Raw genomic sequence first — 274097 nt, forward strand, 5'->3', positions numbered from 1 at the left:
TGTCATCTCATCCACTTAGGGACCCTCAGCATGCAGCTCAGTGATGCTTCACGGGCTCTCTGTTAAAGTTGATGAGGGAGTGGGAAGGACTTGAGAACTGAGGGGTGGAAACAGAAAGTGTGGAGGAAAGATGCAAGTCCTAGGGCCCTGGAGCCTGAGGGTTAGCAAAAGTTTACAGGGCATGTGTGGCCCAATCTCAGTTAAAGGCCAAACGGAGGGGATGACATAAGGAAGCAGTTTGTCACACCCCAGAATGTGGTCTTGAGGGAAGCTGCAGACTGTTCTTTCCTCAGTCCTTGGGTGGCCTGGGGAGGGGACCTGGTAATCGACTCCCTGGCTTCTCACACTCTTCTCCAGCCCACGAGCCAAGAAGCCTAGGAAGTCTTTGAAGTTCCTAGTTGTGAAAATTGGCTGCCTTCCTTGTTGTCCTTTTAAAAGCACAGAGACGTAAAAGACATGGAGGAGACTTACTTGCATATTTCTAAGTGAAAGAAGCCAGTCTGCTAAGGCTACATAGTGTATGATTCCAACTATGCGACATTCTGGAAAACGAAAAACTATGTAGACAGTAAAAAAGATCAGTGGGTGCCAGGGGCTCAAGGGGAGGGAAAGATGAATAGGTGGAGCTCAGGGCAGTGAAACTACTGTATATGATACTGTCATGGCGGATACATGACATTGTACATTTGTCCAAATCCAGAGAATGGATGACACCAAGAGTGAACCCTGGTGTAAACTATAGAGTTTAGTTAACATTAACGTATCAATATTGGCTCATCAATTGTAGCAGGTGGGGACTTCCCTGGCAGTCCAGTGGTTAAGACTGCGCTTCCACGGCAGGAGGCATGGGTTCGATCCCTGGTCGGGGAACTAAGATCCTGCAAGCCTCGTGGCACGGCCCCCAAAAAAAATAGTAACAGGCGTATCAAATTGTGCTGAGAGAGGGGGGATCTGATGAGAACTCTGTACTTTCTGCTCAACTTTTCTATAAACTACGACAGCTCTAAAAAACAAAGTCTATTAAAAAAAAAAAAAAAAAAAAAAGCACAAGTCTCTGTGTCCGCAGCTGCAGCGTAACCAGGAAATACAGCCGATCTGTTAACGTGAAGTCACAGTAACGTGAGAACTATGGGCAAGGACAGCCTGCTCGCCCCCCCCGAGATGAATGCACTGATAAAAACAGGCACAGCCAACGGGAACCTGGAGCATGTCTGCTTCCTTCCCATCCCCCAGCCCCCAAAGTACACAATAGGTGAGCGGGCTTCATAGCGTGGACAATGCTACACAATAGTAAAGAATTTGTGGGCAAAATCAATCTAATAGATTTGTTTGGGCTTTTAGTTGCTTCCGGTCATCAGGGTGAAATGGACTCCGGGAGGGGCACTGTTAACGTCTGCTTCTGGCCAAGGGTCCAGGTGATGCCCCAGGTGGCCAGAATTGCCCGTGTCTCTTGTCTCCCCCACCCCCATCCCGACTGAGATGGCTGCAGGTTTTCTAGATGGTAGATCCCTCCACCAAGGGGATGTTGGGTGGGGGCTGCTCCTGGGCCCCAGCTGCTCAGTGGGAGGAGAGTGTGGGGACACTGTAGGTGGGGGGAAGGGTGGGAGTGGGCGCTGCGAAGAGAGATCTTGGGGATGGGGATGGGGGATGTTTGACTCTGGATTTTTTGTTTGTTTGTTTGTTTTGTTTTTTGCGGTACGCGGGCCTCTCACTGTTGTGGCCTCTCCCGTTGTGGAGCACAGGCTCCGGACGCGCAGGCTCAGTGGCCATGGCTCACGGGCCCAGCCTCTCCGCGGCATGTGGGATCTTCCCGGACCGGGGCACGAACCCACGTCCCCTGCATCGGCAGGCTGACTCTCAACCACTGCTCCACCAGGGAAGCCCGACTCTGGATTTTTTTTAAAAAGCCAGGAAAGAGAATTTCACCGTCAGAGCTGGAAGAGCTCCGAGACCATCTGTTCTACCCTCTCACTGTACCGCTGAGGAACCAGAGGCCTGGAGGGTCCCCCACCCCCCAAGACCCGGTGGCGCCCTCAGCTGGGTTCAGATGTCCCGGACTCCTAGGCGTGCTGCACAGAATGGAGCAGGCCTGCAGAACGCTCTCAGACCTGCTCATCTACCGCCATCTCACCCCAGCACTTCCCTGCTTCACACCTTCTGTGACTTCCCATTCCCCGAAGGGAACCACCTGCCTCCTTAACATGGCACCAGGCTTCCAGGGTCTGGTCCTGAGTTACGTCTCCAGTCCCTCCCCACACCCCGCCTCCAGGCCCCGAAGCACAGAACTACTCTCCCATTTCCCACCCCCCAGCCCTCCTCTACCTCCCCGCAAGCCTGTGCTCCTCTCCCCGCTTCCCCGAGCACCCCATTCAGCCTGCTCCCAGCTGGGCCGCTGTGCCCGCGGGCAGCCCCTGAGAGCCCAGGTCGGGTCCGGTGTCCTTAGCTTCGGAGCTCTGGGTCTGTATCTGCCAGTTTCCCAGTCCTTATTTCCACTGGACTGGAGAGCGCTAGACCCCGCCTAGCCCATAGCAGGTGCTTAATAAATATTTATTGACTGAACAGGGTCTATAAATATTCTTACGGGCTCCAAGAAGACAATATCAATCTCCTTCCCTCAGGCTCCATTCCATCCCCCTTTGCCCCAAGCTCTTAAAGCAACTGCTCGTGTTCGGGTTTCTTTATCCCACCCTCTTGGAGGACCAGGGACCAGAGTTCCTGCAGGCTCTGAACACGTGGATGAGGCACTAAACAGGGCAGGTTGGGCTCCTACGCAGGTAGCTGGGCCCTTCTCTGGCCACTTAACACTGTGCACTGCAGGTACCCAGGGACTGATTTTCCAGCCCAGTGTGGAGACGGTACACTGCCTGCCACAGCAGTTCAACAGGGCCCCAGTGACGCTGCACACGCTGTGTTAAGCTTTACGGTTTCCGTGCAATCGTGCTCAGCATCCGCCCTCCCTGACAGGTAACTGCTGCTCCCCGGAGCCCTGTTCTGTCTGCTAGAGCAGGCATCTTTCCCTTGGACTTCTCTCTTTATCACCTTGGAAATGCATGGGCATTAACTTTTATGCTTGAAATCCAAAATAGACAATAAAATTAGGGGAGCAGGTTAGTGTTAATTTACAGGGCTGCCTGTGGAGGTGATCTGAGTCCTTCAGAGTCCTTGGAGGAATTTCTGAGGTTGTCCCGCCCTCCCTGAGCAGAACTTTCTTCAGCACTCAAGAGAGGGCTAGGGCTTTGCTGATGGCACAGTGGTTGAGAGTCCACCTGCCGATGCAGGGGACACGGGTTCGAGCCCCGGTCCGGAAAGATCCCACATGCTGCGGAGCGGCTGGGCCCATGAGCCATGGCTGCTGAGCCTGCGCGTCTGGAGCCTGTGCTCTGCAACGGGAGAGGCCACAACAGTGAGAGGCCCGCGTACCACAAAAAAAAAGAAAAAAAAGAGAAGGCTATGCTGGGAGGGAAGGCAAATGCCCAAAGGATTGACAACTTCCCTCTGCATGGAAAACTTGGCTTGTAGAAGTCAGGGAGGTGCTCCTGGCAAGAGGGTCTGGGGGAATATGATGGCACATCTCAGCCCGCCTGCTTGGGGCAGCCCAAACAAGCTTTGTCTACAAACACTTTGGAAGGTGGTGGGGACCAAGGCAGGTCAACGGTGCCTAGAACTGCACTGAGTAAATCACCCACGTGACACCCTCTTTCACCGTGGGGAACAAGTGGAGAGCAGCGGCCATTGGTCAGATGCTGACTGTGCGCTGTGACTTAAGTTAGCTGTCATCCTCACTACAGCCCAGCGGGGAAGGCAGAGGTAAACCATCTCTAGTTTCTGCATGAAGAAACTGAGGTCTGGGGTGGGGGGCAAGAACTCGTCCAAATGCACAGCCAGTTAGTGGCAGAGGCAGATTTTGAAGCAGGTGATGGCCCGTTCCAAAGCCAGTGCTCTCCCGGGATGCCGCACCACGCTGCAGGGGTTGCCTTGGGACCCAGACGTCCTGGGAGGAGGGTTGCCTAGCATAGCCAGGTGTGGAGGGAGGGAGCAAAGGAGCAGGCTGTGGCCTGTGAGCCTCTGCATGCCACTCCCAACTGTCCAGGTCTGCTGTGTGCCCGGGGGCAAAACACTTCTGCAGGAATAGGAGGCAGTCCTGTCCATGTGGCAGCTGCTGGGATGGGTGTAATTAAGTGGAAAAGGCTCTAAAGAGCCCACACCAGACAATCACAACCTTGCAATTAAAACAAGCTACATGGAAGTGAAGTGTGAAGACATCCCGTGACTTCTGCCTGGCGTGCGTATGACGGGGAGCCGGTCAGCTGGAAAACTGCTGCCCTGCAGTTCTTGCTAACAGGCACTTGTGTAAACACCTCAGGCTGACGCCTTGGAACACCCCAGTTCTCAGCACGCTCCTGACGGTTGCCCTGCAGATGCCTCCCTCTCCCAAAGCAGAAAGCACTTTAGGCGGGGATGGCTCTCTGCATCCAATTCACAATACAGCCCGGTGTGTTCTCATACCTACTAATTCCTGGGGCAGGGTGAGAATGATTCTGTTTATACCCAGAGGGCCTCCAGGACTGTTACATGAAAAGAGCCAGAAGCATGACATGCTTGGGATAGCATGAGGATGTTTTCCTGCCACAGCAGCTCACTATAATGAAAAAAAAAATCATGGCAAACAGTATTTGTGACTGAGACTCTGATGTGGCCACACACTAAAGGGACTGAGGGGAGGATCCAGGCAATTCGGTTGGACATCGTCTGACTCTGTCACTGAGCAGGCATTTCCTTCCTACCAGCCTCTGTGCTTAGAACAACGTTGACACTAACACCTGGATGTATGTTGCACCTGTGCTACCTGTCTCCCAGGTGCGGGGGGCTGAAGAGGCATCCCTGTGCTCGGCTCACACGCTGCATGCTGCCGCTCTCTACTTTGGGAGAGCATTTTCTGGAAGGAGGCGAGGCCAGCCCCCAGAGAGAGCCTTGCAGGCTTCTTTGGTGGGAAATGAGGCACTTACCTGGTGGTCTCTGAGACACACTCTCCATTTAGAGGGAATGAGGGGAGGACAGGTGTGGCACGGAGAAGAGCTGAGACCTGCCCGACAGGGACCCCAGGAAGGCTGCTGGCGGCAGGGGGCAGGAGGGTGTGGGCTGCCCACAGTGAACTCTGGACCCCGGTCCCACCCAGCCACCTAGGCCGTCTGTCTTTCAGCTGGCCAGATGGAGTTTAAGCATCCATGAAAACCAGTTTCCGGCACTAAACGATGTTACAACTACCAAACACCTTTACCCACTTGCTCAGCTGTTGCTGCTGGTGGCCCTGCTGCCCAGGGCATCGGGCCGGGCATGCCCTTTCCTGTTCCCTCCTTCCTTCAGCCTCTGGTTCTGGTCCTCCGCTGTCTCCATCCCCTGGGATCACTGCCACTGCCCCTCCCTGCCCACCCAAACCCGCTGCACTAGTGAAGCCACGCTTCAAACTGTCATTTTCTTTTTAATTTTTAATCAGTCTGTGTCGAGAAAAAACAGGATTTGATCAAGCTTCCAGCTCTCACCGCCCTATCCGCAAAGCAATTTTATGGATCAGAGTTTTGATTGTATTTGTCTAAAACCCAGAGGAGAAACGGAATCAGCTCCACAGATCAACATGTACATGTATTCGAAGAGACACTTCAAGACTCGGGAAATGTTTTTTATCAATCATTTTCTTAGGAACGACACCCAGTGGGCCCTGGGAGGGTGCAGTGTGAGTGCTGGATGGATGGGTGGGTGAGACAGCCGGAGGCCTGGGAAGCAGGAGTGGAGAGGTGTCTGTCTTCGGAGCCTGTGGACTTCACAGGACAAAATAAAAGGGGGGAAAAATCCAACCTCATATTTTATTTGGAGGGGGAGGAATATGTTTTCAGATACAATTTCTGTTTTGGAAAATTAAATCTGTCTGAGTTTGGCAGTGGGGGCAACAACCCTAATAGTTCACTGGAGATGGACTCACGACTCAAATAAATTGTCAAGTGGGATCTTTTCAAAATGCCGAAACAAAACATTACCTTGGTTACTTCTCCACCATGAGATGCTATTTGAACACACTCTGACCATGTGTAATGTCACAAGATTTAGCCAATGCCATGGATCCGTGTGCTAGACCATGAATACAAATACTGATGATATTTCACCAAAGGACAGCACGGAGGACAGGAGCTCTACTTGTTGAAGAAACTTCCAGAAAGCCGAGTCTGTCTGAGTCTTTCCTTTCCTTTCTCAGTGGAACCGCCACATCCTGCTTTAGTCTTGCCTTGAGCAGAGTTGTCCAGCCCAAGGAAGACTGTCCAAAGGACACCCCAGAACCTTCCTTGGGGAGCCTGCAGGGGGCGCTCTGCTGCTCTTCCAGCAGCTCAACACAGACTTCCTGCAGAGGCTGATCCATCCTAATTTGGCGTCCAGAGACAGTTTGAAGCAGATTTTAGAAGCGATTTACATATGTGACATGCTTTCAGAGGAGGCGGGTAGTACTCGTAAGTCAGCGGGATGTGGGATTTGGTGGGATATGCGTGGAACCGTCTGTCCCATGTTCCACAGCCCAAGATGCACTTAACACCTTCATCCAGGACCACACAGGGTCTCCCCCCATCCTTTCTGTTCCTCACTGGTCTTGGCAAATCCTCAAGTTTCATTTAAAAGCACTGCCACTGCCCTTGGTGTCAGCCTCACTGTTGAGTCCGAGATGTACGATGTGAGTCACTGTCCCCATGTTGAGAAATTAGAAAACTTCCTCCATCCCCCCAAGCTCTGTCCTCCAGAGGCCTCACTCCAAAGTACAAGGTGCCCATCCCCAAAGGGGCAGCAGAATCATCAGGACTTTTTCCAGTTATGGATCTTCTTCCATTAGAGGGATCTCTGTAAAAGAAGAGATGGTTATTATACTAATACACCGGAAGACACCGCAAAGATCTGGAATCGTGAGCTTTAGTAAAATGTCTACAGTTCCTACAAATCAGTGAGAAGAAGAAAATGCTAGGTTCCACATATCAGTGAACAAGCAAATAAACCGACTCCTCTGTACAACGTTATTTGCTGGAAAATATACTCAGCTCATAAAAAATAAACTGTTAGGCTTCGACCTTGCACCCTAATGGTCATACAAACCAAAAGGTTCCAAGTTCAAGTACAGAGAGGCAGGGTGGTGCTGGAGAAAAGGAAATCTATGAGGAACCAGGGGACCCCTGTTTCCATGTGGTTACTGCTACTTACTGTCAATATGAGCTGGAATGAGCGTTCTCATGTGTAAAGTGGTGCTGCTGCCCCCTTGCCCCGGGAAACACAGTCCTAATTAGTCTGATGCATTTTTACTATTTTGCCATGAGCTGCAATCTGCCTTTCCTTGCAGTAGGCACATACACATCTTTTACTTCACCCCTGATAAACATAACCTGCATATACCCAGAGCTTCTCCAGGGCTGGGCCCTCATGCCCGCATCTGGGTCTTCCCTTTTAGCACGTGTGCGTTACCTTGGTCCCAAGCACCACTTTCAAAAGTCCTGCCTAATTAAGGGAGAAAGAAGAAAAGCATCCTGGATCATACGGACGCTATGAAAATCAAGTTCCGCCCACTGTGGCCTTTCTACTTTGGATGGCTTGGTGCTCTTTTAGGCCTCCGGAAATTTCAGTTAATGGGCTCATCACTTGTGAGATGATGATTTCTTCCACTAACTGGCCTTGCCCACGGCCTCTACATGCAGGGAGAACAAGATGCAATTTAAGCCGAGTGACACGGTCGCACTGATTTGGCCCTGAGCTGGGAGCAGGGTGGGGCTGTGCAAGGGTGGCCCGGGCCTCGGGGCAAATGCTTACCATCTGCAATGTCAATGCCTGGGCTGGTGGATGCCACCTCCCCCGCCGTGCTGGGAGCTGGGTCAGGGTTGTCGGAAGCGGGGCGGGTGCCCCCTTGGCACGTGGGAGGTGAATACAAACTCTGGAGCAGCTCCGAAGAGCCTGAGACGCTGTCACGGGTTCCTGACTCCCCCGGGCCCGTGTCCGTGTCCCCTGAGCCGGGGTATGCTGGGGGGCTCTGGTCGTCCACGGGTAAGGGGCAGCCCTGGCCCACGGAGGACAGGTACCCTGGGCCTAAGGCACTCAAGCCGCCACTCACAGCCTCGTCATAGGACGGGAGCATGACGGGCACGCCGTCTACCACCACGAAGTCGGGGTCGCTGCTGGAACTCCTGGGAGGCCCCCTGTGGAGAGGAAAGTGGTGCTAATCTGTCAGGTGACAGGTCACCCCGGGAACGAGGCCACAGTGCCCCCCACTGCAGCTGGGGTCCTGGGGGCTGTGGGGCCCTGGGAGGAGCTGGTGCAGGAGATCCAGCCTCCCTGCCCGGTCCCCTCCGGCAGACGGTGCGTCCACCAGGGCCACACTCTGGACAGGAGAGGTTTTCTTCTCCTGCTTCCCTCCTGGCCTCTTGCCGCCTCTGGGCTCCAGTATCTCCTCATACTTCCTTCTTCCCCCCATTGGACCTCTGGCCTTGGCCTTATGGTCATAAACCTGAGAACAGGGGACTCTGTGGCCCATTCCAATCAAGCATCCCAATGTGCCCCTGCAGCGTCCCTGAGGAAGCCTGTTGGAAACGGAACAGTACCGTTAAAAGCTTGGGAAACCGTGGACCCTAAGTGCCCCTTTCAGTTACCCCTGTGCTTCGTATGCTTCGTGTTTGTTTTCTGCTACGGTATAAACATCACTCATTTTTAGTCAAGACAGAAAAACAACAACAGAAAAAAAAAGGAACTCTGAACATCATCTCACTACCTGTTCCGGATCTGTGGGCTCACGGCCGCCCCCCGACCCAGCAGCCACCTGAACCTAAGCTCCGCCCGTGCTGCCCGGAGCGGGGGTTCCCTTATGCTGGCACACACGTGGTTCTGGCCTTGCCCTTGGCCTCCGGTCCCTTGCACCTTCCACACCGCGGGTCTGATGCCAAAGCCCAAGCTCCGTGACCACTCTCTGCTCCTGGTCCCTGGAGGAACCGGGGTGGCAAGTGGCCAGTGGAACTTGGTTCCTTATTTCCTCGGCTGGGAACTGGTGCTGAGTGATGTGGCCAGAAGGTAAAATATTAGGAGGAGAAGACAACCCAGCTGGCGGGGGGGGGGGGCGCAGTATAGACCCTGAACCCCTGCACGCCAGCGGCAGGGCCACCAAAATCTGAGGACTGAGATGTCTGGACGCTGGTGTTTGAGGTGGAGGAAGCGTCAGGACGTCTCTCTCTGACACTCGGGGCCTCTGGCTTTTTGGAGCATCTTGCTTAGAGATTCTGGAGGGGGGTTCCTTGTTCCACCATCCTTAAGGCCACCCAGAGATGGGGGAGATTGCAAGGCCCATGACCCCCCCAAAGGCAGGAGCTGGGCCCCCCCAAAGGCAGGAGCCGGGAGGAAAGCAAGAGTTTGCTCCAAATCCAACTTGTCTCCCCTTCCACAGCCCTCGTTAGTGGATCTGGAACAGGCCGAGCGCCCCTGCTCCCTGGCCTCCACGGTCTCACACTGGCCTCCTTTCTCACTTAGGTCTCCCCACCTCTCACTGTCCCTTTCACCAGCAAGCTGTCTGGGTCAGGGCGACCCGACGGATGCCTCCGTTCTCCATTCTCCCCCAACAAAAGCTCCCACAGTGGCAGCTTCTCCCGCCTGGTCCCAGCCCCACGGACTGTCATCAGCATCTCTTCAGCGTCTACACCTCTGGGACCTAGAGTAAAAAAGTCCTTCCTGGACCTGTTCTTGAGAATCTTGTCATCTATTTGCATAGCTGAGATCAATGTTTCCACACAACTAGAGAGAGAGTAACCTAAGATGGAAATAAATACTTGAGGGATTTAAAAAAAAAAATCAAGTGAGTTTTAGGGACCATTTTTTATTCTTTAATTAATTAATTCTTTTGGCTGTGCTGCATGGCTTGCAGGATCTTAGTTCCCCAACCAGGGATCGAACCCGGGTCCCTGGCAATGGGAGCTCCACATCCTAACCACTGGACCGCCAGGGAATTCCCTAGGGACCATTTTTAAAACATCTTAATATTTAGTCTCTATCCTGGAAACTTTGTTCCCAAGCCTATGTAGAAAAACAGCTCTGCAGGCCATGTTCAAGTACTCCAGGGTACTATAAATCACAATATGTGGTTCAGCTTTCTCCTTATAACCCTTAGGCCTCCTTTAGATAGTCTAATTGCTCAATGATAAGACATGGTCCCTTGAGCCATAAATAATAACGGTGAAGACAGAGCGGATGGCAGGCTGGAGAGGAAAGAAGATTCTGTCACCTCAGCTGGAGCTTGGCTGTGGCCCCAGGATGGTGTCCACACACTCTGGGCCTGGCGTGGATGCAGGCGCACACCCACCCCCGACCTAGCACACTTTCACGGCTGGGAGAGTGGGGTGCTTGCAGGCTGGGCGGCTCCTGCCGCCAGGTGGGGGCATTGCTACGGGGATGAGCAACCTCCCTCCCCCCTGGGGGCGGGAGGTTGAGGGGAAATGGTGGGTGGTGCTTTCTCCAGCAGCCCCGCCTGCTTCCCACCCCTGCTCCTGGCTGGGAGTGTGAGAGGCAATAGTGAGTTTCCTGGAGGGCGGAGTGGGACGCGGTGAGTCTCCGGGAGCTGCCTCCTCCACTAAGCAACATGCTCTTTGCCAGGGGCGTGGTACACGCGACCCTGGGGGCCAGTTTGTCCCTGTGTCAGAAACAAATGCCCTTTTCTGAAGCTTGAGGTCCCCAAATGAGAAGACTCTGACATGGGCACAGGAATCCAAGGAGATACTTGATTCCCTTGGGAGCCCTGGCTGAACAACACCCTATGATGTTCGGTGCCCTGACTTCCTTCTCACGTTCACAAACTTATCCCTGTGCTTGCTTTCTTTTTTTAAAATAAATTTATTTATTTATTTATTTTTGGCTGTGTCAGGTCTCCGCTGCTGCGTGCGGGCTTTCTCTAGTTGTGGCGAGCCGGGGCTACTCTCCGCTGTGGCGTGCCGGCTCTTCATTGTGGTGGCCCCTCCTGTTGCAGAGCACGGGCTATAGGGCGCACGGGTTTAGTTGCTCTGCAGCATGCGGCATCCTCCCGGACCGGGGCTCGAACCTGCGTCCCCTGAATTGGCAGGTGGATTCCCAGCCACTGCGCCACCAGGGAAGCCCATCCCTGTGCTTTCTAAATGACTCCTTCTTCCAGGAAGGAAGCACTACAGTGCTGGGTGGCTCCTGGTTACAAAGGGCGCTGGTGTGCTCGGTTCCGGGCAAGGGGCCAGCATCGGAGGGGCAGGGCCACAGGCTGCCCTGGGCACTGAGAGGACCAGACCACCTCTGAGGGACTTTGACAAGCTCGTCTCTGGTGATGACGACAGGGAGGATGAAGACACTGACCCAAGCTCACCTGTGCAGCCGAGAAGGATGGAGACCCACCCCCCCACCCCCGCCCGCCCACAGGTCCCACTCCGAAAGCTCAGACCCTACTCGGAGGCCGAAGCTCTCCAGCCCTGTCCTGGCTCCCCATCCAGAGCCTTTTCTCCTTCCTGAGACTTGCCATGGTTTTTGCACACCGGTTTTGAACCTCTGTTGGGTCACGCACCTTGGACCTTGTCCCTAATTACTTCTGTGTATTTCTTATCCTCCTTGTGGCCTGGAAGCTCCAAGGTACGTAACTCTAGAGCTGCAGGCACAGAGTGGGCAATGGGGGGACCCCTGTGGGTGGGAGGTGCAGGGTGTGCAGCCCTGACCGTGCTCGCCTTCTCTGCACCCCCTACAATGCCTGCCTCGAGAATATTTATCCAGGGAAGGAGGGAGACAGGGGCTCACGGGTTGGGGGTGGGGCGGAAAGAGGGAAGTGAGTCTGTCTCCAGCTTGGTGTTCTGACCCCAGACACCCCAAAACCTCCCAGGCGAGTGTTTTTTGCTTTCTCCCCTATTCCCCCTTAGAAGCTCAACTCTGCACTCATCAAGGCTGACCATCCTTTCTCCTTGCTGCCCAAGGTGGCTGCACTGAGCCTGACCCAGGGTGGCCATGGGCTGCACTGACCTGGGAGGAAAGTGGGCCTTGAACTTGGTCTGGAACATCCTGGCCAGGATGACGAGCAACAGCACTAGCAGCACGCTGGTGGCCGTGAACGCCACGATCTTCCACGTGGTCAGGAGGGTCTCATGGGTGCTGGGCCACGTTTGCTCTGCCGTGAGAGAGAACAAAGCGGCTGTCAAGCTCCCAGGCCATGACAGGCACTGGGGCTCCTGTGTGCTCGTTTGAGGGATTTGCCTTCTCTACTTCTCTGCACTCCACCCATACTGGTTCACGTTACCATCTGTGGGCCCCCAGATGCGCTGTGTTAACAAATGCTTCCCCCCAACCCCTTGCTGCATCCGGGGCAGCCATCACCCCTGCTTGGGGCAGGTGGCCGTGGCCACACCTGGAAAAAGCCGGGGCAAGCGGGCTGGACCGGGGTGGGCGGGAGACGGTGGGCGGACGTGCACGGGTGCCCAAGTCTCCGTCGTGTGGTCAGTAGCTGGGTGCTCTGAGACCAGGGGTGAGGACGGTTTGCTAGTAATTTGTTATTAAGTAGGAAGCACTGACACTTGCACGTGGCTTACATTTTTAGAAGTGAGAGCAGGTTTTACCCATAATCATATCATCTGTGTTCGGATATGCATCCTGGAGTGGAAGAGAAAGGCTGAGTCATGCATCGCTTGGGTCACACCCATGGGCCTGTGTCCTTGTCAGTGGAAGGGGACAAGCCTGGGAGAAGACAGAGTGCACAGAGGCCAGGTCCGTCCATGGATGCTAGGGGTCTAGGGACCTGTTCAGAGGGTCAGCATTGTACATGGGCATGGGCGGGTTAATACTCCTGACCCTCTGAATAGGGTTTGGAAGTATCAGCCACATGTATCCACAAAGATGAGTTTCTAGATCCAGTCCCTAACACCGCGTGAGAGGGGGGGAGGGTGTGTGGGAGGAGGGACGGGGCTCAGGACACAGCCACCCACCCACCACTGTGAGTAGTTTGAACCTGGACCATCCAGGGACGCCCTCGACGTGCTCACCTGACTTGATGCAGTAGACTTGATAGGAAGGAAACCACTCCCCGTACTGGCACGTGATGTACTTATAATCACTGGTGAGGCTGTAGCCAGGATCGCAGTAAAACTCCACCACGGTTCCGTGGTTGTAGCGCTCACATGGCCGCGGGTGGCAGATGAAATCGCCGTGACTCACCATGGGAGGTAGCGGACAGACTTGGGCAGTGGGGGAGAATAAGAGTTTCAGAACCACATGCTTATCCTGTCTGGACCCTCAAAACAGAGACGGAGCTCGCAGAACACATCCCTCCGAGATGCACTGATACGTGAATCCTCAGACTAGTGATGATGAGCTGTCCCCGAGACAGTCCCTTCGTCTGTCCCTCCACGTGAGGTCAGACGGAAGCCTGCAGTAAGCTTCTGAGCATTGCCGCTGTCCCGTGGCATTATAAAGTACCTCGTAAAAGAGAGGTTCGTTTTACATCGCAAAGAGTATGCCTACTTAATAGACGGTGTTAAGCTGCTCTATTAATAATGCATGCTATTATGTGCCAGACAACCTAGTAAATACAACTGAGATATTTATGGACAAAATCTCGGCTGAAAGGAACAGCTATCCTGAGCCTGTTCCTGTGGCTATGGGAGTAATTTGGGACCATCCAAATCCCTGGGTGTGCCTAACCCGATCCTCAGATACCCTCCTGGGGTTTGGCCAGTGACGTATATGCAGCTCTTCTGCTGGCTCCATACAGGCCCAGGCCACAGCCTTCCAGTCATAGGCCCCCTGATCAGCATGGAGGAGCCTCGGGGCCTGGGCCTGGTTTGCCACCAGTATACTACGTGACCTTACAGAGGTCACTTAACCAAATTTAAGCCTTGATTTTCTCCTCTGTAAAATGGAAGTTTATTCTACCCTTGATAATGTTGCATGGTTTTTCTAACCCTCATATTCTATGATTTTAGGGGAAGAAAAAGTTGTTTTCAGTTGCCTCTCTTGAACCCAAACTCCGGGTTGTCAGATAAGAATGGTTCTGTCTTTGGGTCCAGAAAGACGGTCTTCGTGGAGTTTAGTGCTTGTTCACTGATTCCCACAAAGAGCCCTCTTTCCTGGACAAGGACTCAGAACTGCCCTTAAACATTCCTCAAGAAACAATCAAAGCCCGGACTACTGAGACCGGCTTCAAACCCACACCTATGGAAACCACTACGAGCTTTGACCAAAAAAGGGAGAGAGTTAACTTTTGAGCCTCTTCCCAGGGGTACCCAAGCCCTGGGCAGTGGAGACGCACAGGCAGGCCTCAGAGCGCTCCCCACGCAGCCGCATCTGCAGGGAGCTGCCCGCCCCACACGGGCCGCTGGAATGTGGGTCGGGAGCTCTCTTCTGGCAGCAACCCGGGCACTGGGGCTGGTCAGCAAGATGGGCCCACCCGATGGGGGTGTCCCATGGCTTGGGGCCAAGAACCTCTTTTTTTTTTTTTTTTGGCGGTACGTGGGCCTCTCACTGTTGTGGCCTCTCCCGTTGTGGAGCACAGGCTCCGGACGTGCAGGCTCAGCGGCCATGGCTCACGGGCCCAGCCGCTCCGTGGCATGTGGGATCTTCCCGGACCAGGGCACCAACCCGTGTCCCCTGCATCGGCAGGCAGACTCTCAACCACTGTGCCACCAGGGAAGCCCCAAGAGGCTCTTTACAGACACTCTCTCTCATCCTGCAAACAATGCCACGAGGCAGATCTTGCTGGCTCTTTTCAGAGTCAGGGAAACAGCAACCCAGAGAGGCCAAGGTCTCCAGGAGCAGCTGGAGGGGTGGGTAGGAGCTCGGGCTGAGCGCTGGCTCAGCTCCACACCAGCCGGATGGCCCTGAACAGGTCGCTTCTCATCTCTGAGCTCCAGTGGCCTCATCTGTAAAATGGGAGCATCTGAGGGTTATTCTGGGGAAGGCTGGCCAGGTCTCCGTTTTGAACCGACATGATGTAAAGATAACCAGGAACCGGGCATCTACAGAGAGGGGTCGTAACGAGGCAATTGCTTCCGCAGGTGATGGAAAAACCTACGTGGACGATGAGGCCCCTGAGATGAGCAGCAGCGGGAAGCCACTACTGACCCTGGGCGGGTAGGATGAAGGTGTCCTAGTGGCCGGGCCCCTGTGGAAGTCGGAGCCATGGAGGCGATCCTGTGGGAGATGGAGGCGGCGGAAACTCAGGCACTGCTGGAGATGCCCCGGGGCAGCAAGGCACCCGCCCTCACTCCCTCTGGACAAAGCCGGCGGGGAGCCAGCGGACCGGGGAGGGGGGGGTGCGCGGTGCAGGGGAAGGTCCAGGACTGGGTCTGAGGTCCACGGGCCCAGAGCGTTCTCCATGAATGGCGGCTGGCAGGTGACTGCGCCTCGGGTCCCACAGGTAGACACCGGTAGAGTCGGGACCGGAGCTCTGGCTTTCCGCCAGCCCAGGGCATCTCCCGACCCAGCAGATGCATGCCCTCCGCAGAGCTGCCCAGGGCCACGGAGTCCCGTCACCCAGTGCATTTCTAGTTCCACAAACTGGGGCTCCTGTCAAATCCACGCCCTCTAGGGTGTTCCATGAGCATCCCCAGTAGGTGATGAAGGCAGCAGGAGAGGAAAGGGAAGGGAACGACGAGAAGGAGGGAGACAGAAAAGGTACCAGCAGCACTGAGCTGGTCCTGGGACGCCGGCAGGGATTTGCAGCGAGGGCCCCTCCTTCCCCAAAGGCCCCTCTGTGAAGAGCACAGGGAAGGAAGTGTCCGGCTCCCGGCCCAGTGAGGGAGGCCACTGGGCTCTCAGAGCCACGCTCCTGGGCCGAAGGAGGCCCTGCCTTCCAGAGTGAAGGGGAGGTTCGATGTCCGCTGTGCGGCCAGCCTGACAGCAGTATCTGCCCCTCTGGTGGCCTCCAGGGCTTCCTGGCTCATGTGGCCACAGGGGGTCCCCCCCTCTCTGCACCTCCCATGAGCGCCCCCCAGCACTGCAACGGCTCACGGGAGGCTGGACCTTTGCTGGGAGAGTAGGTCCTTCCCACGGTCAAGAGCAGCAGGACTCTCCTCCTAGCTGCCCTCCAGACAAATCCCCAGGAGTCCCCACAGGATGAGAAAATCGCCAGAGCATTTTCAAGGCCCAGAAAACGTCATGAGAGGTCAGAAGAAGCCCTGTAAACATATATATGCAAGTTTGTTATGCCGACTAAAAATCGGCATTCTCCCCCTGGTTCTACAAGAATGAGGTCACTAAGCCACTGCAGCCTCTGACCTTCAACACCCCGTGAAAGGAGTTCAGGGCGGAGATCAGGAATGAGGTACTCTGTGCTCTGGAACAAACTGGCAGAACAGGCTTTCAGATATTTTCAGGAGAAGATTTTATGAGCCCAGTTTCTTGCATCTTCTCACATCTAGGAAAGCACTAAAATCATTAATGGAGACACCTGCTCCTTGTGACTGGCTGCAATCTTCTGCCAAGATGTGAGCTTGACTGTATGTATCCCCGTCACCAAAATCACGTGTATACTGTCCATGTATCCTCCTTCCTACTTCTTCGGAGAGTTCCTCAGAGCTGAGAGGCTGTCTCCCAGGCTATAGTCTTCATTTGGCCCCAAATAAAACTTAACTCACAGCTCTCATGTTGTGCCATTTTTTTCACTTGACAGTTTTCAGCAGCATTTTTCCTCACTTGGAGGATAAAGGACTGTTCAAATCATTGCCTTAACCCTGAGGCAGGTGGTCCCTGATGTGCTAAGGAAGGCCTGGGCTGACCAGACCCTGCATTTGACAAGGGAGGGGGGTGGTACAGCATGTGCAGCCAGGCACGGGCATGGAGGGCCCCAAATTCATGTTCAAATCCCAGCTCTATACCGCTGAGTTGGGGGCAGGGTGTTAGGCAGCTTGTTTAACTTCTGGGGGGTTTAGCTTCCCCATCCGTGTAGTCAGGGCAACAATTCCTAACTCCTAGGGTTGTCGCGAGGATTAGAAAGTGTATGTAACGGACGTGGGCTTCCCTGGTGGCGCAGTGGTTGGGAGTCCGCTTGCCGATGCGGGGGACACGGGTTCGTGCCGCGGTCTGGGAAGATCCCGCATGCCGCGGAGCGACTGGGCCCGTGAGCCATGGCTGCTGGGCCTGCGCATCTGGAGCCTGTGCTCCGCAACGGGAGAGGCCACAGCAGTGGGAGGCCTGCGCACCGCAAAAAAAAAAAGAAAAAAAAAAAAAAAAGAAAGTGTATGTAACGGACGTTAACACAAAAGTCTGGAACGCAGTAGGCACTTAATAAATAACAGCGCTTCGTATTACTGGTGCCTGAACTTTCTGAGTGCCCGTGCTGTACAATCAGGATACGGGGATTGCACCAGGCCGGCCCCAAACATTCCTGGGGGGAATCTGGAAGCATCTCACTGGCAGGGTTTCTCAGAGGCCAGATAAAAACCACCCATGGTAGAGGCTTTGATTCTGAGACTGTCATAATCGGCTGCTAATAGAGATGCATTTGTCCCCTAAGTGGAAACATTTATCTTCACACTTTGCAGTGTTTCTAGTGATTGCACCTGGCCGGCCATCAGCTTTGCTGCAAGGAAAACCCCCCAGTGCATCCTGGTAGGGGCAGAGGGTCGGGAGTGTCCTTTAAACTTGGACGGAACAGACAAAGTGTTCATTATAAATTTGGGAAGCTTATTTATTTATTTTTTTTTTGCGGTACGCGGGCCTCTCACTGTTGTGGCCTCTCCCGGTGCGGAGCACAGGCTCCGGACGCACAGGCTCAGCGGCCATGGCTCATGGGCCCAGCCGCTCCGCGGCATGTGGGATCTTCCCGGACTGGGACACGAACCCGTGTCCCCTGCATCGGCAGGCGGACTCTCAACCACTGCGCCACCAGGGAAGCCCTGGGAAGCTTATTTTATTTTATTTTTTTTAATAACTCTCTTTTTTTAAAATTATTTATTTATTTATGGCTGCGTTGGGTCTTCGTTGCTGCACGTGGGCTTTCTCTAGTTGTGGCAAGCGGGGGCTACTCTTCGTTGTGGTGCGCGGGCTTCTCATTGCAGTGGCTTCTCTTGTTGTGGAGCACGGGCTCTAGGCGCGAGGGCTTCAGTAGCTGTGGCTCGCAGGCTCTAGAGCACAGGCTCAGTAGTTGTGGCGCACGGGCTTAGTTGCCCCGCAGCATGTGGGATCTTCCCGGACGAGGGCTCGAACCTGTGTCCCCTGCATTGGCAGGCGGATTCCCAACCACTGCGCCACCAAGGAAGCCCTGCTCATTTCTTAATTCATTTACTTAACACATAGTTTTTAGACAACCACTGAAACTAGATAATGCATTGATCCCGCCCTCCTGGGGCTTACTAAAGACAGATGATAAGTAAACAAATGAATATTGATGTGCCTGGATGAGGCCTTTCCTCTCTCTGTTGAAAAACACCATCAACTCTCACACACAGGAGGTGGCCTGGGCGACCTGCCCCCACCTCCTGAGAGGCCTGGAAGGTGCCTGGGACCAAAGGGAGCCGGATGTTCTTTTAGGCACGAGAAGATCCAAAATGTAAGCTGGTCCTGGCACGGGATTAGAGAACCAGGGATGTAAAAGCTTTAAAAAGGCCAGACCACCTCACTCCCCCTGTGATCGAGACGGGCCAGAGGACAGTGGCTGTGTGCACCCCACACTGGAGACACTGAGGATACCCCAGACGCCAGAGCAGACAAGGGCAGGGGCCCTGATCTAGGACAGGTGGTCAAGGGACATGTGGGGAGGAACATCCCAGGCAGAGAGGATGACGCACGTGAGGGCAAGCTGGAGGCGTGAAGGGAGGAGGGGGTGGTGGCCGTGTGTGACCACAGAGGGGAGGGGCTGCACACGGGAGGGTGCAGAGGCAGCCAGGGCAGTGTGGAGGCAGCTCCGTGGGCCTCGTGGCCGGAAGTTGAGATTTCACCCACAGTGTCAGGGACACTGTAAAGAGCCGGTAGAGACCTGTTTTCACAAGGAAGCTCTAGCTGCTCTGTGGAGGCTAGGAAGCAGGGATGGAGGTGGGGAGGCTGTCAGGTCACTGCTGCCACAACCAGGTGAGAGAGGACGGTGGCTTGGACCAGGACAGTGGCAGTGACATGGTGAGAAGGAGAGGGATGGGACCTATTTAGCGCTATCTGTTTCTACAATAGGATTTGCTGAGAGATGGAATTTGGGGGCCACGGGAAGAATCAAGGATGACCCCCCGATTTCTGCCACTAGCACCCAGGCAGATGGTGATGCCATTCACCACATCAGGTGTTTGTTTGTTTGTTTTGTGGGAAGGGAGAGGTAGTGAGAGTCTGGGCTGCCAGTGAGACACCCATCCAAGTATCAATCAGGCAGCAGGAGAAAGTGCTCGGGGTCAGTAAAGAACTCAGGCGTCGGGGAGTTCCCTGGTTGCCTAGTGGTCAGGATTCTGGGCTTTCACTGCCATAGCCCGGGTTCAATCCCTGGTCGGGGAACTGAGATCCTGCAAGCCACGCAGTGCAGCAAAAAAAAAAAGAGAGAGAGAAAGAAAGAAAAAGAACTCAGCCATCATGAGACTAGAGATAAGACTGAATGAAAACCATGAGACCAGGTGAACTCACCTAGGGAGAGAGGGTAGAGAGAAAAGAGGAGGGGTCCCCATCCAAAGGCTGAGAAATCAGTTGAAAGAGTGAAAGAGACTGGCCAAGCAGACTGGGATGGACCAAGGAAGCTGAGACAGGAAACTGTTCCGAGCAGGGGGAAGTAGTTCCCAGCAAGCTGAGAATGACTGGAAATCACCGGTGACCTTGAGGCAAGCAATTTCAGAAGAGTGGTGAGTGGCCAGCGGAAGAGGGGCAGTGTGAGCTGAGGAGTGGGCGGGGTAGGACATGTAGACTCAGAGAGGTTTGCTAAAGGAAAGCAGCCAATGGGGCAGCTGGAGGCCCGGGGGATCCTGCCTACCCCCTGCCCCCCGGGAGCCCTGGACCTTGTTTATATGTCCTCTACGGGAGCAGACCAACATGGAGGACAAGGCTGGTGATGCTGGGTGGGAGAAGGAGTGCAAGGTCATTATGAAGGTGAAAGGAGCTGTGATCCTATGCACATCAGTGGACAGACTGGCCCTGGACAGGAGCAGCAGGAGGCCGGAGGGAGGAGCTAGAGCTAGAACCAGGGACGAGTGGATCGAAGCCAGGGTGACGGAGACGTGGGGGACTTGCCATCTGTAGGTTTGCACTCTCCGAAGGCAGTATGAGGCGGGGCCATTGCTCAGGGAGGAGGAGCTTAGAGCTGAGAATTATACATCACTTACCACAGTCCTTCACCCATTTATATATTTCATTATGTCCAGAAGAGGGAAACAAGGTCTAAAAATAGTCTGTGTGCTTCGTGAACATTCACAGAAATTATTTTGCGGGGGGAGAGAAGAATGTAAAACATTACCACCTCTAATTATTTTTTTAGTCCTTCTGAGCCATGAGCCCAGGTATTTGGATTGCGTGTTTCCATTCTTAGTCTTCCAAAGCTTCATGCGGCCCCCTGGGTGGTCCTCGTGTAGGAAGGGGCTGGCTCTTTAGTCTGTGTGCCCAGATCCACCCCACAGGGCTGGTGCTGGAGGCTGCTGGCTGCTCCCATGATCCCGTTCCCCTCTTCTTTCTGGGCACAGAGCGGTCTGCATTGCCCAGTGTCCCTTGTTCCTCTAAGTTCTGGTCAATGAAATGTGAGCAGAAGTGATAAATGCTCCTCCAGACCCAATGCACGGAATTCTTCCAAGCTTCTAGAGTGAGACAACCTCCCAAGAGGACCTTAGAAGCTGCACCTTGAAAACAGCAGAGGCTCCATTGGCCCCTGACGGAGCACGGGGAGGTGGTGGGAAAGCCAGCAAGTCTGTGTCTCAAGTCCAAAGGCATCATCTCAATACCAGCAGCATGATATCCGAGCACCTCTCAGGAACCAAGAGCACGGGCGCTGCTCTGTACACGTACAGAACCAGCCAAAACTCTGCCTTCAGGAGTTCTGCTGGCTCCTAATAATTAAACTGCCGCTGCCCACACCGACTGTCCCCAGGCTGATCTGAGTTTGGGTAATGATTCCAGGAAGCTGCCTGGCACCCTCCATGCCAAAATCATAGCTGTTTCCAAGGCTACGTCCAAAACCTTGCTTTCAGCTTAGGGAAAATCAATAAACATTATACAGCACATAACATTTTCCACTTTTGTTTTGCTGTAACAACACGGAAGGCCAATAAACGTGTCCACCCAAGGAAGCAAATGATGACAAGGCTGGGCCTTTGCTTATTTCCAGGCCTGATGGAGCCTGGTGTTGACTTGCTTGGAGATGTGCTGACAGGTCAAATTTAAGATCAATGTTACCCAGCAGCCCCAAGGGAGGGGCTCTGAGCTGTTTTCCATCTTGGAGTCACCACATTAGGGTGTCCCTGAAGGAACACATGATGCATCTGATGACGACTGTGAAACTTCAGTGCAAAAAAAAAAAAAAAAAAAAAAATACAGCTTCACATAAGAAATCCAAAGTGTGCCTAGTTTTGGAGACACAGTGAAGCCGCGGAGGAGCACACAGGTGAGGGAGCACGTGTAAAACCGTGATTTATTCTGACACGTGTTTCTGGATACCAATGAGGTGTCCTTCCTTCTTTGTAGTGACTCAAGCACCAGGGGCTAAGCCCGGTACAGCCTCACTCACCACGATGTGAAAATAAATCACAAGACATCTGTGGTGTCAAAGTGTTCGGATGCCTGTGAACATCTTCTCAAATAGGATTCCCACAGATGGAATGCCTGATGGTGATCGGGGCATCTTAATTTTTTGAAAGGGAGAGAAATCGGGGGCTCAAGATGAAAAAGGTGTGTGTCCCACAAGTTAACACAGAAAAGCCCACAGGGAAGGGAGCATTTAGAGCAGGTGTCTCCTGCCTTTCCCTGCAATCAGCAAACCCTTCCCCGTGAGAGCATGCTGAATATAAAATGTTGCCGGTGTATTCCAGCAATTCTTAAGTTCCTTCTGCACAAACTGGAGCAAGGCACTACACTGATATTAATACATAACGCATTGGTTTTCCGAACTTCGAATTTTTCTCCCATAAATGTTTTCTTAAATTTCTTGTGCCTTCTCAATGTTATCTGTTAGCAAATCCTAGCAAATGAGGGAATAAATAATTGAGTACTAAGTTCATGATAATGGAAAGCAAGTGGTTATGCTTTATTCCTAGCTGAGTGTGAGTGCATGCGTGTATGTGCGCGTGTACACTTATGTGTATGGTCCCATACTGTACATAGAAAATACATAGCTATGTTTTCTGCTAGCAAAAGTGCTTCTAAGGCTTACACAGTATTCCTTAGTGTTCTGCAAAAAAAAGAAAAGAAAAGAAAAGAAAAAACTTGCTATTCTGTGAAAAGTACCATGCTTTTCTGGCATCTGAATGTATCTGAAAACTACTGGCTTAGATGTCATGGACAATGAAAAAAGGAAAAAGGGGAAAAGTCAGCTAGAAGAGCAGGAACGGAGAGAGTGTGAGAAAAGCCAGGAAGACATAACATCAGCGGGTTAATGGAAGTTGCCTACAGGCAACTTTACATAGTGCCAAGAGCATTTTCTTGGGTTCAAATCTTGGCTCAAATACTTTGGAGCTATGTGACCTTGGGCACTTCATTTAACCTCTTTCTGAGGTAGTTTTAGTTTCCATCACCTGCAAAAGAATAGTAACACCCACACTGCAGAGATTTTATAACAATTAGAAATAATAGCTGTAAACCAAGCACAGTGTCTGACACAAAAATAGATGCCCGATAAACGGATAGCTATTATTAGTAGTAACTATATTATGTATGTAGTAGCTATATTATGAGCCAATGAGAGAACATGCAAGCAGAAAGGCCAATGACAACTTTGAACAAGCCCCTACCATGAGAGCAGCATACACGCCACACACTGTTCCACTTCATCCTAACTACAGTTTTGCAGAGCGGATGTTGTTATGGCCTCATGTATACAGAGAAGGGAATCGAGCCTCAAGAAAGTGAAATTACTAGTCCAAGGTCAAATAAATAGAAGACCTAGGATTTGATCTTAAGTGAGGCTTACTCCGAAGCTATGCTCTCTCACTGACCCTTGCTGTAGGGTTTTACGTGTGCACAGGCACAAGGACGTGTAGGCCACCCAAGGACCAGATGTGACAGAATGGGTTTCGTGATCTGCTAAGATGTGGGCTGTGCACAGTGGGGTTAGAGTTTGGAAAAGCCTTGGAGCCTCTCAAGAGAGAAGAAAGGCAAGATGGGGGAACCCTGATGGACACAGAGCATTCCTGTTCCACTTAGGGGCATCAGCAGGATGCTGTGGACAGGGCCAGAGGAGAGGCGAGCTTAAGACAGGGCTGTGGGTGGGGTCCAAGGATGCTGGCCAGCTGGGGTTTGGGAAGCTCTGAAGACGGTCCTTTAAACCTGACACAGGAGGTACAAGGAAGACACAAGAAGCATCTGTTTCTTCTCAAGCCAAGGAAAGGGGAGCACGTGGTGTGGGTAGCGTTGTGTTCCCCCAAAAGTTCTCTCAAAGTCCTAACCCCACGTTACCCGTGAATATGACCTCACTTGGAAACTGGGTGTATTACAGATGTAAAAGCTAAGATGAGGTCATGTTATAGTAGGGTGGGCCCTCGATCCAATATGATAGGTGTCCTTATAATAGGAGAAGAGACACACAGAAGGAAGAGAGCCATGTGAAGACACAGACTCATAGGGAAAACACCACGTGATGACAGAGGCAGAGACTGGAATGGTGTAGCTATAAGCCAAGGAATGCCAAGGCCACCTCTAGAAGGAAGGTGAGTCTCCGAAGGAACATGGTCCTGTCAACACTTGGATTTTGGACTTCTAGCCTCCAGAACCATGACAGAAGACATTCATTTTGTTTTAAGTCACCAGCCTGTGGTACTTTGTTCCAGCAGTGCTGGGAAACTAGTACAGCATGAGTCTATCCTTGGCCTGGGAGGAAGTGGCCAAGCGCTTGGGCCAGGTCCACAGGGAAGCAACCGGCTAGAACAGGAGGGTTTCCTGGCTAATGTCAGAATGTCTCACTGAAATAACCAGACACCAAGATTTCCTCAAAGTGAAGTAAAAAAAAGAATCGTTTTACATGAAAGTGGTTATTTCATGAGCTATGCTTTAGTGGATGGAGTGGAACAAAAGCAATGCAGGAGGACAGCATCCCAGGGCTGGAACCTTAAGAGCTCCTTGGGGAGATACCATTCTTCTCTTTGGGTAGTGACAACAGAAACCACGTTGGGGAGCCTTATGCTTTGGGGACAGTAGAGTCACTCACAGTTAACTCCAAGGACCACAGTATCTTTGAAAAGGTCAAGTAGTATGGGAGAGTAAGGGTCCTCTTACACGCAATTTTAGTCATGGTTGTCTATAGCACTCTTAACTTCCTAGCTTCCTATAAATTTACTTTTCGTCCCAATTCAAAAAAATTTCCCTTGGAATAAGATACTTAGGGCATGAAAATACAGATTGATGTCGGCACAGTTGTTTGCCTGTGATCTCCTGAGCTAAGGACTAGTTTTAAAATCTGAAATCCAGTGTAACTGGCTTCTTTAAAATTCCAGCTGTTTCCACCACCTTAATGCCTGGACCTGTTACCTCCCTTCCCATGAGTGGAAGAGACGGCGTTAGAAAACGCATTAGGTTCCCATCCATTGAAGAACAAACTGGCCAGCATGTGAGCAAAGTCCTAGACTTTTCAGCAGGAGCCCCAGGTACTGGAAGAGGAACGATCAGATGAAGGGCCACCTCCGCTAAGCGCTTTGACTTTACAGAAACCTGGGCACAATTCAGAGTCGGGCACCATCTTTTTGCAAAAACAAAACAACAAAAAAAATCCTCCTGTACAGAAAGAGAAAATGATTGCGAACACAGATATTATGTTATAGGTTCTAACAAAAAAAAAGAATGAAGCAAGACACCAAGGTGGACACAGACAGGTATGAATATTTTACCTGCCTATCATCCCCGACTTCTAATCACTTTAGGGAAAAAAGGGAACTCTGGTAACTGCTTGTGAAGAAAAGTAGGGTTGCAGGAATTCCCTGGCGGTCCAGTGGTTAGGACTTGGTGCTTTCACCGCTGAGGGTGCGGGTTCAATCCCTGGTCAGGGAACTGAGATTCCGAAAGCCAAGCAGCTCGGCCAAAAAAAAAAAAAAAAAAAAGAAAAGAAAAGAAAAGTGGGGCTGGGGGTGGGAACTGGGGAGGACTGACCCCCAAACCACCCTGCCGAATACTTCCTGGTGACTCTCGGTCTGTAAAAGGCAGGGAGTGACTGAAGGGATTTATTACCTTCTGGGTTGCACCTGATTGCAAGAGGTTTTAGTACCATGAGATATAAGTCACCTAATTTTCCAGAAAGGAAAGAAGGAAATAAATCCTGCCTGGAGCAGGGATGGAGAAGATATTCTAGAGTTTAAGGAAAAACACCAAGATTTTCCCTTTTGTACAAGCCATCTATTTTCTGAGCGCGATGAAGTCACCCTCTCGGCATAGCCAGTGGCTCAAACCACTGGCCGCAGCTTTGCAGTTGCTTAGCTGTGCGTTCCTTTCACTGACCTGATATTTAAACATCACAAAATAAAGACCTCTGCTTGCACGCCTGTGAGATTTTCAAAAATATGAGGGGACTACAAGGCAAAGCAGAAATATATTTTGGTGAGAACCATGAACGCGGTGGCTGAAAGGGATTGGTCCCCACATCCTTGTCCCCTCGAATCCAGCCTGGCTTGCAAAAAAGGGGTGAAAGATCTCAGATCTCTCTGCCATGGAAGGTTTGGAATTCAGACTAATTCAGAACACTGACCCCAGGAGAAGCTTGCGTGTAGGAGTCTCGTTTTATACGAGTGGCTTCCACTGCAGAAAATTTGCAGCATCCCTACTGACACAATCTGACACAGGGTTTCGACAGAGCCAGCATGAGGGGGCTTCCGATTTATTCCGTTTCCGAGGATTCAACCCCACCCCTGTGCCTTGCAACCAGGAGACATTTCCATAAAAACATGAGTGACGGTGCCTGGCTTCAGATCCACTGTGTCCCCCTGGGGCCTGAATCTGCTCCAGGACAGGCTGCCTGCCCGGGTGAGAGCTGAGGGGTGGGGGCCTTGGGAGACGTTGGGTCCGAGCCCATCTGGTGGGATCCCATCTCTGAACGTGACAGTACATTGGGCGGGGGGCGGTTAGCCAAGTCCCCCGTTGGTGTTCTCTTCTTCCCTTGATTTGGTGAGAGAAACCAGTCCAGAACTCTGCCATCTCTGCTCGCCTTTGGTGGGAAAAGGAATCAGTTCTCTTCTTTGATGTCAATGTAAAATCTCTGTAATTAAATGAGGTTAAAAAAAAAAAATGATGATCCTAGGAGAGCTGGAGGGTTGATGGCTACACGTTTCCAAGGAGGTTAAAAGGAAAGCAAGGTGGTGGGCAGAGCTTGCCGAGGGGCTACGGCTGGCAGACAGCAGGCCTGGAGAGAGAGGATGAGGGGGAGTTCAGGGCCATCTATTAGATCAGGAGTCATACAATTCAAGAGAAAAAGAGCCTATAATGTAGTAGCTGGGAAGCCTGAGAACTTGGTTCCACTTGAAAAATAGGAACAAGGTCTCTTGGTTTTCTTAGGATTTCTTAGTGTTTCTGGATTCAATATAGAAAAAAAAAAAAAAAAAAAAGAAAAGAATCATGAGGCTTCTTGATGCCCCGGCACAATCTACTCTTGAATACAAGAGAGACGTGTGCCCAAGAAGAGGAAGTGCTACAGTGGCAATTACTTATTGTATAAAGAAAAGAGAGAGAGGAAAATTAAGCACAGTGATCCCTCAGAAATGCTGCTATGACACGCAGGTGGCTATTTTCTGGTAACCATTCTGCTGTAATGTATGAACAGTACATGGAAATAGTATTAGAATAATTTTCTATTGCTTGTGAATGATAAATTAACAAGGTTGCTTGCTAGTTTGCATTTTCTTCTAATAAAAAAACCCATGAGGGTCACAGGCAAGGTAGCTGTAATACAAACAGTGCCGGATACAGGAATTTTCATTGCCAGGAAACAGAACAGGAGAGGATGTGATGCCCCAACACATGTGCCAAGAGGGCAGAAGACATTTTCAGTTCACAAAGCGACCTCCACGTTGCTTCAGACAGGGCTTCTCCCTAGCCAACGTCACTGGCAACATGACAGGGGGACGACCTGAGATTTCCTCTTTTTCAGGCACAGGGAACACATCTGTCTTCAGGGAACTGAAGGGTCTTTTGTTTTTGAGAACAAGATGGGGAATCCCGTAAGGCTTTGATTGGTGGAAGTTGGGTGCCTAATGAGGGTCGAAATTAGCCATTGACTTATATTCTTGAAGGCTGGGAGTCTGAGGAGATGGGGGAATTCTGCTGTGACCTGGCAAATCACTTCATTTCTCTGGTCTCAAGTTTCTAAGGAGGCGGAATTAGATGAATGATTTTCATACTTTGCACTGGGAAGCTCTTTCTTCAAATAAATCTTAAATGGGAACACAAGATGCATGTATGTAAAACAATGCCATGGGGGGGGGCGGCGGCAGCTGGAACAAAGCTACCTTGGACCTGCTGGCTTCCTAGGGACCCCCGGGGTCTCAGAGCCTTGACGACAGGACAAAACCACCTGGCCAAGTATTTCCTAGCTTTGTATAATCCTCTTGCATTTGGAAGAGAAGGAAAGGGAAGGGTATAGGGTCAGATAAGCAGATAAAGAAGCCCTCTCTCCCTCTTCCCATATAGAGGCCCCACTGCTACACTGAGTAAACAAGAGAGAAAAAAGAACATTCACTGCTCCTCTCTTCATTGTCTGCCAACTCCATTTCATTTGGATTCAGCTGCTGGCAGGATCACGGGTGAGTGTGCAGGAAGCTTGAGAGCCCAGGAGAGACTGATGGAGACCCTGGTCCTGGCCAGCTGGTCTCCTCTGAATGCTGGGAGGCCTGGGTGGCTGTGGGTGACCAGTGGGTCGCTGCTATTGTCACTCCACTTTTGGTGAGCAGGACTTGAATTCCTCATAGCAATAGCTCCACAGCATTTAGTACATCTCTGGTTGGTACCAGAGTCCTAACTGGGAAGGAGGGAGGGAGAGAGGGAAGGAGGGAGAAAGGGAAGGAGGGAAGGAAGGAAGTGGGAGAAGGGAGGGAGGAAGGGAAAGTTCCCATGTTGTCCAACATGATATGCAGTGCAGCTTGGGCCAAGTCATACAGTGTATCGTCCTCTCCCCTCTAAAATCTCTTACATGAAAAAAATCCAGGTTATAGGGAACATCAGCAGAGAAAAAAGCGGCCCACTGGCAGCTGAGCAGATCATTCAGAAGGCAGGGACCTGGCCTCTCTCGCAGGCGCCAGCAGGGGCAGGAGAAGAAGCACAGCTGGGGAGTTGGGTCAGGGCTGGATCTTTTGAATCTTTTGAATCCTGGCTCTGCAATTTACTCCCCGAGGCCATGTTACCAGCCGGCTGACTGTCAGTGAAGAGGGGCGTAAGAATACCTGGAGTTGTTTTAAAGCTAAAAAAAAAGGCAAGTGAAGTGCCCAGTGCCAAGATGACCCCCCAGCAAACATCTATTTCCTCTCCCTGCCAGTTGCCTACTGGTGATGAAGGCTCATGGGTCGACTGAATATGAGCCCCCAGGAAACTGTCAGCAGTCGTCCAGGGGAGAAACTCTCCCTTTGCTTTGCTCCCAGAGCCAGTGGAGGACAGGATGGCCTCTCTGGATCGGTGTGTTCTGGTTCAGAGCAGAGTCAGGGAACGTGGCGGCCAGGAAAGAGCCTCAGAAATCAGCTCTGGCCACTCACTCCCTTCCCATGCAACGAAGTGGACTCCCTGCAAGCAGCAGAGCTAGGGTTAGAGCCCAGGCCCTAATCTCCAACAGGTACTCTGGGTCCTGGGAGCGCCTGGAAGAGCAGTGCGGGTAGAAAAGTGTGGGCTCAGGGGGCCCCTGCTGCACCGCTTGTGAGCAGGGTGACCTTGGAAAAGGGGGGAGACTCTGTGAGCCTCAGTTTCCTCATCTGCCGTTGGCACCACACTTAGTTCTCAGGACGCTTATTAGGATGAGAGATCATGGGCTAAAGGTGCCTGCACAGGGCCTGGCATGGAGCAGACATCCACCAACAGGCAAAGGAGTCAAAGGAGGCTTTAGTTACAAGAGCTACACATTGATGAGTACATATACCACGTGCCAGGGGAATGCAGGGAGGAACCAGGTGCTCTCTACCTTGGAGTTGCTCCTAAGAAGATAAACTTCTGATCTGCCTCTCCCTGTTCAAGAATGTAAGTGAGGAAGGCAGAGAAGATGAGTGGCCTGGCCCCCCCCCTCCCCGTAGAGGCAGTCTGGTGGTGCCAGAGCCGGGGTACAGGGGTGGGAACCCCGCTGGCACTCCCAGGCCCCGAGACCTCGCACAAATCCACTCATCTCCAGCACTGCTGATTCATTTCTGCAAAGGGAGTGCCAGGGTGCAGTGCGTAGGGTGGGGGAAAGGTAAACCAGGTGATGTCTAAGGCTTCCTAAGCTCTGAATTCTATGATCAATGGCCCCAAAGCAGCACCCATAAATCCCGCTGCAACTTGGTTCTGTCATTTCCCTTGACTGACTTAAGATTCAATACAGAAGTTTCCAGCTAATTAAGAGGTCCAGTTGGCCACTTTGTGGTCAAGGATGGCTGGGCAGGAAGGCGCGAGAGACCTGACTGTCCTTTGCTTGTCTGGTGAGACGTTCCAGCAGGAGGGACACAGCTCCACGGGAGCACGTCTGACTCTGGTTTAGGGGATGACACGGCGACACGTGGCCTCACCACGGACAATAATTTACAGCAACCTTCCTCGGACCAGGCCTGGACTCCTTTCTGTGCTTCGTGTTTTCCTTTTGTAAAATGGGAACCACCTTGGCACAGGGTGGGCTGGGATTATTCCTTTGAGTGTTATCTGCCAAGGATAAGACGCAAGGCGGGTCTTTTCTGAGCAGGCCAGGTTCTTCCTCTCTCTTTCTTGTTCCTACACAGGATTCATTTAAAGTCCCGAGGCGCTTCTGCACGAAGGTAGGGCCCCTGGAGAGAGATCCCTGGCGGTGCCTTTGCCTCCGGGCGTCTCTTGTACCAGAAACGAGTTTTGACTAGGGAACAAAGCACACCGAAAAGGCCGCTCAGGAGCTGGGAACCCACCCCGTCCAAACTGGCTTTGAGTTTCGATCCCAAATTGGAAGCTTTCAAGTAATTTCACATTTGACCAAACAGGGTTTTTCAGTTTCTTATTTTTCCTTCCTTTCTTACATAAAGATGAAGACCTAAAAGGACCCCTGGGCACTCGTAGGTTCTTAAGAAATCTCGCTGCTGCCTTTCCTTGTAATTGCATCTGAAACTGATTAAGCTTCCATCTCTGACCGTGTGAGCAGTGAAATGGATGGGAAGGGGCCGCGTGGCTGGGAATTACTTTGGGCATTCTGAGTTTGGGGACTGGTTGGATTTAAAAACAAAACGTCTTGGATATTCAGCTTCTAATGAGGTCAGGTTTGCTTGTTCCTGGGAGACATGCCAGCCATGAAGCTGAGAAAGTCTGTTGAAAGGTCAGCCTTGGGGAAGCCCCCGCCTAAGTCACAGCAAATGAAACCGTAGGCCCCTACGGTTCCTGGAGCGATTTGTTTCTCTGTTTGGTAAAAGCAAACACACAAGCACGACAAATTCTCCTGGGCCCCGGGGTCCACGCTCATGGTCCTCCTGGGAAGCCCGTGTCCCCACTGCCTTCAGAGTGGAGCCCAGGCACCACGTGGCAGACAATCCAACACAGCAAAAAGTGGCTCACCCTCCCCAGTTCCTTCCAAACCATAGAGACCCCCTTGGGAACCCCTTCCAGGTGGCCTCAGAGTAGGTAACAATCTTCTCTACCACCAAAGGCCCTGAAAACTTAGAAAGGGAATATTCGGAACTGAGCCCCAGCTGTGTAGAGTGAACTTTCAGAACTGCACATGGGATGGGTGAACCCAGCGGGCAGAGACCTCATGTCACTAGTTTGCCTCTGTATCCTCTGTGACTTGCAAAATACTTGGCGAACATACGAACATAAAAATTTTTACTGAACGCATACATGAATCTCACAGGCATTTATTTAAAATAGCATATTCCACTGATGTGGGTTTCTTTCTTTTCAAACTCTCATCTCACTAAATGTTTGACTGGTCCTTTCTAGATATGATCCCATCTTTTGCCCCAGAGGCTATTCAAAGAAGGACTTTTGGTTAAAGGATCCAGCCCTCTAATTTAATGGTTGGGAAACAGAGGAATCTTTAAGTGGGGAGGTCACAACCAGGGACTAAAAACTCCCAAGTTTGGGCGTCAACCATCTGTCCTCCCAGCCCTTGCTACCTGCCTCAGAGATGCAGTCATGTGAACTCTGCTGTCGTTAACCTGCTCCCAGGAATTCCTGTCAACAGATGCCCAGCACCTGTGTTACTATTTCCAGGACATTTGAAAACTTGAATGTGAACGGAGTGTTCCGATACTTAAGGCTTTTGGATGGTTCTTCCCCATGCAGACAAAGAGCCCTTTTCTGTAGCCACCTGCAGCCAGCATCCCTTGCAGCCCTAACATCACAGGGTCTATGGGATTCTGGGGAGTTAGTACCATTTCCTAGACATGTGTCTTTGCAGCCTTGCCTGTAACCGTCTGTTGCATGCTTGGTTCGTTTGCTTATTTCTATGCCCCTCCATTGCCTCCTATATTCCACCTTCAAACCATTGGGCCGGCACTCCTCACACACACTAAGGCATGTTGCCTTGGCTACTGAGCTCTACAGAGCTTCAAAATGCACAGTCCTTCCAAATGAGTAAGATGTTTAGACCCTTTCTCTTTTCCCAAAGCCCAAGCAGAGACAAAAAACACACTTCTGTTTGGCCTTCAGGGAAAAGAAGCAAAAACTCATAGATCCCCAGACAGAAATTTTCATTTTACAATTGCGATACCACCTACGAGAACTTTCCTTTCCCTCTTTCCAAATGCAGAAGCACGCACGTGCCCTTTGGTTAAGGTAGCTGTGGGCATACGCAGTGCAGTCTGTGATGACGCCAGTCTCTAGGTAACGGGATTTGTCATCTTGTTCTCCCCATTAGACTGTAAGGTCTTCAAAGTAAAGAATGAGGTCCTTTTCTTTCTCTGTAATTCCCCAGAGCCCAATTCGGTGTCGCTCTGTGCCTACCAGGTGCCCAATAAGCACTGCTGACAATGTAAGCAGAGTTCTTAGCACTTACAAATGAGAAAATGCCCACATGCACTGTCAAAGGTTTTTGTTTTTGTTTTTTTTAAAGATTTCTTGGATTAAATGCGTGCATGTGTGTGTGTGTGTGTCTGTGTGTGTATGAAAGAGAGAGAAATGCAAGCCTCAGAGATGAAGACGGCCTGAGAATGGAAAACATGAAGACACACAGAGATAAAGAAAAGCACGCAGACCCACAGCGAGAAAGACCAGCACATAGAAACCCATGGGGCTCCTTCCAGGTGCAAATTTATATATTCATGTATTTTAAAATAACGTAGCCGACAGTGTGGTCCAAGATTTTGTGATTTCAGGTGTTTTACCCCACACAACCCGGCTGTGGGAAAACAGACAGAAGACGGGTGCCATACCACTCAATAAGCCAGGTGCCACAGCCCCAGGCCTTTGAAACACGTCACCCACACCTTCCTACTGGGCCTGGGAATTCTCGCCACCTTTGGTGAGGCTGCCAGAGTTTTTCCTTCCAAATTATAAAGTCCTTCGTGAAGCCAGGCCTCAGTTATGGGATTGTTGACACTGAGTGTGACAGCTGCCACTCAACGCTGGCGCCAGCAAAGCCTGCTCCATGCCACTAGGGAGAGGAGACACCATGCAGTGGAAGAAGCCACGGCCAAGGGCTGGCAGTGTGGACAAGTCACGCCACCCTTCAAGGTGTCAGTCGCCCGGTCTGCGAGAAGACACAATCCCTGCGCAGCCCAGTGGCTGAAGTGAGGCTCTGCTGTAACGGGGTGACTCATGGGCATGTGCGGGGCAGCGGGGAGTGCTCTCTGCCACCTGGACTCATGGCCCCCTGCAGCTGGGATTTCTACAGGGAGGAGAATTGGACTAGAAGAACAAATCCCTTCCTGTGTGATAACTTTTAAATTTTTTGATGCTTTAAAAAAATGGCTATAAAAATATCAAATTGTAAAGGAATCAGAACAAATTAGATAACGCATAATTACATAATGCACCTTAGTGATGAAGATCATGAGCTTTCAAGTGGCAAAGACCCTTGTTCGAGTCCCCACTCCCCGACTTACTAACTGTGTGACCTTGGGTGAGTTACTGAATCTTTAGAAACCTGGGTTTGCTCAGCAGTAACATGGGATTAAAAATAGTACTTGTCTGGGACTTCCCTGGTGGTCCAGTGGCTGAGACTCCACATTCTCAATGCAGGGGGCCCGGGTTTGATCCCTGGTCAGGGAACTAGATCCCACATGCCGCAACTAAGAGTTCGCATGCCACAACTTAAAAAAAAAGATCCTGGGCCTCCCTGGTGGCGCAGTGGTTGAGAGTCCGCCTGCCGATGCAGGGGATACGGGTTCGTGCCCCGGTCTGGGAGGATCCCATATGCCGCGGAGCGGCTGGGCCCGTGAGCCATGGCCGCTGGGCCTGCGCGTCCGGAGCCTGTGCTCCGCAACGGGAGAGGCCACAACAGTGAGAGGCCCGCATACCGCAAAAAAAAAAAAAAAAAAAAAAAAAGATCCCATGTGCTGCAACTAAGACCCGGCGCAGCCAAACAAACAAACAAACAAACAAACAAACAAAAAACCAGTACTTGTCTCACAAAGGCAATAGGAGGACTAAATGAGATACTTTGTCAAACATTCTGATACATAGTAAGCTCTCAAGATTACTGGCAATCATTATTATTGTTCAGTACTTCCTCCCATTATCTGGGATTCATCTTATACAAACACAGTTAAAAGTAGGCAAGTAACCAAAATCTCCTCTGAACAACCAAAACGATGTTGCAATGTAAATGCATAAAAGCCTGGGTATTTTGTTCACACAGCCATGGCCAGATTCTCACTTAGTGTGACTCTGTACACAAGTCTAAGAGCACTAATAATGATGGACACTTGATCGACCACCTACTGTGCACCCGGCACTTCACTAAATGTGTTACATTTGTTATCACACTGGACCCTCCCAGTCCCACAGGTACAATCATCTCCCGCATTCTACAGATGAGGAAGTAGAGGTTGCTAGATGCTAAGTGACTTGCCCCAGGTCACACTGATTAAGTAGGAGCCTCAGGATGTGAACTCAGCCAGTCTGATGCCAACCCACACTCTAATCAATACCCTACAGCGCCTCCATGACCATCCTGGTGATCCCATCTCCAGGCTTGTGGCAGGTTAGAAAAAAGAGTTCGAGGGGTGGAGGGAACTGAAGTGACAGGTACAGTGACACGTGATGGATTGACGGATTAACAGGGGGACAGGAAAGGGAAGGGGATAAAAAGCTCACAGAGAAAGGCTTCCATGGCACAGCTGTCCAGACCCAGTCATATCAGGGGTCAGAACGCCCTAATATATATTCAAAGCCCCCGAGAGCGTCATGATTCCACAGCACAGTGTGATAATTTTCACTCTGCCATCAAGAAAAATCAAATTGTGTGCTCAGGACGACAGAAAAAAAAAATGAGGGGATGGGGGACCGTGGGTGATATATTAAAGGGGTGGGTAGATTCCCTCGGGACAGCGCATCTATGTTGAATACCCTTTGACAATTTGCATAAATAAGGCACCGCCTTTGAAAAAGATGATACACTATTCAAGTAAGAGTTAAGGAAATACCAACAGCCAGGTGTCATCTGGACACTTTCTGTTCGTGGATCCTTACCTTTTATTTTAACCCAGCTTCTATCAAGTCTTGAGACAAAAAACCCTTTAGTCCTCTCTGCCTCTCTCAGTTTAGAATCATGTCTTTGGTGCCTTTAGCCAGGGTAGCATTTAAGGGTCTCACAAACTAATTGCATCAGGTAATTGAAAGGAACATGTATTGAAAATAAGGATGTAAAGATTATTTTTTTTTAAATGGAGGAAAAAGGTATTAGGTGGCCTTCTTGTCACAGGCAGCTGTCACCTGGACTTTTAGCGTCCCCTTCGGGCACAGGACAGGTTGGCAGAGAAAAAGCGACTTGTGTTAAATCACGAGACACATTTCCAATCAGAAGCCAGTCACGGCTTCCTGTTCATAACCTTAGCTCACTGCCCCTTAAAGTGAGATTTTGTTTTATGCCTATTCACATTATATTCCCTAAGCTCCAGAAAAACCGCTTTCAAAGTCTCAAAATGAAGCTTAGAATATGATGGCTTGAAAGGTGTTTGAACTGAATTTGAAAAGATTTGAAAATAGCATTTAAAACTGATATAATTGTAACATGATACCTGTTACAGGTCCTCTAGTTCTGCTTATCTGAGCAGGGAGAAACCTCCAGGAACCAGAAAAGCCCCCATTCACCAGCAGCCCACACTCACCACGCTGGCCAGGGGTGTCCAGATGGCAGAAAAGCTGTTCCCAGTGGAAACAGAGGGGATACCCTTATCCCTCTGGGCTAGGGTTGCCAGATGTGGCAAATGAAAATACAGGACACTGAGTTATAGCTGAAGTTCGGATAAGCAAAGAATACTTGTTGACCGTGAGTAAGTCCCATCCAATAGTTAGGACATGTTCACTTTAAAAAATTATTTGCTATTTATCTGAGATTCAGATTTAACTGGGTGTGCTGTATTTTCTCTCTCTCTACTGTGGGCTCTGATCCCCTAGGAGATTTAGGATGGGTGGGAAGTAGGGGCAAGGGGGGGTTCCGTTTACCAGCCTAGGAGAAAAGCATCACGGACGGCCCCGGCTGGCGTCCTCTCTCCTTCAAGCCCCAGGCTCCCCTCTCTTCCACCCCTTCCTCCTTTCTCTCTCAGGAGGCTCCATGGCTCCAGCCAATCCAGGGTCTTCCTTAGGAGACACCTCTGATCTCTCTGGCTGTCACCCCCCATAACACACCTCCTAACCTGACCTCGTCCCACACTGAGGTGCATGCGTGGAGGCAGACGGTGCTTGCAAGAACTTGTTTGTTTCTACGTTCTACTGTGTCTGGATTTGTTTCCCAAGAAAAGCTGCAGATGGGCTTTGCGGGGGCTCTTGATTGGAGATTTCCTTTCATTTTTTTCTTTCCCCGTATAGACGCCCCCTCCCGCCCACTGTATTCAGATGCCAAGAAGTAAATCGGTGTTTGTTCCCTGCGATCATAATTTCAAGACCTGAATTAAATAAGTGAGGGCTGAGCCAGCATGCCCAGCTTGCCTAGAAGTTTCTATAGACTCTATAGACACTGGCCTGATGCCAGCAGTGGATGCTCTGACCACCTCCCACCCCGACCATTTCATACTACTGATTAGTGGTCTTTAGTGAACCACACTCAAAAATAATCACATATATTTAACAAAAGCAAGGAGGAAAGATCTCTTGGTTTCAGGCTTCCAAGTGTGTGCTTGCAGCAAAACATTTAGAGCCAAGCCATAAAATGAATAGAAATAGGAGGAAACACTGACACAACAATAAAATGAGGGGTGAGACTAATGATGCCATAATACAATCTGTTTTCATTTGGTGCAGAGAAAATTAATTTTTGAAGACATTTCATTTAACTTTGCAATATTTTGCAGTGTAACCTTTGACGCTTGAAACTTTTCTCTTTCATCCCCTTTAAGCCTGAGAATGGGGGAAGCCAGTTTTATGTCTGGCTGTAAGTATTGCTTCATGGCAGATGATCAGGCTTGTTACCTCTGCAAGCAATGTGGACTCAGGGAACAGAAGTTATTGCTGACCATAATTCTCAGCTCTTTACCTCCTATTGAAACATCCACTTTAATAAGCCAAAATTCAACTTCCAAAAGAATAAGATGTGATACCTTCCAGAGCAAGGCACCGGGGTGGGCTGGACGACCAGATAAGGTTGTGTAAGCACTCAAGATACTCCGACCCCTCGAGTTTGAATCCAGGAAAGCAGTGATAGGAGATCACAGTTCCCACTGGGAAGGAGGTCTGGAACTCGGAGATGTTCACATAGCCATTAGAAGAGGCGAGCGGTCTCAGGCAGCCTGCGACGTGGAAAAGAAAAAGGGAAGTGTCTCACGTGGTCATCTTTGTACACCTGAAAGACAAAGCACTATATGTCTTTCGGTTTCCCCCGCTGTAAACGTGGCAGGGCCTCCGAGGACTGCACACCTTGGTCTTAAATGCTCAGACCTCCTTATCTATGTACCTATTCTATTTCTAAAGCAGGTATTTGCTTTTATAGTTGCAAGTGGCATCGAGAGGGTCGGACGAGTAGGGAAGTAGTTACGGGAGGTGGAGCTGAGGATCGGGACACCCCTAACCGGTGGTTCCAGCCCTGACTGCATGTTAGAATCACCTGAGGAAAGTTTTTACTTAATTTATTTTTCATTGAAGTATAGTTGATTTACAATGTTGTGCTAATTTCTGCTGTACAGCAAACTGATTCAGTTATACATATGTATACATACATTCTTTTTTATATTCTTTTCCATTATGGTTTATCACAGGATACTGAATATAGTTCCCAGGGTGATACAGTAGGACTTTGTTGTTTATCCATTCTGTATATAAAAGCTTCCATCTGCTAATCCCAACCTCCCACTCCATCCCTCCCCCAACCCCCTCCCCCTTGGCAACCACAAGTCTGTTCTCTATGTCCGTTTCTGTTTCATAGATAGGTTCATTTGTGTCATATTTTAGAATTCACATATAAGTGATATAATACGGTATTTGTCTTTCTCTGTCTGACTTACTTCATTTAGTATGATAATCTCTAGTTGCATCCACGTTGCTGCAAATGGCATTATTTCGTTCTTTTTTATGGCTGAGTAATATTCTATTGTATATATGTACCACATCTTCTTTATCCATTCATCTGCTGATGGACATTTAGGTTGTTTCTATGTCTTGGCTATTGTAAACAGTGCTGCTATGAACATTGGGGTGCATGGATCTTTTTGAATTAAAGTTTTGTCCGGATAGATGCATGGCGGAGATTGCTAGGTCATATGTTAATTCTATTTTTAGTTTTTTGAGGAACCTCCATACTGTTTTCCACAGTGGCCCCACCTACTTGCCTTCCCACCAACAGTGTAGGAGGGTTCCCTTTTCACCTGAGGAAATTTTTAAAAACACTAATGCCTAGACCTGTGCCTGGGTAGGTATCCAGCCTGGACACCCCTATTTTTTTTAAAGCTCCCCACATAATCTTAAAGTGCCATCAGGGCTGAGAACCACTGAGGTGCCACAGAGGGAAGAGAGACTATTTCCTGTTTCAGCAGTGGTGTTGGGCAGCTTGAGAAGGTTAGGATGCAAACTGGGTTCCATGGCAGCAGATAATGGAACAGACACCTGTCTGACGTAGTGCAATGAAAGTTTTGAAAATCCCATTGTGTTTTAGGTGAAATAGGAAAGGAACATGTAACGCAGTGGTTCTCAAACTTGAGAATAACCCAGAGAGGGCTTGTAGGACAGACTGCTGGCCCACACACCCAGAGCTTCTGGTTCAGTGGGTCCGTGTGCAGCTCAAGGATTTGCACTGCTACAGGTTTCCGGGTGCTGTTGCCGTGGCACCAGGCTTTGAGCAGATGTGCTGTAGCGAGTTTGTGCACCATGCACAGAATTCTGTGTGCCATCTGAGTGAGCATGAGGCCTGGATCCCTGCTTCTGTAAAACAGTAGCTGCCTTTTGTCCTGAAGCCTGTGCAGCCCAGTAGAACATTCCTAGTGGCACAGCAGCCCACTTGGTGTGGCATCTGCTGTGATTAGTGAATTTCTTATTGGCTTCAGCAGCTTCACTGAAGGGAATAATGACCCTGCAGAGCTGTGCTCTTCCCGGGGAGAACTAATTGTGTGTGAAGTAAATAATGGATAATGGAAAAACCTACTTTCCCTTCCAATCACCAAGCACAAACTATATCACGCAGGCACTGCAGCAGATGACGGAACTCCTCTCTTAAGATGACTTTGTGACACATTACAATACAAGCGTCGAAGAGCTGCGTATTCAGCGAACTGCTCGGGTCGGCGCCTTAGACTGTGGCATCTGTGTCTGTATCAGAGCAGCCACAGACACCACAGTGAGGGGTGCAGAATGCAGGAGGCATTCACTCTGGGACCATCAAGGGTCAACCTGCACTGCTGCATCCTGGTGTCCTGGAGCCCCGCAGACCCCACAGACCCCAAAGATCCCTGCCCGGAACAAGCCACACTTAGGATGGACCAGATCAGAAACGCATGGTGCCCAGCCATCCTTTGGGCAGTCCCAGCGGTCTTAAAGGATTTTTTTCTTTTCAGAGCTGAAAACTGACACTGTTCATGGCAAAAGTAATATGTGTGAAGGGAGTTTGGCAATCAGGCATAAAAAGGATCAATAATTGAGAAAAAAAAAAAGGTAAGCAAATCAACACCAACAAGGGAATGTGTTAGACCCTGAGCAGGGTTCCAATGTGTGGGCACACGGGACTGTGCCCCTGCCTCCTTCTGGGAAGGAGTGTGGTTCTAAGCTACCCATGTGGATAGACTGCATCCCCTAAGTAAAAAACAAACTCTGACCCACAGGGAGCAGGAAGCATCAGCACATGGATCTCTAAAACACAAAGTTCTGGGGAAAAAACGGCCTTGGAACGGTTCCCACCTCCGACCCCAAAAGGAGATGAAAGGGGTTGGAACACGTGCAGCCAATCAGAGAAGGAAAGCTATGCCTACTCTTGGTTGGAGGACAGCCTGTCCTAAAAATACGGTAGAAAACTGGCTTCGACTCAATAGTTGAATGTGATTTCTATTTGCACTTCGAGATAATAGAGAGACGGTTCCTCAGGCTGTAGCCCCTGGATCTATAGGTGCAAATAAAAATTACAGGATGAAATGTCACTCTAAGGGCCAATTATATAGCTCCCGGGGGCTCGAGAGGTGTGAGGCTGTCTAAAGCAACCCTGCTGTGCCCACGCGGGTGGACGGCAAGGTGCAGGGGCTGGAGGGGGGTATCAGGGCCCAGACCAGGGGCACCTCCTCTGTGGGGACCGAGGGCTCTGAGGAGGGCTGAAGGTGGGCTGTGGGCTGTATTGCTGTTTGAAGAAGCACACCTTCCAAGAGCGGCCGGCCAGCTCTTTTGTTGCTGCAAAAAACATCGAAGCCGTGTTATGACTGAGATTTAGTAAGGGGCGTTAGAGGGGAGGGGCAAGAGAGCACAGACAGAGCAAGAGGCAAGCCTGCACCTGAACTCGTGACAATGACACCCCAAGATGTCTGTCACCATAGGGCATTTGAAAAAAATCACTGGGATAGGGCCTCCCTGGTGGCGCAGTGGTTGAGAGTCCGCCTGCCGATGCAGGGGATACGGGTTCATGCCCCGGTCTGGGAGGATCCCATATGCCGCGGAGCGGCTGGGCCCGTGAGCCATGGCCGCTGGGCCTGCGCATCCGGAGCCTGTGCTCCGCAACGGGAGAGGCCACAACAGTGAGAGGCCCGCATACCGCAAAAAGAAAAAAAAAAAAAAAAAAAATCACTGGGATAGAAAGAACTCCTAAAGAAGCAGACTGTATTGAAGGGATGTAAAAGGAAATTGAAAGGGCGGGAGAACCGAAAGACAAGTGGAAAAGATGAAGGCGAGAAGGGGTTGGAGTCTGAAATCATTTTCTTGGCCGTTCCTCGGATAGGGCCGCAGGACTGGAACGAATCCATGGTTAATAAAGTTCATTTGGATAAACAGCCCCACCTAAAAGCCGGCTGCTGATTCTGTGGAGAGTCTCTAAGAGTATAAATAAATCACGTGTCTCCTTTAAGAATGTAACACATAACACGCTAAACAACCCCGAAGCTTCTGGGGAGAACTGCAGGAGGGTGAGGACCTGGGCTGCCTCTGTCCTCCTAATCCTGAAGCCTTTGTTTCTTCAAGGGGCCGTGACTCTTAAACTCTCACATAAGGAAATGATTTATTTCCAGCTATGGGTTGCACAAAGCAATGTCTGCCCGTCATGATTTCCAAGCAGAAAGTTGACATCCGTCTCAACTTTAACATGCCAGTGCTTTTGGTGTAAATAAGATTGCTAGCCTTCTCCCTTGGATTATGAATTATGCATGGGTTTTTTAGTCCTTTGGTCCAAGTCACATGTCAAAAAATAAAATCAGAATTAATGGAACTCGAGGGCTTATTTTCACAAACAGGGGGCCCTCTGTGTCGGCCCAAGCAAATTTTAAAAACGCAAGAGGATAAATATTCATCGTATGGTTTGGATGAAATTTGAATTTGATTATTTTTCTGCTCCTCATGCATTATAAAAAAAGGATAACATTATTAAGAGAAAATAGCCTCTCTAAGATTGGCTTTAAATATATTCACACCACAACCGAAATCAGTATAAATGCTGTTATTTCCATTAAATATACAGTAGTTCATCATTGTGTTCACAGCCCAGTTGCAAGGCTCCTAATTCTGCAACGACTTTTGGTTTCTTAGAATAAAGGAGACATCCAACACGCTAAAGAATAAGGTATTTCCCATTTAAACTTTAAAGTTGGGAGTATAGAGCTGGAGAGAAGCACAGGGAATTGTGGGAAGATTCCAAACACAGAGCTGTGGTGATCAGAGTGCAGTACGGCTGAACCATGGGGTGTGCGTGGCTTTGTGTTTCCCCCTGTCATCCTATTAGAGAAACGTGTACACACTCCACAGTCAAGTCTGAAAGAACAGCTGAGAACCACAGCCTCAGCCCCGTACCTTGACAGATGGGCAGATGGTCCCATGTTCCGTCATCACGACATAATGAAGCCATGTTGTACAGGTCAGGGTACCGGATCTTGAATCCTTCATGACAAGTGATGATTAATTTATCTCCATGTCTGTATGTCTTGTTATGAATCTCGGCATCTTCAATTTGCGGGATGCGGCAATCTGCAATTGCGTAAAAAGGATACATTATTTTTGGAATTCAAACAGTTGTGGTTCACAGCTTCACAAGAAAGCTCTTATTTTCACACCTGGTCTCAACCTACACGGCGATCTGATAAATGGTGCCTTATTTATCACTAGACTCAGGTCCCAAGGACAAGCATTAGAAGCTGCAGAACCTGCTTCACAGAGAAATAGGAAGAGGGGTCGAGGTGCCGAGGTCCAGGTCCAAAAGGAACCTTGTTTTCCGCCCGCGACACTTTACACTCTACAGTTGAGCTTACAAGCAATTTTGGAAGCGAGTGAAGAAAGACAAAAGCTGGGGACTCACCTGAACTATCTAGCTGGTTGCCCACTTGGCTGTGTTTGTGGACCGTGCACTGCACCAAACAGCCTGGCTGGCTACTCTCGCCTGGTCCTCCCGCCTCTGCCTGTGGGGCGAGGGCCTGGGCCTGATAAGAAAATGTGCTTTGCAGAACAGCAGGGGGCTGAGCTGGGGCTGCATTTGCTACTGGCATTTCCCATCCACCTTATCTGTTTTTAAAAAGATAATAAATAGAGCAGCACATACTACTGCCAATATCACAAAAGACTCAGAGAAAGCAACTGTTGCCTTTGAAAAATGGAGTCAGAGCAGAATGCAGGTGGCTGGGAGGGGAAGAGGAGACGGGGTCAGGAGAAGGGTGTTGGGGGGACACTCATGCAACAAAATGATTAAAAGAGAAAATAAAACTAATCAATCGTGGGGCTTCCCTGGTGGCGCAGTGGTTGAGAGGAGTCTCCTTGCTGATGCGGGGGACACGGGTTCGTGCCCGTGCCCGGGAAGATCCCACGTGCCGCGGAGCGGCTGGGCCCGTGAGCCATGGTCGCTGAGCCTGTGCGTCCGGAGCCTGTGCTCCGCAACGGGAGAGGCCACGACAGTGAGAGGCCCGCGTACCGCAAAAAAAAAAAAAAAAAAAAAACCAAAAAACTAATCAGTCGTTAACTATCCGCTTCTAACTCTAGCTACCTCCAGTTTACTCTGCGGGCCAGTCCACTCTGCGCTGGGAAGTTGGGGTCCTGCTCCCTCTGGCCCTGCCCCCTCTAAACACCGCCCAACTAATCCCATCTAATTTTTTTTTAAAAATGTATATCAGAGTAGAGTTGATTAACAATGTTGTTGTGTTCGTTTCAGGTGTACAGCAAAGTGATTCAGTGATACGTATATATGTACCTTTTCAAATTCTTTTCCCATGTAGATTATTACAGAATGTTGAACCGAGTTCCCTGTGCTATACAGTAGGTCTCTGTTGGTTATGCATTTTAAATATAGCAGTGTGTACACGTCAGTCCCATCTGGTTTAAGTCACTTTGTTCACCATGTGTCTCTCTTCATCTCCTGTTTTAAAGTCTCTGATTTTACATACATATATGCTTGTAAGCATGAGCTATTTATTTATTTCTACTTTTAGAGTCAGGTAGATGAGTTATGTTTCCAGTTTGCTGCTTCTTAGTTTTTTGAAACAAGGCAAAATTTTAAAAAACAGCACTTTGATGATCATAGAAGCTTCCTTCAGAAATTTTTCAGTGGGTTTCTCAGCCACTCCCCAAAGCCTGTTGAATCCAGAATAGGTTGGAATAGTTTTAATAGGAAGTCTGACCTTCAAGTTCCTCTAAGCTTTGAACGGTTAGCTCTAGGATGATGAGCCTCGGGAAGCCTGACGCAGGTGGCTGGGCTGAGGATGCCTCTGCGAGCTGGGAACTTGGGTACCTTTCCAAAGAGCCTGTCCCGGGAGCTTTGATGTGGGGTTGAGGCTGGGTTTACTGGGAGCAATCTGACCACAATGGACTTCAGAAAACAGAATGTTAGTGACGGGAAAGCCTCGGGCAGAAGAGGCCTCCCAGGCAGACGAGGGCCCTGGCAGCTGAGAGCGCAGGGGTGGTGGCCATTCACCATCTCCTGTGAGTCCTCCGGAGGCAAACGCTTGCGGGCCCGGCTCTGCCTTGATCTCAGCCCTCGTTCCCACCGTTAGCTCGAGAGCAGCGACTGTGTCGCCACTTCCTCTGACGTTCCCTCCGTGCCTCCAGACCTTTGTACACACCTGGCAAAGAAAGGCTGAGGGAAGCCATGCGGGCGGACCTTTGCCCGAGAACGCTGTGCGCCTGCAGCCCCCTCGAGAGGCTGATTAACAGGCTTTCGGGGCAGTCCTGGCAGCTAAGCCTTCCCCTGAGGAAACCCATCATCAGCTCTTCCCTTTGCCTATGGATTTCAACAGAGAGAGTCTTGGCTGGAGAACTGGGTTCTGGTTTCAATCTTACTTCTCATTTTTGTGTCTCAGGCTGCAGAAAGAGGTTTTCTAACTGTTCATGTTTAACCAACAGTTTTTCTGCAAGAATAGCTGAATTCCTCTCAAATCAATCCCAGAATAATGATGACGGGAGTCACAGATAATTGACAGTTCTCTGCACACCGCTGCTGCCTTCTTCTTCATGGAAAATGTGAATTACATTTTTTTCAATATCGCTATGCAGAAATTATTCACAGCAAATAAAAACACATTTGTCAAGGCACCCGTCTGTAAAATCTGGGCTGTAAATAGATCCTGTGGTAGTAACTTATATGACTAACAGTTATTTTCATGGTTGACTTAAAACTTATTCAAGAATTAACCAGTATACTCAGGAGGTGGCCAACTAGTGGCAGTAAACTCAATGGACAGAACTGGGCATTTGGACACTGTGACATACGGACACTGGCTGACCAGGAGCGGAAGCACCCAAGCCTTGTTTTCAAGAGTGGCTTCTCTGCATAGTGGTCTATAGTATAGAATGCTTTGAACTTCTAATTAGAATGTCACGTTTCCATCGGCAGGAGCCTGGGAATATAGGTTCAAAGGGAATTCATAGCCTCCCAAATGAGAGTAATTATGTACTCTACTCAAAGAAGAGTCAGCATAGAGAGTGATATAAGGCCAATTTACTATGTGAGTGGAACCCCATATCCACTGGGGAGTCGAAAGTTGGAGTTCAAACTCCACCAAGGTAGAGAGGCCAAAAGCGGCCATGCCCTACGCATGAGCACAAAACTCAAACAGACCATCTCTAACAAAGCCTAACCTAAACCTTGACAGGAGAAAATACCATCCAGAGCCTTTCTAGTTATTTTTATCCAGAATGTCTGGCACCTAATCCCCCCAACTGAAGGAGGGTGAAGTAGAAAGAAGGCTTTGGAATAAATATATGTCCTAACCAGTTATCGGTAGCAGTCAACAACTCTGGACCTTATTTCTCTGGAAAGAAATAAACCAAGATCCTTAGTCTCTGAAAAGAAACATGCAATCTTCATCAATTCTAAAGTTTCATATAGAAATAACATGATTTTCTATAGCACAAATGCATACAGCTGACACAAAGAATTTGTAAAAACTGCTTCAAAAATATTGTTACCAAAGAAATATACCTATGAAAAAAGGTCTATCAATAGCTGATTCTGTCAAGTAGAATCAGGTCAACAGTCAAAACTTTTGTCTACAGGGTATCAATGGGCACTTTGGAGATAAATTTGAGGGATATCAAAAGCTTCCATTCCAGAAATCATTTTTCACCAGCCTATCACTATCATTATTTTTGTATCTTGCTACTACTAACAATGAGGTTTTAATATGATAAATAAATAACAGAGTGGATAAAAGGCCCTAAGGCAGTACTACACATGTATACCTACGTACAAATCAATTGATCAGATTTAGGTGCAGAGAGCAGAATCCTAAAGGATGGAGCAGGAAAGAGAAAGAGGAATTTTAAAGAATATGTGCCATGTGTTAGATTTACTTCTCTTTTATTTAATTAATTAAGTAAATAATTTTTATAAATTTATTTATTTTATTTATTTATTTTTGGCTGCACTGGGTCTTCATTGCTGCGCACGGGCTTTCTCTAGTTGCGGTGAGCGGGGGCTACTCTTTGTTGCGGTGCACAGGCTTCTCATTGCAGTGGCTTCTCTTGTCGCGGAGCACAGGCTCTAGGCACATGGGCTTCAGTAGTTGTGGCACACGGGCTCAATAGTTGTGGCGCACAAGCTCTAGAGAGCAGGCTCAGTAGTTGTGGCACACGGGCTTAGCTGCTCCACAGCATGTGGGATCTTCCCGGACCAGGGCTTGAACCCGCGTCCCCTGCATCTGCAGGCGGATTCTTAACCACTGAGCCACCAGGGAAGTCCCAGATTTGTTTCCCTTTAAAATGTTAGTTATACATGAAAACAAATCTGATTCCTTAAAAATGCTACGTTTCAACATCAATATGCCCCCCAAAGTGTTCCTAGGAACATGAATACATGATACACACTCAGATTCACAATTCATATTAGCATATTAAAGCCTCTGCAAGCCTTGCTATAAAGAATTCTACTGGATTTTGTTGAAGCCAGCACTTGTAAAGCTTATTATTCATCCATCAGTTCATTCATTCATTGAGTTATTGAGTACTTATTCTAGGCCCAGTACATTCTAGGTGCTGGGGATAGAGAAAAAGTCAAGTATCTTACTCTTATGGCATTTGCAATGAGGGAGACTGCTAACAGGCAAATTATCAGGTAAGTGAGCTAGAAAATAACAGGCAATGATCACTGCTATGATGAACACATAACAAGGTAATAGGATAGGAACGGACTTGGGCATTCCTTTAATTTGCGTAGACAGGCAAGGCGCCTCTGAGGAAATGACTTTTTTTATTTTTTTATTTATTTTTTATTTTTTGCGGTACACGGGCCTCTCACTGTTGTGGCCTCTCCCGTTGGGGAGCACAGGCTCCGGACGCGCAGGCTCAGCGGCCATGGCTCACGGGCCTAGCCGCTCCGCGGCATGTGGGATCTTCCCAGACCAGGACACGAACCCGTGTCCCCTGCATCGGCAGGTGGACTCTCAACCACTGCGCCACCAGGGAAGCCCAAAATGACTTTTATTGAGCTAAGACCTAATGACAAGAAGAATCCAATCATGTGTGGACCAGGAAGAAGTTTCAGCCAGAGGAAACAGCTACTACAAAGGCCAGGAAAGAGCTCAGTGTCCTTAAAAACACAAAAGAAGATCAGGGACTTCCCTGGCAGTGCGGTGGTTAAGACTCCATGCTTCCAATGCAGGGGGTGCGGGTTCGATCCCTGGTCGGGGAAATAGGATCCCACATGCTGCACAGCATGGCCAAAAAAAAAAAAAAAAGGCTAATTTCATGTTAAAAAAAAAAAGAAAATCGGTGTGCCTGTAGTAAGCAAGAGGGAGATGGAAAGTCAGATCATGCAGGGCCTTATAGATGAGGACAGGGGATTTGGTTTTATTTAAGTGTGGCAGGAGCTCCTGGAGCTTCTAATGAATGGGCCATGACATGCTCTGTATCATGTGGGTACATGCAGTAAAGGACTGGCCTTGCCAAAAGGGAGTTCTGGCCTTTGCCCTCAGCTCCTGGGAATTAACCTCTAAGCCCTTGGATTGTTCTACCTGAGATGAGTATCTTTGTTTATCTGGAGCTTAGCATAGACCAGATAGTCTGTGCTAACAATGTGATTTAGGCCAAGGAACGTTGGTCCCTACAGTTACCAGCTCTACTTTCAGAAGAACTGGAGACACATAAGTGGCCAACTATGTCTACATGACCAAGCCCCAGTAAAGATGCTGGACACCAAGCCTCAGGTGAGCTTCCCTGGTTGTCAATACTCCGTGTGTTTTGACACACATTGTTGCTGGGAGAACAGGCACTGTGTGTACAGCTCCACTGGGAGAGAGCAACTGAAAGCTCATGCCTGGCGCCGCCTAGACCCTGTGTGCCTCTCCCCTTGGATGATTTTAATCTGTGTCCTTTTGCTGTAATAAACCATAATCATGAGTATCATCAGTCCTTCTGGTGAATTACTGAAACTGAGGATGGCCTTGGGGAATTCCAAACTTGTAGCTGGAATCAGAAGCGATAGTCTTGGGGACCCTTGAACTTGCAGTTGTTTTCAGAGGTGATGGTGGTTTGGGGGGATCCCCAAACCTTGTACGACAAAATCCTTTTTTCACTTAATATCTACTAACATCCCTCAGAGTCACTGTTCTGTATCAGTGCTGTTCCACACCTCTACTATTCTACATAACTACTGTTCCATGCAGTAGTACTCAGAGAACACTGTCCTGACCGCCATAGTTTACTCAGGATCAGGCTGAAGATGCTGAATGGAATCAACTGTGGCTGATGATGTCATCATAAACAAGCAACATAAGGCAGAGAAAAGTAGAGGCAAGAGTTGGTGCTGTTCAGAAAGGAGACGACTGGAGAGAGTGGATGCTTCACAGAAAGAGGCACCACCATGTGCGTAGTTTTGCTTTGGGAGCACGGCTAGTTCAGGCTGTTTCTTTCTTCTTCATAGGATATTGACTCTTATGAAACCTGAAGAAGCATCAGGACAGGATATTGAAGACCCTGTGGCTCTCAGCTGAATGTTAATGTGGAATTATCATCGGGTCATGCTTAAAACCACTGAGAAAATGGCATGTGCAACAGAAGTGGATGGAGTAAATTTATTATAAGTAAGCGTGTTGCTTGTACTTAGTGTTTTTCTTTGACCTACAGGTGGGTATATTTTATTTATCTGTGGTTGACGAAGGCAATTATTACCTGTGTTTTGTTATTTAAAGTATTTACTTTTATATTTAACACTTGGATAATAATTCTCTGTGGTTTCTTAGCTGTCCACTCTGAAGGACTAAGAATGTTATATATTTCTTTTAAGCATACATGGAACATTTATAAAAATTAAGTATACTTGGGCCATAAAGTCTCAAAACGATTCAAAAGACTGAAATTATAGAGCACGTTTCCTGGCCACAGTGAAATTAAAATAGAAATGAATACAGTCATCTCTCAGTATCCATGGGGCACTGGTTCCAAGTAGGACCTCCCCCTAACCCCATGGATACCAAACTCCACAGATGACTCAAGTCTCTTATACAAAATGGAGAAAAGTATTTGCATACAACCTACACGCACCTTCCTGTATATTTCAAATCATCTCTAGATTACGTATAATCCCTAATACAATGTAAATGATATGTAAATAGTTACAAATAATAATATAATAATATAAATGCTAGGTAAATAGTTGCCAGTGTGCAGCAAATTCAACTTTTGCTTCTTGGAACTTTCTAGAATTTTTTTGTGTGTGTGAATATTTTCAATCTGAGGTTGGTGAATTCTGGTGAAACCTGTGGATACTGAGGGCCAACTGTTTGGAAACTAAGTAAAACTCCCATACGTTTGGAAATTAAGTAATACCTTTCTAAAATAATCCATGGGTCCAAAAAGAAATAACAATAAAAATAGAAGGTACTTTGAACTGAATAACAATGAAAATACTACATATTAAAATGTATGCTCACAGACAAAACTATGGCTCTAAATTTCCCTTTAATCATAAATGCACATATTAGAAAAAGAGAAATATCTGAAAATTAAGAATGTATACCTTGCAGTTGGTTAGGTCAACTTTGTTAATTTCACTGTTCAAGTTTTCTATACCTAGTAGGTTTGCTTTTTCTTGATTGCTCTATAAATTGCTAAGAGAGGAATGTTTAAAGCTTTCACTGTGTTTATGGACTTGTCCTTAAAGAGCTCTTTTTGTAAAGTCCTATGTCATCAGGCATTTATTTTTTATTTATTTATTTAGCTTTTAAAATTTTTTGGCCACACCATGTGGCATGCAGGATCTTAGTTCCCTGACCAGGGATCAAACCCACGCCCCCTGTAGTGGAGCGCAGAGTCTTAACCAGTGGACCACCAGGGAAGTCCCTGTGGACTTGTCCTTAAAGTTCTATTAACTTTTGCTTTATATATATTGAGGTATATTATTAGGAACACACAAATTTAGAATTATTATTAAGTACCCAAATTAAGAATGAGGATGTGGGGAGGGGGAAGGATAAGCTGTGACAAAGTGAGAGAGTGGCATGGACATATATACAGTACCAAACGTAAAATAGATAGCTAGTCAGAAGTAGCCTCATAGCACAAGGAGATCAGCTAGGTGGTTCGTGACCACCTAGAGGGGTGGGATAGGGAGGGTGGGAGGGAGGGAGATGCAAGAGGGAAGAGGTATGGGAACATATGTATATGTATAACTGATTCACTTTGTTATAAAGCAGAAACTAACATACCATTATAAAGCAATTATACTCCAATAAAGATTAAAAAAAAAGAATTCCTCTAGAAAAGTTAGAAAAAGGACAATTGAACCTGAAGAAATTACAAGGAAGTAAATAATAAAGAAAATAGCAAGCATTAATGAAATAGAAAAGAAACATATGTAACAGAGGATTAACAAACGCAAAAGTTCGCTTTCTGAAATCAATAAAACTGGTATATCACTGATGAAACTGATCAAGAAACAAAGAGGGACCACACACATAACCATAAAAGAATAAAAAAGGGACAGCATTACAAATCCTACATTAAAAAAAACAGATGTAGGATTCCCTGGTGGCGCAGTGGTTAAGAATCTGCCTGCCAATGCAGGGGACACACGTTCGAGCCCTGGTCTGGGAAGATCCCATATGCTGCAGAGTAACTAACCCGTGAGCCACAACTACTGAAGCCCGCATGCCTAGAGCAAGTGCTCTGCAACAAGAGGAGCTACCGCAACAAAGAGTAGCCTCCGCTCACTGCAACTAGAGAAAGCCCGCGTGCAGCAACGAAGACCCAAAGCAGCCAAAAAAAAAAAAAAAAAGATGTTGTAAAAAACTTTATACCAAGAAATTAGAAATTTTAGATTGAGTCAAATTCCTAAAACAAACAAAAATTGTACAATTTACCAAAAATGACACAAGAAAAAATAGAAAGTGGTTATAATCCCAGAAAATATTAAATAAATTAAATTCAAAACTAAAAACCTTCCCACAAAGAAATTCCAGGTCTAGGTGGCTTCCCTGTGATTTCTACTAAACATTTAAGGAAGAACGAGCACACGTCTTATACAAACTCTTTCAGAGTTCTAGTCTGTAGGACCAAAACCACTCATTTTATGAGTGCAGAATAATCTTGATTGTAAAACCTGACAAGAACATTACAAAAAAAAGACAGATTCACAAAAACAAGACCCATATATATGCTGTCTACAAGAGACCCACTTCAGACCTAGGGACACATTCAGACTGAAAGTGAAGGGATGGAAAAAGATATTCCATGCAAATGGAAATCAAAAGAAGGATGGAGTAGCAATACTCATACCAGATAAAACAGACTTAAAATAAAGAATGTTACAAGAGACAAGGAAGGACACTACATAATGATCAGGGGATCAATCCAAGAAGAAGATATAACAATTATAAATATATATGCACCCAATATAGGAGCACCACAATACGTAAAGCAACTGCTAACAGCTGTAAAAGAGGAAATCGACAGTAACACAGTAACAGTGGGGGACTTTAACACCTCATTTACACCAATGGACAGATCATCCAAAATGAAAATAAATAAGGAAACAGAAGCTTAAAATGACACAATAGACCAGATAGATTTAATTTATATTTATAGGACATCCCATCCCAAAACAGCAGATTACACTTTCTTCTCAAGTGCGCACGGAACATTCTCCAGGATAGATCACATCTTGGGTCACAAATCAAGCCTCAGTTAATTTAAGAACACTGAAATCATATCAAGCATCTTTTCTGACCACAACGCTATGAGATTAGAATTGAATTACAGGGAAAAAACATTAAAAACACAAACACATGGAGGCTAAACAATACCTTACTAAATAACCAAGAGATCATTGAAGAAATCAAAGAGGAAAGCAAAAAATACCTAGAGACAAATGACAATGAAAACACGACGATCCAAAACCTATGGGATGCAGCAAAAGCAGTTCTAAGAGGGAAATTTATAGCAATACAAGGCTACCTCAAGAAACAAGAAAAATCTCAAATAAACAATCAAATCGTACACCTAAAGGAACTAGAGAAAGAAGAACAAACAAAACCCAAAGTTAGCAGAAGGAAAGAAATCATAAAGATAAGAGCAGAAATAAATGAAATAGAACAATAGCAAAGATCAATAAAACTAAAAGCTGGTTCTTTGAGAAGATAAACAAAATTGATAAGCCATTAGCCAGACTCATCAAGAAAAAGAGGGAGAGGACTCAAATCAATAAAATAAGAAATGAAGAAGGAGAAGTTACAACAGACACCACAGAAATACAAAGCATCCTAAGAGACTACTACAAGCAACTGTATGCCAATAAAAGGGACAATCTGGAAGAAAGGGACAAATTGTTAGAAAGGTATAACCTTGAAGACTGAATCAGGAAGAAATAGAAAATATGAACAGACCAATCACAAGCAATGAAATTGAAACTATGATTAAAAATCTTCCAACAAACAAAAGTCCAGGACCAGATGGCTTCACAGGTGAATTCTATCAAACATTTAGAGAAGAGCTAACAGTCATCCTTCTCAAACTCTTACAAAAAACTGCAGAGGAAGGAACACTCCCAAATTCATTCTATGAGGCCACCATCACCCTGATACCAAAACCAGACAAAGATACTACAAAAAAAGAAAATTACAAACCAACATCACTGATGAATATAGATGCAAAAACCCTCAACAAAGTACTAGCAAACAGAATCCAACAACACATTAAAAGGATCATACACCATGACCAAGTGGTATTTATCTGAGGGATGCAAGGATTCTTCAATATACGCAAATCAATCAACGTGAAACACCATATTAACAAATTGAAGAATAAAAACCATATGATCATCTCAATAGATGCAGAAAAAGCTTTTGACAAAATTCAACACCCATTTATGATAAAAAAAACTCTCCAGAAAGTGGGCATAGAGGGAACCTATGTCAACATAATAAAAGCCATATACGACAAACCCACAGCACACATCATTCTCAATGGTGAAAAACTGAAAGCATTTCCTCTAAGATCAGGAACAAGACAAGGATGTCCACTCTTGCCACTATTATTCAACATAGTTTTGGAAGTCTTAGCCACAGCAATCAGAGAAGAAAAAGAAATCAAAGGAATACAAACTGGAAAAGAAGAAGTAAAACTGTCACTGTTTGCAGATGACGTGATACTATACATAGAAAATCCTAAAGATGCCACCAGAAAACTACTAGAGCTAATCAATGAATTTGGTAAAGTTGCAGGATACAAAATTAATGCACAGAAATCTCTTGCATTCCTATACACTAATGATGAAAAATCTGAAAGAGAAATTAAGGAAACACTCGCATTTACCATTGCAACAAAAAGAATAAAATATCTAGGAATAAACCTACCTAGGGAGACAAAAGACCTGTATGCAGAAAACTATAAGACCTATCTAAGCAGACAAAAGACCTGTATGCAGAAAACTATAAGACACTTAATTATAAGAAATTAAAAGAAATTAAAGATGGTATCAACAGATGTAGAGATATACCATGTTCTTGGATTGGAAGAATCAATATTGTGAAAATGACTACACTACTCAAAGCAATCTACAGATTCAGTGCAATCCCTATCAAATTACCAATGGCATTTTTTATGGAACTCGAACAAAAAAATCTTAAAATATGTATGGAGACAAAAAAGACCCTGTATGTATAGCCGAGTCCCTTTGCTGTGCATCTGAAACTATCACAACATTGTTAATCGGCTATACTCCAATATAAAATAAAAAGTAAAAAAAAAAACTTTCCCCTATCAGCTATTGGTTTACCTTGAAATTCAGTCTGTATAGTGAGGGGAGTTTGGGGGAGAATGGGTACATGCATATGTATAGCCGAGTCCCTTTGCTGTGCATCTGAAACTATCACAACATTGTTAATCGGCTATACTCCAATATAAAATAAAAAGTAAAAAAAAAAAAAAAAAAAAAAAAAAAAAAAGACCCTGAATAGCCAAAGCAGTCTTGAGGGGAAAAAAATGGAGCTGGAGGAATCAGACTCCCTGATTTCAGACTATACTATAAAGCTACAGTAATCAAGACAATATGGTCCTGGCACAAAAACAGAAACGTAGATCAATGGAACAAGATAGAAAGCCCAGAGATAAACCCACACACCTATGGTCACCTAATCTATGACAAAGGAGGCAAGGATATACAATGGAGAAAAGACAGTCTCTTCAATAAGTGGTGCTGGGAAAACTGGACAGCTACATGTAAAAGAATGAAATTAGGACACTCCCTAACACCATACACAAAAGTAAACTCAAAATGGATTAGAGACCTAAATATGAGACCAGACACTATAAAACTCTTATAGGAAAACACTGGAAGAACACTCTTTGACATAAATCACAGCAAGATCTTTTTTGATCCACCTCCTAGAGTAATGGAAATAAAAACAAAAATAAACAATGGGACCTAATGAAACTTAAAACCTTTTGCACAGCAAAGGAAGCCATAAACAACATGAAAAGACAACCCTCAGAATGGGAGAAAATATTTGCAAACAAATCAATGGACAAAGGATTTATCTCCAAAATATATAAACAGCTTATGCAGATCAATATTAAAAAACAAACAACCCAATGCAAAAATGGGCAAAAGACCTAAATAGACATTTCTCCAAAGGAGACATACAGATGGCCAAGAGGCACATGAAAAGCTGCTCAACATTACTAATTATTAGAGAAATGCAAATCAAAACTACAATGAGGTATCACCTCATACCAGTTAGAATGGGCATCATCAGAAAATCTACAAACAACGAATGCTGGAGAGGGTGTGGAGAAAAGGGAACCCTCCTGCACCGTTGGTGGGAATGTAAACTGATACAGCCACTATGGAGAACAGTATGGAGGTTCCTTAAAAATCTAAAAATAGAATTACCATATGATCCAGCAATCCCACTACTGGGCATATACCCAGAGAAAATCATAACTCAAAAAGACACATGCACCCCAATGTTCATTGCAGCACTATTTACAATAGCCAGGTAATGGAAGCAATCTAAATGCCCATCGACAGACGAATGGATAAAGAAGATGTGGCACATGTATACAATGGAATATTAGTCAGCCATAAAAAGGAACGGAACTGAGTCATTTGTTGAGACGTGGTTGGATCTAGAGACTGTCATACAGAATGTAGCAAGTCAGATAGAGAAAAACAAATATCGTATATTAATACATATATGTGGAACCTAGAAAAATGGTACAGATGAACCAGTTTGCAGGGCAGAAGTTGAGACACAGATGTAGAGAACAAACGTATGGACACCAAAGGGGGAAAGTGGCAGGGTGGTGGGGGTGGTGATGTGATGAATTGGGAGATTGGGATTGACATGTATACACTGATGTGTATAAAACTGATGACTAATAAGAGCCTGCTGTATAAAAAGAAATATATTATTCAAGTCAAAAAATAAAACAAAATAAAATGAACATATTGTTCAAAATATAAATAAAAATAAATAAATAAATAAATAAATGAAAGAAAAATTCAGGCCAATCCATCTCACCAAAGTAGATGTTAAATTTATAAATAAGGTATTAGCAGATATAATCCAGCAACAAATTTAAAAGAAAACATATCACAAGCAAGTTGGGTTAATTTCAAGAATGCCAGGTTAGATTAGCATTTGATGATCAGTGTAATTCACTATATTAACAGAATAAGCGAGAAAAGTATTATTATCTCAATAGATGCAAAAAAGATGTTGATAAAATTCAACATCCATTCATGACATTAGAAAAAAAAAATCTCTTAACAAGCTAGAAGTGGAAGGAGACACAATATAACAAAGATTATCTTTTTAAAAATCTGTAGGAAAAATAGGCATTCCATTTGAGACTGAGAATAAGACAAGGACGCTCACTCTTTCCACTTGTATTCAGCATTGTACTGAAGCTCCTAACAAAAGCAGAAATGCAATAAAAGGAAGCAAAGTATTAGGATCAGAGAGAAAGAAAGAAAAGTTGTATTGACTAATGTCATACATGACACGGTTGTGTGTGTGGTAAAAATAAAAAGACTTTACAGAGATAAATAGTAAAATTAATAAATGAGTTTAGCATCATGAATTTCTATATATCATCCATTAAAAATTGTTTTAATTTATCATCAGTAGCATCAAAAATATTTGAATTTGTAGGCATAAACCTAACAAAAGGAATGTAAGACTTTCATACAGAAAACTATAAAATATTATTGAGAAAAACTGTTAAAGACCTAAATAAATGGGAGAATATTCCATGTTCCTGTATGAAAACTCAATATCATAAGGGCATTATCTCCCCCAAAATGTATCTACAAATTCAATACAATCAAATTAAAAATTAAAACTTGTTTTTACAATGGATACGTTGATTCTAAAATTTGTATGGGAATGCAAAAGGCCAAGAAGAGTCAGGACAGTCTTGAACAAGTAGAGCTAGGTAGGAAAACTTGCTTTGTCAGAATTCAACACTTACCGTAAAGCTACACTAATTAAAACAGCATAGTATCACTACAAAGATAGACAAATAGACCAGACCAGAGAGTTCTGAAATAGGACATCTGTCTTATGACAAAGGTGGTAATATAGAGCAGTGGGTGAAAACAGTGTTTCAAATAAATGGTGCTGAATTATATCACATACACAAATCAAATTCAGATAGATTATAGATCTAAACATGAAAGTCAAAATAATGAAGTCTGAGAAGATAACATAGGGGAATGTCTTCATGACATCAGAGTAGAGAAACATTTTTTAAAGAAGACAAAGAAAGCACCAGCATAAAGAAAAAGATTGATAGATTTGACTGCATTAAAATTAAGATCTTCTGTTATCAAAAGACACTGATAAGAGAGTAATAAAAAAGTAAGCCACATGATGTGAGAAGATATTTTTTGCACATATAACCAACATAGCGCTTATATTCAGTATATATAAAGAACTCCTAAAAATCATTAAGAAAAAGACAACTCAGTAAATAAACGGGCAAGTGAATTGAACAGGCACTTCATAAGAGAGAATAACACAGTGCCCAATAAACATACAAAAAGGTGCTTAACCTCCTGCTCACCAAGGAAATGTGTACATAAAATAAAAGCACAAGCTACCACTACATACCCACCAGTGTCTAAAATACTGACAATACCAAGGGTTGGCAAGGAGCAACAGGGACTCTCATACTGTTGTGGGACTGTAAACTGGTACAACCACTTTGGATAATGGCAGTGCCTATTAACGCTAAACACTAATTTGGATATACCTGTGTTTGGATTGGATATGACCAATCCAAATATTGGATTGGTCATATCCAATATGCAAATGCTAATGACCATATCTAATATTGGATATGACCCAGCATATCCAATCTTAGGTGTATATCCAACAGAAACGTGGATATATATATATTCACAAAGAGGTGTGTTCAAGAATGTTCACAGCAGCACTATTTGTAACAGGCCCAATTGGAAAAAAACCTAAATTTCCATTACCATCAGAATGTCCAAATTATGGTCTATTCATATAATAGAACATGATGTATCAATGCCAATGAACAAACTACAGCTACATGCAATAATACGCATGAATTTCACAAACATAAAGTAAAAGAGTCCAACATAAAATTATACTTACTTTATAATTCCATGTATATAAACTCAAAAATAAGGCAAAAGTAAATTACACTTAAAATAGTACCATGTTTAGGAAGGCACACTTCCAGGCTAAGTGATTACCATGGGACATGACTGCCATGATTCAGGAAAGGGGTTACCTCAGAGAGGGAGGGAGGAGACAGTGATTGGGGGGTGCTTCTGGGGTGCCAGTGATGTTCTACAACTTCACCTGGATAGTGGTGACAAGAGTGTCTGCTTTGTGATAATTTGAAGAATTGTTTGGTTTTGTATACATCTCTCTCTATATGTTATATTTTATGCATTTTAAAGGTTAAAGCAACAACAACAAAATTAATCCAGAAAGAGGAGTAAGGAAATCCACTGGAAAGGTAGTGATCTTTCCCAACTAAACTGGGAGCTTCTGGGCCTGACAAATAGAGTGCTTAGCACAATTTTGGGAAATGAATGACTAAACATCTTGAGGTGGCATTTAAATTTCCGAAAGTATAAAACCTTAATTATTTTCCAGAAACTTTCTGGAAGGTAATTTGACCTCTTATGTAGATATAGAGGTTGTTGGAGAAACTGGGTTTAGTTCAGAGAGTTTGGCCAACAAATCAGGAGACAAATCGACCCGATTTCTTGCTTTTCTCTTTATAAGCAGAATTTTAACAATTTTATTTTTAAAAACACTTTGAGGTCTCTTTCCACCTTCTGGAAAGTAGCCTTCACTTTCAACAAGTAAGTGATAGAAGCACGTGGCTGCTAGAGCTGAGCTCACAAGAAAAATAAAAGAAGGCCGTTCAGGAGCTTCCCTGGTGGCGCAGTGGTTGGGAGTCCGCCTGCCGATGCAGGGGACACGGGTTCGTGCCCCGGTCCGGGAAGATCCCACATGCCGCGGAGCGGCTAGGACCGTGAGCCATGGCCGCTGAGCCTGCGCGTCCGGAGCCTGTGCTCCGCAACGGGAGAGGCCACAACAGTGAGAGGCCCGCGTACCGCAAAAAAAAAGGGAAGGCCGTTCAAATGCCATTCTCATGGGTTGCGGACTTAACATTGGTTGTAACCTACATCTTGATGTTCTGCTTGTGGAGCACCTATGGCAAGGTGTGTTTTAAGGCCTGCCAGCATGAGGATCTCCTAGAGGTGCCTGCTAAATTCAGATTCCTAATGCATAAAACCTCTAAGAGGAGGCCTGGAAATGTGCATTTTTAACATGCCCCTTGGGCAATTCCCATGACGTCAAAGTTGAGAACCACTGCTTGATGGATACACAAGGTGACTGACTAGATTGAAGACAGCAGTCCAAATGCAGAGGCTCGCTCACATTTAACAAGCCCCAGCCCATCCTTAGCATCTATGTCAGACAAATGCAGTAAAGAACAGAATCTTATCTGAGCAGCTGGGAGGCAGCTCTGCACCCAAGGCCTCTCCCTCTGCTGGCCCGATGTGGGGTCCTGAGGAGACCTGCATTATAACAGGACCTTCAAGATGCAGACTGGGGAGCCACGGTCAGCCCCCAACTGCTCAAGATCAGCATGAGGGAAAATGAACTTCCTCTGGGATGGGTTTGGAAGGATGGGTTGCCCGGTATTTTTCACAAGCAGCCAACCTAACTCTGGCAAGTTTCAGTTGGAAGCTTGTGAAGAACTGCTTTCTAGGGAATCTCCATGATGGGCGTGGTGTTCGAGGTTGCTAACAATCATTTTGTGACCTTTACACACGATCTGACAAGAATCTGTACACGTGCGGATGTTCTGCATTTTCGAATAATTCTGCGACTTAAAGCAACTCCATACCTCCATGGCCCCTGTACCGAGAGGGCAAATGGCAGCAGTCACATGACATGGGAGATGACGGGAAGCAGCTGGTAAAGGCTGCTAGGATTTGGATTTTCTCTCTGCACTTACAGGGGGCTCAGCTGGGCAGGCTTGTGAACCCTTGTCTGAAGCGGTCCGGCTGTCATCTTGCAACAATGATAACTGATCATTTCTGTCATTTATCTTTGCTGCATCTGCCCCCAGCTGACCTGACCTTATTTCCTCTGGATTTGTTTTTCCTTTCAAGTCATGACCACATTTAAGTTAAAGAAATATTTTTAAGAACAAAAACCCAAACTCACACTGAAGCCACAAGGGAGGGAGAGTAGGGAAGCAGTGACTTCTGTTACAAAAATCATAAATAAGTAATGACAGTGGTCCTGGAGACAGGGAGAGGCAGTGCTTTGCTCCCTCCCATCTTAGAAGGTGGAAAATGAGAAGAGATTATCCTAGGGGAAGACATGCAAATACTTGCCCTTGTGGGCACAGGCTGCTGTTTCTGATAACCCATGTCCAAGGCAACAAGAAAGAAATTTTAGACGGTAGAAAATGCACACGAGAAGAAAAGGGCCCTAAATAAAACATTTTTAAAGCATCCATCTGTTTTGGGAAGTTTCTGGAACTGGGAGACAACTCACCTTAATATAGGAGTAACTGTAAAAAAGAAGTAGGACTACCTTGCTTTTGAAAAGTGCCTGCACCCCACAGTTTCACTGAATAAAGGAGTCACCTGCCATCTTTACTGCCAGCTTTAACTCATGAGTCAAATTGAATTTTTTAATTAAAAATTTATAATGGGGCTTCCCTGGTGGCGCAGTGGTTGGAGTCCGCCTGCCGATGCAGGGGACACGGGTCTGGGAGGATCCCACATGTCGCGGAGCGGCTGGGCCCGTGAGCCATGGCTGCTGAGCCTGCGCGTCCAGAGCCTGTGCTCCGCAATGGGAGAGGCCACAACAGTGAGAGGCCTGCGTACCGCAAAAAAAAAAAAATTTATAATGTAATACTACTACTTAAACTTACATTGCACCTTTTCCCCGGGAAACTCAAAGAACCTCCTTAACATCAAATTACTCATCTTTTATAGCAATCCTGGTCAGGTCTATGGGAGTCAAAATATTTTAGTAAGCACTCAAAAATAATGCTTACTGAGTGAATTCATTTTTTTTCCTTGTTGCACTCTGCAAGGAACTGGTGCAGAGAGGGGTTCAGCATGGAGACATAGCAGATTGGGACAGGGACAGGGACAGCTCTCCTGTGCTCAGTTTCCAAAAGTTCCCAGGGTTAATTTCCTTCTGCCACAAGCAGACAATGAGGGCAACTGAGACAAAAAAGTGCAGGTGGCAGCAGTGACTGAAATTACCCTGGGAACTTCTAGAAATACCATGTCTGAGCTCCCATTGCCCAGAACAACCAAAATACAATCTCTTGGAGAAAGTTCCAGGCACTGTTATTTCCAAAAGTTCCCAGCACTGTTATTTCTAAAAGTTCCCTGGGTGATTCTGACATGCATCCTGGGTTGCACACCAGCAGGATGGTAGAAAGAGCACTGAACTAGGAGTCAGGATGTGGGTCCTAATCCTGGTTTATTTGCCATGTAATGTGTGTAAATCACTTAAACTCTACAGGCTTTAGTTTCTTTTCTTATTTTTTTTTTAATGTGGACCATTTTTTAAAGTCTTTATTGAATTTGTTACAATATTGCTTGTTTTTATGTTTTGGTTTCTGGCCATGAGTCATGTGGGATCTTAGCTCCCCGACCAGGGATTGAACTGGGGCCCATGGCGGTGAAAGCGCCAAGTCCTAACCACTGGACCTCCAGGGCATTCCTGGCTTTAATTTCTTTGTTTATAAAATGACAGCAGTGACATTCTCTGATTCTAAGAATTAATGATCTCCCAGAACCTCTCTTTTACTCTAGAGAAAATCATGTTCCCTTCCCCATTGTAAAACAATATCAGACCACATCCCCACATGAGTAGGCCTCAAACTTTTTTGCATAAGAATCTGTTGACTGTTTTAAAAAAATATGCAGGATCCTTGGCCTCACTCCTAACATGCTAATGCAGGAGGTGGGAATATGTATTCTTAACAAGTGCTTGATGCAGGGAGTCCTTGGCACACACTTTGGGAAACCGGTGCCCTGCATGAATAGGTTCTTACCGGTTTAAGAAAGATGCCACCCCCACGAGGTGTGGGTGTGGGCCCACTGTGATTATGTGTCACTTGCTCCCCCTCCCTTCCCCTGGGGAAAATCAGCTTTGGTCAGGTGAGATGAACATACCGGAAAGCACAGACCTGGATCTGGATACTAGCTCGGCCCCTGGGATGCAGGGCTACCTATGAGACCGTGGAAAATTTAGCCTCTGCGAGCCTCCACGTTTCCTGTCTGTAAGGTAGTAGAACCTACTCCACAGGGGTGCTGTAGTAAAGAAGATAATGCATATAAAGCATAGGTACCCAATACATATAACAGATGCCTCCTAGAGAATTCCCTGGTGGTCCAGTGGTTAGGACTCCACGCTTCCACTGCAGGGAACATAGGTTCGATCCCTAGTCAGAGAACTAAGACCCCCCATGTGGTGCAGTGTGGCCATTAAATAAAGGAATAAATAAATTAATTAATTAAATAACAGACGCCTCCTAAAACACTGCAGTCTTGCTGAGAAGGGAAAACAGAGGCAACGTGAAGACCAGGAACAGGTATACGGGGGTGTTGGACGGGCCGGGTGCCCAACACCAAGGTAGACTTTGCCAATAATGATGGGGGCGGGGCAGGTTCTGGATTGCTGTCTAGGGATCTTTGACCTTCAAACGGCTGCCTCTCTGAATCCATCTTTGTCAACATCCTCAGAGTGCAGGACCCGGGACAGGCAACTCAATTCACAACGTCCTATGGAAAACTCACTCCCAACTGCTCTGACGACATTGCTAATTGTGGGCAGAGCAATGATAAAATGTGTACCAAGCTAATGAGAAGGATGGAAGGAAAGGATGCCCACGTGCCTTCCTTGTGCGTGAGTGACGAAAAATGGCTGGAGCCAAATGCACTTGGAACTCAAATGTCAGGCAAAGGAGTAAAGGGGGGGCCAGAAAAAACAAATTAGCAACTCCTGGAGGAGCTTGTTGTAAGTATTTGCAGGCCAAGGCCTACCTGAGGGATGCAAAAGTCTTAACCAGACCGCCTGTCTAAAGGGGGCATCAGGCAGATGGGCTCCACCAGGCCTACAGCCAAGTGATGAAAGAAGACAGGCCAGGAAGCACCACAGGAAGCAGCTGCCAGTGCGCTGGGGCCTCCATTGCCCGCCTCATGCATGAGGACTGCCTGCTTAGACTGGCAGGTAATATACATGGTAACGCCTGGTGTGGGGAGCTGGTCACCACGTGCACCATGCTAGCGTGTCACTGGTACCCACATCTCCCTCCTAGGTGGAGGGACCTCTCCCCTGAGAAGCACCAAGAGGACGGATGAGGTTGCTCTGTGAGTTGCCAGGCAAAGCTCATGGGTCTCAACTTGGCCCCTGGGACTGCAGATCCAACCAGACCATCCTGCCAGGGGCTACGCTGGCCCTTCTCAAGGCGAGGAAAGTCATCCCAAGGGGGGCTATCCTTACAGGGGCGGCCCTTTGGGGCTACACCAATGTGTGCTTGAAAGAGTCCTTCTGTCTCTTGCTCGGCTCCAAGCACAGAGGGAGGACTTCCTGAGAAAGCCGTCTGCTCAGCGAGTTGGTTCTCAAACAAGCGGCGCTCAGCAGACCCACCAGCGCTCAGCGGCGTGGTCCTGGGGTTGCTCAGAAGAGCCATGGGGGGTTCAAGCTGGTCTGGAAAGTGCTCTGGAAGACTCGCACTTGAACAAGCTGTCTGCCTGTGAGACCTGTGGGACTCTAACTTCACCCAAATCCTTTTTATTTGCTTAGTACAGATCTATCTGAACTTTACCAGCGTGACCACTGACTATTTGCAGAGCTGCTCAAGAGAGAAGGTGAGAAGAAAAGAGAAAGGTCCCCTCCACCTCACAGAGGAGTGTCTGAGAAGAACTCCTCTGATATGAAGACCCTTTGCATAAAAATGTACTTCTGCAGCGGCGCTGGTGTAGCCTCTGCCTTCCCGGGTGCATGATGGGGAGGTGGAAACTCAAAGGAGACAAGAAACAGGTGTGTTTCTGTACAAGGGGTACATGGTCTACATCCAAGCATGCTTCATGGGCATCCTGAATCCACCCAGAAGCTGAAGCTCTGGCTAGAGGTGTCTGGCTTTAAACGGTGTCCCAGACACGTTCCCAGAAATGAGAATCCAAAGAAAGGGGGGATTTGGGTGCTACAGAACATTGTCTCGCACTCTAAGTAAGGCTTTCACCCTACCCAGGAACTAGGCACAATTATTTAGTTAGTCCTCTTTTTTAAAACAAAACCAAAAAATTGTGTCTAGCTAGTATAACCAATGCCATAAGAGCTGAGATGTATTCTGTATCCCAGCTGGACCACGGGATGGACAAGTAATGAAATATTTCCATTAATATTGATAATAAATAGATTTTGGTAAGGCATAGGCAGATTCTTCTCTGTCCCCCATAAGATACTTGTTCATAATATAAGTGGATTTTTTTTTTTCCGGTACATGGGCCTCTCACTGTTGTGGCCTCTCCCGTTGCGGAGCACAGGCTCCGGACGCGCAGGCTCAGCGGCCATGGCTCACGGGCCAAGCCGCTCCGTGGCATGTGGGATCTTCCTGGACCGGGCACGAACCCGTGTCCCCTGCATTGGCAGGCGGACTCTCAACAACTGCACCACCGGGGAAGCCCTATAAGTGGATTTGAATTAATTTTGTTTTAGTTTCTCTGGAATATTTATTTTTAAAATAAACTATTTCTTCATGGTGTGCAAATAACAGTCTAAATCGCTGCAATACTGACCCCGCCCCTTTTAAGGCTATCAGGGTATGGATAGCATCTTTCCATGTCCTGATTTGACATGTATTGTGTAAGTGTCAAGTGAATTTTAACACCTTTATTGGAGTATAATTGCTTTACAATGGTCTGTTAGTTTCTGCTTTATAACAAAGTGAATCAGCTATACATATACATATATCCCCATATCTCCTCCCTCTTGCGTCTCCCTCCCACCCTCCCTATCCCACAGCTCTAGGTGGTCACAAAGCACCGAGCTGATCTCCCTGTGCTATGCGGCTGCTCCCCACTAGCTATCTATTTTACATGTGATAGTATATATAAGTCCATGCCACTCTCTCACTTCGTCCCAGCTTACCCTTCCCTCCCGTGTCCTCAAGACCATTCTCTACGTCTGTGCCTTTAGTCCTGCCCTGCCCCTAGGTTCTTCATAACCACTTTTTTTTTCATTCCATATATATGTGTTAGCATACGGTATTTGTTTTTCTCTTTCTGACTTACTTCACTCTGTATGGCAGACTCTAGGTCCATCCACCTCACCACAAATAACTCAATTTCGTTTCTTTTTATGGCTGAGTAATATTCCATTGTATATATGTGTTATATCTTCTTTACCCATTCATCTGTCGATGGAAACTTAGGTTGCTTCCAAATCCTGGATATTGTAAATAGAGCTGCAATGAACATTGGGGTACATGACTCTTTTAAAATTATGGTTTACTCAGGGTATTTGCCCAATAGTGGGATTGCTGGGTTGTATGGCAGTTCTATTTTTAGTTTTTTAAGGAACCTCCATACTGTTCTGCATAGTGGCTGTATCAATTTACATTCCCACCAACAGTGCAAGAGGGTTCCCTTTTCCCCACACCCTCTCCAGCATTTTTTGTTTGTAGATTTTTGATGATGGCCATTCTGACTGGTGTGAGGTAATACCTCATTGTAGTTTTGATTTGCATTTCTCTAATGATTAGTGATGTTGAGCGTCCTTTCATGTATTTGTTGGCAATCTGTATATCTTCTTTGGAGAAATGTCTATTTAGGTCTTCTGCCCATTTTTGGATTGGGTTGTTTGTTTTTCAGATATTGAGCTGCATGACTTGTTTGTAACTTTTGGGGATTAATCCTTTTTCAGTTGCTTCATTTGCAAATATTTTCTCCCATTCTGAGGGTTGTCTTTTCATCTTGTTTACGGTTTCCTTTGCTGTGCAAAAGATTTTACGTTTCATTAGGTCCCCTTTGTTTATTTTTGTTTTTATTTCCTTTTCTCTAGGAGGAGGGTCAAAAAGGATCTTGCTGTGACTTATGTCATAGAATGTTCTGCCTATGTTTTCCTCTGAGAGTTTCATAGTGCCTGGCATTACAGTTAGGTCTTTATTCCATTTTGAGTTTACTTTTGTGTATGGTGTTAGGGAGTGTTCTAATTTCATTGTTTTACATGTAGCAGTCCATTTTTCCCAGCACCATTTATTGAAAAGGCTGTGTTTTCTCCACTGTATATTCTTGCCTCCTTTAGCAAAATTAAGGTGACCACTTGTGTGTGGGTTTATCTCTGGGCTTTCTATCCTGTTCCATTGATCTATATTTCTGTTTTTGTGCCAGTACCATACTGTCTTCATTACTGTAGCTTTGTACTATAGTCTGAAGTCTGGGAGCCTGATACCTCCAGCTCCATTTTTCTTTCTCAGGATTGCTTTGGCTATTCAGCGTCTTTTGTGTTTCCATACAAATTGTGAAAGTTTTTGTTCTAGTTCTGTGAAAAATGCCAGTGGTAGTTTGATAGGGATTGCAGTGAATCTGTAGATTGCTTTTGATAGTATAGTCATTTTCACAATGGTGATTCTTTCAATCCAAGAACATGGTAGATCTCTCCATCTGTTTGAATCGTCTTTAATTTCTTTCATCAGTCTTATAATTTTCTGCATACAGGTCTTTTGTCTCCTTAGGTAGGTTTATTCCTAGGTATTTTATTCTTTTTGTTGCAGTGGTAAATGGGAGTGCTTCCATAATTTCTCTTTCAGATTTTTCATCATTAGTGCATAGGAATGAAAGAGATTTCTGTGCATTAATTTTGTATCCTGTTACTTTACCTAATTCATTGATTAGCTCTAGGAGTTTTCTGGTAGCATCTTTAGGATTCTCTATGTATAGTATCATGTCATTTGCAAATAGTGACAGCTTTACTCTTCTCCAATTTATATTCCTTTTATTTCTTTTTCTTCTCTGATTGCTGTGGCTAAAACTTCCAAAACTATGTTGAATAATAGTGGTGAGAGTGGGCAACCTTGTCTTGTTCCTAATCTTTGGTTTCAGTTTTTCACCATTAAGAACGATATTGGCTGTGGGTTTGTCATATATGGCCTTTATTATGTTGAGGTAAGTTCCCTCTATGCCTACTTTCTGGAGGGTTTCTATCATAAATGGGTATTGAATTTTGTCGAAAGCTTTCTCTGCATCTACTGAGATGATCATATGGTTTTTCTCCTTCAATTTGTTAATATGATGCATCACATTTCTTGATTTGCATATACTTAAGAATCCTTACATTCCTGGGATAAAACACTTGATCATGGTGTATGATCCTTTTAATGTGCTGTTGGATTCTGTTTGCTAGTATTTTGTTGAGGATTTTTGCATCTATGTTCATCAGTGATATTGGCCTGTAGTTTTCTTTCTTTGTGACATCTTTGTCTGGTTTTGGTATCAGGGTGATGGTGGCCTCATAGAATGAGTTTGAGAATGTTACTCCCTCTGCTATATTTTGGAAGAGTTTGAGAAAGATAGGTGTTAGCTCTTCTCTAAATGTTTGATAGAATTCGCCTGTGAAGCCATCTGGTCCTGGGCTTTTGTTTGTTAGAAGATTTTTAATCACAGTCTCAATTTCAGTGCTTCTGATTGGTCTGTTTATATTTTCTAGTTCTTCCTGGTTCAGTCTCAGAAGGTTGTGCTTCTCTGAGAATTTGTCCATTTCTTCCAGGTTGTCTATTTTATTGGCATATAGTTGCTTGTAGTAATCTCTAATCATCCTCTGTATTTCTGCAGTGTCAGTTGTTACTTCTCCTTTTTCATTTCTAATTCTATTGATTTGAGTCTTCTCCCTTTTCTTCTAGATGAGTCTGGCTAAAGGTTTATCAATTTTGTTTATCTTCTCAAAGAATCAACTTTTACTTTTATTGATCTTTGCTATTGTTTCCTTCATTTCTTTTTCATTTATTTCTGATCTGATCTTTATGATTTCTTTCCTTATGCCAACTTTGGGGGTTTTTTTGTTCTTCTTTCTCTAATTGCTTTAGGTGTAAGGTTAGGTTGTTTATTTAAGATGTTTCTTGTTTCTTGAGGTAGGCTTGTATTGCTATAAACTTCCCTCTTAGAACTGCTTTGGCTGCATCCCATAGGTTTTGGTTTATCGTGTTTTCATTGTCATTTATTTCCAGGTTTTTCTGATTTCCTCTTTGATTTCTTCAGTGATCTCTTGGTTATTAAGTAGTGTATTGTTTAGCCTCCATGTGTTTGTATATTTTACAGACTTTTTTCCTGTAATTGACATCTAGACTCATAGCGTTGTGGTTGGAAAAGATACTTGATACGATTTCAATTTTCTTAAATTTACCAAGGCTTGATTTGTGACCCAAGATATGATCTATCCTGGAGAATGTTTCATAAGCACTTGAGAAGAAAGTGTATTCTGTTGTTTTGGGATGGAATGTCCTGTAAATATCAATTAAGTCCATCTTGTTTAATGTATCATTTAAAGCTTGTGTTTCCTTATTTATTTTCACTTTGGATGATATGTCCGTTGGTGAAAATGGGGTACTAAATCCCCTACTATGATTTGGTTAGTGCAGATTTCCCCTTTTATGGCCGTTAGCATTTGCCTTATGTATTGAGGTGCTCCTATGTTGGGTGCCTAAGTATTTACAATTGTTATATCTTCTTCTTGGATCGATCCCTTTATCATTATGTAGTGTCCTTCTTTGTCTCTTGTAATAGTCTTTATTTTAAAGTCTATTTTGTCTGATATGAGAATGGCTACTCCAGCTTTCTTTTGATTTCCATTTGCATGGAATATCTTTTTCCATCCCCTGACTTTCAGTCTGTATGTGTCCCTGGGTCTAAAGCAGGTCTCTTGTAGACAACATACATATGGGTCTTCTTTTTGTATCCATTCAGTCAAGTTTAAGTGTTTTGGTTGGAGCATTCTGTTTACATTTAAGGCAATTATCGATATGTATGTTCCTATACATTTTCTTGATTGTTTTGGGTTTGTTACTGTAGGTCTTTTCCTTCTCTGTGTTTCCTGCCTAGAGACGTTCCTTTAGCATTTATTGTAAAGCTGGTTTGGTGGTGCTGAATTCTCTTAGCTTTTGCTTGTCTGTAAAGGTTTTAATTTCTCTTGTCTTGGTTGTAGGTTTTTCCCTTCCATCACTTTAAAGATGCCCTGCCACTCCCTTCTGGCTTGCAGAGTTTCTGCTGAAAGATCAGCTGTTAACCTTATGGGGATTCCCTTGTATGTTATTTGTTGTTTTTCCCTTGCTGCTTTTAATATTTTTTCTTTGTATTTTATTTTTGATAGTTTGATTAATATGTGTCTTGGTGTGTTTCCCCTTGGATTTTTCCTGTATGGGACTCTCTGCACTTCCTGGACTTGATTAACTATTTACTTTCCCATATTAGGGAAGTTTTCAACTATAATCTCTTCAAATATGTTCTCAGACCCTTTCTTTTTTTCTTCTTCTGGGACCCCTATAATTCATATGTTGCTGTGTTTAATGTTGTCCCAGAGGTCTCTGAGACTGTCCCCAATTCCTTTCATTCTTTTTTCTTTATTCTGTTCTGTAGTAGTTATTTCCACTATTTTCTATTCCAGGTCACCTATCCATTCTTCTGCCTCAGTTATTCTGCTACTGATTCCTTCCAGAGCTCTTTTAACTTCATTTATTGTGTTGTTCATCATTGTTTATTTGCTCTTTAGTTCTTCTAGTTCCTTCTTAAATGTTTCTTGTATTTTCTCTATTGTATTGCCAAGATTTTCCATCATCTTTACTATCATTACTCTGAATTCCTTTTCAGGTAGACTGACTATTTCCTCTTCATTTGTTAGGTCTTGTGGGGTTTTGCCTTGCTCCTTCATCTGCTGTGTGTTTCTCTGTCTTCTCATTTTGCTTAACTTGCTGTGTTTGGGGTCTCCTTTTTGCAGGCTGCAGGTTCGTAGTTCCTGTTGTTTTTGGTGTCTGGCCTCAGTGGCTAAGTTTGGTTCAGTGGGTTGTGTAGGCTTCCTGGTAGAGGGGACTAGTGCCTGTGTTCTGGTGGATGAGCGTGGATCTTGTCTTTCTGGTGGACAGGTCCACATCTGTTGGTGTGTTTTGGGGTATCTGTGACCTTATTATAATTTTAGGCAGCCTCTCTGCTAATGGGTGGGGTTGTGTTCCTGTCTTGTTAGTTGTTTGGCATAGGGTGTCCAGCACTGTAGCTTGCTGGTCATTGAATGGAGCTGGGTCTTAGCATTGAAATGGAGATCTCTGGGAGAGCTTTTGCCATTTGATATTACATGGAGCTGGGAGGTGGACCAATGTCCTGAACTCAGCTCCCCCACCTCAGAGGCATAGGCCTGACACTTGGTCAGAGCCCCAAGACCCTGTCAGCCACACGGCTCAGAAGAAAAGGGAAAAGAGAAAGAAAAAGCGGAAAGGAAAGGAAGGAAAGAAAGAAAGGAAGAAAGAAAGAAAGAAAGAAAGAAAGAAAGAAAAATTAAATTACATTAAATTAAAATAAAAAATAATTATTAAAAATTAAAAAGTAATAGAAAAAGAAAAAAAAAAGGAAAGAAAGAGAGAAGAGAGCAACCAAACCAAAAAAGAAATCCACCAAGGATAACAAGTGCTAAGAAGTATACTAAAAAAAAAGAAAAAAGAAAACAATGAACAGACAGAACCCTAGGCCAAATGGTAAAAGCAAAGCTATACAGACAAAATCATACCAAGAAGCATACGCTTACACACTCACAAAAAGAGAAAAAGGAAAAAAAAAAAAAAAAAAAAAAAATATATATATATATATATATATATATATATATATATCATTGTTCCCAAAGTCCACTACCTCTATTTTGGGATGATTCTTTGTCTATTCAATGAATAGACATATTCTATTGTCACAGATTCTATTGTGGAATCTGTGTATTCCACAGATGCAGGGTACATCAAGTTGATTGTGGAGATTTAATCCGCTGCTCCTGAGGCTGCTGGGAGAAATTTACCTTTCTCTTCTTTGTTCTCACAGCTCCTGGGGTTCAGCTTTGGATTTGGCCCCGCCTCTGCGTGTAGGTCGCCGGAGGGAGTCTGTTCTTTGCTCAGACAGGATGAGGTTAAAGGAGCAGCTGATTCGGGGGCTCTGGCTCACTCAGGCCGGGGTGGGGAGGGGTATGGATGCGGGGCGAGTCTGCCACAGCAGAGGCCGGCATGACGTTGCATCAGCCTGAGGCGCACCGTGTGTTCTCCCGGGGAAGTTGTCCCTGGATCCCGGGACCCTGGCAGTGGCAGGCTGCACAGGCTCCCAAGAGGGGAGGCGTGGATAGTGACCTGCGCTTGCACACAGGCTTCTTGGTGGCAGCAGCAGCAGCCTTAGCGTCTCATGCCCGTCTCTGGGGTCCGTGCTGATAGCCGCAGCTCGCGCCTGTCTCTGGAGTTCGTTTTGGCGGTGCTCTGAATCCCCTCTCCTCGTGCACCCCGGAACAATGGTCTCTTGCCTCTTAGGCAGGTCCAGACTTTTTCCCGGACTCCCTCCCGGCTAGCCGTGGTGCACTAGCCCCCTTCAGGCTGTGTTCACGCAGCCAATCCCAGTCCTCCCCGTGGAATCTGACCTCCGAAATAGCCGGAGCCTCAGCTCCCAGCCCCCACCCGCCCCGGCGGGTGAGCAGACAAGCCTCTCGGGCTGGTGAGTGCTGGTCGGCACCGATCCTCTGTGCGGGCATCTCTCCGCTTTGCCCTCTGCATCCCTGTGGCTGCGCTCTCCTCCGTGGCTCCAAAGCTCCCCGCTCCGCCACCTGCAGTCTCTGCCTGCGAAGGGGCTTCCTAGTGTGTGGAAACCTTTCCTCCTTCATGGCTCCCTCCCACTGGTGCAGGTCCCGTCCCTATTCTTTCGTCTCTGTTTTTTCTTTTTTCTTTTGCCCTACCCAGGTACATGGGGAGTTTCTTGCCTTTTAGGAAGTCTGCGGTCTTCTGCCAGCATTCAGCAGGTGTTCTGTACGAGTTGTTCCACATGTAGATGTATTTCTGATGTATTTGGGGGGAGGAAGGTGATCTCCACGTCTTAATCCTCTGCCATTTTGAAGGTCTCCCCTCAAATGAATTTATGCAAAGTCAATCTGACTTTACCTATACTTTTTCTTATGAAATGTGGGAAGGGGATGTATTAGCAGGGAAAGTGTCCCCCAGTAGACTAGTTGAGCGATTTTGGAAAGGAAGAGGCCCAGATGGTGGCTGTCCCCCTGGCCTTTAGTCACTGTACTTAGTATGTCAGCAGCCCTGTGTCCCCAGGCAGTATTTTCAGTCCTTTGCCAACTCCATGGTACCCTCTCCAGCATACTGGTCACCTCCCCTGCTCCCTGGACCATAAAGTATCCTCACCCCTGCTCAGGGATGTGCCGGCTCTAGTCTTACAGAAGCAGCTTTGACAAGCACAGATATTTCTTAGGCTGGAGGCTCTGGGTGCCAGGAAATTAATTCATTGCCTGTATTATCAGTTCTGTAAGTCCAAACTTCTATAAGTGAGTTTGCTTGAAATAAACCATTTAGATTGGAGTAAAAGGAGAGAAGGGAGATGGCTGGTATGTGTGGCAGGGTGAAGTGGAGAATAAAAGAGAGGGAATCTGTGTGAATGCACAAGAAAATACTTGCTTTAATACCACCTTGCTTCTGTACAGCACTTTACTGTTAGAAAGCATTTTAATGCATATGAACTTATTTTTAAAAATCTGTATCTCAGGCAGAACTGGCTGACAAGGGAAGACTGGAAGGAGTCCAGGCAACAGTGACAAGACCTGGGCTAGAACAGATGTGTCCCTAAATCACCATTTAAGTCTGGGAAGACTCTTAACTTCTCTGAGACTCAGTTTCCCTGTTGATCAAACAAAAACTAAATTAGAACAAGGGCTTGGATTATCTAATTTCTAGAGTCCCTTCGACTCTGAACGTTGATGATGCCATTTGTTATAACAATGTGTTGTTTCATAACTGATTACAGTAGGACTTTTGTGACACCAAGAGGAAAGTTAGACTTAATCTTGTAGAGGAAAAACACTGGCTTAGAATGAGTTACAGATCTGCTGCTTACCCATCAGCTGTGTGACTTTGACAAAGCGAGTAACTTCTCTGAGCCTCAGTTTCCTAATCAGGAAATGAGGACAATAAGACTTGTCTTGTAGGGCAGTGGTACTTGTTAAATGACATAGTGAATCTGAACGTACTTTTAAACTCTAATGACCCAAAAAATGTGATAATTTATTGTTATCACTATTACCAGCATGCAGAAAAATCCATTAGCCCTCTAAGGATTACCTAACAGGGCTTCCCTGGTGGCACAGTGGTTAAGAATCCGCCTGCTAATGCAGGGGACACGGGTTTGAGCCCTGGTCCGGGAAGATCCCACATGCTGCGGAGCAACTAAGCCCATGTGCCACAACTACTGAGCCTGCGCTCTAGAGCCCACATGCCACAAATACTGAGCTTGCGTGCCACAACTACTGAGGCCCGTGCACCTAGAGCCCATGCTCTGCAACAAGAGAAGCCACCACAATGAGAAGCCCGTGCACCGCAACAAAGAGCAGCCCCCGCTCTCAGCAACTAGAGAAAACCCATGTGGAGCAGCGAAGACCCAATGCAGCCAAAAATTAAATAAATGAATAAATTAATTAATTTTAAAAAAAGAATTACCTAACAACAGAAACAAATGAATTGAGCAGCCCTTACTATTCGCCCAGCATAAGTCCTAATCAGGGAGTAAAGGCCATTTACAACTCCAGGGAAAAAAAGTTTAGCTTCTTCCCTGCTTTACAACATCCATGGAGTAGACTTCTGTGTGCCCCTCGCCCCTGTAAGCCACATACAGAAGGCTTAGGCTGCTAACAGTGATGATTTTCTCCACCGTGAGGGCAATGAAAGTAATCTCCTTATACAGATCTTTCAAAGGCCAACAAAGACCACCATTTATATTAAAAATAATTAATTATACCATCGTACTTAGAAAGGCAATACCTGTTCTTCCAAACTTTGTAAAATGACGATTAGAGCACAACATCGTGACTGGAAGTGAGGAATCCTGGTACTTTCTTTGGAAGCACCTGGTCTTATGTTAAGTTGCCTAATAAAAGAACTGACACTCCACTGCCATCCCCAGGTACACAGCCCCTCCCAGCACATTTGGGGCTAAGTGTTCAGAACTATGCACACAGACCTATATAATAGAACCCTCTACTCCAAGGCGATTTTTCACTCCCTTTCTTGGAATTACTATGTATTACATTGTTATGTACAAGGTTGGAAAGAAGCTCATCTGAAAAGGGATAAACCTTTTTTTTTCCCAGGATGACCAAGTAACAGAGGGCCTTCATCTCTGGGCAATATTCAGGAAGCCTATTGTTTTCTTTGTTCTCTGATGTTTTTGAGCTTGTCTGGGTTTTAAGTACTGGGTATCTCAGGCCATAGGTTTTAGCAGGAAAGTCTTTACATACAAATTAAATACCCCTTTTTTTAAATTGAAGTAGAGTTGATTTACAGTGTTGTGTTAGTTTCCAGTGTACAGCAAAGTGATTGTTATATATATTCTTTTCAGATTCTTTTCCATTATAGGTTATTACAAGATGTTGAATATAGTTCCCTGTGCTATACAGGAGGTCCTTGTTGTTTATCTATCTTATATATTAAATAAACTTTTAATTAATAGAATCTTACAGAAATCATAGCTTGCATGGACTGCATGTAAGAGGAAAAATAAATTTACTTTTAAAAACCTTAATTCTTCATATAATTTTGGCTTTTTAAAAAATACCTTGAAAATAAAAGCAAAGGTAGCAAGTACTTTAAGGGTAAGACCCCACCTTACCTATCCTTTATAATTTCCAAAAGGAGGAGCATAATAGATGTTTGATCAATGCTTGCCAAATTAAATTACTTTAAAAGTTTCATAAAGAAGATACACACTAACTCAGAATAAGAGTTTACATAGCATTATTATAAAAGCTCCATCCCCAAATAAAATCAATAATGGTGTTAAGAGAAAGTGAAACTCTCTTCTAATGAACTTGATGAAAAATATCAGTTCTGTGCCTCATGGAAATTTGGGGCTAGAATTAATTCTTAATTCATGCCTATTCCTACTTCAACCTTGCTGATCATCAGAGATATATAATCAACAATTGGCATTCCAATTAGTTTAACTCAATGCATTCTTTTAAACTCTAAAATTATCTCTATAGAGTGAAAACAAACAAGCAAAAAAAAAAAATATATATATATATATACATATATAAAGTTGTTTCAACCAACAGACTTAGGGATAATTGCTAGGAGTAAATGAATATCTTGTCACGACCAATAAATTTAGGGATACCTGCTAGAAATAAATGTCTACCTTGTCAATCTACCATTGTTCGCCACAGTTCTTTCTTTCCTTAAATGAATCATGTCTAACGCAGAACTGATAAGTAGTCATTGATTTAATTCTCTGAGTAACATGCATCTTCTGTATCATTATATACAGTTTTGGCCCAATATATTTACTGCACCTTTTATTGAGTAACATGGAAATGAGTGCTGAGTTGGCAGCCCAATAATAAATGGCCCTCACGTTATCTGAGTTGCTCTCTTGCATTGACAAAAATGGTGATAAATTGGGTTGTAATTGAGAAAGAAAAGGAAGACGGTTACTCCTGATGCTGAGATGTATTTATCCCCTGCCCCAGCCCTTACTGAACACGCATGCTCCTCCATCAGCCTGCAGGATCAGCCCTGAAACAGACAGCAGCCCAGGGTACCGACCCGTCTGGCACACAGGCTCATACCCCTGCAGCCACAAGCTGACCACGTGGGTGGTTTCCATGGGATGGGGGTAGGGGGTGGAGGGGAGCACTTTACCTTCCTGCACACAGACGGGTTTATCACTTGGGATCCAGCCCAGGGTTCCGTTCAGATGTTTCATACACAGTCTCTTTGTAGAGCCCTTCAGCTTGAATCCATCTTGGCAGTGAAATCGGGTGACAGAGCTTTCAAAGAAAACCCCTCCGCTGGGCGTCCTGAAGCCATTCTCAGGGACGCCTGGGTCAGCACACACCTGAAGGTCATCGAACCCTACATGGACAGAGAGAAGAAAAGGTGCCTCTGAATATATCCTTCGGATGCTGAAGGTTTCCCGTGATAAATGGCAGACACTGTATTCTTCCCGATGCTACGGGCCACCCAACTCCACCAATAAAAAAGCCAAGAAAATAAACACTCTAGTGCACATTTCACACAGCTTTTTGCTCTTTGCTTAGAAAAGCGCTCATTAGTGATTTCAGTTCCACGGTCAAGTTAGCCCTTCAAGGAGTTTCTAGGAGTAGCAGATGAGGAAAAGTAAACAACGAAAGGAATACTAAACAGTAAATGTCGAATGCAGAAGGGAGCGGAGGAGGGAGAGGTAGTCGGGAAAGGGGGAGATGGAATCTGAGCCTGGCTTTGAAGGACGGGTAAGACTTCAAGGACAGAACCAACTTTGTGGAGGGGGACACAGGGGAATGGCCTGCGCAATGGCCGGGCCGGGAGACCGCGGGCGTGTCTGCAGAACAGCAGGTGGCTGAGAGCTATACAGGGTTTGCAGAAGAGGCAGGCTGGCGATGCCCACCCTCCCCTGCCCCCTGCCTTCGCCCCCATCAGCCAGGCCTGGTCCACATTTCTCCTCCTCCGGGAGGCCTTCCTTAACCCCACTCTCCCTGCCCCCCACCCAATTTGTTCCACCACCGTAACGTGAACACAGCCCTGTACTGAATCATTTGGAGAATGATCGCCTCTCATTCTGGGTTATGAGCCCCTCGGGGACAGGTTTTGAGACTTTTTCACTCTTGTGAAACCTATCACAGCTCTGCCTAGAACGTGCTCCATAAATGTTTGATGAGTGAATAAACAGAGTTGGAAAAGGGAGTGGGAGACATACCGGGGTGACCCTAGAAAGCCAGGCTGAGCGAGGAGGCCAGTGTGGGGCCATGGAGCTGGGTAGTGGGGACCAGGAGGCCGACAGGACAGCAGCCTGGGGGATTAGGTGGAGGAGAAAGGGCCCAGGGCATGGCTAGGAGACCCAGGCAATGGTGCAGTGAGACGTGGTGGGCCTGAGAGCACAGGAAAGTGCTGGAAGCAGCAAGGAGGGCACCAGAGTGTGAGACATTCCGGTTCCAAGGGCCCCTTGTCAACTGACTGGATGTTGGGGTGAGGGAGACAGCCAGACGGCTGGGGCGAAGGCCTGACTCTGGCCTCAATGAGGAGGAGAGGGCTGGGGTCATGGCCCGTACTGAGAGCTTCGGACAAAGACATGACTGGGACCAGATTTGCATTTGTGAACGATCTTTTGTGTAGCCACACGGAGCTCATGGATGTCACGAGCTCGTTGGGGGACACCAAGGATAAGGAAGGAGTCGTCTATGTGCACAATGCTCCAACGTACCCTCCAAGGAAAGCAATGCAGGCGACAGAGAGAACCCCAAACTCCTGTGCACTACGAAGGCCTTCTACTCCATTTTCTTACAAAATCAACCAACAAATCCTTCCTGAAAAGGTACCCAGGACAACTATGCATGACTTCATCCAGATAGGGGTTGGTGTGCCCGTCCACCCCCGCCCCCAGCGCAACTGCTGGTGCCAGGTCAAGACGTGGCAAAGGGACAGGAATAGCCTGGGCCATCTTAGAAAATCTCAGCCCAGACCGAGAGGCCGTATCACCGGGGCTCTTGGAGGACTTACGTGGTTTCCAGGTGATGCCCAGATGTTGGACTCATGAGACATCTGATCCTCTGTAACACACTGGGCTTGCAAAACATCCTCAGCTGGTAGGTGATTCCCTGACCCCAACTTTCATGGGCTCATGAAGGACTCACTTGCTGTCCTCCCCAACTGACCTCAAGACCCTGGACATTCTTTCCAGCACCGCTGTGCTGAAAGCCGCACGACACGGCACAGTAGGCACCGCGGCAGCACGGGGTCCAGCAGTCATAACGTGCGCTCTCTGCCGAGGGCATGCGGCTGTGGACCAAGTGAAAAGTCAAGGAGGAAAGCAGGGAAGTGGACAGCGTCCACATCTGACTCTATTACATCTTTAAGTGGGAGCAGGTCCGATACTTTATCAAACAGAAGAGGCTTTGACAAAGGAGACACCATCTCGCCTCTCAGCCTCCCTGACATGCAGTTGCAGCCCTGCCCTGCTGTGAGCACCCTGACAGTGGAGGCTGTTTTCCAGTCCCTTGGAGGGTGATTAATACCCATCTGGGGGGAGGGCAATAAAGTACTAGCAGGATGGCTTCATGTTTTTGTTTCAAAGGAAAGCACTGTAAATTGTCGAGTGCTTCCTAAGTGATGAAGGTCAATGATTTCCTTCTGAGTCTGGCCGTCTCAGGGTGGGTCCTTTAAACGTATACCCATTACGGTATTGAGGGGGCAACTAGCAGCAATGGAATTCGTGATTCCATGCCAGCCTAGAGAGCCTAGAAGCATAAACATACAGAAACCTGAATGGCCTGGACGCTTTCTGGCAGGCTGTGAGTGAAAGTCACTCTGACACACACGCTGTAAGTCAAACAGAGGCTGTATCAGACATTGGGTGGCCACAGAAAGGCAAGCCGAGGATAAGAGGAGGGGACAGCCTTCTGGAAGGTCTGGGGCTGACTGCTCACAGCTAGGCAGACACCTGCCAGCCAGAGGGAGGAAGGGCACCGGTTGGGGGGCAGGTCACAAGGCATGGAGGTGGGAAGCCGCTGAGCACGTTTCAGGGAAGAGGTCGTTCTGCCAGGCTGGGGGCAGGGTGACTGCCATAGGTGGAGCCCTGGGGTGGAGGGTGGTGAAGGGAGGGCAGGAGACGGCGACAGCAGATCCCGAAGGCTGAATGTGTTAGCTAAGGGTCTGGACTTGATGAGGAGGTGAGGAGTAGGGGCATGGCATGTACTGAGAGCTTTGAACAAAGACATGACTGGGATCAGATTTGTTTTGTTGAATGATCTTTCCTGTGCTCACAAGGAAGACTGACTCGTCTAGACCAAGCCAGAGGCAGGAAGCTCATCGGAAGTGCCTCCAGGTCACCAGCTGCACCAAAGGAGCAGCAGGGCAGCTTTGTAAAAGGACATTCACGGATCCAGGCTCTCTCTGGCTGGGCTGGGACCCAGAAGTATTGAGTTTTAGAAAGTTCTCTCAATGACTCTTAGGCAGCCAGTCCCGCACCTTCCCTGAGGGAGGACCAGCACCTGAGAACTGTGGGATTTCAGGGCTCGTGCCAGAACTGGGTGGGAAACGAGAGTCAGAACCAAGGCGGACGCAATGGATTAGAAAGAGGGCCACATGAGCCACGAAGGACACAGAATCACAAAACCTGGGACCGACTGGATGGAGGACGGGGTCAGGGGAATGAATTAAAAGAGAGGCATCTAGGAGAATGCCCACGTCCTGATGTTGCCGACGGCGTAGACAGTGGGGCCGTGCACTCAGACTGACAGGACAAGGTGGAGACAGCAATGATATGTCTGGTGGGTGGGGGGCCGGGGAGTTTGAGTTCTTGGTGGAGGGGGGACACCCAGGCAGAGATGTCTGGTGATGAGCTGGAGGCTGAGTCTGAAGCTCCATGGTGCCCTGGGCTGCTGCAGGCATGGGCGGGTGCACTGTCCCGGGAACGAGCACAGCGTGAGAGGAGAAGTAGCCGAGGCACTCACAAAGGACACTGGGAATACAGGGCCGTGGAGAAGGAAGACCTGACTGTGTCATGGAAGCAAGGGAAAGGGTTTCAGGAAGGAAGGAATGGGCGGGAGTGTCAGCTAAGATCCACTAAGCAAAGTCTGAGAAGCATCCACTGGCTGAGGGCAGGGAGCACTGGGACCAGTGCCCAGGCAGCTTCAGGGACAAGGAGGAACTATCCCTGGGGGAGGACGCCTGCCTGCTGATGTTTGGGGTGGGGGGGTGGGGGCAGTGAGAGTAAGCATGGGCTTCTCTTTCCAGATGCTTAGTATGAACAAAAGAACACAGGTTGGGAGTTATCCCTGGATTAGGGTCAAGGGAGGGGTTTGATTGTTGTAATAAAATTATAAGATGAAGGAGATTTGAATATGTCTCTACACAGCAGGGAGAAACAAAGATTGTAGATGAGGGGGAGCAAAGGGGAGGCAAGTGGGGTAAGTTCCCTGCACCTGGATGTGGGCAGGGAGGGGACCCAAACCCTGGAGGAGGGATTGCCCTCCACGGAGGCAGGAAGGGGCATTATGCCAGAACCTCCACCGAGGGAAGCATGTGCCCCGTAATGTGCTCATCCTCCAGGACCCAGCTTGAATAGCGCCTCCCCCTGGGAGCCTTTGTCCTCCCTTCAGGCACCTGGGCTGACCTCTCTTAGCGAGCCCCTCGCCCTGTCATTGCTGGTCTGCTTAGCCGTCTCTCCCACTGGGCTGTGAACTCCTGGAGGGGGAGATGGGGTCCTATACTTCACTTCCTCCTATAGTGAGTGTGAGCATTCCACAAGTGCTGCTAGTGAAGGATTGGTGGGTGGATAGATGGAGAGAGGATAGGTGGGTGGATAGATGGATGGAGAGAGGATAGGTGGATGGATAGAAATAGGTGGGTAGATGGATGGATGGACAGAAGATGAATGGATGGATGGACGGATAGATGATGAGGATAGGTGGGTGGATGGATGGATGGTTGGATGGATGAATAGAAGATGAATGGATGGAGGGTGGGCGGGTGGATGGATGGATGGATAGAAGATGAATGGATGGATGGATGGATAGATGATGAGGATAGGTGGATGGATGGATGGATGGTTGGATGGACGAATAGAAGATGAATGGATGGAGGGTGGGCGGGTGGATGGATGGATGGATAGAAGATGAATGGATGGATGGATGGATGATGAGGATAGGTGGGTGGATGGATGGATGAATAGAAGATGAATGGATGGAGGGTGGATGAATGGATGGAGCCACATGCTCTGCTGGACTCATCAGGCAGAGATCCCTACCCCATCCCACCAAACAGTCACACCTATCACTCTGATAGTCCCAGAAGCTTATGTATTCCATAGACAAGGGAGGTGTGCATTCCCTCCCCCCGCACAGACACACTCTCTCCTAACACCCTCTCGCCTTCCTCTCTTCTCCCAGCCTAAGTAGACTGCATTCCTTAGATTTTTATACCTTCTTCCAATCCACATCCTCAGACACCTCAGCCTTCCTCCTCCATCTCCACTGTAGGGCCCAAGGTAGGTTTATGCAAAGGATTTGGCTGGGACATCTGTGCCTCCCCCGCCACCACACACATACTTTTGGCCGGTCACCTCCTGCTCACAAATGAGCCATGCGGACTGCTAAGTCCTAGGCACTGACCCCTCGACTTGTCACACCATACTACCACCGTGCCCCGAGCCACAGAGCTGTTCTCTCTCAGAGAAGGACAGATGATTCAAGTGAGAGCTGAAGATGCAGCCCCGAATCCACCAGAAAAATGACTCCTGCTCTAATAAATAAATGATGAGAGCATCGTGGAAATGATGACGGGAGAGCAGCAGAATTTCCCAATGAATCTCACTCAGTACTCTTTCTTTGTTCCTTCCTTTTAAAAAGAGCATTTCCATCCACTTTCTCTGCTTTCATGTCACCACTGCTAGCCTCCGGCTCTGTTCCCATGCCTGGGACAGTGCTGATGATCAGGGTGCTGCGGGCCATGGGATCCAGCCCTTGGCATGGAAGAGGGAAATAAGAACAAGTGGTAAAAAGAAAGCAATCAGAAAATGGGATGGTATAAGAAGAAAATATTCTTCATTTTGGACAACTAATCCCATTGAGCAAGATAGTAATTTTCTAGGGCTTGCCACATCTTCAGACTCCACTTTTCAAATCACCCCCGAGCGGATCAGTTCCCAGCCCAGGTCATTCTTCTGTAGAGCTGTTCTCCTAATGCCTTTCTGAAATGTTGATGATCAGCCCCATCAGATAACACATCCATTAAGGGGGTGGGCTGCTTTAGGGATTAGGGAAGAGGAGTGGAAAATAACTTGAGCATGAGCCCACTCAAATAATCTTATCCTAGGAACCATACTCCTAAGGTCCCAATCGCTTTCACCCCATTCTTCAAATTCTGTGTATGCTTTGGAGCTAAGTAGCCACAGCATGGAGAAAAAAGTTCACAGGATGATTTCCAATATGTTTCTTTGTGGGGGAAGTGGGAGGAAAAGGGAATATTCCATTTTAATAAGTGCCTGGAAGCAGCATCCCCTAGCAGTTGCTTCTGAATTCAATTCAGAGTGCAACACCTATCTACAAGACACAGTCTTTGTGAGGGTTCATTTTATGTGTCCATCCCCTTGACTAGGCCAGGGGATGCCCAGATAGTTCATCAAACATTTATTCTGGCTGCGTCTGTGAGGGTGTTTCTGGATGAGACTGACTTTGAGCGGGTAGACTGAGTAAAGCAGATTGCCCTCCCTTATGTGGGTGGGCCTCACCCAATCAGTTGATGGTCTGAATATAAAAGGGAGAGTAGAAAGAATTCTTGCTCTCTCCTGACTGTCTTCAAGCTGGCGCGCAATCTTCTCCTGCCTCAGACTCAGACTGAGACTGGAACTTATACCAGGGGCTCTCCTGGTTCTCAGGCCTTCGGATTCAGACTGGAACTACACCCTCGGCTCTCCTGAGTCTCCAGGTTGCCAACCACAGATCTTGGACTTCCCAGCCTCCATAATTGCATTAGCCAAGTCCTTATAGTGCGTGCATGTGATCTATCTCCTATGGGCTCTGTTTTCTCTGGAGAACCCAGACTAATACAGTCTTCCTAAAGGTACTCATGCACTTTACAAACACGAGTAACATGGATGCTGACTGTCCCCACACTCCAGAGGATGATATTTCTCTCTGGACCCCTGAGTTCAGGTAAGCAGCCCGTTGAGGTAGTTGGGGTACAGTGGCAGGGGCGGGGGCAGCACCTGGGGCCTGAACAGCATGCTGTAGAGTCCCGGCCTGAGGTCCCCTCTGGTGCTTTCTCAGCCTGTGTCACACTCTTAAGTCCTGGCATCTCCATTACTGGCACTGATTTTCCTGCTTAGTGTTTGTAAGCCCAGGAACAAGTCATGGGTAGGATTGTAATTTGAACTTGTTCTCAGTGGGATTGAGAGAATCCCCGTCTTCACATACAAAGAAATGCATCCAGCCTCAATCTCATTATGAAGTCTTGACACTTCTGATTTGGTTACTTGAGTCTGCTGAAACCTACCAGACAGTTTTACTGTGAGCAACAGAAGTCTTTGAAAAGAATCATAAAAACGAAAGAGGTGCGAAAAGCAATCTTTTGGCTTATTATAACTGAAAAGTCATATCCTAGAAAGGAAGAGTGTATCAAATGTAGCCAAATCAATTTCAAACTAGGACCGGGCTTCCATTTCCCTGTAAACTGCTATATGAGTCTTTGGGGGAAGAAACAGAATAGAGACACAAAAATTGATTTTTTATGCATTTACTTAGTGAGAAGTTCCGGGGGCTAGGGAGAAAAGGGCATCCCTGCTAAAGTTTAAACAGACACGTTTGCAAATTTTAATTAGAATCAAGAGCAGCCCCCAAGCCTCGCCCCCCCACCCCACCCCACTGCACCCACTGTCGGTCTCACACGGTTGGCATTACAATCACCTGAGAGGGTCTCTGGTCTGACCCCTTTGTCTCCCAGAGGACACTGAGGCCTGAGGAGGTCAACTGTGAGTCTAGTCACTCTGATCACAGAGCTGGAACTGACACCTGGGCATCTGACTCACAATCCAGTGCTCCTGTCACCGATGATGTTGTCCCCACTAAGCCTTTTCCTGTCGTATTTCACGTTTGTGAATGACTCGAATCTTCATGAATCCTAAACTCTTTGAGGGCACGAATATTCGTAAATGTTTTTGAGTCCCTGTATCTGTTAAAACAGGACTGAGCCAATAGCAACGGTGAAACAGTTAATGATTCAATAGGACGTTAATCCTCATGGTTCCCCCCAAAGCTGACACCTCCCAGCACACCATCTCAGAATGAAGAGGCTGGGGAACCTTTATGGTCCCCCAAAACATTCAAGAATCCAGGCAGTCAGTCACCAGACAGCTATTGACCACACAACAGGGATCTGTAGAGCATTTCTGGTGATGAAAAATGCTCCCGAGGAGATCACGACCTAATCTCAGATATCAGTTTCATGAAACAGAATTAGTCCTGGTGAGTGGAGAGCCTATTGCCCTCAACAGCAAAAGAATAAATGGAGAAGGATGTAGTAAGCTTGAGGAAGTCCCTCTTGACCACGTAAGGGCTTTTCCCCCATTAGATGTGAACATTCCAATTCCAGCTGCCTTGGGCTGAAATCTCTCTTTTTCTCATCACCAGCAACGCAGACCAAGTTTCTTTTAAACCACCTAACTAGTAAAATATTACTGTGCTTCAAAAAGCGTTTATACCAGGAAGGGAATGCTTCTGCCGCATTAGAGAAAAATCTTCAAAGAACCTTTCCTATTCTTAAAGATTCTGAAAGTTTCATTATCTGGGCTTGTTGAATTACAAGCTAAAATGCATTGGGAAGGTCCTGAGGATCTGTTGATGAGGGGACCCTTTGACCGTCTCTTTACTGCCAATACCCACCTCACCTTGATCTTCCCCACCGTCTCAAGAATCCCCTGCTCTTAGAACTACTTTAATTTTGTTAATGAACACATGTATCGATAGCCTGCCTTATTCCAGAAACTGTGTGAGCTGGTGCTGTATCTGTAACAAGGCATCAGCAACAAAAAGAAGAGGAAGATAGAGGCAATACTACAGAAATCATATCAGGCAAAATCTATTCAGCAAATAAATCAATTCTCTCACATCAGTATTTTCAAACACAGAGCTCCTGTGTATCAGGTCGGCTATAGGCGACCTGATAACATAGAACTACCTGACGTGCCAGAAGTTTCCGGCCACCTGGCAGCCAACTGCACTTTGGGGCTGGTCCATTCTCTGCCTGTCAGCCCATCAGAGGCTCTTGACATCCCTTCAAGGTGTTGCCACATTGGAGTTGAACATCAATGGATATTCCTTCTGAGCCTGAGATCCTAGAGAAGGTCTACATATTCTGCAGGTCTGTCCTGAGCCAAGGTCAGGCTCAAACAATTAGAGGATCCCTCTCCCCAGTGCTAGATAGTTTAGGGGCTGCCAAACATCTTCCAGGAAATGCTAGGAGGACTGAGTAACCCGGGCCCCAAGGCTGCTGGAATGCCTCAACTCTTATGGAGATCAAGGAGCTGGTAGGCCCCTCCCGGGTGAACCCACCTGGAGGAGGGAAGCCAGAGTGGGCCACGGAAGACCCTTGCTGGGATAAGAGGAGGCCCCAGAGTCAGAATGCGGTAGAAGCAGCAATTTAACAATTTAACACTGTGGAAATTACAATTAAAATCAATGAGAAAATGTAATTTGCTTTATAAAGATTCATTAATAACCCATATCTCCATAACAAGATCATTAGTCAGTGTTTCTTGACCTCTGTTCCAGTCTAAATCATCTCCATGTTTGGCAAAATTTCAGCTCTTTGTTTTTAAAAAGAAAAAGAAAGAAGGGGAGACGGTACTTACTAAAACAGAGACGGGGAAAGGAAAATATAATCTGTGTATACACTCACTCAGCAAACAGTGCTGGGCGCTGGGGGAAGGAGCTAACAGAGCAGGGCGCGTGCTCACTCAGCAGGTGGCATGAACTGGGACTTCCTGCAGAGCCGGCCTGCATCCAGGACCTTGAGTTTTTGATCTACAAGCTGTGGCCTTGCAGTAGGTTACGAAATCAATTTTAAGGGTCACAGCCAGCACTTTTTAGAAATGAAAGAGAAAGGAGAAGTCAGAGTGCATCCTCCATGGTAAGGGTGAGTACTGTTTTGTGTGGTTTTATTAGTTCTGCTTGTGCACACATGCTGGTCTGCAATGTAAAATATATTTCTTTCAGTGGTTCACAGTCAAAAAGGTTTGAAAAACACTGCTTTAAATATACTCCACCTTGTCATTCCACGTAATAACATACATTTACTTCAAATAACGTAGTGGGTGCTTAAGGGCTCAGGTTCTGCAGTGAGACTGTGTACTTTGAATCCCGACTCTTGCCATTTTCTAGCTGTGTACTACTAGCTGTGTGCCGTCTACTATTTATTATAGCAAATTTATACTAACAGGATACCACTTAAACCTAGTTTTTTGAAGAACCAGCAATGTGTTGGGGGGTTCAGGATTTATCTAGGCGGGTTGAAAACTCAGTATTTTGGATTCCATTACCCAGAATCTACACTGTATACTGCATACACAGTTATAAACATAATAGAAACTTGGAATATTTGTATGGTAATCAAGTTAGGTAATGTTTCCCAAGAAATAGTGAGAATGTTTTAATGTTTCAAGAAATATCCAGAGATGAATATAACATCAGCTACGTCTGAGCAAAGTAAATGTAGCAAAAATAAGTCTTAATAGCATAATTTCGACTTGATTAAAATGGATAAAGACTACAGATGTGGCAGTCATAGCAGTCCCCATTTGATGCCAGAACTGACATTTTTCTCCTCTTGATTTAATTCACTTTGATTACCCAATTATTCCTAAGTCCTTTCACTCAGTTTCAGCTCCAATAAAACCGATAACAATGCTAACTCATAATGTGATTTCACTCTAGTCTCATGATACTGCTCCATAAAAGCATGTCCAGCAACATAAAAAATTATTCCAGATTGTGATATTATAACAGGGAAAAACAGAATAAACCTTTATCTGTTTGAAATAAACCATTCATCAGAAAAATCTGAGGATTTCTTCCATCAGCTGGGAAGAAGAATGGAACATGGCGGCATGGAAGTTTCACAGTTGATATAAACTTTAGGATTACCAGTTGACAAAACATTTGAACGCAAGGATAAATTTAAAAATTGACTGAGAAGTTAAAAATGTGGCTCTTTTCGAAAGCAAATCCTTATTGAGTATAATGAGGTGACCTGTCTAGCTAGCTCTGTGACCCTGGATAAACAGCACGATCTTCTTGGGTTTTAGCATCTTATCACTGAATGAGGTCATTGGATGATCTATTAGATCTCTACCACTGCCAAATTCCATGATTTCTAGTCACTTTTTGACAAAAATTGGTAGAAACCTCCCAAAGCACAAGGACTCAGACTGAAGTGGCCCAGAAGGCAATGCATGGTTGGTTAAAAAAAAAAAAAAAATCCTAGAACACACTTTCAAAATGCTTGTGGTTATTTGTCACTTTCTAAAAATCAAATTCCCTTCACATGAAAAGGGAACATCGCTAATCATTAGAGAAATGCAACTCAAAACTACAATGAGGTATCACCTCACACCGGTCAGAATGGCCATCATTACAAAGCCCACAAACAATTAATGCTGGAGAGGGTGTGGAGAAAAAAAACCCTCCTACACTGCTGGTGGAAATGTAAAATGGTGCAGCCACTATGGAAAACAGTATGGAGGCTCCTTAAAAAAAAGTAAAAATAGAGCTACCATATAATCCAGCAATCCCACTCCTGGGCATATGTCCGGAGAAAACTATAGTTTGAAAAGATACATGCACCCCCATGTTCACAGCAGCACTATTTACAGTAGCCAAGGCGTGGAAGTCACCTAAATGTCCATTGACGGGTGAATGGATAAAGAAGATGTGGTTTATATATATACACAATGGAATAGCACTTGGCCATAAAAAAGAATGAAATAATGCCATTTGCAGCAACATGGACGGACCTAGAGATTATCACACTAAGTAAAGGAAGTCAGACAGAGAAAGACAAATATCATATGGTATCACTTATATGTAGAATCTAAAATATGACACAAATGAACTTGTTTACAAAACAGAAACAGACTCACAGACTTAGAAAACAGACTTAAGGTTACCAAAGGAGAAATGGCAGGGGAGGGATGAATTAGGAGTGTGGGATTAGCAGATACAGACTACTATATATAAAATAGATAAACAACAAGGTCCTACTGTATAGGACAGGGAACTATATTCAATATCTTGTAATAGCCTATAATGGAAAAGCATCTGAATAAGAATATATATGTATAACTGAATCACTTTGCTGTACACCAGAAACGAACACAACACTGTAAATCAACTATACTTCAATTAAAATTTTTTTAAATAAAGAGGTAATTAAAAATCAAATTCCCTTTCTTTTCTGTAATCAACAGCTTTAGAGCCATACGAAAACTGTTTCCCACACGGAGGAAACTTTACAGTTTACAAAGTGTTTTACATACACAATCTCATTTCACCCACATGCCAACCCTGTGAGATCAAGATAACAGTCTGATAGGATTCACTTTCCCAGCCACTTTATAAAAATCCAACTGTTAACAGTACTAACTTTTCTAACAGCACCCACAATCTTTTCAAAAACACTGTATATCCCCTCCCTTGAATGGTTCAGTCACCAACTAGAGTCCAGGTCATGAGGTTTCTAACCTTTATGTACATTCTCAAGTGCCACTGGGACTTTTTCATCATGTGGGGACAGGCAGGAAGAGCAAGATACAAAACGAAATAGAAGATGGAAAAGAAGCTGCTGAGTAAGGACCAGATCGATCGTGCAAGAAGACTGTCTTCTTTTATCACCAAGACAGTCTTCAGTCCTATTAACAGGTAAACCTCGGTACATGCAAGTAACAAAGAGATTAAGGGCTCTGTTTTGGGTTTTTTGTTCGTTTCTTTCTTTGTTTTTAAGATGCCCTTAGCTCAAGGAAAACCTTGTTTCCATCACCCATATTAAGTCACCGTACGAAACGTGCCCGTACGTTCCAGGAACCACCATTGCTGTTCTGTCCCCCTTGGATTCAGCTATCTTCGGTCAAAGCCACACTCTTTTCCTTGCTGGGCTTTGTGCCAGCAGATCCTGTATCGGAATGTGTCAGGATCACGTATTTAAATGGCAAGATATTTTATTTTATGTTTTAAATTTATTTATTTATTTTTAACATCTTTATTGGAGTATAATTGCTCTACAATGGTGTGTCAGTTTCTGCTTTATAACAAAGTGAATCAGCCATACATATACATACATCCCCATACCTCCTCCCTCTTGCGTCTCCCTCCCTCCCACCCTCCCTATCCCACCCCTCTAGGCGGTCACAAAGCACCGAGCTCATCTCCCCGTGCTATGCGGCTGCTTCCCACTCGCTATCTATTTTACATTTGGTAGTGCATATATGTCCATGCCACTCTCTCATGTCGTCCCAGCTTACCCTTCCCCCTCCCTGTGTTCTCAAGTCCATTCTCTACTCTGCGTCTTTATTCCTGTCCTGCCCCTAGGTTCTTCAGAACATGAGCTACCCACACGCGCGCACACAAAGACTGAACTTCTCATCAGCCAGCCAGTTAGGGGCTCAAAGCAAACTACATTTGCTCTAGAGAAATAAAGGAATTTGCACCACTTCTTGGTTTCCACACGAAGCCTCGCTCCTGGTACGTAAGTTTGGTTCGAACAGGGAGAAGCCACCCAGGTCGCAGCTATCCTAGAATGCATGGGGCCTGAGTGAAAGTCATCCCCGGGGATAAGATGTGCTCCACCAAAAGGACTAGTCTTTTGGGATAACCCCCTGACATGTCTTTGATTGGCAGAGTTTTCTGACCTTATTGTATCATTCACAAAGCACAGTTAATTTGGTTTCCCCACGTGACCTATGTTGCTTTATAAAGCGTCCCATCACTCAGCATTCTGTGGTTGAGTTGTAACATCCGGTGTGCCCATGAACTCCGGCACCAGGGCTTGCCTGGGATGACTGGGCGGCCTCACTTGTGGCCCACTGGTGACGAGTTAAGAGATGGACCTTCAGCTTGAAAAGGCTGCACATCTTATCTTTTACTGGGTCCTGTGGTCCTGCAAAGGCATCCCTCTCCTTAGGCTGGACAGGCACTGGCACAGTGCCTTTAACCAAGCGGAGAGGGCAGTGAATCCGGATGGTGCCCTCGTGTCAGAGCCTACCTCTGTCATGTTGCCTAATGCCGTGATGTTTTCTTGAGCACAGCAGTGGTGCTATGGCCTTGGGCTGCAGCAAGAATGTGCACTCCCTGTATTCTTCTACTGGGGACCCTTGTATAAAATTCATAGCATCCCAGTTTGCAAACATGTTGGTCATAGAGCATTTTCTCAGGAGCACCTGTACATGCGGCACCTGGACCATAATAATTGCTAGTATCTGTTCATACGATAAAACACCCTGAACCCATTAAAATTACATTGTGAGGACTTGCTGATCATTCAATGTTAATGATTATGGGACAATTCCCCACATGCAGTTAATGAAAAAAACCAAAACACCAAAAAGTGTATACTGCATGAACATTTTTTTTAACTATACAAAAAGGATGCATGGGCACAGAAAAAAAAAAAAATGAAATGTTCCAAAATATTAACTGTGTTACTTGGGCTTGAAGGCTGATGGGTGATCTTTATATTCTTTTTTATACATTTCTCTATTTTCCAAATTATCTGCAATGAATATTTATCATCAAGAAACAAATGTTATTTTTTCAAAGTGAACACTAATGGCAAGGGTGGGTTAAATTTGAGTTGGGTGAGAGCTGGCCCGTGGGGCTCTCCACAGACACACACAGTCTCAAAGATTCAAGACAGAACAAAACTGCGACATTCTAGAGGAACGCGGTACTGAGGACTAGCTCTGCCTTCGTGGGTATGAATTCCACAGAGGCTCCTGCAAATAACAGAATGTCCCTTTAGTGGGCCCCCTAAATCATCTCCCTGCCCAAGGAGCGGCATTAACTCTGAGTGCCCAAGACTCTGAAGGTCTGCGGTGAACGTCTAAGGGCTGTTATCATCTAGAATTGTGCTGGCGTGGTTTATAACCCTGCTCCCCAAGACGGGTGCCTGCACCCTGAAAACAAAGGGTGCTCACCCTGGGCAAGCACCAGGGGACTAGGAGAGAAGCAGAACAGATGGATGCCGAGGATAAAACAGGATAACACAGCCGTCTGGTCGGGATTGATAATGAACCGCTACATCCTATCTGAAGTTACTGAATTTCTGAAAGACTGTATTATAAATATGCTGTCAGTGGAGTTGGTGGGTTTGTGAGGAAAGGAGGTGAATCAGAAACGGTTTGACAAAATACCACTGGTTCCCCAAACAAATACCCTTCCCTCTGATCTTAGCCTACACGCTACCTGGAGGATAAAGGGAAACGCTACCAATGACGTAAGACATTCTCCAGGCAGCCTTGGGCTACTGATGAGCAGCTTTGCTTCGAAAAAAAATCATAGTTACTAAAGGGCATCGAAACGTTGGCCCTTTTTTGTCTGCAGACTTCTACCCTAATTTATGGTTTTAAATGTCATGTTACAGTCTTACAGTTGTGAAGGAGGTAGAGGGTGTCTGTGAGCAGTTGAATAGAGGAATAAAGGCATAACACGAATGCAAAGAAAAAATGCAGTTAGATACTTGTTTATTTAGCAATAGGTTTGGGTTTTTTGTTATTATTTATTTTTCTTCCAAAATTTATAAAATCCCAACCTTCTATAACATAGAAGCAAGTAAATTGGCCTTTCTTGAGTGTCAACATGCAGCCTGTACTATCATTATTGGCCAAAAAACAAAACAATAGAAAAATCTGCACTCAGGGAAAGCTGAGGCTTGCTCGCTATCTCTGTTGCTTCTTATGGCTGGAAGAACAGCAGAGAACTTTGTGCTCTAGAATTCCTCTGTTTGCTAATTTTCTCTAAGTGCAATTCATTTTCTAATTTCATCTCTTCACTATTATTTCAGCGAGAAGCCACAGGTATTGCCTCCACCTGTGAGGTATTATTAATTAATAGCTAACAAGGGTGAGCAGGAATCATGTACTCCCATTTGGTTCATGAGAGGTGGTGCTCAAAATCTTTTATACCAGCCAATCTGAAAAAAACACAAAAATCTGATTCTGGGTGCATTTAAGGATTCTTGGATCCTGCAGGCCCAGACTCGCATACCTTGAGCAACCATGTAGATGAGATTGTCATAATTTCAAAGTTGGATAGGAAGAAAATGAACCAGCTGCTATTTAATTTTTATGGTGCCTACAATTTGCCTCATTAGCTGGCAAATAGGATAGGCTGGAACTAAAGCTGCTCTGGCCTCAACTCTGCACAGAGAAAAAAAGTGATGCATAGCACTCACTCACTCTGATGGGGAGGGGAGTGGGTAAATCACAGCTGCTAGGCTGCCTCCATCACTGCAGTGATCCACGACCTTCAGCAAATTACAGAAGATTCCAGATCCTCGTTCCCTTATCTAAAAAAGAGGGTCTTGGAATGACCCTGTCCATATCTCAGAGCTGCGGGGCACCTGGAGAGGTAAGGATCCCTAAGTGCTTTGAAAACTCTGGAAGGCTATTCGAATGCGATTTGGAAATGACCTGATTGGTAACCTGAAGCCCAAGGGTGGAAGATTTGACCTGAATCATAGAGGTGCAGCCCAGAGGCTGGGTTCCCTTATTCAGAGACTCAAGGAAAATCCCTACATGTTTCTCTTTCTCTGTTCATGGTTGTTACCCCTTGGCCAGTGAGGCAGTTGGAGAAAGGGAGGATGAAAGTCACTAGGTTTCCTAGGTCATTTCCGACTTAGAAACAGGGTGATGCTACCTGGTGACAAGTCATGGTAGCCTGCTGATAGAAGTCTGTAGACCATGCAGACCAAGTGGAGTTGGGGAGGTGGGCAGGAAGCAAAGAGTAAACAGAGCCCTGATGTATAATAAAGAATCTGGCTGGACTTTGGCCCTGGATCCTAGGAGCTACCCTCTAAAGCCTTGGAATGTCCTGAGTGATATGTATCTTTATTATTCATGCTGGGCTCCAAGTGGTTTATGCTAATGTGATGACTCAGAATGGGGGTAGGCCATGCCAGAAAGACCAACCATGTGATGAGAGGGTTGGAGCACTGGGCCAGGTGATGTCAAGCTCAACTTTCTGACCTCTGGGGAGGAGTGGGGTGTTGGAGATTGAGTTCAGCCATGGGGCCAATGACTGAATCACTCATGTTTATGGTAATGAAACCCCAGTACAGACAGTGGACACCAGAGCTCAGGTAAGCATCCCTGGCTGGTGATTTACATTGATATAGGAGAGTGATGTGTCCTGAGGACAAGGGCACTTTGTTTGGGGACCTCCCAGACCTCAACCTGAATCTATTTTTTTGACTGGTCCTCATTTGATTCCTTTATAATACAACTATAATCGTAAGTATAGCACTTTCCTCAGTTCTGTGAGTCACTCTAGTGAATTATCAAACCTGAAGGAGTAGAAACCCCCAAATTTGCAGCCCATAGGTGGCCTGGGAACCCCCAGAGCTTGTGGTTTTTGTCTGAAGTGGGGGCAGTCCTACTGGGGACCCTACCCTTAACTTACGGGGTCTGTGCTGAGTCTGGTAGTTGGTGTCAGAATTGCACTGCAGGCCTTTAGGGTCCAAGGTGGCAGGAAGGCAGTGAAAGATGGGATGAGTGATGTTGATCTGGATTTCAGTCAGCAAACCTGGGGCTGAATTCTCGCTTTCACAACTTAGCTTTGTGACTTTATTCAGGTTGCTAAACCTGTTAATTTCCCCCAGATTTACTGTCCTGACTGGTTGGTGGAGATAATACCTGCCACGTGGAGTTATGAGGACTGAATGAAATGTCACACCAAGTCCTGAACATTCCAGGAGTGGAGGTCTGATCTGAGCAGAGCCATGGGGTAGAGCCCAGAGGCGGGTAAAGCAGCAACTCGGTCAGGTCCTGAGCCTCAGCGTGGGAGGCTGGGCGCATGATGTTGCCATGGCCTGCAGGTCAGGGGCAGGAAGTGAGTGGGGCAGATAGGTTTTGAGAGTAGAAAGAGGATCCAGAAATGCTCTGAAAACCTCCTTCTTTGAGCAGAGTGTCTGACAAGTGATTCCCACTGAGAACGCTCTCTCCTAGAACAGGGGCTGTTGCAGGTTCAGCCTCGAAGGAAAAGGAGAAGCTGAGGGATTGGGGCTCTGCCCCCCCACCCCACTTTTCATGTTTCCTATATGGGGGCTACAGGTAAAAAAAATCATCTGAAAAACGTTTCTGCCACTATTTTAAAAAAAGAGTTTGGGGGGCTTCCCTGGTGGCGCAGTGGTTGAGAGTCCACCTGCCAGTGCAGGGGACGCGGGTTCGTGCCCCGGTCTGGGAAGATCCCACATGCCGCGGAGCGGCTGGGCCCGTGAGCCATAGCCGCTGAGCCTGCGCGTCTGGAGCCTGTGCTCCACAGCGGGAGAGGCCACAACAGTGAGAGGCCCACGTATCGCAAAAAATAATAATAATAATAAACAAATAAATAAATAGTTCGTTTTAGAGACTAACTCTGATTGCTAGGATGGCTCCTCCCCTGTACCTTATCCTGAGCTTCAGGAATCAGACAACAAAATTAAAGTGACCAACCTTTGGGAGGGAGAGACTGCTGATTAGACGTTCTGATTGCAAGCAAGGGGATGCTAGATTTACACAGCCTGTCTAAAAGCCTGTACTTACAATAGCAGGTTTTCAAAAAAATCAAAGAAAAAATAGGGCTGATTTCACAGCAAGACTCTAGAGGAAAAGGTGACTCAAAAGTGTGGAGATGGGGCCTCCCTGGTGGCGCAGTGGTTGAGAGTCCGCCTGCCGATGCAGGGGATACGGGTTCGTGCCCCGGCCCGGGAGGATCCCATATGCCGTGGAGCGGCTGGGCCTGTGAGCCATGGCCGCTGAGCCTGCGTGTCCGGAGCCTGTGCTCCGCAACGGGAGAGGCCCGCGTACCGCAAAAAAAAAAAAAAAAAAAAAAAAAGTGTGGAGATGCTCTTCTTCTTTCCTCAGCCTCAAGGAAAGTAGCTTCAGATGTTAAGACCTGGGGAGCTCCCTGGTGGCCTAGGGGTTAGGATTCTGGGCTTTTATTGCCAAGGCCCGGGTTCAGTCCCTGGTCAGGGAACCAAGATCCTGCAAGCCACGCGGCGCAGCATGGTGCAGCATGGCCAAAAAAAAAAAAAAAAGTTAAGACCTGCCCTCAAAGGCTTGAAGGAAGGGCACCAAGGTAACCCCGGATGCACATAAAGCTGTGGGGTGGGCTTGCAAGGAGAGTGACAGGAGAGTATGGTGGGTAGAACCTAAAACGACTTACAAACATCTTAAGGACCAAACAATGGTAGGGGGTTGGGATGGAGAGTGACTATTTGTGTATTTACCCAGCATCCAGTAACCAGGCACAAGGCCAAGTGCTTCTGGGGAGAAAGGAGGGAGACTGTCTCTCCTTTTTTATATCAGTCTGATGGGGAGGCCAAAATAGTACTGCCTTGCACCCCGTGGCTTACAGAATTCTCACTGAAAACAGCTCCTTCAGTCTTAGACCTCTCCCTCTATTCTCTTCCACATCTTCCTCCATGCCCTCAGCCAGAAGGAACCCTGGAGGAAGGGGGGATGAGGGAGACATCAGGCAGTAGTGGGCTCTCTCCCCGCCCTGGTAACTGCTACTGGTTATCTGCCTTTTTCTCTCCTGAGGATGAGTCTCTCCCTCATCCGTCCCTCATTCAAACAGACTTCTGCTAGGTCAGTGCCGGGCTCAGTGGAGCGCGGAAGTTAGGCGGGGCGGGCGTCCCCGCCACATCCTCCTTTTAAAATTGAGGAAACTGAGGCTCCAGGAGGTTGAGCAACTTGCCCAAGGTCATCAGGTTAGTGGGTCACAGGGCCAGGATCTGAATCCAGGACTGTCTAGCCCACTCTCTCTCCCGACACGACCCCACCTGGAGAGGCCGTGAAGTCTAAGAAAGCAAGGGAGGGCCTCTGAGGCAGGGAGGGTGCCCCTGTGGAGGTCAGAAGGCCTGGGAGCCGGATCTCGTGGGGGGCGGCCACAAACAAGGGAGTGGGCTGGTGGGGGAAGGCCTTCAAGTGAAGCATCAGGGTCGTGAATCGCTCAGATCTCAACCTGGTTCTGCAAAAACTTTGTTCTGAAATTCCTCTGAGTCTTAGCCCTCAAGAAATTTGGGGAAGTGGTCTTTGCCAAGAGTTCATATTCCTCCTACTCCCAGAAGGACATCATCTGCTTATTTTTCAAAACCTCAAATCCCTGCTTCTCATGAGGCCAGGAAGCCCATCTGTTCCAGGTCCGCTTGGCTGTGGCCTTGACTGCACCGGAGCGGAAGCTCTTTAACTCGCCTCCTGAATGCGGGATTAATGAGCCCAGCAAGCTCTGCCCCTCACGAGGCTGACCTAACAACCTCCCCACGAAGACACCTTCTGACTCCACTGCCGGGTCAGGCACCTGCACCCGAGACACACACTGAAAATCACAAGCCGCGATGGGAGCACCAGATGGTCCAGTTTTCACTGGCAGAAGAAACAAAGCTGTGCTTACAGCAGCACTGACTTCTTTTCTAAAGGCAAGTTTCTTCTTGCTGAATTTTAATCCAGTTCTTTATGTTTTTCAATAAAGTCAAAAGGTCCCTCCTGACATTTCCAACCAGCAGAGAAAATAAAGGTGTAAATATGCTCAGAGGCACCCCTTTCCTTTCTAGGGAGAAGTGCTGGGGAATGGGCTGGACGGCGGGGAAGGCCAGAGCTTGAAGTGGAGAGAAATGGGTTCGAGTCCAGCTCTGCTACTTGGTCAGCCGGGTGGTCTTGGCTGGACAGGCTGCTTTTCCCTCTGTGACTCCATTTTCTCATCAGCAAAACCAGTGTAACACAGGCTGAGTCACGGTGAGGGTTCAATAAAGCGTCATGCTGAGGAAGGGCGTTACGCCCTCAATAAGCTTCCTTCTGCCTTGCCTCATCTGGGAGAGGGTTTTTCTTTTTTTTCTTCTCTAACGGTTTCTTCTACGAGTTTGATAATTTGTCCTTTAAACATGTAAGTGAAAGTAGGAACAGGTACCTTCATCTCCTCGTTCTGTGTCCCCGCCACCTCGAGAAACCGTGCGCCTCGAGCAAGGCAGTGCCCCGCGTGGTCTCTACCCTGCTTTGCTTTTAATGTCGTCAACATGGGGGAGGGTGGGTGGGAACGGGACCATCCTTAAGAGCTCTGGTCAAGGGATTAAGGAAGGCGGAAAGGAGAGCAGGGCTCCACCACCCATGTGCGGTGCCAGTGAGCTGAGGGGGGCTCGGCTCTCGGAACAAGATCAGGAGGCCGGGAGCCCCCAGGGGCTGGGGCTGCTGCTTCTCCCCACCCAGGCGGGGCCCAGCATGGCCTGTCCCTCTGCTTCCTGGAGCGCCACACAAGGAAGCCCCCGTGGACAGTGGGTTTGCCCACTGACATCCACATTTCCTTTGGGGGGGAGAGAGCAATGGGGCAGAGTCCTTAAAAGCGGGAAGTGGCTGACTCTAGCCTTTGGCACCCGGCCACTTGCCCAGGGAGAGGCAAACAGCTGGTTCAGCCTGAGGGTCTCAGGGCACGTGGCGCCCCTCCCCAGCCAGGCCACACTATCAAACGCCCTCTGCGAGTCCCCACAGCCCCCGAGAGTGGTGACAAGGTCTCTGCTGCTATAAAAGTCTCTTTCCTTCCTCGATGGCCCTGGGCTCAGGAACTGCTGTCCTGGGACAGGGTCTCACCTCCACAGGACTGTGCCCCCATGTCACTGGATCCCGCCCCACTGACAGCCCTGCCGTTCACAAACCTGCCCTAATTCTCCTTGGAACCATTTTGACGGTGCCCCGGCTTCTGTGGGAGACGGCATTTCCTTCAAGGTTTTCCTAAGTTGACTTCCTCCAGGTTTGGAAGGTTGCCCCTGACTCTGACAGTCTCGGAAGCCACACGGTTGACAATGTTACGGATTTCTATCCGGACGGCTCTCCCGATGCACCTTTCCAGGCGTGAGTCCGGGTCCTTGCAGACCCCTCTCCATCGGCAGCCCTGCCCCTCGGATCAGGCCACTGCCCAGGTGCATTGGACTCGCCCTGCCTCTGATGGAAGTACTGACAGCACACAGCCAGCCAGTGAGAAAGGAGACGGGGCCCTTGTGCTGAGGTGGATGGTGATGCCACAGCAACGTCAGTAAGACGCTGGCCGCCCTGAGCCAACTCAGGAAGGAGCACAGGGCCTGCTCCAGGCTCAGGCTCTGGCCCTGAGTGGTCCTGCCTGCGACATTTCAGGAGGCAGCACACACGCAGAGAGAAACACAGACACCAGCCATCTGACAACCTGCCTTCAACCCGGAATCAGCCTAACTCTAGCTGTGTAACTTGGGACAAGTCAATCAACCTCTCTCGGTCTCAGTTTCCTCATCTGTGAAATGGGGACAATGAGGTCCTTACCTCTTAGGGCAGTTAGGAGGTTTAAAGGAGATATGATATCTAAAGCACTCAGAGCTCTGCCTGGTGCCTGGTAAGCAATCAATACATGTCGACTATTATTATCCTCATTATTGAGTGGTCTTCATCTCTTCTGGGAAGATGTTTGACTTCTCCCGGCAGGACGCGTGTTTCTTCCTCTGTATCTCCCCAACGTCGTGCTCACATCACCAGCTCAGCACTTACTATGTTGCTATAATTATTTAGCCATGTGTTTTTCGATCCAACTAGATCACGTATTTGTTCCTCTGACAACCCAGTGAAGGCCAGGGACCCCTTCTCAATCCAATGTTTTAAATGCATAAAATAAAATGCATAGGATTCTAAAGGAAACCAATCATACTGAAATACAGTTATCAAAATATTTCTCAAAAACAGACCTGTGATATGGTAATCTATGTTCTTCTATATTAACACTTTAAATAACAAGATGTACTGCTGGGTCTCATAATTACTCTGATTTTAAAGGAGTGATGAACATAAATTATATTTTGAGATATTTACAACCACTATAAGTAATATGAAATATCTGGCAATTCTATTGGTGATAAAGTCACAGGGACACTGATATCCCTCTGGTCAATCCCCCCGGTCAATCCCCTGCCTTTATAAGTAAAGGAAACGCTACACTTCAGTTAGAGATTAGTGAAAATCAAGAGACGATTTTTTTTTCTAATCTAAACTCATAGACTCTTTGAATTCTATTGAGAACCTTGATCTGGGCTGTGGGTTTCTAAGAGCTCGTTGTTCTGTTTATCTTTGTAATCTCAGCCTCAAATACAGAGCTTGGTATGCAGGAAGGACTTAACACATTGTTTTTTAAACTTAAACTTAGGACATTGTGCCAAGTGCTACAAACAGATGCTGAGGCTCCTGCCCTCTAGAAGCTAGAATCTGCACGCAAGTAACTGTGACACAAGATAAAAGCTGGAAAAAGCCATAACGTAAGTGATTAGAAGGGTAGGGAGCCTCGTGTGTGTGTGTGTGTGTGTGTGCGCGCGCGCGTGAGTGGGGAGTAGCGGACTGGATGACAGTCGTGCGTCTATCAAATTCTTTTGAAATTATAAGTTATCAATCTGTCATCTCCTTGACTAAAGTGAGCTTTTCATGGACACAGGCCATGCTTTATTTATGTTTGTGCAACAGGAATGGTATACTGACAATGTGAAACAGATGTATTGCTCATTCCCTTATAATCCTGTTCCCTGCAGCCCGCACACAATTCCCGCTAAAGTCTTTTCCCCAAAGGAGGGGAGCAGGGCGGCAGGGAAGGCCCGGGGGGCAAGGAGGCGGGCGTGGAGAGAAAGGCTGCCACCCGCCACCCGCCAGGCGGAGACGGTGGACAGGCAGCCCAGGTAGGCAGACAGCCCTGCTGCCTTTGGGCGGGGTAAGGGCAGCACCGGGGTCCTACTCCTCCTCCCCTTGGGGCCGACTCTCTACATGGGGAGGGCAAAGGGGAAAAGGGAGGGAGGAGGGAAGGAGGAGGGAGAGGGGTTAGGAGAAGATAAAAGCTGAGGGCACTTGTTTCCTGCATCCTTTCAAGGCGCTGGCTAAGGACCACCTTGCAGATGCCTTGGCATCAACAGGAGACGACCATAGCAGAAAGGAAACGCAGTGGTGTGTACAGGGTTCTGAAAGGCAGGGGCCCCGAGAGCACCCACAGGGGGCCCTGGGCTTCCAGGTGGCATGAAGCAACCCAGTGGGGACCCGGAAGGTAGCTGAAAATTGAGAGGCAGCAGGTGTGCCATGACGCTGCTGCAGGGAGAAGGGAGGGGGCTTCATACCTAAACTGCAAGGTGAACCACGCAGGCCGGGGACAGGATGGAGAACAAGGTGAGACTCAGCGTGCAGAGCAGTCAAGCAGATGGCCATGCCGAGGGACCTCAGCCCCAGAGGTTACACCAGCTGTGGACTCCGTCCTGGATGCCAGCAGGATGCCTGGTGCCCAGGGCGAGGACTCAGAGGAGGAGAGCTCAAGGCCAGCCTGCCCCTTCCCGGTGCCATGAGGACATCCCGGCTCCCCCTGCACCGAGAGGCCATGTCAGCCCTTGGGAGGGCAAGGACCGAGCCCATCTCTGTAGGAACGAGTGACAGGGAGGTGATGGACACTCATGGAAGAAGCGTCTATATGGTTTACCGTAATTGCGTCTGCTCTTCTCGGCAGAAGGGCTTTTATCTGTAAACACGCACTCTCCCCACCCCACCCCAAGATCAATGTACTGCCACTCCAGTCTGGAGTTCTTTCTTGCGTGTCTCTGTGACACCCACTGCCCCAACGCAGCTGAGACAAGCCCAGGAATCCCCGGCCTTCATTTTGCCAAGGGGGGAAAGCAACCAAGGCACCTGGGAATCTGAATGACGTGCTTTGGTCATCCCCAACCAGGACTGGAATTAAAGCCAGCTCTCATAACATGGTTTGGTATCAGTATCCCTCCTCTACGCTGAGATCTTTATTTTTTAAAAAAATCAACAAGCAAATTAAAAAAGAAAAGAATTCCCAGTGAATACCATCATTTGATTGAATCCAGCCATAAGAAAAAATTCAGAAAAGAACATGACTCTAACAGAAATATATTGAGAGTGGCAGGGGAGATTAACTTTGGAAGGTATGGAAGTTCTACAGAATTCGAAGGAGAAATCATTCATAATTCATACCAAGCTTCGACAATGTGCACAGTCTCCTGTAAACCACGTTTAACTCATCCTATGAGTTCACCCGTTTGCCAGACAGAGTAAGAGAAAGTGGCTTTTCTATTATATGATTAAAACATGACTGTGACCCCACCATGCTTGGGGCCACGAGTTGCTGAGCTCCTGGAGAGCGGCTCCCAGACCCTACTTCCTCCCTGTTACTGTAACTCAGAGAGGGGCACAGAGCCACTACTCGCCCACAGGGATCCTCTGTGCACTTAGAAAAAGGCAGACATGAAAATTGCAGGCCAGAGCCCAGCCAGGGTGAGTAAAACTGGGGGCCACCTGTATAATCACAGGTGGGCACATTCAATAAGACATGGCATTTACACAAAAAGTCTCCTTGGTCAAATCTGTAATCATTTAGGGATAAAGAAGATGTGGTATATATATACAGTGGAATACTACTCAGCCATAAAAAAGAATGCAATAATGCCATTTGCAGCAACATGGATGGACCTAGAGATTATCAAACTAAGTGAAGTCAGAAAGAGAAAGACAAATATTATATCTAAAATATGATACAAATGAACTTATTTACAAAACAGAAAGACTCACAGACATAGAAAACAGACTTACGGTTACCAAAGGGGAGGGAGGGGAGGGGTAAATTAGGCGTTTAGGATTAGCAGATACAAACTACTATATATAAAATAGGTAAACAAGATCCTACTGTATAGCAAAGGGGACTATATTTGATATCTTGTAATAACCTATAATGGAAAAAAATCTGAAAAAGAATATATATACACACGTATAACTGAATCACTTTGCTGTACACCAGAAACTAACACAACATTGTAAATCAACTATACTTCAATTTTTAAAAATCTGTAGTCATTTAGAAAGCACCATTTTGCTGAAAATCTATCTTCCTAAGGAGTAGTTTCTTTTCTTGTTTTTTTTTTTTTTTTTTTTTGAGGGGTAGTTTCTTATTTGGCTCTGGTTCACAGGGAAGCGTGCAGCAGAGAGAAGAGAGTTCTCCACAGCAGCCTCCAATCTCTTTATCCACAAAGGCAATCTTTTCCTCTGCACCCAAGATTGGACAGAGAAAGAACACTACAGGGGTAAGGTCATCTGTCTTGAGTAAAAATCATTAGTGCTGTGTAAAAAAATTTTTTAAAGAAAATTGGCATTTTTCATCTCTGCTATGGAAATGATGATCATGGTGTCCAAATGTCCAAGTATGACGATTATCGAAATATCTCACATTTATTTGACTCCTCCTGTTTTCTAAGGACTCCCACTTATTAGTCCTCCCTACCGGGCCCTTACATCCTTTATTTCAGGGATGAAGAAACGGGACTCTGAGATGTGAAGTGACTTGCTTACGGTCTTAGCGTGGGTAGCAGAGCCAGGCCTAAAACCTACTCCAGCCCCCTTCCTACTCTGGCCTATACTCAGGCAGGTTGTCTGAATTGCCCTGAAGAGAGAATCCACCTTTCTGTTCTTGAAAAGTTCCTGAGTCCTCTGGTGAAACCTATCAGGAAACCCTCTCTGGTCAAAAAGTATCTCTGTGTTTGCTTTTTCCACCTGACTGCCCACACCATTCAGAGTCGGTGCACCTATCCAGGGGAAGGGAGACCAAGGATGCTGCTGCCTTTGCTGTTCATCAGCCACGGCTGATGAAGTCTCATTGCTTCCTCGTGCCCTGACATCAGGAACGTGTGCAAGGCTTGCTGGGTATAAGCCTCACTTAGCCAGTACCATCAGGCCCTTGTGTCAGCAGCCAGGCCTCAGGGGCAGTCCCTGCCACCTCGGCTGGTGGACCAGTTGGCTGCTCAGAATCCGTAAGGGATTCTGCCATTCAGGGTCAACTTTGCCTCCCGATGGAGGTGAGTCCTGGCTTTTGAGGTATCTGTCCCTACCACCACTCCACAAACTTTTATTTTGGCCTAGAGTTGACCACCATTATTAGCACCATCCTCTATCCACTAGGCTTCCAAATCCATCTGTCACTGGATCGTGTCAAGAGAGCAAAAATCAGCTGCTGTGCTCAGTCCTGACTCTCAGTTGCCTGAAGTTGAGGATCCTGTCCTACCACCTGGTGTGCCTCCCTCTGCTAACATCTCTTCTTCTTCAGATCACTGAACTCCCCAGGGGTGATTTTCACTTCCGTTCAGCAGCCTTAAAAACAGGTATAGAGAAGAGTGAGAAACAGGGTTTTTTTTTTTTTTTGCTGTACGTGGGCCTCTCACTGTTGTGGCCCCTCCCGTTGTGGAGCACAGGCTCCGGACGCGCAGGCTCAGCGGCCATGGCTCACGGGCCCAGCCGCTCCGCGGCACGTGGGATCTTCCCGGACCGGGGCACGAACCCGTTTCCCCTGCATCGGCAGGCGGACTCTCAACCACTGCGCCACCAGGGAAGCCCGAAACAGGGGTTTTTAAGTCCAGTTTTCTATTTAGAATCAGGAAGAAGATGGAAACACATGCAAACAAAATATAAGGATTATTGATGGCCTTTATTTCCCCAAATTATCCTATTCTTGATCAATACATGAACGCAAATGACTGAGGGTTGTCTGTTCTGACAGTAACTTATAATCTTCTTCCAAAAAACTGGAAGACACCTTTGCCTGAAATTGCCCTGCTTTTCCCATGCGTTCACACTCCAAGTCCTTTTTCCCAAGGTTGTAACTTGCCCTCCGCTAACCTTCCCCAGCACTTCATCTACACATTCCTTTTCGGTTTGCGCTATTTTATAGTCATTTATATTTATACTGTTCTGTGCTCACCTCTTACTCTAAGCTCCTGGAAGGCACACACTCCTGATTCAATTTTGCATCCCTAAGGTTCTGACTGCTGGCCTTTCACATGGGTGGAGCTCAGAAAAAGTTGGTTTAGTGAATGGACCAAGGGGTGATGGATGGATGGATGGATGGATGGATGGATGGGACGGATTCAATGGATAGATGGGTGGATGGACAGATGGATGGATGGACAGATGGGTAGATAGATGGATGGATGACAGGTGGGTAGCAGGGAGGAGGAGAGAAGGAAGACTCTTCTTTTGGGTATACTACTACAACTTACTCTCTTTTCGTATTTCTTTGGAAAAGCAACTCCCATTCATCCTCATTATCACACTCATTTGATTCCTAGGCACGTTCTCAGTTGGGGAGGTTCTGCAATTTCTCTGCTGCCACCACTAAATTAAAAGTACACTGGCAAGCTGTAGCAAGGGAAAGCCATAAAAGGTCCAGAACTTAAAGGGCTAGATTTCTGACTAAACCACAACCCACATATCACTGTTCTCACTTCATATTTAAGAAATAAAAGTTTTCTGTTTGGAAAATTCCCCAGGCCTTCCTTCTCTCACCTGCTTAACAGCCTTCCCAGTTCTCTTGAAATATCTTTATTCTTTCCTAACACTCTCACTGCCTATTTTCATCAAATGTTAAGTTTTAAGCCAGGAGAGTCAGAAAACAACGAAGGAGGAAATAAAGTCCACACTAAGGAAAATAAAACAGGTTAGTTGACAGCCAAAGGAATAGCTGCCAATAGCAATGCCATTTGTCTCAGTTACTGCTTTTAACTTCCTCTCTCTCCTGGCATGAATGGAAATAAAACTGCGTGTCTCCAGCCTCACGCAGCTAATATACAGTTAGCACCCCAGACAACAGGAGCCACAAAGTTCAAGTACAGTAGAGGCACATTCAAGTAAACAGATTGTAGACACAATGGATTGCAGCATTTAGTCTCTGGTGCTAGCCACCGTAGCTGGTGGGTTTCATGCAAAAACTGGGAACTCCTATGGAAGAAGAGCTCCATGTAGCCAGCTAGGGCCTCCTCCTCACAGAAGTATTTACCCACTGGACATAAAAGATAGAAGGATGGCAGAGAGAGGGGAACAGAATGAGGAGGGCTGCCAAATGGTGATCTGCGACCTTTGTTCCAATAAAAATGCCTGAACCCACGTGCTAGTTGTGCTGAGTGTCCCTCTCCCACAGTGTTGGATCACTGTTGGAGGGTCGCCATCCGTGTGGCTGTCCTGCTGCGAGGCAGCGGAAGGCCGAACAAGCCCTTTAATGGATCCACTCAACGTCACCCCTTAAATTTCTATACCTGCACTTCGACATCAGATTCGTACTATATTCTCTGATGGCACTGGCAATATAACTGCTCGGAGTGGTGACCACTGCCCATAATCAAGAGTAATAATGACAGTGGCTTAGATTTGGTGGCCCTTCAGAGTTCCAATGCCAGCATCCAAGAGAGACCCATTCCTTAGCATGGAACCAACGCTCTGAGCTACTGAGTCCCACATGCAAGCTTTTTCTGAACATTGATTCTTCTTGGTCCAAGCCAGCTGGGAAATCTTGTGTGCCGACAAAGCACTGTCATTTCCAGCAAAACCACAGCTGAACCCGTGTCCCCACGTGGTCCAGGTTGAGCACCACTGAAAGGGCCTCGGAAAAGCAAATGCAAGTCTGGCCTGGAAACCATAGTCATCCCACACTGCTTCCTGGAAGGCCCTGGGTTTATTTCCAAGGCCTTGGATACAACCTATATGAGGCAGAACTGGCGTTCTTGGGGCCTGAGGCTTTTCAACAGCAACCTCCCTGACTAACTAACACACTGTGCAAGGTCTCGATTTGCAGGACTTTGTGGGCTTTTTTCCGCCAGGCCGGAAAGAATCCGTCCAAGCCATCTGCCCCTGCAGGCAGGAGCTGGCGCCCCACAGAGGCCAGGGAGGATGTGGGCTCTCCCCGTCCTTGCCAGAAAACCACCCCCAAACCCCTGAAGGGCAATGACGAAATGTCCGCGTTGTACTGAAAACAAGAGTAAAAGTGAGAAGAAAAAAAAGCTCCTAGTGGATGAGGCAGCAAGTGGGTCCTTCATAAAGCCTAAAGGGACACTTGGGAATTCCAGTTTCCCATCCCCCCACCCGGCTGACCTCCCATCTACACTCAGCTTCATACAATCCCAGCTTGGCGGTTCTACATTGCTACCTGGAACCCCCAAAGAGAGGGCTGAGTCACGGGGACGGAGGACCCGTGTGGCACCGGTACAAGCCCCCCTATTCTCTAGCTTCTGAGTTCCAGTCTTCTCAGTCAAAGGCCAAGTACTAAGCGAAGCAGCAGTCAGGGCGGTATGTCAGGGATGCTCTAGGCAGCCGTAAAATACATAAGATGCAGTTCATAAAACATCCGGAGGGTGTTATTAGCAAGCATGGCTAGGCTCCCTCAAAGCAACTTGTTTTCTACGTGACCATATACACACACATCTACAGAAAATACTATGGTACGTGTATAAATGGCATATCTATATTGAGACATGGTACCTGGACTCCACTGAGCATCAAAGGGATTAAATTACTTCGGTGAGGTCTCTTGCAAAAATTGGATACTTACTGCTGCTGGTATCTATAACAATTTTCAGGCACTCTGCATTACTTCACACCAACCTCCTTAGTTCATTGCACTGAGATATATAAAGTTTCTTAGGATCTACCCATTTCAACTAGAGGTCGTTCGTTATTTTTAAGGCTGTGATTTGGATTCAAGACTTTAAAATAAGCACCCTGGGCACTGAAACATGGCCTGAGCGCACTGGAGTGAGTTACTCTGCAATTCTCAGTGACTGAAAGTAATTGTGGGAAGATGGGAGCCTCCACAGACAAGCCTCTCCTTCAGGCCACGGGGAAATAGAACCAGGGGTTAACACTTCCTCCCGTGGCTTGGTGGTCCGAAGCTGGACCCCTCCCTCTCCTGCCCCTGTCCTTTATAGATCCCTCTGGCTAATGGGGCGCTGGGGAGGATGGGGACCATTCTAGCGGTGCCTCACCTGCCCATCTTCCGCCACGTTCCCACTCCAATGACTGCCCCTGGCCACGTGCTCTTAGCACTCTGGGTGGACACTGCCCCAACTGTCCACCTCGCCTAGATCACTGTCCCGGGACAATCAGGCACACACTCCCCTTCCAAAGATGCAGCAGTCAAAGCTTAGACCCCACTGGTTCTTCAAACCAGACTCTACCACTCACTACCAGGGCAATTACTAAACCTCTCTCTGCCTAAGTGTCCACATCTGTACCCCGGGGATAACAGCACCTCCTTATAGAGCAAGCGGGAAGATTCAGTGAGATGATACACACAACCACTTAGAACAGCGTCTGGTATTAGTATGCACTCAATTAAAAAAAACATTCTGAAAGAAATTAAAATGAAGTCAGAGCTTCCTGCTGATCTTGGCACGCTTAACACATGGATAATTTTTCTCCTTCCCAAAACTTCACTGAAATGAAAATAAAGGATTATGAAAAGGTGTAAACCCCCAATGACACAGAGAACAGGAGAAGCAACAATGCAAAAAATGTCTCTAATTTTTTACGGAACTGGAAAGTGGAGAGAGAAGTTAGCAGAGCTGTGAAGAGTAAAGTAAGGGGCACCCTTTCTGAGCCATGAAACCTCAGAAAGGCTGGGAGGCCGGCAGCACCAGCTTCTGCAGCAAGTGGGGCTGAAATGTATTAAGGGACAGTGAGACCCAGGTCCCCTCTCCTGGCTGGGCCCCCAGGGGAATCACCCTACCCCTACCACAGCAGGAGACGAGAGGTTCATTTTATGGCAGCCCCAGACTCGGAGACTCGGGGATACCAGGCACAGCAGAGATCAGGGAAAAGGCACCATACACAAAACAGGGGCTTCAGTGAAAGTGTAAATCTAGACCAAACACCCCTCCTCAGTGCCCTTCTAACCCTCTCCAGGAAAGGTGGTATCCAGGTGGACCTCCTCATCCCTACCCCAGGCGAGAAATCAGAGGATTCTCCTCTGGAGAAATGAATAGCCAAAGAGAAAACACTTATGGATGTTACAGATGTGGGTAGCTGGGGACCACCTCCCCCCACCCTCAGTGAAATGGCTGAAATTCCAGCCCAATCAATTTTCAGTGATGCCCAGGAATTGACAAACCCCACCTGTGCACACAGAGCGTCCCTACATGCCTTGGTATTAATTACGAATGGTCAAGGAAGTTTCCAATTTAAAAGGCAATCTATGAAAAAATAGGAAACAATGCAGAAAGAAAAATACTGCAGTTAATATCCTCAAATAAATAACAGAAGATAGGTATCCATGATACATGAACAGAATGCTATTTAAAAAAGAATCAACTAGAGAAAGAGTTCTTAGTAATTTAAATATGCAGCTGAAAAAAAAGGTGACAAAAATCTGGAAGAAAAGTCATGGAAATCTTTCAGAAAAGAGAACAAAAGGGCAAAGAGATGGAAAATTGAAGATAAAAGATAAGAACATTTAAGGCCCAATCTAGGAGTTATAGGAAAGCCAGAAAGAAGAAAGAAAACAAAGAGGAGAAAATAAAGCAGTAATGTAAGAAAATTTCCCAGAAATGAAAGGCACAAGTCTCCAAATGGACAAGACCACAGTAAAGGAACAGACCCCATACTGTGTACATTATTGGGAATTTCAGGAAACTAAGAGATAGAAAGAGGTCCTAAGCTTCTGGTGTAGGGAGGACAGGTCATGTATAAAAGACTGAGCATCAGAATGACATCACACTTCTCATCAGAAATATTAGAAGCCAAAAGACTACGAATTGATTCCTTCAAAATTCTATGCTTCACAACAAGTTATCAGTCAAATGTGAGAGTAGGAAAAAAAGACATTTTCAAACAGTCAAATCTCAAAATATTTACCTCTCAAACCCCTTACTCAGGAAGCTACTAAAGGATCTGCCCCATCAAAATCAGGGGGTAATCCAAGAAACGGGAAGACACAGATTCGGAAAACAGGGAATCCAACGCTGGAGGGCAGACAAACCCTCCAGATAACTGGACAGCAGACCTGGAGAACAGGCAGTCCAAATTGGGATGGTCGGGGGAGGACTCCAGGAAGGATATCTCCAGGGAAAAATGCGATTGCTAGATTACTGATTGCATTTAACCATACAGAAAATAGTATTCAGAAAGATTTAGAGTTCTTTTGGAGATTTAGGGAAGAATTAATTACAGGGACACAGAAAATACTTCAGAACAAAACAAAATACCAACAGAGTGATGGTTAACTCCTGGAAAAATAAAAAGTTATTGAAAAAAAAAAGGAAATGTTATCTGAGTATACTTTTGTGCTTAGTATAGTGAACAATACTCACCACGTCAATGGAATGTAAACAATGACTGGATTTAAACAAAAATTAGCAGACAACTGTCTTGAGACCAGAAAGCATGGGACCTGGGGGAGGGAACTTCCCATATGAGGTCAATAGGTAATATCTAAAAATTTTAATACCTTTAAGTTTTAGAAATCAAGAGATATCAGTGTAAGCAAATGATTTAGAAAAGTGAAGGTAGCCTCGTGAACAGTGACGAGGGTTGACAGTGGCTGCCTCAGAGGGGCAGAACTCAGGCCAGGGAGGGGTGATGCAGGGCACTGCTCTCTCCCAGGTTAAACCTCTACCCAGAGGTCACAGTTTCTGTGCTTCCTAAAACTCTTGGCTGTCTATTACCTAGCAGGTGAGAATTTCAGTCAATGGCCCTATGGACTTGTATGAGTCTGCATCATTTATGCAATAGCTTCTTGGTGGTTGTAACGGAGAGCTTTAGTCTGACTTAGTAAAATGTTCTGTTAGAAACTGTTTTATAAGAAAGATACTTTGAACTACTAAACGCAAACCTGCTTCCAAGAAAGGAAAAGTTGAAATCTGCTCAAAGCATTAGCATTCGATTAGAATCATCAGGAAAAGCACAGTGGTGCCTGAATAGAAATGATACTGCCAAAGTGGTTCTATTAAAAAAAAAAAGAAATGAGCTGGCCTTAATTCTTATTGGGGTTCAGCTACAACTATCTCACCCAGAAGAAAACTTTCTGATGGGCCAGGTTGGAAATTAACATAATAATGATAACAGCCACTGCTACCATATTTATACTTGCAAAACATTTTGCTCAATACTTTCACTTGTATTATCACATTATCCTCTTTTTACAGCTATACACATATTTTTCCGTAAGGACTTAACAAAATCCACACAGCTAGTATTCTAGGTGGGCTTGGACCCCAGCTCTTCTGACTCTAAATTCAGTGCTAATTCTATCTCACCAGCACCTGGCACAGTACCTGGCTCACAGGAGGTGTTCAAAGAGTAGTTGGTGAAGGTGTGATTTATTGTGCCCCCCAGCTTGTGACTCCAGCCCACCTTGCATGGCCCAGAAACACCCCGGAGAGCCTGAAACCTGGTGAGAGAGTCACAGAGAAGGTAGGACAGGCTACTGCCACTGGCCCCCAAATTGGTCTCGCTCCTCCAGTCCTGCTCCTGCCATATTCTCTGCAGCCTTCACACTTCATTGTTACTGTTTTCCTGTCCATCTTCATCTCAACTGCACACTCCATGAGGGCAGGCTGCGTCTATCTCCACGGCGCCCTCAGCGTTCAAATATCAGTTGAATGTGTGAATGCGTGAATGACACTTCTTAGAGCCTCCCCACGGACCGTGCCGAGTGGATGAGACCTTAAATGGCTAATTTTAGCATCAGGTGTGAGGGACAAATAGAAGGACCCGATAATGAGTTCCTGATGACCGGGGTGGGAGGAAATGGGAGCTCTCGCTACAACCGGGTGTGAATCGCAGAAGCTCTTCTGCAACCTGCATACCACCGGAGTCAGCCATCTGCTCAGAAGACGGCAATTAGGACACTGCGGTCCGAAAGCCCAGCACCACATGCTCGCGGCTGTGAGCTGTGTACACAAGTGGCAGGTCGCACGTCCCCTCCCTCGCCTGTGTCAGCTGTGTGGTTACCTGCTACATGATCTGTTTACAGAGTCATCACTCAGGGTTGCTTTTGTGCTCAAGAGGCAGGGCTATTGTTTTTGGCATCAACAGAGGAGAAAACAAAGGAGGCTTAGAGTGAGAAAATGAGGCCAAAGCAACACCAGATCCCTGAAGAAAGATCCCAGGAGCCTCTCAGAGAGCCTGCCCGGCCGAGGCCACCCAGCCCTCCGCGCAGAGCTTCTTTCTCAAGCAGGACTAGATCCGTTCCACCCAAGGTCCCCGGACTCTGAGGGGATGCTTGAACAATTTTTCATTTCTTTAGAAAGATGAATGGAAATAGTACATTTATTCAGGACAAATCCACATAGACCAACATAAAAATCCAGGTTTCTTTGTTTGATTGGGAATACAAGGGGGTGAAAAAGCTGATATTCACATCCACATACCTCTATAATCAAAAAGGAGAGAAATGGGGCTTCCCTGGTGGTGCAGTGGTTGAGAGTCCGCCTGCCGATGCAGGGGACGCGGGTTCATGCCCCGATCCGGGAAGATCCCACATGCCACGGAGCGGCTGGGCCCGTGAGCCATGGCCGCTGAGCCTGCGCGTCCAGAGCCTGTGCTCCGCAGCGGGAGAGGCCACAACAGTGAGAGGCCCGCGTACCAAAAAAAAAAAAAAAGGGAGAGAAATGAACAAACTATTGCTGAATAAAGGTAGTCCCTCTCTTTTAGGACACAAAGTCAGTGGGTTGAAAATAGTAAAAGGGATTCAGAGGGGTGAAGGCTGGGAGCCACTGTTCTCAGAGGCATATTTGGGTCCTCGGCTTTGTAATCAGACCGATCAGAGCTGCACAGAGTATCCAGGAACCCTGGAGGCATTTAGTACAGCCGAAAAAAGAGGGGAGGTGGCCACACCGAGGCAGGGGAGAGAGGCAGGTACAGCCTGCAGAGCGCTCTGTGTCTGGTGCTTTGGTTACACTCCAACTGCAGGGGGGACCAGTGAAGGACCCGTGCAGGAAAATGATACAAGCAAAGATGTGTTTTGGAACAACAACTCTGTTAGCAGTAGGGTTGATAGACTGCAGGCAGAGAACCCACCAGTTGGGCTTCTCCAATGGCCCAGGAGCAACAGGAAGAGAGCAGGAATGGGGGCAGTGGGGCTGGGGACGAGGGGCAGTCCTCAAGGCGCCTATGGTGCAGAACTGCCAGGGCGGGCTGGATACAGAGACTCAGCGGGTCCAGGCCTCTGATCTGGATCAGAGGCCCAGACAGATGAGAATGCCAGTCACCGAGACGGGGAACTTGGAGAGAGAAGCACTTTGAGAGAAGACGATAATTCAGTTTTAGACAAGATGAGGTATGATGCGGGGGACACCTCAGTAGAAATGTCCAGTAGGCAGCTGCACATCCCCATCAGGTCCAGGAAAAAATTCTGAGTGGGGAAATACGTGCAGTTCTAGGTGGTAATTCAAGCCACAAGGGGAGATAAGCTTGCATGGGAGAGACTGTGTGTCACGAGACGAGAAGAGGGCCAAGAAACTCCGGTGATAAAGTGATGTCCTCACCGTCACGGGAGGAGAGGATTTCAAGAACGAGGAGAACAGACAACACCCCATGGTGGGCATGGACTTAGTGCTCGTGTCTTCTGGTGGTGACATTTACCAGGGGAATTTCAGTGGGGCGGTGCGGGTGGAAACCATATCGTTGTGGGTTGAAGAGTGAGATAGAAGTGAGCAGAGAGACTAAATATGGACCATTTTCAAGGAGCTCGGCTGCAGAGGGAGAACACTAGGGCAGGGCCAGGATCGAGGAAGGGTCTCCATTTGAAAGGGGAGCTATTAGGTCTATTTGTCGACTGAGAAGGAGCCAGGAGGGACAGTGGGGGGATGGAACAGAGGGACCCCATACTCTCCACCTCGCTGGCCCCCATCCTGCCTACCATAGCTCAGAAGGTGGCATCTCCCGCTGTCCAGTTTGTCTTGGGATGCAGTGCAGCTGCGGCCACCTTCCCTCAGGGATGTCAAGTCCTCTCAGATCTGCTGTGGGACTGAGGGGATCACTAGAGAAGGGTCACCAAACCTAGCTGCTACCCATCAGAACCTCGTGGCACTGGTTAAATATATAAATCCCGAAGCTCCACCCAGATCTGCCTTCTCAGAGTCTCTGGAGGCGAGGTCAAGAACTCTGCCTTGGTAGAAATTCCCCAGTGGTTTCTGATGCACTGGGGTACCACTAACTTAACTCACAAGCCTTGTGAATCGTACACTTAAGGGCGCAAAGGAAGCAGGGCCTGGTCCGCCCCTCACCCAGGACTGGCTGGTCATGAGGCCTACCCACCGCTCCTGCCCTCACACAGTTCAGGGTAGTTTCCAACAGTCTTGAGAGAAACCGAGGTTAGTTTGCGAAGCTGAAGGGACTGCGGCGCTCATGCGCCGGCCCTTCCCTGACAGAGCAATGACAGAAATCCTTTATCCCCTTGAAGTTGTCCTGCTTTACCCAACAGGGCTGGGAAGAACCGCAGGTAATAGAGCCCCGCGATCCTCTTGCTTGAATCACATTCCCTGAGGATGACTACATACCGCCCAATCCTGGAAGAACGTTCTGGCTGTGACACGAGCTTGAGTGCCAGGCCCAGTACCCTAAGAAAGAATGCACACTGCCCAGACGTTAAACACCCTATTCGTCTGGGAATCAGGGGAGCAACACATGTGCCTGTCACTCCTTTCCCCCAGACTCAGCTCGGCTCTCGGGAAATTGGTCCTATCCCCCGGAACTCACGAGAATTCAGGCTCTGGAAGCTTAGAAGAACCGCAGGCTTGTCAGTCCTTCCGAGGGGGCAATGGGAGGAGCTGGGCACCTCAGCAGACACAGAGGAATGGCCTGACCCCGTGAGGCCTCACCTGGGGTATGGAGCTGGGCGAGCACGCAGTGCTGCAGCCGCGAAGGAAAAACGCGGTCCGCTTCGGGTCAGCGAAGAGGGCATCCAGGTGCAGAGAAGGCTTTGAGCGTAAAGGTGAGGAAGGGCTGTCAACGCTTAGTCCTTTATATCTTCGCTAATCCCAAGGGGCTTCAGTCCAGAGGCCACGGGATTCGACCTGCTTTGACCTCTAGGACGCTGGCTGGGTCAGAGAGGTTCCAGCCAAAGATCAGAGAGGGACCTCTTCCCACAGGAGGTGAAATGTGGTCCCCCTCGGTCCTGTGAACTAGTAAGGCAGTTAGGGAAAGAGAGAACCCATGCAATCAGGCCTGTGGCGGAAGAGAGGACGTCAAAGGCTGCCGGACTCTCTGTAGGAGCATTTCTTCAACGTCCATTGTTTCAGAAACAAAATCATCACCTAGCCAAAACTGTCTTCCCGAAAAAGACATACGTGACCCCACAGAGCTAACCTCCTGTGTGTTACACATGGTCTTTTAATCTGGTTTGCATGTAGGTGCTATCTGTTCTAGGGAGGGAATAAAAGTAGCTTTGCACATCAAACACGTGTATTTTAGCCATCAAAGTCCTCAAACATATTTACAAGAGCCATGGCAGTACTGGGCCTGCCGGGCACCCCTGTCAAGGGGGTCGTTTGTCACCCTACCTGTCCTCCACTAGATCACCAGAACCCAAAATGCAGGGCCAGATGCCTGTCTGGGTACTTGGCAGGCTACAGGCGCAGCTGCAATTAGCAAGCTGGATCATGATTCAGCATCAGACGCGGGCAGCCTCCACCGGAGCATAGCGGACAGCTTAAAAATAGCGGAGCTGCGGCTGCATCTCGCCACCCCAGGCTCCACGCGAGGTAGGGCAGCTGCCGCCAGCAGAGCCTGCGGAGTGTCCGCCTTCCAGCTGTGACGGCGTGGGAAGCGGAAGGGGCGGCTCCCATCAAGCTTCCCAGGAACAACGCCCAACGCAGAAGCGCCGGTGGTCCCCGGTCCCGCCATGCTGCGGGCGCCCGAGGATTCACAGGTCCAGGTCTCATTTGAAATACACAAGCCACCGAGGGACACAACCAACATGCTTCCCCACGTCCAGAGCACCACACAACTGCGTGTGCGGCCACACCCGTAGGGGGCGCTCCCGACTCCCCCTCCCCAGTTAATGACCAGCGAGGGTCTGCTCTCAGCCTGAGCGAGGGAAGCAAACATCTCGGTCTAGCGAAAGGAGGTGGGATTTCGTCTTCAGAGAGGCCTGGGTTCTAAACCCGTTCCAACCATCTGCCAGCAGACACCCCCGGCTTCCTGGTCGCCCATCACTACCCGTCCCTGTTTAGGACAAATTTTGTCCCTTCTTAGCGTCTCAGACTCTGGTGTAAAACAGAGCTCATGATCACTAATTTTCTGGTCATGTTAAGAGTAAATGAGGCTTTATTGAAATGTTTGCTTTTATTTGAAGTGTCCTGAAAAGTTAAACTTTTTATTGTTATTGCTCGTGAAATACTCATATTAAAACTGAAGTCTTAATTTAAAAAAAAAAAAAGAAAGAGTAAATGAGGCAACATACAAAGCAGTGAGAAGCATGGGCAGCATAAATGAGCCGTGATAAATCCACACTTTCTTCATGGCAGTGACTGAGGTCTGCCCTGGGGGACCACAGTCACAGGGGAACCATGGTCAGGAGGACAGGTGGCGGCCTGGGGCATACAGGGCAGGGAAAACCACCGGCGGGTCCTCGGTGTCTTGCTATTGGTCGAGTTTTCATTTCAGTCATATTTTCTAGATGATATTTTCTAGATGAAAAGGCAATATCTTCAGGGCTGCTGTTGTCTTTAGACATGTTCTACCCAATAGCCCAAAAGGAGATTTACAATAATGGAGAGACTTGCCCGTTTTCTGAGAATACTAGTATTGAATAGATGTCACTTGTCCCCAAATTAATCTACAATATTAACAAAATGATTCTAAAATATATCTGGAAGAATAATTTCATGGTACTAGCTGAGAACATTTTGAAAAAGAAAAGTAGTGAGTGGGGATTTGCTCTATCAGATTTTAAAAGGTACAAGTAGTAAAACAGTGTGGTAATGGCGTAGGAAGAGACATCAAATCAATGGAATATAAAAGAAGGTCGAGAAACAGACCCAAATATCTAAACAATGTTAGTATATTATGAAGCTAGTATTTCAAAACAGTGGGAAACGGACGGACTATTCAATCAATAGTGTCGGTACAACTGGCTAACCACTTGGATGAAAATAAACTATAGCCCCACTTCTCTGAATATACACAAATGAATTTCCAGATTGACTAAAAGTGTAACTATAACAAATAAAATATAGGAAATATAAGTGGATATCTAAATAACCTTGTGTTGGCAAAGAAATTTCTAAGCATGACACCAAATAGCAGAAACTGTAGAGAAAAAAGGTTGATACATTTATAATAAATGCAATTAAAGGCAAACGGAAACTTCAAGGACAATCACTGTAATACACGTGAAAGGGTGAATATTTGAAAAGTTTTTATAAATGAGTAAGAAAAAGATAAAAACATCAATAGAAAAATTGACAAAGTACATGAACCAACAACTCAAACCAATAAATACAAATGGCCTTTAAAGATATGAGGCTTTCTTCACTCCAGCCACACTGGCCTTCTTTCAGGTTCTGGAACATTCTATGCCACCTCCTGCCACGGGATCTTTGCACAAGCTCCTCCCTCCACCAGGAACCCTCTCCCTCCATCTTCACCTAGTTAAATCCCTCAACTCTCTGGTCAAAGCTAACTTCCCCAGGAAAGCCCTCTTTAAACACTCCCCCAACCCAGACTAAATGAGATTCCCCTCTCTCCTCCCTTACAAGTCTTTCAACACCAAGTAGTTTTCCTCCTGGCACTTTTTACAGCTGGTAATTATACATTTATTTTTGTGATTATCAGACTGTTTTCTCCCGCTATGGATAAACTGCCTGTTTTTTGCTGATCATTTTATGTGCAGCACAATGGTTAAATAAATTACATGATACACATAAAATGGAATTCTACACAGTGAGTTAAAGTGTTATAGAAGATTAATTTTAAGAGTATAAAAGATATCATGATATATTGTTAAGAAACAAAAGCAAGTTATAAAATCACATATATAGTACCATTTGGGGGGAAAACGTGTACATACAGAAAATAGACATACATCACATTTTTAACAGGAGGTTAGTGTGACATCTGTTCTCTTAATCTCTCTCCACCAGCACTCAGGGGAGTCACCCCCAGGCCCCCGGGCCCCTCCGTCTCCTCTCTAGACCACTGAACTGCTTCCCGTAAGAACACTCCTACTTCCGCATTTATACGCCCAACTTCTCTTTTCTATCCTCATTCTCCAGTGCCTGCTGGGCAATCCCACCTGCGTGTCAAAATTTAACTATCTTAAGACCAAACTCATCACCTTTCTAAAGTAAGCTTTTCTCCCTGACATCTGCATTACAGTTAATGATTCCACTCTTCTCTCTGACACCCACCTTAGAAACCTCTGGCCACGGTGTCTTCCTTGACCTTCCCTTCTATTCTCTTGAATCCATCCTCTGAAAGGTCCTCCCGCCTTTCTCTCCCCTCCCAGCCCTGCTACCAGTGGGCCTCCTCTGGGCCTTTAGCACCCCTCCCCTGGAATACCTCCTCCTGGTTACCTGCTTCCACGACCCCTCCAGCCTACCCTGTCCCAACCACAGCCAGACTCATCACCCCAGAGCAGGGCTTCTCAACCCTGGCCCCATGGACACCGCGGGCTGTGTACTTCTTTGCTGCCGGTGGGTATCCTGTGTGTTGTAAGATGTTCAGCAGCATTCCTGGCCTCTACCTTCCACCCATTCCAGTCATGACCCCCAAATGTCTCCAGAAATTTGTAAATGTCCCCTGGAGGGGAAAAATCGCCCCCGTTGAGAACCATGGCCCTAAAGCATGACTCAAACATGCTGCTCCTTTCAGAAACTCTCAGTGGCTCGCCAAGGTCCTCCCAACTAGTTCTCAGGAAGGAAGCAGTCTTCAGGAGATCAGGGGATTATGTTTCCTACTTATGATCTCCTTTCTCGGGAGATTTTTGGGCTCCACCACTTTTGGGCTGGGGTTCAAGGTGTACTGGGGAAGAGGGGTAAAGAGGCAAAGCAGAGAGGGCAGCTGACAGATTCATCTTTGGTCTGACAGCTGAGGCTTCATGGCTGAGGGTACCCCGGCCTGGAGACAGTGAGGCAAGGAGGGGTAGACACACAGGGCTCCAGGGCCCGATGGCGCGAACTGGACCCCAGACCCACCCCTTCTTAATTCTAGGACCTTGGGCCTGTCCTTTCGTCTCTCTCTGCTGTGGTTTGCTTGTCTGAAAACGGGGATGAAAACAGTACCTAATTCATAAGGTTGCATGAGTCAATATGAATAAAGCACTTAAAAAGTGCCGGGCATGAAGCAAGTAATTGATAAACATTAGCCATCACTATTACCATTATTAATAATATTGCTACTACATTTCCAGCCCTATTGACTGTATGTTTCCAAAACATGCTCTCAGTTCAGGCCACAGTGAGTCCTTACGTGGCAGTCAACACACCTTATGCTTGCCCACAGCGAATGCCTATGTTCCTGCTCTTTCTTCTAAAATCCTCTGGTTTCCATGTCCTCCTACAGAAGTTGTACGCGCCTTTCAAGGCCTACCTTAACTGTCATCTCTGTTCCAAATCCTTCCCTCTTCAAACAAGCCCCAAACCATCTTTCCCGTTCCTGGACCTCACACCACTATGATTATGTACTCAGCACATACTTTCTTCTGTTACAAGTATAGGGGATAGAAGTATCCAACTAAATACACCTCAAGCCCTATCTTAGGGGTCACTCTACAGAACCTGGAATATTGTCTTTCACATAGTTAGTAATTCTAACTTGAATGCATAAAGGAAGTAATTAATCTAAGATACTATTTTATAATACTATGATTTCTTGTCTGAGAGGAGCATTATAAGGCATATAAATACACTTGCCCCTTGGTATCCTTGGAGGATTCATTCCAGCAGCCCCAGGGATACCGAAATCCATAGATGCTCAAGTCCCTTATGTAAAATGCAATAGTATTTGCATATAATATATATACATACAATTTATGTACATACTCCTGTACACTTTAAATCGTCTCTAGATTACTTATAGTACCTAAGTAAATGCTATGTTAATAGTTATAAATGCAATTTAAATGTTATATAAGTAATTGTCAGTGCCCAGCTAATTGAAATTTTGCTTTGGGGAACTTTCTGGAAGTAATTTTTTTTTCAAATATTTTCGATCTGTGGTTATTCAAATCTGCAGATGCAGAACCCTCGGATATGGAAGACTGACTCTACTCAAATTTCACTGTACTGAGCTGGATATCCTTGCTAATATATATTTGTAACAGAAAAGTGTTCAAACTTTCAGTTCTTAAAGTCGTAAGCATACCATTTCTCCACTTTTTTTGAGTATGTTAAGTGCTGAATTAATATTCTTACATAAATCATCAATTGCTTCCTCGTAGTTTTGCTTCTGTGCTGGCTTTGATAGTTTCCCTGTAGTAAAACATAGTCAAACCTCACAGTTACTGCTCAGGAGCCTGAAGATCTCAGCGTGAAGGGAAGGGTTTCCCGTTACACAGCTCCTGAGTCTTTGTGTGAGCGAATCAGGCTCAGAGAAAACAATTCACACTATGGAGTACTCATGAAACAATGGGCTGCCGGCCATCAGTGGATGGCACAAAAGGGCCTGAGAGTTTGGGTCTCCGTTCCCTGGAGAAAAGATCACCTCGTGTGCGGCTGGAAACCAAAACAGAGCCATCATCAGAAAGGAACCTGTCACACCAGCCTTGGGCCAGCCCACAAGCCTGGGCAGCTGAGCACCACTGCTCTGCGGCCAGGCCTCAAGGGGACTGGATCCCCGGGCCCCAGCCCAGGGAGACTCAGGCACACGGACAGATGAGGAGACAGAGGGGGGCAAACAGACTCACTCATCTTCCCAGGGAGGTGAAGTGTGAAGAACAATAGCGTATTTAAATTCCACAAAAGGGCTTCCCTGGTGGCGCAGTGGATGAGAATCTGCCTGCCAATGCAGGGGACACGGCTTCGAGCCCTGGCCTGGGAAGATCCCACATGCCGCGGAGCAGCTGGGCCCGTGAGCCACAACTACTGAGCCTGCGCGTCTGGAGCCTGTGCTCCGCAACGAGAGAGGCCGCGACAGTGAGAGGCCCGCGTACCGCGATGAAGAGTGGCCCCCGCTTGCCACAACTAGAGAAAGCCCTCGCACAGAAACAAAGACGCAACTCAGCAAAAATAAATAAATAAATAAATAAATTCCACAAAAAACGTGCCAGGCTGATCTGAGTGTCCCCTATAACTCTAAATGTATTGGAGGGAAATTAAAAAGAAGTACTTAGCAGTTCATAAGCATATGAAACACAGTACCCAAGACACAGGGGGCAGAGAACCTGTGGAAGAAGGGTTTTAAGGGAATTCATGGAGAACAAGGTTCGCGGGAGGGAGGGAAGGAAGGAACGGCAGAAGCAATCGCGGCTAATAGCGTTCACGGAGCTTCTGTTACGGCCAGAACTGGGTACAAATGCTTCCTCGTTAAATGCTTTTCTCATTTAATCCAAATAACCCCCCAAAGATGGGCCCTGTTGTTATAATCCCTCAAGCGTCTGAAGGACGGTAAATGATGTCACAGAAAATCCCCAGCAGAGAAGAGACTGGGCCCAAGGCCTGGCTGTGCCAATAACCCGCTGTGAAACCCACACCACACCCTCACCCTGGGCCTTCGTCTCCACCCCAGCAATTCAGAAAACCCGTAGGGCTCTCCAGTTCTACCGCTGCTAATCCAAAGCCCAGCCTGGGTGGACCACACACCTGAACGACAGGAACGGCGATCATGCTCCTAATATTCATTATGGCAAAAATATAACCGAAAAAACTTTTTTCATGAGCAACTAAACCATCCACATATAACACTGGAAGCAGTAGCATTGTCACACTTGATGCTTCAGTATGTCACAACGACGTGCTGACTTACAGAGATAAGCGAGACAAAAGCATCGCTTTTGCCTGTTTATTGGAATATTTCTCATTCTGCCCACGTGTTCAGGGAGAAAAAAACAAAGATGAATATTTCTCGCACATCATGTCCTGTGACCCCACAGGCTTCTGGGACCCGCCTGTCATTCACCTCTGCCTCTCCCACCGTGCCTGGCCCAGGGTCTCGCACATGATAAAGGCTCCATAGATGCTAGTTGAGTAAATGATCACCCCACCTCTTCTCTATTTATTCTTTTGATATTTATAGAGAAACCACTTAATAGCAGAGAGTTCTTCTAAACCACACAGCGTTTGCTTGGCACTGCCAGGGCGGAGGAAGTGTTAAGTTAAAGGGGCAGCTCTCCAATGACTGCCAGTCCAGATGAATGTGTCAGTCTCCCTGTCTGCTGTTCCTCTTTACACCCTGTTTCCCCAGCACGCCTTGAACCTCAGGGCCATAGGGGTTTAAGACCAAAACTTCCAGAGAAAGGCACTCATAAGGAGGAAAAATAATTTGCCAAGCCCTTGAAAACGGCTTCCTTCTCTGCACCATTTCCATCAGGAGCTTGCTAGAGACTCACTCCCCAGCACTCTCTTCTGAGCCTGTGATTTTTTTGAACCCTTTCGGGTCATGAACCCATCTGAGGATCTGTGGACAGCAACACACCCTCTTCAGAGAAATGCACACACAAGTCTTCAGACACATGCAGGGCCTGGGGAGGGATGGTTCCCAGACCTCCATAAGCCGGTTCACAGGTCCACAGGCACAAGGCTGCAACTCCTAGGCTATGGGGATCAGAGAGGGGAGGGGGAGCTAGGCCTCAGTTGACCTGGCACTGCCTTCTCGGTTGGTCTGGACGACAACTCTTCTTTAACGAAAAGGGATTAGGCTCTCTTAACACAGGCCCCTCAAAACAGCACCACAACCCAGGCTGAACTCACAAATCATTCAGCTCTTCTGTTTGTTTCAACTTAAAATATCAGAAGAAGAAGGAAAAAAGAAAAGAACAAAGGAGACGTTTTGACTAGGAGAGAAAAAACTGCTCTATAAAAGATACTTTCGGGGCTTCCCTGGTGGTGCAGTGATTGAGAGTCCGCCTGCCGATGCAGGGGACACGGGTTCGTGCCCCGGTCCGGGAGGATCACACATGCCGCGGAGCGGCTGGGCCCGTGAGCCATGGCCACTGAGCCTGCGCGTCCGGAGCCTGTGCTCCACAACGGGAGAGGCCACAGCAGTGAGAGGCCCGCGTACCACAAAAAAAAAAAAAAAAAAAACATACTTTCGAAATGACTCAGAAACACCATCAAAGATAACTTCCTGTTACTGTGCATATTAACCTGTCACTTCCCCGCAGGCTAACTCCACATAATAATACAATATTTACCCGACCTGAACCAGGGGTGGGCCCACCGGGTGGCCTGGGGAGCCACCTGCAATAGATTTTTTAGTGGCCATTTACACTTGCCACTGTAATGGAATAATGGGAGTGTCTAGCCGTAGGCTGATTCGGTTAGAGCGAATATGATGGCCCTTTAATTTGGGAAACTCTGCAAATCTGAGCTTCCAGATCATCTCTGGACCCCACTGTCAGATTCTGTATGTGGTCTGTCTGTGTATAGCAAATCTTAAGAAATGTTTGGTGAATGACTTCATGAGATGCATGCATAAGTAAGTGAATGGCTTGTAAACCAGCCCCCTTAAATACACACACACACACACACACACACACACACACACACACACGTAGGTTCACATGGCTGTACCCTTGGCTCATATTGCTTCTTCCTCCCCTTGTGCACCTAACTGCCACGATTCCTTCAGCACTCAGCTCTGTTATCATCTCCTCCTGGAAGCCTTCCCTGATCTCCCCTGGCTGGGATAAGAGCTCTGGATCCTCATAGTATCTTTCTATTAGAATTAACATTTGTCTTCCTTTGATATCTGCTAAGGACGGAATTGTGCTCCCCTCCAAATTCATATCTTGAAGTCCTAAACCCCAACATGACTATATTTGGACACAGGCCCTATAAGGAGGTTAAATCAAACCTAGTCAGGTTAAATAAAGTCAGAAGGGTGGGGCCCTAATCTAATAGGACTGGTGTCCTTATAAGAAGAGACACCAGAGTGCTCCCTTTCTTTCCCCCTCTCTGTCCATGCACACAAACCAAGGAAGGGCCATGTGAGGACACAGCTAGAAGGTGGCCATCTGCAAGCCAGGAAGAGAGCCCTCACCGGAAACCAACCCTGCTGGCACCTTGACCGTGGACTTCCAGCCTCCAGAACCGTGAGAAGATAAATTTCTGTTGTTTAAGCCACCCAGTCTGTGGTATTTTGTTATGGCAGCTCAAGCAGACTGACAACAGTACCAATGCACAAACACACGAGCTCCTTGAGGGCTGAGACTGTATCATCTTCCTGTTTCTAGTCTTAGTACCTAATGTGGTCCTTGCACACAGTAAGTGATTAATAAATTGCTGTTGAGTAAAAATAAGAGTGGATGGAGGTAAGAGGCTGCAAAGACCTCCTCCCTTTCTCACCCTTAGAATCTCAGAGCTATGTTTAAACCCCTCAGGTCAGAGTAGGTAAAAAACTCAGACCCGGGCTTCCCTGGTGGCGCAGTGTTTGAGAGTCCGCCTGCCGATGCAGGGGACACGGGTTCGTTCCCCGGTCCGGGAAGATCCCACGTGCCGCAGAGCGGCTGGGCCCGTGAGCCATGGCCGCTGGGCCTGCGCGTCCGGAGCCTGTGCTCCGCAACGGGAGAGGCCACAGCAGTGAGAGGCCCGCGTACGGCAAAACAAACAAACAAACAAAAAAACTCAGACCCTCCAGGTGCTGTCACTCGCTGAGGGAAAGGCAAGGTGGCTGCCTTCTCGGTGTGCCCTCACATGGCCCTTCCTTGGTTTGTGTGCATGGACACAGAGAGGGGAAGGAAAGGGAGCACTCTGGTGTCTCTTATAAGGACACCAGTCCTATTGGATTAGGGCCCCATCCTTCTGACTTCATTTAACCTTAATAGGTTTAATTTAACCTCCTTATAGGCCCTATGTCCAAATATAATCATGTTGGGGTTTAAGGGTTCAAGATATGAATTTGGGGGCATCATTCAGTTCAAGGCAAAGCCAGACATCAACCCTCTCAGTGTCCTTCCTGCCAGTCACTTGCAGCTGTTGCGGCCACCTGCCCAGATGTCAAATGCAAGAGGGAAGAGACAGTTTAGAAATAATAAAATGCTCAACTCAACAACATCTTTTATTCATATGGGAGCAGGTCCTGGCTGCAGAGTCCTTTAACCCGTTGACCAAGCCACCAGTAAGGGACCACTAGCTACGTCGGCGGTGCTTTGTGAGATCACCAAGGGGAAAGCCTGGTGCCTGCCCTGAAAGAACCTGTAATCTAGTTGTGAGGTCTGAGTTAGGAAATGTTCTCTGGGTCCTTGGTACCTTCATTAGTCAGTAGACTCGTGTTTACTGAGTATCTAGAACCCGCAGAACGTGGTCAGGTAAAAATAGATTAATCAGCTATGGACCCTAGCTTTCAGGAGCTTTTATAAGTAAAAACAAAACAAATAATAATGATGAGGATAATGAGAAGAGTAGCAGTCAACACTTAATGAAATCTCATTATGAGCCAGGCACTTGTCTCCATGCTTTCCATGTATTAACCTATCTATTCCTCACAACAGTTCTATGACATGGGTTTTATTATCCCCATTTCACAGATGAGGAGACTGAGGCAGAGACAGATTAAGTAGTTTGCCTCACACATAAAGCAACCAAGGAGTAGAGCTGGGATTCAATCCCAGGGATCTGTCTCCAGACCCCTTGTCCTTAGTGACTAAAAGTGCCACATCGGTGACAGAGACCTTCTTTTCCCGCCTCCTTAGAATGACGGGGCTGGACAGGGTGCAGTGTTTTCATAGGTTGATGACAGAATAAGAGGAGGCGCAGCCATGGAAAGCAGGTACACACCCAGGTGGAAGCAGGTGGCGGCCCAGGGGTGGCTTGCTCAGCCAGGTCCCCACTCAGTGCCCACTCTGTCCAGGCAAACCCTGTAGGGGGAGCCAAGGGGCTCTGTGCACACCCCCTGGACCCACCATCTCCATGGTCCTCCCCAGCTCAACAGTCTACGATTCCAGTGCTGTGAGACTTCTGACAACAGAGAAGATTTGCAGAGCTAAGGAAGCCAGAGATCATCCAAGAGTCTCAGAAGGTGTGGAAGGGAGAGGTAAGCTGTCTCCTCGGGGACGGGAAGGCTCGGTGAAGGTAGAAAGAGGATGGGGTAATGTTCCAGGCCCGGGTAAAGGCCAGCTGGAGGGCGATGAACCCTAACCCTAACCCTCACTTAGGGCAGAGCAAATCAACAGGTTCAGCAGATCCAGTTTGAATTTTGTCCCACCCTTGTTTTTCCAGGTCCATGGGCCATCTTTAGTGCATCATCTTTCTTCTGGAACTTTTTTTTTTTTTTGCGGTACGCGGGACTCTCACCGCAGTGGTCTCTCCCGTTGCGGAGCACAGGCTCCGGACGCGCAGGCTCAGCGGCCATGGCTCACGGGCCCAGCCACTCCGTGGCATGTGGGATCTTCCCAGACCGGGGCATGAACCTGTGTCCCCTGCATCGGCAGGCGGACTCTCAACCACTGCGCCATCAGGGAAGCCCTCTTCTGGAACTTTTAACGAATATGTGGTCATCTGGCTCTTCAACTTGATGAGAGCAACTTTACATGTGTAGCTTCATCCAGGAACGATACTGAAAAAATAGAGTTTGCATGTAAATGGAAGGTCCAGGAGAAACGGGCTTGCTGCAGCCTGTTGCATTTCCGTGGAAGTTAGCTGATGCTCCATCACTGAGAACATGACCCAGTTTAGCAACAACATCGACACAGCAGGGACTAGGGAAAATGCCAAGTATTAGAAGACCAAGGCCCATGGGAGGTGAGACGCCACAAAGTGGAGGTAGAGACCAGTCCCCGGCTCTGCTTTTGATTAGAGCCTCTGGTAGCCACACGGCTGGAGGAAACCGAGAGAGAACAATGTTAACAGCAGCAGCAACAACAGACTCTCAGGAATCCGCCCTTGAGTATGGCTGCGGTTCTCTGCCCAGGGCGCAAAGGCGATCCTCACAGAGACAGGGCAGGTTCACTCCCAGTTTTAGATCCTCTGTGTTTGGGGAGCCCCCAAAGAACTGGGTCTTCCTTCATCTGGAGGTGACAAAGGGCAAAAGCTCTGGGCTCATTACCATGTAAATGAAAACTACAAGGCAGATTTTCAGCAAAGCCGCTCTCAGGCGATAAATGCCCCGCTACCTTATTCAACCACGCAGGACCCTCTTCTATTAATTCAAAGCCCGCTGATCCGGCTGTCCTTTAAAGGGCTGCTTCCCAAAATGAGACCCAGCATTCCAGGGTTGAGGACAGCTGGGGACCCAAGAGGTGGCTACAGCAAGGCGCCCCTGGTGGTTAACAGGCTTTTTCCCCCCCGAAGGGCTCTGAGGATGGATCGCAAACGGGATTTCCAGGCATTCCGTCTCAGGACTAGGAGTCCCAAGATCTCCAGCCCACAGACACCCAAAAGGAGCATCCCATCCACAAAGCTATAAAGAGAGTCTGGAGGATTAGAGCCAGTATGCAGCTGGAGTTCGACGGAGATCAAGCACTTAGTGAGTCTCTGGATCCAGACGCGGTTCCCAATTCATGCTACTGTCCTACCTGAGCCCGGAGCTGCTGGCCCAGCTGCTGTGCCGGGATGCTTCCAGCCGAGAAATACCACACAGGAGGAGGCGGAGGCGGAGAGGGACACGTGGAGCCCCCACCTCGCTCCTGGACCTCTGAAGCACCTTTAATCCATCCCCTGCCTGCCTCACATGTTGAATTGCTTTTTCCTGGGGCATCTGTGAGCACACAAAAGGGGTTGACTGGGCTTGGGCCAACAGCTATTGAGAAGTTCCTCTCCGCGGTACAAGGACCTTCTCAATCTCCAGACGCGACCATTCACTGAAGGCGCCGGCAGCAGGGCTGGAGCACAGATTGGCACATTCCCCTTTGCAGCAAAAGAGCTCCTCCAGCTGCCTTGACATCGTGTCTGCATAAAATGAGCTTTCAGGGGGTCAGGACCCGCACGTGGGGAGGTGTTTCTGTGCTGTGCAGAGCGTCTTCCTTTCGGATTTAGGAAAGCAAAAGGCAAAAGTGGCCCTAGGTGCAGTGGAGAAGTCTCCTTCCAGACCAGCAACGCTAACTCTGTCTTGTATTTATAAAACCCCTTGTCTTCTGACCCTGCCTCTTCCATACCTGCACATCCGGCCCCCTGCGGAGTGTAAAGGAACGAGCCTTGTTGCCCCTGATTTACAGATGAAGAAACCAAAGCATGGAGAGGTTAAGTGACTTGCTTCAGAGGTGACAGAGCTGGTCACAGGGGGTGGGGGTGACAGAGGGTTCTCTCTCTGACAATCCGCACCTTTGAAGATTCACTGACAGCCTGAGAAGACTGAATCTTTGAAGGACCGGAGCACAGGGCTGACAAAGGATTTGTGTAAGAACGACGTGCAGCTGAAGCACCGAGCTCATAAAACATCCCAGCCCCCCAGGAGTTCGGAGGAAGGGGCAACTGCGGGGAGGAGGTCTCCCGGGCACCCTCACCGCACTCACGCACCCCATCCCCTCTGCTCAACATCCCCAGGAGGGGGAACACACAAACACCACCTAGTGACCGTGTCCAGCTCTAGTTCTCGGGTTAGCTCCGTCCTCCCCGTGAAGGCTGGAAAAGACTATGACGCTTCTGCAGTCAAGTATCAAACATCTCCGTGCAGATCCTCCATCCTCCCAAACAGAGCCTTCCTCCCTCCCTCCTGCCCTGCTTTCCTTTCTGTCCAGTGGGTGTAGGCATCCAGAATTCAAAGTACTTAAACATCATCCTGATAATAACATGAGATTAAACCTCCTGCCCCCAAACAGAATGGGCCATCAATGGTCAGAATCGAGTTCTATTGTCGTTGTCACTGTTTTGTTATTATTACTACCCATACTGCTTAGCAGCACAACTCTTCACCCCCCTTACTGGCTTCTCCTCTTGACATGTGAATGTGGACGCTTCCCGGGCTTCCTCCTCAAACCCTCTTCTACACTCTCCTCCCGGAAAAGTCATGCCCCTCCTGCAGCTCCTGCCACTTTTCTTTTGGCCACACCACGCAGCATATGGGATCTTAGTTCTCCGACCAGGGATCCAACCCGTGGCCCTGCAATGGAAGCAGGAGTCCTAACCACTGGACCGCCAGGGGCTTCGGATGCATAAATCTGCGTCTCCAGCTCTAACCTCTCTCCTGAGCACCTAATCGAGTTTTCAACAGCCTGATGGACGGATGGTGCCCAAATGGGTGTCCTGCAGGCAATGCAAGTCTCCTAGTCCAAACTGAACTCATTAGCTTCCCTCCAAATGACCGCTGCTGGGGCTCTGCGAACGGCCCTTCCTCCGGCCCCACATCCAGCCAGCTGTCCGGCCCCAGTTCCCCCTCCTTCTTCACCTACGTTACATGCATTCATTTCTCTGTAGTTAAAGCCCTCATCAAGTCCCTCCTGGGCCAGTGCAAGATTCTTCTAACTGGCCCCCGCTGGAATATAAGTTCCCCGAGGTCAGAGCTGTTTTGCTCCCCACTGGATCCTCCACCAAGTCACAGGAAACCCTTCATGAGCAAAGGTTCTCTCTATCTCTCCTCCACCTTCACATTGCTAAAAAATTCTTCCCTGAAGCAAAGATCCAATCATGTCATGTCCCTGAAGACATATTCTGTAGGTCACCAGTTGACCCCAGTGTTCAAATTCCTACACGTCGTAATGAGCTGGGCGTGTAGCTCCAACCTGCCTGTCCAGCCCCCTCCCTTGTGTCTTCTCAATCTATCTGCCCTTTACTAAGGCTGCCCTGGGCTAGTCATTGTCTTCGGTACATATTCTTTTCAGTCTTAGTATCTATATCCTCCCTCCTGGAGGGAAAAAAAAAAAAAAAAGCATCTCTCAACCAACACCTTCTCTGCCTGGAAAATTATTTTATTGTTCAAGACTTAGCTCAAGTGTCCTCTTCTTTGGTAAGCCTCCCCCCCACTCCTCCTCCTTCCCCAGAGTCTCCAAGATACATCTCCACTATGGGACCTGCTATAGGAATTATGACAGTGAGTTCTGTACCGGGGCCAAGGCCCGGTGACCTCCTAGCGATTTCAGTACGACACACCTGTCTCAGCCTGTGCCATCGGTTGTTATTATGTATTTGTTACACTATATTCCTTCAAAACAAACGAAGCTCTTGGCAGGCTAATCCCAGCATGGTGAATGCAGCAAACATTCATTATTCATCATCAGTTTGTTAGCGATGACGTTGACACCTCAGAGAGTTATGATACTTCCACCTAGTCATGCATTTGATTCTCACAACAATCATGGAAGCCAGATGGTCCAAGTATTTCACAAATAATGAAACTGAGGCGGCAAACAGGTTACCATCACTTAGCCAGATGGTGACAATAGCAAGGAAAACTGACTCCATGTACTTTCTACTGGGCCCTATACCTCTCCAGTTCTTTGCTTCAAGAAATGAAGACATATCCACCCAGTCATTATTACCAGCAAAAAAGCACCTCCCATCTATAAAACAATGGTGTAAACAGTTTGGTGTGATGAAAAAACCTGGTCCACCATTTACAATCCAAGAGAAAAAAATCTGGGCATAGAAAAATCTAAACACAGAGTGGCCCCAGTGAGCCATCGAGTACACGCTGTCATACTACCACTTAAAGTTGCAGATGCAACTCCCAAAAGAAACTGCAAATGCATCCTTGGGTTAGATTCTGACACTGAGGCTCAGAGTTAGTTAACAGAGGCAGTGTAGTAGAACAATTGAGAGCCTCTCCCAGGATTAAGCCTCTAAACCTATCAAGTTTCTACAAAACAAGCAGATCCTGTTATTTCTGCCTGGAGAGAATCAGAGTCTTCTGACTTTAAGTGTTAAAGGATTCTTCCACATACTGAGACTCTGAATTTGGAAACCAGCTAGATGAGCCACAATGTTGTACAACATCCAGATTTTAAAGAATCCACTATGAGAATGGATTTTCTTCCTTGCTTAAAAGAACCTCTCTCTTGCTGGTTCACCCAATTCAATCGCATATACCTTTTATAAATGCAATCAAGCCAAAGAAATAAGGTCTTTTTGTATTTTGTTCCTCGGAGAAAAAAGGCGTCTTGAACACGAGTGACCCTCCTTGTTCAGCCCTGCTCCCTCACTGGTAATTCCAGGACATAAAAGTCACCAATTTCAAACGGAACCATGAGATAACCAGGTCGAACTGTCATTTCCAGAAAACCGTACGCATCCTCTCCCGTGAAAAGGTCAGTTTATTGGGATAGTGATGAGATGATGATGAACCAGTCCTACTGGGCTCTGCAAGTCCTCTCACCTCTAAGGATAAAAATCCATTTGTGGAGACCAGGCAGTCACTGGACGTGCTCACACTTGTGTACACCCATAGCCCCCTGCCCTCCTGGGGCTGCTTGTGGCTTTACCCCACGGTGAATTAATGGAGGCTCACCCACCACAGTGCTCCCAAGTTTACTGGCATCGCCAGACAATGTCAAGAATTATTTTGTTTTACTTCTCTGATGTTCCCAGTTTACCTTGTTTCAGATTAATAGAGCAGTTACAATACTCTCAATGAAGAAGCTATTTTACAATGCACTTTCAATTCCAGTTTGTGAGCAAGTCACTTAATTATTTCTATTTGTTTTTCTTCCTGAGTGGATCATTTCTTCTGTCTTAGAATAGTAGAGCAATCTTTTTCTTAAAGAAGACATACTGGGCCAAATTCTTCCTTAAAACTTAGTGTCTTGGGCTTCCCTGGTGGTGCAGTGGTTAGGAACCCGCCTGCCAATGCAGGAGACACGGGTTCGAGCCCTGGTCCAGGAAGATCCCACATGCCGTGGAGCAACCAAGCCCGCGAGCCACAACTGCTGAGCCTGCGCGCCATGACTGCTGAGGCCCACGCACCTGGAGCCCGTACTCCACAACGGGAGAGGCCGCCGCAGTGAGAAGCCTGCACAGCGCGGCGAGAAGCGGCCCCCGCTCGACACAACTAGAGAAAGCCCGCGTGCAGCAAAGAAGACCCAATGCAGCCAAAAATAAATAAATACATAAATAAATAAATTTATAAAAAAAAAAAAACTTAGTGTCTTCAGTTCATACCATCAAACACAAACATCTTCCTGGACAGTAGAGGAAACAGCGCTCAGATCTCATCAAATATCAAACCTTATTCTTACTTCAAAGCTGTTGAAGGAACTTTTCGACATGCTCATGATCCTCAGCTATAATCTTTCTTTTTATCTTTTGATACGTACTAATTAGATTATCATCTACATCGTATAAATGAAAAGACAGGTTTAAAGGCTGGCCCAGAACGACAAAGAGATAAGTCTCGACCAATAGGCCTGGCTGCTTATCCGTCTTTGTCTATTTGTGGGACCTTAGGAGATCAACCTCCCAGAGAATGTTTCTTCAAATTAAAAAAAAAAAGAGAGAGAGAGAGAGAGGAAAATCAAAATCTCTTCATTTCACTGGGTTATTAAGACAATTAAAGGTGGTGATACATGTAAAAACACCTTGCAAACCATAACACTCTAAGCACATATTAGCTAAAGTTATTATTAGTGCTTGACAACATGGCATGGAAAAGGACCCCTCCAAGGAAGGCTATCTCATTGGGAACGATAAATAGGAGGGGATGGTGATGGCCTGACAGTCACTAAGGCTATCTCATTGAGGACAATAAACAGGAGGGGATGGTGATTGTCTGACAGTCACTAAGGCTATCTCATTGGGGACAATAAACAGGAGGGGATGGTGATGGTCTGACAGTCACTAACGGAAGGCCCCAGAGACCAGCCATTTGTTTTCACACGCTTTCCTCCTCCGGGCAGGTGAGACTCAGAGCATATCTCATTCATTCTGACCCTCTTCCTCAGACAGTCACAAAGAGAATGGAATTGAAATAAAACACATCCTGATAGGTTCATGAGTTTCTAGCCCCTTCCCTCTCTCCATTCGGAGCTCAAGATTTAGGCACTATGGCCCTCACTTTTTCTCGAGTTGAGAGATTCTGTTGCTGTTGTTGATTTGCTTATATATTTTCTGCTTTGGAGTCACAACACAAAAGAGCGCCCCTGGGAATGCAAATCAAAACCACAATGAAAAACCACCTTACACCTGTCAGAACGGCTATCGTCAAAAAGATAACAAATATTAATAAATTAATAGTATAGCACAGAGAACTCTTCTCAGTACTCTGTAATGACCTACATGGGAAAAGAATCTAAAAAAGAGTGGCTATGTGTATATGTATAACTGATTCACTTTGCTGTACAGCAGAAACTAATACAACATTTTTAATCAAATATAATCCAATAAACATTTTTTTTAAAAAGACAACAAATAATAAGCGTTGGTGAAGATGTAGAGAAAAGGGAACCCTTGCACACTGTTGGTGGGAATGTAAACTGGTGTAGCCACCATGGGAAACAGCACAGAGGTTCCTCAAAAAATTAAAAATAGAATTACCATATGATCCAGCTATTCCACGCCTGGGCATATAGCCAAAGAAAATGAAAACACTAATTTGAAAAGATATATGCACACCCCATGTTCATAACAGCATTATTTATAATAGCCAAGATACAGAAGCAACCTTAATGTCCATCAAGAGATGAATGGATAAAGAAGATGTGGTATACATATACAATGGACTATTACTCAGCCATAAAAAAGAATGAAATTTTGCCATTTGGAACAACATGGATAAGCCTAGAGGATATTGTGCTTAGTGAAGTAAGTCAGACAGAGAGAGACAAACACTGCATGTTTTCACTTATATGTGGAATTTAAAAAATAAAACAAATGAATGTAACAAAACAGAAACAGACACAGATACAGAGAACAAACAAGTGGTTACCAGTGAGGGGAGGGGCACAATAGGGGAAGGGGATTAAGAGGTACAAACTACTATGTATAAAATAAATAAGAGGGACTTCCCTGGTGGTCCAGTGGTAAAGAATCCCCCTTACAAGGCAGGGGACACAGGTTTGATCCCTGGTCAGGGAACTAAGATCCCAAACGCCTCGGGGCAACTAGACCCTTGCACCAAAACTACTGAGCTCGCGTGTCTCAACTAGAGAGCCTGCGTTCTGCAAACTACAGAACCCACGTGCCCTGGAGCCTGCGTGCCGCAACTAGAGAGAAGCCCGCGCGCTGCAAGGAAAGATCCGCATGCCTCAACAAAGATCCCGCGTGCTGCAACTAAGACCTGATGTAGCAATAAATAAATAAATAAATAATTTAAAAAATAAATAAATAAATAAGATACAAGGATGTAATGTACAGCACAAGGAATACAGTCAATATTTTATAATAAACTTAAATGAAGTATAATCTTAAAAACTATCAAATCACTATGTTATACACCTGAAACTAATGTAACATTGTATATCAACTATACTTTAATTGAAAAAAAGAGTTCTCTTATTCCAAGGTGGGGTAGGCCACAGTTCCAAAATATTTGATAACTGTGGCTTAAAGAGAAATATTTGGGTTGAAATACAAAAAGCAAGAAAATGCATTTAGAGATTAGCATTTCCACGCCTACGGAGAAAGTTTACAATTAAAAGGATAATATGGGTCACCATGCCTTACTATCGGGGTGGCCCTGAGCAATAATAGTCCCTACTTCGTAGAGCTGTCATGAGGATTAAATGACTTAATATATGTAAATGAGGAGAACACCATTGGCACAGAGTAAGCACTGTCTAAAGGTTTGCCATTAGTATTATTACAACAATTGACAAATTTTTATCAATCACTCGGGTGTTGGCCAATTTAAAACTTGTCCCCCCCAAAAATAAAATAAAATAAATAAAACTTGTCCCATCTTTTTCCAATCTTTCACGGTTAGCAACAGTTGACAGTTTGTTCTTGTGAGAATGGACCAATAAATCAACAAAATGTTGTATCTGATCCATGAGAATATACATCTGATGCATCTGTCCTAAGTGCTGTGGTTGGTTTTGGCGAAATGCGACTGTGTTTATAAACAAATTAGAAAACCTATTTTTCTTCCCCTTTCTTTCCCTCAATTCAGAGACAATGATCCCAATGACCTCTTTAGACATATTGTTACTAAGTGTGGTTATTTCAATTATCAAACACCAAATGAGCTTGCAAAATAAGACAAGGATAAAAGAAGTCTGGAAAAATCACCTTCCTCTTCAGTATCAATAAATAACACTAAATTTTCAATTGAATTAAAAATGTACCTGAAGAAAACAGTTTGATGCATTCAAACGTTCAAGAAGAAACCAGCCCTTACCTGTCACTTTCCTAAGGATCAAGGACTACATTCCCTTACCTTCGTATCCCCAGGGCATGCAACAGACACTCACAAAAGATGGATGAATAGATGGAAAAAACAGAGCTGGCTTTTACCCACAGTGTTCAGAACCCATCAAATTCCTATAATCACAGAATTAAAGAATGTTAGTGATACAGAAGGAATTGAGCTCAGGAGAAGTTACACAACTTGCGCAAAGCCACGTAGCTATGTAACAGCAGAGACTGAACTTGATCTATCACCCCTATAAAGAACACAGGGCTCTCAAGCTGTACCAGAGCTTCCCAGCTAAGGGCAAGTCTCCGTGGCCTTTCGGAAGCTTTTGAAATATGCCTCTGCCACCAGGAAAAGCGTCACATGGGTGCTTTTCTTTACGTATCTAATCAATATTTACTGGAGAGCAATCTTCACCTACACTCTTTGTTACTCTCAGGAATTAAAGAACCACTGACTCTCTCTCCAGCTTGCCACTTCAGGCCTCTGAGATGAGAGATTCGCTACTTGTGGTATGAAATCCTTCTCCTGTCTCCCAAGGCTTTCCGATTTCACCCCGGGGATAAATCAAAAGCGTTTCCATGCTGCTTATATTAGAGTGGCCTTTTGTTGAAGAAACATGCTTTATAATTTGAGGCGCTGGGACTTTTGTTTACAGACTGAATTAAGTACAGGTTGAAACTGTGGCTTTTAGACATAACATTGCAGGAGAAGCTTACGCTCTACCGTGTAAGAACTCTTTCTCAAACTCCAAGAGACTGGCACCTCCAAATCCGTGAGCTGGGCAGACAGCATTTGTTCCCGCCTGCTGGCACACAGCTCAATGCTACAGCCACACGGCCCAAACAAGACCTCCAGGAGCCTAAGCCAGCGGTACTAGTGCCACAACTCTGATGTGCAGACAGGGCAGCCCAACGGGGAGTGCCCTGGGTCAGAGACTTGGAAGCAGAGAAAGGAAACGGAGCATAGCTCAGATGATATTATGTTCCTGCTCTAAACCCTTCAGTGGTTCCCACTGCCTGCTGTGCGACACTCGGAATCCTCACGGGGGCTTATGATTGGGTCCCAATCTATTTGTTCCTCCTCCTTACCTACTGGTTCCCTGCAGGTCTACCATGTTCTAGACGACCCAGACTGTTCTGTCTCCATTGAACAGTTCAATGACATCACCACCTCCACACCTCTGCACAAGGTGTCTCTCCCCTGAGAGGCTCCAACCACTCCCTCCCTCAGATCTCATCCTGAGTGCCCCCTCTTCTCTAGAACCTTTCCTGAGTTCTCCTCCAACCTCCCAGGCCTCCTCCAAGTGGAAGTGGCCTCAATTGCCATGACACTCTTGTAGTACTTTTGTAACCGCCCATGGTAATTATTTTCTAAACGGTGTGGCAGCAATTTGGGAATGTTTTTTCTTGCTGTCAGTCAGCATTAGCTGAGCATCTTCTGTGTGTCAGATGCTGTGTTGGGTGCCTGGGACATGAAAATAAATAAAGTCAAGGTTCTTGCCTTCAGTGGGTTTATGCTCTAGTGGACGAGATGACACTAGGACAAAGGGTTATACCTAGTGCAGGGGGGAAATGAAATATGAAAGAGATGATGTCATTTTAAGTTGGGTCTTAAAGAGAAATGTGTTCACTGGGCAAAAAATAGAGAGGAAGGAAGGGTTCTTCTAGGGAATAAGGACATTATATACAGGAGTGCTTGTCACAGGTTTTACTGAATGAATAAAACAAAGGCCGGGAAGGTTACAGGTTGGTTAGCCCCCTGCTCACTACTGTCTATATTTACTGAGCATGTTCAGGACTCCCATCCCTCACAGCAACCCCGGAAGTTAGGCAGCATCATCCTCATTTTATGGATGAGAAAACTGAGGCTTCCAAGGCCCAAAGCCCCAAAGCTATCAAGTAGCAGAGCGTGGCCGGTGTTCCTGATACTATAAGGTTGTACTAATGAGTTCGCCTTCAAGGACCTAAATATAAAGCAAACTCTTAGCTCTCTTCCTCTGAGCCCGGGTGGACCACTCCGGGCAGACCTCAAATACCCAAAAACCATCTCAGGGAACACATACTGCAAGGGAAGAAGAGAGAAGCAGCCGAAGCTGTGCTGCGTGCAGATTCTGGGAACAGCGAGGCCCTGTGTCTCCCTATAAACTTGATGTTACTCCTCTCACGGTATATGGTTTTAGTGGCCCCAAATGTGGGCCCTCTTTCCTAATATATAAACGGCAACCTGGAAAGAGCCATCCAAAAGTCACCTCAGGCCAACTCAGGCTCATTAAAGCTCCCTTAGGGCTCCGAGAATTGAATTGAACCTCTGGCTTTCTAGGAGAAAGCACTTTGTTTTTGACAGAATTCTTTCCCCCCCTTTTCTTCATCTGATCATTTTCTCAATTTTTCCCTTTCTAGTTCAGGCTTTTTCTGTAACTCCTGTATTGGGCACATGCTCTTCTTTTTTTTTTTCCTCCTAGCTGAGACTATTATATCTTGCTATTGTCATCTTCCTTTTCCATTGAAAGCAATCAAAAATGAAAATCCACATTTCAGAACAGTGTCTATTAAATAGGCACCTTTTCATGGTTGGAAAAAAAAAAAAAAGACAGCACTCTCTGAGGGCTGAGTTTCAGTTCTGTGTCTCACCTAAAGATTAGACACTTGGGTGAGACTTCTGCCTTTTCACAGGCCATTTGTATTTGGGTATTTGAGAGAGACGGCAGAAAGTCTGGAGTCAGAACCAACTTGTTTTAAGGAATTCTTGGTCGAAAGCATTGCTAACCAAAGTGTGGTCCTGGGACCAGTAGCGACTGCATCACTTGTGAGCTTGTTGGGAACGGAGACTCTCAGGCTCACCCCAGACCAGCTGAACCAGAATCTGCTGTTTTGCAAGATCCCAAGTGATTCGTAAGCACATTAAAATTTTAGAAGCACTGGTCTAGAGTTAAAATGAATTTGCTTTAATGAAACCATCCTGTAGCCTCCACGTGGATTTCTTTCCTAAGAAAGAAATCTCTGTACAGTGAACTCCATAGAACACCCTCCACCACGCTTTTCCACCCAAATTGTTCATACATGGAAGAATTTTGAAATGATAAATCATCTTCCAGAAATCACACTCAGCCTGAGGGAGTTCCAGATGACACAAAGCTGATGGCCAGCCTTTCTGCAGCATGTGGGAACTAAGAAGGGAGAGGTAACAAGCAACCCTCGTCCCGCCTTCTTTAAGGCCCTGGATCTTTTTGTTGATATCTTTGCCTCTCGGAAGAGGGGAGTAAAAGACGTGTTGTACAACCGCACGGGTGACTAATGTGAGACTGAGGGGGCTGTGCTGTGTACTGAGCTCTGAGATCCTTGAGTGGGGGGATGCTCTGTAAACACAAATGGCAGAACCAAGGGCCAACCAAGTCCAGGCTGTGCTCAGACCTCACACTTCCAATAACAACAGTCAAGACACACACAGATGAACCCTGACTAACCTGTCATCTACACTGGAGAAAGGAACAGAGAGGAGGGAGAATCACGTGCACCTGGTTTAAGGAAAGGACAGCTAGAACTGGAGGCAAGAAAAGGGAAGAGGGGAGGGGATGACCAGGCCCTGCTCGAGGCTGTCCTGTCCACCTGGTCCCAGTCACCCTCCAAGTGGAGCTAAAGCTCACAGGCGGACAGAGGCTGTGACCAGAGCCCTGGCAGGCCACACAGGTGCTGGCCTGGCATCCCACTTGACCTTGTCCTCTATGAAGAGGACACCTGCCTCGGAGACATTTCTATAAAAAAAGGGAGCACCAAAAAAGTTATCCCTTGTTGAAAAACCAAAACCGGGTCCCCCATCCAAAGTGAGTGTTTTCTCTCTAATTCCGATAAACACGCACATCACAGGAAGCTCCTTTAGACTCCTGGCATCTTTCAGACCTCTAAGTGCAACGCCTGGGTTATTGATTCCTCTGTGTTAAAGCCCAACTTGGTAGTGCCCTCCCCCACTTCTACTAATTTTTCACTCATTATTTCCATCCTCACCTTTGAATTCTCTAAAATGGCAATATTTTAAAACACTAAAATGGTTTACTTGTATCAATCAATACCTGCTTTTCCACCAATTATAATTTATTTGTAGATTAACAGTTTTTCAGCCCCAGAAACATGATTCTGTCCTTTTAACATGCCCACATCAGCAAGCTCTCACAGGAAATCTGGAATGGACAGCAAAGAGCAGTGGTGGCAGAAAGACCCTTAGGCTCTGAAATTCAGACAGGAATGCCATCCATCTTCCTCTACCACAACCAAAAGATAGCCCTCCCCCCCAGAACCGAATACGTCAGAGATCAGCCGCCTCTGAGAACTGAGGCTCTGAATTTGATTTCAGCTAACTTCCACTTCATAGAAAAGCACTCGACTTTATTCCCCCTGTAACTCAGACCTGGATAAGCCAAGCAGTTCTCCAGAAACACATCTGAAGGAACACCTCTGCATCCCCTCCCACCGCCAACATGCACGGGCATGCCTGAACACACCACCTCCCAAGGCAAAGAGAAAGTTAACTTTCAAATAAAGCTGTCCTGCAGCCAGTCTGGTCACATTTCCAGACCCTTCACATTCACAAAGGTGGTTCTTGCAACTCTGGCCTAAATCCAGAAGCTGAAAACTGACCTCTCCCTGCTGAGGGCACAGACCAGGGTCAAAGGTCCACAAACACACGTTCGCCACAGATACACCACTTTCTTTCTTTCTTTCTCTCTCTCTCTCTCCCTCTCTCTCTCTCTCTTTTGGCCAAAGTGAGAATAATGGGCCAGGCTTATTGTCTTTCCTTCGGAGAAGCCAGGATGGGCGGCTGGTGGGAAGCTCCAGACAGAATGTGGGTGTGTGAAATCTATGCAGGCTCCACAGAGGAATTTTCTGCGAACTCCAGGGGTTTTGAAGAAGGGTGGTCTCAGGCTGGGACACAGGGGCTCCTCGGATTCTCGGGTACCCCAGAAGTGTGGGGTGTAGGGGGGCGCGGAGTGGCAAGGCTATCCTGCCAGCCAGGCTCCCCTTCCCTGCCGTCCCAGGCCCTCCCCGCCACGGCGGGGTCACTCACCGCCCGTGAGCTGTGCAGGGCCGAAGCACAGCGCCAGCTGAAACCACAGGATCACGGCCAAGAGTCTCTGGGGGGACTGAGGCTGCTGCTGCTCTAGAAATCCATCTCCATTGCTCGGGTTCATTCCATGATACATCTTTCATCCACAGAGGGCATCCGGCTTGCAAGAGTCTGCAACCAGGAGCGAACACGACGATACCCCAGGCTGCCGGGGCGCCGGGGGCCACGCTCCCCCTCCTCCGCCCTGGGACCGGGACCCTCGGCTTCCCCTGCTCCTTCCCCATTCCTCCCCCGCGCGGCCCCCGCCCCCTTTCCCACTGCGAGCTCCCCCCGCTTCTCCCCAGAGCGGGGTACACTGAGTAACAGCCGCCGCGGGATGCTGCGCGTGCGGGAGGGATGGAGGAGGGGAGGGAGGGCAGGGGTTAGCGCACATTGGCTCCGCGCCGGTCCCCCGGATTCAGCGGCTGTGACCATGACAGGAAAGTCTAAAGCCTTCCAGCCTCTCGGGGCTGAAAAAACACTTTTCCCCGGGCCTATACATTTCACTCTTAGGAATCTCACGAGGTGGCACCGGATCCCCCCAGCTACTTCTCTGGTTTTCCCCAGGATGGGGATGGGTCCTACTGCCCAGTCCCCAGTGAGATTTCTCTGCGCTGTCAAAAAATTCCTCCCTCAGGGAGCAGAACCAGGCACCAACTCCCCCTCCTCGGCCTGCGAGCGCCTCCCCGGGATGGAAAGCCCCTTCCGGGGCTCTCGGTCTTACCTGTGGGTCTCATGCATGCAGCTTCCTTCCCTCCTCCGCCTCCTCCCCCTGCCAGTCTAACCCGCATCTGTGCGCGACCTCTGCTGCCGCCGCTGCGCGAGCGAGCGAGACGGAAGCCTCGGCGGCGGCGGCGCCCGCGGCGGCGCCCGGCTCCAGCTCCCCCCGCCCGCGCTCTCCCTACCCAGGCTCCGGGAGCGGACGGGTGCGGGAGTTGCGGGGGGGGAGGACGGCAGTCCGGCCGCGCGCCCCCGAGGAGGCACCCGCGCGCCCGCTACCTGAGCTCCCGAGCGCGCGGCGGCGGCGCGGAGAGAGGGAGGGGGCGGAGGCGGGGCGGAGGCGCGCAGCCCGGACACGCACGCGGCGGGCACGCGCCTCCGCAGGCCCAGCCAGCGCCGCGACTGGGGGAGGGGCCCCGCCAGCGCGGGGAGGGGGAAGGGACCCGCCGCTGCCGCAACCAATCGGAAGCCCGCGCGCCTGCACCTGTCGGCACAGGCCTAGGGCCGGGTCGCCCCTTTTCTGGCACAGGACGGCGGTCTCCGCCTGGGCTGCGCGCGAGCCCGGGTGGCCGCCGCGGCCTCCGCGCGTCCTCCGGTGCCCCCAGAGCGCGGCATGGCGCGGGAGAGGGCTCCGCTTTAGGCTGCTGCCGCGGTGGCGGCTCCAACCCGTGGGACAAGGGTGCACAGCCCGGCCCGTCCCCACCCCAAGACCCTCACCACCGACGGGGTTCACGTGGGCGGGGCGGGGGACGGCCAATTGCCAAAGTCTCTTCCTTTCCTGCGTTTAGCTCTCCGCACCTCACCACATCCCACCAAGCCTCTGCGTGTCCCCTCAGAGCCCGAATGACACTCTTCCCCCTCCCCCGCTCCCTTGATATTTGCCCTTTTGCGAGCCGCAGGCTTGTGCAGGGGGACTCTGAGCCTGTCTGGGAGATGCGCCGGCCCCTCCGAACCTCCGCCCGGCGCGCGCTCTCCTTGCGGGGAGAGGGAGGGTCCTCGGTGCCGCTGCAGAAGGTTGAGTACGGAGGAGGGGGCGGCGGGAGGGTGGGGGGCTTCTGGGGCTGTGGATCGGAACCCAAGGGGGTCGAGGGTGTTTGCCCTCCCAGCCCCCGGTGGAGAGAGTTCGCCTCGTGGGTGTTGTCTCTCTGCGGCTTTTGGTGCCCGAGCCCAGCCCACAGAAGGGTGCAACTCACTCCCCACTGGTTCTGGCCGCCCGCTGGCCCTGAGCAAGACTGGCCTTCCTCGGCCTGCCTGGCTCCGAGGGCCTCCGTCCCAGCCACGGTAGTTAAGGGGTGTGAGCTGATGAGGTGGTGCAGGCAGGCAGCACTTTAGAACCAGCGGCACCCCATTATTCTGTAGCAATTTGTGGATATGAAAACCACGTTTCGGATACCGCCACCAAACCATCCTCTGCTTCCATCGGCTTTCCCCAAATCTCACATACCGATGGTAGTCAGGAAATTACAGCTTTTACTCTGTCGACTCTTACTGTAATTTTAACAAATTCTTTCAGGATAGATTAACTTTTAGTAGATAAATCTAACTCAGCATTTTTTTCTATTTATTTATTTTTGCTTTGTAAAACTGAGATGGCAGCTTTGCATAGAATAAGTTTAAGATTTTTCACTAGCACAAGTTCGTTTCTGCTAAAGCTTGTGCTTTGGGGCTCCAAAATCTTAGTTGGGTACCCATGCTTCCAAGGTCCTATGACTGACCTGTAGAGTTTGAATACTTATGTAATTGTTTTTCTCAGTAAATTTTCTAAAGCTTTCTAATAAGCCGTCAAATCAACAAACTCAGAAACATTTGTTGACCATGTGTATGTCTTTACAATCATAAGAGATATGTCTAAGCACTATTGAGACCTGTTCTCCAGCTGATAAGTACAATCCAGTCGTACAGAGAATATCAGGATTGAAAGAAACATCCAAGTTTATCTGGTGCAAACACAGGCCCTGTGCTTGAGTCCCCCCTCTGACATTTCTGCTAAGTGGTCATGCAGCCTCATGGAATGAATGCTTGAGGGAGCCTGTAATGTTTGCCCACAGCTCTCTTAGAAAAGCCCTCTTTGTACTGAACTGAAACCTACCTCCCTGAAACGTTTACACACTGGTTCCGGCTCTCCCATCTGGGCCCACACAGCTAGATGGAATTTCTCTTCCTTAAGACAGTGCTTTACCCATTTGGAGATGGCTTTATGTCCCCCTAACTCTTCCTTTCTCTGGTTTAAACTTAGCTACTTCGCACAGTGTGACAGTGCCTAGACTCCCCGCCAGCCTTGTAGCCTTTCTCTGGATGGGACCCAGTTTCCCAATGGCCACCCACCCCCAAGCAATCAGAGTTTGTTTCCAGAAGGAGATTCCACATTCACTCTGTGGGTTCTGACCAGCAGACGGCAGGACTGGCACACCCTGTATTTTAAAATAATTTGCTTCTACTGATGCAACTTTAGAAGACAAGCATTTGGAGGGCAGGTACAGCACACCATTTTGTTAGCTTTCCACATTATCTCATGTATTAGTTTCTAGGACTGTCATAAAAAATATCACACACTAGGTGTCATAAAACCACAAAGATTTATTTTCTCACAGTTCTGGAGGGCAAAAGTCTGAGATTAAGGTGTCAGTAGGTTTGGTTTCTTCTGAGGCTGCTCTCCTTGGCTTGCAGATGGCCGCCATCTTGCTGTGTGCTCACATGGTCATCCCTCTGTGTGTGCAAGTGTCTGGTGTCTCCCTCTGTGTGCAGGTGTGTGTGTGTCCTAATCTTTTTTATAAGGACACCAGTTATATCGGATTAGAGACCACTCTAACAACCCCATTTTAAGTTTATTCCCTCTTTATAGGCCCTGTCTTGAAATACAGTCACATTCTGAGGTACTGGAGGTTGGGGGGATACTATTCAGTGTCCAGTGTTACACTCATTTTACAGGCGAGGATGCTAAAGACAAAGGAGTTCAGTCCATTTACTCCTGACCACCCAGCCAAGGAAGGCATCAGATTAAATCTAAAGCAGTTCAGTTCCATCCTAATGGTTTTCCCAATACGTCACAGCTATTGCTATGAATACCTTCCACCTCAAGGATTCTAGGCAAGTTGTCCTGAATATTAGGATACAGATTTTTCTCAAGAGGACGAGAATAAGGGTAGATGGAATGCAGGAGAGAGCATGACTTACTTCCTGCTAAATGGGAAAAAACTTAATCTTTCTTCCTGTTTCATATAAAAGTCAATGCCAAAACCAATACCAGTGGGGAGACATGCTGAAGCAAAGCCCCCAGAGTCTCTCTCCCAAACACAGGAGAGCTGAGGGGCTTTTCTGACCTGATTAAAAACTCCACCCCTCCTCGGACTCCACACTTCTCTCAACCCTCCATGAATGACGTTCCTCACTGTTTTCACTCATTTTCCCCTTCCCTCTCCCATCCTCTTACTGCCCCCCACCTTGCCCTAGGATTCTTTTTCAAAACTTACTGAAGCTCTGTCTTCATGGCATAGCCTTTGATTTCATTTTCAGTGGACAATAACATTTCATTCCCAATATATTCATTGAGCACCTACTATGAACTGGGCACTGTACTAGGTGCTAGAGGTGCAGTAGTGAACAAAGATGCTAAACCCCCTGCCCTGGAAGAACTCACAGTCTACTTAAGGAACACATGATAAACAAAAGAAGAAAACATTGGGAGTGTTAGATGGTGTGAAGTACTAGACAGAATAATAAATCAGGGAATTTATAGAGGAGATGTGTAGGTTAGAGCACAGGGAGAGTTGTTATAACAAAGTGATCCAAATATTCAGTAACTTAAATAGAAGTTTCTCTACCTTATGTGAATGTCTTACTATTCTAGGTGGATGGGGCATCTCTGCTCCATAGGGTCATTCAGGGACCCAGATTCCTTCTACCTCATTATTCTGCCATCCTCTAAGATACTGTCCTCATGTGTGGGACTGAAGCTGGGTCACTGATCTGTCCGGGGTCCAGTCTGAGGGAAAGTGATAAGAAAAGGGAATCTAAGGCAAACAATTTCCTTTCAGGCAAGGGAGGCAGGAGTTACACAGAAATTAACTCTCTTACTTATCATTAGTGAGAACCTAGTCACATGATCATATCTAGCTACAGGAGATGCTGGGAAATGTAGTCTTTATGGGGCAAACAGGTGACCAGAAGCAAGAAGAGAGTGGACTGAAGGGGTCAGGGGAAACTGGCAGTCTATCACATGTGCTGTGCAAAGATCGAGGCTTAAATTTTTGATAAAGTAGGCAGGGAAGCCCTTACTGGGAAGGTAACATTTAAGTAAAAACCTGAAGGAGTGAGCTATGCAGTTTTCTGAGAGAAAAGCATTTCCAGGCAAGGGGAGAGCAGATGCAATGTCCCTGAGGCAGGAGCATGCCTGTTGTGGACAGGAAACAGGAAGGATGTCAATGAGGCTGGAGTGAGTGAGTGATGCAGACAACTAGGGTGGCTGAGGTCAGAGAGGTCTCCTACTGAGGTGGACCTTAGAGGCATTGGCAGGGATCTGGTTTTTACTCAGAGTGAGAAGAGAAGACATTGGAGGTTTGTGAGCAGAGAAAGGACACGATGGCACTTGAACAGGAAGTGTCTGAAAGGATTTATGTCCAGCATGGCATCAACCACACTCTACCACTCTGTGCTCTGTGGCCCTTTCACCCTCCCTCTTGAGCACCTCTCAGCTCCTGTGCCCCTGAACCCCAGAATGCCAGCTTTGAAGGCACACTGCTTCACAGTCCTATCAACCCTCAGTGTCGAAACATTATCTCCACGAAGCACTTCCCACAGTCCACACTTTTTCATTCATCCCAATGTGCTTGCACTTAGCAGACTGGTACTGTGCCTCTGAGTAGATTGTGAGTTCTCTGGGAGCAAGTGTTTCTCTAACTGGTCCACCTGTTGCTAAACACAGAGCCTGGAACACAGTAGAGAAATCAAGAATTATTTTCTGGATTAACTGATTAACAGCAGAAGGAAAGGAGACCTTCCCCACCAATCCTGCCCTGGCATTGAAAACCAGACTGAAGTCAGCTGATATTCTTCTCTCTTCTCTCTGGGTTTCCTCAATCCTGCCCATCCAGGAAAACATAGAATCAACCACAACCCATTCAATGAGCTCAGAACATGCTAGAACATAGCTTAGCATTGCACTGGATGCTGGGTTTGAGTACAGATCTAGAATTGTCAAAGCATATGATCCACCCACCACCTCTGCCCTGGATGGATAACACACTCAGTGAGGAGACACACTTCCAAGGCTGGAGTGTGGAACAGGATAAAAGTGCTCATTTGGAAATAGAGTTACTATATGATCCAGCAATCCTACTCCTGGGCATATATCTGGAAAAGACAAAAACTCTAATTAGAAAAGGATACATGAACCCCAACATTCATAGCAGCACTATTTACAATAGGCAAGACATGGAAGCAAACTAAATGCTGATCCACAAATGAATGGATAAAGAAGTGTCGTATATATACAATGGAATATTACACAGCCATAAAAAAGAGTGAAATAATGCCATTTGCAGCAACATGCTGGTACCATGCCAGCACTGTCCCCCTGCCATAGGTCCATCTAGAGATTATCATATTAAGTGAAGTCAGTCAAAGAAAGACAAATATATGATATCTCTTATATGTGGAATCTAAAAAAATGATACAAATGAACTTACTTACAAAACAGAAATAGGCTCACAGACATAGAAAACAAACTTATGATTACCAAAGGAGGGAGGGACAAAATAGGAATTTGGAATTATCAGATACACACTACTATATGTAAAATAGATAAACAACAAGGACCTACTGTATAGCACAGGGAACTATAGTCCATATCTTGTAATAATCTATAACGGGAAATAATCTGAAAAAGAATATATATATGTGTATATGTATAACTGAATCACTTTGCTGTACACCTGAAACATTGCAAGTCAACTATACTTAAATTTTTTTAAGTGTTCATTCAGTCACCTCTCACCCATTCTTCCTCCATTCAAGGTGTATTCTCGGGTACTTGACATGTTTCAGTCATTGTACTAGGTGTGGAGGATACAAAAATATAAAAGACACGATCTTTGTCTTCAACCAGTTTATAACCCATGGAGAGAGTAGAAAAGTAAATCTGCAATTACAGGGTCATGGGCTAAGTGCTAAGATTGTAAAGCAGATAGGATGGAGTGTGCTGGAAAAGGATCCTGGGGGTGACTTCATATGTTGTATGAGTAGAAGTGTGTGTGTGTGTGTGTGTGTGTGTGTGTGTGTGTGTGTGTGTGTGTGTAAAGGGAAGAAAAGGAAGAGAAGGTGCAGTGAGTTTCCAGGCAGAGGGAACAGCTTGTGTAAAGACCAGGAAGGAGGGGGTGGGGAAAGAGACCAAGTGTAGAATTTAGAAGACAAGTTGGGAAATGCCAAGAAGTAAAAATTCTGAAAGCACCTGTGCCACACTGAGAAAGGCTTGGAAAGTCATGGAGGGATGTTTGGTTTGTGTCTGAAGAAAAAGAGAGAAGACTGTGGAGGAGTGGAAATAAATTGGAGAGAGGAGCCAGGAATGGACTATTCACCATTGGACCAAAGATACATGAAAGGTATTCAACATCACTAATTAATGAGAACATGCCAATTAAAACAACAGATGCTGCTTTCCCCTATCAGATGGACTACAAATATAAGTCTGATAACATCAAGTGTTTGGTGATGATGCAGGGAAAAGGGAATTGCCATATTCTGCTGGTAGGAGTGTAAATTGCTATGTATTAACCATGTCTTTTATTTTCTGTATTCTGATGCTTTGACACCTGGGGCCTTGCTGACCCTGGAGAGACGGCCCTTCCCAGGGCTAAGCAATTCCTAGAGATAGTAAACTAGAGCCCACACACCCCAGTACCTCCTTTATGGTCTCTCACACTTACAGTCACTATCCCCCTGCCATAATCACCCCAGGGCCAGGTACCAGACAACTAGGGACAGCCCCTATGCCTCAGAGCCCACGAAATTATTCAAACTAGCCTATTATAAACTTGTTTACCCACCTCACCCATTCCTTTCCATAAAAACCACACATTCCCCACTGCACCCCTCACTCTCTCTGCCTCCTGACCAGTCCTGGTGCTTCCCTAAGCGGCCCTGCATGATTTGCCATGCCTCCTGCTTCTAGGGAATTGTGAGTATAAAGAAAAACACCTCTTTCCTGACAGTCATTTCCATGTCTACATGTCTTACGGTACCTGATTAAAACAAAGCCTTTGGTGTCCTTAAAACATGCTACACTTAGAGGAGGGTAAACTGCCCTGCAAACGCACCACTCATTATTACCCCTAAAGAAGCCCTGGCAAGTTCACCTCAAACACTTCATCCACTAAGCAAAGATGATGTCAGTACTTACCTCATACAACTGCTGAGAGGCTTAAATGGGATCCCCTAGAAAGCACCTGAAGAGCACCCAGGACCGAGTAAGTACTCAGGCAAGCATGTCCCAGGATGTTCACTGCAGATATTTATGTAATGGTGGAAACTTGGAGACACCCTGAATAATGCAATGACTAAATGAATTGTGGTACAGTCACACTAAGGAACAGTATGTAGTCTTTAGGTATAAACTAGATCTCCATGTAGGACCATGGAGAGCTCTCCAAAACTTTGCTGGGTGAAAGAAGCAAATTGTGGGACAAAATGGACAGTAAGACATGATTTACGGAAAAACAATACCATAGATTTTCTATCAACTAATGTGAATAAGAAGGGAAAATGTCTGAAACCATGCACAGAAGACAGTGGGGTTGCATCTGGGTTGGTGAGAGCAGATGGAATTGTTGGGGAGGATTAATCAAAGAATAGTTTTATTTCTATAATTTATATTTTACTTTCATTATTTAATTTATTTATTTGTATACAATTTTGTTGAGAATACTATTATGTAATGCTTAGATAGTTAGAAGTTAATTTGCAATGCAAAGGAAAAGATAGGAGGGGAAAAAGATAAACATAGAAGAGGAAAAGGTCAGAATGAACCTGGGGCCTAAGGACATGAAGTTAACTTTGAGAATACCGTGCACTGATGGTATATTTTTTGAAACTAGAGATAATGGAGATCTATCTACATAAGGCATCTTTTTTTTTTTTCAGTACGCGGGCCTCTCACTGCTGTGGCCTCTCCCGTTGCGGAGCACAGGCTCCGGATGCGCAGGCTCAGCGGCCATGGCTCACGGGCCCAGCCGCTCTGCGGCAGGTGGGATCCTCCCGGACCGGGGCACGAACCCGTGTCCCCTGAATCAGCAGGCGGACTCTCAACCACTGCGCCACCAGGGAAGCCCCATAAGGCATCTTTTGACTGAAGCATTTCCTTGGACAGGAGTGGAGGGATGTCCAGTAAGGACTAACTGCAAAGCTAGTTTGCCATTTTGTAAAAGATCAATGCTGAGCTCCCCTCCTCATAGAGATTATTGAGATACTGGCTTCCCTTGTCTCTCTCTGGAGCCTTCCTCATTTCATACTCTATCCCTAGCAATGGGTTGGTTGTTTTCCTATAATAATTAGAGTAGGCTAGACTGACATAACCGATAAGCCAAAACAAGTAACAACATAATAGAAGTTCCTTTCTCTTCATAGGACAGTGCAGGGCCCTGACGGTGGGGCAGGGATGGGAGAATTAGAGGAAGACATTCAGGACCAGACAGAAGGCAACTTTGTCATCATCAACATGTTTCCAAGAATCTGTGATCACTGCCATTTCATCTGTTTTATAAGATTTAAAGATGGTGAGACCCAACACAATGACACTTGGATAAATGAAAGGCAAAATTCTCTGATAAGAATCTGAACAAGAGCTCTGAACAAGAGAAGATTGCCAGGCAGGGCCACACAGGGGATTGTACCCAGGAACAGAGTAACAGCAGGCTGGGGGTCTAGGGGGCAGCTGATTTATGGCAAGTGGGGTGGGGTTAGCTAGGTTTCATGGTCATCCTGTGGATTGGCTAAGTTGAATAATAACTTGGGGGCGGGGCTCTGGGCATAGGGGTTATCCCTAGTTGTCCGGTACCTGACTCTGGGGCAATTAGGGTATATGTTTCATGGCCCCAGAGTGTTAGGGCCCAACAAGTGAAGTGGTTTGGGATGTGGACTTAATCGGCTGTTTAAGAAGGGAAACTGACTGACCAGCCTCTCTTCAGGGTTTCAAAACTGGGACAAGACAGTACAATTAAAAAAAAAAAAAAAAAAAAAGTTATATCAGCCCATAGAAGAAGGAGGGTAAGGCATAGGGTCCAGGCCTAAAAGTGGTCCACATCTTTTTCTGCCCACATTCCATTGGCCAGAATGAGGTCACATGGCCAAATAGTCACATAGTCTCACATAGATGCAAAGGGAGCTGGGAAATGTAGTCCCAGGGACAACCGTTTCTGATGAAGGAAAGCTCAGATTTCAATGGCCAACTAGCAGGCTGTGCCAAAAGGCTATAAATGAATCTGAACTCAAATATTTCTTTACTTCTTCCCCCCCCACCCCCCCACCCCCCCCAGCCCCTGCTTTCTTAATATCTGTTTCACCTGCTTACATGGTAAGCAGCTTCAGAGCAAAGACCATCATGTTCTCCTGCTTTTGATTCTTCCCCAGCAATTATTTCTGCACCCAATGGGCTTCTCACTAAAACAAGTCTCAAGTAATTTCAGTATGCAAATTAGCTGCCACTTCAGAGCCTGGCATAAATATCTGATACTTAGAATATAACTTCAGTTAGTTAAATTTAGATCACTGGGGGGAAAAAAGAACAGCAGCATAAATATTCTCTGGGCCTTTGGCCTTTTTATTTAATTCTGAATTGGGTAAGTCTTCAATAACTGTAAGCTTTGACCTCTATATAGCAATAGTTGGTTCTTGGATTAAATCAAACAAGTGTTGCTAACGAGATAGTTTAACAATGTCACATATAGTCAGATTTTCCATTTCAGTTGACTCTTGGGTAAAGGTAAACCAGTGCTTTCAGGAACACTTTCAGTAGTTAATTACATTAAAAATGTTATTTTCCTGACTTTTTTATCTTGTCTCATTTTCTTTCACCTTGCCTTTTTTTCTTGGTTTCTTAAAGACTCTTACCTTTAAAACCACTGTCAACTTAGCATACATATTTTCTTCAGGAAGGCTAACACTTAATGACACCAGGGAAGGGGTGGGAGAAAACAAGCCTCACTAGGGAATCACTCGACATTCATCCAGCACTTATTGAGTGCCTAAGGTATGCTGAACACAATGCAAATCCATAAAAATGCAAATGGCTGTCATCTCAGCCTTTAAGAAGCTCACAGTTATGAACCTGAACCTAAACTTTTTCTACATAAAAGTTTTTATTCAGTCACCCATTCATTCAACAGATATATCTTGGGTCCTACTGTGTAGGTTGCTGATCTAGCTACTAGAAATACAGACTTGAACAAAACAAAGATGCCTGCCCTTCTGGAGCTTACATTCAAGGAAAGGAAGGTAGGCAATTACTTATCCCCACTCCCCACCCTTCCAACCTAGAGGTGATTTCCTTTACCTGTGAAGTCCCCTGATACTTTAGTATCTTCTGGCAATTGCTCCTCTCTACCAGAGTTGTTAAAGAGCAGGAACTAGGCCTTAACTTTGATACCCACCATGATGCTAGGACAGGGTTAATAAATGCTTATCAGCTCAATAAATGAATAATGAGTGTGCCTTTTCACAAAAGTACAACCTGTATAGCTAAAGCAGGTGAAGACCCACAGGAAGCTGAAAATGCCTTTTTCATGTCCGAAGGCAACAAAGTAGCTGCAGGCTCAGTGGGGTTTGCACCCACACTCTCCCCCTGCCTTCTTCTGACCTGGTTTGGGGACTGGGCTGAGAGGGTGCGGGCATGAACTACATCTACCATTGCAAATGCATCACAAATAAATTTTGCAATGGGCTTTATGGTATGATTTTTTTTTTATTCTCAAAGGAGAATTTTAATTCTCTAGGGGTCATAATAGTATGAGAAAATATATAGACCACTTCAAGGCATGTTTGGGAAATTATGGATAACGTCTTGTGCCAAGAGAGTATGTGTGTTTAGGGGTGAGTTAGGAGATGGCTATTAATAATAAACGTAGGACATCCTGTTAGGGCCTCACTGTTAGGGACCTTACATGTCATACCAAGGAGTTTAAACTTTATTCAAAAGACAATGGAGAGGCTGTGGATTGAAGGTCGGAATGGAAGAGGTTGTGGAGAAAGAGAAGAGTGAGAAAACAATGGAGCAGCCATCACAACAGGCCGGGTGAGGGGTAATGACGTATGAACCAGAGTGTTGGCAGGGGCCATGGGAGAATGGAGGACTGAAGAGGAGGACTCTCATATCTTCGGATGTGTTGAGGGTAAGGAAAAAGAGGATGCAAGGATGATATCAAGATTTAGAGCCTAGGAGACTAAGCTATAAATTACTCTCAAAAATAGGGCACACAAATGAAAAGGTTTCATGAGGATGGTTATGAATTCAGTGTTGGACATACTGAGTTTGACTTGCTGGAGGGAAATACACATGCAGATATCAGGCAGGCAGTTGGAAAATAGGGCTTAGGAGCTTTGAAGAGGGCTCGGTGTGGAAGAAGTAGGTCCACGGGTTGCTCCAAGTCTGTCTGTTAAAGCCACAGAATAGATGTACTTGCTTGGGGAGTGCACAATAAATAAAAAGAGAAGAGGCCCTGGTCAGAGCTTTTGGGAACTGTACTGTAGGGGGAGGAAGGAATGGAGGGAGGGAGGGCAGTCAGTGAAAAAAAGAGCAGTGGTTCTCAAACTCTAGAGGGTCAAAGAATCACCCAGAGACACGAGACCCCTAGATGCAGATTCCTAGACCCCTCCCCAGAAAACCAGATTCAGTAGGAACATACAATCTAAAGAGAACACTCCCTTCGTTATCTATTGATGCATGACAGATAACCCCAAAATTTCACATCTTAACACAGCAACATTTTTGATCTCATGGTTTCTGGAAATCAAAAATCTGTGAGCAGATCAGCTGGGTGGCTCGAGGCCTTTCGCAAGGCTGCAATCAAGTTGTAAGCCAGATATCTGAAGACTTATCTGGGCCTGAGGCTCTGATCCCAAGATGAGTGTCCTCATCAAGTGGCAGCCAGCTTCCCCTAGAGCAGGTGATCCAAGAGAGCAAGGCAGAGACCACAATATCTTTTATGACCCAGCCTCAGAAGTCACATTTGTCATTTCTGCAAAATCCTATTGGTTACATAGGTGAGTCCTATTTACTGTGAGAGGAGAGTTCACAGAAGTGACAGGAGACAAAATCAGGGTGGAGGGGCAACTTGGAGGCTGACTACCATACGTCCCTACCCTCCTGGAGTTATTTTGATGCAAGTAGCTCTCAAAGAAATACTGGATGGGAAAGAATAAAGGTCAACAGAGGAAAGAAAATCAAACAGAAGGTGGACCTCAGTGCCAAATAGGACTGAGAAATCAAGATATGGTTGAGAAGAGGCCAGTGGTTCTGGCCTCTGGTATATCAGTCTTGACCTTCTCAACTCGGAAGCAGCACTTCTAGAGAAACACAACTCTTTTTATGCAACTCATGGTGAGAAATATATTTTACTTCATTGCCTGGTACACAGTGCACTCGTACATGGAAACAAATGTTTCATGAATTAATACCTATTTCTACTGCATGAGAAGCACTCGTATTTCTTATTCTAGTCTGGTCTATTTCTCTAAAAAAAATGCTAGTCAAGACCCACTAAATTGATTTTGTTGATCAATAAAGCATCTGACCTGAAGCTTGAAAAAGCAGTCTCAATAGGATTGGGTAACAGTGAAGATGATGGTGATGACAACAACAAATACATTTTGAGTATATACACTTTGCACTAAATGTAACACCATGAATTATCTTATTCATAACAAGTCTATACTATAGTACCATTATCATAATTTTAGATCAGAACGTTTAGTACTGAAGTAGCTTTCTCAAGGCCATATGGTTAGGAGGTGGTACAACTGTAATTTATTTTAACCTAAACAATATGATTTTGGAACTTATACTTTAGAGCTGTGGGATCCAATATGGAGGCCGCTAGTCACATGTGTGTACTTTAATGTTAAATTTAATTAAAACTAAATAAAATTAAAGTTTCATGTCTCAGTCACACCAGCCATATTTCAAGTGCTCAACAGCCACATGTGGTAGTAGCCTCCATATGTGACAACAGAGATACAGAGTATTTCCCCCATTGCAGAAGGTTCTGTTGGACAGCGATGCTCGAGAGCTAAACCGTCAAGGGCCAATGTAGTTGGAAGATGAGAGTCACCTGAGCATGGCTGTAAGGTGAGAGGAAGGAGTTGGAAAAAGAGAGAAGAGTCGAGATAGGGGATGCAGGATGGAGCAGTGGCCTGGGGGGTAAGGAGGGGCAGGATCAGAGTACAGGGAAAGTTGGCTTTGGCAAGGGATGGGGACAATTTCTGCTCTGGGTCAGAAAGGAAGAGGAAAATGGGTGAAGGTCCAGAGGAAGGGGAAGGTGATGAAGCTTGCTTTGATAACACTTGATATTGTCTAAAACGTAGGGGCTGAGAACAGGAACAAAGATTGAGCGGGCCAAGTTTGGGCATTGAGTCAAATAAGAAAGATTGGAAATCATCGCTGCAGGAGGTGCCTATACACAAAGAGAATGATTGATACTCACCCATGGGGGCTCAGCTGTGGTTAGATACTGAATTTTAGGTGCAGCCAACCAGTTATTTCATTCATTCAACAAATACTTGCCAAGTGCCTAAAACATGCCAGGCACTGGAGAAACATTAGTGAATGATAGTGACAAAAACAGGCAAGCCCATTCTCTCATGGAACTTACTGGTGGAGGTCTTTGTTAATCACGGAGCTGCCAAGTGTAGCCCTGTAATGGACACATACCACCAAGGAAAGGGGCTGGTGCTCTAAAATGGCTATGAGAGGGCATGGCAGGGGATTTCATCTGGTCAGGAAGGTCAGGGAAGGCTTACCTCAAACCAAGACTTGAAGAAGGAGCACCAATCCATACAGAAGGGAGAACGGCTCATAACTTTGCCCTGAACTGGGACCATGCAGAGACCCAGGCAGGCAGACAAAGGCACCTTTGTAAGGTTCCTGCAGATAGAAGTGTTTTCTGAGCACACAGACAAAGCCACCCATGGTTGTCGAGATTCTACTCCAGCCCTGTGTGTAGGTGGCTTTGAGTGAAAAGACACCGTATGATATCCACAGTAGGATAAGCCTGCTGGATGTGGCGGCTGGAATTTCAGTGGGCTGAGTGTTCCTACCCTGCTGATAACATCAGTAAAGAAGTCAATGCACAGGACTTCCCTGGTGGTGCAGTGGTTAAGAATCCGCCTGCCAATGCAGGGGACATGGGTTTGAACCCTGGTGTGGGAAGATCCCACATGCCGTGGAGTAACTAAGCCTGTGTGCCACAACTACTGAGCCTGCACTCTAGAGCTCGTGAGCCACAACTACTGAGCCTGCATGCCACAACTACTGAGCTTGCGTGCCACAACTACTGAAGCCCATGCGCCTAGAGCCTGTGCTCCACAACGAGGGAAAATACCACAATGAGAAGCCCGCACACCGCAACGAAGAGTAGCCCCCACTCGCTACAACTAGAGAAAGCCCACGCGCAGCAATGAAGACCCAACGCAGCCAAAAATAAGTAAATAATTAATTGATTAATTAATTTTAAAAAAAGTCAATGCACAGCATTATTACTGATACAATACATGCAGAGTCAGCACTCACAGCAAACCATCCATCACCAGACTTGTACCGTAGAGCTATCTCCCCTCACTTAGACCTTTCGGAAAAACAAATTTCCTTTGAAGTTAACAATGCCAGGCTCAATTTTAGCAAAACAGAAGAAGATAAAACTTTTAAAAATCCACACATTTTTTAAAGTTTCAACGAAGCACATTCTTTTAAAAAATTTAATATAATATCTATATTATGTTGAGGATGAAGAAGAAATTCCAAATTGGGTAAGTTATTAAGTGTTACTATTTTTCCAAATTTCCATTGGGAAAGCCTCTTCCTATGTTTAACTTTACAAATTATTTGTGATAAAATTTCAAAAATAAATAACGTTATGGCGCAGTTTTTTGTTCCTGTGTCACTGCTGAGTGATCCAGTAACTGCATCCTGTTATCACACTGTGGATGTGAATTCCCTTTGGGCTCTCAAAGTACTTATTTTAAGTCCTTCCTTCCTTCATTAAGAATTGGTTGATTACCATCTCCTGCTTTTAACTGCATTAAGTTTACAAATGTGAAAAACATCAGAATGCTAAGATGAAGCAAAACTAGAAATGTTTAAAATCCTGTCCTGCTCTCTGGTCCACACGTGATTCTCTCTGGCTATAATTATGTTGCACTTGCTCAGAAGGGCATACAATGTAGAGGTTAGGGTGAGGGCCAGGGTTCTGATTCTGGCTCCACTGCTAGCTAGCTTCCTGATCTTCTGATTCTCTCTCTGTGCTCCAAGAAAGAACAGTCCCTACTTCACTTCACTGTGGTAGGGTTTACACATAAAGCACTTACAACAACACTCCAATGCTCCAACTTAATATGGGTCGGCCCTCATTTCCACACGTCTACTCTCATACACATGGAATATTTGCATGGTGGATAAATGATTGTTTCCAAGGGAACTTAACTTTCATATTTCCAGGTCCTTATCCCACTATCTTCTTCTTCTTCTTCTTCTTTTTAAAGAAGTTTATAAGCTATAAGTTTCATTCTTAGAACAGCATTAACATAAGTTTTTCATTCACTGCCATGGGTGTTCCCATAAAAAATTTGTTTTCACTGTTTTGTGGGTCTGGTATTTTTAATGAGTTCATATCTCACAGGCACATGTAGAGAGTGGCCTATTCTGTATTCTCAGTTACTGTTGCTTTGGGGCATCCATATTCTTGTGTAGTAAGGAAAAAGTGGGGGTGGGGCATGAAATAACTGAATACCTGTGAAATTGTACTGCAAAGCTAAAATCTGAAACTTAATAATTTAACCTATCATCCTATCCATTGAGGAAAAAACCTTTTGACCCAATTATTATCTTTTTAGAAACTTTTCCAGTCATCCAGTTTAGAAACTGGATAACTTTTATTTATTTTTCTTGCCTAATTGCTGTGGCTAGGACTTCCAACACTATGTTGAATAAATTTGGTAGAGTGGACATCCTTGTCTTATTCCTGATCTTAGAGGAAAAGCTTTCAGCTTTTTCATCATTGAATATGATGTTATCTCTGGGTTTGTCATATATGGCCTTATTTGTTGAGGTACATTCCCTACTTCATACCTGCTTTATAAGTGGTTGATCTACTACCTTTTCTGTATATTTACCTTTCTAGTGAGATTTTTACTTTTGTATGTTTTCTTATTATTAATTAGTGTCTTTCTTTCCAGCTTAGAGAATTTCCTTTAACATTTCTTGTAGGGCCAGTTTAGTGGTGATGAACACCTTTAGCGTTTGCTTATCTGGAAAACTCTTAATCTCTTCTTCAATTCTGAATGATAAACTTGTCAGGTTGAGAATTCTTGGCTGGAAATTTTTTCTTTTCAGAACCTTGATTATGTCATGCCACTCCCTTCTGGCCCATAAAATTTCTGTTGAAAATTCTACTAACAGCTTTATGGGGTTTCCCTTATACATTATAAGTTGTTCTTCTCTTGCTGCCTTTAAGATTCTCTCTTTATCTTTAATTTTTACCATTTTAACTATAATGTGTCTTGGTGTGGCTTTCTTTGGGCTCATCTTACTTGGAACTCCCTGGGCTTCTTGGACCTGGATATCTATTTCCTTCCCCAGATTAGGGAAGTTTTCAACCATTATTTCTTCAAATTATTTTTCTGGCCCTTTCTCTCTGTCTCCTCTTTCTGAGATCACTCTAATGCAAGTGTTATTCCACCTGATGCTGGACCAGATGTTACTTAAGTACCTTCACTTTCTAAAATTATTTTTCATTTTGCTGCTCTGTCTGGGTGATTTTCATTGCTTTGTCTTCCAGCTCATTGATTCATCCTTCTCCTTCACCTGGTCTGCTGTTGAACCCCTCAAGTATAGTTTTCAGTTCAGTTATAACTTCTGTTTGGTACTTTCTTATATTTTCTATTGCTTTGTTGAAGTTCTTGCTGTGTTCATTCATCATTGTTCCAAGTTTGGTGGGCATTTTTATGATCATTACTTTGAACTATTTATCAGGTAAGTTGCTTATCTTCATTTCATTAATGTCTTTTGCTGGGGATTTGTCTTGTTCTTTGGTTTGGAATGTATTCCTCTGTCTCCTCATTTTGTCTGACTATTTATGTTTGTCTATATGTATCAGGCAAAACACCTACTTCTCACAGTCTTGAAGGAGTGTTCTTGTGTAGGAGATGACCCTTGTGGCCCAGAAGCACAGTCTTCCCTGAACACCAGAGCCAGGTGCTCAAGGGGAGGCCCTTGTGTGGGCTGCATGCACACACCAGCTGTGGTGGGGTCTCAGCTGCTGTGTGGAAAAGGCAGGGGCCTGGGGTGCTCACCTGACTTGGTTGTAGCATGGCCACTGCATGGGGAAGGCAGGACACAGTGCATTCGCCCAGCCCAGTTGCGGTGCAGCTGCTGCACAGGGTGGGCAAGGCCCTCAACCAGCGGGGTTGTATTGTGGAGTGGGTGGAGCATGCCCTCCGGTGCTATCAGGCTAGAGGGAGGGTGCCAAAAATGGCATTCACCAGCTCTTCACCAGAAAGTTAGGATGAGATTGAAAAAAGGTGCCCACCAGCACTTCCATCCCCAAGAAAGTCCCAGCAGGTTCCTAGCTCTCTGGCAGCCACTGTAAAATCAGTAAGTGGGTCTCCCTCACTTATGGTCTAGGTGCTCTTTGCCATTTTTGCCCTTTCTGCTGCTTTTGCCCTGGATCTCACTGCAAATGGGTCTGCATGTAAGCCCTTTAAGAGTAGGTTCTCTGTTCCCTATAGTTTTATGGTTCTCCTGGACTTAATCCCCACTGATTTGTGGGGCTCCTCTTTTCAGTGCTGGACCCAAAGGTCAGGGTGCCTCACGTGGGGCTCAATCCCTTCACTCCTTGAGGGAAAGTTCTATATCTTTGGGATCCCTCCCAACTGTGGGTCACAGCTTCTGGGGTGGGGACCTGGGTGAGACCATGTCTCTGCTTCTCTGTCTCAATGCATCTTTTTTATCTTTTGTTGTCAAGGCACTGTTTATCTAGTTCTCAGGTCCTTTTCAAAGGAAAATCATCCATATGTAGCTGTAAGTTTGTTATGTCCATGGGAGGAGTTGAGTTCAGGGTCTTCCTATACCGCCATCTTAAACCCTTCTACACAAAGCAATAAATTTACATAAAATAAAAATTACCTAGACATTGAAAGCTTTCACTTGCAACATGAATGTTGAGGAACCTCAGTTATCTAGAGTAGTATTGTCCAATAGAAATATACCGTGATATATACTTACATATATATAATTTTAAATTGACTAATAGCCACATTAAAACAAATAACATGTGAAATTAACTTTGATAATATGTTTTATTTAGTCCACTGTGTTTAAAATGCCATCTCAACAAGTGACCAATATTATAAAAAGTGTTGAGATATTTAACTTTTTTTATAGTAATTTTTTAAAATCAGTGTGTATTTTATACTCATAGCACATGACAGTTGGAACTACCCATGTTCAAATGCTCATACCCATGTGTGGCTGCCAGCTGCTATATTGGATGGAGAAACTCTAGTTTATTTCTCCCCTTTGGACCATCCAAGAACTAGTTGCTTTGTGCCAAGAGATCAAATTTGAAGTCAGTACCACTAACAGTCATTCTGAGTAAGGGTCCAACACACATGTCTATTCCACAAGTCAATTCAGATTGTGAGGTTAGAGCACATTTTGCCATATTTTCTAAGTCTCCAACAAATGCAGAAAAGAGGCCCATGTCCTCATTTGGCAGAATGTCTAAATTCTGAGGCCTCCAGTGAAATACACTGAGGATTTTTCTGCCAAATAAAAAGGAGGCTGATTGTTCCTAGTATGAGGGGACTGCTTGGCAGCTGAACATTTACAAAACATCTCTTTCATCTGCCTGATGGAAGAGCTGACCAAGGCTTCCCAGGTAGTCATTCTCCCAGGGATCTTGATCAGATGCTAACAATGCAGGTGAGAGCACCTGTCCTGCTTGGGCAGCTGTGCTCTAAGCAGGAGCCTCATCACCAGGTCCCTCAAAAGATAAGGTTTCTCTTCCCAGTTTCATCAGCCTCTTCCAGACATTCTGTTTGCTGCTCTGTGCCATAGTCACTTTTATTACAGCTTCTTTCACCTGATTTCCAAAATCACTGTTTTCAAGGTCACCTAGACTGAGACCTCTTGTCACTGCCACTCACCATCTTCCCAGGCCCCTGGGGTAGAAACCCTCTTTCTCCAGATCGAGTCCACCTTCAGGTCATGGTTCCTTGACCTCTGCAGTGTACCTTGAATCCATCCCTCCCTCTCCCCTTGCCAATGCCTGGGTTTACACTCACTTCCTTCTTGCTTGCCCCATTACTGAACCAATTTCTTAACTGGCCCCCTTTCTCCAACTTCCCTCCCCATACTCCTCATCTCAATTCATCTTCTACCTTGTTGCCAGGGTGAGCTTTCTAAAATAGAAACTAAATCGGGTCACTTTTTGGTTTCAAGACTTTTATTGACTCACTGTTGTCTACATAGTGGATTTTAACCCTTTTTTATAAGCAGAGGAAGCCCCAACTTTTTTCAATAAGGTATTACCAAGAACCCCAGGATAGAAAACAGATAAAATCTGAGCTGCTCTGAGCTGCTCTGGGTGAAGCAGGGACAGAGGCCTCAGAGGCTGCCCTAAAGTCCTCTAGCCCCACCTCCTCTGGGCCCTCAGCAGCTTCAAGAAATCCTGAAGCACTTCTGGACACAGCTGGAACCCTACTGCCCAGTGGGAAGCCTGTGCTCCTTGGCCTAGCATTCAGGGTCCAGTGGAATCTGGGTCCAGCCCATGATGTGGCATCATGAAGTTAAGACTGTGTCCCCTCTATGTCAACAGAAGTGAGTGGGCTATTCTCAATTCCATGAGGAATTCTGAGAACCTTCAGGGCAAGAAAGAGGCCAAAGAGCCCTGAATTGGGAATCTGGCTTGTTCCAAATTATGTCTTTCTTTCTTTCTTTCTTTCTTTCTTTCTTTCTTTCTTTCTTTCTTTCTTTCTTTCTTTCTTTCTTTCTTTCTTTCCTTCTTTCTTTCTTCCCTTCTTCCTTTCTTTCTTTCTTTCTTTATAATTGAAGTATAGTTGATTTACAATGTTGTGTTAATTTCTGCTGTATAGCAAAGTGATTCAGTTACATACATATATACATTCTCTTTTTTAAAAATATTCTTTTCCATTATGGTTTATCATAGGATACTGAATATAGTTCTCTGTACTATATAGTAGGACCTTGTTATTTTTCCATTCCATATGTAATAGCTTACATCTGCCAAACTATGTCTTTAAATTCAGCCCTACACTATGGCTATGGTTTTAATGCTCTTGGAATAATGATAATGATCACCCTAGTGACTAATTTTTATAAGGCAGCAACCACATGCCAAGCACTGCTGTAAGCGTTTCAGGGATTAACTCATTTTTGTTTTGCAGAATGAAGGCCGCAGGAGTTACTAAATTGAACTCCTCTTTCTAGTTGCATTGGGGACTGAATGAGATCTTACAGATCATCTCCTGCAGCAATGAAGAAACCACCAGAGTCACCAGACAGAGAATAAGATGACCACTTCAGGTGATTCAGCAGGTGGCAGAGCTGCCTGGTGGCAGGTCTCCTGGCTCTTGGGTGGCTGTACTTTTGCCCACACAGCACTGCTTCTCTGTAACAGGAAATGGCCTGGTACCAGCGAGAGCCACATGTAGATGTACACAATATTTTCCAAAGCTTCCACAAAGGCATATGACATTCAGATGTCAGCACAACTCAGTTCATGCCCAAATATTTCCTCACGTAAATGATTCCATTTCAAATTTGATTTATGTAAAAGCTGCCTCCTAGTAAAAATTATAATCACTAAATAATTTCTCTAACAATGGTACGAGTTGCACCAATAGAAACCTAGGGTAGAAACAACCTCCTGTCCTCAGGTATAGACGTGCTAATGACTGCGTGTGAGATCCCATCCAGGCAGAGTGGGCTCCTGGGGAGGCCTCGGTCACTCTGGTTAAGGCTGCTACCACATGGCTTCAAGAACATGGCTGTCATGACCCTCGGATATATACTGATCATAATTTTTTGTAAAGCATGTCATCTTAGTCAGCTGAGGCTGCTCTAACAAAACACCATAGAGTGGGTGGCTTAAACAACAGACATTTATTTCTCACAGTTCTGTAGGCTGGGAAGTGCTAGGTGAAAATGCAAGCACATTCATTTCTTGGTGACGGCCCGCTTCCGGGCTTACAGACAGCCACCTTCTGTTTGTGATCTCACATGGCAGAGAGCAGAAGCTCTGGTCCCTTCCTCTAATCCTATCATGGAGGCTCCACCTTCATGACCTCATCTAAACATAATCACCTCCTAAAGGCCCCACCCCCAAATACCATCACACTGGAGTTTAGGGCTTCAACACATGAATTGGGAAGAACACAAACTTTCGGTCCATAACACGTCTCAATACAAAGTGCATTTCCTGAAAGGCAGCATGATATGGAAAGACAAGTGAACCTGAAGTCAAATCTTCCACCATTGACCAACTGATCTTTGGGGAAATCAGTTAATATGGCCAAGTCTCAGATTTGTCTTAAGGAAATGTTATCAGTTCTACTGGCCCTGCCTAGCTGGGTCACTGTGAAACTTCAGGGAGATGTGGGTGAAGAGGACTGGGATCAGTAAATACTTAATTTTCTTCTTTAAGGATCGACCATATTTGGAGAATGTTATCCAGAACTGTTTCCTCATTACATCTCAGAGAAAGGAAGTGACTTAGCCGTGATCCACAGTCCAGGATGAACACAACAGAACCTGGGCATCGCCCCTCCCTAGCACCCTATCCTTTACCTAAACTGTTTTAGGATAACATTAATTCCATTCTTCTTTTCTAGGAATGTGTAGAAACTTTTGTAAACCCATATATTAAACCTTAGAATTTGTAATTGAAGGCTAGAAGGACATCAAAACAATGTTTGTTGAATGCATTAAGGCACTAAGCTCTTGATACATAGCTTCATCTGACCCTCAGGGCAGCCCAACAATGGTATTGTCACGGCCCCTCTTCCAGTCCACTGTTCCAGAATTTGAGGGTCAGGAGACTTAAGTAACTAGCCCAAGACCACACAAGTGGAAGGTGGCAGAGGAGATTCAAACTCAAGTTTGCATGACCAAATCCAGTGCTTTTCCCATTAGCCCTGTGTGCCTCAACAAGAAAAATTAATCTCACAAAATTGCAGAAAAAGGAAAACAACAATAACAATGTGATTTCGGCATGCTGTCCACTGATGTTATTTCAGAAATGTGCACTTAACATTCATATTTTGACAAAAGCAATAATTGCCATATTAGGAGAAAACAAATTAGTTGTTTTTTCTCTCTCTCTCTCTCTTCTAAAAGTTTAAAAAGTATACTTTGGGCTTGCTAACTTAAAAGGGCAGAAGGATGGTGCAGTGAATTAGTGTGCTTCCACGGCCGCTTCATTTGCATACACTGCAGAGGCGCAGAGACGTAGGGACCCTGACTAAAAGACTTGCCCGCTACATTCCATTCTGGGGGTAATGCCTTCACCTGGCTACTTTTTAAATTCTGCAACTTTAAGGTGTACAAATGCGAGTTCAAATTCCTGCCTGAAACACCGGTGGGGGTTCACTACGCACCCTCACCTTTAAGGGTCACCCTGTCTTTCTACAGCCCCGCCCCTCCCCCTCCCCTCCCCCCCCTCCTCCCCTCCCCTCCCCCCTCCTCCCCTCCCCTCCCCTCTCCTCCCCTCCTCCCCTCCTCCCCTCCCCTCCCCTCCCCCCTCCTCCCCTCCTCCCCTCCTCCCCTCCCCTCCCCTCCCCCCTCCTCCCCTCCCCCTCCTCCCCCCCCTCCCCTCCCCCCTCCCCTCCCCTCCCCTCCCCCCTCCCCTCCCCTTCCCTCCCCCCTCCTCCCCTCCCCCTCCTCCCCCCTCCCCTCCCCTCCCCCCTCCTCCCCCCTCCTCTCACTGCGCGGGTGCTAGGAAGGCCGCAGTGGGAGAGGGCCAGGAGCTGAGGCAACCGGGGGTGGGAGGGCGGAGGTGCATTGTGAAGTGGCCAGAGCGTCACAGGCGGCCCGGACCCCCGGGATCCGAGGGCGGGGCGGGTCTCGCAGCGCCCCCGTGAGGTCCCGGGACCCTGGCTCAGACGCTGGGCGCGCGGGGAGGGAGCATGGGGGGCTTCGGCCTCTTCTCCCCGCGGCCTCACTCGGACCTCTGGGAGGCCTCGCCGCCCCGCAAGGAGAGCGCATCCTCGGCGCGGCTGGGCGGGTCAGGGCCGCAGAGCGAGCAGGGCCTGTGCTCCCGGGCCGGGACTCCCCGCGAGGGGAGCGAGGCCGCGGCGCCAGGGCCGCACCTGCGCTGCTCGCCCACCCCGCGGCCCCGCCGGCGCCGGTACCCGGACTTTCCGCCTGAAAGCCGCAGCCTGACCGACGTGGCCCGGAGGCCCCCGGACCACGCCAGGAAGCACCGGCCCCACAGCCGGCGCCTGGAAGACGCCTGGAGGGAGGCAGGTACCAAGCCCTTGGAGCAGGGAGGCAGCCCGCCTAGCCCGGCCTGGCAGCAGCAGCCCCAGCTGCCACGGCAACAGCCTCAGCCCTGCCAGCACTACCCTCCGGCCCGGGGAGATTCGCCCCCACCTTACCCGCAGGGAGCTTACACTCCCCCGAGTGGAACTTTCGGGGTAGAAAAGGTGCAGAGCGGAGACCAGTGGGCAGTGCCGGCCTGCAGAGGTCTCGGTCGCTGGTCCCTTTCCTCGGTTCACACGAAGAAGTGTTCTGTGCCCTCCAGAGAGTTCGGGACGCAGTCAGGTTGCGTGTACATCCAGGAAAGATACCGTAATGATCCGGTGGAGTCATTAGCCAGCCAGTACTCCCAGCCCTCGCTCCGCAGAAAGGCGATGCACGACCAGCACACCCAGATCCTCAAGAACAAGCTGGAAGAACCAGCACACCCAGATCCTCAAGAACAAGCTGGAAGAGGCAGTAATGTCCTCCAAGTACCGAAGATTGTGGCCCTGGTGCTGACCTGGCTCAAAAAGGCCCAGAGGATGCGGAAGCTGCAGCAGCAGGCGGCTGTAGCCTGGGAGGACCTGAAGCGCTCAGACCAGAAGATCCAGTTGACCCTAGAGACAGAGCGCAAGCTGCTGCTGCAGCAGAGCCAGGAGCAGTGGCAGCAGGAGAAGGAGGGGCACAGGGCTCGCCTGAGCCGGGAGCAGCGTGTCCGACGGCGGGACAGGCAAGCGACGAACACGATCCGGCAGGAGAGCAGGTGGAAGGCGCAGCTAGAGGACCAGGAGAACCAGCGCCAGGAGAAGCTGGAAGGGGCCCCCTCTGAGACCGAGACCAAGCACGGGAAGCAGTACCAGCGCCTGCAGGAGCACGAGAGGATGATGCAGGGCCTGCGGGAGCGGAACAGCCTGCAGCTGCATAAGAGGCTGAAGCAGGCCTGTCTAAAGAAGCATGTGCACACCACGGAGGGCCAGAAAAAGATCCAGGAGACCAATCTTAGCTCCCTAGTCAATTACCAGGCCCGGAAGGTCCTCATGGACTGCCAGGCCAAGGCTGAGGAGCTCCTTAGGAAGCTGTCCCTGGAACAGAGTTCCCAGTGGTCCCAAGAGATCCCCCAGGGCCTGATTAAGGAGCATCACCGGGAGCCGAAGGAGAAGGTCAAGAAGGAGGAGGAGCAGTGCCAGCAGGTCAAGTGGTGCGCGGAAGAGCCCGAGCAGCAGAGGAAGGAGCACGAGCGTCTTTCCGCGGGGCTCGCGGACCAGAAGATCCTGCAGACCAGGAGTAACGTCCACAAGAATATCAGTGACAAGGTGCAGCACATTCGGGAGCTCGGCATCCTGCGGGAGAAGAATCAGCACATCCTGAAGCTGAAAGCCGAGAAGGAGGAAAAGTGCCACATCGAGGGCATTAAGGAAGCCATTAGGAAAAAGGAGCGGAAGATGGAGCAGATCTCGCGAGAGAAAGATGCAACCTTCGGTGAATTCCAAAAGATCTCCAGGGCCTCCGGGACAGACAACGTGAGAAAGTTTGCCAACAACTTCTTTGATCCGATAGGGCGGGAGGCCCAGGTTTGAGCTGGGTAGCAGGGAGGAGGCCACTGAGAACCTGACGACAAATAGCTTACAGCCCAGGCGGCTACAAAGAGATGTGTCAATGTGATTCATTTTATAATCTGATTATAATTGAGCATTCATTTTTTAAAAGTATATAAAATAGCTGCAATTTCCTCTGATGAACTAGGTTATTGATTCATTTGGATGGTTGAGAGGTGTGGGGTAGAAATTTGGAAATTTTAAGAAAATTACTTGCCTTTGTACATTTGGATTTAAATAGAAAATATTCATTTAGTTCTCAAGTAATCTTAGAAGCATATGTCAGACACATCTTTGAGGAACCAAAGAAAAATCTACAGTGGGGAATACAGTTCTGTGTCATGAGGTAAGTCTTTCCCTGTCCCAGAACTTATGAAAGTGTGAAGTGTGATGTACCTGTCATAAGAAATCTCCAAGAAAAAAAAGAGTGTGTGGGGGTAGGGGTGGGGGGAATTTCTGTAAACAAGTATATTTGGGAACACAGCATACTACAGCCCCTCTTGGGATTTCATAATGCATGTGAAATTTTTAAAGGCTCTGAAAAGTTTGGCAGTAAAGACACATTTGATTAACCTAGTGTTTTTCACAAACCACGGAACTATTTTTTTTCTTGGATCTTTCCATGGGATTGATGTTCTGTGAAATATTTTTGGCAACAGCTCTCTGTAGATCCTCCCAGGCTGCACTTCTTTGGCCTTCCCTTCCTGTGTTAATAGGAAATATTTATCATTCCTTTAGCACTACTGATTGACTGCGCCACCACAGACATGCTGTCCAAAGGCTCACATTAGAATTGGAATCTTTTGGTCCAATTCTTTTTTTTTTCCCCCTTTGGGTCAGTCTCATCCAGTCTTTTGGAACAAAATTCTATTAGAATCCTTCTCTTCCCCTCTGTTTCTCCTCTGTCTCTTCTGAAGGAGGTATGTGATGTCATTCTGTCTACCCACATTGTGTCTAATTAACCTAACCAGTCTGAACGAATGGCTAAGCATGATTCAGGAACACGACATTTAAAAAATAAGGAGCCAGAAGCTAAGTAGAATTTAACCCATCACATCTCAAAGTCTCTGTTGAAAAATTCTAAAGGTGTTCTTTAAATGCCCCTAATGTAACATTTTTCTTTCAAAAAAAAGAGAAGAGGGAGTAAGCCCCACTGGAAGATTTGTGTCTTCTTAGTGTTTTTGAAATGACATGAAAGGTGACCTGGCAAGGGGTTTTGTTCAAAGGTCAGTGTGAGATCCATATTCTCGTCTTACATAATGGAAACTGAGCCCACTTCCCTGCCGTAGTTCCCCTCTGTCTGCTGTCCCCAAAGAGGCCTACTCAGGCCCTCACTCGTTTGCTCAAAAGTAGAAAGGCCAGTACATCTTGGCTCAATTTCTAATCTTATTATTTTCTTTTCTTCACCCAAGCTAATGCTGTTCCAGCCAAATGCTGTATACATTCCCAGCATTCTAGGAAAATGCTTAAAATATCTCAGACAGACGTCCCATGAATCTAACTCTTCCTCTTGACATAGGTATGTGACTTTGGGGAAGTTACCTTCCTGGGCCTCAGTTTCCTCATCTGTAAAATAGAATTATATTTCGTACTTCAAAGGGATGTTGTGAGGGATGATTAAAATAATGTAAGGTGTCTGGCATAGTGTCCAGAACCTAATACACACACAGTAATTAAATATTGCAGTTGTTATTATATTACTGACTTTCTATTTTTGTCAATTCCATTCTCCCTATCTCATTGCTTTCTCACCAGCTGCCTCCTCCCATCATACCCAAGTCTGATTTTTCTGAGGTTAGCTCACATCCTGCCTCTTATATGAAATGTGGGACCTTCCTGGCTGCTCCATCTCAACATCAGCCTTCTTTGACAAGCTGCTCACTTTATGGCTTATTGAGCACTTAGAAATTGCTGCTTTGTTGGCATATCCATTTTGCAATCCCCATCTTGGCTTCCAAGCTGGACTGCATGCTACTTTAAGGCCAGGGTCATTATACCCATGCTTAACATGGTGGTCAATATAAAGTCAAATGCCATTAAGCATGATATTTTGACCCTACATCCATATCCCATGCCTTTACCCTACTAATGTTCTTTGCTCTTTGCTCCAAGAAATAAATACAGACTCTCATTCTTTTATCCAATTCTTTATGAATATTACTGGTAGAAATAATCAATACAGAATAAGACTGACAGAAGATGAAGTACATTTACTTTCCCCGATTTTTCCCTTAAAAAAATATATATATATATTCTATATATACATATATATCCCCAGTATAAATATATATATTTTTTGACCCCCACCATTACCCATGCCCCCAAAGACCCAGTGGGGAGCCTAGACTTTTACCCTCACCAGGATGTAATAAGGAGCTCCCCACCCTGGCAGTGTCAGTTGAGACCACTTGGGGAGCCTAGACTTTCAACCACTACTGACACCACCATCACCACCACGATGCAGTAACAGGGCACCCCTCTCTCTCCCTACTGAGTGGTATCAGATAAAGCCTAGTGGAGAGGAGTTTTGTCACCCTCCATCAGTAACACCCCTCTGGTGTCAATAGATGTCATGTGGGGAGCAGTAATGAGTCACTCTTAGCCCTCCCAGCCAGGGAGGTATCAGTGGAGGCCTAGAGGGGAGCCAACATCCCCACCTCCACCCAGCAGTGGTGGAGAGAGCCCCCTCCCCCCCCGCTCAGGTGGCAATGGAGGCTGAGTGGGGAGCTGGACTTATACCCCTGCCTGGCAATAATAAGGTCTCAACCTTCTTCCCTTTCTAGAACAGTGTGAGAGGAAGCGAGATAAAACAGCAGATCCAGTCTTACAATACTCAAAATGTCCAGCCTTCAATTCAAAATCACACTTCATATTAAGAACCAAGAATATCTCAAACTCAATGAAAAAGACAATAGGTGTCAATGTGAGGATGACAAATGTTAGAAATATCTAAAGATCTTAAAGAAGCCATGATTAAAATGCTTCAACAAGCAATTATGAACACACTTGAAACATGCAAAAAATAAAATTGTCTTGGCAAATAGAAAGCCTCAAAAAAAAAAAATACAAGATATAAAGAAGAACCAAATGGAAATTTTAGAACTGGAAAATAGATTAACAAAAATAAAAAGCTCAGTGGATGAGCTAAACAGCAGAATGGAGAGGACAGAAGAATCAGTGAACTGTAAGACAGAACAATAAAAATTGCCAACTCTGAAAAATAGAAAATTACAAAAAGAAAAAAATTAGCAGAGCCTCATGGACCTGTGGGACTATAACAAAAGTTCTAACAGTCATGGCATGTCCCCAGAGGAGAGGAGTAAGAAGGCAGGGCTGAAAAAACGCTCAAGGTAATAATGGCTGAAAACTTTTCAAATTTGGTAAAGAGCTAACCCTACATATTCAAGAAGTCGAGTGAACCCCCCAAAAGAGTAAACCCATAGAAATCCACAAGACATATCATAGTCAAACTTCTAAAACTGAAGAAAAGAAAAAAATTCTTGATCAGAGAATGAGAAAATAAGCCACAGACTGGGAGAAAACATTTGCAAAAGAGTGGCTATATTAATATGAGACAAAGTGCACTTCAGAGCAAAAAATTACCATAGACAGGAACATCATAAACTTACAAGAGAGTCAATCCACTGAGAAGACATAGCTCTAAACATCTATGTATAAACAACAGAATTACAAAATATATGAAGCAAAAACCAATAGAACTAGAAAAAGGAATAAAATCACAGTTGCAGCTGGAGACTTGAATACCCTTCTCTCAACAATTGATAGGACTTCTAAAAAGAAAATCAACAAAGATACAGAAAAGCTTAACACCATCAACTAATAGGATCTAATCAACAGTTACAGAAAACCCCAGCCAGCAGCAGCAGAACACACGTTCTTTTCCAGTGCTCATGGAACAAATAGCAAGAGAGATCATATCCTGGTCCATAAAATAAACTCAAGAAATTTAAATTATTGAAGTCATACAAAATGTGTTCTCTGACCACAAAAGCATCAAACTAGAAATCAATTACAATGATACCAGGGAAATCTCCAACAGTTATAAATTAATCAGAGCTCTTCTAAACAATCCCTAAGTCAACATCTCAAAGGAAAATTTTAAAAATACATTGAATTTAATTAAAATAAAATGTCAAATTTGTGGGACACAGCAAAAGCAGTGCTGAGAGGGAAATTTATAGAATTAAGTACATTTAAAAAGGCAAAAATCTCAAATCAATAATCTAAGCTCCCACCTTAGAATAACCTAGAAATAGAGCAAAACTAAACCCAAAGCAAGCAAAGAAAATCGAAGAACAGAAATCAAATCAAATAAAATTGAAAAATTCTTTGAAAAATTCAGTAAAATAGACAAACCGCTAACAAGACTGCTAAAGAAAAAAGAGAAGACACAAATTACCAATATCATGAATGAAACAGCAGTATCACTACAGACCCTGAAGACATCAAAAGGAATAAGGGAATGCTATGAACAACTTTACACAAAGTTTGACAACTTAGATAAATGGACCAATTCCTCCAAAAACACAAACTACCACAACTCACCCAATATGAAATAGATCATTTGAATAGCCCACAATCACTAATGAAATTAAATTCATAATTTTAAAACTCTCCCCCCCAAATCTCCTGGCCAGATGGTAACACTCAAGTTTCACAAATGCTTAGACAAGAAATAACACCAATTCTACACAACCTCTTCCAAAAAAATGGAAGAGAAGGGAACACTTCCCAATTTATTTCATGAAGTTAGTGTTACCACAATACCAAAATGAAGACAGTGTGAAACAAACAAAACCTGCAGAATAATGTCACTCATGAATATAGATGTAAAAATCCTTAACAAAACGTTAGCAAATTGCATTCAACAGTATATAAAAAGAATTATCCACTACAACAAAGTTGGATTTATTCCAAGACTGCAAGGCTGATTCAGCACTTGAAAATCAATCACCATATTAATAATCCAGCACATTAGCAAATTGGAGAAAAGGACATGAACATATAAATCAATACAGAAACAGCATCTGAAAAAATTCAACACCCATTCATGAATAATACTTTCAGAAAAATAAAAATAAAGGGGAACTTCCTCAACTTGATAAAGAGCATCTACAAAAAAATCTACAGCAAACATTACACCTAAGTGAAAGACTACATGCTTTCTCCCAAGATCGGGAACAAGGCAAGCATGTCCATTCTCACTGCTCTTATTCAACATCATGCTGGAAAGCAAGAAAAGAAAATAAAAAGCATAAGATTGGAAAAGAAGAAACAAAACTATCCTTATTCATAGATGACATGATGGTTTATATAGAAAATCCAAAGGAATCTATGTAAATCTTCTAATAAGTGAGTTTAGCAAGATCACAGAATACAAGAGCAGCATACAAAAATCAATCGGATTTCTATATATTATCAATGACCACATGGTCACTGAAATTTAAAAATACACTACCATTTACAATAACTCAGAAAAACTTAACATATAAATCTAATAAAACATATATACAACTTATTTGCTGAAAACCACAAAATGCTGATGAAAGAAAGAAGACCTAAATAAATAGACCTACTATCCATGGATTTGAGGACTCAACATAATAAAGATGTCAATTCTCCCCCAACCGATAAACAGATTTATTGTAATTCCTCTTAAAATCTCAGATTTTTAGTAGATATGGGCAAGGTTATTCTAAGATGTATACAGAAAGGCAAAGGAACTAGAAGAGCTAAAACAATTTTGAAAAAGAGAAAGTGGGAGGAATCAGTCTGCCCAGTTTCATGACTTATTACATGGCTGCAGTAATTAAGACTATGTGATACTGGTGAAGATATAGACACATACATTAATGGAACAGAATAAAGAAACCAGAAATAGACCCACAGAAATATGTCCAATTATCATTTTTGGCAAAGATGCAAAAGCAAATTGGTGGAGAAGGACAGACAGCTCAACATAATACTGCTGGAACAAGTGGATATCTACAGGCAATAAGTAAGGAAGTAACAGAGGGAGAGAGAGGGAGGGAGGGAGGAAAGGAGGGAGGGAGAAGGGGAGGAAGGAAGGAAAGACTTCAACCCAAGTCTCACATCTTATACAAAAATTAACTCAAAGTGGATCATGGACTTAAATGCAAATTGTAATACAATTAAGTTTTCAGGAAATATCTTCAGGACCTAAAGTTAGGCAAAGAGTTCTTAAACTTGACACCAAAAGCACAATCTATAAAAGAAAAAATTGATAAATTGGACTTTATCAAAATTAAAAACCTTTGCTGTGTGAAGGAACCTGTTAAGAGGATGAAATGACAAGTTATGTGATGAGAAAATGCAAGTTTAAACTGTAATGAGATATCATTATTCACCTATTGAATGGCTAAAATAAGAAATAGTGACAACACGGAATGCTGGCAAGGATGCAGAGAAACTGGATCACCCAGGCATTGCCGGTGGAAATGCAAAATGGTACAGTCACTCTGGAAAGCAATTTGGCAGTTTCTTCAAAAACTAAAGATGTAACTACCATATGACACAGCAATTGCAGTCCTGGGCATTTTTCCCAGAGAAATTGACTTATGTTTGTACAAAAACTTATATATGGATGTTTATAACAGTTTTATTCATAATAACCCAAAACTGAGTTAACCCAGATGTCCTTCAACAGCTAAAAGGTTAAACAAACAGTGGTACATCCATACCATGAAATACTACTCAGCAATGAAGAGGAAACAACTACTGATACACACGACAACTTAGATGAATCTCCAGAGAATTATGCTGACTGAAAAAAGCCAATCCCAAAAGGTTACATAGTGTGTGATTCTACTTATATAACATTAATGAAATGACAGGATTTCAGAAACGAAAAACAGATTAGTGGCTGTTGGGGATTATAGATGGGATGGAGGTGGAGGAAAGTGTTTGTGGCAATAAAAGGGCAACATGAGGGGTCTTTCTGGTGAAGGAAATGTTCTGTATCTTGGCTGTCAATGTCAGTATCCTAGGTGTGATCTGTACTATAGTTTACAGGATGTTATCATCAGGAAAAATTGGGTAAAGGGCACATAAGATCTCTCTGTCCTACTTCTTAAAACTGTATGTGAATCTACAATTATCTCAAAAGGTTTCTAAAAACAAAATAAAACTAACATTATTTATTGCTGGAAAAAAATGTATTTTTGTTGGTGACAATGAGAACGTCAAAACCTGAACCCAGGAAAACTAGATTTAGTAGAAATTTATTAACACAAAGTAAACTCAACAAAGGCTAAAACTGAAAATAGTAACAGTTGTTACTGACTAAAAATTGAAGCACATTTTCTCTATACATGTATCTATGTATAATTTGGCCTGGAAAAATTGAACTTGGTAGAAATAATTCCCACAACAGCAGAAGCTGTAATTGGTCACATTTGATATTGTCAAGAACACTGATAAATAAATGCAACTGGTCTCAATGCAAAGAAGTTTCATAAATTGAAAACAAAAATAGAAAAATTTGGAAGCAATGACTGTACCATTTAGAAAACTGATCACAATTGAATTGGCTTAAAGGAGTTTGTGTTAGAAAATACTCTCTCAATGAAAATGTAATAGCCTTAGTATTCTGACTTAAATATTTGTATTCAGTACTTAGCAGATCAAAACTATGGGATCAAAACATCCTATCATTTAGCCAAACCTTATGAAATGTTTACTATGTGCCAGGCACTTGACATACACTAGACAATTTTTTTTTTTTTTTTTTTTTGCTGTACGCGGGCCTCTCACTGTTGTGGCCTCTCCCGTTGCGGAGCACAGGCTCCGGACGTGCAGGCTCAGCGGCCATGGCTCACGGGCCCAGCCGCTCCGTGGCATGTGGGATCTTCCCAGACCGGGGCACGAACCCATGTCCCCTGCATCGGCAGGCGGACTCTCAACCACTGTGCCACCAGGGAAGCCCTACACTAGACACTTTTACATTCATTTATATCCTTTTATTTTATAACCTTTATAACATAAGTTAGCTACCGTCTTTCACAGATGGAGAACTGAGGTTTACAGAGATTGAGGAAGATTTCTGAAATGCTGCTGTTAGTAAGTGGTAGAGCTGGGATTTGAACCCCATTCTGTCTGACTCCCTATGCTGTTTCCATACATTACCAGCCTTTCAGTGATGAAAAGGAAATAAACCATTGTGATTATAACCCGGACTCTGAAACCAGACTATCCAATATCCATGTTCAAATCTAATCCTCATCATTTAACTAAGAGGGGTATTGGGCAAGTTTCTTTACCCATCCATGCATCAGTTTCTTTATTTACATAAAGGAAATAGAGTACATAACTCATAGGGTTGTGGTGATTAAATGGATCAACACATGTAAAGTATTTAGAACAGTGTTGAACACACAAAAAAAAACTCCGTTAGCTTTTATTATATAATATTTTCTTGACTCCAATGCTGAACAAAAAAAATTTTTTTTTTTTTTTTTTTTTGCGGTACTTGGGCCTCTCACTGTTGTGGCCTCTCCCATTGCGGAGCACAGGTTCCGGACGCGCAGGCTCAGCGGCCATGGCTCACGGGCCCAGCCGCTCCGTGGCATGTGGGATCTTCCCGGACCGGGGCACGAACCCGTGTCCCCTGCATCAGGAGGCGGACTCTCAACCACTGCGCCACCAGGGAAGCCCCTGGACAAAATATTTTTGAAAAAAAAAACTAAAAGAAAAGAAAAGAAGAAATATTTTTGAAAATCTGATTTGCAAGGACACTCAGAATTTGGGAGGAATGAATGGTAAAATAACCTAAGTTTTGTCAAACATTAACATGTAGATGTCTTTTATTGTAGGATTTGAACAAGATAGTGATATTAATTGCATTTGACTGGATAGCAGGAGTTTTAAAGAAGTTACCTTTGGCTCTAGGGGATTGAAGTGTTTCTCCCCTGACTATGTATGAATTAATTCCATATTGGACCAGCTTTTATTAATGTTCCTACTCTATGCTGATCCTGTAGTGATTGTACATTGAGGGGAGAAAATACTGATTCAACTGAGTATTCTCAGGCATTAATCCTTCCTGGGTATGGAATGTCACTGAAATGATCTGGAGCTGTATGCTTCTCCTTTGTGTGTATCTTGTATAATGGACCTTTTTTTTTTTTTTTTTTTTTTGGTATGCAGACCTCTCACTGTTGTGGCTCTCCCGTTGTGGAGCACAGGCTCTGGACACGCAGGCTCAGTGGCCATGGCTCACGGGCCCAGCCACTCCGCAGCATGTGGGATCTTCCCAGATCAGGGCACGAACCCGTGTCCCCTGCATCGGCAGGTGGACTCTCAACCACTGCACCACCAGGGAAGCCCTGGACTTTTTTTAAATTATTTTTTGAGACACCAAACACTTGCCAATTTGATTTTGCCTTTTTAAAAATCAGAAGGTTCTGGGTATTTTCCAATACTATATCTAGTTACAATCAGACCCATTTCCCTTTCTCATAGCACATGAAACCAGCACCATTCTATTTCCAGTTAATTTTTCTGTGCTTTTAAAGGAGTGATTGTTTCACTTTGATGTTGCAGATGTTCAGACTCACAGGAAGTAGGGGGTCAGATTTACTGGAAAGCTTACATTTTTGAGTAGAGGTGAGCTCACAAGTAGAGGTGAGCTAATTCTCAAAAGGGGAGGAAGGACCACTTCAGAAGGTTCTGAATCTTATTTTCTCCATTAGCGTAATTGACACTTATACTGGGTGGATGATGGCAATTGCTTAAAACCACGCCCTTTCACTGCCTTGAAGGTGGTAAAGGGATAGAAGCCTTAGGTCCCTGTCATGGCACAGCAACGGAGTCCTCCTGCAACCGTCTGAAAGTATGAGCTGCCAGGAACTATTCACCCCCCCTTCTTTATAATCATTTTGTAAATGTCTTCTTTTTTAACTTTTTATTTTATATTGGAGTATAGTTGATTAACAGCATTGCATTAGTTTCAGGTGTACAACAAAGTGATTCAGTTATACATATACATGTATCTATTGTTTTTCAAGTTCTTTTCTCATTTAGATTATTACAGAATACTGAGCAGAGTTCCCTGTGCTATACAGTAAGTCTTTGTTGGTTATCTATTTTAAATATAGCAGTGTGTACATGTCCTCTTAAGCTCAGCTCAGAAACAGACCCATGTGTTAATCAAGGCTACAGATTGACTCTCCCTATGTGACATGGAAGATGGCCACCAACAGCCTTAGTCTTACGTGTTTCTTATTTGCAATCCAAGAAGAGAGACTTCTCTGCCTCCAATATGGAAAATTCTAAGAAAGACTTGGATCGGACCAATTTGAGACCCAAGCCTTTCCCTTGGACCTGTCTCTATCTGTTATAGTCTTATAGCATACAGCATTATACTCCATCCAGTCTGCAAGTCAGGCCTCTTGCGAGCATTATAAAATGAGGTGAAGTGGGCAAGGGTGCTCTCAAGATGCTAAATAGCAGAGAGGATATTGGCTAGCCCTTGGAACTCAGGAAGCAAGCTTCATACACATGAGGTAGCCAGAAAGCAATGACAGAATGATGAGATTTAGGGAATTATATGCCACAAACAATAACTAGGATTTACTTAGGGTTGCTTAAACGGCAATGAAATGTTTCCATCTCTCCCTGAACTCTCATACTCCCTCTCTATTTTATTAATGCAAAAACAGTCCCAAATTTCTACTTCTCATAATGTGGGAGACTAGTGATCTTGAGGGTCCTCCTGTTTCAGAAAAGGTATATCTTTCATAAAATACCACTTCTTTGCATTGCTGGGATTGGAAATAAGGGAGACCTCCATGGGGACAACATACACACACACACACACACACACACTCACACACACACAAACACACACACAGAGAGCTGAGTAGTTAGTATTGGAGAGCTGCTCTGAGGACATACAGGCAGAGTTGCTCTGAGGACAATTCCAAATAACAGTATGTCAAGAGGGAGAAGCTGACTCTGAGATTCACAGTTTAGTCCAGGGACTATGGAAGGGGATGACATGGGTCCAGGTCATCAGCGTTCCTGATCCTGGCAGAAGAAACCACTCTGGAGACAAGCATCTTATTCTGTTTTCCACAGATCAAGAACAGCCAAATGTGAGCCCCATAGATCATCACACAAGGACATAAATCATAATGAGCGATGATCAGCAGAAATAAAACAGATTAGGATGCATATGGATTTGAAATATTAGAATTCTCAGAATCAGAATAGGGAATAACCATATATAAAATGTTTAAAGAAAAAGATGGGATCATAAAGATGAGCAAGCAGAAGGGAATAGCAAATATGATGAAGGAGATTTGAAAAAGACATAGAGCTTTTTGAAATGACATATATAGTTTTAGTTATTAAAAAAATTCAGGGAGTGGGGTAATAGCATATTAAACACAACTGAGGAGTGAATTGGTGAACTTGAAGATAGATCTGTAGAAATTTTCTAGAAAGTAGAGCAAAGAAACAACATGTAAAGTGCAAGAGAGAAAAAAAGAGACAAGGAAGATAGGGTAAGAAGTTCCAATATCACATCAGAGTCCAGGAGGAAGGAGTAGAGAAGACAGGTAAGAGGGCGAATTTAAAGGTAATTTTATAAAACTGTTGTACCTGAGCACGAGGACACAGTAATCATGGCAGTTACCCAACAAGACAAAGAAAAAGTAAATCCAAACATGGACATATTGAAGACAACATGCCAGGTACCAAAAGCAAACTGAAGATCTTAAAAGCATTAAAAAAGAAAATGTACCACCTTCAAAGGAATGACAGACTGACAGCAATTTTCTCAACAGCAAAAACCAAAGCCAAGATTTCAAATCTTCTAAATGGTGAGGGAAAATCACATCCCAGTCATCCTAGAATTGTCCACCCAGCAAAAATACCTCCACTCATGAGAGTGAAATAAAAACATTTTTAAAGAAACAGATACCAAGTCTACTACCAATAGACCTAAGCCAGAAGAACTTTAAAATATGCATTCCAGGAAGAAGGGAAATAATCTTGGAAGAAAAGTCTGAGTTGCAAAAAAGTAAAGTAGGCAAATATTAATATTGTCCATAAAATAATATTAACATCTAAGTTCCATGTCTAACTTATAAAAATAAAAATGTTTAAGAAGACAAAATGAAAATACTCAGGATAATAGTATAAAAGTTGAAAGAGGAAATTGTTGTGTGATTTGCTAGGAGGGTTGAGGTACTATTGTTAGTGTTTAGTAGTTTCGCACGGTATAATTTCCAAGGTAACCATCAGAGAACAGAAAGAGAGTACAGCACCACTTTCAAACGAGTAGAAGGAAAAATGGAATGAGAAAGCCAAGAAAAATGGAAAGTTTTAATAGTCAAGAAGAGAAAACTATGCAGAGGGAAAAATAAATAGGACGCAGAAGGTAACAGCATAGTGGAAAGACAGACAAATCTGGCATCATGTTAATGAAACAGGACTAAACTCACCACACAATGGACCGAGATAGTCACACTAGATATTTTAAAACACATTCAGCCATGTGCTATTCACAGGGGACAGGCTTTAATACAGAAAAGCGTTATGTAGATAGGGCCTCTATGCAATAACAAATGTTTTACGCATCTGGAAGATAAAACAGTTCTAAAAAGTCTTATGTTACATGTAATGCAAAATTGATAGAATACATAGGGAAATTAAACTCATCATCACAGTGGGCAATGTTCAAGGTAAGTCTTTTATTTATTGATAGGACAAAAATTATTAAAAATATAGAAATGCAATTATCGTTTCATTTATCAAACATATAGATTCCATATGACAATATTTACAAAGACTAACCATGGAATAGAAGAAAGGTTAAAATGTTCAAATATCCCTTATCATATGGACCAAGTTTTCCTACCACAGTTCAATTAATTTAGACTTCAAAAACATAGCTTAGAACTTTTAAATCTCACTTTTAAATACCTTTTGGATTAAAAAACCCAAGAAATTTAAATATATTTAAAACTAAACAATAATGAAAATACAACATACCGAGGATTCTGGAATGCAGTAAAAAAGATACTATGAGAAAAATGTAGAGACTTAAATGCTTATTCTTACAAGAGAGGAAAGGCTGAAAATTAATGAGCTAAGTACCCAACTAAGAAATTAGAAAAAGAACAACAGAATAAATTTAAAGAAAGATAACTTTAGGTGTCGAAATTAATGAAATAGAAAACAAAGATTTACAAAACACAAAAGTTGGTTCTTAGAAAACGCGAATAAAATAGGCAAGCCTCTAGCAGAATTGTGCAAGAAAGAGAAATGCACAAATAATATTAAAAATAAAAAGGGATATAATGAGAGATCCATCAGAGACTAAGAAGATAAGAGAGTACTATAAAAAACTGCATGCCAAAAGTGCATAAAGATGCATTAACTTAGAAGAAATGAACACATTCTTTTAAAAATAACCAACTCAAATAGAAATAGCTCATAACCATCAAAACAAGTGAAATAATTGTTTAATTTTCCTACAAATAATCACCAGGCACAGATGATTTTACAGGTAAATTCTACCAAGTGTTCATGGAACATATCATTCTAATATTATGCAAATTCTTTGAGGAAAAAAGAAAAGGAATATTCCCTAATTCAGTCTATGAGTCCACTCTACCTTTGATGCTAAAACTGGTAAAAAATATAATAAAGAAAAATCATAGGGAAACTTCATTTAGGAACATAAAGACAATAATCCTACACAAATATTAGCAAAATAAATCCTGCAGTTTATGAAAAAAAATAACACATCATGACTCAGCTGAGTTTATTCCAGGAATGTAAGGTTTAACTTCAGAAAATCTGTAATTATCTTTCACCCCATTAGCATTACAAGAACAAAACAATATGGTTATTTCAAAAGACAGAGAAAACACATTCGATGACATTCAAAACATCTATTTATGATTTAAAAAATTAACTAGCTCAGGGGCTTCCCTGGTGGCGCAGTGGTTGAGAGTCTGCCTGCCGATGCAGGGGACACAGGTTCGTGCCCCGGTCCGGGAAGATCCCACATGCCGCAGAGCGGCTGGGCCCATGAGCCATGGCCGTTGAGCCTGCACGTCCGGAGCCTGTGCTCCACAGCGGGAGAGGCCACAACAGTGAGAGGCCCACATACTGCAAAAAAAAAGTTAACTAGCTCAGAATCAAAAGGGATTTCCTTAATCCGATAAGGGGAGTCTAACCAAAACCTACACAAAATTATTTTTAATGGTGAAACAGTGAAGGCTTTTAAAATCAGGAAGAAAAAGGAAAAGAAAGAAAACATATAAAGTCTGGAAAGCGGAAAAAAAACCAAAAAATTCTCATCATCCACAGATGATATGATTGTCTATATAGATTCTTTTATCTACAACCTTAAAAGTTTATATATGCATAATACAGCTTTGTGTAATAGCCAAGAAAAAGAAACAATTCAAAGTCCATCAATAATAGAATGGATACATAAACTGAAGCATAGTCACACAATGGAATTCTGTACGGCCAAGAGCATACCAATGATCAACAACCATACTCAATAACATGGGTGAATCTCACAAACTTAATGTTGAGTGAAAGAAGCCAGACACCAAAGAGCACACACTGCATGATTCCATTTACATAAAGTGCAAATACAGAAGGACTAACCTCTGCTATGGAAGTCAGGAGTGTGGCTCCCCTTGGGTGGGGGGGCTAATGGCTGGAAGGGGTCCAGGAATGCAGTGTGAAGTAAGGAGGTAAAGCATGGGATGTAGAACCAAACCAAACGGTGTGGGGTTTAAATGTTGGCTCTGCCACTCACCAGCTGACAGACTGTCCACGTGGGACGTAACCACTGTGAGACTCAGTTTCCCCCACTGGAAAATGGGCATAAGGATGATCCCCACCTCACTGGATTGCTATGAGATGAACAAGATAATGTATGTGAAGTCTGTGGCTCAGGAAGTTCTGGAAAGTGATAGCTATGGTTGTTGTCAGTCTTGTTCTTCTTCTTGGACTCCTCCACTAGGAACCTAGTGATTCCTGGGGGTAAAACAAAAAAAAAAAAACAGAGTTTTCCCGTAGCAGATGGCTTTTGATTTCAAGACATTTCTTTCAAAGACACTTCGGGGACACTCCAGACCCCAGATATGGCCTCTTCAGTCAACACAGGGGTTACTTTGTCATTGGAACTCCTGCTGAGGTCACAGGCACCAAATGTCAAATGGTAAATTCTGCAAGGGGAGGGAGTGAGATACTAAATCAACTGCTTACTTGACTGCACTTCTTACAAATCTCAGACCAGCAAAACACACCTCTCATTCTTACCTTTATGGTCAGAGCTGCTTGAGTCTAAGGGCATTTTGGTTTGGAGGCTGTGTTTGGAAAACCTTCTGGTACCACTCTATCCGGGACTAGTCAGGCAGCCTCCCACCCCACTCTCGCCCGGGCAGGCACCGCCATTTATCATGAAAAGAATGCAGCACCTGCTTCCACCGCTAAATTTCCTGCTTTTTGTAAAAGCTTCTAAAATAGATTTTGAATTGTATGGTTTTCATAAACGCTGTTTTTGCAAAGTTTCTTGAATGATTATTTGTGCTTAGTGTTTGAAAAATAACTTCGCTCAAAGAGAAGGAAGATAATGTGTCTAGTGACTATAAGATATTAATGGGAGCACCCCTGAGCCAAGTTGAAGGAGATGGAGATGAGACACGTGGATAATCAACATTTGAGCTCCTAGAAGGGAGTCATAAACATGAACTGGCAGACTTCTGTGGAGCTTCATCAATTCGTGTTCACTGAGCCTTATTCATTAGGGCAGTTGGGAAGCAGCAGGTGTACACACATGTGCACATGTGTGTATTCCAAGGGAGGTAAGGACGAGAGATTGGTCCAAGCATCCTACCAATGTGACTTCTGCTTCATCCCAAGATGAGTCTGAGGCTTTCAAAGTATTGAAGAAAATAGGAAACACTCCCCTAGTTCATGATGTAGAGCAGGAAGAAGCTTGAAGTGGGGCGGGCTGGGTTAGGGGTGCTGCACAAAAGCCAAAATAAAAACAGAGCCTTTGCAGCCCAGAAAGAAAACCACCCTATTCGCTGCCCAGGCTGAAAAAGACACGGTCCAGAACATTTATTCTGCCATGCTTCAGTCTTTCAGGCAGAACAAGTCCTGGCAGAAGTTGATTTTGCAAGTTGAACAGAGAAGACTCCTTTTTGGAGTGGAGGGGGTCCAATGATACTAGATGTAAAAGCACTTTGGAAAGTTAAAGGGATTATACAAAGGTAAGAGATCATGGTTATTAGTGGTATGTTTGCTGAGAAGATGCCAGAGTATTTCTTCTCCATAGATGATCATGACACCACAAGGGCCAGTCGTGTCAGAGTGAGGATGGCGTCAAGTCAGGTGCCAGGAGGTGGGCCCTCAAGTACAGCCCTACCGCTGATGAACCGCTAACTAAAAGCAAGCCCTTGGCCTCTCTGGCCTTGAGTTTCTATATCTGTAAATGGGGCATGATAATAACACCCTGCTCAGCGGGGTGTGGGAGGCCACATAGGTAAACGTGCCCAGCATGTGAAAGCCCTCAAAAAACCAGCTATTGTTTACTGAGCTCTTATTCTGGGCCAGACACCATGCTGAGTGCTTTTTGTCTAGTCTCCCATGAATCTTTACAAGAAACCCATGCGGTAAGAATGGTTATTCTCCATGTATGATGGAGACACGGAAGCCCCGTGTGGATGGAGGCCCTGAAAGGTCCTACTGGGGGCCTGAAACCCATAAGTGACAAGATCAAAACACAGACACAAAATCCGGTGGTTCCAGCCCCAAGCTCTGTTCACTCTCTCCCATTTTTCCTCAATAAATGTTACTTGAATCTCAACTAGGTTGTCCATCTTTTGAAGGCAGGTCCTGTTTGTACTTCCTGAACTCTCATCCCAGAGCTTCTGTTCTGGTACTGACTGCCATTAAATATTTACTGAAACTGAATTGTAATAACTCTGTGGGAAGGTCCCTGCCGGCCGGGTCAAGCTCTGACAGCTGTTCTGTGACTCCACGTGACTCCCTGATCCAGGAGGGATGACCTCTGCACAGGGGAGCTCAGAGGCCATCACACACACAGCTTCCAAGGGCAGGTGATCAGACAACTGTGCCCATCACCACCCTGAAAAGAGGGACCAGATCAGGTAGCCTCTGGTGGCCAGGCAGGAGTCTGAGGCCCTGGGGGCATCCTCCAGCCCAGCTGTAGGAGTGCAGATTGGCTTATCTCAAAGCTTCCCAAAAATCACTTCAGAAGTGACATTCGAGGTGTCCCTCATTGTAAACCTTCGAAAAGATTTCTTCGAAAGCCTGATGTAAAGACCGTATTGTAGGAAACACTGCATCACCATCAACTTCCAAGTGAAAACTGCTAAAGTGTACACAGCGGACAAGGCACCCAGCATTTCAAATTAAGGCTTTCTCACGTAGCATTTCTTCACTCTCACAGACAGGTGCACATGGCCTGATTTGATATGATACCCAAATAGAACCAAAGTGTAATTTAGGAAACTAAATTCAACTGAACCAAAGTGTAATTTATTTCTGAGTCGCTGATAATACCACTGTACATTTTCTTTAGCATAACTCCTTCTCGTGCCAGAGATAATAATGGTCTGGTCTTCAATTAAATGAAAGATGGAGTATTTCCTGGGGAGCTAATTGGTGGATGTGGTGAAGCTTCTTCCCTTGTACTGCCACGTCTCCTCATTTTACATCGTTCTTGGGTGCTGTTCTGTCGTGCATTCGTCCCCCTTTGCCAGCGCCTCGTTCCGAGTTAGTCCCCTCGGGTATACGTAATTCTGGAGGAGGAGGACCCGTCCTCTGCCATTCAGAACCCAGGGAAGCAGCCACGAATGAGCAGGAGACAACCAAACTGTGCTGACAAGCATGGGAGGCTGGCAGACGGAGCAGCTCATCAGTTTGGTTTGCTCTGAATCCAAGCAAGCCCCTAGTGCAACTGAGTATCGTTTTTCAGGGACTGTTGGCCAGGCTGAAAGTGCTGTGTGGATTGGAACTCCAGTGTCCCATGGCTTCTCCGGCCTCTGACATTGAACTCGCTTTTGTCTTGACCTGCTCATATAAGACCTTGGACTCCCACAAAGTCACCTCTGGAAGTACCCAGAGTAGGTGACCCTCCCCACCGTCAGGCTTGTGGGCCATGTTCTGACTCTGTCCCGCTCCCGTCCTCCCGAAAGCCCGCGTGAGAGTCACTGGTGCTACCCAAGTGAGACCCCAGTGTCCCCATCTTCCGACACAGCCACTGCTGCCAGGTTGTATGGTCCTACAGCACAGGGGGCCGTGTGCCCAGAATATGAAACTCCCCTGTCCCCCACTGTGAGCCCTGCTTTGTCCTAGGGACACACATGCCTGCCGTTCCCATTCTTAGGTTCATGGTGTCTCACACAGGACAATTCCTTCAATCCCTGCCTGCTGCCCTCCACACCCTGCCCCTTATCAGAGGCCAGCACGAATCCTCCATCACACTCAGAGCCCCAGTGCAGTTCCATTCTTGTGAGCTGACTCCTGCCGGCCCCCAGCTCACCAGACCGGCCTGGACACGTTTGCGTCAGTGAGGGCTCAAGGAAGGACACCCACTGTGGGAATACATTGGGGTTTTTTAGTTAACATGCTGTTTTGCTTTTAAAAACTGAGATGATAGATAGGTAGATAGATAGATGATAGATAGATAGATAGATAAGTGAGAAAGTTCTTCCTTACACTAGAAAACCAACAAATAAATGTAAAAGGAATAATGGATTTAGAAAACCAGCACCTGGCAACCATCATCATAATGATAGATTCAGGCCAGAATCATCAATGGATGCTGAAATTAGCGGGTGAAATTTAGAGGAGTCTATAGACCAACTCAAAGTATCTCCCCCCAGGATTCTTATTAATTACAAAGTAACCTTACAGAAGGGAAAATTAAGTCACTTTACTGTGGAGACATCTGGCCTATCCCCCCTTAACCAACTGATCAAAGCTGACATCCCTGGTGATGAAACAAAGGGACAGCAACACGGGCCTCCTGATACGGTGCCCTGAGAAAAACCCAGCACCACAGCTTCGGTGTTACTGCCCAGAGCATACGTACGACCGGAATGCGACCACAAGGAAACATCAGACAAACCCGAAGGAAGGGTCGCTCTACAAACATCTGCACTATGAAAAAATGTCAATATCATGAATGCAAAGAGATACTCAGTAACTGTTCAAAAGTAAAGCAGACGGGCTTCCCTGGTGGCGCAGTGGTTAAGAATCCGCCTGCCAATGCAGGAGACACGGGTTCAAGCCCTGGTCCGGGAAGATCCCACATGCCACGGAGCAACTAAGCCCGTGTGCGCCACAACTGCTGAGCCTGAGCTCTAGAGCCCGCGAGCCACAGCTGCTGAAAACCACGCGCCTAGAGCCCGTGCTCCACAACAAGAGAAGCCACCACAATGAGAAGCCCGCGCACCGCAACGAAGAGTAGCCCCCACTCACCAATACTAGAGGAAGCCACGCACAGCAACAAAGACCCAGCGCAGCCATAAATAAATTAATTAATTAATTTTAAAAAAAAAAGTAAAGCAGACTAAAGTGACACAACAACTGAATAATATAGTCCTGGATTTTCTTTTGCTATAAAGGACTTTATAGGCAAATTGATGACAACTGAATAAAGTCTGCAGATTAAGGAACAGTATTGTTTCAGTCTTACCCTGTATCAGTACATGTGGTGAGAGAGAAAATGATAAAACCAATATAGTAGAATGTTAACACTTGGGGTACAGGCAGACCTTGCGTATTGGGCTTTACTGGACTTCACAGATATTGTGTTTTTTACACATTGAAGTTTTGTGGCAACTCTGCGTCAGGCAAGTCTATCGGCGCCATTTTTCTAACAGCATTTGCTCTCTTCATGTCTCTGTGTCACGTTATGGTAATTCTCGCAGTATTTCAAACTTTTTCATCATTATTATATTCGTTACAGTGATTGTGATCAGTGATCTTTAATGTTACTATTGCAAGAAGATTATGAAGGCTCAGGTGATGGTTAGCATTCTTAACAATAAAGTATTTTTAATTAAGTTATATATGCTCTCTTAGTCATGCTATTGCACACTTAATAGACTATAGTGTAAACATAACTTTGATGTGCACTAAGAAGCAACAAAAATTAGAGTGTCTTGCTTTCTTTGATATTCTTTTTTCTGGAACCAAACCTGCAATATTTTTGAGGTCTGCCTTATTTGAGTGAAATCCTTTGTCCTAGCCTTGTACCTGCTCTGTAAATTGAAGTTAGGTCAAAATTTATTTTTTTTTAATCTGAGTTTTTCTTTGAGATCTCTGAAGGCATGTTTGTATGTTGCCAAACCAGGATTGTGGGAGAAATAGTTGCTATTTTCCCAGCAATAGCTAAATCCAGTCTTCTCCTTGGCTTTAAGGGCACAGCTGGCTTCCCAGGTCTTGGAAAACAGAGAATCATCACTGTTACCTGAATTTAAACCAGTTCTAAACCTTTTCATGGCTGTTTCAAAATAGCTTAGAAAAAATTGGTGGGGAAATGGGATGGGCGTGGGGTGAGAAGGGCTGCATTTCTAAAAGGACGCATACCCTGTACACCCTGAGTGCCCTGTAGGGTTGTCTGCTCGGCTTCTGAGAGGGAAAAGCTGCAAGGTCAAGGCAAGACCCTCCTTCCCCTTCATGCCAGGGGCCAAGAGCTCCACGTCCACACATTCCTGCAAGCCTGCTCATGACTCAGGTCTCAGAGCTGATTTCTTATAGTCCTAAAAATAATTCGAAACTAGCCCAAAGCTACTCACTCACACATCAGACAACCTGAGGTCACTCTTGCTGGCATCAGGAAACTCAGAGACCTAATTAAACTCTTCTTCGCCTCCCCTCCCTGGGAGCACAGACTAGGGGAGAGCAAATCACAATGGTCAGATCCACGTGGGTGTCTCCTGAGGGGAGGGGGTGACCTCAAATCCCAGCAGAAAAAGCAAAGAATGTGGGAAGACTGTGGGATCCTGGGCTGCCTAAGGCTGGTTTCCAAGAAAGATGAGTCCCTGCTGCTTCTCTCTTTTGTTCAAGGGCCCGCCAGCCCTCTGACAACCGCCCATGTGTCCAGCTGGGGCAGTCCCGCTAGGAGCAAAGAGACCTGGATATCTGTGCTAGAGACGGGCTTCAGAGCAGTATGTGGGCCGTGGCAACTGGAAAAGACTATTTTCAGTTGAATCTGCAGCAATCTACCATTCCCCTCCTATGTGGGAGGGACAGATATAAACCAGGAACGGGGCAGTTCTCCCAAGCTTAGTTAGGAAGTGACCTCAGGGTTGGACAGGAGGAAGTTATAGGACTAGAGTCCCCACCTCAACCCCTCCACCCCACTGTCACGTACCCTGAGTGAATAGGAAGTGCTTATACACCTGGCAGGTATGCAAGAACACTTCTTAGTTTTGAATCAAATAAATAACATCGAGGCGACATTCAGTGTTCATTGTGTACCTGCCTCATTCCAGGCACGATGCTAATCGCTCCAGGAGATGATCTCTTTTCGTCCTCCCAACCGTCTATGTGGTAGGTATTATTAGTCCCATTTGAGAGTTGAGGAAACTGAAGCTGAGAGAGGCAATTTCCCAAGTCACCTTTGAGAAAGTGGAAGAGCAGTTAAGTTTGCAATCAAACAGGGAAGCCAAACAACCACATGAAATATTAAACAGCAGTAAAAGAGCTCTTTGGAGAAGGGTTTCACCCTAGACTTTGTCCATAACCTCACCATTTTCAAGGCTTCAGTCATCTCCATGCAAGGCCCCCTAAACCTGTAGCTCCAGGTCCAGCCTCTCTCCTGTGCTACAAAAATTCCCTAAATGCTTGCTGTCTGCTTGCTGTCTCCTCCAGGTTGCCCTCTCTGGAGCTCACACTCAACCTGGCCAAAACTAAGCTCACCATCACTTCTATGTTCACCCCAGACTAACTCCTCATCCGATGTGTCTATTTCTGGGCCGTGACACCATCTCCTAAAGACAAAGGTTTGAAATCTTGAGCCTTTCCATCACTGTTCCGTTATATGCTGTCTGAAATACTTTTTTCTCATTCTCCTTCCTCTCCCATACCTGCAGCTCTTCTTTCACCAATCCTCCCTCACCCATCTAAGGAAATCTGGGCTCTCTTTTAGCAGAAAAATATGATAGAACTCCTTCCTCATCTATCCACCAGTGCCTAAGAATAACTTTTTGAAAGTTGATCAGTCAGAAAAAGGAATGTCAAATCCTGGATGCTCACTTTACCTAGATCCAATTTTAATGATTCACATACATACCTGTATTATCTAAAAAAAATGGGACGAGGATACTCAGCGTGAAGAAAAAAACATTTTTTTAACCTCTACCAAGCCTTGTGCCAGGTGCTTTCACATACATTATCTAACTTAATTCTTATAACAACTCTGCAAGGTAGGTACGATAAAACTCACTTTATAGACAAGTTCAAAATCAAGCTCAAAGGGTAGGAGGGAGGGAGACGCAAGAGGGAAGAGATATGGGGATATATGTATATGTATATGTATAGCCGATTCACTTTGTTATAAAGCAGAAACTAACACACCATTGTAAAGCAATTATACTCCAATAAATATGTTAAAAATTAATTAATTAATTTAAAAAAAATCAAGCTCAGGGGGCTTCCCTGGTGGCGCAGTGGTTGAGAGTCCACCTGCCGATGCAGGGGACACTGGTTCATGCCCCGGTCCAGGAGGATCCCACATGCCGCGGAGCGGCCAGGCCCGTGAGCCATGGCTGCTGAGCCTGCGCGTCCAGAGCCTGTGCTCTGCAACGGGAGAGGCCACAACAGTGAGAGGCCCGCGTACCGCAAACAAACAAACAAAAAAAAATCAAGCTCAAAGAAGCTGAATAACATGCTCAATCATACACCTAGTGAGTCTAGAAGCCTCTCTCTTCTCTTTTACAATCTCTCCCTAAGTGATCTCACACAGATTTAAAATATCATCCATAAGCTGATAATTTCCAGCTTCACGTCTACAGCTCTGTGTTCTGGACCTCTTACATCCCCCCTTAAATGGCTAATCCACCTCGATAAATTAACGTGTCCAAAACCTAAGTCTTGGATTTCCACCCCCCCCCCAATAAAATAGTTTCTCCAAGGCTACTGAAACTTCCACCTCATCCCTACCACTCTCTCCCTTGCCCTCCATGGTCCAGTAACACGGGCTGACTTGGTATGACTTAAACATGGTCATCTTATTCTTGCTACAAAGAGTATGTATTTATAAGGAATAGCCTTCCCCCAAATCTTCCTTCTAGCTTTTTCCTTCACCTCTCAGATCTCTCACCTCCTCAGAGAGTTTCCCTAATCGTCTAGCTCAGGTAGCCTGTTGGTCCCACCACTCTCTGTCCCATTATTCTATTTTCTCCTCGGTACATATCAGGACATATGTGAAATTAATTTTTAAAAATATGTTGGTTCTCTCCCCAGACCATTTAGTACGCTCCATGAAGGCAGACACTTTATTTCTTATACCCCAGTTCCTAGTATAATACCTGACACAAAATGGGTGCTCAATAAATATATGTTGAATCGAAGAATGAAAGAGTTTCAGAATAAGAATTGAACACAGGCTCATGTAAATGCAAACCTCATCCTGGATGAAGGTTGAGTGACTGTTACTTGTCTTGGAAATCACAAGATGAGGCAAGTTCCTAGGTGTGCATTAATTTCATTAAACCCTTTGTAGCCAGTTTGATCCCAAATAAGCTAAGGTCATTGGTGGGTAAGGGACAGGGGCCTGGGGGCTGCCATGGTGTTCCATAGCCAGTGTCCCCTTGAACGATCCATGCTTCCATCTCCATGCCAGGATGGCTATTGTGACATGGATTCAAACCTCTAATTTCACCCTGAGGTAGACACTACTAGCTGCCTTCCCAATAGGCATTTCCATCTTCCTAATGTCAAGTTTAATTCATGCATCTACCATGAGCTTGCCATGTGCTTTGGGGAAAGCTGGATACTTCCTTAATCCCAAGGGTCTATAGGAGTCTAAGCCAGTCATGGTGGTCCCATTCCCCTTGCCTGTGACCGGCTTAGGCATGAACATGGTATGCGGTCCTGGCTAAGGACACATGAGGGGAAATCTGTGTGGGGCTTCTGTGAAAGATCCCTTCACTTGCTCAAGAGAGACACAAGGAAAGATAGTGTCTTTTCTTCCACAAGAGTAATTGTGTTATTGTGTCTGAGTGTGGCACAGTGGAACTAAGGCAGTCATCATGAGCTCACAACAAAGCTCATGTGTTGAAAAGGGCAGAATAGAAGTATGGACAGAAACTGGGGCCTTGATGGTAGATGAGCCACTGAATTAACCAACCCCTGCAGCACTCTACCTCGAGATCTATTTTTACGGGAGATGATAAGGACAATGGTCTTTACTGTCCAAAACATTCTGAGTTGACGTGTCTGTTTCTTTCAGCCAAAAGCAGGCTCAAGGAAACATGCCCCGACGAGGCTTTGTCGATGTACTTCTTGGCTCTGTTTCAGGCCTACATCAGTCAAAGTCAAATTGTTGCTGCCTTTAGCAACAATTGGTCACATCTGGTCCTCGGTCCTGAACTAGCCTCACTATGTGGAATCCTTCCAGATTGAGAAGAGCCACAGGAAATAAATAATTTTGACATATTTATTGCACTTTGCATTTTATAGAGGTTTCAGTATTTCCTTCTAGATGCTTAAGCATCTAGTATGTGCCAAGCATGGCACAAGCAGCATGATATAGCTGTGAAGGAAACAGACAAGATCTGTGTCCTCATGAAGCCTACAAGGTAACAAGTACAATAATTTCAGATTGTGCTGAGTGACGTGCAGGAAATAAATAAGGCAATGAAACAGAGAGTAACCAACTAACTGCAGTAGGAAGACTTCTTAAGACCTGATGGTCAGGGAAGGCCTCTTTGAGGAGGTGACATTTTCTCTGTTGTAACTTGCATCTATTTTTTCTATTATTGAAAAATGTACCTAACGTAAAATTTACCATTTTAACCATTTTTAGTGTATAGTTCAGTAGCATTAAGTACATTCACATTGCTATCAACTATCATTACCTTCCATCTCCAGAATTTTTCATCATCCTAGACCTAAATTCCATATCCACTGAACACTAACTCCCCAGTCCTCTCTCCTCCCAGCCCCAATGACCACCATTATGCTTTCTGCCTATGAATTTGACTACTCTTGGTACCTCACAGAATTAAAATCATACAATATTTGTCTTTTGTGGCTGGCTTATCTCACTTAACATATGTCCTCAAGCTTCATCCATGTTGAAGCATGCATCAGAATTTCCCTCCTTTTTATTTATTTATTTATTTATTTATTTATTTATTTTTTTTTTTTTTAATTAGTTTCTGCTTTATAACAAAGTGAATCAGTCATACATATACATCTGTTCCCACATCCCTTCCCTCATGCATCTCCCTCCCTCCCACCCTCCCCATCCCACCCCTCCAGGCGGTCACAAAGCACCGAGCTGATCTCCCTGTGCTCTGCGGCTGCTTCCCACTATCTATCTACCTTACGTTTGGTAGTGTATATATGTCCATGCCTCTCTTTCGCTTTGTCACAGCTTACCCTTCCCCCTCCCCATATCCTCAAGTCCATTCTCAAGTAGGTCTGTGTCTTTATTCCCGTTTTGCCCCTAGGTTCTTCATGACATTTTTTTTTTAATTCCGTATATATGTGTTAGCATACGGTATTTGTCTTTCTCTTTCTGACTAACTTCACTCTGTATGACAGACTCTAGGTCTATCCACCTCATTACAAATAGCTCAGTTTCGTTTCTTTTTATGGCTGAGTAATATTCCATTGTATATATGTGCCACATCTTCTTTATCCATTCATCCGATGATGGACACTTAGGTTGTTTCCAGCTCCGGGCTATTGTGAATAGAGCTGCAATGAACATTTTGGTACATGTCTCTTTTGGAATTATGGTTTTCTCAGGGTATATGCCCAGTAGTGGGATTGCTGGGTCATATGGTAGTTCTATTTGTAGTTTTTTAAGGAACCTCCATACCGTTCTCCATAGTGGCTGTACCAATTCACATTCCCACCAGCAGTGCAAGAGTGTTCCCTTTTCTCCACACCCTCTCCAGCATTTATTGTTTCTAGATTTCTTGATGATGGCCATTCTGACTGGTGTGAGATGATATCTCATTGTAGTTTTGATTTGCATTTCTCTAATGATTAATGATGTTGAGCATTCTTTCATGTGTTTGTTGGCAGTCTGTATATCTTCTTTGGAGAAATGCCTATTTAAGTCTTCTGCCCATTTTTGGATTGGGTTGTCTGTTTTTTTGCTATTGAGCTGCATGAGCTGTTTATAAATTTTGGAGATTAATCCTTTGTCAGTTGCTTCATTTGCAAATATTTTCTCCCATTCTGAGGGTTGTCTTTTGGTCTTCTTTATGGTTTCCTTTGCTGTGCAAAAGCTTTGAAGTTTCATTAGGTCCCATTTGTTTATCTTTGTTTTTATTTCCATTTCTCTAGGAGGTGGGTCCAAAAGGATCTTGCTGTGATTTATGTCATAGAGTGTTCTACCTATGTTTTCCTCTAAGAGTTTGATAGTTTCTGGCCTTACATTTAAGTCTTTAATCCATTTTGAGCTTATTTTTGTGTATGGTGCTAGGGAATGATCTAATCTCAAACTTTTACATGTCCCTGTCCAGTTTTCCCAGCACCACTTATTGAAGAGGCTGTCCTTTCTCCACTGTACATTCCTGGCTCCTTTATCAAAGATAAGTTGGCCATATGTGCGTGGGTTTATCTCTGGGCTTTCTATCCTGATCCACTGATCTATCTTTCTGTTTTTATGCCAGTACCAGACTGTCTTAATTACTGTAGCTTTGTAGTATAGTCTGAAGTCAGGGAGCCTGATTCCTCCAGCTCCGTTTTTCGTTCTCAAGATTGCTTTAGCTATTCGGGGCCTTTTGTTTTTCCAAACAAATTTTGAAATTTTTTGTTCTAGTTCTGTGAAAAATGCCATTGGTAGTTTGATAGGGATTGCATTGAATCTGTAGATTGCTTTGGGTAGTAGAGTCATTTTCACAATATTGATTCTTCCAATCCAGGAGCATGGTATATCTCTCCATCTATTTGTATCATCTTTAATTTCTTTCATCAGTGTCTTATAGTTTTCTGCATACAGGTCTTTTGTCTCCTTAGGTAGATTTATTCCTAGATATTTTATTCTTTTTGTTGCAATGGTAAATGGGAGTGTTTTCTTGATTTCATTTTCAGATTTTTCATCATTAGTGTACAGGAATGCCAGAGATTTCTGTACATTAATTTTATATCCTGCTACTTTACCAAATTCATTGATTAGCTCTAGTAGTTTTTCGGTAGCATCTTTAGGATTCTCTATGTATAGTATCATGTCATCTGCAAACAGTGACAGCTTTACTTCTTCTTTTCCAATTTGGATTCCTTTTATTTCCTTTTCTTCTCTGATTGCTGTGGCTAAAACTTCCAAAACTATGTTGAATAAGAGTGGTGAGAGTGGGCAGCCTTGTCTTGTTCCTGATCTTAGTGGAAATGGTTTCAGTTTTTCACCATTGAGGACAATGTTGGCTGTGGGTTTGTCATATATGGCCTTTATTATGTTGAGGAAAGATCCCTCTATACCTATTTTCTGCAGGGTTTTTATCATAAATGGGTGTTGAATTTTGTCGAAAGCTTTCTCTGCATCTATTGAGATGATCATATGGTTTTTCTCCTTCAACTTGTTAATATGGTGTATCACATTGATTGATTTGCGTATATTGAAGAATCCTTGCATTCCTGGGATAAACCCCACTTGATCATGGTGTATGATCCTTTTAATGTGCTGTTGGATTCTGTTTGCTAGTATTTTGTTGAGGATTTTTGCATCTATGTTCATCAGTGATATTGGCCTGTAGTTTTCTTTCTTTGTGACATCCTTGCCTGGTTTTGGTATCAAGGTGATGTCGGCCTCGTAGAATGAGTTTGGGAGTGTTCCTCCCTCTGCTATATTTTGGAAGAGTTTGAGAAGGATAGGTGTTAGCTCTTCTCTAAATGTTTGATAGAATTCACCTGTGAAGCCATCTGGTCCTGGGCTTTTGTTTGATGGAAGATTTTTAATCACAGTTTCAATTTCAGTGCTTGTGATTGGTCTATTCATATTTTCTATTTCTTCCTGAGTCAGTCTTGGCAGGTTGTGCATTTCTAAGAATGTGTCCATTTCTTCCAGGTTGTCCATTTTATTGGAATAGAGTTGCTTATAGTAATCTCTCATAATCTTTTGTATTTCTGCAGTGTCAGTTGTTACTTTTCCTTTTTCATTTCTAATTCTATTGATTTGAGTCTTCTCCCTTTTTTTCTTGATGAGTCTGGCTAATGGTTTGTCAATTTTGTTTATCTTCTCAAAGAACCAGCTTTTAGTTTGGTTGATCTTTGCTATCGTTTCCTTCATTTCTTTTTCATTTATTTCTGATCTGATCTTTATGATTTCTTTCCTTCTGCTAGCTTTGGGGTATTTTTGTTCTTCTTTCTCTAATTGCTTTAGGTGCAGGGTCAGGTTGTTTACTCGAAATGCTTCCTGTTTCTTAAGGTGGGATTGTATTGCTATAAACTTCCCCCTTAGAACTGCTTTTGCTGCGTCCCATAGGTTTTGGGTCGTCGTGTCTCCATTGTCATTTGTTTCTAGGTATTTTTTAATTTCCTCTTTGATTTCTTCAGTGATCACTTCGTTATTGAGTAGTGTATTGTTTAGCCTCCATGTGTTTGTATTTTTTACACATCTTTTCCTGTAATTGATGTCTAGTCTCATAGCATTGTGGTCGGAGAAGATACTTGATACAATTTCAATTTTTTTAAAATTACCGAGGCTTGATTTGTGACCCAAGATATGATCTATCCTGGAGAATGTTCCATGAGCACTTGAGAAAAATGTGTATTCTGTTGTTTTTGGATGGAATGTCCTATAAATATCAACTAAGTCCATCTCGTTTAATGTATCATTTAAAGCTTGTGTTTCCTTATTTATTTTCATTTTGGATGATCTGTCCATTGGTGAAAGTGGGGTGTTAAAGTCCCCTACTATGATTGTGTTACTGTCGATTTCCCCTTTTATGGCTGTTAGTATTTGCCTTATGTATTGAGGTGCTCCTATGTTGGGTGCATAAATATTTACAATTGTTATATCTTCTTCTTGGATCGATCCCTTTATCGTTATGTAGTGTCCTTCCTTGTCTCTTCTAATAGTCTTTATTTTAAAGTCTATTTTGTCTGATATAAGAATTGCTACTCCAGCTTTCTTTTGATTTCCATTTGCATGGAATATCTTTTTCCATCCCTTTACTTTCAATCTGTATGTGTCTCTAGGTCTGAAGTGGGTCTCTTGTAGACAGCATATATATGGGTCTTGTTTTTGTATCCATTCAGCCACTCTGTGTCTTTTGGTGGGAGCATTTAGTCCATTTACATTTAAGGTAATTATTGATATGTATGTTCCTATTCCCATTTCCTTAATTGCTTTGGGTTCGTTATTGTAGGTATATTCCTTCTGTTGTGTTTCTTGCCTAGAGAAGTTCCTTTAGCATTTGTTGTAAAGCTGGTTTGGTGGTGCTGAACTCTCTCAGCTTTTGCTTGTCTGTAAAGGTTTTAATTTCTCCATCAAATCTGAATGAGATCCTTGCTGGGTAGAGTAATCTAGGTTGCAGGTTTCTCTCCTTCATCACTTTAATTATGTCCTGCCACTCCCTTCTGGCTTGTAGGGTTTCTGCTGAGAGATCAGCTGTTAACCTGATGGGGATTCCCTTGTGTGTTATTTGTTGTTTTTGCCTTGCTGCTTTTAATATGATTTCTTTGTGTTTAATTTTTGACAGTTTGATTAATATGTGTCTTGGTGTATTTCTCCTTGGATTTATTCTGTATGGGACTCTCTGTGCCTCCTGGACTTGATTAACTATTTCCTTTCCCATATTGGGGAAGTTTTCAACTATAATCTCTTCAAATACTTTCTCAGTCCCTTTCTTTTTCTCTTCTTCTTCTGGAACCCCTATAATTCGAATGTTGGTGCGTTTAATGTTGTCCCAGAGGTCTCTGAGACTCTCCTCTGTTCTTTTCATTCTTTTTTCTTTATTTTGCTCTGCATCAGTTATTTCCACTATTTTATCTTCCACCTCACTTATCCGTTCTTCTGCCTCAGTTATTCTGCTATTGATCCCATCTAGAGTATTTTTCATTTCATTTATTGTGTTTTTAATTGATGCTTGATTCATCTTTAGTTCTTCTAGGTCCTTGTTAACTGTTTCTTGCATGTTGTCTATTCTATTTCCAAGATTATGGATCTTGGAAATAGAATCTTGGATCAGCTTTACTATCATTATTCTGAATTCTTTTTCAGGTAGACTGCCTATTACCTCTTCATTTGTTAGGTCTGGTAGGTGTTTATCTTGCTCCTTCACCTGCTGTGTGTTTTTCTGCCTTCTCATTTTGCTTATGTTACTGTGTTTGGGGTCTCCTTTTTGCCGGCTGCAGATTCGTAGTTCCCGTTGTTTTTGGTGTCTGACCCCAGTGGCTAAGGTTGTTTCAGTAGGTTGTGTAGGCTTCCTGGTGGGGGGGACTAATTCCTGTGCTCTGGTGGTTGAGGCTCGATCTTGTCTTTCTGGTGGACAGGTCCACGTCTGGTGGTGTGTTTTGGGGTGCCTATGGCCTTATTATGTTTTTAGGTAGCCTCTCTGCTAATGGGTGGGGTTGTGTTCCTGCCTTGCTAGTTGCTTGGCATAGGGTGACCCGCACTGTAGCTTGCTGGTCGTTGACTGAAGCTGGGTGCTGGTGTTGGGATGGAGATCTCTGGGAGATTTTCGCTGCTTGATATTATGTGGAGCTGGGAGGTCTCTTGTGGACCCGTGTCCTGAAGTTGGCTCTCCCACTTCAGAGGCACAGCACTGGCTCCTGGCTGCAGCACCAAGAGCCTTTCATCCACCCGGCTCAGAATAACAGGGAGAAAAAGTAGAAAGAAAGAATTAGTAGAAGAAAGAAAGAGAGAGGGAAAGAAAGGAAGAAGGGAAGAAAGGAAGGAAGGAAGGAAGGAAGAAAGAAAGGAGGGAGGGAGGGAGGAAGGATGGAAAGAAAGAAGGAAAGAAAGGAGGGAGGGAGGGAGGAAGGAAAGGAAGAAAGACAGGAGGGAGGGAGGAAGGAAAGAAAAAGAAAGTGGAAAGAAGAAGGGTGGGAGGGAGGAAAGAAAAAGAAGGAAAGGAGGAGCGGAGGGAGGGAGGGAGGGAGAGTAGGAAAAAAAGAAAGAGCAGGTAAAGTAAAATAGAATAAAGTATGAAATATAGTAGCGTTATTAAAATTAGAAAGTAATTATTGAAAAAAAAAAAACGGACCGATAGAACCCTGGGACATATGGTGGAAGCAAAGCTATACAGAGAGAATCTTACACAGAAGATTACACATACACATTCACAAAAAGAGAGCAGGGGGAAAAATCAAAAATCTTGCTCTCCAAGTCCACCTCCTCAATTTGGGATAATTCGTTGTAAAAAGAGGAAAAGGGCGAGAAGTCTGAAATCTTGCTCTCTAAGTCCACCTCCTTAATTTGGAATAATTTGTTGTAAAAAGAGGAAAAGGGGGGAAAGTCTTAAATCTTGTCCTCAAAGTCCACTTCCTCAATTTGGGATGATTCGCTGTCCATTCATGCACTCCACAGACGCAGGGCACATCAAATGGACCGTGGAGCTTTAATCCGCTGCCTCCGAGGCTGCACAGAGAGATTTCCCTGCCTCTGCTCTCACAGCTCCCGGGTCTCAGCCTTGGACCTGGCCCCGCCTCTGCGCGTAGGTCGCCGGAGGGCGTCGGTTCTTCGCTCAGACAGGACGGGTTTAAAGGAGCCGCTGATTCGGGGGCTCTGGCTCACTCAGGCAGAGGGGAGGGAGGGGCGCGCAGTGTGGGGCGGGTCTGCGGCGGCAGAGGCCAGCGTGACGTTGCAGCAGCCCGTGGCGCTCCGTGCGCTTTCCCGGGAAAGCCGTCCCCGGGTCTCGGGGACCCCGGCAGTGGCGGGGTGCACAGGCCCCCCGGAAGGCGGGGCGGACAGTGACCCGCGCTCGCACACAGGCCCCGCGGCGGCGGCGGCAGCGGCGGCGGCGGCGGGCGGCGGCGGCGGGCCGCGGCGGCGGCGGCGGGCGGCGGCGGGCGGCGGCGGCGGCCCACGCCCGTCTCCGAGGTCCGTGCCTTACCCGCGGCTCGTGCCTGTCTCCGGCGCTTCCCCAAGCAGCCCTCTTAATGCCCTCTCCTCGCGCACCAAGAAACAAAAGGGAAAAAAGTCTCTTGCCTCTTCAGCAGCTCCAGACCCTTTCCCCGGACTCCCTCCGGGCTAGCCGTGGTGCACTAACCCCTTCAGGCTCTCTTCCTGCCGCCAGCCCCAGTCCTCTCCCTGCGCTCCGACTGAAAGCCGATACCCGAGCCTCAGCTCCCAGCCCCGCCCGCCACGGCGGCCGAGCAGACAAGCCTCTCGGGCTGGTGTGTGCCTGAGGGCACCGGTCCTCTGTGCCAGAATCTCTCCGCTTTGCCCTCCGCACCCCTGTTGCTGTGCTCTCCTCCGCTACTCTGAAGCTTTCCCCCTCCGCCACCTGCAGTCTCCGCCCGCGAAGGGGCTTGTAGTGTGTAGAAACCTTCCCCCCTTCACAGCTCCCTCCCACTGGTGCAGGTCCCGTCCCTATCCTATTGTCTCTGTTTATTCTTTTTTTCTTTTGCCCTACCCAGGTATGTGGGGAGCTTCTTGCCTTTTGGGGGGTCTGAGGTCTTCTGTCAGCGTTCAGTAGGTGTTCTGTAGGAGTTGTTCCACGTGTAGATGAATTTCTGATGTATCTGTGGGGAGGAAGGTGATCTCCGCGTCTTACTCTTCCGCCATCTTCCTCCGGGGGCCTTCCCTCCTTTTTAAGCCTGAATGATATTTCATTGTATGGATACACGATTTTGTTGATCCATTCATCCATTGATGATGAATGCTTCAGTTCAAGAAGGTGACACTTGAAATGAGATCTAAAGAATGAAAAGAACCAGCCATCCAAACCCAAAGAATGTACAACACTGAGAGTGGACCGTAGTGTAAACTATGGACTTTCAGTGATTATGATGTGTTCGCATAGGTTCATCATTGTAACCAATGTACCACTCTGGTGGGCGATGTTGATAATGGGGAAGACTGTACATGTGTGGGCACAGGGGGTCTATGGGCAATCTGTACCATCCCCTCAATTTTGCTATGAACCTAAAACTGCTCTAAAAAAATAAAGTCTTAACATAAAAAAAAAAAGAGCCAGTCACAGAAATTGCCAAGGGACTGGTTTCTCGGCAGATGGAGCAGCAAGGATAAAGGATGGGAAACTTCTAATCTTTCCTGAAGACTCAACTCCAATGCCAGCCCCTCTGCAGTTTTCTCTCACATCCCTGAGCAGCTGGTCACTCCCTGTCTGTGCTTCCAAGGACTTTTACCTGTATTTATCCCATCGCACCGTTGTCTCTCCTACCAGGCTGTGGTTCCATCACCCTTCTGAACACACATTTTTTTTCCCCCAAGAGCTGTAAACAACTGCAAAACGGTGAATTTGAGCTGCCAACAAACTGTGAAAATGATGGATTTGAGTTTCTCTTTACTTTCAGTCCCATAAGGCAGAGGAGATAAGGAACACAATGAAACAGCAAATGCAGGCGGAGGAGGAAAAGAAGCAAAGGGCCTGCGTCATCTCCTGGCTAAGCCTTGAATTTAGAGCCACAGCTTCCTGGAGCTGGGAGGGATATTGCAGATCCTGTAATACAAGGTGTTTGCTTTGTTCTCGGGTGAAATGTTTTGTGCACGCTTCCTGGATGGACACGGAGAGGCTGAGAGAAGAGCAGGCTCTTAGCAGTCCTGAGAGGTGGTTAAAGCAAGTTTTCAGTGCCCCTCTGTGTCCTCCTGGTGTCCCATCGGCTGGAGAACCTCACATTACTCCACGGTTGGTGGGCTTCTGGGGCAAAGGGGTCCTTGCAGGGCCCCCTCAGCTCATACCTGCAAGGGCTGCAAACAGCCCTGGGTGACTTGCTGTAAATCTTTGCTAACAGGAAGCAAAATGGCGGTTACTCCCATTGCCCCAAAGATCCTGGGTCCCAGAGAGAGAGAGAGAGAGAGACTTGGTCTTACTCCAGAGGATGCCACCCCATCAGCTGGGAGAGGGTCGCTGGTGGTGCGGAGGCCCCAGGTGCACTCTAGCGGTTGGTGGGTGGGCAGAGCATCCTGAAACTGGCTGTTCAGAGGTGGCCCCTGTGCTTTGCTCATCCACATGGCCTTGAATTTGTCAGAGCGGCCACTGCGCTTTGCATGAACTTGCCGTCTACATCCCAAGCCATCCTTCTCTGACTCTCTGTCGCAAAGCTGATTAACACTCTCTCTCAGAATAATTCCCAGGCCCCTCAATCCCTTTCAAAAGCTAATTTCTCCCTTTACATGGAGCACAATTTTGTGGGGACAGAGGATATAGAGTAATGCCAATGCTGAATTCTCAGAAAATGGCCAGACGTTAGATCGATATGTATGCAACCCTCACATAGAAATAGGAGGATGTTCGTCTTTTGTTTATTGACTAGTCAATCAAAAAATTACTCAGAGTCTATTGTGTGCTCAGAACTAGACATTTTGGAAGAGACGGCACAGCCTGACATGGTCCTGGCCATTCACAGAATTATCAACCTGCTGAAAATGACTAGCACACGTGAGAAAATGAGAGAGAAATTCAATGCTATTGTGTGTGGCCCTAACCCTTTGTGCATAATTACAGGCTGCCGTCCATCCCTGGGAAACACACCCTTTCTATAAGATGGGTCTCCCTCGGAGTATTCTTGAAGGTGAACAAGGCACTGTTCTTCCGAATGTGGCATTCCTGCCAAACTCTCTAGCATATTCGTCATCTGAATAAATCTGATCAACAAAGGATACTCTATACACCTTGGAGCAAACACCAAGAACGGATGCTGCCTGTGGACCCTGAAGATGGACGGTCATCTCAGTGACAGCTCATTATCACATGACCTGGAAAGCCAAGGTTGCCAACGTCCCCGCCCCTCACCAGGTGGGGGGGCCACGTCCCCTTGCCTGCAGGGATTCCCAGGGTGGCGGCTCTGTGTCTGCGGCTACGGCTACACCAGGCACGACTGCCGATTGTCCCCCTGGGGCTGACCTTATACACCTCACACTTTTGTCCTCTGGGCTGCTGAGCATGTCCTTTGGGGTTTTCCCATCTGAGCTGCCCTCTCTCTGCAGTGGCTCCTGCCCTCCCCCTCTTCCTCTCTTCTTGGGGGAATCACAGGGTTTAGGGAAAAAATAGAAGTAATTCCTCTCTAAAGAATTCCACATTGGGTTATTTGTTCCCCATGTGATGGGGCTCAATCACAGCCACCACCTCTGCCCAGAGTTACAAGTGCAAAGGAACCCAGAGAAGGGAGAAGTCTGTGTGGAAGGAAAAGGGCTGGGAAGGCTGCCTGGAGGAGGCGCCTGACTGTGTCTTTGACATATTGGCATGATTAGAAAGAGAGGGGGAGGGGAGACCCCAACAGGGTGAAGAGCTGGGGCAGATCTGAGCAGGGTGGGGGGAGGCAAGATGAGGGTGACCCCAGGGGCAGAAGGGCATGGAGGAGCCTGGTGAGTCCAGGGCAGAGGGCCAGGCGAGGAGATGAACAAGGTCCACTCCCCAGCCAAGAGGGAGCACTTACTATGGGCAGGCACCATGCTAGGTCCTGGGGACAGAGCAAGGGACAAACAGACAAATCTTACTGCCCACTACATGGGAATGGGACGGAGCTTATATCCTAGTGGGCAGAAGCATTCTAGGAGTAAAATAATAAGTAAGTTATATAGTATTTAGAACCCGATCAGTACTATGGAGGAGAATAAAGCAGGGAGAGTGAAAGGGTGAGCTGGAGAGGCTGAGGCATATCAAAATGTAAATGTGATGGTTAGAGAAGGCCACACAGAGATAAGTGACATTTGAGCAAAACTATGAAGGAGTTGATGGGGTGAGCCATGTGAGGAGCTGAAGGAAGAGTAATCCAGCCACATGGACCAGCAAGTGCAAAGGCCCAGGGGTAGGAGTTAAATCCACATATCCACAGAATAGCAAAGGGACCTACACGGGGAGCGTGAAATGAGCAAAGAGAGAATAGATCAAGTTAAATAAGTCATGGGGAGGTGGATTGTGTAGGGCCTTGTAGACCTCTGGAAGGGCTTTCTTTGCCTTTTTATTGTCCTCTGCGTGACATAAGGAGAGATTTAGCAGCTCTCTCTGATGGCTTGGTTGGCAAGAGCGGGGATGGCGGTGGGGGGTGGGGGTGGGCAGGGAGGCCAATTAGGAAAGAATGCAACAACAAAGGCAAGCGGTCATGATGGCGAGGACCAGTATGGTGGCCGTGAAGGTGAGACATGGTGGAGGCTGGGTGGTGTTTTTTTTTTTTTTTTTTGGCCACATCATGGCATGCAGGACCGAACCCATGCCCCCTGCAGTGGAAACATGGGGTCCTAACCACTGGACCGCCAGGGAATTCCCCTAGGTGTGTTTTTAAAGTGGTCTCAACAAGCTGGCTGTAGCCAATGATATAGCCTGGGGTGTAAGAGAAAGCACTCCAGGAAGACGCCAAGATTTTCCACCTGAGTAGTTGGAAAGAAGGAGATTCAATTAATGGTGATAGTTACTTGGTTGGGGAGGGGAAAGGACCTGGTGGGAGGGGTGGAGTTTCAACAATAGAGACTGATTTTGCCTTGCAGGCAACAGGAAGGATTTTAGTGTTTGTGATGAAATGAATGTTCCAGAAAGGCAAATCTGGCAGTAATATTTAAGAGGGGCTAGAGCAGAGAAAGACCTAAGATTAGGGACTCTGCTTTAATCTAGACATGAAGTGATATTTATGGGAATGAAAGTAGAAAATCTATGTAGAATGCAAATGTGCAATGGAGTCTTCTTTTGAGACCCACTGAAAACAGCCTCAACCTTCCCATGTCCCACAGTAGGTCCTATGCCCTCCCTGACATTTCTGTGACTTCAAAGCCTTACGTTTGTACAGCCATTTCTCACGCTGTCCTTTGAACACTGATCTCGCTCGGTCTCACTTCTTGGAGCTGGTACTTTTTCTCTGACTTGGGAGGTGGGACATCTCCTTTTCTTCATTTTTCTCCCAAACTACTCACACAGGAAAGCAGGGGGTAGTCAGCTTTACTGAAGATTTGTAGGGTCACGATGGTGGCATGGGGTGTTGAGAGGTGACATTGCGCTCCTGCCCCCAGAAAGCTTAAGGACACCTTGTTCTTAAAAAGCTGCTCCACTGCATCTGTCTTAACACGTGTTCTCACTGGTGTGAGTGACAGACCCCAAATGACAGCAGCTTGGAGTCAAGATAGAGGCTCATTTCTCTCTCACGTGACAATGCCGAGGTCAGGAATCTGCTGTACCCCCAGGGCTGGTGTGGCCTCCCTGTGGTGTCAGGGCCCAGGATCCTCCTGTCTTCTCGCTCTGCCGTGTGGCCTCCATTCCCGAAGCCTTCTGAAGGGGACAGCTGGCCGCTGGAAAGAGGAAGGTAAGAGCCCACCCCTCCCTGGGAGGGAAGTTCCCCCAGGCTGCCCGTACCTCTTCCTCTTACAAACCACTGGCCAGAAGGAGGGCGACAGGTCGTATCTGATTGCGAAGGGGGTGGGATTTGCAGGTGGGATTTATTCTGGGAAGTCACGTACCCACTGAACATTTAGGGATTTTTTTTCTTTTAACTAGAAGAATAGAGGAAACTGGTGGCTGTTGATAAGCCTCCCTCCTTGGAGCCGTCTCTCTTCCCGGGACTCCCTTCCCCAGTCCAATGACTCCACACTTACAGCCTTGCTTTCCAGCCAGACACACCCTTTAACTTGAATTCCTAAAACAACACCGTTTTCTCCTGAGAAGGACTTTGTGCCAGCCTCTTCAATTAATGCTTTTTCTCCCAACCCCCAGAAGAACAGCCATTTGAAGAAAACAGCGACAGAACTTGGGATGAAGAAGAGAGAAAATTTAGGTCCCTGCCTTTGGAAACAGGAAAAATAGGAGTCACCCTATTGGAAATAAGGTCACTGGGAAGGAAGAGTGTAAATAAAAATAAAAAACAAACTTACGGTTACCAAAGGGGAAAGGGGAGGGGGATAAATTAGGAGTATGGGATTAACAGATACGCACTACTGTATATAAAGTAGATAAACAACAAGGACCTACTGTATAGTACAGGGAACTATATTCAATGTCTTATAATAACCTATAATGGAAAAGAATATGAAAAAGGAGATATATATATATATAACTGAATCACTTTGCTGTACACCAGAAACTAACACAACATTGTAGATCAACTGTACTTCAAAAATATATTTATATATATAGGTGGGGAGGTGGAATGGGAATGGGAAGAGAGTGCATTTCTAGAGGAAATGGTTATACAAGGTTTGGACATGATAAATTAGAGGTAAGGGTGGCATCAAGGTAAAAATGTATTCCACGTTCTTGAAAATGTAGAAGAAAATATCAGGTAAAAAGTCAAGCTGAAGGATGGTTGTAATTTCTATATGCCTCAGTTTTCTCATCTGTAGAGTGGCGGTAATAATAGGATCTCTTAAATGATGTAGAGCGTGTAGCACAGGGCCTGCACACAGCGAGTGCGGGGTACGTATTAGCTGTTACTGCTTTCACTAGGTGCAAGTCATCAGCTAGCAGGGGGCAGAATGTGCTCACCTAGGGGGATGTTTGAGAAAGAAAAGAGATGAAAATCTCTCCTTGGGGGTCAACCACGGGGAGGGAGGAAGAAAGAACAGGAGAGGGAGGAGAAGAGGCTGGGAAAGTGTGGGGCTGCTGAGGCTTTGAGAGGAGGGAGGGTCAGGAGTGGGTGGTCTTTAGGTCAAACGCTGCAGTCAGACCTGCACGAGGGGGACTGAGGCAGAGACCCCTGGTTCAACAAGCAAGTCATCAGGACACTTTGCAAGGGAATTTCGTTGAGATATTAGACACAGCAGCCAAGACCACAGAGGATAAATGAAGAAGTGCTGGTATAAAAGAAGGGCAAGGGCGGCATAGATCTTACGTGGCCACCGAGACACAGGAGCCAAGTAGCTGGGAGTCACAGTAAAACAAGGCTGGAAATCTGCCAAGTCGATGGGAGAGATAACTCAGCCTGGGTGACACTGGGGGTTCCAGCGTGTCCACCAATCACTCAGGGCAGCAGGACCGAGGGATGCGTGGACAAGGACTCCACAGGGAAGGGTAGAAACCAAGCCAAGCAGCAGGCTTCAGCTCACATTCCAGGCCCCCTGCATCTCTTACCTTCTTGATTCTACACACAGGCAATTCTGAGGGTTGGCCAGCTGGTCTCAGATAAGCAGGTGCTCCTTTGTGGCTGCTCCTAGGTCCTCTGCATAGTGATGCCACTATGCAGTTTGAAATGCACTGAGTTTGAAATTGACGGGGGTTTTCTGCCAAAACTGTTACCCAACTTGTTCCAGTCACAATCTACTCATCACGTAGTGATTCAGAAATATGGCAAAGCAACCCGACAGAGACCCATATTCTTCCTTTCCCTCTCTTTGGTATCTTAGAGGCGATGAATAAGAATCTGTCACATTATTTATGATAAAACGCCACACATATACTCCCTTTGACATTCAAATCTCGACTTAAATACCATGAAACATGCCTGCCCTATTTAAAGGATGGCTTCTCTGAAAGCGGTTAATTCACCGTTACCTCTACGTGACCAGGTGTAATTTGTGAGACCAGAAGATTCTTTTTCCTGTTTAAAACAATGAATGGGGCTGAGATGCTGATTTGTTTGGTAGCTGCTTTAGGCTGCCAACTCTAGATGTTTTCATCTTTTATCTAGGCTGGTGTCTGTTTCAGAGTAAAAACAGCCAGGAGCAGTCAGTAAGGTAAACACATGCCAAGTGAGAACTTTTGCCAAGAGAGGAAATCTTATCTAATCCATGTAGGACAAAGATGTGCTGGTGGACCAGCCCAAGTCCAAGGGTAGGCTTGAGGTCCAAGGGGAAGGCTGAAATGGCCTGGAGGTCCACAGCCTTGCCTCTGCCCTCACAACCAGCTACACCAATCAAATTGTTGTACAGAGCCATGTTAGTTCAGGCCTTCTGGGAAACCGATACCAAGATGGCAAGAGATTTTTACTTGGGAAAATGTCAGAAGGACAAAGGAGAGGGAGTGGGAGAAGGAAAGAGAGCCTACAGATGATGGCACAGGTCTGGCCCCCGGGGAGGGGTCAGAGAGGAGGAAGGCTGAGGTGGGAAAGTCTCAGACTTCAGCTCCATTCTAAGAAAGCTTCTGCCAAGCTGATGGGAAGTCTCCGAAGCAAAGTGGCTCATCGAGGGAGTCCCCATCCTGCAGGAATGGGCATGCCACAATCCTCTGCCTTGCACAGTCATTGACTGGGACCAGCCCTGGGGAAGCCTGGCCTCCATGTCGGTGCCACGTTGGATCCCGCTGGAGCCATCAGTCAACCTTGCTACCCCCAGTGGAAGATCTGAGCGACACATTTTTATGGCTGCCAGGCAGACAATTCGCAAAAAACCATGTCTAAAAACCCTGGTAGGGACTTCCCTGGTGGCGCAGTGGTTAAGAATCCGCCTGCCGATGCAGGGGACACAGGTTCGTGTCCCGGTGCGGGAAGATCCCACATGCCGCAGAGCGGCTGGGCCTGTGAGCCATGGCCGCTGAGCCTGCGCGTCCGGAGCCTGTGCTCCGCAACGGGAGAAGCCACAACAGTGAGAGGCCCGCGTACCGAAAAAGAAAAAATAAAAGGGTTAAGATGATAAATTTTATGTCGTGTATTTTGTCACAATTAAAAATTTAAAAAGAAAGAAAATGAGGGAATAATGTCAAGCAAACTATGTCAACATATTATCTCAAAACACCCACCTTAGCCAGGAAAAAAAAACTAATGTTCTATGCATCTCCAAGTGCAAAATAAGAAACATATAACTTCAAAAGATCAGTTACAATAATATCAGATCAAACTGAAGAAGCTAGATAAAAGTCAGGCAATTAATAACTAAAAGCCAAAATGCCTCCTGTAATTGCATAATGGCTCATTTTCCCTGCTGCCCAGAAATTGTCAGCCCTGTGTTTGGAACCAATGAAGCAAAGGAAATAGAAAAGGGAGCACTTTGGAATAATGCTATTAGTAGGTGCATCGTAGCATTTCAGATGGCACACAGGCAAATTATACAGTCAAAATGTCTCCACAGCAGGTTGATAAATCTACAGATGTTAGTGACTGTGTTCAGTAATTGTATTGGTAGGAATCCCTGAAGAAAGGAGCTTGGAAGAAGCATGTCTCTTTTGCAAAGAAGTACCAAAACAAACCACAGGTGATGAGATATTCAAAGTGATAGGTGGAAGCATCGAAACAAATAGTATCAAAACCCTTCATAAATGTAGGGATTGATAGTATAGCTGCAGTGACAGGAAGGAATAAGTGATGTACATCAAGCATTTATTCTGAAAATCGTGTGACACCAGTAATACCTTATTTTATTCATAGAGAAGCCTTCATATGAGCAATTTTACCTATAGGTCTGAATTTATATTGAATGATACTATAGAAGTGGTGAACCTAATGAAATTCAGGCTATACCGTCCCATCTGTTTTCAGCTTTTTCTACATAAATGGTATCACAATACCCATTTCTGATGTTTCATGCTGAAGTGCATTGGCTGGCCAGGGAGAGAATTGGGTCAGGAATTTATGGACAAAAGGAAGAATTAAAAATTAATTTATGAATCATTCATACTATACAGATATACTAAAAAATAGTTCATGACTTTCTAAATGATTTAACGAATAAGTTTGAGCATCTGATAGAAATTAATTAAAAATTATAAGAACTGCATGAAAACATATAAATGTGGGTGGACAAAGTTTATGAATTCAAAGCAAAATTTACCTTTTGATAAGTGGGGTTAATGTGATTTACTGGTGATATTAATCAAGACTAATATATGAATCCTAAAAATGATTAAAGACCAATAGAAGAATATTTGTGTAGGCTTAAGGAAAAGCTTCATTATTATTTAGAAATACTAATATGATCAAATTTGATTGCATTCTAAACCCGTCCACATTATCATAAGATATTATACTTGGTAATGAAAGAAAAAGAAAAGCTGCTGGATTTAAATAAAGAATCATCTTACCCTTAAAGTACAACTTAAAGAGATCAAATTATATAAATTCTGGCTAGTGGCGAGGGGAAAGTTTCTGCCCGCTGAGGAATAAAAGACATATTCTGCCATTTGCTACAACATATGTGTTCCAGTGCTAACTATTAAAATCTTGATTAAGATATATGTGCAGCCATTTCAAATATAAAACTCAATATTAAAAAGTCAGTTCGTGAAAGCAAGATCAAGTTTCTCATTAAAGATTATTTTCAAAAAGTAAGACTTTGTATTTCATTTTCTAATCACAAGTATATAATATACAGAAAAATATAATATATGTAAATGTAAATCCCCTCCTGTTTACTCCAGTGAGCTACAGAAATAGAATAGCATCATTTTCTATGTGTGCAATCATGTAAAAAATGCTGGGAAGCAATGTTTTAATATATTATATGCACTGTTTATACTCAAAAGAGTACTACGGTATGCAGCTTTCCCCAAACTGACTCAATCGTAGAACTTTTCTTGCGTGTAACTGGTTAATGTCTTATGGACCACTAGTGTTTCATGGAACACAGTGTGGAGAAACTGAGGTGATCTAAACCTCTCACCACACAGATGAGGAAACTGGTGTCCAGAGAGGGGGAGTAAATTGGCCAAGGTCGTATCAACGTTTTCATATCTCTGAACCACCCCGTGGGTTCAGAGTTGAATACATTCTTGGATGATGCAGAATCTGCTGATATTATATTGAAAGCAGAGCAAGCAATAGCATTTGGAGTTTTTCCAGAAAGAATCTCTCAAAGTTCAAGTGGAAGTTACTTTGTGAAAGATCTTTTCTTTCTCCCTTCTTTTTTTTTTCTTTTTTGCATCTCTCTGCTTTCAAATCATTTGCTCTTTTACATGGCTTCCCCAAAGAGGCAATCAAATTAGGATTGGGATAAACCCATAAACAATTCTTTATTGTTTTTTTCTTAATAATGACCTGTCATCATTTTAACTTCAGCTCCCTAAGAACTAGAGTTGCATTTATCCTGTGGTCTCCTGTTTTAGAATGCCCAACCTCATTTTCTATTATCATGTACTTCCTAGGACTGATTTGTCTTGTATACATACGTGTTTTTTTAATCATTCGGCTAATTTGGCTAATCAAATACCCTATTTTTCAAAGATTTTACTCTTTTAATCATCCAGCAGCTGGAAACATGGACAGCCACTGCAGAGTTCCTGAGCCCTGAGATTCCACAAACCCAACATGTGAGGTGGGGAACACAGGCCAGAACCTTCCAGCTTCAGATCTCCAATCCTCATTTTTAACTCTTTTTCTTAGACTTCCCATAAGACTTAAAAGAGAGCCATATAGTCTGTATCTTGGCCCTTGTCACATGTTGGGTATTAAAACTGTCTTGGAGATGGGGTGACAACAGGACATGTACTGGGCCTTCTCCTCACGAGAACTGAAGCAGGACTGAGCTGAGAGAGGGGTAGGGCTGTGACAAAGGCACAACAAAAGCCTCAGCCATTCCCACAGGGAGCTCTGGAGCTGGGACAACCCTTCAGAGTTGTCCCCAGCCGGGCGAGGGTCCCAGGCCTTTGTACCCCTACATTGCCCAGTCATTGGATGCCATTTAGCCCCTGGAAGGGGCATGAAGTTGGGCGAGGCAGCTGTCTTCTGTTGAGGGCAGTTCCCAGTCCTCGGCAGTAAAGTGGGAGCAGCGGGGGGAATAAATCCTTCATTTTAGAGGAGGCATCGGGAAGTACAGCACAGCATTCGCCACCGTGGAGCTGCTTTTGACTTCAGGCCATCTCCTGGCCAGGTAAACACTCACCAGCAAATGCGTGGGCTCCATGCTGTAGCTGGAGAAACGTTCTTCAGACCTGCCAACCCCCCTAAATGAAGGCAAGTACCACCACCTGGAACCAGGTTGTGTAGCTCAGTGCGCAGTTCAGGAGACCTGGAAATACCAGATGCTCTGCACAACATAACCCGTGGTTATGGATGCCAACTACTGCGTCAGTCCCCTTGTCCCTTGCCATATGGTATTTCTAGATCCAGGGTTGTCTCACTGTGCTTGGGAATCAGCTCCAACCCTTTCCTCTGGGAAGCGCTGTGCTCACCAGGCAGAGCTGTAGTCACCTCCAGAGTAGCGCCCTCCAAGCAGGTACCCGAGCAGCATCAGGCACCCTGGGATCTCACTGCACAAAGCTGTGTTGTCCTCTCTCCCTCTTTGGGGTTTGTCATGTAGGTACCAAAGCAGCACTGACCTCTGCCCCGGACTCTCTGAAATGTTTAAGGAAACAACCTTCAGTCTTTATCTGCAGCTCTCTCCTCTTCTGGCTCCACCACTGGACTCAGTCCTTGGGGACGTGGCTGGGACACGCGTCCGAGTGACAGCCCCTGTGCTATGCTATGCGGTGCAGCCTCGCTGCTGACGTCCCAGGTTCTGGAGTTGAAGCCGGGCTCTGCTGCTCACTCTGTGTTCCCACTCAAGTTACCGAAACTCTCTGTGTCTCCCCTTCCTCACCTGGTAAAAGAAGACTTAATACTTCCTGCTTCAGAGGTGGGAGAATTTTAAAAATTAATACATGCCGCATGCTTAGAATAGCGTGTGGCCCAGAGCAAACACTCAGTACCATCACTTGTTTTCGGAATTGCCCTACCCTCCAAGCACTAACCCAGGCCTGGCTAACTGATCTCTTCCCTGAGGATGTCTCCCCAGCAATTCCTCAGTCCCTTAGGCAGATTTCTGATTGTCCGGCCTCTTGGCACAGTCATGAGCACAGAGCAGGCCCCAACTGCAGGCAGCCGGGTCCATAAGCACCCTTGGCACCTCTGACCTAGTACCAAGGGAGACCCACCCCCAGCCCTGGCTCAGCGGACCTCCCAGACAGGCAGGGAGCCCAGGTCCCTGAGGAGTGTAGCTATGTATCTTCTGTACTTCCTGCGGCACAGAAACAGCACGTCTCTCTTTTCAATCGCCCTTCCTCGCTTTCTAATCATTGCCTGTGCCGTGTACGTTCCCCTGGGCCACTCGCTGCCCGCACGCCTCCTCCCTCCGGAGCTTGCGACTGGCATCAGCAAGACCCTGCCTGGCCCTGCGGTCCCCTCCCACACGCGGTGGGGCCCCTGTGACTGTTCTCAGCTGCCCGTCCTCTTGCCAAAGGGCAGCCCTGACTCTGTCCCTGGCTGACTTTGGCCCAGTCACTTCCCTTCTCTGGACCCAGCAGCTTTACTTATCCCTGAAAGCTCAGAGCTAAGCAGGATGATTCATCGGCTCCCTCCAGCCCTAGCAGGACATCGCTGGGGACAACAAAGCGCAGAGGCTCGGGCTTCAGACGCAGATGCAAGTCCTGGCTTCACATGCTCCCACCACGTGGCCTTTAGCAGCCTCTCTAAGCTTCAGCTTTTGCATCTTCCAAGAACAGATGACGGTTCTAGCCTAAAAATAATAATAATGCCCTGACCCCATCTCCTTCCTGTCCTTCAATGCAGACTTTTCCAAGAATCCTTTACTCAGCTCGTCTGAATGCGGTTTTTCCCCCCCATAATTAGGTCCCTGTGACACTGAACTACTCTCTTTCTGAGTGTACCAATGATGTGTACCTTGCATTCACATCATTATTATGGGGTGGGGACAATGTACCCCCTGTACCCTATGCCAGCCCAACACAGGGTCTCACACATTGTAGATCCACAAAGGACATCCTTTGATTTGATCATAGAAAAGAAACAAAGTCTCAAGTATACCCCTCATCTCTGAAGTCTTGGCATCAATGACACATCAAAGGAGGGGTACCCCTGGGGTACACAGAGTAGGAGGTATAGTAAGAGACTTTGCAAAATGTAACTTGGGAAACCAGAATTTACACCTGAGGGTTAATATAAATCTAAGGAGAATAAACCAAGTCAGGCCCCTGACCCTTCCCCATGGCCACCACCACTGCCCTTTAAATTCCAGATGGCCCCTCACTGGACTCTCAACAGCACCCACCTGTGTTATTTATGTGTCACTATGTTTGCCCCCTTTTGTGGGGAAAACCCAGGAGGACCCGGGAGCCGGGGCAAGTCAGGCTGCACCTGTCCACACTTAGGGTTTTGTTTTACAAGCCCAAAGGACGCAGCTCTGCTCTGTGCACGATTCCACACACACGTCTGTTGTCCTGTCGCATGTGGGGAAAAATGAGAATAATAAAATCATCTGCCCTTTTTTATACCCAGGCCATCACTTCCAGACTCGACTCTAATTATTTTAACCACCACAAAACCCTCTTCAACACAGGAGCATACCAATTAATTTTCCCTTATCTGAGATGAGGTCATAATACATTCCTCCAGGAAAGACAAGCTCTGGATACTGGAAAAGAAAAGAGATTTTAGGACTTCATTGTCATCTCTAATCCTCCTTCTCAGACGAAGCTGGTTTTCTGGTCACTCAAACAGGTATTTACTTGGAGCTTGAAGTCATATGAGCCTAGGGTCCTCAGGCAGAATTACAACGGTGGTAATTATCCGACTCCTCTTCGGTCTAATTTACTGCTCCTTGAAGTGTCTTGCGTGCAGGCAGGCCCAGAATGCAAATGATACTATTGCTTTCATTAAATCATCCTTTTATGACTGTATAATTTCAGTAATTAAAACCTTTACTAATATATTCTACGAAGCAGGCAGAATGTTACACTAATGTATGGCCCTTATTAATTTTTGAAAAACAGGGGTGAAATTTGAATAACCTGCTTCCTCACACTTAAGAGCTCTGGAAAGGAAAAAAAAAAGAAGCTGGATACAAGTTTGATTAATGTAAACTAATTAGCATTCATTGTTTTTTTATTCCCTCTTCCCCATCTGAAAAGTCACCATAGCGGGTATTCACATTGCCTACTTCATATTTCAACTCCTATCTTATTCCTGGCATACCTTTGGGTTTGTTACCAAAAGAGAGAGTCTGCCAACCTTTAATCATCACAATTAGAGTGTGAGAAATCTAAAACATCATCTCTGACTTCCTTGTCTCTCTCAGAGAGTTCTAGGAGCTCTTGTTTTCCCCAAGCAAGACCTTTCTATGTCCTGAGGAATACTGGCTACACTTGATTCCTTTTTTTTTTTTAGATTAGTTTTTATTGGAGTCTAGTTGATTTACAACGTTGTGTTAGTTTCTGCTGTACAGCAAAGTGAATCAGTTATATATATATATATATCACTCTTTTTTAGATAAATGGTACAAATGAACTTCTTTACAGAACAGAGATAGAGTCACAGAAGTGGAAAACAAACTTATGGTTACCAAGGGGGGAGGTGGGGGAGGGAGATTGGGATTGACATACACACACTACTATATGTAAAACAGATAACTAATAAGGACCTATTACTAAGTACCTTAGATAAGATACAAGTATCTTATGCCAACCCTTATCCACTGGTAGTGGCAGCCTCAAATGATGTGTTGAGGTTATTTCTGGGCTTAGCAGGAAAGAATGATGCAATCGATTAGTGATGTCTACCATGCGAGCAGGAGTACGGAGGGGTGATCTATATGCTGTTTGCTATCCACTCGACAGAGCTTCTGCCTCAGTTTCCCTAAGCAGGTCTGATTCTCTGCTGATTCTAAAGTCTAGCCTGATCTCTAGCCCACCTCACTGGCTCCCCAGATCCCTTCCATCTCTACTGGAGAAGTGACTTAATTTCCTATCTCCTCTACCCACGGCTTGGGTCCTGCCCTCAGCAGACTGGTCACTTGGGAATATGCCACAGTCACTGCCCGCCCACTTTCAAGTATTTTGGTTTGCTCAGTTCTTCCTGCCACCAGCTCCCACCTGAAAAACTGGCACTGGTTCAAAACCATAGTGAGATAGCACCTCATACCCACTAAGAGGGCTAGAATCAAAAATTCAGGTAATAACAAGTGTGGGTGAGGATATGAAGAAATTGGAGCTCTCATACACTGCTGCTGGGAAAGCAAGATGGTGCAGCCACTTTGAAAAACGGTCTGTAAATTTCTCAAACAAACATAGGTTACCATTTGACTAAGCAATTTCACTCCTAGGTATATGTTCAAGTGAAATTAAACATATGTCCACATAAAAATCTGTATACGAATGTTTATAGCAGCATTATTCATAATAGGCAAAAAGTAGAATCAACCCAAATGTCCATCAAGTGATGAATGGATTAAAAAATGTGGTATATCCATATAATGGAATATTATTCAGCCATAAAAAGGAGTGAAGTACTGATACCCGTTATAACTTGGATAAACCTTGAAAACATTGTGCTGAGCGAAAGAAGCCAGACACAAAATACCACGTATTATATGATTCCATTTGCCTGCAAGTTCAGAATAGAGAAATCTATAGAGATAGAAAGCAGATTACAGGACTTCCCTGGTGGTCCAGTGGCTAAGACTTTGCCTTCCAATGCAGGGAGTATGGGTTCGATCCCTGGTCAGGGAGCTATGGTTCCACATGCCTCATGGCCAAAAAAACCAAAGACATAAAACAGAAGCAATATTGTAACAAATTCAATAAAGACTTTAAAAATGGTCCACATCAAAAATAATCTTAAAAAAAAAGAAAGCAGATTAGTGGTTGCCTGGGGCTGGGAAGGGGATGAGGGGATAAGAGGTGATAGCTAAATGGTACAGAGTTTCTTTTTTTTTTTTTTTTTTTTTGTGGTACGCGGGCCTCTCACTGTTGTGGCCTCTGCTGTTGCGGAGCACAGGCTCCGGACGCGCAGGCTCAGCGGCCACGGCTCACGGGCCTAGCCGCTCCACAGCATGTGGAATCTTCCCGGACCGGGGCACGAACCCATGTCCCCTGTATCGGCAGGCGGACTCTCAACCACTGCGCCACCAGGGAAGCCCCAGAGTTTCTTTTTTAGGTGATGAAAATGTTCTAAAATTTTCTAAAAATGTTCTAAAACCATGGTGATGATTGCACAACTCTGTGAACATACTAAAAACCATCAAACTGCGTATTTTAAATAGGTGAAACGTATGGTATGTTAATGATATCTCAATACAGCTGTTTAAAAAATACAGAACAAGTCCTGGTGCCAACACCTACCTGAATGAGGTCTGGGGTCCTCATGGGCCCATCTGGCCTAGGCTGGGCTGGGTTTCATCTCTACTTTGTGCCCCAGGGGCTTCCAAGCCAGCACTGCCTAGCTCCAGCCAGGACTCAAAGTGACCTTGCAGCATGATCATGTGACACAAGCAGGCAAAGCTGAGTCGGGAGTGACCGTGAGAACAGGAGGGCATCAGAGGCCACGTCCCTCTTTTCCTGGAACTGCTCTGACAACTGCTGCTCATGAACAGCTCGGCCAAATTCATGGCTTCCCTCCTCCTATGCCAGCGGCCTTGTGAGCGTCCTGCCCTGGTCCCGGCCCTAGTCTGATGCTGGTCACCCTGAGGGGTCTCCATGCTCTCGGGATCCCTCAGCTAGCCTGTTCCCCCCAGCCCTCCAGAGGGACTGCACCAAGGATGGCTGGTTCAGTTAAGGCTACTGTGACTCAGAGTCCCAACAGCTGGGGCTTCCCTGGTGGCGCAGTGGTTGAGAGTCCGCCTGCCGATGCAGGGGACATGGGTTCGTGCCCCGGTCCGGGAAGATCCCACATGCTGCAGAGCGGCTGGGCCTGTGAGCCATGGCCACTGAGCCTGCGTGTCCGGAGCCTGTGCTCCGCAGCAGGAGAGGCCACAGCAGTGAGAGGCCCGCGTACCGCTAAAAAAAAAAAAAAAAATCCCAACAGCCGACTTGAGTAACAAAGAGGTGGCAGGGGGTACTCATTCCAAAGTTTTTTAGAACCCTGGTTCTTGACCTTTTTTTTTTTTAAATCATCCCCTCTCAGGAACTGTTTCAGAGATCGCTGTGTGGAAATCAGGTCCCCTAACCCCATAAAATTTTAGTACTGCAGATATATTCTGTATCTGTTTATGTACTATGGCCTTTGGAGGGCCACAAACCATTGTAATATCAAAGGCTTTTTTGCCCCCTAAAAACTAATTTTGCCCCCTTAAGGGCAATATCACCCCTGTTAAGAATGCAGGATATTCTAGTTTTCTCTAGATATATAATTCGAAAAGATACATGCACCCCTATGTTCACTGCAACACTATTTACAATAGCCAAGACATGGAAGCAACCTAAATATCCATCAGTAGATGAATGGATAAAGATGTGGTACATGTATATAGTAGTATTCCGTTGTATATAATGGAATACTACTCAGCCATAAAAAAGAGTGAATTAATGCCATTTGCAGCAACATGGATGGACCTAGAGATTATCATACTAAGTAGAGTAAGCCAGACAGAGAAACACAAATATCATATGATATCATTTATGTGTGGACTCTAAAAATATATATACAAATGAACTTATGTACAAAACAGAAATAGACCCAAACATAGAAAACAAACTTATGGTTACCAAAAGGGAAAGGAGTTGGGGAGGGATAAATTAGGAGTTTGGGATTAACATATACAAACTACTGTATATAAAATAGATAACCAACAAGGATCTACTATATAGCACAGGAAACTATACTCGATATTTTGCAATAACCTATAAGGGAAAAGAACCTGAAAAAGATATATATATATGTATACATATATGTGATTCACTTTGCTATACACCTGAAACTAACACAGCATTGTAAATTAACTATACTTCAATTTAAAAAAAGAAAAAAGAAGTTTAAGTCCAAAAAAAAGATTTTTAAAATGAAAAAAAAAAGTATTCTGTCTAGTTGAGCTACCATGAGCTGAGCCCCCATTATTTTAAATATTTCTGTTGATCTTTGTACCTTCTGTAATTTTTGCTTTATAAATGTTATTTGGTGCAAGAAAAAATGAATGCAGGATATTCTAGAGGGATCTCAGGGGAACCAAGGCCACAGGTGTCCCGAGCCTCAGAAATAGTTCAGAACAAGAAAGGAAAGTGGCTCTGATTCTCTCCTCCTGCTCTACCCTTATCTGTGTACTTGCTCCTTTTTCTCTTCCTCTCTCTGCAAAGTAACTTTCTTCGCTGTGCAGCCACCTGTAGAAAACACTGCCCATACTCCCTAGTGTTGACATAAACTGTTCAAGGAAGCAACCCAGATGAAGGCTGGAATCCCTTAGTTTCCAACTCTAATGATCATGGAAGGACTTCTTCCAGCCCAGGTTGGAGTTGCCCACTTCTGAGACAATCAGTGGGGCCAGTGAGCAGGGTCATTAGGTACAAAAATGGCTGCTGGAGGTCCATCACTGTTACCAAGTGGACAGAGAAGACAATTTCCAAAGGAGGGATGCCTGAACATCAGCATCCTGACACTGGCTTAGAACCCCAGCTCTCCCATTCCTTCCTCTCTTCCATACCTCCCTGAGCTTCATCTTCTGTAGATTACTCCTAAACCTCACCCAGACCCTGGCTCTACCCCCAACTCAGGCGTGGACCTCTCACCAATGTCCTGAAGTGAATTAATACTCAGTGAGGGGCCTGGAGAGCCCACTGGCCCTGACACAGCAGGAAACCCGGTGACTGACCTTGGCCAACTGCCTATCTTTCTTTCTGCGAATGGTCAGTTGTGTCATGTGAATTTCACCTTGTCTCTCCATCCCCAGCTCTGAATCCTTGCTCTAAGCTGTGTTTCCTCAAAATGACCCTCTTGGCAGCTTCCTGGAAACTAGTCCTCACCTGTCCCAGTGTACTCTGTGCAAGACTCCTAGGGCCCACTGCCGTCCATACCTGGATCTTCTCCATGTCTATTACCTGCATGTGAACTTCATCTCGTCCACCAAGCTGCAGTTGTCCCTGCCTTCAAGATACAACCTTAGGCTTTTAAGCAAACACTCACACCTGGCAGTTTCCCTAGATTCACTGAATCTACCTTCCAAGCCAGCTACACATTCCCTGATGTGTACTTGTCATTCATCACGCCCTCTCCCCTCCTCTGTGTGACTGTCCCTCCCAAGGTGTGGCCCACGTCCAACCTTCATTCTGTGCCCCAGACACAGAGGACCCACTGCCCTGAGGTGCTCCCTGTTAGATTCCTCCTGGGCACCATTCTTTCTAAGGTGTCACAGTGGCAAGTGGCTGGCAAAGAATTTGAGTGACATGCCCTGTAAGCCAGAAACGGGCAAGATAATAAGAAATGCTGAGAAGCACATGGAACAGCTTTGTCCTTTCATCCCCGAGGCAGCAGCTGTGTACTTAGTATTTGGAGCTCTCAGGACCTTGCTCCCCGGAGGAACATCGGTCTGGCTCGTAAGACTTGGAATGGAAACTCGACAGCTCCCAGCAGAAGTGCCAAGCCTCACTCATCTCGATAGGGGCACAGAGTTCTTCCTGTTCAGTTTCCAGGAGGCTGATGAAGCTGAGGGGCAGTGGCAGGCAGGCACGGATACAGTCATCTTTAGAATCAAGTTTCAGCATAACAGCCCTTGCCTGCACAGCCAGGCAAATGGTTGTGATCAGATAAAAGCAAATCCTTTCTGCCTAGGACTCTCAGATGCCTCCAGACTCACAGGCAGCTAAGTCTTCTCAAGAGGGAAGTGATCAAACAGGTGCAGAATGGTTTTATCAAGAGTTGTTCTGTAATAACCTATATAGGAAATAAATCTGAAAAAGAATAGATATATGAATATGTTTAACTAAATCACTTTGCTGTACACCTGAAACTAACGCAATATTGTAAATCAACTATACTCCAATATAAAATAAAAAATTAAAAACAAAACGAGTTGAGTCACTGAGATGGTGGCCACAGGGAGTGGAGCTTAAAGATGTGGGTTGGAGCAATGCCCCAGAACTTCATATGTGAGGGACACCTTCTTCCTCATCTTTGCCATCCCCACCTCCACCTCCTCTCCTGCATTTGCTTCTCTCCCTACACCGGGGTCATTCCTCTCTCTGTCGGCAGACAGCCTTCCTGCTCTCCATCTGCATCACGGCTGCCTCCATACATACCTCTCAAGGGATTATCTGGCCCACAAAGTGCCCCCTTCTCTAGGAAGACCCTTAAAACTCAGAGGTGAGCCTCCCATAACTTTTTCTGCCCCTGTGATCTTGCCTCTGCCCCACTGATTGTCCCCTTAGTAGACCCCTGACCCAAGCTGAGCTGGCCAGTTTCTCCTGCAAATTTGAACTTAAGAAAAGAGAGACACAATGACCGGAGCCACTGGCGCAGAATCACATTGGTGGCCTCCCAGGTTTCCTGCTGCTCTAGGTCTGAATCGGTCCCAATTCCTCTCATTGCTGCGTCAACTGGAATGATTATTATTGCTAAATCTCTCTTAAGTGAGCCAGGGCTAGATTCTGTTGGCTTACACCAAAAGAACTCTGAAGCTAACTGAACCATTTTTTCCATGTTTCTATTTCAGATTCCCTGGAGAGAGAAGCTGACTCAACCTCGCCTCTGGAATGGCTTTTTCTGGGTCAGCGTCTACCCCAAGGCCAATCAGCTGTGTCTGGGAAAAGCAGGGCCGCTTAGAAACATGGCTATAGTGGCCCACCCTTGGATGTATTGTTCAGGGTTGAAGACACCGCTTCAGGTGGCTGGGAAGGCCCCCAGGAAGGGTCTCCTACAATGAGATCAGGCAGGGAAGGGGGAGCCAGGCATAGATGAGGGTAGTAAGCAATCTGGTCTGACTGAGGAAAAGGGCTTGTGATGGAGCGCAGTGTGGGGTTAGCTTGACTTGAGCCTTATTATGTCTTTCTGAAGCAGGAAGAAAGGTTTCTAGAATTATGTCTCCAGGGGACTCTGCAAATCTTCTGACTTTGGAGGCTTGGCCTCTGGTGGGCTGCAGAGACGTGCGACTTCAGGTAAAGGATCGCAGTGCTAACTAGTATGCTTCCATAAGAAATAACTTATCGGGTTACTCAGAGCTCTGTCCAAAGCTGTGAGTCTAATTAGCTTTAATATCCTCTTTGCTGAAAAACCTAATGTGAAAACACAGACACATGCAAGGAAAACACATTTGGTTAATTAGCCTTGTGAAAACAACGTTCCTTACTTCTGCGCCAGCTCCCAGGTCTCTTCACTAAGCAGCCAGAGCCACGGCTTCCTGGAGGGATCCAAGGCCCTGATCATGTGAGCTGGCTGCTCCTCTTCATCATCTCCTAAGTCACCTGGACCGACACCTAGGTCAGAAGTGGAGCGAGTTGTGGAGTTAGAGCTGGAAGGGCCATTGGGAAGCACCTAGAAGAGCTCCCTCATTTTATTTTATCATTTTATTATTTATTTATGGGTGAAATATACACAAACATGAAATCTCCCATTTTAACCATTTTAAGTACACAATTTAGTGGAATGAAGTATTCACATTGTTGTACAGCCATCACCTCCATCTATCTCCAAAACATTTCCATCATCTCAACAGAAACCTTTATACCCATAAAACAATAACTCCCCATTCCCTTCTCCCCCAGCCTCTGGCAACCACCATTCTGCTTTCTGTGTCTACGTTTTGATGACGCTAGGTACCTCATATCAGTGGAATCATACAGTATTTGTCCTTTTGTGTCTGGCCTATTTCATTTAGCATAATGTCTTCAAGGATGATCCATGTTGCAGCATGTGTCAGAATTTCACTCCTTTTTCGGGCTGAATAGTATTCCACTGTATGGATATACCACTTTTTCTTTTCCATTCATCTGTGGTTAGACATTTGAGTTGTTTCCATCTTTTGCTATTGTGAATAATGCTGCTATTAACATTGGTTTACAAGTTTATCAATTTTTAATTTTAATGTCATATTACATAGTAACCATGCTCATTGTAGAAAAACTTAGAAAATGCAGATAAATGAAAAAGCAAATCAAAACAATCCTTAACCTCAACACTGAGAACTAACCTTATGAAGATTTACTATTTATCCTTCCAAACATACTCTCACTCCTTCAATTTCTTTCTCCTTCCATATATCCATGTAGACATACTTATATTTGTAAACAAGATGGAAATATACTATACACATTTGTTTGGTTTTTTTAAATTTTATTTATTTTTTTATACAGCAGGTTCTTATTTGTTATCCATTTTACACATATTAGTGTATATATGTCAATCCCAATCTCTCAATTCATCACACCACCTCCACCTCCCCAACTGCCGCTTTCCCCCCTTGGTGTCCATACGTTTGTTCTCTACATCTGTGTCTCAATTTCTGCCCTGCAAACTGGTTCATCTGTACCATTTTTCTAGGTTCTACATATATGTGTTAATAAACGATATTTGTTTTTCTCTTTCTGACTTAACTTCACTCTGTATGACACCCTCTAGGTTCATCCACATCTCTACAAATGATGTAATTTCGTTCCTTTTTATGGCTGAGTAGTATTTCATTGTATATGTGTACCACATCTTCTTTATCCATTCCTCTGTCGATAGGCATTTGGGTTGCTTCCATGACCTGGCTATTGTAAACAGTGCTGCAATGAACATTGGGGTGCATGTGTCTTTTTGAATTATGGTTTTCTCTGGGTATATGCCCAGTAGTGGGATTGCTGGGTCATATGGTAATTCTATTTTTAGTTTTTTAAGGAACCTCCATACTGTTCTCCATAGTAGCTGTATCAATTTACATTCCCACCAACAGTGCAAGAGGGTTCCCTTTTCTCCACACCCTCTCCAGCATTCGTTGCTTGTAGATTTTCGGATAATGCCCATTCTAATTGGTGTGAGGTGATACCTCATTGTAACTTTGATTTGCATTACTCTAATAATTAGTGATGTTGAGCAGCTTTTCATGTGCTTCTTGGCCATCTGTATGTCTTCTTTGGAGAAATGTTGGTTTAGGTTTTCTGCCCATTTTTGGATTGGGTTATTTCTTTTTTTAATATTGAGCTGCATGAGCTGTTTATATATTTTGGAGATTAATCCCATGTTCATTGATTCATTTGCAAATGTTTACTCCCATTCTGAGGGTTGTCTTTACGTCTTGTTTGCAGTTTCCTTTGCTTTGCAAAAGCTTTTAAGTTTGATTACGTTCCATTTGTTTATTTTTGTTTTTATTTCCATTACTCTAGGAGGTGGATCAAAAAAGATCTTGCTGTGATTTATGTCAAAGAGTGTTCTTCCTAAGTTTTCCTCTGAGAGTTTTACAGTGTCCGGTCTTACATTTAGGTCTCTAATTCATTTTGAGTTTATTTTTGTGTATGGTGTTAGGAAGTGTTCTAATTTCATTCTTTTACATGTAGCTGTCCAGTTTTCCCAGCACCACTTATTGAAGAGACTGTCTTTTCTCCATTGTATATCCTTGCCTCCTTTGTCATAGATTAGGTGACCATAGGTGCATGGGTTTATCTCTGGGCTTTCTATCTTGTTCCATTGATCTATATTTCTGTTTTTGTGCCAATACCATAATGTCTTGATTACCGTAGCTTTGTAGTATAGTCTAAAGTCAGGGAGTCTGATTCCTCCAGCTCCATTTTTTTCCCTCAAGACTGCTTTCGCTATTCGGGGTCTTTTATGACTTCACACAGATTTTAAGATATTTTGTTCTAGTTCTGTAAAAAAAAATACCAATGGTAATTTGATAGGGATTGCATTGAATCTGTAGACTGTTTTCGGTAGTATAGTCATTTTCACGATGTTGATTCTTCCAATCCAAGAACATGGTATATCTCTCCATCTGTTGGTATCATCTTTAATTTCTTTCATCAATGTCTTATACTTTTCTGCATTCAGGTCTTTTGTCTCCCTAGGTTGGTTTATTCCTAGGTATTTTATTCTTTTTGTTGCAATGGTAAATGGGAGTGTTTCCTTAATTTCTCTTTCAGATTTTTCATCATTAGTGTATAGGACTGCAAGAGATTTCTGTGCATTAATTTTGTATCCTGCAACTTTACCAAATTCATTGATTAGCTCTAGTAGTTTTCTGGTGGCATCTTTAGGATTTTCTATGTATAGTATCACGTCATCTGCAAACAGTGACATGTTTTACTTCTTTTTTTCCAATTTGTATTTCTTTGATTTCTTTTTCTTCTCTGATTGTCATGGCTAGGACTTCCAAAACTATGTTGAATAACAGTGGTGAGAGGGGACATCCTTGTCTTGTTCCTGATCTTAGAGGAAATGCTTTCAGCTTTTCACCATTGAGAACAATGTCTGCTGTGGGTTTGTCATATATGGCCTTTATTATATTGAGGTATTTTCCCTCTGTGCCCACTTTCTGGAGAGTTTTTATCATAAATGGGTGTTGAATTTTGTCAATAGCTTTTTCTGCATCTATTGAGATGATCACATGGTTTTTATTCTTCAATTTGTTAATATGGTGTATCACATTGATTGATTTGCCTGTATTGAAGGATCCTTGCATCCCTCGGATAAATCCCACTTGATCATAGTATATGCTCCTTTTAATGTGTTTTTGGATTCTGTTTGCTAGTATTTTGTTGAGGATTTTTGCATCTATATTCGTCAGTGATATTGGTCTGTAATTTTCTTTTTTTGTAGTATCTTTGTCTGGTTTTGGTATCAGGGTGATGGTGGCCTCATAAATGAGTTTGGGAGTGTTCCTTACCCTGCAATTTTTTGGAAGAGTTTGAGAAGGATGGTTGGTAGCAGTTCTCTAAATGTTTGAGAGAATTCACCTGTGAAACCACCTGGTCCTGGACTTTTGTTTGCTGGAAGATTTTTAATCACAGTTTTCATTTCATTACTTGTGATTGGTCTCTTCATATTTTCTATTTCTTCCTGGTTCAGTCTTCAAGGTTAGACCTTTCTAAGAATTTGTCCATTTCTTCCAGGTTGTCCATTTTATTGGCATAGAGTTGCTTGTAGTAGTCTCTTAGGACGCTTTGTATTTCTGCAGTGTGTGTTGTAACTTCCCCTTTTTCATTTCTAAGTTTATTGATTTAAGTCCTCTCCCTCTTTTTTTGATGAGTCTGGCTAATGGTTTATCAATTTTGTTTATCTTCTCAAAGAACCAGCTTTTAGTTTTATTGATCTTTGCTATTGTTTTCTTTGTTTCTATTTCATTTATTTCTGTTCTGTTCTTTATGATTTCTTTCCTTCTGCTAACTTTGGGGGTTTTTTTGTTCTTCTTTCTCTAGTTCCTTTAGGTGTAAGGTTAGATTGTTTATTTGAGATTTTTCTTGTTTCTTGAGGTAGCCTTGTATTGCCATAAACTTCCCTCTTAGAACTGCTTTTGCTGCATCCCATAGGTTTTGGATCATCGTGTTTTCATTGTCATTTGTCTCTAGGTATTTTTTGCTTTCCTCTTTGATTTCTTCAGTGATCTCTTGGTTATTTAGTAATGTATTATTTAGCCTCCACGTGTTTGGGTTTTTTATGTTTTTTTCCCCTGTAATTGATTTCTAATCTCATAACGTTGTGGTCAGAAAAGATGCTTGATATGATTTCAATTTTCTTAAATTTACTGAGGCTTGATTTCTGACCCAAGATGTGATTTATCCTGGAGAATGTTCCGTGTGCACTTGAGAAGAAAGTGTAATCTGCTGTTTCGGGATGGAATGTCCTATAAATATCAATTAAATCTATCTGGTCTATTGTGTTATTTAAAGCTTGTGTTTCCTTATTAATTTTCTGTTTGGATGATCTGTGCATTGGTGTAAGTGAGGTGTTAACGTCCCCCACTATTATTGTGTTACTGCCGCTTTCCTATTTTAAAGCTGTTAGCAGTTGCTTTATGTATTGAGGTGCTCCTATGTTCAGTGCATATATATTTTAAATTGTTATATCTTCTTGGATTGATCCCTTGATCATTATGTAGTGTCCTTCCTTTTCTCTTGTAACATTCTTTATTTTAAAGTCTATTTTATCTGATATGAGTATTGCTACTGCAACTTTCTTTTGATTTCCATTTGCATGGGATATCTTTTTCCATCCCCTCACTTTCAGTCTGTCCCTAAGTCTGAAGTGGGTCTCTTGTAGACAGCATATATATGGGTCTTCTTTTTGTATCCATTCAGCGAGCCTGTGTCTTTTGGTTGGAGCATTTAATCCATTCACGTGTAAGGTAATTATCTATACATATGTTCCTCTTACCATTTGCTTAATTGTTTTGGGTTTGTTTTTGTAGGTCCTTTTCTTCTCTTGTGTTTCCCACTTAGAGAAGTTCCTTTAGCATTTGTTGTAGAGCTGGTTTGGTGGTGCTGAATTCTCTTAGCTTTTGCTTGTCTGTAAAGCTTTTGATTTCTCCATCGAATCTGAATGAGATCATTGCCAGGTAGAGTAATCTTGGTTGTAGGTTCTTCCCTTTCATCACTTTAAATATGTCACGCTACTCCCTTCTGGCTTGTAGAGTTTCTGCTGCGAAATCAGCCGTTAACTTTATGGGAGTTCCCTTGTATGTTATTTGTCATTTTTCCCTTGCTGCTTTCAATAATTTTTGTCTGTAATTTTTGCCAATTTGATTACTATGTGTTTCAGCATGTTTCTCCTTGGGTTTATCCTGTTTGGGACTCTCTGCGCTTTCTGGACTTGGGTGGCTATTTCCTTTCCCATGTTAGGGAAGTTTTCGACTATAATCTCTTCAAATATTTTCTTGGCTCCTTTCTCTCTCTCTTCTCCTTCTGGGACCCCTATAATGCGAATGTTGTTGCATTTAATGTTGTCTCATAGGTCTCTTAGGATGTCTTCATTTCTTTTCGTTCTTTTTTCTTTATTCTCTTCCACAGCAGTGAATGCCACCAGTCTGTCTTCCAGGTCACTTATCTGTTCTGCCTAAGTTATTCTACTATTGATTCCTTCTAGTGTATTTTTCATTTCACTTATTATATTGTTCATCTCTGTTTGTCTGTTCTTTAATTCTTCTACGTCTTTATTAAATGTATCTTGCATCTTCTTGATCTTTGCCTCCATTCATTTCCGAGGTCCTGGATCATCTTCACTATCTTCACTTCATTTAGTTGTTTTTCTGGGGCTTTATCTTGTTCCTTCATCTGGTCCATAGCCCTCTGCCTTTTCATCTTGTCTATCTTTCTGTGCATGAGGTTTTTGTTCCACAGGCTGAAGGATTGTAGTTTTTCTTGCTTCTGCTGTCTGCCCTCTGGTGGACGAGGCTATCTAAGAGGCTTGTTGAAGTTTCCTGATGGGAGAGACTGGTGGTGGGTAGAGCTGGCTTTTGCTCTGGTGGGCCGAGCTCAATAAAACTTTAATCTGCTTGTCTGCTGATGGGTGGGGCTGGGTTTCCTCCCTATTGGTTGTTTGGCCTGAGGCGACCCAACACTGAAGTCTAGCCGAGCTCTTTGGTGGGGCTAATGGGGGGGAGGGATGAATTGGGAGATTGGGATTGACATGTATACACTGATGTGTATAAAACGGATGACTAATAAGAACCTGCTGTATAAATTAATTAATTTAATTAAATGTTAAAAAAACAATATTCAATGGGGAATTCCCTGGCAGTCCAGTGGTTAGGACTCTGTGCTTTCACTGCTGAGAGTCTGGGGTTCAATCCCTTGTCAGGGAACTAATATCCCGTAAGCCTCATGGCTTGGCAAAAAACACACACAAAAAAAAAAATTCAGTGGAATATTATTTACCTTAAAATGGAATGAAATTCTGATACCTGACACAACCTGAATGAACACTGAAGACATTGTGCTTAGTGAAATAAGCTAGCCACAAAGGTACAAATACTGTATGACTCCACTCAGTTGAGATAACTAGACAATGAAATTCATAGACACAGACAGTAGAATGGTGGTTACTAGAGGCTAAAGGAGAGGAGAATTGGGAGTTATCGTTTAGTAGGTTCAGAGTTTCTATTTGGGATGATGAGAAAGTTCTTGAGATGGATGGTGGTGATGGTTGTACAACAACATGTACTTACGTACTTACGTACTTACAACATGTGAACATACTTAATGCCCCTGAACTGTGCACTTAAAAAATGGTTACAGTGGTAGGTGTTATGTTATGTATAGTTTATCGTGGTAAGTAAATAAATGAAAGGGGATTAACATCCACTTGCAGGCTTTTCTCCACAGGCCTCACCAGGTGTCATCAAAAACCCAGTTCTCCAGACTGGTGGTTGCCAAGAGGGAGGGGGATGGAGGAGGGATGGAGTGGGAGGCTGGGGTTAGTAGATGTGAGCTTTTATACACAGAATGGATAAACAACAAGGTCCTACTGTATAGCACAGAGAAATATATTCAATAAACCATAATGTAAAAGAATATTTTAAAAAGAATGTATATATATGTATAACTGAATCACTTTGCTGTACAGCAGAAATTAACACATTATAAATCAACTATACTTCAATAAAAAAAATATTGATTAAAAAAAAAGAAAGTTCCCCAGATGATTCCCATGTGCGGCCAAGGCTGGGAACCACTGGTCTTTGGGGTAATTATCTTAATCCCTTATGGGGGAAAAACATTGCTCTTAAACTACCAGAGATGGTCCCTTTGTGGGTTCTAGAAGGACCTGACGAGTGTGAACTAGCTGACCTACAGGCCAGACTGCCCGGCTAAGTCCTGAGCGCTCCCCTTGCTCAGATGACTGCAGGCTGTTTCTTCACTTCTCCAAGACGACAGCGGGACTAACCAGAGTGCCTGCCTATGAAGCTATGTTGTTTTTTGGTTTGAGGAGTTTTGGGGCGGGGGGGTGGTTTTTTCAATTTACGTGTTTTATTTTATATCTGAGTAGAGTTGATTTACAATGTTGTGTTAGTTTCAGGTGTCCAGCAAATTGATTCAGTTATACATAGACATCCATGAGGCTGCGTTGTGAGGGGACATGAGACAGCCATGCAAAATGCTTGCCACATGGAAAGAGGTCAATAAACGTGGGTTGATATTATCAGCTTTCAACTCAGCCAAGAGTGAATAATTCCTACTATGTCCCTCGGCTATGGCAGGGGAATACAAAGATGTGTCAGGTCAGTTCCTGCCTCTAGGTGTTTACAGTAATATGACTTTACAGCTACATGTGCCTTAAGAGAGAAAAACCAAATGCTGTGGCAGTTCAAAGACAGAGGTGTGATGACGGCAAGGCTGGAGAAGGAAAAGCCTGGAGGTCAACGGTATCTTAGCTGGCCCTGCCTGGACACGAAGCAGAAAGCTGACCCTGTCTGGCAACATCCTTCTCCTTTTCCAATGAGATATCCCAGCCTTAGAGGGGTTAGAGACCCACCCAAATGTCAGAGTTGTTCATAAAATGCCCCATCCCCACCCCTACCCACCATGGGGTAACCCCATGACCCTGATCACTGAAAAGTCCCCTGGAGGCTGACTGACAGGCCTGCTGCCTGAAGGTGGTTCATCCCAGGGCGGCTCCAGGCTGCACGCAGGCTCAGTGTGCTCTGGCCACAGGCAGCTGTCCAAGCCCATGCAGCTGCCCTCCTCCCCGCCCAGGTGGGGGGACCCTCCAGGGCACCTGGGGTAGCACACTCCCTCTTGGGGACCCTAAGCATCCAACAGAACTGGAGGGGACTGTGCTGGGCAACCAGCTGGCTGGAGGGAGGGCATGGTTGGTGTCCTTTCATGGTCTTCCTTGGCCCTTTGTTCTCCCAGCTCAGAGCTTTCGTGATGGAGAAGCCGTCTCCATCTTTAGGGGGAGATCTGGTCATTAGAGCCTGGGAGGAGGAATCTCTTCGCTTCCTGCGGACCTTGCAGCTTTGATGTCACTTAGGTTTCTGTTGAACCTGGACTTGGAGAGAGTCTGGAGGAGGGCACACAGGTAACGAGTGGTGGAACGGGGCTGAGGGCATTTCAAGCAGAAGAAACAGCACTAGCAGAGAGGCTCAGAAAAGACAGCCCAGGGCATGTTTGGAAATTCGAGAAGAATCTGTCAGTTCTGATGGGGAGGGCAGCCCATGAAGGCGAGATGGAGATTTAAGACTAGAAGGGTAAGGGTAGGTCTGAGTCAGATTGTGGAGGGTTTGCCCTTCCTTCAGTAGACAATGGGGAGCCATGGAAAGTTCTAGAACAAGGAGTGAGATGCGACTACAGCTGTGACTTATTTGTAGTTTGTTGAGAAAATGAACGAATGAGTGTCTGAGGAAGACGTGATAGTCGTGGGCAGGATGCCATGTGTGACAGAGATTGGCAGGAGGAGAGACTTGGCTGTAACGTGTCCCCATGGCCTTCTGTACACTTGGGTAACTGCTCTGCAAATTCAGCATGCAAGTAGGCTCTTATCTATTCTATTTCTTACAAAGAAACAAAACCAGCTCAAACCCACACACCAGATTAAGGAGAAGTCCAGAATCTCCCTCCTGGTGTTCCCCCACGTTCCTTCCTTGGTTTTGCTCTTGGCTGCCCCAGGTTACAGCCCCCCCCCCTTGGTTTCTGAGGGAGGACCATCCCCTGCTTGGTGTCCCTGGGGCTCCCTGTGGTTCCCTGGGCCCTGGTACCAGCTCTTCCAGCCTTACACCCAGCCATCCCCACCAGCAGTCCCAGGAGCCCAGCACAACTGGCTCAGGCCTCCACCCTGGGCAGCTCCCACTCCTGCCCAGCCTGGACACCCACCCACAGGAGGTAGGGCAACCCTCCCCTTCCCAAGCCTTGGGACACAGAGGACATCCCCTTTCCCGGCAATGTGGCCTCCCTAAATATTACCAGGAGCCCAGCAGCCTCCAAATGCAAAAGGTCTAAAACAGCTTCTTCTCCAAAGACAAAGTCACTCAGCCTCCTTGGCACAGATGCCTGGACCCCCTCTGGGGGACCCAACAGGCCCACCCTTTTCACGTGTCAGGGAGGCACAATTAGTGCCTCAAAGCTGACTCACCCAACTAAGAAACACTACTAACTCCAGGATCAGAGAAAGAAAAAAGAAAAGGAGAAAGGGAGGAACAGAAGTACAGGGCATGAGATCTCCTACTACATTTGTATTGTAATAGTTTTCATACTATATTATTATTATTTTTGTTGTTTTACTTGGGGTTTTCCTTAACATTGTATATCCTGTATATATTACAGTCTGAGCACATGGCATTTGCTTATGAGATCTCTATGGAGGAGGGAGGAAAGTGAATGGGGAAGCTGGAAAATAGAACTGAGATTCACCAAGTACCTTCGGCTGGCAGGCTCTCCGCTGAACACTGCACACACGTCATGTCATTGACCTCTCCCCACAGCCTTATAAGGAAAGTGTTATTGTTATTCTGAGTTTACTGATTTAAAAAAATGAAGAAATAAAGCAGATGAATGCATGCATGAAAGACAATGCCATTTTTCTCTGCCTTTCCATCATGCAAAGATGACTTGCATTCCTGAATTATAAAACATTTTTCAAAGTCAGAGAACAAAAAAAAAATATTAAAAAGAGATTAAAGCAGTATGATTTCCAAACCATTCAGTAAAGGATGAAAATAGCTTTGTTATCCAGTGCCTGTCTCCATAAATTCATCGTTATCATGAGTTAGAACCTGCATAAACTCTGAAATTAAAATAATAGCCCCACGTGCAGCAAATTCTGAAGACACACTCTATGGTTTTCCGAGTGCCTGTTAATATTCTCCTGAACTTTAGTTGGATCTGAGCGGTCTACCAAAAAAGGATCCAGTTTAAGTGTTTTACTTCACAAAGAAAAAGCAATAGAATGGGGTGACTCTGAAAAGCTTCTTTTTTATATTAAGCAGGCCTGAAGTACAAACTCTAAAATGATCAGTATAATGCCCGCATTTAGGGACAGGAGGAAGGGTCTCATGCACACACCTCAGGAGGTGTCTCAGTGGACAGTTCTGGAACCGCTGAGCAGACTCAGAACAGTCTCCATGGAGAACGTTGCTCACAGGCTTGGTTCCAATGATCTCAACAGCAGCAGCTGTGACGATACATTTTTAATCAAATCTAAAGGCAAACTTACAAAGAAATAAACGCTATTCAAATAAACACAATGCATCTTCCTGAAATACATTATTATGCTTTCTGGAAATTAGCCCAAAAATATAAAATAAAGAGAATTCTACAGGGATTCACTATTGAGTCACAGATCTTGAAGGCATTATCTCTGCACTAACTTCCAAGGCAAATGACACTCATAGTTGGCACTTTCTGCATGTTTCTGACCCTCTGTTCTGGGGCAGCTCACTCTGGTGGGTCCTTCAGGGGTGGAGCTTGCCATGTGGTCACAGTCTTAGGCGTTGGGCTGAGAACTCTTAGACAGTAGAGCCCATGGGGTCTGATCAGCTCTGCCCAGCCTCATGAGGAGAAGGGCCTGGCCTGCGCCTTCTGATGTTCCAAAGATGGCTCTCCTGAGGACAAAGCAGGACGGGCTGGAGGGCAGATGCCACCAGTAGAAAGAGCTGTGGCCAGAAGGGTTTTGCATGGTAATGCAGTACTTGGTCCATTTTCATTCTCCTGCCATTCAGAGGCCTGGCCCCCGGGTCTGCTTTCACTGTGCTGTTAGTGTCACAGAAACAACACTTTGAGTAAGGAAGAGAGAGTTACAAAGGCACAAAGATCTTTCATATTTGCTTTACACGTGCCCTCCCCTGAGCAACCTGCAGACAGGTTTAATATGGGGATCTCTCACAGCAGGTGCAATAGCAGACAAGGATAGATGGGGAAAGAGAGGGAGGGAGGGAGGAGGGGAGGGAGGGAAGGAGAGGAATGAAAAGTCCAACTTCTGAGAAAAGAGTTCTTTACAGCCAGATCAAACACAAAACTAGAGGAGCAGCAAACAGGACGATTTCTATTCTCATTCAAGCCTCACAGGAGATAGGAACGCACACGCTAAAACAGCATTTGCCGGTGTAAGAGCTCACAGTTTTCCACAAAGTCTTTACCCAACAGGATTGTGCAGTTGAGTTGATCTACAAGTCGTTCATAAAAAGCTCCCCCCTCACCCCATCAGACACACCGAAAAGCCAATTTCATCAGGCCATGACCCTGATCACTGAAAAGTCCCCTGGAGGCTGACTGACAGGCCTGCTGCCTGAAGGTGGTTCATCCCAGGGCGGCTCCAGGCTGCACGCAGGCTCAGTGTGCTCTGGCCACAGGCAGCTGTCCAAGCCCATGCAGTTGCCCTCCTCCCCGCCCAGGTGGGGGGACCCTCCCGGCCACCTGGGGTAGCACTCCCTCTTGGGGACCCTAAGCATCCAACAGAACTGGAGGGGACTGTGCTGGGCAACCAGCTGGCTGGAGGGAGGGGATGGCTGGTGTTCTTTCATGGTCTTCCTTGGCCCTTTGTTCTCCCAGCTCAAAGCTTTCGTGATGGAGAAGCCATCCCCATCTTTAGGGGGAGATCTGGTCATGAGAGCCTGGGAGGAGGAAGCCCTTCTCTTCCCACAGACCTTGCAGCTTTGATGTCACTTAGGTTTCTGTTGAACACCTGGATTTGGAAGCAGTTGGAGGAGTGCACTTAGGGATTGGAAGTCGTCCAGGAATTTCAAGCAATCAGATGTACCCGGAATGTTAGTAGTTTAAATCAAGGTTTGACAAATTACAGCTCATGGGCTAATCCAGCCCTCGTCCTGTTTTTATAAGGCCAGCAAGCTAAGAGTGGCTTTTATATTTTTAAAAAGTTGTAAAACAAACAAAAAAGAATATGCAACAGAGACATATGTGACCTGCAGCCCCTAAAATACTTACTATGTGTCCTTATGTGATTTACAGAATCAGCTTGCCAGCCCCTGGTACATGAAGGTGCTAGAGATGACAAAATGTCTAAAGTTCACGAGGAAAGGTGAAGACAGTGAATCCCTGGTGGCAAACATTCCTCTCCAATGGAGAATGACACCAGCTGAGCAGGCGCATGGCTCCCCTCTCACCTGATGGTGCCCTGCCTGCTTACTATAGGGTGGTGAGGGAGAAGTCTCCTAGATGGAAATTGTACAACATGGAGGGATGTGATGGATAGTTTTAGGTCGACTTGGCTGGGTCATGGTACCCAGATATTTGCACCTACAGAGTTGGATGTTGCTGTGATGGTATATTTCAGATGAGATTAACATTTAAACCAGGAGACTTTGAGAAAAGCAGATTGCCCGCCATAATCTGGGTGCATCTCATCCAATTAGTTGAAGGCCTTCAGAGAAAAAAGATTGACCAGCCCACCGCACCCGCCGGGGGAAAAGGGGATTCTGCAGCACACGGCGTTTGGATGGTCTTTCAGCGTCTCCAGCCCACCAAACCCACCCTGCTGATTTTAGGCTGCCTAGCCTCTTCTATCACACGAATCAATTCCTTAAAATAACTCTCTCTCTCTGTCTCACACACACACACACGCACACACATACACGCACATACCTACTCGTGTGTGTGTGTGTGTGTGTGTGTGTGTCTGTATTCTATTTCTCTGGAGAACCCTGACTACAACCCAGGGGGCTGACCTATATACACATCTTGATAAAAAAAAAATGCTCTCTGGTTACAAGCGAGGCCTCGGTGAGACTTGTTCCCATGGTACAAGTCCATCGAGGTCAATAAACAGCCCCAAATGTCTGCAAGTCAAACTAGACTCTGCTTTTTCTGTGTTTCCTAAGGCTCCGCACAGGGCTGAAGACACACAGAAGTCAGGCTCCTGGTGACCGCAACACTCTCTGTCCAGGGCTCCCCCTGCCCCGTTCTTTGGACACATCGCCAAGGCTCTGGGAGAGTACTCAGGGCAGGGCTCATATATGAGGGTCCCAAGGTTGGTGGCGGCCCTCTGGCTCTGTTCACCAACTTTCCTCCCACTTAGGAGGTAGTGCAGTGATGGAGACACAACAGGGCTGGGCTGTCCTAGCTCAGGAGCCCAAAAGGAGACTCTGAGGCCGAGCTTGGCAAGCAGGAGTTTTCCTGGGCAGTGCTCTTGGGGCCAACGCCTTTGCTGGGCGAGTGTGGGAAGCAGGGCTGGGCAGAGGAAGCAGGTGAGCCTCGAGGCCACCCCGCAGGGGCATCCGGCAATCCTGCAGGGGGCTCTGCCGCTGGGAAGGCCTTCAGAGCTGTTCCCGTTAGAGAGAGGGGGTCAGGCCTTCTGACCCCCTCAGTGACCACTTATCTCTCTCCCCAGCAAGGCTGCCCAGGAAGAGGATGTGGTCTTGGCTGCAGGCAATTCCCAGAGAGGACTGAGCTGTGAGCTAGAAGGTGTTGGGAGAACGGGAGACTGTCCTGGAGGGGTGTCTGAAGGATGCAGCTGGCATTCACTACAGTGAGCTCAGCAAATAGCTTCCCAGTGGAGCCACCTTCCTTATCTGCAGCTCCACTTTCTCTGGGCTTCACCAACCTATGCAGACAGATGGGGTCCTAGCAGCGGAAATAGCCTGAATTTGCAGCACCTCCCTCAAATGAACATAACTCAAATGCCTCCAGGTCTTACCCACTGGCGTCTGTCAATGTCACATCTGTAGCACTGACCAAACCCACCATTCGTTTGATGAGCAGAGATTCCAGTGTTTAGGGTGGCAGATGAACTCCCCAGTCATTCCCTCTAGAAGCCCCTGGCAGAGTAGGCAGGGGAGAAGATTTCACATACGATGGAACCACCGCCTCTATCTCTGGTCCAACCGTCTTTCTGTGCAGTCTCTTACTGAGCTGCCCATGGGCTTCTAGCCATGCCTACTCATGCCCAATGCTTGGGCCACTTCTGACCATCTCACCCCCTTCCACCCCACCTCTGGCCAGCAGGAAATTTCCATCCTTGCCCTTCTCCTGACCAGCTCCTGCAGAAGGGTTGCTGGGTTTCAAGTGAGAGCTCTCTCACTGATGCCCCAGCCGGTCACCTTCCCAGATCCCAGGCTCTTGGTCGTGGTGGGCGGGGGGTGGTCAGGCCAGCCTCAGGCCATATCTGGAATGTGTACACACATCTCGGGCCCTGCTGCCAAGGCTGATTCACGCAGCTGGACCTTTGCTACGGCCACTGTGACTTCCTCACCGAAGGCTCACTCCATCTTCCAAGTCATCTAACTTTGGGGAACCCATTCCATCAGATCGCTCTCTAGGTCTGAACCCTGATTATGAGCTGGCTTTAAGTTTTTCCCACTAGACTCTTAGGATGTGTCTGAACATTTATTTTTCTGTCCAGAACTTTCCAAGAGAGTCAAGAAGCTTCCTCTCATTTCTTGACTGTTGAAAAGTACCCACTCATGGCAAACAGGGGAACTCTGAGGGATTTTGTTATGTAATTCCAGAACCATACTAAGAGAATCATGACAACGCAGCCCAAAATGACAGCACACAAAGCAACTGGTGTCCTTTCAAGGTCTGTTTGACAAAGGGATAGAAGAAATGCTTTTGAGATGCACATTTGAAAGTGTCCCACCTAGGGACTTCCCTGGTGGTCCAATGGTTATGACTCCACGCTTCCACTGCAGGGGGCACAGTTTCTGTCCCTGGTCAGGGAACTAAGATCCCACATCCCATATGCCACATGGCGTGACCAAAAAAAAAAAGTGTCCCACCTACACTTGGATGATGGCCCAGCTCCACTGGTCACCCTCAGCATGATCTAGACTGGGATGACCACAGCTATGTGGGTCAGAAGAGCTGGATTCTTACTCTGGGTTATCCTTTCTTTGCTGTGTGCACCTGTCCTACCTGGGCCTCAACTTTCTCATTTGTAAAATGGAGATACGACAGCCTTGACTATCAGAGTGTGACCTTGGATGTCAAGTGAGGCGATGTCTGTGAAGGAATTTGTCAGGTATGAATTACACAAATGTGGAGACCAAGATGGCTGTGAAACTCACTGCCTTCATCAAGAATGCCTGGGCCGAGGAGCTGGAACTGTCCCATCCTTCACCATTTGGGTCTCTTTATAATTCTGCCCACACTCAGCCCCTACACCATGTACAGTGTCTTGGTCAACCAGGCCACACCCTACAGCCACCCAGTGTTCCTCCGAGATGATGGGAACGTGCCCAGTTACCCCCAGGACACCAAGGCCCAGCTTGGAGTGGAAGGAGGAAGTGTGAGCACCCCATCCTCAGTGGCCCCCAATAAAAATGTGAAAATGGAATAAATCAATAAATTACACATATAAAACAAACTAGTGAATATAACAAAAACGAAACAGACTCACAGATACAGAGAAGAAACTAGTGGTTACTGGTGGGGAGAGGGAAGGGGGGAGGGACAAGATAGGGGTAGGGGATTATGAGGTACAAACTACTCTGTATAAAGTAAGTAAGCTACAAGGAAATACTGAGCAACACAGGGAATATAGCCAATATTTTATAATAACTATAAATAGACTATAACCTTTAAAAATTGTGAATCACTTTGTTATATACCTGAAACTTACATAATATTGTACATCATACCTCAATTTTAAAAAAAGAGAATGTAAGTTCAATGAAGATAAGGACATTTTATGCTTCACATATCTTTGTATTCTTTGAGCCTGGTAACTACCCTGTACATAGTAGAAACTCAAATACATTCATTGAGTGAAAGAAAGAAAGAAATTACACAAAGGTGGGGTCCACTTTCTAGCTTCGTGGTCTAACAGCCACACTGGGAGGTCACTACCGCATGCTGCTTATTCTCTATTCCTGAGTCCACACGTGTGGTCCTCAGCCAGATGCAGGATGTGTATGAGCTTTATCAACACAGACCCTGCCCGATAGATTCCCAGATGCCCTGGTGGGGGCTGGGAGAAGACATAGGTTTTGAAAAATCGCCTCAATAAGTTCCACCATGACCCCCCACCTCCCAAGTTAAGCCCCCCAGGCTCAACTCCTTCAAAGAACCCACTGAGAATCAAAGGCCCTGGAATTCCCAACACCTTTAGCTCATTCAGAGCAAGAAGTTCACCAGACCTTCTTGAACTGTAAGTGGTGTCAGACACAGCATCCTCCTCTGTGTTTTCCTAATGTGGGTCCTCACTCCCCAGCTCATTCGCTGGCTGCCTGGCCCACCTGGAGAGGCCTGGGGTGCAGCAAATGGTTTCCAAAGGTCAGAATTTAATGAGATGCATCTTTTCTAAAGCCATTCTAGAAAGAGATAGTGGCTTCCAGTAGGAGGTAAAGAGACCCCCTGGAAGCCATTAATCTTCCCACATCTTAGGGTGTGCTAGGCAGGCAGTTTGGAAGGAGGCCAAACCCAACTGCAGACCCAGGGAGGGTCACTTTGGGGTGAGCCTGGCAAGTCGACTCTCTAAGAATGTGTACATCAGCTGTCACCAAGGCCACTGCCAGATCCCAGCTTGGGAGGGGAGAAGAGACAGAGATGAGAGTGGTGACACTCTCTCAGCATGTTCTGCGCCCCAGGCCCAGCCCTGTCCAAGCTCCACCTCATCCAGTCCTCACAACAACCCGACGAGGTAGGTTCTTTTTTTTTTTTTTAATTGATTTTTTTTTTTTTTTTTTTTGGCTGTGTTGGGTCTTTGTTGCTGCATGCGGGCTTTCTTTAGATGCGGCAAGCGGGGGCTACTCTTCGCTGCGGTGCATGGGCTTCTCATTTCAGTGTCTTCTCTTGTTGCAGAGCACGGGCTCTAGGCAAGTGGGCTCACTAGTTGTGGTTCACAGGCTCAGTAGTTGTGACGCATGGGATTAGCTGCTCTGCGGCATATGAGATCTTCCCGGACCAGGGCTCGAACCTGTGTCCCCTGCATTGGCAGGCGGATCCTTAACCTCTGCACCACCAGGGAAGTCCCCCAATGAGGTAGGTTTTTTTTTTTTTTTTTTTTTTTTTGCGGTACGTGGGCCTCTCACTGTTGTGGCCTCTCCCGTTGCGGAGCACAGGCTCCGGATGCTCAGGCTCAGCGGCCATGGCTCACGGGCCCAGCCGCTCCACGGCATGTGGGATCTTCCCGGACCGGGGCATGAACCCGCATCCCCTGCATCAGCAGGCGGACTCTCAACCACTGCGCCACCAGGGAAGCCCTGAGGTAGGCTCTTTATTAGCCCATTTTACAGATTGGGAAGCCAAGGCTCAGGGAAGGTAACTGAAGCCAATAGCCAACAAGTGTCAGGACTAGGATTTGACCCATGCTGTCCAACCACTATGTTATGCCCCCAGAGAGAGGTTGAGGCATTGCTTCTCAGAGAAAAACTGAATGATCCCCCAGATGGGAACTCAGAAAAGGGCCTCCCTTTAGGCTTAGCAGGCGTGGGGTGAGTGGCATGAGAGTGGGTTGGGGATGTGGGGAGGAATGGGAGCCCCCAGACCTGGGACAGCCCTTGGCACCTGCCTGGGCTTTGCATTTGGTGGTGCCATCCCCAGGGCTGCCCAGCCTCCCTTTCCTTGGCCTCTTCCTGTCCATCTTTTTCTCAGGGTGGGGGAGTGCCCCACAGTTCAGAGCACAGCCGAGCTGGTCCTCTGGCCTCTGCACCTCATCTGTTCTGCTCTCCTCTTTTCTCCAGGAGGAGGAAATGCCCATTTTACCTGAACACACTTGGGCATTGAGCCTCTTAGGAGCCGTCTGCGGGAGCTGCAGCCTGAAATGTGAAGCATGGGAAAGGCTGGTCCCCCACCCTGCCTCACACAGCTGCAAGTCACTAGGAGGCCTGCTTGAGGCAAGCAGCACTTTGTCATTTATTTTTCCTTTCCTCTTTTTTTTAAACACTTACATTCCATAATAGCTGGTATTCCTCAGTGTTTACTCTCATCATTATAAAGCCCTTATTCCTTAAATGTTTGCTTAACATTTTTTGCAGAGCAAAGGAGAAAGCTCCATGGGCCTCTGCAAACAGCTGCTTCCCAAAGGCAAGGGAGGAAAATACCCAAGGCAATGCTGAGGTGAGAGGGCCTGTGAGCCCTGGGAGGTTCTCCTGGCAGTCCGAGGGCTGCAGCTCATTGCCAAGGCCATGATATGTCTGCCTTTAGAGCCCAGTCCCTGACCAGTCTCTGGGGCCCATGCAGTTCATGGAAGTTATGAGAAAAAAGTCATCTCGGGACTTCCCCGAAGGTCCGGTTGTTAAGACTCCATGCTTCTGGACTTCCCTATAGCCACTGCCTCCATTCAGGTCTTTATTTCTCACTTGGATGAATGCAATGCCCTCCTCCCCATTCTCCACCTGGCATGCAGAACACACACACCTGGTTATGATTCTCCTCCAAGTCACCTTTTAGTGATCCCCCATGGCCTTCAGGGTCAAGCCCAAGCCCCTGGCACCTTCAGGGCCCTCATGGGTCACCTGATTCCTTCGGAGCAGGCATGCTGCTCCCAGGGCTGGGCATGGCACCCAGCTCCAGCCCACCACCCCTCAAAACCCTGCTGGATGACTCCTAGTCACCCCTTAGGATTAAACTCAGCCTCACCTCTTCTGGGAAGCCTTCCCAGAGTCCCCCAGTCTCAATCGGGGGCTCCCAAAGCCCCAGGTGCCTCCTCTCATCATGAAGCTGCTCCTCCTGGGATATTCCTGTGTGCCGATCCCCTGTCCCTCCCACTGGACTCTGAGTTCCATGGGACACAGGACTGAGGTCTAACCTCCTTATTACCTGGTTCTGGCTTAGGATACAGTTTTTGAGGGAGTGAATAGGTCCAAGGACTTCTGTTGGATTCCTGAGATGCAGACTCTGTTTAGGATAGGATTTTAGAATTCTCCAAGCCTGTTATCTTCACTCTGTCTGGCTCTAAACTTGGCTTCTTTGTTTTGTTTTGTTTTGTTTTGTTTTTTTGCAGTACGCGGGCCTCTCACTGTTGTGGCCTCTCCCGTTGTGGAGCACAGGCTCCGGACAGGCTCCGGTCGCGCAGGCCCAGCGGCCATGGCTCACGGGCCCAGCCGCTCTGCGGCATGCAGGATCCTCCCAGACCGGGGCACGAACCTGTGTCCCCTGCATCGGCAGGCAGACTCTCAACCACTGCGCCACCAGGGAAGCCCTAAACTTGGCTTCTTTGAAAAGGTGCCCATGCTGATTCCAGCCAGGCTCCCTAGCTCCCAGCTGCCTCATCCTCACGCCTGCCTCCACCCACACCCACCCACCTCCAGGGGTGAAATTGTACACAAAGCCAGAACCAGGTGTCACCTGAGAAACAGTCCTGAAGATACGTCCCAGGCATCTGCTAGTTAAAGGACATCCAGCCTCCTGGAGGAGGGTCAGAGACAAGGGATAGAATACAACTGTTTTGCCTGTTTGGGGGTTGGGGGCAGGGGTGGGTGGGTAGTGTATACTTACTGCTGCAGTGACTATATGTGGGTAAATGGAAAAGGTCTGTCGTCTGTTTAGGGACCTGTTTTGTATTCTCCCAACCCTACACCCATTTTTCTTTTCTTTTTTGAATGTACTTTTTTTTTTTTTAAACCAAGGTTGTAGAATTCCAAATTGTTTTTCAACCTTGGAACCTGAAGTCGAATGCCCTCAAGTGGATGGATTTTAGTCCTTAAAGAGTCAGTGTGTGTGTTGCTGCTTATTTAAATACAGTTCAGTTGGAGCCCCAAGAGTGCCAAGGTCCTCCCTATGCTTTCCAGATGCCCTTCCTAAAACCAGGAGAGGTGAGCATCTGAGCAGGGAATCTCAGGTGACTTAATTTAGTTCACCGGTGCCTACGCTGAAGAGCTGGGTGTCCGTCCTTGAAGAAGCAAACTCACTGGAAGGGCATGTTTTCTTATTATATACTAATAACTTCTTTTACTAATTTGTACCAGAAGTTCTTTGATTGTGACTTATGCCAAGTAATTATGAAGATTTTTTTTTTCTGAGTATTGCATGAAGACTACCAAGTTGGAACAGGCAAGTCCTGGATGTGAAAGCTTTAATGTATCTACCTCATTCATGTGTTATTTTTGTAGCTAGTCTCTGTTTTCTTATTTGATGACCGCTGAGGTGTTCCTAGGCCCTGTCGTAAACCTAAGAGTTGATGTATTCGTGGAGCAGCTGGAAGTACAAGATGTTGTTGTGATCCTTTTTTCTTAATCCCCCTTTTGTATATGTGATATTAAGCAGACAATGAAGCTTTACTCTTGAGGATTTAACAAGGAAGGAGAAAGAAAGACCCATATTTCTGGGTGAAGTCTTTGCCCCTCAATGTGGAAAAGTGGATTGTGACTGTTCTCAAGTCTGTCTCTCAGTAATTGCACCTGACTTTAGGACCCCCCCAATTTTTTTTTTTTTTTTTTGCCAAGTTGTGCCTTTCCTTCTGGAATTGTAAGTGAACACAATAATAGTACCTGTTTACACTGTGAAGTGGATATTGTTACAGAAAATACACCAGAGGCTTTCTCACTTGTTAAGCTAATAACGTCTTGTGAATGTATGATCTACGGAGAAACCCTTGTAGTTTTTACCTGCTGATGCTCTCTGTCTGTTGGAGAATAAATGTTGGATGGTTCTTTTTTTCACACAAAAGAAAAAAAAAAAAAAAGGCTCAGGCCCCTTGGTTCTAGGGGCCTGAGCTGACCCCTAGGACCAAGGAAGTGGCACAGGTGGCCGTGTCAGAGGCTGTGACCCCTATTGGTGGGTCATAAATACTACTCCACTTTGAGGAGTCCAGGCTGGGAGGCATCTGTGTAGGCGGGGTCTTCCTTTCCCAGTCTCCCGAGCATCTTGGAGGGGCCTGTGGCTGGGTTCTGACCTACAGAATGTGGTCGAAGTGAGGTTCATGGCTTCCAGGCCTGGCCCCTACCAGCCTCCTGCAGGATCCTCCACTTCCTTGGGGCTTCCTGGGAGCTGTCCTTGCAGGATGGCAGTGTTACCCTCAGCCCAGGCCCTGAATGGGACTCTCCTCCCCCTGCCGCCACTGCCAGCTGCACTTCATGTGAGCAAAACAGAAATTCCTTTTGTGCTAAGTCCCTGAGATCTGGGGCTTACCTACCATTCATGCAGTGGGAAAGCCAGAGCCAGGCAGACAGAAGTGCTCGTGGGATCAGCCACAGCTCCTGGAAGGAATCGGAGTCTGCATAAGAGCCAGTGGGTGGGTGACTCTGGGGTGGGAATACCTGGTCCAGGTCCTGCCTCTACCGTTTACTGAAAGGATGTGCTTGGGCCAGTCGCTTGCCCACTCTGGGCCTCAGTTTTCCTCTGTAACATGGGGAGGAGTCTTAGTACACACATCAGAAGGTGGTTCTAGAGGATGCAGTTGGAGACTCACCCTGTCCCTCCTTCCGAAGCTGGGCTGCGAACAGCTCCCAGCTGTACCCTTCTCTGTCCCCCCTCAGCCACCTCCTCACCCAGAGATTCCTTCGAGGTGATACCCCTACTCCCAACCCTGGGCTCCAGGAGAGTCCATTTGAACAACAGATTGAGGAGAACAAAGCCCTTGCCTCAAAGCGGCACCTCTGTGATGTCAGAGCTTCTGCAGTATCAGGCTGCGGCTACACTCCATCAAGACCGCCCCCGGCTTCCCCTCTTCCCCCGCCCCATCCTTGCTTCCCTCACGTCTACGAGAGCGCCCACTCATTAAATCACCTGCCTAAGAATCCTCATCTCAAATCTGCTTCTGGCCAACCCTCTCTAAAACAGTTGTGAGGCTTAAATGAGATTATGCGGGTCAAAGAGCGCCTGGCATATGGCAGGATCTTACGAGAAGGGAGCGAGCGTGATTACTATTCCTGCCAGAGCCAGTGCTGGTAGGGCCGGCCCATAGCCACGGAGCCTCGGCCTCAGGCTATGACGGCACTAAAAGGCACCGCCTGCCCTGCGCTGAGCTCACCCCACCAGGCCCAGAGGAGGTAATTCAAGCAGAGAAGCTGAGTTTGTACACAGTCCACAGCCCCCAGTGCGAGGGGTCGGTGAAATACTACCCATGACAGCTCTCTTGTGAATATAGAGCTCTGATTGTTCCAAGGAACCAGGAACATTCCTTTGTAATAAATAAGCTGTCAGCAAGAAGGAACAGAAAATTTGGAAACCTGGATGACCGGGGACAAAGCTGACCTTATGAACAGGCAACCAAGTATGATTTGAGAGACGCCAAACATCTCAACTTTCTAAACTCACAGCTTGTCCCAAAGCCCCTGCCCTCCCCAGCCAAGGTTCCTGAAATGCCCCCATTCAAAATGCATTCCTTAGAGTTTTGAGCACAGGTTTAGAGTCAAATGGACTTTGGGGTCTGTGACCCACAAGAGAAGAAGTGTCAAATTCAAGCCTACGTCTTAAGCAGAGCACGACTGGGTATCAGAAGTCTCCAGGTGGTGCCAGGCGGTCGGTGCCTGTTGCAGGCGCGTACCACACTTAAGTGGTTTTGTTCCATGAAAACGATCAACTGCCAAGTTCACAGACACAGAAGATAGAATTGTAGCTGCGTGGGGCTGGGTGAGATGAGAGTGAGGCGTCGTTTAACGGGTACAGGGTTTCAGTTTCGGACGTGAACGAGTTCTGCGGATGGATGGTGGTGATAGTTGTACAACAATGTGAATGCATTTAATGCCAATGAACTGTACCCTTAAAAATGGTTAAGATGGGGCTTCCCTGGTGGCGCAGTGGTTGAGAGTCCGCCTGCCGATGCAGGGGACACGGATTTGTGCCCCGGTCTGGGAAGATCCCACATGCCGCGGAGCGGCTGGGCCCGTGAGCCATGGCCGCTGAGCCTGAGCGTCCGGAGCCTGTGCTCCGCAACGGGAGAGGCCACAACAGTGAGAGGCCCGCGTAACACACACACACACACACACACACACACACACAAAGTTAAAATAATAAATTTTAGGTTATGTACATTTTTCCACAATTAAAAAAAAAAAAAACCCACTACAATCAGCCAAAGACAAAGGTAGCTTTGATGCTCACTGTGCTGAAAAGGTTGAAGGGGCCTGGCCCCAAGCTCCCAAAGGCCTTGAGAGGCAGCACCTGAACCAGGTGCTGGGCCAGGTCGCCTTCCCAGGGCGTGTGCAGTGCAGAGTGGGGGCCCAGGACAGAGCAACAAGTGGGGAGGGGAACACAAGCCCTGCGCTCCCAGAGAGCATCGGGAAACCCTTCCACACCTCCCACCTTTCAGATGAAACAAGGCAGATATGCTGCGGGGTGAAAAGGAGAGGCTCTGGGGGCTCGGCTTCCTGATTCTCTGCAAGGACCACTGAGCGTGGCGCCCGTGGGTAGGCCCAGGCCAGGCAGGCTCTGATAGTCAATCAACAAACAAGCATTTCCGGGGCTGCACCAGGGCACTAGGGATGCAAGGATGAGTGAGAGCCTCCGTCCTGCCCTGGATCCTGGTGGGAAGCCTGACAGGTAAATGGGCAGGTACAGCCCTGTGTGGTGGGGATTCGGGTGAGGGACCCATTCAGGGTAGGGGTGTGTTGAAGGAGCTGGGGAGAGTGTTTGAAGGGAATTGGGGAACAGGGAGTAGGCTCGCAGGTCAGGGGGAAAATCCACGCAGACCTCTCACGTTCTCTCCACCCCGCTCCTCATTTGTCTGGGGTCCTGCTGACAGACTACAAGCTAAGAGAAAGACAGACTGAGGCCTTGGTGGTCCACACGGTTGCCCCCTTAAGAATTCGCCACATTATTACGAAGACCGACTTGGCAAGAAAACGAAAGCTCTCTTGGGGCCAGGTGGGCGTGGGGGATAAGTTCCCCATACAACGAAGAAGAACGTGTCCTCGGTGCCCTCCACCCTCACCCCCCCTCCGCCACGAGAGAGGGACAGAGGGTGGCAGTGAATGATGCCCAGAAGTGTGCCTTTGTTTCTGCCGCATGTGGTTTCCAGGGAGACCAGGGTCACTGCCTACAGGTAAACACCCACCCACACGGCTGGAGAACAGGATGCATCCTCTGAGCCCTCCTGCGATGGAGGCCTCAACGACTTATAGCCATAATTGTGTCCCCATGGGGATTTCAAGTGATGCTCTGACCTAGACATCCAAAGGATAGCAATGGACGCTTCTGGAGACGAGAAGCCTCCTGCCCTGCGTCATGTCCTAGGCCCTGCTCTTTCTCTCTGTCTGTCTGTCTGTCTGTCTCTCTTGACCATCTCTCGGCTGGTTCTGAAGTTAGGCAGGGAAGAGAGAAGGGTTACACCCTGACGCCCTGGAACCTTCCTCACGGCTCCTGTTGTGTATCTTCCTTTCCCGGGGGGTCCTGGTGTGTGACTTTCAGGACCACGGGGGAAGGATGTGATCTCTCCTTCTGAAACTGCTGACTTTAGCCTGACTCCTCTGGCTACGAGTCCAACCCTAGGGACAGTGGGGAGAAGGAGAGCGGGAGTGGAGAAATGAGGGACGAGGCGGTTGTCGTGCATTTATCGCACATCTGTGAGCGTGCGCACACTCCCTCATCCTCACACCACCCTGGAGGCTGGGGCTGTGCACCCCTGTTGCTGACTGCGAGGAAACCCACACGCAGGGCGTCCCTTGACCACATCCTCACCGCTAGGAAGTCGGAGGCAGGGCCTTGCTCAGGTCTGGCTGAATTCAAAGCTCTTAACTCACTAAAATATACTGTCCCCTGAGACAGGGATGGACCTTCTGTGAACACCTAGCAGAAACCAAATTCAAATGGTTTTGGGGGTGTTTTGTTTTTCAGTAAACATAACACCCCGCTGCCTTGTGGAGACCAGGAAGACGTCCCTCCCGGTCTCCCAGTCCAGTAGACAGGCTATTCTGTGTGTCCTCTCTCTGTCTCTTTCTCTCCCTGTCTCTCTCTCTCTGTGCCTCCTTCTCCCTGTATCTCTCTCTCTGTGCCTCCTTCTCCCTGTCTCTCTCTCTCTGTGCCTCCTCCCTGTACCTCTCTCTCTGTGCCTCCTTCTCCCTGTACCTCCTTCTCCCTGTACCTCTCTGTTTCTGTCTTTCTCTCTCTCTATTTCTATCCCTCCCTCCCTTCCCTATTCACCCTCATCAAGTTTGATTTCCCCAGTAGAGAGCTTTCCAGCTGTAATAATATAGTCCATCTTCTGGAGCTTAAGGCACTTTTACATATTATCTCATTTGTCTTCGCAGCATCTCTGTAAGGTGAAGGCTTGACGGAAATAATGAAACAAGAGCTATAAAAGAACGTACACAGTGTCCTGTACCAAAGCAGGGAGGTGCTGGGGGCCCATGAGAATACCCACTGGGCCTGGCATATGAGGATTCGTAGCCACCTGCATCTTACTGCTCCACCAAGCCAGGAAGTGGGTCATTTTAAGAACAGAAGATGTGCTATGGAATCAACGTGAAGGAAGGTATTAGCTCTGCCTGGAGCATACTCTCTGAAATGACCTTGTGACATTTGTGCTCAGCCTTCAAGGATGGGTAGGATTTTTCTAGATCAACTACAGGAAGAACAAGAATGATCTGGAACAGAGAGGTGCCAGTGTCCTGGCTCCTTTGGGCTTGTGGGACTGGATAACCAGGGGCCTGATGTGGGCAGTGGAATAAAGATGAGATTCCAGAGACCACAGTGATGTTTCCTTGGGCCAATGCTGTGAGTGTACCAAGGGGTTTAGGGCACAGTCCTGCCCATGTGGAGCTTATAACCTAATTGGGGAAAAATAAGATCAGTAGGCACTGAACCATTGGAGCCATTGCCTTAGAGGATGTAGCTCTAAGTCCAACTGAAATAACATTCCAAAGAAAGGAAAGACCAAGTATGGGCAAGGTAAGTCTAAGAAGTCATCACAGGAGAGGGAGGAGGTGAACTGGGGGGAAAGGGAAGTATTTTTAGGGAGGCAAAGAGGAGAGGGACCTGTGGGGAAGCCAGAGGGAAGGTCGGGGTGGGAACCCATTAGGCCTCTGTCTTCTCAGCATCACATTTGTCCCCAGACCGGCCCCCCTTTCCCATCACCCTGCCCCGCATGATCCTGACTTGATCCACGGGTTGATACTTCGGGGGAATATAATGGGTCATTACATCACTCTCTTTTTTATGCGAAAAGTCTACCGCGGCTCCTTTTTTGGTGGAAAGTAAGTAAATCAATGGGCGTGGGGTATATCCCGTTCCCTGAGGGGGAGGATGGAAATGTTGTCAGCCCCTGAACTGGATTTTCTGCCTGCCTAGTCCTTTCCATTGGCAAATTCAGGTTCCAGCTTAGTTTCTCGTGCCTGGAACCTCTGGAAAGACCCTGGCTGGCCCAAGGGACTCTAGAGAGATTGAAGCATATTGGTCCTCAACAATCAGTTTTTGAATGAATGAATGAATGAGAACCCGAACTCCCTTTCCTTTCCCTTCCATCACCCATTACAAGCAGCTCACCAGGGTCCTGTGCCTGACATTTGTCATTCCTTGGTATCTGCGGGGGACTGGTTCCAGGAACCCCACAGATACCAAAATCCACGGAGGCTCAAGTCCCTCATATAAAATGGTGTGGTATTTGCATAAAACCTACACATCCTCCCGCATACTTTAAATCATCTCTAGATTACTTATAATACCTAATACAACATAAATGCTACATAAATAGATGATCCAAGCAGCAAATTCAAGTTTTGCTTTTTGGAACTTTCTGGAATTTTTTTCTCTCCAGTGTTTTCGATCTGCCGTTGGTTGAAGCTGCCAGGGGAGAACCTGCAGATACAGAGGGTCGGCCGTACTCAGTTTTGGCCGAATGCTGTTCTAAGTACCTTATTCATATTCTCTCTCACTCCCTCGACATCCCTGAGTATGTTCACGCACATCTGACAGCTGAGAAAGTGGAGGTTCAGGGAAGTTGTTAATAATACCAATGATAGGGCTTCCCTGGTGGCGCAGTGGTTGAGAGTCCGCCTGCCAATGCAGGGAACGCGGGTTCGTGCCCCGGTCCGGGAAGATCCCACATGCCGCGGAGCGGCTGGGCCCGTGAGCCATGGCCGTTGAGCCTGTGCGTCCGGAGCCTGTGCTCCGCGATGGGAGGGGCCGCGGCGGTGAAAGGCCCGCGTACCGCAAAAAAAAACAAAAAACAAAAAAAACCATCAACTATTCTGTAAACACAGTAATTCAATCTGCCCCCCCATCCTCCAGCTTTAGCAGCTGACAGGGAGATATTAGCTATTAAAAACACCTTAGGGGCTTCCCTGGTGGCGCAGTGGTTGAGAGTCCGCCTGCCAATGCAGGGGACGCGGGTTCGTGCCCCGGTCCGGGATCCCACATGCCGCGGAGCGGCTGGGCCCGTGAGCCATGGCCGCTGAGCCTGCGCGTCCAGAGCCTGTGCTCCGCAACGGGAGAGGCCACAACAGTGAGAGGCCCGTGTACCGCAAAAAAAAAAGAAAGAAAGAAAGAAAGAATACCAATGATAATAATGATGTGTACCGCAAAAAAAAAAGAAAGAAAGAAAGAAAGAATACCAATGATAATAATGATGTCAATGATTGCTGACTCTCACTGAGCACTGAATATGTGTCAGGCGTTGTCTAAATGGTATAAACACATTATCCCATGTAACCCCATACCAACACTATGAGGTAGCCATTTCGAAGATAAGGAAACCAAGAAAGAGCTAAGTGATGCAGCAAGTTCACACAGCCACTGAATGAATGAAGGAGAAGATGCATGGGCACTAAGAAAGCAGGTGGGACCTTAGTTTCCCGACCAGGAATCGAGCCCACGGCCCTTGCATAGGAAACTTGGAGTCTTAACCACTGGACCACCAGGGAAGCCCCATCACTTTTCTTTAAATAAATAAATAAATAATATTTAAAAAAAAAAAAAACTTTACCTAACATAATAGGATAACATATATAAATTGCCCAATTGTCCAAAACAATATTACTCAAAAAATACTAGCTTCCTTCCCTATCTATAAAATAGCACTAGTCTTGCCTGCCTCTCCCTATCTTACAGGGGTTGGGTGCCAGTGAGACGAGGTATCACATATGAAGACATTCTGTGACCTATATCTCTATGGGACACAGCTTCCCCCCATCATTCTCCTGGGGAAAGTGCGACGTTGATGTCCCAGCACTCGCTGGCCTCCCGTGGCATGTGTCAGTGACTCCTTAGGACCCAGCGTGATGGTTTTGCCAGTCGGCTCCAAAGCAGACAGGTCAGTGAGGCCTCTGACATCTTACACTCCCGTCTGCCTGATGGTAAGTGAGCTACCTCTAGCTCCAAGGAAAGCTCAGGAGAGGGGACGGACCACCTCCGTGCCCTCCGGGGAAGGACTAGGCCCCAGGAAGGCAGCCCAGAAGACCAGAGGTCAGAGTGCAGAGTCCATGAACCAGACAAGAGCAGAAGGGAAAGCCTCTCTAAAGACCAGCGCCCCTACCAGAGATGGCTGGAGGCTGAGCTTCCCAGCAGCCCGCGCTGGAAGGGAGGCTCTGAGCAGAGCATGTGTCTCACCTGGTGCTGAGGCCCCTGGGGAAGCTGGGGTCCAGGGACAGGTCCTGGGAGACGGATGAACACATAAGATGGCTCAGGTGTGAAGACAGAGCCACGCTTGGGGGCTGTTGAACAGGATGGTGGACGGGGTGGGTGGCTGGATGGGAAGGAGATTGGGCCCACAGCCCAGAGCAGGAACCAGAAAGCCAGAGGGCGTGAGGCCAGAGGCGGAGCAAGCTCAGAGAACTGCACCCACCTCCTGACCTTCCTGATTTTCCGACAGCCAGCAGCACAACTAGACAAAGGCACTCACCCTCCCCTCTTAGCCCCATTTCCACATTAGAAAGCCCGAAAAAGCATCAATTATCTGCTTCCGTTTTAGAAAGTCTTTAAATAATTAACGATTACGGGATGGCTTTGAACTCCTAAGATAGGAGCTGCCGTGGAAATATCATTATTGTTTTGAAAAATAATATGTCTCCAATCACTAGCTCTGTTATCTTATCCTTGGGGGTAGCTGTTTGCAAGCTGATTAATTAGAGCTCCATTTTTCAGACTTTTTAATTTAGATGTTAATAAATTCAATACTTTTATCCATTTGCTGTCCCAAATAAGATCCTCTGGGAATAACTTCTCATTTACGATAGTGACCTAGGCAAGAAGGCTCATAAAACTGTATTAGGAATGCCTTCGATATGAAACGATGAAAATTGCATTATGAATATACAGTCCTCTTGCAGGCCTCCAAATTACTAGACCCACGACACAGCCCAAACTCCACCATTAAGTTGAATTAATATTCCTGTAAGAACCGTAATGCTTACACAGTCTGATTTTCTGTTTAATTTCTCAACCCAAGCATATTGACTTTTCCATTTAATTGACTTTGCCTCCATCTTTACCCAAAGGAAAAAAAAAAAAAAGATACAGAAGCAGAGGGAAAATGACTTCAATTGCGTCTCTCTGCCCTTCCGCTCTGAGGCTGCCCCCTCCACGCTCCGGGCTGAGAGGCAGCCCCCCTGGAAGGAGAGACACAGCCCTCGTCCATCAGGGGACCTGGGGACCTGCACAGGTGGCAGGGAAGAGCCCCTGTGACATTGGGCACCCTTTCTCAAGATGAAGGTGCCTGGAGATGGCACCCAGGACAAGGGGTGGTCAGAGATTTGGAGGAAGAGAGGGCTTCTGCCCACCCAGGAGGGCCAGCTCCCAGCCCTGATGGAAATGACAACCAGCAACCTCTCTGGGTCTAGGCGCTCTGTCTTGGGGCTGCACAGCAACACAGAACTGCTCTAGACATTTACCGCAGGGTGTAATCTTTCTCCAAAAGCCCCGTTGAAGAGAACCCCACCCGTCCTCTGGGCACCACGGTCCAGCCCCCAAACTCTGCAGGGAGCCACAGCCTGGTCCTTGCGCTCCCCGTCTCTCCCACCCTCCCCTCTTCTCTGCCCGGCTCCTCCTTTCTGTCACCTGGCTTCTGCTTCCCTTTCCTCCCTCACCTGTTCTCACTCACCCTGCGGGCTCTCCTCAAAGTTTTGTTTCACACTCCCAGTAGACCGTAATCACCAAAACAATAGTAAAGATTCACCCATCCCTCCTCCGTTACTTCAGGGTGACAGAGGCAGTGGAACTACCCCCAAACCACATCTGGAATGTGGGAGGATGATTTCATAAGCTATAGTCCCAGTCACGCCTCCGTTAGCTGCTCTTCAACTGAACCTCGTTCCGTGAGCACGGCCCCTGGCGTGAGGTGGGTGCTCTGTGGGAATGAACAGGGTTGCAGTGACACACGCCAGTCCCCCCATGAAGTGCCACAGTTGCGGGCAGGTCTGGAGACGGCTCTGCCCAGCTAAGCCTTTCCTCACATCTAGCTTTACTGGGGAGGCAAAAATGGCACCAACAGACCCAGGATGGGTGGATGGAAACATTTCCCTTCAAAAGGGAGCAGCCTAATCGGACCATAGGCTGAGAAGAGAGGTGAGAAAAGAAATCCCCCGGGATCCAAACACAGAACAAGCAGTCGGTGTGCGTGGAACAGACAACTCCGAATCCCAGTCAAGGGGAAGCTTCCCTCCCGCTGTGTGTGCAAGGCCTGCTTCCTTGTGTCTGGTGAACCGGTAACACCTATGTCCCCCGGCCACCCCCTTACAGCCCCCATCATGTCACACCGGGGTCCCAGCCTCTGTGCTCACCTGCCTCCCATCTCCCTTCTGTTACCGACCCAGGTCCTTGGACTCTTCAATCACTAGAAATCGGTAAGGGTCCAGATGAGAAATCCAGGTAAGGTGGTACTGGGAGCAAAAACAAGTAACAGGTGCCCTTGCCCGCTCCCTGAGGAGGGTGCCAGCTGGCTCCTTAAATGGAGTTACGACAGATGCAGGTCCCTGGGTTGGGCAGGGGGCAGAGCTTAGGTGGTCTGCCCACCCCCTTGGTGGTGCTGTGTGCAGGGATCATGCACGGTCCCCTGCTTTTGCTCCTGGCACTCAGAAGTGACAGTTGGTTTGTGGCCTTTTTGTATCTTCTTGTTTACAGTTGCCCCAGCTGCGCATACCTGCAGTTATTTTTAGTTTCTTTGTATTTTGTTGCTGGAGGAGACGTCTGTCCAGGTGCAAGCACTCTGGTAAAGGGTCCCAGGTCTCAGAGCCCAGGGCCTGTCTCCCTTCCGCTCCCACAAGGTTCTCAACTGTATCCACAGAATCTGACCCAGGGTAGGAGGAGTTCATTTATGTTTTTCCCCTCGTCACCAAAGCAGAGAGGAGCCTGGCTGCACCAAGGTGAGAGGAGGTGTAGCAAGGGGACAAGCCTGAAACCTGGCCCTGCCACCTTCCAGCCATGTGACCATGGGTGAGGTACTCACCTCCCCTATACCTCAGTGTTCCCCTCTATAAAATGGGGCTAAAAACAATGGATTGCTTTCGTACAGATTAAATGACTTAATATGTATACATTGTTTAGAACATTGTCTGCACACAGCAAGTTCCATGTAGGTGTTTGCAATTATTGTTAATAAGATGTTTAACTCCTTGAGGGTAGGGACTTACTCTGCATCCCCAGATCTCCATCCAGTTTGTGGAACATAACAGCGAAATCATCTGGCGGAAAGGCATGGGAGAAAAACGAAGTTAGACTCAAGTCCCAGCTGTATGATCTTGGATGAGTTATACATTACAATGACATTCATTTTCGTGAAAAGCTTGAAAGTCTGATATGAGGATTGGAATGATGTTCATAAAACCCTTATTAGCATAGTGCCTGGTGCTTCGGGACACTGGATAAATTGGTAGCCGTAATCTTTGTCATTATTGCTGAATAAATGAGCACAGAGTGAGCTGCAGTCCCTCCAAGGATGGAATTACATCAGTAAATCTTCAGGAAACCTGCATCCCCATGGGCAGGTCCAGCTATATAAATTGTGGGGTCCAGTGCAAAATGAAAAGGTAGGGCCCCTTGTCCAAAAATGATTCAGTATTTCAAGATGGCAACAGCAGAGCATTGCACCATATATGGACCCTCATCAGGGCACAGGAGTCATGCCCATGGGACCTGACCGGGACCAGTTTCAGCCGAAGGGACCAAGGCCCTCTTATTTTGTAATCAAGAGTCTCGGCCCAGAGAATTCGGGGGCCTCATGTCACTTCTCTTTTGGATCACTCAGCGGGGCAAGGCCGAGAGCTCAGCGCTCCCAAGGCCAGACCAACTGTCCTCAATGACTATCAGTCTCCAGCAGGGGCCCAAGCACTCCCTCCTGCAGCTGAGACCTCAGATCGCAAAAAGTGAATGACTCAAGGCCATCCCTTATCTTTGATTAAGTGTGGACAAAAAAAAATGTACATGGTACCTGCAGCCGATTGAATTACTGGCCCTAATCTCTCACCACCCCTACCTGAGGCCCCCTGCCACCCCCCGCCCCACCCCCCCACCAGCGTATTGACCTCCGCAGTAAGCTGGGTGCACCTCACTGCCCCTTGACTTGCGGCACGTCCATGTTACTTGCTTTGGTCAATGGGAACAGTTGGGCTTGCCCTCTGGCACACCCGCCTGTCACCATGGGAAGAACACAGCCTGCGTGGCCCCTGTCTCAAGGAAGAGGAGAGATACATAAAGCAGACCTGGACCCACCTCGCAGTCTGCAGTCAAGCCCAGCTAAACGCACCCGAGATCAGCTGAATGCATCTAACCTGTAGACCCATAAGCGAGAAATAAATACTCCCTGTTTGGGGCCAGTAAGCTTGGGGTATTTTGTTAAGCAGAGTCACTGTGGCAATAGCTGGTTGATATAGTACCTTGCAACCCAAAGAAACTGTGACTCATCCCCCAGACACTTATTGAATGGCTATAATGTACCAGGCACAACTTCTGGGGGTTTGAAAATCAAACACACACACACACACACACACATACACACACACACATCCTCCACCCACAGTCAAGTAACCATTTAGAGGAGGGAGCAAATCTGTGTAACCATCACATGGAGTGAGCAACTCTATTTTTATCGCCCGGTTTTATGCAAACGTATTCCTGGAAGCCCATCTTCCCATGGCTCTCCTGGTCACTCCTACATAGTACAAGAGTTCTCCAGTCCTCACAATCCCAAGTCTTGGTTTAATAATTAAAATTCCAGCCCAGAGGAATAGTCAAGACTCCGCTCTTGATCCAAGCTGGAGACCCCTCCCTCCACTCCCAGATCTCACGCCTTGGAGGCAGCGAGGCTGGCTGGGTGGATGTGGTCACGGTCTTCTCTAGCCCCCCAACCATGGGCTTCTACTCCTCCTGTCCAGCTTTAGACCCACTGGAACTGGACTGAGGTGGGGGAAGGAGAAACAAGGCGTGGAGAGCAGAAAGTTCTCCCTTGACTGGCACTGCTGGGTGATCTAGCACCAACGTCCTCTTAAGTGAGGGAAGATTCTTGTCTCATGTGCATTTATGGGGGCACATCTGGAGACACCCTCAAAACAGGGGCTCTCTTCCATCAGTTCCCTTGACCTGTGTCAAAGTATCTCTATTCATGTTGGTTCGTGACTCCTTCCTCAGTCTCTAAGCTATCAGGGATCGCTCCTTTCAGCTGTGTCTGTCTGGCCCTCCAGGTGACCCTCTAGGACAGGTCTTAAGATGGCCCACACTAGCCCTCTCTCACACATGGTCCAAAGTGGTCCATGGGCCTCACCCTGCACCCTCTGACCTGACAGATGTCAGGCGAGCAGGCCAATCCCGGTGTGGCAGAAACTTCTGCCTTGCTCCTCCCCTCACAAAGCTGCTGGGGGGCCTGTCTCTCGCCTTCTAGATTTTTCAGGGGGACTCAGACCTCTGTCCCACAGACTAAAGGAGATCCATACTGACCTTTCTGGGTGATGTATTTAAAACTCTTCCATCTTGACTTGAGGTGAAGGAGGATATACTTTCCATGCCCTCTACTGGTCATGGTCTTCGGATAAGAAAATAGAAACCACTTGTTATTTTAGTGAAAAAAGGGTGAAAGAGTAAAACTTCCCTTGTCGGCAATACTCTGTGTGTGTTGTCACACATGCCAGAAGAGTAAGGCATCCTGACTCCACGGGGAGAAGAAAATGAAGAGTCCACACTTGGAAATTTCCTGGGCTCTGCAGCATGCATCTCTTCCCTTGGATGATTTTCATCTATACCCTTTTCCTGGAATAAACCACATTTGTGAATAAAACAATGTAAGTGAGTTTCTGTGAGTACTTCTAGTGAATTATCAAAATTGAGGGTGGTTTTGGAACCTCCTGAACTAATAATTGGTGTCAGAAGTGGGAGCAGTCTGTTGGACTGTCCTCTCTAACTTCCCAGTTGGCTAACTTTTGCAGAAATCAGGTGCTGGTCAAGTTCTTGGAAGGGCCAGAGGAGAGAGATTCAGGAGTGCCTCTCTAGCCCACCATAGAATTTCAGATTTATCACCATGGCAGTGATCCCAAAGATCAGGAGGTTGTTGTGTCTGAAAATTATGGAAACCCCTGCTGTTGTTCACATCTTCCCAGTAGCCCTGAGGCAGGAGATGGACTGGCAAACAGAGAATCCACTGGGAAAACTCATGTTGGCCAGAGCACACGCACCTGCCGCCATGCTGGAGGAGAAAGAACGGCTCTGACTGCTACTCTGGCTTCCAAATCTAGCTACAGGGCATCTCATTGGCAGAATTAAATCACTCTGCAAACAAGCAAGTTTGGGAACCGGCCTCTGGACTCCTAAAGAGAAGAGAGCTAGAGCCGGGTGAACGACTCCCCGCCTTGGGCTCAGCAGGAGTTCTCACTTGGAATCCACTTCCTAATTTTCCATCACCAATCTTTGATGCCCTCACTAAGAATGAGGGATTTGAGACTCATGTGACTGAATTTTGGAGAGCTCCACGGCAAATCCTGCAAACAGTCTCACCACTCCTTTGAATGATGCATGTATGGTCCACGAGCTTCAGCCACAAGCACCCTTTTAACATCTCATTACACATGTAACAATTAGGATACAATAAACACTTGGAATAATGAAGGTATGAACATCATTCCATATTTTCTGTTTGGGAATAATAGATGTGATCATACAGCCTGATATTCAGGTGAGACCCTTCTCTTTAAGACCCTTATTTCCAAAACCTGCAATTAAAGGAGATAAATTAAAGAATTAATACTCATTTGGTAAAGGATAACTTGTTTATAAAACACTTCACCTAAATAATAGGGATTTCCACGTATTTACCACTTGTCAAAACAGAGGAAAGAAACTCTACAGTATTAAGAGCTATTGTGAGTTAAATACCAATTATTAATTAGGTGAAGTATCTCAGAAGCAGTTATGAAATCACTGGAGAATTACAATTTGTGTAACACATTGTTTTGATGAATGCATCTTTTTTATTAAAAAAAAGACCCAACTATGCATTATGGGTATGGCATGGGCTGGTAAGTGCTTTCCAGAGGCCTCATGGGTGCATTTCCCATCTCCCTTGGATGCTAATCTCCTAAAAGGAAAGATTCTGTTGTCTGTGTTTATCGGTTAGAATGCTTTCGGATGCAAGAAACAGAATATCCCAGTCAAAATAACTGAAACAATAAGGACATTGATTATTTCACACATCAAGAAGTCTGGGAATATTCCCAGGTCTAGGGTTGGTTACTTCAGTGTAATGAAGTCATCAAGGACTTATTGCCTTCCACCTTTCCACTCTGCCATCCTCAGCGTCTCCCCGGTCCCCTCAAGGTGGCAAGGTGGCTGCCAGCCACCCATCCTAATGCAACCACATCAGGAAGAAGGAGGACAACCTCTCTTTCCATTTCTCTTTTTGTCAGAGAGACAATCTTTCCCTAGAAGACTTTTTTTGCTGGCTCCGTAATCAAGGTTGTATCTCATGTGTGGTATGTTTGACCAGAAAGGAAGGAAGAGGTTGGGAAATGTTATTGGTTCAGCAACCAATAGCCAGCTCTGCTCTTTCCCAAAGCCATAGCTCAATGCTCTGCACATAGTAGGTGCTCAGTAGACACAAGCTAAGAAATAAAATATCCAAGAGCCAGCTGGGACCAGCGCTCACTCAATCCATCTCAATGGCCAGGCTCAGTAGCCTCCCTCACAGGCACCAAGAACCAGCCCCATTTTCCTTCCTCCTGGCCTGGAAGCAGCTGTTAAGGAAATAAGTAAAGGAATCTATTCTGTGTTTGGTCACTATCGTGCTCTCCCATCTCCTGCAAGAGACTATGCGCCCAAGCAGTGGAAGCCCAGAGACCCCGCAGGAGAAGAGCTGTTGACAGGAGCACAATTGTCCCCGTGAAGATGAGAGAGAGCCAGTCCCGGGCTTGACCTCAGGAGACCTGCCTTCAGATCAGGAAATAGAAGGGCCTCGTTCACATTCCCAGGGAAATTGAGGACAGCGCTCTTGAGTTAAAATAAATGCGTCACGCAGGGCCCCTTAGAGGAGCTAAAACCAGATGGCTTTCAAGAGAAGAGAACCGTAGTTCAGAGGCAAAAGGTGTCAGACTGCAGAGGTCCCCATCCCTAGCAGACACCTGTGGGCTGGACACTCTCTCTTTCCTCAAGATGCAGATGGGGACTTACTAAAATGTCACAGCCTCTTCCACTTGCCATGGTGAAAAAATTGCATTGATCTCAGTAGCTCTGTGGCCTCTTACCGGCATTCTCTCTGTGTCCACTCAGCTTCCTCTGGGAAACCAGAGGAAAGTGAGACTTCACCAAAGATCATGGCAAGTGAGGAGCTTGGACATGGATTTAGCCCCAGCTGACCCTGTGGCGAGAGATGGAGCAGCCCAGAGGGCGCAGACCATCGAGGCAGAAGGAGGGAAAGGCATGCATCTTATACCTAAGGAAACAGAAGCCCCGGAGAGAGACACACAGGTACTTGGGCTCCTTGGAGAGGCTAACGAGCCCACTCTCCACTCCTAATTAGTTGTACAATCTTGGACAAGCCGCATAACCACTTTGAATATTGGTTTCTTCATCTGTAAAATGGAGTTAATTAGGTCGACTGCACAGAGCTGCCGTGAGCATCAAATGAGATGAGCCAGGTGGGGGGCAGATCTTCTTGGACCAGGACATCTCCGTGACCATCCGCCTTCCTACCCCTCTCCCTACTCCGCCTCGGGGCTCCTGGGGTCAGCAGGAGGCTATACATCATCACAGCACGGATGTTCTTCTCTCCCCAACACAGCTCTGAGCCTGCCAGTTGAGGGGGGATGAGGCAGGCAGGGGACCCCACCCATGAGTCCCCCCGCTCGGAGCATCAAAGTCTGGATGGTTCCTTGGAGGAATCACAGACGCAGCCCTGTTCACCCCACTGGCTGGGAGCCATCTCTTCTTTACCCCCACAGAGAGGCACAGCTGCTGCTGTGAGGTCCCGCCTCCTTCCTCCTGCCCTTTCCTTCCAAACCACCCTCCCCCGGCCTGCCCTCATGGGGGCTGCTGTCCCCACCCCCAGCTTCAACCACCTGGCGGGAGCAGCTTCGGCCTTCAGAGACTAAGGACACCAGCCCCGCCTCCCTCCCACCTTGCCCTGGGAGTACCTGGACAGGACCCGCCCATGTCCCAGTTATGCTGCAGAGTCAGTGCTGACCTAAGTGAGAACAAGAGCCCACGTGGACCGATCTGGAAGAGTGTCCTCAGGGAAGTCACTGTCTAAAGAGATGAGCTCTTCTGCTCCAAAGCTCCTGGGCTCCTGGATGAGTGTCCTGGGCTATCCTGAGCACCATACCCTGGCCAAACACCAGTTACCCTGCTTTCATGGTCCTTCTGATTCCCACAAGTCTCCCATTTGAATTGGAACTATCTCCTTCAGAGGAAACTTCCAGCACAAATAGAGATACCCAGAGCCCCAGGGCAACCCTGGGGTGGCAGCCAGGGTTCCTGCTTGTGACTTCTTATAGGACTCGAGCAAGAAGCATTAAGCCTCCGGATCCTCTAAAGCTTGATGTATAGACATGATCTCCATCACAAGGGAGTTGTAAGGAATCACTGAATAGCATTTGTATTTTTAAAGCACTTTGCAAGGTGTCACGTAAATAATTCGTCCTGTAAGTGATTGTCATATATATAAAATGCTAGAGATGGTGGGGTAAAAATTATCAGCAGAGGCAGAGACACACACCTTCATGTCAGGAAAGCAGGTCTCTGGGAGTAAGGCACCTGCAGTGTCCTGAGAATTAAATGTCAGCAGGGACCCTGTCCCTCGTCTTCATTTCCTGCTTGCCGCAAGCAGTCAGCAGGAGACGCGTGTATGTGTTTTAAAAATCAGCAGCACTAAAATCCACTTAAAATATTAAAACAGCCCTGATGTGGGAAACTTACAGTGGCATTGATTCTACCTATGATTGCTTTTAATTCTCTGCAAAGAGTGAGATGATCAAACATAACCATTATTTTGACATCCTATCTGTGGTCACTAATTCTTTATTCTCTGAGCGCCATGGAGCTTGTGAAGAGGAGTTTTCTTTCCTCCAGTAGCATGGTGTTTAGCATTAGTTAGATGTCACGTACAAGTACAGCTCAAGGCCAAACTTCCCCAGCCTCACATATTCCCTCCATGATTAATTGGACAGTGTTGAGTCAGCTTCATTCTCAGTGTGAAAAAATTCTCAGAAATAGAATACGATTGCTTAAAAGTCAGCACACAATCCTTTAGTGGGACAACTTTGGTGTCCTAGCTCTGAGCTCGAAACAAACAAAAAGAGTCCCATCCTGGGGCTTCCCTGGTGGCGCAGTGGTTGAGAGTCCGCCTGCCGATGCAGGGGACATGGGTTCTTGCCCCGGTCCGGGAAGATCCCACATGCCGCGGAGCAGGTGGGCCCGTGAGCCATGGCCGCTGAGCCTGCGCGTCCGGAGCCTGTGTTCCGCAACGGGAGAGGCCACAGCAGTTAGAGGCCCGCGTACGGCAAAAAAAAAAAAGAGTCCCATCTTGATGATAAGCCAAGCCTGATCTAAAATGGGACAAACAGGGAGCACGGAAAGGCCAACACTCTGAAACACCAATAGACAAGACTCAAACAAGACTTGATCAAGGAGAGAGAGAATATAAATAACATACAACAGGAATGAAACAGGTTATAACTACAAATACCTTAAACATTGTAAGAAAATGCATGAACAGTTTTGTGCCAATAAAGTTTAAAACTTGGATGAAATGAACGATTTCCTCAACTTACTGACTTCAAAGGAAATAGAAGGCACGCTTCTGGGTAAAGATAGTGGATTGAACACATGCCTGTAACATTTTTCCCTCCCTTAAACCCCACTAAAACCACAGGAAAGGATTTTTTTAAATTTGCCACTGGTCGGGTTTAATCCCTTTTCTGCCCTGTTGTGTGGTCTGCCGTTCATTTCCACTGAGCTCTTCTGTTGTGTTTGTTTTTTTTTTAAGACAATTTCTGAGAGCAGTTTTCGGTTCACCACAGAATTGAGGGAAAGGTACAAAGATTTCCCATACAGCCGCTGCTCCCCAAAGGATTTTTTTAGGAAAAAGACTTAAAATCCAGAAGCTGCAAATCAGAGGGACAAGTAGTAGGTAACTCAGCTGTCTTGAGAAGGTGGCATGTCACACAGCACCACTGGCCCACGCCTCGTCCTTTTCGATGACCACTGCCCAAAAGACACCTGTGAGCAGCTCCTCCCTGGGCCCTGGCTCAGCTGTGCCTGGTGCCTCTGTAGAGAAAGCTGGGGTGTCCACCTCGTGCTCTCCCGGGGTGCTCCCAAAGCCAAGAGCACTCAGGGGCAGAAATAACACCATGGTTCTCTTCCATTCTCTCTGAGCCGTCCCCTGGTAGGGGGAAGGCTCTCCACCTCTTGGCAACCCACTCGCTGTCCCCAAAAAGGCAGCACTTCTGCTCCGGACATGGGGTGGGGGAGGAGACCAGAGTGTGAGGCCTACACCATCTTTTCTTCCCAACACCAACATCACACCTGACACCCCTTTCCTCCGTGTGTGCTCTTCCCCCCATGCGAAATAACTAATGCTGGAAAAAGGCTGCTGTGAAGCATCATCCCGCTCCCCCACCAAACCACAGCACACGCCCAGACCCACTCCATCCCTCCACTGGGCACTACAGCCCAGACATGAGACCCTGCTATTCATACATGATGGATTTTCTAAATCTCCTATAGGTGTGAGGAAATAGAAAAACACATTGTGTCTAACTTGTTTGCATTTAAAATAATTATAGGGCTTCCCTGGTGGTGCAGTGGTTGGGAATCCGCCTGCCAGTGCAGGGGACATGGGTTTGATCCCTGGCTGGGGAAGATCCCACATGCCGCGGAGCAACTAAGCCCATGCGCCACAACTACTGAACCTGTGCCCTAGAGCCCACGAGCCACAACTACTGAGCCCACGTGCCACCACTACTGAAGCCCCTGCACCTAGAGCCCGTGCTCCGCAACAAGAGAAGCCACCACAATGAGAAGCCCATGCACCGCAACGAAGAGTAGCCCCCACTCGCTGCAACTAGAGAAAGCCCACGCGCAGCAACGAAGACCCAACGCAGTCAGAAACAATAAATAAATAAAATAAATTTATTTTAAAAAATAATAATTATATTTGGTAAATTAGATGTAAATGAGTACCCAGTCACACAAGATTTTTAAATGTAATAGAATTTACTTCAAAATGTTTTAAATTTTCATTTCAAATGGAGCTCTCAGAAACTGAATTATTCAGCAATCTGGCCTCTCTTAGCTTTCGGCAGGTTGTGAGAAATGAAGGTACTGTATTTTCTACACTAAGTGCCTTCCGATGTCAAGAAGGTAGAGGAAGAAAATGTATTTTTAAACGATAAAAACATTTCCAAATTTTCTTAATGGGATTTTTGCTTTTAATAATGAAAAGTGGTAACATTGATGGAGTGTCTGATCGGGGCCCACTCCTGAACCCAGAGCTGAACATACATTAACCCGTCTAACCCTCACAGCAACCCAGGCCAGTCGGAGCCACTATGGCCCCATTTTACAGATGAAGAAACTGAGGCTTGGTGAGGTGAAGTAATGAGGACTAAAATAATGCCTGCCATATCAAGTAAACAAAGGATGTTGCAGCCATCAAGCCATTACATTACAGTTACCCAGACGGTGAGCCCTGAGGGAACTCAGGATGAGAAAACACAGGATCCTGGCCCCAGATAGCTGAGGTGCATATCAAAGGAATAAATTCAGTGAGCCCAGACTGTTGCATCTTCCCATACACAGAAAAGCACTAAATTCCTTAACTTGTGATATCTGGTTTTCTTTAATTAACAGTAATCTTTTCACATTCCGACTACCTGCCCTTTGTTGCACAAACTCCTACACACCCCGGCTCCCCACCTCAACTCCTCGGAGCAGTCTCAGAGTTATTTGAGGTGCTGTCTCCTGGGCTTGAAGTCCTAAAAATGTCCATCGAATAAAACATACTCTCAACTTTTAGGTTACGCAATTTTTTTTTTTTTTTTTTTTTTTTTTTTTTTTGCGGAGCACAGGCTCCGGACACGCAGGCTCAGCGGCCGTGGCTCACGGGACCAGTCACTCCGCGGCATGTGGGATCCTCCCGGACCGGGGCACGAACCCGTGTCCCCTGCATTGGCAGGCGGACTCTCAACCACTGTGCCACCAGGGAAGCCCCCAGGTTATATACTTTTTTTTTTTCCAGTCGACAGTAACTCATCCAGGGTCACACGGCTAGGAAATGGGGATTCTGAGTTTATCTGACTCGGAGCCTGAGTTTTGAATCAACATATATCCTGATTTTTTCTGCAATCTTGTCTAAACCTTCTCTATTTCTACTGCTTCTAATACTTAATTTTTGTCAGGCTTTAAGAAAACTAAACTTCTGCCCAGAGAAAGAATGTTCTATCCATTTAGATGCTCACTTATTTCTTGGTCCAGAGGGCAAATTCCAGAAGTTTCTCTACCAAGGTGAGTCAGAGCCCAGCGAGCTGATGTTGCTGGACCGTTTGAGATTGAAGGCCTGGTGGCACCCAGCCCTCCAGGCATGCTCCCCTGAGATGCCTACTCCAACAGTTTTGTTTGGTCATTGGGGCTGTTGAGAAGAGCTCACTGCACCTCGATTAGGCTGGTCCCCTAGACTTTGCCCACTGGCCTACAGCACTTGCATTGTCCCTCTGGGGTCAATCAGTCCACCCTCTCCCGCCCCCAGAATACCCCTCTCTCATCCCTCCTGGACACACAGAACCCTCCCAGATTATCGGTGCACCATAGTTACCAAATGGGCTCCCAACTGGCTCTCCTACTCTGACTCCTTTAAAGTACCCTACCCACCCCATAAACACCTGCTGCCATTGTAACTACCTCAGCTCAAGAACCCACACCACCCACTTGGACCCTCCTCATCAGCAGCAACCCCTAAACTCACTGGTACCTCACTTCATTCCCTGGCTCAGCCTTTTGTATCTGACTCTGTGGTGACCTAGTTCTGGACCATCCATTAGGCTCAGACCTTGGCCCCCTCAGACTCTGCTTCCAGTGTTGGCTCCTCGGCTCTCCCTGCCCACACCCCACCCCCCACCCCCCCTCAGGGTCCATGTCCCCCAACCCCTACCCTGCCCCAGTGAGAAGCAGACAACAGAATCCCATTAGGGAGAGAGGGAGGGAAAGACGTAAAGTGCTAGACACTTTGCAATTGTCACTTAATCCTCATTCCTTTGCCCACTACTTTTAATTTATCCCCCACTTTACTCCAGAAATGGGGTAAGAAGCCTTATGAGAGTACATAAAAGGCCAACTAGCATGAATTAACAGCAGAAGCAAAAGAAGAAAGAGTAGTAACAGGGCACATAAACCAAGATTAAAGAGCCAAGTGTGTCCATAAAGTCTGTGCTCGGCGTGGGCCATAGCTTCACCTCGAATATCCCCTGCAGCCAATAAGAGGGGGACATGAGCAGTACCTGAGGCAGGTATCGCCATTTCCCATTGACAGGTGAGGAAACTGACCAAAAGGTTAAGTGACTCAGCCAAGGTCACATGGCCAGCTGGTCGAAAGGTGGCGACAAGTTTTAAATCTAGGCCTGCCTGAACAGAAGATGCTTCCTAAGTCTATAAGACCCCCGGACTTCCTCCTGAACAAGAAGCATCCATCAGCCTCTCTCAGCCACAGTGGTATCACCTGGACGATTAGAGAAAAGGCCACCTGGCTGCAGTGGGCTTGTCCCCAGGGGCCATGGCACGGAGGGAAGTGGCCTCCTACCACTGCTCTGTAGGAGAAGCAGAAGCAATCAAGCTGCAGCCCTGCAGGACGGCCTCTACTTCTGTGTGACAGTCCTGCTTCCCTGCTTCACCCCGAAGCAGCATACAACTAATAGGCTCGTCATCTGTGGAGATAACATTAGCCTCGTCATTACCATTTCACTAAATAAGTCATTTTAAAGTAATTACATTGCACCCTAGAAAGAATTAGCTCTGGTTGACTTTTCCATTCCTGCTGATTATGGCATTGGCAGAATTCATTAGTCCTGTAGATAAACCAGAGTGTTTGTGGGTGCACTGGGTAGAGACAAGCTCACGTGGGCTGGTGCCAGGAGCCTGGGTGCATTAGGAAAGCTCAAGTCTGCGTCTGGCAACATGGCTTTGGGTCTGCCCATGACCACTCCCAGGCTGCAGCCAGTAGCCCTAAGAGCCAGTAGCCCTAATAGCAACATGGCTTTGGGTCTGCCCATGACCACTCCCGGGCTGCAGCCATTAGCCCTAAGAGTTGCATCAGACTGGGAAAGACCTCCTCACTGGTTGCTTTGCCCTTTGCCTCTCCATTTGGTTCCAGGAGAAAATCTGTGAATTGACTTGTTAACTACTTTCCTCTCAATTTGAGAGTCTCAAAGAGCAGCTGGAGACAGTGCCCTGAAGGAAGGGGAGACTGGACCCTCTGCTGAGGAGCAAGCTAGGGAGGACCAGTCCAGGAGCACTGGATGCTGTGCAGTGGACGCATGTGGACAGTCACGGGCTGGATTTCCTCCTTGGCCACTGCAATGCATGGATGTTCATGTCCCCCCAACATTCATGTGAAACCTCATCCTCAGTGTGATGGTGTTTGGTGGTGGGGCCTCTGGAGATAATTAGGTCATGAGGGTGTAGCCCTCATGAATGGGATTAGTGCCCTTATAGAAAAGACCCCCAGAGAGCTCCCTCACTCTCTTTCCATCATGTGAAGACACAACAAGAAGATGGCAGTCTGCAACCTGGAAGAGGGACCTCCCCAGCACCGCCCATGCTGACACTCTGGTCTCAGACTCCCAGCCTCCAAAACTGTAAGATGTAAATGTTTGTTGTTTCACCCAGTCTATGGTACTTTGTTACAGCAGCTCAAATGGACCAAGGCTGCCACCTACCCTTAGCCTCTCTAAGCCTCAATTTCCTCAGCAGTCAGCAGGAATAACAGTACCCTCTGATAGGAGTGTTGGGAAGGCTGTCATTTGTAGTGTTAATAGCTAGATTTTAATGTAGTTTTTACCACATGCTGGATACTGTTCTGAACACATAGACAAATTCATTTAACCATGATCACAACCTTATGTGGTAGGTACCATAATTATTCCCACTGTCAGATGAGAAAATTAGGATCAGAAAGGTAAATAATAACCAGAAGGAAAGCCTGGCGGGCAGGTCCTCCTGGTCTCAGAGGCTGGTGTCGTGTGGAGGAGCTCAGCTGTTTGGGGACCTCGGCAACCCTTCCAGGAGACATGCAGCCGTCTCTGGCCTCAGAAGGAAAGCTTCCTCGGGAACCCCGCCAACTGTACAAACACCACCCAACACGGAAACGTAAATAATAACACGCAGACATGATGCAAACATAATTATAGCCGAACATTATGAGGAGAGAGACTCACTGGGGACTGGCCATGTTTTCCTGTCTGTAAGTCTCATTTTGCATTGTGGCGATTAAAGCAGACTAATTTTTTTCTGTCTCTCTTTCCTATTTTGTTTTTACTGCCACATAGAATTGTTTTTGTTTGTGTATTTATAGTAGATTGGATAGCATATTAAAACAAGTAAGTGGCTTTCATATCATGTTGGAATATCGGATTATCAAATGTTTATTAGGCTCATCAAACTTATTGAGCTCCTACTGTGTGCAGGGAGGTATGCTGGCCAGTGGGCTACATGAATAAGGTAGGATCCCCCCTGTGGGTATGTCTCTATAGTCTGAGGAGAGAGACATGTGTAAAAACAAGTGGCTTCAGCATGTGGTGGAGACAGGCACAGGGAGCCATGAGGGCACTAGCTGCATCTTGGAGTTCAGGCAAGTCTGTGGAACAGAAGAGAGTGTGAACAAGGACTTTCCTCCGCTCTGACCTAGATCATGAGGGCTGGAGCCCTCCCCAGCTCTCAGCACCTGATTTACATGTCGAAGGCCAGGTATGAAGGCTGTAGGCTATGGGTGGTTCTCCTGAGGGGTGAGTTGTATCTGCCACAGTCCATCGGGGGACAGAAACCATAACAGTTATTTGAACAGAAAGAATTAAATGCAGCAAATTGTTATCTAGGTAAAAAGTTATAACTAGTAATTGAATGGATAGAAAGAGTACTTAAAGGTACCGTGGAGGTAGCAGCTGTGGGAAGCAACTACGTCGGGCTGAGTGAACAAAGGGAAGAGGCTGGAATTATTAAAACACAGAAGTTTAGAGAGACCCCATCAAGCTGAAACTCAGACCTCTGAGAAGCTGGTGTCTCTGGAAGGGGAGGCTGTACCACAAGGGGGCAGGTTTTACAATTGTAGGAGTAGTTGCGGAGCGGGTTCACCTGCTGGGGGCGCCCCCTGTTGGCAGAGCTGAATATAGACCCAGCAGACAGAGATTCAGAAGGTGGGGTGGGTGGTTCCTTAAGCGGGAGATTCATTCATTCACCCTAGATTTTTGAGTACCTGCAAAATATCAGGCATTTTGTGGCTTGGACCAGCCTTGCAGCCGTTGAGGTGGTGAGGAGAGCTTATAGGATCTGCTGTCGGGTTAGGTAAGGCGTATGACTGGGAGGGAAGAGTCGAGAATGATTACAGTATTTTTGGCTGGAGCCTATGAAGGATGGAGCTGACGGTAACTGCAGGTTTTAAAAAATATTTATTTACGCCGTCGATGATTATAAAGTTATGAAAAGATTCCATTTGAATTCACTGAGTAAATTAATCTGAAGAATCCAGTCTTAATAACCTGAGACGTATAAACCATTTTGAATAATCCAGGATATTTGCATGTTTCCTGTTCACTACTCTTATGAAATTATTATTTTCCCAGACAGGCCCTGGGAGTGGAAGTGGCCTTGTACACTCTGGGGCTTTACTTTCTCACAAAAAATCTTCTAGAGTTTTTTTGTTTTTGCGTTTTTGACTCCTGCTACCTACCCATAGGTCCCCCCCACCCCTCCCCATTGCTAGCTACTGAGAATGTGTCTGTTCTCACCTTTACCTGCTCAGAATTCTTCAGGGTTTCCTTCTCAGTTTCTCTTGTTTTCCGTCTCAGTCTCCTTCTCTGGCTCCTTTAATGAGGTCAACCTCCAGATCCCCATCCTTTCTCCAGTCCAACTACCTCTGACTTGGTCTTGAGTTTCCAACTGCCTTCTGGGGATCTCCACAAGGTTGTCCTGAAGACACCTGAGGTTCTCCACATTGCCAAAAGAACTCATTCTTCTCCCTTTATACCTAATTCGCACTCGCTTCTCCCAAATCCTTGATGTCACTTAATGTCATGGCCTAGCCATTCTGGCTCCAAGCTCAGTCATCTTTGACGCCTTCCTCTCACTCATCCTCATAGCTGATCCATCACTGATTCCTGTCAGTTCTCTTTTCACTCCCTCCTTGTTTCCCCCTTTCCTTCCCACTGCTTGAATTCAGGCTATTCCCTTGTCTCGCCTGGCCTGTCCCGGTGCAGAGGCCTCCTAATGAATTCTTCTCCTTTCAAGCTCTAACCTCTCTGTCCCCTGCATCGGGAATTGCTTCTTAAAGCATCAGTGCATCACTCTGTCTCCTTCTCAAAGCTCTCAGTGGTGTCCTGTTGCCAGCAGAATGATAGCCAAACTCTTAGCACGGTGTCCAAGAGCCTCCTTGGATGGGTCCCAAGCCATCTTTCCAGACTCCACCCCTGTTTCATCACTGTGTTTTAATCATGCAGGATGGCTCGATATTAACTACAGTCACCAAGCACGCTACCTTTGCTGGGGCTCTTCCTTCCAGCTGTGCTTTCCTTTCGTCCCTCCCCGGCCTACAAATGCCCCACCCACCCTGCCCACTTCCTTCCACCGCCACCCCCATGAAGGTGAAGAAGAGGACAGTTTCTTTACTTTTTTCCAACATGCCCAAACTCAAATTATAGCCCATTCAGTTCGAGCCTCCCAGCCAGGCAGAGAGAGAAGTCCAGGGCCATGGACCAGAGAGGAAGGGTCTGCAGGACCCTGAACTTGAGCCCCTGAAGGCCCATCTGCCCACCCCAGGCACAATTTCAGTTCAGTCCAGAAGAGGGTTTTCCACGCTGTCTCTCACCGTCTCTGGAGAAGAAGGTGCTTCCCTGCAGTGTGTGATGGGCAGGCCCTTGCATGAATTAATCAGCAAATTCCCTGTATTTAGCCAAGTGTCTGCGAGGAAAACCACTGCAGACTGAAGAGATGTCTTCCGGGCTGTCTCTGGTCTTTTACTCTCACTGAGTTCCTGGCGCCCCAGGGTCCTCAGACCAGTCTCTCTTGAACTGGATCTCTCAGGACCTCCTTCCTGAGACCCGTCCAGATCTGGAACTGCCCTCCACCCAGCCTCATGCTAATCTCTCACCCCTGGGCTCTAGAGGAGAGAGCTGGGCATCCCTGGGTCAGTCCTGCTTGTTCTTTTCCAGCAGGGTGGTGACTGCTTCCTTGGCTTCTCTTTTTTCCCACGTGGGCTCTGGTGGGTGTTTTTATTTCTCTCCCTCCCTTCGCTTACCTCCCGACCACACCCTCAGACCAAGCAGACCAGCATTGGGGCCCGCCTGCTCCAGAGATATGCCCCCGGGGACGACGCAGGGTGTGTCCATGCAGCCCAGCACTTACTTCTCCTTGGGCTAATCTGCTCATGGCCTCTGGATTTTTCCAAGGGGACAATTCCTTAGGGGGACAGCTCTGAGCCAACAGGGGATTAGAGGCTCCCTCTCCTCAGCCAGAGAAGGAAGAGATTGCACTTCAGAAGGGCCTCCTGGCAGCTTCACCCAGAAGGTGGACGTCATCATGGGGCTTGGAGTCCATGTCTTGGCTCTGTCATAAGCTGTCCAGTGATCTTAGGGAAGTTGCTTTGCCTCTTGGGGCCTCATGAAGGCTGTATGGAGAGACTTGTGTCCTGAATCAGTGTCCTGGTTGGGGTGGGCTGTCATGGAGATGTCTCCTGGCTCCTTGGAGCAGCTCCTGGGTTGTCCTGGGCACTAGGTGGCGCTCTTGACACTGCTCTGAGTGAGGCTGCGCGTCCTGCATGCTTGTCCTCCCTCACCACGCCCTCAGCACCTTCCTGGCAGCCTGGGCTCTGTTCTGCATTTCAAGTATGTCGAGTTGATTATTACGTTTGAATTCAGTATCCATAAATTCTTTTATTTTGTTTCACATGCTGAATCTCTGGAACCCAATATGCAAATTTATGGAAAACAATATGCAAATAAGAGCATAGGGCATCAAGCCTGCCGGTAGAGGAACTGTCAGGGGAGCCAGGCCCCTGCCGCCTCCACTCTGTGACTTTTCCAGGCCTCAGTTTCCTCATCTGTAATGTGGGGGAGCTGGGCTAGAGGGTCACTCAGTTCCTTTCCAGCTCCCCAAACCCAACATTCTGTGTCTGGAAAAATTAGTACAGTGTCTACGGAGGGAAGAGCTTCTGAAATGGACTCCTGTCTGCTGGGAGGTGGCTACAATCGATCCAAAATCTCCCTCTCTCTCTCCTTCCTCCTCCCCCCCCACCTCCGTCCGTCTCATTTCTGGGAGAGCATCTAGGAGAATCACTTGTGAAATACGTAAGGACCCCTTTATAGCTGCTAGTGCTTCTCCTGTGTAATTAGGAAGTGCATTGTTGTGTAATTCAGAAATTAATTAGTAGTAAATGTTTTAAGAATGCAGGTGGAAGGGGGAGGCCAGCTGCACTTCCTCCACCAATCATCTGGACTGCTTGTAGCTCCAGGGGAATGTTTCTGGCCTCTCCCAGGGGCTTTCTGAGAGTTGGTCTTTTCTTCTTCACCCTGGGTGGTGAGGACACAGCTGCAGAAGCTACAGCTGGCTGCACACCAAGGTGCTTTGACCCAGTGCTGGGCAACAGCCACAGAAGGTGGCTCTCAGCTGCCCAAAGAGCTCTGGGGGTGCTTCCAACCCAGGGAGTGGAGGAAGTGGACGTTACCCAGCAACCTGAACCTCAGGAGGCCAAGGATACTGCCCTCTCTGGGGAATAGCCTGAAATTCTTTCCCTGTGATATAGAAAGGCAAAGCACCACAGGCAGGATCATGGCACCGCAGACAGGAAGAAGCAAGGAAGGAAGGTGTCTGCTTCCTGGTCCAGCAGGTCCTGGGGGGATGCAGCGACGGCCTCAAGGTCACAGCCCAGGCTTTTCCAAACAGGCTGTGTCTTTTCCTATGCTCTTCCCTCCTCTCATGCTGTTCCCTCCAGCTGGAACACCTTTCCCTCTCATTTACTGGTGCCCACACAATACCTAGAATATAGCTGATGCCTAACTAATATTTACCAAATGACTGAATGAAGTCCCAGCTGCCCAATTCCTACCCATCTTGCAGGAAACCGGCTCCCTTTCCTGGGACAGCACTAACCTCTCTCTCTTCTTGTGGCCTGTCTTTTCTGTACCTCTCTTCCAGCACTGATGTTAACACTGTTTCAAATTGTGTTACTTGTGTAGGAGTCTGTCTCCCCCATTCGCCTGGAAGGTTCTGGGAGGCAGAGACCTCTGTTATTCATCCCTGCGTCACCCACCATCCCACCATCCCACCTCACCCCCCCTACAACTCCCAGGGCGAGCACTGAGTCTGGCTTGTAGTTGGTGCTTAAGAGGTTTACTGATCGAATTACTGAGTAGAATTGAAGAGCGTGGCTCCACGCCCTGAGAACCCACCCCACCACTACCCTCAGGAGGCTGAGGGGATTCCACTCCGGGTCTCCAGGAGTAGCCTAGGGGCCAGACAGAAGCCCCTCATGCCCACTGGGTAAGCCCACTGTGCAAATCCACACATGAGTGTCTGTGAAGTTCTGGGCTCCCTGCCAATCCCTCCCAGAGCATAAATAGAATAACTGTGACTACAGGAACATGTGGGCTTGAATTTCATCACCAGATAATGTCTCTCATCTCCTAATCTTCTCTTCCTTGCTGAATTCAATCCAATGCAACAAGCCGAAACTGAAGGCTTACACGATGCACAGAACCACAATACCTTCTAAATCCCAGAGAATTCCCATGTGCTTTCCTGTGTTTTTACTAACTGAGCCGTTCCCCTCAGTGAATACTCAGAGGCAGATCGCTGGTCTGCAGGCCTCCCCGGGGGCCTGGCATCCTCAGGGTTAGGATGAGTACTGCCCCCGCCCCACTGGCTGAAAGGAGCCATGAACCTCAGGGTCAGAGAACAAGGTGACCTGAACAAAAACCAGGTGTGGCCCAGAAGGGGAGGCTCCAGCTCAGATGGTTCTGGAGCCAACAGACCACCAGCAGGCGATGCCACCCCAAGGACGGGCGGGCTTGGATGGAAACCACAGTGGAGGGAAAACTAAACGCCCTTTTCCCAGATTCCAGTCCCTACAGACCATCCTGCCTGTCCTGGGGAGAGGGAGGAAACCAGAGGGGATGGGCACTCTGCATGAGATTTAATTAGACTGAGAAGCAGATAGAGCAGATTCGTATCACCAGTATTCTTTCTTAAAGCTGCAATTATGCATCAATCATTCAATACCCCCCAAAAATGGAAGATTGCTGTAGATTAAAACCAGAAAAATGAGGACTCTGGTTGAATCCTCAGTCAAATAAATCAACTGTAAAATTATATTTTTAAGTCAATCAAGGAGATTTGAATATAGACTGGTTATTAGATGTGATTAAAGAATTATTGCTAATTTTGTTAAGTTGGATAATAGTTTTGTGGCTGTGTAATAAAATGTCCTTTGCTGGAGATGCATAATATAGGGTAAAATGTCATGATATCTGCAATTTACTTTCACAAAAACTTCTTCAGCAAAATTCTTCAGCAAAAATGATAAAACAGTTATGGTAAAATATTAAAAATCATTCACTGTAATGGATAATAATGGGACTTCAGTATACAGTCCTTTTATTTATATGTTGTTGATATTTATTGATGTATATATTGATTTTATATATTATTATTATATATCTTGATATTTATATATCGATAATGTATAAATATGTAAATGTGTACATAAACCTACAAATGTATAACAATAAATAAATAATACATAAAATCATTTTAATAGAAATAAATTTATAAAATATAAGAATGTAAATATAACAAATATTACAAGAAAAAGCAGGTTTCAGCAGATGGCAGTAAACTGCTGTGTCTCCACACACCTGCACCCCTGGCCCTGCTCCAGAGCACAGCAGGGAGCTGGGAGAAGCACCACCAGCCTTCACAAGACCTTCATATCTCAGTGGCTGGGACAATATCCCCTGCCTCATTTCCATCCCCCATAAAGCCCTATGTTTAATCAACGGGTGAAGCAAACACAGGCCTCCCAAAATTGTAAGGAGTCAACGTGTGTATTTACAGCTTGCAAACTCCAAATCATCACCCTTTCCCCCACTAGCTGCCACTAGTAAGTGACCACTGCTATCCTTCCCAAAGACTGCAGCTCAGGTATGACAGGTACGCATCAGATAGGACTGGAGGCAGGTGGGATTCAGGATGCTTCTCTCCATCCTTGTCTGTATCACGCAGATGGGCTCCACAGTCACCCTATCTATACCATGGAGCTGCTGAGCAGAGCAAAGGTGGCAGGTAGGTGTCCCCGCACTAGGTCCTTCCTGACACTGCTCTGAAGTGCGAGAAGCTGGGGGTGGGGAGGTGTCTTGGTTGTCCGCTGTCCAATTACGTGAACTCTCAAGGTCAACCCAGCCCATCAATCAAAGGGAAGGGTTCAAAAAAAAAAGGGAAGGGTTCATGTATGAAGGGAGATGTCGACCGGGGGCATGGGATCCCCCATGGAAGAAGAGCAGAGAAGCGTGGGCTGGGGAGATGGGGTTTGGCCGTGTCTTGGAGCCACAGCGGAAGCAATGACAGGATCAGGGCTTGCGGGAAACTGGAACATCTAAAGAGGCTGGGCATCTGAGAGGCTGCGCAGCGTGAGGCTTGGAGTGAGAGGCAAGAAGTCAGCCTCGGTGGCAGAGCGAGAACAGCTGATGCAGGACTTTGCCGCGTGCCCCGCTGCCCCAGCCCGGAGGAGCGGCTGGCTTTAGGGAGGCGGTGAGGAACGGCGGGGAGCCCCGAGCAGGGCGGGGGCCTCCGCCAGCTGCGCCCCGGGCAGGACGCACGCACAGGAGGCCGTCGGGACCTTGGCGGGAAGAGCCCCGTGCTGCGTGGGGCAGGGCCATCGGCTTCTCCCAGCCCTGCTCAACGCGGCTTCTGCGACTGGGCATAATTACCGAAAGCCCTGCTTGGGCCGGCGACGTGAGCAGAAAGCTAGTACGGCGTGACTCGAAGCTCTCACGGGAAAGGGGACTGGCTAGAGGTGGCCTTGCTGGTGTGGGATTACCCGGCATAGTCGATACACCCTGACCGCCTCCCGCCGCAGTGTCAGGTTCCATGCTCCCGGAGGCCTCAGTTGCGTCTGGGGGCGGCATGGTGGCGTGTGTGCCCTCACGTTTACTAATGAGGAAACAAGCTCGGCCTTTAAGAGAAGTGACGGGGCTCTGCAGGCGAGGGAGGATGGAGAGGAAGAGAAGGAGGCTCGCCCTGACCCCCACAGCTGCCTCAAGCCTCCTGCCGAGCTGCTTCACTCTCCTTCCAGAAAGTGGGGAAGCCGAGAGCCTCCGCGGATTCTCTGCACAAATCAAAGACCCGCCGACACGGGAGGCAATAGCTGCCTCGGCTCCTGGCATGGGGTGGGAAGGAGCCTGGGGAGGGGGCAGCTCAGCAGGGGACACATCTTCTTCTTCTCGCCATCCCCCCCTCCAGCCCTTCACCCGCCCACGGAGGCTGGCTGTAACGCATCCAAACATCAGCAGTTCCCCTCTGGGGCTGCAGGACATTGCTGTGAGGGACCAGTGTAAACCCATCCTCTCTACTGGGAAAACGAAGTGGGGCCCAAGGGCTGCAGAGCTTCCTCACGTGCAAAGGAAAGGACACGGGTTTCATTCACTGAGCGCCTCCTCTGTGCCAGGCACTGTTCTAGGCTCTGGAGGAATTAGGAACACTCTGCATTCACAGACTGTCCACAGGAACAGAGAAGGCGTGAAACACGTTAACGCAATAACGTGGGAAGGGCTCGGCCGGGGAAGCGCAGGAGCCTCCCTGGGGAATCCACGCTGAGGAGCCACCATAGAGCAGGGGCTGAGCTTTCCTGAGATGCAGCCACATAGAGGGGTGATGAAGAGGCCACACCAAAAAGCAGCACCTCTGCTGCCTTAATTCAGGGGGCAGAAAGGAGCATACAGCAAACTCTCAGGTGTTTAAGAGGAAAGCTATGCAGCGTTAAGATCCTTAGCTGGCCTCACAGGCTGTACTGGTAAGAAGTCCCCAGGACAACACTCCCCTGGGACTGGGACCCCCAAAGCAAATCCATTTTGTAACTAAACTGTTTTTTGGGTTTTTTTGTTTGGTTTGGTTTTTTTGCTTACCAGGCGATTCCCTGAAGTAGCTTGTAGGCCTGAAAAATAAAACTACCTGTTGCCAGCTGATTATAACACAGTCCTTTCAATTTAGGCAGCCATGCTATATTTGAAATGTAAAGGAGAACTGCTTTGTAGTACTTTATTTTTAAACAATGGGGTGGGTCAGGGACTTGTACCTGGCTAGTGAGCATCAGACTAACACCACCTGGGCCGACAGGGGCAGGCGGGGTGGTATCCCCAGGCAGCCTGAGGGCAGCTGGACAAACACCTGCTGGGTCCTGCTGATGACCCAGGTGACGAAAGCTCCCTCATACTTCTGACTACACGTGGAAGGACCTCTTTTCTTCTGGGACCCACAGGCTGCCAAACAAATACAGCTCCTTCTCCACCCTCCGATGAGTGAGCTTTCCCTGCAGGGGCGCCGTCCCAGAGCCTCTCCCTGAGGGGTGAGATCCCAGAGCTCCCACAGCCCCCTTCAGTTAAGGCCCTACCCCTTCTCCCCGCTGGGCCTTGGGAGAGTTGAAGACAGCATTAAAGCGGACTGGTGTTCAGTCAGAATGGCCATCGACAAAAAGTCTACAAATAATAAACGCTAGAGAGGGTGTGGAGAAAAGGGAATCTTCTTACACTGGGAACGTAAATTGGTGCAGCCACTATGGAAAGATCCTTAAAAAACTAAAAATAGAGCTACCATATGATCCAGCAACTCCACTCCTGGATATATATCCAGGAAAAAAAAGAAAACACTAATTCAAAAAGATACATGCACCCCAATGTTCATAGCAGCACTATTTACAATAGCCAAGACATGGAAAAAAACTAAGTGTCCATCAACAGATGAATAGATAAAGAAGATGTGGTTTATATATATATATATATATATATATATATATATGTACATACACACACACACACACACACACA

At 46.4% G+C, this 274097-nt stretch overlaps 2 protein-coding genes across 4 annotated transcripts; one reads left to right on the top strand and one right to left on the bottom strand.

Moving 5' to 3' along the window:
- Positions 1 to 5547: 5547 nt before the first annotated feature.
- SUSD4 (sushi domain containing 4) lies at positions 5548 to 186383 on the bottom strand. Of its 3 annotated transcripts, none has more exons than XM_081224260.1 (9): positions 140392 to 140503; positions 138680 to 138850; positions 75403 to 75615; positions 41827 to 42000; positions 36963 to 37151; positions 13038 to 13229; positions 12025 to 12169; positions 7834 to 8216; positions 5548 to 6877 (listed from the first exon to the last, which is right to left on the bottom strand). In XM_081224260.1, exons 2-9 carry the CDS (start codon positions 138813 to 138815, stop codon positions 6690 to 6692), a joined length of 1620 nt encoding a protein of 539 aa, XP_081080386.1. In that variant the 5' UTR covers positions 138816 to 138850; positions 140392 to 140503; the 3' UTR covers positions 5548 to 6689. The 3 variants fall into 3 exon arrangements, with proteins under 3 accessions (XP_081080386.1, XP_081080388.1, XP_081080387.1); XM_081224261.1 differs by lacking the exon at positions 140392 to 140503 and adding an exon at positions 139443 to 139529 and having other exon boundaries at positions 6715 to 6879; XM_081224262.1 differs by lacking the exons at positions 138680 to 138850; positions 140392 to 140503 and adding an exon at positions 186302 to 186383.
- On the top strand, positions 162839 to 164749 carry CCDC185 (coiled-coil domain containing 185; the record flags this gene model as incomplete). The annotated part of the gene is given in 3 exon segments (XM_081225310.1): positions 162839 to 163599; positions 163601 to 163662; positions 163665 to 164749. Coding segments are annotated over 3 exon segments (1908 nt in total).
- Positions 186384 to 274097: the final 87714 nt, after the last annotated feature.

The sequence above is a fragment of the Mesoplodon bidens genome (genome assembly GCF_964165515.1).
Source record: "Mesoplodon bidens genome assembly, chromosome: 2".
NCBI lineage: Eukaryota > Metazoa > Chordata > Mammalia > Artiodactyla > Ziphiidae > Mesoplodon > Mesoplodon bidens.

What these genes read in the sequence shown, in the direction of transcription:
- SUSD4 (XM_081224260.1), bottom strand. Translation starts at nt 138,815, where the DNA reads ATGTATCATGGAATGAACCCGAGCAATGGAGATGGATTTCTAGAGCAG. An exon ending in ACCCGTCTGTGTGCAGGAAG is followed by an intron (nt 42,001 to 75,402) that starts GTAAAGTGCTCC and finishes ACGCAATTGCAG; the next exon opens with ATTGCCGCATCCCGCAAATT. An exon ending in AGGCATTGACATTGCAGATG is followed by an intron (nt 6,878 to 7,833) that starts GTAAGCATTTGC and finishes TCTTTTACAGAG; the next exon opens with ATCCCTCTAATGGAAGAAGA.